We start from the raw sequence: 288,358 nt of genomic DNA, 5'->3' as shown, positions 1-288,358 counted from the left end.
GGACAAACAAAAATTCCCTTTGTCTAGAACTTTATTTAAACTTTCATCATCATGGTTGCAACAGCCCACTCTTTATTGTCTTCCTTTGCTTACTCTGTGGAAAGGGTACGCTTCTTACCCACTTAAAATCCTAGTAGTGAATTCATATTTCTTTAACACCATTCTGCCCATGTCATTTAATTGCTATTTGTTTGGGTTTATTTTAGTCATCTAACATGAGATGGTGTCAGTCAACATGATATTACTTTTTAATATTATGATAGCATGCATTCCAAATACAATAACATAAAGGTAATCATAAAAATCAGAAAAAGTGTATTACATCTCCCAGCCCATCCTCTGTTAGTGAAGGTATGCTCTCGACAGTATGTTAGAGGCATAATCAAAAGTAGTAATAAAGTATTAATAGCTTTGATTTTCACTTCTGAAGTAAAGCATCCATTTATAAATAGTCTATGCAATGATACTAGATATTAAATTTTCCCATGTGTTTTGTCTCTTAGAGTAAAAAATGAGTTTAGAGGTAGATAGGGCCGTTAAGAAAGAAAAACAGCTGCAGAGGTTTAGCATAGAATGAGGAGATGTCTGTGACCATAAAGTAATTATAATTGCAGGGAATAAAAAATTCTACTGCTATTTTTTATTAGACCAAATAAAGTTGAGAAAAACTGTGTACGCAAGGGTACATAATGAGGTTTATTTATTTTGTACTACTCATTCAGATATTAGCTAGTGTAAAGTTCAAAATCATTGAAAAAAAATATATAGAAAGTTAAATACTTTTTAGATTGTACTTACTATCATTCAATTGAAAATATTTAAGCAGAAAAGACCTTACAGAATCTGAGTCATATACTATGCAGAAAAAACATGCTTAAGCGATTCAGGAGGTTGAAAATATTTAAAGAATTTCTACATTTATTAGAAAACCTAAATTACATTGGCATATATATTATTTATAACAACACTGCTACTGTATCATATAGAGTTACTACAACGCAGCTGAACATTTTGTTATTTGTGTAAACATGAACAACGAAAAGATTGTTTATTCCCAGAATGGGAGAGAAAAGTATTCTAATTACAGTTTGCATTGTTTTGCCTGTGGGCTCCCCAAGAGCCAGTCCCTGATGGGAAGCTGATGCCTCACATTCAGTGATGCATGAACTCAGGCTCTTTGTTCTGCAATAGGAAAAAAACCTATCTGTGCAGTGCCATTTCTTGACTAATGCATGTAAAAGGTTATTGTACTTGATTCTTCTGCATCTGCACAGAGCTGACACAGAATCTGTCCTTTTTTCCTTTCTACTTCTGCATTTAACTTTCATTTGTTTCTTTCTTTTACCATTAAAAGACATAGTGAAAAAATATTAGAATCAATCTTTTATTTTTCTGGAAATGAAAGAATTATTTTGTGAATTTATATGCTGATGTCTGAATAATTGCTAATGTAAACTATTCAGAATATATACATAAAGGGAAAGTAAACTCAAAATCACCTGCTCCCTTGGGCAAAGTGCATAATCTAAATGAAGTAGAACCAAATGCTTTATTATTTACATTGTATGCAAATTTATTTTCTAAAACATATTTGACAAAGTATTGAATTCACTTATGAACATATAATACATCCCACTTGTACTGAAGGTCTCTTTTAGACTATTTTCTGAATAATTAAATCGTATGGAAAAATGTCAGAAAGCAAAATAAAATGTATTTATTCCAGCCATATCTTCCCACAGCATGACATGTCATCTGAAAACAACACTAAGCATTTTATGCCATCTGTGCTGGTTGGGGATGCATTTACAATGCATTTCAATGTGGAATATTCCTTTTTGAGTTCCACACTGTCAGCTTATAGCAATAAGCACCTAAATAGAGTGATCTACAAAAACAGACAGCCATCAATACTTGGTTCACTTTCATCTGCACCTCGAGCATTGTTTTATCTTTGGGAGATGGAGCTTGTTCGTTATGCTGTCATTCATAGCTTTATATAAATAAAATGTTAGTACAAAGCTTTGTTTACATACAGTAATGATTAAATTTTTTTTATGTGGTAAATGCTGAATAACACAGGTTAGCAGTACTTAAGTGAAATATTAATGTTTCTAAAAGAGACTGTTATAAATTTTTAAATGTTTGTTTTTAAAAATAAGAAAATTTAATTTCAGGAAAATACTATAATACACACAATCCCAGGGACTGTATGTAAAGCATTTGGTAACTGTAAGAAGTCTTAGCTTCTAGTTGCATATAACTGATAATCATTGTATACCAGCCCTCCATAAGTGATCTGCAGAATCAAAGAATATATTGTTTCAGTTTGCACATGTTGTGTAAATTGCATCTTTCAAGTCACTCTTTCAAACAAGGCTAGTGTGTATTTGAGACTTGTTACGTGCAGTTATTACCAATGAAATTACAATAATTGCTAATGTCTGTATTTTTTTTCTTAATTTGTTAGCATTTAAGAAATGGTTTTGTAACAACAACAAAAATTGCATATCAAAATGGTCTTCATTCTCTATTTCATCCAATTAGAGCTTTTACACTTGTGACAAAAGACCTGCTAAGAAGTAGTTTGAAGCTCCCTATCTCAAAAAGGCCCATCCTCACTGTAAGCTAATGCTGCAGGGGACAGAGGATGAGTCTCCTTAACAGAATTTGATTTTGTCGTCCTACATGTAGAGAGTCCTATCATCCTGTAAGACTATCCCCTTAGTTGCTGGAGATTCTTTTCTGACCTACCTCATTTATTGTACAATACTTTTATTAATTAGATATTATTTTTGCTTAAGCACTATTATTTTAGTCTTAATACTTTTCTTGTGTAACACATGTTGTATAATGTAAGTAATGATGCAACGATTTCCACAAAGTCATAGTAAAGAGTCAAAAAGCTACCGTGTAGCATAGGAAAAACATGCATTTTGATTGTTAAGAAATACTATTTTCTTGTTATGGGATTAAGCACTTATCTCCTGTTCCAAAATGTTAATTATCAGTGCTAATTGCCAATGCCTCCTTAGAGGACATTCAACTCTGAAATATTTGGGAAGCAAAATCCTGGATATTAAGAAGTATTCAGTCTTCTGAGAAGAAAAAGCAGAATACATTAATTATTGCCAATTTCCACTGTAATTAAATTTATAAAGAAAATATTAGTTTCCTTAATTTTCTTTTTAGTTAAATCAATCTAGAAATTCAGTGTCCTTAGTAGCTCTGTAATTTAATCTCAGTGCTGGACTTTCAGCAAATACCTACACAGTATACTATATGTGTGAATTTCTCAAAAAGAATATTTTGAAATATTTTATGAACAATTTCATCTGGTAGAATGAGCTGATGAGTTGACAAAATTACTTTTTTACTGTAAGAGTTGTATAAAACTGTAAAAAAATGTTAAAGGCATTGTAAAGGCATAAATCTCTTGTTAAATAGTTGGTAGTATTGGAGAAAGGGGATATTTTCTGATACTGATACTCAAACTCCAATTGCAGGTTCACTTCAGACTATAATACCCTCTGAAATTTTTGAAAATGTGTTTGTTGTATGATTTGCTAATTTACATCTGGCTTGAAGTTTCAGAGGAGCTTTCACAATCACTGTTTCATAAAGATTGTTGTCATCACATTTAATGATGACCGTTAAATGTTTCTTCTTCCCAAGAAACACTTCTGTGCATGCTGTTTTGCAACACAGCTTCTGTGTAAACAGTTCTTCTATTTAGCCAATCTGCCCCTCAGCAATAGCCTTAAAATCTCCTTTTGATTCTTTATACTTAACTCATTTCATAAAAAAATAAGTCGTGTTTCTTCTGCATCCTTCTGTGTCCTGCTATTAGCGGAACTATCAGCCTACCACATTCCAGGTGGTGACAATGCTGTGTGAATGTTCTTTGTTGCTGGCAGATTGTTCAATAGAATAGAGCATATTCCAGATGGATTTAATATTAAAATACACAATACTAATTGTGAAAAAGGCAATCAGAAGATAAAATCAGTAGCAACAAGATAAACTCCTGGTAGATCTCAGTCAGCAATTTTCTTTGAACAAGAATACAAATAAACAGTAAGCTTGGTATAAGTGATGAAAATTGAAAATGCACATCATATATCAAAAGAACAGAAATATTGGCCAATATATGTATTTTAATCTGAAATAGATTTACACAATTATCTTGTATTACTTTATTTAGCACTTGAACTAAGAGCCCCTGAAGATCAAACATGCTTTATTAATGTTGGAGTAAATAAATCTCTCTGATGAAAAATTGATGATAGGTTACAGATAAAAACAGATGAAAATACTGTAGGCTAGATACAAAAAGTATACATTTAGTTAAACTCGTTTCTAGTGGTAAAAGAATTTCATTGCTTCAGTCTCTAGGTAAGTACTGTCCATATCCAGACAGCTATTGGATAGGAGTTTGGTTCTACTCTTAGGTCTATAACAGCACAGAAAAGATTGTTTACAGTAATACAAATCATATACAATAGGAATAGCAAACATAATAGCAAACATAAATATACTTAATCAGAACCATTTATGTCTTTTTTTTTTTTTTCCCGTACTGCTGATTAGTCTTAGGAAGAGAAATTAATCTTCAGCCTTACAGAGTCAGTCCTGTATTCTTTACTAACATCTGTGTTTCTCCCACATTAATGTTTTTTAGATTGAAGGAAGCATTTGCACTTCTGAGTCACCAGTCAGTGGTGACAGTTTGCTCATGCCTCAGGATACTGAGTCCAATGGTTTCATACATATTAGTCATCTCATTTGCAAGATTCTGAACATGTCCTCTTCAGGCTTACCTTAGTGCAGAGATTTTTAGCAGATACCAGTTTGGTAGATTTTCAGAAACCATATAGCAAAAGTATAAATGGGATTCTATGGAAAACTGTACTTGACAGCGTAACAAAATTAATAAAAAATATCATTTTCTGTTGCAGCTTTTTGGGCAAGTCTGTTCCTTTTATTCCCTCAGAAAATCAGCTTGTCCCATTTGAGCTTAAATCATATAATGCTCATTAACTTTACCTTTAAATATTCAATACAAACTCCTGACTATTGAGCCTAGCAGGGAGTTTGCTGTTTACTTCGTTGAAACTCAGTTTTCTCTCTACAAGTCTCTTTGCCAAATCTTGTATGTGAGGCATACGGTTGACATTTGCTATTGTTAGGATCTGGCCTTCTGCAATTATTTTATTGTCTTTAGTTATTTATTTTTTTGTTATTGAAAGAAGAATGTTTGGGGAAAAAAACTCCACATTTTCACGTGAACAAAATGTGGGTAGAGAATGGATTTACTGCCTTCTATAAAGGATTTTCTAACACTTGTTTACATGACAGGCAACTGAAGAGTATATGTATGTGAAAATTATGACATTATAGAGGACAATAAATATTTTTGGAGCTTAAATTTGCTTACCTATTGCAGAGCTGTGTTCTGTGTTAAAAAATGTTGCAAACACAAGACTTGGACAACAGTATTCTACTACTATCAAGAAACTACTTTGAAAAGCTATTAGAGAAACTGAGATGTTTTGATTTGGCTCCCAGAGCTGGAAAACCAGTTCTACCTGCTGAATTACAGGTTTAAAACTTCGTGTTAGCTGATATACCTTCAGGGCTCCCTGGCCACTCAAGAAAATTATCAAAATCTTGCACTGAAAGGAATGGTGCGCTATCAAATAAAAACATCATTCCATTAGCTCAGTATGTCACAACACATTCTCTTAATTTCCATTACACACACACAATGCAAATGAATTTATCAGAATACAAGTGTAGGTGATCACATGCTGTTCATTATTGATTTAAGGATGATATGTTTCAAGTGTATATGCTTAAATCAGTACAAAATAGAAGATGATGTCTTCATTTAAATTAAAATGTAACAAATATGGTGTACTCTTACAATCCTTTAATACTATGAGAGCTTAATTCTCTCCAACATTGCCTTGGCTATATTAGAACATATTGAATAAAATGAGACTTTACGAGAAATTTCACTGTGAAAAGTTTGCTATAACAATGTTTTATTACATTTTTATTGAACTTCAGCCACTAGAGAGTAGGATCATCTCTCCATCCTTTGAATTTTACTGCAAACATTAGGCAAAAGGAAGAATCAATGACCAAATTTACATTCTAGTTTATTTTATGATTGCTACGACTACAGAAGATGTGTTAATATGTGGCTGAGGCTGCTTCTATCAATTCCTAAACACAAGCATTAAAAAAAACAGAGCATCCTGAGCTATGGTCTGTTCACCAACTTAGCTATCATTAACTTTTAACACAAAAGTCATTCTTATATTAGCATGTATAAGTTCAAGTAAGAAATCCAAATTTACAGAAGAATGCTTATTGTGATATGTATACAGGTGTGTATATGTATCACTCTCTATACATCTCCTAGCATACGACACCTTTAAGAACTGGGGACCAGACTAAGGGCAAGTGAGCAAGAGAAGTAGCAAAGGGGACTGGAACATGTGAAGCTAGTGGGAATAAAGGTATAGCATGGGCTTTGGCTGCAAATGCAGGATGTGTAAATCTGTAAGTCTTCTCACATGTTTTAAAATGAGGAGAAAAATACAGATAAAAAGTGTAGAAATACCTTACACCATTAATTAAACACACAGCCTATCCTAGAGATTTTAAGTCAATGCTTACATATATTGAAAGTAATGCATTTATTTTTAAGAGTTTAAAACTAGAGAAACCCAAAGAAACATGATGTCACTGTTATATTATTCAGACATTTAAAAACACATCTAATTATGAATCTTTCATCTGAATTGCAGAAAACATTCACAAATATTCAGTCTAATAATAATTGACTTTGAGTGTGGACAGAATACATATAACATAAAAAATCAAAATCAACAGAATTAATTTTAAGCACATCTACAATACAGCTGTAACTATGAATTTACAACTAGCATATCCACAGTAATGCTAATTACTATGTATAATATCTAATTCCATGGGGATATTATTTTGACAAATATGAAATGAAATAAACAGGAAAGTGAAACTGTCCCAATTAATTTAAAACTGCTAAGCTGGTGTTAAATATCCACAGCATTTCCTTTGTGAACAGGCTATTTAATGAGGCATATTAACATATTATATATGGATCTTTCAATTAATTTGTTTTAGCAATATATGGCATTTAGGTTAAAAGCACAGTATGTGGAATAAATCAGACATATACTAGATGTATTAAGGACTGGTCACTGTTATATGTCAAAATGCAGATATGTGTGGCAAGATACAAACAGAAGGATCTCTCAGGGAATCAATTCCTTACTAGATTTTAGTCAATGTTTAGACTGATGATACAAGTAGTGTTATAAAACCTTTGGTGATTACATTGTCTGGTAATGTTAGTCAAAATTACCCTAATCAACAGATCATAGGGAAATATATTTGTTTTAAGGTAGCTAGGTGCAAAATAGTAAACCCAGAAACCAAGTATACACTTTGTACTTACTACATAACAGAGATTGTCTTTGAAAACAGTGACTTGTAAAGAACACAAGGTCATTGAAGATAACTGCCTGAACAGGAATTCGTAGTACAGTGTTACAGTTAAATGAGATAATACAATGTTTACAAGAAGACTATCAAGTAGAAATAGATGATGTCTGTGCACATACCACTATAAACTGTTGTGACTGTGCTGTGCTCAAATCTGATATTCACACTTCAAGAAGAATGTGAAGTATTGGAAAGATTTTGGAGTGTTCTAGGATGAGAAAAGATGCTCTCAAACTTGAAGCTTAGAGGCTTCAGTTCAGTCATTTGTATACTATGCAAGTAGTTGAATGAAAACTTAATCATCTGACAAAGATAGCTACTCATGACCAAAACTTTAAAATATATATATAGCAACTCTTAATAGATCTTAATTTTGCCACCAGAAAAATACTACTGTTTCCAAAGATAAAAGGTGTTAGCTTTAAGCTTTGCATTAAGCTCTGGTTGCAAGTGTAGTTGTTATGTCCTTGAACAATTTACGTATCATGTTAAAGACTTCACAATAGTCTTTAAGGTAGGACTAGATAGATCCAGTAGACTTTTTAATCCAGTTCTTAGGGGGAAGAATTAACTTATAGCCTTAAATTCTATGCTTATATCCATATTAGCAGATAAAGTATCCAGATCTGGTTGTCTAGTGGCTCAGGATTTGTGCCTGGGTGCATGCTAACAATTAAACAGTATGGGCAGTACTCGAGCAGTGTTTGGCCTATGCTTCAGCCCTGGTTGTAAATTAGTACAGCTGTAGACTGATTTTTGGTTGGTTGGTTTTGTTGTTTGTTTGATGTGGGAGAGATGCACCAAACAGCCAGAAAACATCTTGATCAATAGCTCTCAGTTTTGTTGAATTGCACAACAAAATTTGTATTTTTGCATATGAGGTGAAATAAAAGATCACTTTGCTAACAGTTGAATAGTCCTAGACCCCAAAACCTTAAAAAGCAACAAACTTTATAAACTAATAAGTCTTTGTAAGTTCTATAGTTACTAAGCAATATAAAGTAGATAATCTTTCTACTATGCCACAAATTTGGAAACAGGTTTTGAGATTTCAGAAGAGCTACTGATATTTTAATTCAGTATTTCAAAAGACTCTTCTGTTACTAACTGTGCAATCAGGAGAAGATCATACAGGCAAGTTTGGTAGAACTGATGACAGTGAGTTGCTGAATATGATAAGATTCAGAGATTTCAAAGCCAAAGAGATAAGCAAACCATCAACTCTCTTGTAGGCTAACTTGTGTTTGAATAAAACGCATTTCTTATTGAAAGTGAGAAAGCTCAAATGTTGGCTGAATTTTTGCTTCAACAAAGGCATCCATGCCATATTTGAAGTCTGCTTGGCTGTAGAGATCAGATGTTCTTACTGTTGAAATTGCATGAGTTTGCAATTTGAATTTGGTGCTCAGCATCTTGTTCTAGTGACATCCCTCTTTATAAGATCAAAGAGCTCCTTAGTAGATTATATTTCCTTCCCACAAAGATATTTATGCACTGTAATGCATACTTTTCAGTTTTATTTCTAAACAGATAAAACATGTTGAACTCCTGAAGTTTCATATTGTATGGTGTTTTCTTAGGCCTTCATGCCTTGGGATTCTTTGCTGTACCTCTGGCAATTTTTCAACATTTTTTTCTAGCATGACAAAATCAATACAAATACTCTTTCTCTCACTGCACTTTTTGATACTCCATAAGTAAGTACTAGCATCTTTCCAGTGGAGAAATACATTGCCCATGAAGCCAAAGGTACAAAGCTTTACTTTGAATTTAAGTATTTTCACATAATATTTAATTCAAAGAAAAAAAAAAAAAAAAAAAAAAGGAAAAATCCATATAAGAGAATGTGAGATGAAACAAAAAAAAAAGACTGGAATAAACAGTAGATCAGAAGAGGCCAAGGAGAGTCAATCAAAACAATAGCAAATAATCTGGTGTAATCAGTGACTAGAGGCTGCTGATTTGATTTTGTTCAGGTTGAGTCCTTCCTGCAGGTTCTTTCAAGCCTGGTGGAAAGGAAATCCCATACCCAAGCCAGGAAGATAAATGCTCTCCATTGTAGGGTTTGAGATCCATAGACTCCTTTGGCCCTACAGGGCAAACGTTAGAAAGATACACTCGCTGCCCAAAAGACCTCACAGTCTAAAGTTTAATTCTACCATAAGCAGGTGGAAGAACACATAAGAACAGAGGAAGGAGAAGAAAGCAATGAAATAGCTCTGTTCAGTATGAAAAATGGAAGTAAAGAAAACAGCTGTCTGGGAGTTGTGCATGTGAGGGTTTGAAGGAGGAGAACTGTGTTGTGTTTTTTTTCTTCTCTGGAAGAAAACAAGTAAGAAAACAAGGCTCACCTATACTACGGAGAGCACCCTGTGTCTCTAAATATGCTTGACCTCCCATGAGGCTCAAGAGCAACTGTACATACATCTAGAAGTTCATAATAAACTGTCCAGCTCAACCGTTTGGCCAAACTTTAGTTCAGAAGATGATAGCATTAATATTTGTTATTTGCAGCCTTTATAGCTTTTTTTTTTTTTTTTTTTTTTCTTAATAATGGATATCAGAGCTGTTTTATCACTTCTTACTGTGAACTTGCGATGAATGTAATATAATCATCTGAAGTTATTGCGGTATTTCAGTGGATGATCTCTAACTGTTTTTAAAAGGTAATATTGACCTACTTCAAGAGTTGTATGAAGGAATTGAGTCTGAGATGAATATACCCACCTAACTGACAGTGCCAAGAATACATCTATTATGTACTCCAACCACTAAATTATTCTGTTGTTATTACATCTACCACCCTAAATTTCTCCTAAAAGCAACAGGTACAATATGGAGTAATTTTATTTCATAGTAGCCTGAAATAGTACATCCTGTGCTTTTAGGTGGTGTTTGCAATTTACTGCAGAAACATCTCTTTTGTAGTGCTAGAAGTCTGAAAGTCTTACAGTTATTTACAATGACAGAATGTCTAGTAAGATAAACAGAATGACAATGTTTAAGATAAATGGCAGGAAAAATGAATATGTTAATCTTTTCAGACAAAAATGTAAGTATTTGTTTTATCTGAAAACTGAATTACAGTTGATTTTGGTCTTCCCTACTTAAAGGATTTATACCCCAACATCTCAAATGGAAGCCACAGTTTAGAAAGGTGTTTTTTTTTTTAAATGAAATCTGTGGATTGAATTACAGTATGTTACCCCAGTTTAATCAAAACACATATTAGATCAAAGCATATTAGCAATTCAATTGATTTCCTATTTTTCTGTGTAGCTGTATATATATTTTAGCTGTTGTATAGCTAAAACCAACCAAATGAACTGACTAATTTTGATGGGGCATATGACAGTAGATAATTACTTCCTTTTTCTTAATGCAATATAAATCCATAAACAGACATTGTGTTACGTGTAAAACGTGGGTTGTCTTGTAGGGAACAGGAACAAATAAAGAAGATTACGGAAGAATAAAAGTTGATCACTTGGATGTTTGAAGAAGTGATTATTTAGTATGCTGTTATACTGAGCCAGAGTTTCTTTTCAATTGTTAATTTCAATTCTTATTGTTAATTTCAAGTTCTTAATGATAGTTTTAGAATATTATTCTCTTCTATTTTTCGTACTGCGACACTGTATATTAAGATTTCTGCAAGGAAGTTTTATTTTTCCTCTATGTAATTGTTGTAGTATCAAAAACACTAAATGGAACTGAATGGAGAGTCTAACTCACATCTTAGTATTTGTGTGGTCAGCATAGACCCTATATTCCTTTGAGTGCTAAACATAACTAGCACAAAAGGTAGCACACTAATTGTCATTCTAATACGTAGATAGGTTGGCAGCTTAGTAATTATACCTTGTAATGTGAAGTGCTTACTTCCAGAGCTAAATCTTGCCACCAGATGAACATCTGAAAATCAGAAGTTCTACATTTTGCCCTGCAAAGTTGTTACCTGTGCATCAACATCCAGAAATTCTGTGTATGTCCTCAATACAAATGACATGAAATGTAATTTTCTGGAGGCCTGAATAACCAGAGATCACAGTGAAATTAGTTGATACCTGACTACTAAGTACTACTGAGGTCGAGGCAAAAACAGCAAGAAACATAGCACAGACTGTGGTTCATAAATAATTTTTGTCTACTATACTTTGAAGAGAAATAAATATCCCAAGTAGTGCAACATCAGAATAATAGTGTAGTTACCTTGAAAAATACATATTTCTTTAGAACAATTAGGTAGATGTAATGTTTAGATATATTAGAGATAAGACAAAATCTTGGTCTACTGGATCAAGATACTTAGCAACATCATTCTGGTGTTTTCCAGTATAGCAGAATGAGAAAACAATCTAAAAAAAAGTGTCTTTCCTTTGTTTTTCCAGCCTTCAGAGATTACATCACACTTTCAGTGCTGTTACGTTTCAATAACAGAAGAACATTAGGCCACTAGGTACTTATATTTAGGCAGGAGCACAACAGGATTCTGGAAACACAAAAAAGGGATCCTTATGAGAGTGTATTCTTAGGCCTTTATCAACAAAAAACAACTTCCCATCAAACATCATTCCAATTTGTTCCTCCCTGTACTTCTTTTCCCCTTAGTGAAGTCCAGTTTTGAAACTGGGAAGCATAATATGTCTATAACAACCTTAACTTGATGGTATATGAAGAGGATGTTGAAACATAATAGTTTACTTAGGCATAACAGTGTATTCAGGCGGAGAGGAACAAACATACCCCATGGGGTTGATCATGCTGGAATACCAGTACTTTCACAAAACTTGAAGATCTGAAAATTTTCTTTAAGGCTGGTGGCTTAATCAATGTCAACATCAATACTCAGTTTGACTAACATTTTAATTTGGAAATGTTATTTTTTCCAGCTTTTCAGTACTGAGCAATTGTTTTCACCTCTGAACCTGTCTGTAAACTGAATAGGAATTGTCAGAATACATAAAGACATTCGGGCCCTAGACACACAAGTTCTTATTCCATCTTTTCCTTCTTTCAAAATGTTTATCTTCTGTAAAGCAGGAAAAGTATTTGTGATGATGATGGAACTTACTCTAAGGAAATCTTTTCTTTAGTTAACCAGTGAAAATTTCAGAAGTGTTCAAAAGCCATCTAATATTTTTACATACGTTGGCTGTTCTGCTAATAGGTTGAGGTTTTCGGAAAGAAAAAAAAAAAAAAAAAAAACATAATACAAGTTCCCACATTAATTCAGTAGCCATCTCATACTTATTATAAAGTCAGTGGGCTGAATTTCTGGATGGGACTGCTGTACAATTTTTGATTATAGGCAGTAGAGTAAATCGTTACTTGCAGCATTATATGTAGTCTGATTGCCTATTGGCATTAGTGGCAGAGGTCAGAAGCTTGTCTTCTTGGTCAGAGAACACAGCAATTGAAGCTGCCTGAAAAAGAGTGCCATGGGTAAGAGTAAAAATAGTGGGGTACTGTTTGTATGACCAGGTGCAAGAACAGAAGCATTCCACACTTAAGAAAAAAAAAAAAAAAAAAAAGATAAGATAGAAGAGAAAAAGCACACAAAGAACAAAAGCATTCCTTCTGCTAAATACTAAAGTATAGTCATTGGGACACACAAGAGGTTATTCCAGCTCCCTCGTTGACTAAATTGTATGTTCTTCCTACAGATAGTTCCTAAAAAAGTGAACTATTATTTGTTTTCCGATGTACAGACACTGCATCCGTTGTTTATGGCTGTAATCATAAGATGCATAGTTTAAAATGTGGGACTAAGGGATAGGCTGCATTTCTCTTTCTGGTTTGTCAGACACAATAAACCACATTCCTTATTTATTAAAGCTTCTTTGTGATTTACTAACCAAATTTCTGCCTTTAAACTAATTTCATGTACATTGTCTCTATTACCCCATTCTGTTTCAAAAACATATTTTTTTCATGCCTTTTATAGGTAGGCCCACCACTTTTTCCTTTTTTTTCTGGACTTACTGAAACAAGTTTGTGGAGATGGAGAATCTCTGAGTTCTGAGGGTCTGTTTTGTTAAAACACTTTGTCAAGCTTTGTACAGGTGAAGACATCTGCAGCTTTATAAAGCCCATGGCTGTCACAGCATCACAAACCATTAGCTCCAGCTTACCGACTCTGCTAGACTACCCACTACTTGCTAGCTCAAGCACACATACAAAAATTCAAGATATGAATGGAAACATATATGCTTATTTGGCTTGTATTCTGGCAAGTTGTTCCCCTGCCCCTTTTTCCTGAAAATGTATTGCTGTGCAAACAGTTGAAGGCTTACCTTCAAATGAATAATTCTAACTTGTTTGGCAAAGGTCAGATAGGTGAAATAACTCACGTTCTCCTCTCCTGATATTTTGTTTAATGGCCATCTACATCAATCCCTATCAGTTTCAATGCAGAAGCAGAATGAAACAATGTGTACAGTTTCTGATTATCAGATAAAGCTCTGCTTCAGTTTCTTTAGGTGTATTCATAAATGTTAGAGCATTTTATTGCATGGTTGAAGATTACATTCTGACTTCATTAGTGCCTTGGGAAAAAAAAAAAAAAAAAGTTCTATGGCAGCAATCCTCATTTTTGCTAACTCCATTTTTGTCAGGTTACTGTTTGCTACAGTAGGGGAAATTGTTGCTTTTTGTAATAGTGTACAAAAGCTCTTATCAAATTTTTTGGAAAATTGTTACCTAAGCAATTATTTGTGGGTTGTCAGAAAAGTGACTGTATGGCAGAACTCTCCTTAACAACTGATTAAGTAGGTATTTGCCAATAGGTTTAACAGTAGGCCTATATGTTTGTGCTCATTTGAAAGAAAAAGAACTATAGATGCATTGTATTTATTTTTAAAAATCCAGCTATCTTTGGACATTGTTGTTTACAGTTACTTCTATAACTTAAGAGCTTTCACATAATGACATCAAAAGAACAGGTAACTAATGCTGTGCTACTGCAGCTAGGAACATAATGTTATACTTGTTTTCCATAAACCCAGATTTTAGCCATAATAGTTCATAGAGATGAGACCAGAACTCGCTCATCCTTTCAAGTAGCTCTTCTTAGGTACACTGAAGAGGAAAAGCTTTAAAGAGTGTGTCTGATCTCTGAGGTTAAATCAATTGGCCTTGCCATAGACAGTCTCAGAGGCTGCTTTCTATTAAGAAAATATGTTGTATGGTAACTGGGGTCTCTTGCGGAATTCCTCACATTTAAAAACTAGGCATCACTGTTCATTACCATACTAAAAGATTATTTTGCTGTTTCAGTAGACCTTATAATAGTTTTATAACTAGAAGGGCTAAAAAAAAAAAAAAAAATGTTAAAACTAGGAAAACATCCCAAGCTTCAAAGTGGAGTTTTGTTATTGATTTAAATGGGGACAAGAAGCAGTCTGAACAGTCTCAGTCTACTGCACAGAATACAGATAGAGTGCAGAAGACACAGAATAGTACAGTGGACTGTGGGGGAGAATAATAGTGAGGGCAAGAACACAGCAAAAAAGTCTCATTAAAACTTTTTGTGACATTCTGCTCAACAGTGAGGTTTGTTTTTTAAAACCTTGGGCTGACTAAATTTGAAGACAGTCTCTATGTAAGTAAAGCCACAGTTTTCAATTATTTCTCATGTGAATGTCCTATCTATGATATCATTACAGCTAATTGACGCTCAGTTGCATTGTGAGCTTCAATATAAAAAGGTATTAACCTTGAACTACAGATGGCAAGACCACAAGCTGAACTGTGTTCATGTATCAAATGTTTGTGAATTCATGCATGCTTTCATAACAGCACCTCAGTGTCTGGTACCAAAGAACTGCATTGCATGTGTATTATGCAAGATCCACTGATATGAACCTGGGCTCAGCAGAAACTGCCATTCACCAGTGTAGATTTCTCAAGCCAAAAAAGTAAGAACAAGATGCAGTTCTTATTTTTGTGAAATTAAGTTCTAAAAACTGAACCATATACAGTTCTTGCAGGAAAAAACATGGAATTTCAATAAAGTAACATGCTATGTCTTGCCAGTATAAATGCTCATCCTTTTAGTTTTTCTTTTTCTTTGTCCTCTTAATCTTTGACTTTTTCTGTCTTTCTCTAAGATAGAAAGTCACTGTTTGTGGCTTGCTAATGATTATCTTCATATCTTATAGGCACTAATAACTTACCAGAAGTCTGTGGCTCATACTAAGCAAACAATCTTTACTTTAAGCCAGATCATTTTACAATAGACAGAATAAAGAGATGAAAAGCATCTTGAAAAATTCAGTAGTATTAAACATGCTAATGGGGGCAATGTTTTTAATAGCATAGGTATTCCATTGCTTTAGAACAAGCCTGGACTACCTGAAATGAAATTATTTGCACAGAAACAAATTCAGGATTTGTCACGATAATTTAGAAAAAAATAAATATACCATGGAAGAAATATTGGTAATTAACATCTAGATTGTTCAATTTTAAGAACTACAAAATACCATTCCATCTGATAATAATGAACCAATGATGGGCCTGTACTGAGTACATACCATCACTATAAAGAAAACATTACTTCAGCTACATTAAACACTTTATTGCTCAAAGCATCGGGGTTTTCCATATATATGACCTCATCTTTAAACTTCCTGTGATCTTAGTACTTAAGACAATTGCTACATCTCCAAAAATGTTTTTGATGCTTATATTAGAGAAATATACTCTCAGTTTTAATTCCACTTAAAATGGATTTTCTGCCTGTAAATTAACACTGTTACTACAGATATCATGTTATTGGTAAGAGGATTTCTTGTTTGTAAATTCATTCTTTCACAGCACCTAAGAAGGCACATGTTACTGCTACTGTAGATACAAATGGAAAATTTTTAATTCATTTGGACCATCAATATTAAGGCTTTAGGAGACATTTATAACATACACATTGCCATAAATAAGTATTACTTCCCATTTTCAATGCCAGCTTTTTTTCCTACTTCACTTTTTTTCTTACAGTATGAGTGAAATAATGGTGTGAGAACATATATTAGCTTTTAAGCTTCCATACATCTCTCCTTATGTTAGCCCTGATATCTAACAGGCAGGGTAAAAATTGTCAATTTTTGTGGCTGCCAAGCAACATTTGGGCTCTGAAACTGGGACTTCATTGGGCAAGCGTAGGTGCAAGTTTGTGTAGTTAAATAACTACAGTTGTAACTACACACCTGTCTCAGCCTGAATCCCAGAAGGGTTTCATTCATGGAAATAAATCAGGATTTAAATGTCATTTGAAAAACACAGCAGTCAATTTTATAGGTGTTTTTATATCATGATTTAACACTGATTGTGCGTTGTTTTCTTCACTATATAAAACAGTCAATAAAGGCTTCTAAAACACAGTCATCAGGGAATCCATTCAGTTCCCTGAATGAAATCCATTCAGTGAAATGATTTGCACCATATCGAAAAAAAGGGAATCAAATGGTGTAAGACTAAAATCCTACAATTGTATTTATAAAGTGAACGAATGGGTAAAACTACATCACAGGTAGCTTGAATATTTTCATTTAGAAATAGATTTGAATTTTAAGTGTAACATGCATCCTACATAATAGTTAGACATGGTATGCATGTATCAAAATGCATGGCAAGTGTCCTGATTTCCAGTAGCTGACAGGCTTATTGCATCTATTACACAAACCAGTAAGCTATTTCTGCGCAACCTTGTTGAGGGAGCAGTACAGCCAAGTAAGCATCTTGCAGGAGGCCATCTCTGTGGAAGACTGAGACAGAGTCTTAGCCAAAATGGTGTACCCATTCTCTCTACAAGATGGCATCTCTGCTTTAGGGTACTAAGTCATTACTGCCATATACATGTATACTAAGTACTAGGAAGAGGCAGGTGTTATTGACAAAGCAACAAGCCTAAGCATAAATGCAGAAGATTTATATTTACATAAATATTCTTAACCAGTAGAACTATGCTACTATTACCAAAAAAAAAAAGTTGATTTTATTTCTGCTTTTATGAAGAGAGCCATTTTTGCCATTCAATCAGTAGGTACTCTGAAGCAAGGTATGAAATAAATTTTGACTGCTAATGCTTAGTTCTTCTGTATAAAATCAGCTGTTGCTTTAATTTTCAAGCCTTCCCAATAACAAATGTCCAAATCCTAAGACAGCTTCAAGTCTGTCTGCTCTGTGAATTCTTGACATACTTATAGTCTCTTAACATTCACTACTATCACACAGTGCTGGTCCAACAATGTTAACGATGAAAGGAATGCTTGCATATGCTGGCTCTTGGCATTCCTGCTGCTATGTTGTCTCAGTCTCCCAAGACCAAAGCCAGAGGAGATACATGACAAAAGTTCTTGTAACCTCTCTGCACTAAGCTTCCCACCACTATGTGACATTGACAGAGCAACAGTAGCAGATCTTATGAAGGAGCTAAGTAGTCAAGGCTCAAATGCTCTCATCATGGAATTCAAACCTTGCTGAGTGTTTTAAAGTAAGTGGAACTGGGGTTTGACAAACACTTAACTGTCCAGGTATTCTGCAAGTGGATACTTCCTAGTTTTTTTTTTTTTTTTTTTTTTTTTTGTTTGTTTGTTTTGTATTTATTTTACACTACTGAATACTGCTTTTACTAGTAATTAAAAGCCTCAAACATTTCAGTTTTCACACACACACCCACAAAAAAAAAGTAGGTGTCAGGAGATGCTCTGAGCAATTATCTTTTATTCCAGAATTCAGTGAGAACACTATATTTCAAGTCATGCTACAGCTGACATTGCTGCTTAGAATAAGAGCTATAAGGCTCCAGCCTATTTGCACACTTCCCGGGAGTGCCAGCTTCTCCACTCTTCCCACCTGCAGCCTAGAAGGCTCTGCCAGTGATACTTAGAGATTTTAGACCTTCATCTCTGCCAAGGAGCAGCAAGAGCAATGCAGCTCCACAAGTGGGACAAGCCAGCAGCCAAGCAGCAACCCAGCACAGACCTGTAATTCTTACCAGTGGAGCTCAGCCTCACAAGGATCTAAACATAGCAGGCAGAACTGCCAACAAGGTCTCTTAGCAGCAGCAAGCCAAGCTTGGGGGCTACCCAACAACTCTAGCCAGCAACAAGGCTCCATACAGCACAACAGCATAGCCCCATCCTGAGCTTAAATGGGCCCCCATGCCCCTGGGCAGAGGTGTGGGTGGAGGTCCCAGGTGAGGATGTTCAGGACAGTTATAACCTATTAGCACACCTACAGCCGTGGCAATCTCAATCCTTGCTGAGGTGACTTGCATATATCATAAAACAGAGAATGTGAAGAATAATATACTTTTAAAAATCCTATTGTCTTTACTGTTGGTACATTAGTATTTGTTACTACTGACAGGTGCTTCCAGTTGCCTTCATTAGCCTAATGTAATTTAAAATGGAAATTCTAGCAGTCTTACTTCTTTTGCGATGGCAGTTGGGCAATTAAGGAAAGCTGGTAGGCTACGTAATAGGTACAGTCTGTTGCCATTTATTTCTTCTACTTTAATATCTATTTGTTCACTGTACCATTTTATGATATCACATAAACTATACAGCTTAAATAAAAAGGGCATGTACTCACCTTGTTTCCATATAAATGGCAGTAAGAAATAGCTAGTGTAGATAGGCACAAAATTTGAAAACCTGTGCAGCAACCTGGTCCATATGTGATTCTATTTTGATATACGTGACGTCCCATATATAAACCCTGTATTAAAATTGTCTGTAGCTTTTCCTTAGTATTTCCTGTTTTTCCCACTTCCCTCATTATTTTTTTCCCTGATTTTTCTTAGTATTTCAAAATGCTGTAGGCATTCATAGGGTGGAAGCATCACCTCTGACTTTATTTCCACGTTTTGTTTCCACTGACTTTGTCATATGCTAATCTATAGATTAATTAAATCAGAAACAATGATCGTGGCTGTCTAGTATGACTTGTGTAGTAATTTATTTTTTCACCTTGACTATAAGAATTTTCTCTATCACATTTTCTGTGCAAAAAGGAGCTTCATAATTTCAAATTTCTTTTTTTGTGCAATGCAAAAAGGCCATTTTCAGACTTGAAGAATCAGCAAGTGGAATTCTTAAAAGATCCCTTAAGAGATCACAAGATCCATGAGAAGTATAAAACAAGCAGGACTCCCTTCTCAAGATACTCCCAAAGTTGTCATGACTTTTCCTTCAAAACAACAAACAAAACGCCGTGGGGAGTATAGAAATAAAAATTAAAACATTCCAGATAGAGTAGCAAAAATGTAAGTCAATTTGAGAAAATTTGAGACACCTAAATTTTGTTATAAACTTATATGAATCCATCCTTTGGACAGCCAAGCACTGGAGCAAATTGCCCAAAGAGACTGTGCAGTCTACTTTCTCGGAGGTTTTCAACACCCAACTGGATAAAGACCTGAGCAGTCTGGTCTAATCTCACAGCTGGCCCTCATCAGGAAGGGGGACAAGAAACCTCAAGTCCCTTCCAACTTTAATCCCTCTGTGATTCTATATTCTATGTTTTTTGTGATACAGAGAATTTTATTTGTATCAGAAACAAAGCCCACTGTAACATATTTCATACCAAATGTAATTCCGGATTTCATGTAGATATGCACCCCACAACATTTTTACTTTGGAATAAAACAGCAAGTAGAATTGACAATTGCCTAATGCAGCTAGGTGTAAAAAATCAGACCGTGGCTTTTACTGAAGGGGAATGTCAAAGCTCTGCATTCCATATGGATGTCACCAAAAGGAATTGTGATTTCATCAGCACAGCTGCTAGCTTTGTAATGACATATGGGAGTAACTTTTTTTTTTTTTGATGAATGTTCTTACAACAATTTTTCCTTTGCCTCCTGCATTTTTTCCTGACATCATGGCTTTAAATATGAGCACAATTTAAAAGGCAGTAGGAATTTCCGACAAACTGTTTTAACTTGTGTTAGCAACCTAACTTTTCTCTAGAACTATCATTGTCTTGAATCTACTGTTTACTGAAAATCTAGATATAACTTGAATTTATTCTGTAGTTATGAGATTGATTTTTTTAGTCTAAAATCTGTTTTGTCATGTACAGCTGAATGTGAATTTGAACTTGTATACATACAGTGAAAGATTTTCTGGATTCCTGTAGAAAGGAACTGTCCTGTAGAAATTTCTTCCTTATCCTGATGAGGGAAAAAATAAAATTATTTTAAAATTGAGGCAAGAAGCTACTGAATGTTATTTCATATAAAATATTAGTATGCCAAATAAATAAATATGATAACAAAGACATTAACACAATATAATAAAATCTTATATGCTATGCTATATTTAATGTTATGTTGCACTGTGTAGGTGCTTCCTGTAAAGCTCTACAGAGATAAATATGTACAAAGGCAAAAGACTTCTCTACAATAATATTCCTTATTATGCCGTGAATCTCAAATTTTTGAGGAACAAATCCAATATTTCCAAAATTACTTTTAAACTTATGGGAAGGTATTGTTTTATTTTTATTTCATTGATAAAGTTAATTTCAAAGCACTTGAATTAACATATTTTAGTGTTTTGTGCTGCAAGAGGATGAGAAAAGAGAGAAATGTTACCTTTCTAGTTTAAAGAGGTATATTTTTTCATGAGAGGATTTAAAGTATATACCAACAATCAATATTAGTTGATGTAAGATTCTTTTTGTGTTTTTGTTTGTTGATTGAGGAGAAAAAAAAAAATAAGAAGGGAACGCTCGTTTTTGTGCTGTTAATAGAAACATGAGTCTTACCTAATCCATACACAAGCACTTTGCAAGTTAATTTACTTGATAAGGCAGTGGGATAAATATTGTATAAATTCTTCTGATATCCTTCACTTATAAAAATAGTCTTGGTGAATTTAATGCAAGTAGTAAATAATTAAATATGAAGCCTTTAATAAAGTAATTCATAAGGAGATTAGATTTCTGTTAGATTCTAGCAAATAAATTTCTGTAACTTTAAATGATATTAATGTATTTTAAAGCAGTAGAAAAATATTTTTTCATGGAAAAGTGACAGATCAGCCGTAGACACTATTAATATACATAAGACTGCTACAAGCTTGTAAAATACAAATCTTTCTGTAAAGAGTTAAACAAATAATTATACCTTTATACGTTACATTCCATTTGTATGTAGTTTTGGCAGATGAGTGGTGTGCAAGGATGTGTTTGTGTTTTGCTGAGAAAGATCTACTCTAAATCTTGATAAATTATGAAAGCTCCATCCATTCAGTTATCTTCCATAATGGAAGGTAAACCAGCAAAATATCTCATAACTTCTCTAATAAGACATAATATCCCCAGTATTTTTTATTTCTTTTTACATGCTGTATTCATGTGTCATTAACCAAACCTATCACAGCTTTGTTGACTCTTTCATGACCAAACCATCCCTGGAAGTCTTTAAAAGACGTTTAGATGTAGAGCTTAGGGATATGGTTTAGTGGGGACTGTTAGTGTTAGGTCAGAGGTTGGACTCGATGATCTTGAGGTCTCTTCCAACCTAGAAATTCTGTGATTCTGTGAAAAGGCAAAACAACTTAATGTTTGCAGTCAGAGTGGAAACAGTGAGGCACTGCATTTTCAAAGTCACCATGAGATGGTCTCTTAAAAGTATGAATGCTGAGATGTACAAAGAACAACATAGATACAAAGATGTAAGCTGACATAATAAACCGATAAAATATATACTATATCAATAAATTTACATTTTCAAATTCATATTTAGCTATGAAATAGAAAAACTGAGTTCTAACTTTTGAGGGGGTATGGGCATGCAAGAAAGTAGTGCAGTGTTAAGTATAAAACACTTGAAAAATGACTATGTATATTATAAACTTATGCAAAGTGTGTTTCTATGGAATATCACAATGGACGTTAAACAAGTTTCAATTACAAAAACAAAAAACAAAAAAAAAGCTCATTAAAAGAAGTGGAAATCTTACTTCAGAAGAGGAATAAAATGTTAGTCAAAATTCTGCTCAAATATTCAGTCCATATCAGAGAAGTGGTTAATTTCATTCCTTTCCTGGGACATTCCTCCTTAACTCTTGGCAACCTTAACACTTGCACTACTTTCATCAGTCACTAAGAAAATAAGAAGTCTAGTGTTTTTTTCCTTTGCCCCCTAATTCCCTTAAAATGCAGAGAGGAACCATAATTTATCCATGTAAAATAGCTCTTCTTTATTATCTATTGCATGTGGATTATTCTTTTTTTTGTTGTTGTTGTTGCCCCCCCTCCCCTTTTTTTCTGACTGGATCAGAACAATTCTTCTAAAGGGCTCAGTACTCTGTATTTGAAACAAATACATTCTGAACAGTTCAGCACATCTTGCATCACACCCAAAATTAATTAATTTTGAGCACTTTAGCTAAGCAGTAGCCTTCATTGACTCACTGAAGAGCTGTGTAGTTTGCCTTTGCTATCTCTAGTAACTGCAGTCCATTTATTTAAATTGGTTGTTCTGAATGACATTGCTCTAACTTCTCTTCACCACTGTCAAAAGAGACTTGTAAGCTCACCTTTCTCAGTAGCAGTTTCTTCATCGTTTCTGTACAGAACCATCTTTATCCCCAGTTGAAATCTGTGAGAGCATTATGTGACAAGGACTCAAAGCTGGCCTCTGGGGAACTGGAATTGAGGTTGAAGGTCTCACATTAAAAAAAGTCATTTATTTCTGGTTTAGTTTTGCTCTTAGGCATTATTCACAGCTTTGCTCTATCTTCACACAAAAGGAGCAGTGGCCCCACTAAAAGAAGAAAATCTGAAGCTGTTGAATGTGCTTAGGGTTAGCAAATATTAACTCAGGCTTTCAGGAGCCAATCCACAGTCTGTCTCTAAAGCAAGAGAGTCTCTGCCTTTCACTGCCATCTCCTTATTGTTTCCATACTATTTTAATTTCCTTCTTACCAGACACTGATTATTCCTAATAATACTTTTTTGTGGCATATGTATTTTTATGTCACTGGAGAAAACACAACTTTTTCCTCAGTTGATTATTGTTGTGATAAATTATTTTCTTTTTGGTACTCAGAGAAATAAAATATGCATGTTTACAACAAAATGCAGAACATTATTTGTTTCAATACTTCATAGTTCTGGGCTAGGCATGAAGATTCAGTGTACATTTTAACATATTCTCTTTACTGACTGCAAAAATGTTCCAAAACAGGTTTGCAAAAATCACCTCTCAAGCTTTGATTGATCTCACAAAATGTCTTATTACATGCTTTTGATTATGGGAATGTCAGTGTATTGGCTTTATCATTTTACATTAGAGTTGTTGTTTTTTTAACCTCAGTATTTTCCCATGTTAGTGTCAGATTTTGTTCTGCTCATGTAACATAAAACTGAATTTATTTAAGTGAGGCTTATTTGGCATGTAAGTAGAACATCGTGTATTCTTCATTGACAAAAGTGTTTTGATAAGAAGAGTAAATTTATACCTAAAGAAGGAGTGCTTAATACCTACTGATTTTCAAAGGGAATTGTTTCCACTCATTCTGAAGTAAATTTGACCCAAGGAATTTAAGCTGTCAAGATAGCCAACAGTTAAAGTGAACATAGCTTATATACTGTGACATTTTTGTCATTATTTTTCACTTTATTTTTATAGTTATATGAAAAACAAATGTACTAGACACACCAAATAAATAAATATAAAATTCTGCCATTTGTTATAGTCCCCTGTTTCATAATGAAAAAGAAAAGAAAAAAGCTTGTGTTCGTTCAGTTGAACAAAAGATAATTAAATATTTTAAAAGAGCATATTCAGCAATTTAGTAACACTGATTCAGACTAAAATAGCCTTCTTATATTTATCTCAATAGAAATGTCTATCTTCACATAATCTCAGCATAATGTTATCAGCCTCTTTCTTCATAAGCTGAACAGAAATTGTTTGTGCAGATAGGAATGACAGGGTAACTCAGACACCTACAGATTAGTGTTTGCCAGTCATAGTCTCCACAATCAATACCAGCATCACAACAGCTGGCCCCAGAGTTGCACACTTTCTTCTGATGAATAATGGGAAGTGTCTTCACTGCAGGCACACTGAGGTGCCTTAGTCAGGACCAGGCAAACTGGGAGAGCATCACAATGCAGGGAGAAGCAGAGCAGTAATGTTGATTGCAAGATGAATATAGCTGAATCTCTGGGTGCTAACTTGGGGCTCTCTCAATTGGATTCCACTGACCAGTGTACACATAATTAGGTATTGGTTTTTTGTTTGTTTGGTTGGTTGTTTTGTTTGGTTTATTTGTTTGGTTTGTTGGTTGGTCTTGCCACTGCAGACATTGCTAATGACTTTCCATAAAATCCCTACCCTTACATGGTTACATATGGAGCTAACCTTGTATTCAAGCATATTTCACTGGGGACAGTTACAATATTTACTGTGCAAACTTGCACATTCATGTTCATGTGGATGTGGTTGCAGGGTCAGCACATGAATGTCTGTGCAATTTAAGCAAAAAAAAAAAAAAAGTGTTTTACCAAATTAGCTCTGCAGTAGTGAAGGCTTCTGCTTTATAATATCTTAGTTTGTATTTCTGCATTTGAGTTCCTCAGGTGAAATTCTGCCATAAGAACAGAGCATCCTGTTTCTGGGGAGAAAAAAAAAAAAAAAAAAAAAAAAAGTCATAATTTTAATCATAATTTCTCAAGGCTTTTTTTGTGTGTCATATTTTGAAAAGTGGTCAACCTAGGCCTTGTTTATCCAGAAGGTTGCCCTTTCCATTGTCTTTGTCAGAAAATGATATTTTTTAAAAATCTAAAATATATCTTAATAGCCAAAAGAGATTTTCACAAATACCTTTCTCTTTTACTCCTTCAGTAAAGCAGACTTCTTAAATTACAGCTTCTGCTATTCTCAAAAGTTTCAGTATTATGGGATAACCTGGTTTTACAGTATCTTTTGTCAGAGCACCAAAAAAAATTTGAAAAACATTAGCCTCAGTTTGAATTCTTCATCCCTGTCACTTGCAGTTTTAATATCACTGTAAAGTACTATAGTTCTCCTTTATCTGTTTCACAGAGTCATGCTTTCATTCTGTTTCTTCCTTCAGAAATCCTATAGCATCCCATGTTTCTTCTTGTACAGAGGCAATGACTCTGTGCCATACCCAGGAGTGATCAGGTCGGTTCCAGAAGGATTTTATGGGCTAGTTGTGTAGATTTTATAAATAGACTTGCAGTGTCACAGTAGCTAATGTCTAGCATAGATATGGGCTGCTTCCAAAATGGGAAGTCCTTTACCATTGCCTGCCCTCTGTCCCAGAAACCAGCTATCCATTCCAACGGCATTCCTAGTGCCAGCTCTTGAGGACATGAGGGAACTCAGATCAAAGCAAAGGCTGGGATTATAGCTAACAGCTCTTGGTTTAAGTTTCATGTACTGAGGGAGAACTTCAGGATTTGTTCCTTGTGTGCATTTTTTTTTTCCACATAGGAATAGATTATATTTCTGTAAAGATTCTTTATTATACAGTCTCGCAAGTCCTTTTTTTCAATATAGGAAGAAATTGAAGTCATTTGACTTGGATAGCTATATTCATGAGAGGTACCTTTGTGGGCATTTTCTATACTAGATTAGAAGCTTCCTCTGCAGAGGGCAATAGTCCTTCTCTTCCCCAGATTAAAAAAATAAATAAATAAAATCTATAATTTTGAATGAAATTGGTTGAAAATATGTTATCCTAGTAATAAACTCCCATCTGAGCATATAATAGCTCATGAAAATGAGTTTTTAAAGAGTGTTTTCCAAAAAATTGTAAACAAGCTTAAGTTGAAGACATAGGATCCATTCACTTAAACAAAACAGCACTTTCAGGATAATGGCCATCAGATATGGTCTTTTTGGTGCAGTGAATAACTGTTCAGCTATGATTCCTGGCTTCTGATTTTCAGAGAGGAAATACTATTGTTCTGGAGAACAACTGAGTACATTTAAAATGCTGCTTTTCAAAGATATGCTAAAATCCCAATGAGATTAGTGTTTAGTTTTACTAGGAATTTTTGTACAAATTGGCAAATAAATGGTGAATGCCTACACCCAACACAGCTACAGCATTACTTTAGTAATGACTTCAGTAGAAATACAAAAGATTCACTTTTGACTCAATAAATAAATCAAAAAATTATTTGAGAATGAATTAGGTATTACTGGTTTGAGCAGTTTTACATGGTTTATTTCATTGTACAGTAGTACAAATGAAACAAAAGTAATGGAAGCTATGGACTTCTTCTAAGCATCCTTGCCAGACAGGGAGATGCAAGGAATTGATATCATTTCCAAACTGTTTTCTAACAGTTGCTGCTCATTACGTCATGAGAACTTGGCTGCGGTTCTCTTTTAGTCTGAGCCTGCATGTTTTGTAGAAAAGGAAGGTGATCTAACCTTACATGTTACCTGAAGGGTGTGCTGCTTTCAGTCTATTCTGCAATCTCTTCACTGGTAAGTTAGTAGCAGATCCAGGCAGATGACTTAAATACTGTATTCTGAGCTTCTCCTCCTCAAAAATAACTCAAAGGCAGTCTGTGTTAATTTGGAGATGATTCACTGACCGTTTATTGAGAATGGAAAGTTGCTTTCTATGTTGTGGGAAAGGGTGCCCTAGCTACTGAGCTAGTTTGAAAAAAGGAGGCATCACTTTCACCTGGCTGTTAACACTGTACCAAAATGTTTCATCTGAATCTGTTCAGTAGATTCAGTACAAATACTTGTACTTGTTTTGTATGATCACGAAAATAGAGTTCTTAAGTCAAATGCACTGTCAAAACCAGAAACTAGCCTGCCTTCATCACCCTATTCAGCTAATGAAATTATTACAGTGTCAGGAACTGAAAGTTGCAGTTAGTATTTGAAGTCTAATTGGTAGCTTTTAAGTAGTTTTATTCTATTATTCATAATTAAGGAGTCCATTCAGCATCTATAGCTTTCCTAAGTCCAGTATTTAGCAACTATTTTGAAAATATTTTTATAGGTTTCCTTTATCTGTTCTAATGTCTCTTCCTATCTTTGATCTGTGCTTCTCATAAAGTTTCTTGGCATTGTCTCCTGCTGCTGAAGATACGCCCCTTCAGTGTGTACCATTGACTATTTTATGTTGCCATTTTTAAAGATTCATCACACTTAAATTAACATCTTGATATTTTACTGGAAGGAAGCCCATGTCTCAAAAAGCAAAAAACACAGCTGCATTGTTCAATTTGATTTCTTTTCATAGCTAAATACCATATTCTACACAGCCCTGTAGAGTACATAGTTGATCAGATGCAGAGCTAGTTCTCTGGATATGTGATTCTGTATCTCCATTTCTGCCTCTGCATTTTGTTCTTTACATATTTAGGCTTTGAATGACTAACTCTGACACAAGTACAATAGACCTAAGCCAATAATCTTTTTTTACATTGGTAATCCTTAGTCATAAAGGTAGTCCCTTGTGACCAGTCACTCTGAAGACACCATTTATTCAATGCTGGGTGTTACATGACGTGAAATTCAGGACGTAAGATATTCATTTTCAATTAAGGTTCACAGTGCATATCAGGCCAAGTTACCCCAACCAGCACAGAGTGCAAATTTTGTTTTGCTGCACTGCCAGCAGCCACTGTACCATGACAGTAATAAAAAGGTGAAATTTCAGAGAAAGAGCAGTTGGCTTATCTGCTGTTATGCCTCTGCACACATCTTGGGACAGGCAGCAAAAGCTGTAGCTGAGACTTAGTAAAACACTGGCCAATAGAAGCAGCTATGGAATTGCATATCTTTTGGTACTCTGTTCACAAACTGTCCCACATTAGTTCTAATAATTTTTCAGCTCTAGTAGCACTCCTCAGACTTGATAACAGAAGGAAAGTTGTTGCAGTTTTACATGTTTTTATTTCTATCCAGGTGCCTTTCTGCAGTTAGCAACAGTGGGGAATAGTCTAAAACCCAGTAACGATGAAAACAAGCTGGAGTGACTGTGGACAATAAATAAATTTCCAATGTACTGTAGAGCACAAAAATTGCTGATTTAACTTGTGTAGACAAAACTTCTGAAAAGCTAGGAAAGTCGTGGTCCCTGATGTATGGATCTGGTGTAACTATTTGTGGGATGGCTCTGAAATTCAGGTTACCTGATTTTTATTTTTATTTTTCCTGAACACAGGACATTTAAAACAGCAATAACAAATCTTAAAAGCTGGAGGAACTGATATATGAAGAAAGTTTATGTGGATTCTTTTGAAAAGGCAGGACTTACAAATATTTGAATTCTATATGCATCAAGGAAAAATAAAAATGTAGATTGATACCAGGGGATTACAATCATGAGTAAAAGGATGAAATTTTAAAAAAGGATGCATTATACTGAAATTAGGGAATACTCCCTGATGTTCTGATATTGCAATTTGCAGAAAAATCTCTTGGGGGAAGAGATATGAGTCACTTAGGACTTCTAAAACTAGATTCGATAAACTAAAATACAGAAAAGAACCATTTTCAAATCTCCTCAGTGGGGACATTTGAACAAATGAACAGCCCCTTCCTTGCTCCTATTATTATATTTTTTGTATGAAATTGCTTATTTAGGTACTAAAAGGGGAAGTTTTCCCATTCAACAACCCAATATGATCTTTAAATTATCTATTATTATAAATTGTATTAGCAGGGAACATAGCAGCAAGTATGTTTTAATATTTAAATGAGAATTTCTTTTTTTACTAGAAAATCCCCAGGAAGGGAGAATGTTTTTAAGCCTATGCCTGTGAATGGAGAGGAAAACATTTTTAGTAACACTTCATGCTGTGGTGGTCAGTCAAATCTCAAGAACCTGAGCATCATTGTACAGGATCCTAGAACATCATACCTCATTGTAAACATTTGTTCATTGTCTTTTTTAAAGGCAAATGGATTTTATATTTACTTTTCTTTTTAGCTCCAGATGATCAATAAGATGAAAAAAAATATTTTAAATGCCTGTAGAAGGTAGTGTTCACACATCTTTTATGTTATATTTTGATAGAATTTCTCTGTTGATTGATGGAGGACAAACCACATTTTTGGGGATGCATTAAACACAGGAGCGCCAGCCTGTAAAAGAGGTGATTCTTCCACTATATTTAGCATTGGTGTGGCATCACCTTAAATATTACATGATGTTCTAGTCTCCACATTATTTAAAGGTTGTTAAGGTCCTTGAAAGTATCCAGAGGAGGGCAACAAAGCTGGTAAAAGGGCTGGAGGGCATGTCTTATGAGGAGAGGCTGAGGAAACCTGGGTTGTCCAGTCTGAAGAAGAGATGGCTGAGAGGTGACCTTGTTGCTCTCTGCAACTTCCTGAGGAGGGGAAGGGCAAAGGGAAGCACCCGTCTCTTCTCCCTGGTCACTGATGACAGGATGCATGGGAACAACACACAGCTGTGCCAGAGATACAGACTCGTTATAAGGAAAAATTAATTTTCCGTGAGGGTGTTCAAGCACTGCAACAGGCTTCCTGGTGAGGTGGTTTATGCCCCATGCCCATCAGTGTTCAAGACATGTTTGGACAGTGCACTTAATCATGAGCTTTAACTTTTGGTTAGCCCTAAAGTGGTCAGATTATCTTTGAAGGTCCCTTCCAACTGAACTATTCTGTTCTGTTCTGTTCTGTTCAGTTCTATGCTATGCTATGCTATGCTATGCTATGCAGATAATTTCCATTAATACTGGAGGCTGGTAGTAGCAGTTAGTTTTTATACCATGATAGATTTTAATTGAACTTCATGCAGCTTATAACAAAACCACAGTTTTCATTTTGATCTTTAGAGAAGGTAGCTCTGTAATTTCTAAAGGCTGTCACTGTAATAGCAGTTAAGACAACTGATATTTGCTGAGGGTTCCTCCTCCCACAGTCTTTGGCTATATTTTTCAACCCAATAAGGACTGTGCAGTGAAACCTGAGGAGCGCTGATCCTGGGTATCTCCTGCTGACATCAGTAGGAGCTTAGCACCTATTGGCATCAAAGAGTTTTGCTACTGCACCTGACTTTCAATAATGCAAAAAAATTAAAAATAATAGCAAATGGAACAAAAAACAAATGATCCAGTAGACTCTGGGAAAGCTTTGAAGGATATTGTAATAGTTTAGAATAAACTTAATTTTACAATTCAGCACTTCCATTGTGACCAGACTGTATCAACAGAACTTAAGATGAGGAATGAAATTAAGATCCAAAGCTGAAAGAAATTGTATAGTGATGAGAATTTGCAAAAACTGGCTTTGATCTACGTAAAAAATAATAGAAATTCAACCTAAAGTAACATAGTGATAGGAATCAGCATAATCTCTGCTATCAGAAATTATTTTCATATTTACATTATGTAAATCAGTGGTGAATAGTTAGCCTTTTATTTTCTGTACACTACCATATCTGTCTAAGAGTATATAAGAGTACCATACTGTACTCTTTGACACAGTGGAGATCCTGATTTATAACTGAAGCTCCAGTAAAATAAGAAGTAGCACTACTTACACTATTAAGACTTTAGTCCCCTCATATGTTTTTTTCCAAGGATTACAGTCTTATCTATAAATCTGTCAAATCTTGGCTCTTTCTGTCATACTACTTCTTATCCATAGCAAGAGACTTATTAGTGTGCTATGGTGTGTTTACTCTCTTTATGAGTGGTCTGGATTTACTGGGGATGAAGCTGACTGAATGTCACCCTCCTTTTTTAAAGTTGGCAGCAAGGCTTGGCATGTTTACTCTTACTTGTGCCTAGAGTCATTGTAACTGTGAGTTTATTCTAGTCCTATATTATGCTATATTATCTTCTCAGCTGACCTATACAGAACTCCTAAATTTATTTGTCCTTTCAGAGGAGTAAAAGATTCCAGAAGCCCTGCAGTTAGGATATTACCACAGAGCTACTTTCTAGACATGATAAAGACATAGCTAAACCTGATTGTAACTCAAAGTGCAGTTGCAATACCACATTAAAACCAAAGTATGAAAATGAATCACAGGAAGTCCAAGAACAATGATCAGACCTCTAAACTATGAAGGACTGAATAGGATTTTGCCACAAGGCATAAGCATTAACCTGCACTTTCCTGTGAAAGCCACTGCAGAGTTTAAAAAAAAGCACAGACTTCAGGACTGACAATAGCTCAGTAGTCAGAGAGACTTTTGCAATGTATAGTATCCAATGTATAATATCAACCAAGATCTGTCTGAAATGGACTGTGTCTCATCTTTACTGCCAGCTAGCCTTTGAGTCCCTAAAACGTTGAGGCTGCATCACTATCGGGAAAATCACTGAAGTATGAGCTGGCATATGAACTATTGAAGTTCAGTTCATTACTACCCAGTCCTGAACACCGTTTTTCCTTTTCAGAAAGAGAACGTATTTTCTCTATCACTATGTTGTCATGGTCAACCTTCCATGCCCTTTTCTTTTTGTTCTTCTTGGCAAGTTAGAGGGCTGGGCAATCACCAACCACATTAAATTTAACAAGAGCAAGTGCCAGATCCTGCACCTGGGATGTTCATACAGACTGGGGAACAAGAGGCTGGAGAGCAGACCCACAGAAAGGGATCTGGGGGTTCAGGTTGACAGCAAGTTGAACATGAGTCAACAGTGTGCCCTGGCAGCCAAAAGGACCAACCATAGCCTGGGGTACACCAGGCATGTCATTGCTAGCCAGACGAGGGAAGGGATTGTCCCACTCTACTCTGTGATGGTGTGGCCTCATCTTGAGTATTGTGTGCAGTTTTGGGCACCACAGTATAAAGACATGAGACTATTATAGACTGCCCAAATGAGGGCTACAAATATGGTGAAGGGTCTAGAGGGCAAAACCTAAGAGAAGCAGCTGAGGCCCCTTGGTTTGTTCAGCCCAGAGCAGAGCTGGCTGAAGGGAGGCCTCATGGCGGCCTGCAGCTCCCTCACAAGGGGAGCGGAGGGGCAGGCGCTGAGCTCTGCTCTCTGGGGACAGCGACAGGACCCGAGGGAACGGCATGGAGCTGGGACAGGGGAGGGTCAGGCTGGTGGTAAGGGAAAGGTTCTGCACCCAGAGGGTGCTCAGGCACTGGGACAGGCTCCCCAAGGCAGTGGTCACGGCACCAAGCCTGCTGGAGTTCAAGAAGCATTTGGACAATGCTCTCAGACATATAGTCTGATTTTTGCATGGTCTTGTGTGGAGACGGGAGGTGGACTTGGTGATCCTTGTGGGTCTCTTCCAACATGGGATATTTGATGATTCTATGAACTTTGTAGCATAGACTTATTATTTTGTTCATATAGCTTACAAACATAAAAAGTTGAACAAGGAGATAATTCATTGCATTTTTTGAATTTTGATGATAATGTGCAATTGCAATGACTCTCAGGTAATTTTCATAAAGTTTCCATAATAAGCTGCAAAATCCCTCCCAGAGGGGCCAGTGATAAAGTGATGAGATATAACCCAATTTATAGAGAATATATAGTCCTGAAAAAGTTCCTGTGCCTTCAAGAAATTATTCATTATGAATTAAATTGCACCATTTGTTTGCATGTGGCTACTACATACCACCAACTGCTTAGCCTGGCGTGGCTGTGGAGTAAAGCTTGCCCAAGTACATAAGTCATAGGTAGCATCACTTTTATAGAAAGTCATGTTTGCATCAGTATCTGCTCATTTTTTGAAACTGATAAAAGTATAAGCTATTTCTTTATCATTCTGTATCACTTCAGAATATTGTGGTATTAGGCCACCTGGATCTCTCTTTCATGTCTTTAGCCAAGAGATATACCAAAGTTGTGTGGCTCCTTACTAGATAATCAGTACAAGCATAAAATGAGCTCTGAAGTCCCAAGAATGACTAATCATTCATTTTTTGGTCCACTAATTATATCCTTTTTGTTGTTGTTGTTGTTGAAAACCTCTTCCCAAAATCACTACTTGTTTTAATAAGATATGAAGTGCCAATCCTGAAATTTCTCCAGTCTAAGAGAGCACAGTATAGGGACACCTTTCAAGTCAGTGGGATTCCAACATGACTCAGTCTTTCCACGAAGATAAGTAGTATTCATCCCAAAATAATACTGAGATAAATTGAAAAGTGCCTATGATTCCCTCACAGCTGGTATGAACAGTGAAATTATTTGTCAGTGGTACCCATCAACTCTGGAGCATGGAGTAGTATGTTGAAATTGATGTATGCAATGTACAGGGCAATAGAGAGTGTAATTTTTTGTGCTATTTTTAAAATATCACTTTTTCCAGCATGTTTTCAAATCAGGAGAAAGTCTTTACACCCTATCCAAATTTCATTACCTCAGAGATGGATACATAACTGGTGTGATGTTGAACCAGAAGGAACCATATCAGTTAAATTTAAAGTTATGACATATTATACTAATCAGAGAAAAATAGTTACATAAGACAGGTCCTGAGCACATGCTAAATTAAACTGAATCTAAAGGCTTTTACCATAGTTCCACAGCATTTGCACAAATTAGGCCTAAATACATTATATATATATATATATATATATACATGTTTTAATTCACAAAAACAGAGCAATTTCAAAGTCCTGCAGCAAAAATTTTGAGATCATTGTTCATATAATTAGCTGGACGTACACAAAAGAATTTAATATTCCAGGCTGTCCTATTCTACAAATGACATGAGCCAAGGTCTTCTTTTCCTGCTCAGGTAAATGATAAAGATCTAATGAATTTGAATAAAAACTAATAGCTAACAGATGTACAGATGCTATCCACTCTATTAATTAATGCTGATGTACATTATGTGGAACTAATGCAAATTACCGTATGCGAATGTTTACAAATCGGAATTGTGCTTAGCAACTCAGTGAGCACCTCTGTGAAAGTATTTCCAATATATTAGGGGAAATGCTATGAGGGAACTAGAAGGTACAATCATAGTGGCATTTATTCATGACCTTCTGGTTCTAATTCTCTCTCCTTGGTTGTGAAATTTTTGTTCAGTCCAAATCAGTTAAGGCTGTATTTTATCATTACTCTTAAAAAGGTAAGGCTGCATTTTCCTGCAGTTAAAAATGATAAGCATAAAAAATAATTATTGCTGATGAAATAGTATTCAGTCTCAAAAGATTTAGTTAATAAGGTATATCTAAAAAATATGTCTAAACTGGAACTTTTAAAATTTATAATCTGTTGCCAATATGTCATTAGATGTCAGGTTTTCATGTTGAAATATTTTTTCATTTACTCCTCGAAAACAATGAGTTGTCCAAACATTACAGGGAACTGTGTCTTTCGATATTCAAATGACTTCAGACCCGAACTAACATTTAAAGGGAACTCAGTCATAAATTGTAAATTGCAGCTGAAATGAGTACTATATAGTACTCATTACTATATAGTACAAACTAGATGATAGTTCAGTAAACATCTGTTGTCTATTTCACATAAATACTATTATACTGGAGTATACTTCTTTTTCCTTTTTTTTTTCCATTTTAAGAACGTTTGTACAGATTATGTTTTTACTTCAGCCACTGTTTAACAATCTACCATGTTCAGCTCAGACAAGCTGATTCTTAAGGTGAAGAAATTAGAAATATGAGATGTTAAAGGAGGAACACTGAGCAGAACAAGTGCGCTTCACCTAAATCAAAGACATTAGCTATAACATGTACAAGTTAGTGAGAAGTGATAGAATCAATAGCAGTAATCAATATAAATTTGATGTAAACTTGTGTTTACACCACACATAGAATCGCTAGAATGAGTGTAATGGTATTGAGACTTTGCATGAGCAATATTTATAATGCCTTTTATATAAAAAGTTTTTCACATTTAATAGCAAAAGCTAGCAAACTAAGCAGGTTTGTTATTTTTTTTTCTGATTAAAAATATATACCTTTTGTAAGACTCTTTGCTTACCTGCTGTTTAAAGGGGTTAAGGTCTGTTTTTATGTGCTTGCATGTGTGAAATTTATTTATTTCATTCTCAGCATAAACAAAGACGTATCTGCCCAGTAATACTCATGAAAAACTTGTAAGCAGTAACAAAATACTTTCCTCTATAGTAATAAGATCTTTATTCCATTTTGTATATCAGTTATGATATACAAGATCAGTTATGATCAGTTATGATCAGTATATTGATCATTCAAACTAACACTCTATTCTATTAAATACAGTATTTTAATAATCTGTGTTAATGTTTCTGTTTTGGTCTTGGAAAAGCTAATTTATTGGAGGCTTTCAGTGTGAATTCAGGGTTTTACAGTAATACTGTAATACTATGAATGGAAAAAAAGCAAACAGAAAGCATAGTAGTAATTTGCTACACTGTCATATATACTGCAGTGTTTACAACCCCAACTGATCTCTGGTAAGCAGTGTGTTAAATTCTTATTTTATATAATCAGGAACTCCTGAAGCCTTTGCCAGGATTTTAGAAGGCAACAACCACTTGAGGTTTAGGCTGCCTGCAATGAAGTCATTAGCTTGACTGAAAAGCAGAAGTTCTGGGATGAGATTATTTATTAACCTAATTGACAGCCTGCACTGGTTTACCATAGGAAAGGGAAAGAGATAATCTAACAGGGGAAAATGCTACCCTTAAAATGGAACTATTAGAGCAATGAAATTACTTGGTTTGCATATTTTTAGTCTTCTTGAATTTATGGTTGCCTTGCTGGGAGAAATTTAACCACTGTCTACTGAGGAAATGCTACTTTATTTTTAAAGTTCTGTTGTGTCAGCATCCAATTTCCTTGTAGTACATTGTTGAATATCTCTGTGTTCTCTTTTTAAACATGACAAACTGCCTCTCACAACTGGCCCAACAATTGTCTCAATGTAAATCCTATTTCCTCCTCAAATGTCTGTCAGTATATTTAATGTAAGAGGTTTCTGTATGCGTGTAGTTAGGGTTAGTCCTGAACAGTTTTTAACTTCGCTACACCAAAGCTTCCTGAGCTCTGGTTTCTTGTCCATAAAATGAAACTAGTGACACATTATTTTCTGTCAGGTCAGTCCTGAAAATAAGCAAACCTAAACTGTATGGGTATTCAAAAAAAAAATAGATTTTTGCATTACTTGGGTAAATCTTCTGTTTATCTGTGATATATGTTAGCATTTATAGTAACTAACTACTCTTTAAGTGTTTTGACCACCTAGGATGAAAGCATTATGATTAATAGGTCTCATTTGCAGTTTTTCTGCTGTTGTTCTAATATAAATATTTTCACTGATTCAGATATTGTGTAAATGCTTGCACATTTAACAACCATTGTCATCTGATTTCTTTGACTGTAAAGGTCATCATCAGCATAAACTAAACCATAAGTACTAAAATTTAAAGCTGAGTAAGTAGAATTGGTTGATAGCTAAAGAGCTTAAAATAGCCTTCTGCCTTCCTGATAGCTATGTAACTAGCATATGCAAACTTTGCTCTGCCCTGCACCCCAGCTGAACCCAAACTAATCCCCATTTTTGATGCAATCATTTGATCCAAAAATGAACAGCTAAAATGAAAGCCATTTTTCAAAAGAACACAATATAACTCTTTGAGAAACCAGCATCTGAGCTTTGGTTAACTATTTTAAAGCATTTAGTCAGACTGCTTCTCAACACTCTGAAATGCTGCTTGAATTTAAGAAACATTAAAACTAACTTCTCCATTTGACATTTCTCTGAGTCTCCGTTTACTAAGGAGGTTATGTTTACCTATATTAGGAAAGAAATTGCTGTCAGTTCTACATTCCTCTCCATAGTTTTTTCCCCTTTGTCCCAAAGGAAGTGTGAATCTGTAGAAATTTTTATGTTTAAGCCCATGACTTTCACATATTTGAGCATTTATTTATTTATTTATTTATTTATTTATTTTGTGCATTGCAAAATTCTCCCAGAACTTGTATGCGATTATAGAGCCATTCACAGAGCTTTTTGAGCACTGACTGCAGATGGGGAAAGAGGAGCACCCTTCTTTTACGAAAACAGCAGGGTTCACTTCTCTGGGTTTGAGATCTTCTGTGCTGCTCCCTACTAATTTCCTCCAGTATTCCTATAGTATATTCATGGAGTGAGAAGATATGACTACAGATGGACATAGAAGGTAACAATATAAAAATTACAGCAATTTAGTTTCCAGTGAAGAAACTGGTGATCTCCTCTGTGACTGCAGCTCGAGGTTCACACAAACTCTCTCCTTTCCAGGTTTAATGGAAGTAAGAAAATCCCTTTTCTGTCTCTCAGATGCATACAAAGAAGTTGTCTCATATGAAGGAAAACTGGGAAGGGTGAAGATGGCTTCGCATACATATCTCCCACTAGGTCATTTAGAAAATTTTTAGCTGCTGCTCCTTGCAGGAGCACCCTACTGGACTCAGAATGAATTATCTTTTAGACAAAATTCTTTGGCTCAGAGTTTCGCAGGTAGTTAAAGACAGCTGACACAAATCAGTACTTTCTACATTTAGCTTAGCAGCTGCTATAGTGAAGCTGAGCAGCCACAACAGCTACAGGTGTTGATAAGACATTTTCTCCAGTTCATACTAGAGAGAATTTTGAGTACTCCTCCTCTGTCTCTCCTGGGTCTGCTCTTTCTAAGAACTTTGATGGTATGTTCAATTAGATACTAAGGTGGTTGTAAAGAACACTAGATAAAACATGTTCAAGTCTGACAGGGTAAACAGTATGGAAATTAGAGTAGGTGAGGGGGTGAGAAGAAGAGCGAGTATTAGGCATGGAACCAGAACTCTGAAACAATGGAAAACGTTAAGCCAGAAAAGTGTTCAGAGGGTTTGATTATTTATATCAAAGCTCCAGGCTCGGAAGATGACAGTAGCTGTGTTTTGAGTTGGATTCAAGAAGGGACAATTTCTATCAAAGAGACCAGAACTGATCTCCTAACCACAAAGGATTGTTCTAAAGACAGAAGGTTCTAAAGACAGAAGGTAAAGATACGAGGCTGCTTTGTTGCAATTCTGTTAGTCTGTAAGAAGAAAACCAAACCATGTTATGAAGTTTTGGAACAATGAGATTGGTTTTACTGGTCTTGCTTCCTCCCTTTCTAAAATTTTGTTTTATATGGTGTATCCACTCTCATTTTTACTGCCTGTGTGTCTCTTTCACAAGTTTTTCACTCTATTTCCTTTCTTGTTGTTGTTTTTAAAATATAGTAGAACTACAATATGTTAAATCTGTTTTCTTACATGTTTATAAACAATGAACACTTTTTTATTTTCCACATATATGTAATAGTTTATGAGAATGAGGACCTACCATTGTGATTGCTGCTTTCCCTGCTCCATTAGCCTCTGAAAAGACCAATTTCTAATGAAATCTAAATCCATTTCAAAACCAATGTAATTGTTAGTATTAATTAGTTTCTGTAATGCTCTTAAATAAGATATGATATGTGAGCTCTTGTTAAGTGTATGCATGACTTTTGTGGAAGAAGACAGTAAAATGATTACAGTAAATTAACTGGGGATATGGTGGGGGTGGTGCGTTGTTTGTTTGGTGTTTTGATTAAGCATTCCTAATCAGTTCAATTCATTTTCTTCTGGAGGTGAACATGTACTTTCAAAAAAATAATATGCCTGCTGTATTTTTAACAGCTCAAAACATTTATGTTTTATATTGCTCTACTCTTCTGTCAAATGCACTTTGTTTTTTATTTTGGTTCATTGTTCATACATTTAACTTACGAAGGTGAACCCTCTGCTATATTCTCCTCTTGACTCTACTGCAGAGAAATGTGAACTTCAAAGTTAATACTAACTTGTGTGCTGAAATTGCTATTTATTCAGTGAATATACTGTACAGACTTATTCTTTCAGATGTTTTGAGTAAACGGTAGCTCAGACAACTTTCTGTTCTTTCATGTACAGAATTCCAATGTGAAGTTTATGAGAGACTGTATAGAGAGACCCTGATGTAGAGTTCTCATGTGGAAATCTCAAATAAGAACTTTTACACTAATATTTTTATTTTCATTATCTGTGTGACAGTGCAACATAGATCTTTTATTAATAACTCTCCTTTGCTGTCTTGGAAATATTATATGAATTTGACTGGTGTCAGCATCAAAGATTGGATGTAAAGCTACACATATTAATAAACTCCAATTTTATTTTATTCATTACATTATTTATTTATTTATTTATTTATTTGTGAAAGGCAGATTAAAATGGAAAGTGAAGTACTGTTACAATAACTTATTTTTGGTCTTATAGCCATACCCTTCTTTATGGCAAATTCAGTCCTTATGAATTCACATAGAGGACTCAGGGTCCGGGCTTCTTGCTTAGATCAATAAATTTCACTTTAGCCAAAAAAAACTACTTTTTTTTTTTTTTTTTTTTCTCTTGAAAGAGAAGTAAAATCAGTTGGTTTAACTGAAACAAGTTAGACTTACAAATGCCAATCATATGACACTTTCTTTCCTTCCCCATATGTAATTTCTACCACAGGGAATAAATGACTGACCCTACCCCCATCACACTAATATATTGCCCAAGACCATTATGTTTGAAATATTAATGGCATCCTTTCAACTGGCCATAAGGTTGCAGACACATTTTTTAATCATTACTTTGTCCATCACAGGAAGCTGAAGTCACGCAATTTAATGTGTGCTCATGATAAATTTCACCTTCTTATATAATAAAATGGAAGCTAATGAAACACAGCACAATTGCGGTGAATTAAAACAGCAGTAGAACAAGGCAGGAGAATACCCACTTATTGACATTACCAAACATATCTTAAATGCATTGACTTCTAAAACAGCTTATAGTCAATTATTTAGAAGGGGCTGGGGAATATACTGTTGGCTTTGTAAGGAAGTTTATAATAGTTTGTTAGTTATTAATTGATAGTCTAATTGCTTAATGTCTTTATATTTAATAAATACTTCTGTACTCTGTGACTTACTTCTATTCACTTTATTTGTGAACATGTAAATATGACACTTTATTTCTTCTGTCCACACATTCGATGGAGAAAAAAAAGTTCATGTTTTAGTAATTTGTATTAAGATATTTCCAATAGAGAATACATCGGTTTTAGAATTCATAAAGGATTTTTTTGAATGCAGTTAGACATTAGAGTACAATACATGTCTGTTCTTTGACTATAGATGAAATTTATGTGTTAATCCTGTCTTAAGCAAACTGCAGGTTTCCTGAATAGAAACTCGGGGGTGGGGGGAACTCAAGGAAAACAAGAGACTATGACGAAAGTTCTCAGAATAGAATGTGTTTGACAAGAATGATTAAAAGGCAAACCTGTTTATTCTTCTATAAAGTCTTGTTTTACTGTAGCTTTTTACCCACAGCAATTAAATGTACATATTCTTTGCTTCTGTTGTATACCCCATTCTTTCAATTCATAACAGACTATTGCTCTTGTAGTGTCTTGAAACAAGGAAGCCTGTAAAGCATGTGCATTCAGGAATACCATGCATTGCTCACTTGCATTAATTTCATTACCAGAACACCCATTAAGTTAATGAAGGCAGATTTTGGGGAAGGTACAAGAGAGACTATAGCCACTTCTATACGTATGAACCAATAAATGTCCTCAGGGCAAAGTGACACAGCAGCAGCTTTGCATGTTGTATTCATACCACAGATACACTTATTTTTTGTACTAATATTTTTTTTAAGATCCAGTAATAGTATGGGCTAGCTTTTGGTATGAACAGAAGGAGTATTGTCCTGCATCAGGGACTATTCTTATTAATTCTCATAGCCTGAGGTCAACCTTGGTGCCAGTACCTAGATGACTGGGAGGGAGGGAAGGAAAGAACAGGTTGAAGCTGATGCTACCAGTGATTCAATCAGTGCTGTAAAACAGCATTTTGCTTTTAACAACCTCTCATTATGTTGGTGGCTGTAGGTGCTGTCTGTCACAGAGTTTGTGATGTTCTAGCTGAATCACTACTGTCTTTCAGCACATAAATTTTATTTGCCTAACTATCAAAATATTTCAGATCAAGTTTCTCCCAGGAAATTTTTTTATTATCTTACTAAACTTATGCATGGAGTGATCAAAGGAAATCTAGAGTATCTGAGAGAATCGATGGAGCAATGACAAGTCTCCAAGGTTGGTAATTTCACACGGTAATTTCTTAGCCAAAGTCACAGAGTCTATTCCAGCAGCTGGAATAGATCATCTGATTCTAGATCTTCTGATTTTGCTACTCCTGAAAAAGGCAGTCTCTATCTCCCCTTCCCTCCTGGCTATGGGGTCCTGCTACTTCATTCAGCTTGCCCCTAAGAGAGATGATTCAATTTAGAATTTTGGTAGAAAATGAATCTAGCAACAAAAAAGAATGGTTAATGTTTCTGCTAGGTTCGTGAGCTGAGTCAGCCTACAGACATCTGAGATGAGTAGAGAGGTGGCAGGAGGAAATGTGTCTGGAACCCGTGGAAGTAAAACAGCACATGTTCACACAAATCTAGGGCCTCAAAATATAGAACATTTAAGTACAAGAAAATCTTACATATTTTAGCACTGTTCATGTACAGAAGAACAAAAATTTTGCCTAACTTGAAATTCAAATGCACCCATAATAGGAGATGATTTCAAAAGGGGAAGGGAGAGGAAGAGGATTCAGTGTCAAAATGTTACCTGTTAGGCTTAGGAGGGTTATTTCTATAGAATTAATCTCTACTATCTGTGAGAAAAAAGTTTCTCTAGAAGTCAGTCCCAAACAAGAACCTAGTTTTAGGTAGTTTGATTCACCTCAGGAGGAAGCTAATCTCTCCATGTGCTCTAAAGCAGGCTGAGAAAGCTAAGGGCTGCTGTTAGTCTTTGTGATTGCCAGCTTCAGCAAGGTGCAAGTCAAATTCTGATAAGTGAAAATGCTAAAAGTTATTATACATGTAATTCAGAGGAGAATTTAGCTTTGGTAGCTTCAAGAAGAGATTCTAGGTTTCAGAAAATGATTCAGAAACCTGAGAAAACTGCAGAAAAAGACTATGTGGTAGAAGAAAATTGAGAGTGTTGGCATGGATTACTTAGGAGCTAGTGGAAGACAGAAGAGGCAATTTCAGGCAGTAGATGTTGAAATGTTTGAAATTACATCTGTTTATTCTAGGGATGGGTTTGACCTGAAATCTCCAAATTTTTTTTCCATTTTATATTCCAATTTTATAAAATTTTATTATTCTTCTCATGTGAGGGTTTTGTCTTTTTTTTTTTTTTTTTTTTTAACTTTACTTAAATTATATTGACTTAAAATGGTTTTGCTTACATTATTATATAGTAGGGCTTTGTGCAATGATATTATGTCTCCTGGTAATCCTGTCATTATGTTTGTCTAACAATTCAGCAGGCTCCAACTTGGCCAGAAATTAAGCAGCATGCATACAAACTGTTATCTAAAGTACAAATAAATAACTAAATAAATAAAAATAAAATCAGAATTCACACTTAATCTCTCTCTGCACATTTTGAAACCTTCCACTTCACTTCTGTGAGATCTCATGGTGGAATTCAGATCTCGGTGAGTTTTAAATATTCTTCCCCCAAAACTGAGTATACAGATATATCTAGCTCAAAATGAGTATCATTCTCTGTTATCTGTGACCTGTAGACATCTCAAGAGTTCCTAAGATCAGTGTCAACAACTGTGTCTGATTATAGTTTTGTTTTTGTTTTATTTAGAAATCTCTACCCTACAAATGTATTCTTTAACTATGACAGAAGAAAACCTTCAACACATGCTTACTATTAAGTAAATCAACACTTAATACTGAAGCTGAAGCTCTAGAATAAAACATAAATTTTTTTGTGTGTGTGAATGTTGCGGGGGAAAATTATATGCTAGTATTTTACAAAGAGATATTTCTAAGGGAGCTTAACAGACAGGAGAAGGAAATCCACTGGCATTCCTGACAGTACAGAAATGAAAATAAAACAGAAAGCAAAATGTTAAAGGTATCTTTGAAGGTAAGGCTAAAGCCTTTTTCCCCTTCCATTATGATTTCTAAAGAAAAGAAAAAAATGGCAGTAATATGTTCTGCCATGGTTCAGGAACTTGTAGATTATAGTATGTCACCTCAGATTTAGCTTTCCCTATTTTTCTTGTAACAGCCTACTCACAAGGAAGAGATAATATCTTTTTTTTTTTTTTCTCTCTCTCAAAAATAGGAAAACTTTTAGATGTAGAGCTTAGGGATACGGTTTAGTGGAGGGCTGTTAGCATTAGGTTGGAGGTTGGACTCGATGACCTTGAGGTCTCTTCCAACCTAGGAAATTCTGTGATTCTGTGAACTTTCAGGTAGGATTTATCTGCTTTGCATCATTTATAGCACATCTATTTTGGTCCATGCCACATACTATATTAAAATTTTAATAATGATATTTTAATATCTTCATTCCTTTAATAATTACTGTATGACTATGATCTAAAGTAACTCCTTCAGTCTCCAAGCACTTGTGAACATAAGCTTACCTTTGTGAATAGTTCATTGCTTTTCAGCTGGACTCACTGTATACAGTTTTATACATATATATATATGTATGTATGTATGTATATACAGATGTTTGAAAACCAGAGCTTAGAAATGCACTCAGCATTAAACTTACACACACACACACACAAAACCCAGCATTTTTCTGCCTTAAGAATATCTTCTGAGGGAAGCTGTTGCATAGTCACTGATACTTTTCTAACTTTTTCTAGTTTTCCATTTTTGATTGAAATAAAAATAAGATTCAATAACAGAAACTTTCAAGTTTGTTTATACGCAAAATTTTCTGAACAGTCAATTTTTATTAAATTTCTGTTTATTTATTTAATATATGAAAAATAGCCTCTAGAAAAGGTATCATTTATTCAAAAAATCCTTCTACTATTTCTGTTTTACCACAACATTGTTCAGCCATAAGTAGCATTTTGATCATAATATTCTTTTATAACTACTAAGTGATTCTTCCTTAATGTGGGCCTAATCTTATGTCAACTGACATGTTTCCATTGATGCTAAATTGGCATCATTCCACTGTATCAAGTAAAGATTCAAAAATGCTATATATTCATATCAAAACACCATTTTCATACTCTGTATGGTATGGAATTAAAAAAAAAAAAATCATTTTTAAAATTTTTATTAGTCTAAGATGTTTAAGGAAGCCATAAAATAGGAAGATTGTGATCATAGAGACTTTCTGAACTTTAATTACAAATCAAGCATCCCCCAGAAATAATTCTTATAAAGGACTCCAAACTGTAATTTTTACACCAGAATTTTAAGTACTATGTTTATTTTGTATGTTCAGCTTTCCTTACATTTCCTTTATTTACAGAACATATTCTCTAAATGTGAAACAACCTGTTCCCTTGACTCAGTATCAGAAAAGTAATGAATCATTTCATAGAGTAATGTGCTGAAGATGCTATGAATATTTAAAATGTAGACACAATCTAACTCTACATAGAATATCTGTGCCTGGGTTTCCAAAATCAGCTAATTTCTGAACTTTTGCAGAAGTCCATATGAAAATCTCTAAGTTGTGAACACAAAAGTGAGGACTCAAAAGGACTGTGAGATAAATTCCTCTTTTCTGTTCCTTAGTTTTCATGTAAGTTTTGTGTGAAGTTTATTGTGAATTTTAAATCATATTTTCACTTGTCAGAAGAACATTGAAGGACTATGAAAATTGATTCACACATCACTGTGTGTGCAAACTTCATTATTGAAAAACTGATACTTTTCAACTTTATGTTCTTTTGGTTTAAATGAAATTCTGTGATTTATTAGCCTTAGGTTAAAGTACTGATTTGTACAAAATTAACATATGTAATTACCTAAATAATTATTTGTAGATTATGTTACATCTAACTCAGTAGAATCACTTGTTTTGTAAAGTATGTGAAGTCAGACTTGGGTCTCTCCTTACTAGTAAAAACATAAATCTGTTTAAAAGAATATCTTCCAAGAAGCAAAACTTTCTAGTACCAGACAGAAGCACCAAAGTGTTTTCTAACTTATTGTTGGTTTTATGATCATCTTTAATACTTCTTTTCAATTCAAGAAACAATTTGATGTTTAAATTTTAAGTTTAGATTTAATTTAACTCTGCTAATGCAAAAATATCTTTCTCATTTCCCTATGTATCTCCAAGCATGAGCAATAAGCAGAATCTGAATCTGAATTTCTTCAAAGAATGGGAAGGACTGCTTAGATTTGCATTTCCCTTGTTTAAATCGGGGATGAATCCAAGATTTGGAGCTACAGTAGTTTCTAAGGTTTTTTAATTATGTTAATGTGGATCTTCCAGGTAATATAAAAATGTTTCAGACACCTCATAGCACAAGAAGAAAATAAGACAATAAGTAACCTTTAATGCTTATGTTTCTGTTAGTCAGGAGACTGGTGACATAGTTGATCCAAAAGATTCTTGCATAATCAATTATCCTAACCAGATATCTCCCAGAGGTTTTATTCCTCAGCAAGGATCATGTAACTTTACTGCTGAGCTATCCTTCAAGTCATGTTCGTTGTGGCCTAGTCAGATTGCAAATCAGATTACAATCCAGGCCAGTAAGGAATGCAATGCTGTGGCATGAGAAGAATGTGGCACGTTACCCATGCGTGATAACTGAGCGCAGCGTTGCTGCCTGTGGAAGAAATTGCCATACAGAACGAACCTCATCTTATTCATATAATTTCATTCCATTTCATGCCATTCACCATTTCAGACTCCACTATGAATAATCATGTGTATTTGTATATGACAGAAAATAAGCATACAAAAACTACCATGCATGATCCTGAATGAAGAAGAGTATTAAAACCATGTACATTTTATTTTCAATGTGGTACCATATTCCTGAGGTTTTGGTAGCAGATTTTCCAGCAGTGACAGAAAAGTAGGAAGGAATTTAATTAAAGTTCCAGAGAGATTAGCAGATTGAGAATGGATCAGAAAAGCCAACAGAGGAGCCTTTCTTATGACACACTAATATTCTGGACTGACCAAATTCTTTGCATTTTGCTCTGTTATTTCTGTCCTGAACAGAAAGACAGCAGGAATTGAATGATAAACTATGTGCAAGTATACCCTAAGGGGAAAACATAGAATTTATGTTGTCCCCAGAAATTAACCGCTTGTTTTACCTACCTTGTTTTACATTTGTTTAGCCTTTTTATGGGAAGAAGCCTCAGGGAGTGATTTATTTTTTTCTAGACTACAAATTTGTGCCTTGTACAATTCAGGTTCTTCCTATGGACAAGATTAATTCTCAAAACTGAATCATTGTTGTCAGAAACTAATGCATTTGCAATCTGCAAATCAGACATCAAAATAAGACATTAAAAATGTTGTTCCTATCATCCCATATCCATGAGTCTAAATGCATAAACCTGGGTTTACTGGTTTCCTGCAAGAAACAAAGTGAGAGTGAAGTTGATAGTGACAGAAGGGCACTGCAAACAGCTAAAGAAGAGATTTCAAGAAATGTCATTATATAATAATCTCAATTAGCTGACATTTAAATCAGTTGTGTTTAAATGAAATCTGTGTTTCTTTGTTTGTTTTCTCTTAAATGTATATAATATTCTCTCTCTGAAAACTTTCAGACCTGTTACACACCGTTTCCTTCCAGTCTTCTTTATACTCATTCATTTTACTGTTATTTGAGGGGAAGGAGGAACTGTTTGTTTGCCTTTATTATTTAAATTTCTTGTTTTGTATGTGATTTCAGTTCTTAAAAAAATAAAGCCATTTACCACAGAAAAAGGATAAACATAAAAGAATCATGAAACCTCACCTTTCTACAAGGATTTTGCAGTTTTCACACCTTATGCACTTTTAGTATAGTTCCAGAGTATCTGAATACAGCTGCTCAATAACAATTAATAAAGGAAAATTAAATGGTGATTTTTTTTGTAGTGAACAAATGGACAAGAATGAGATCAGAAAAACATTTCATTTCTGCTTTGACTTCTAACTCTCATCTGCTGCAAGGTGCAAAGCTGGTTAGTGTGTCAGCTTGCCATGGTCCCTGTATTTCTCCTCTTTGTCTTTGTACCAATTTAGGTCTAAATGTTACCTGAAAATATTGTTGAAACGTGATCTTCCTTCATCCAGAAGCTGATTTAGCTTTTGTACAGGCCACTGATTCTATCATGTGGGTGACTGTGGTTGCAGAATAAGCTTAGATGATCTTTATCTTGTGTCTTTCGGAAAACTTCAGGGTTAGTTGAGCAATCTTGCTACTGACTCAATATTATGTGCTTTATTAACCTCCAGAGCTTGTGTGGAAAGAGAAGAATGCTTAAAGATTATTCTTTTCTTGGGATGACTGATTTTAGAGAAGATCCTGTACCTTATTTGACTTCTTGTTTGGAGGAGTTTGTTTGTTTGTTGAGAACCTTGTTTATTTTTATGTGATTGCCAACAGAAGCATTACAGAATTGGAAGAATCCTGTTATTAATATTACCACAGACTGTAAGAGTTAATAAGTGCGATGATCAAGATTTACAGCCCAGCTAATTAGATTCTAAATATTAAAGCCTCCAAAAATCCTAAATGACTGACTCCATGCCCTATATCCAGGCACACTTTTGTTATATTAAATGTTGATTACAAGTTTGTGATTTGAAAGCACATGGTGAACTATATTTCCAATGTCATGTAGCTCACTGAACAGCTTATGTACATGCTAGTAGCCATATAAATGGAAAAAAAATCCTAAATTGCTGTAACTAGCAAGCCGTAAAGTAAGAAAACATTGACATAAGTATTAGAGTATACTAACTATTAACTACACATCTGGAAGAGATGTTCTCCTCTAAAGGAAGATTACATTACAAATATTGTCCTATTTGTAAGTGAAGCATTAGAATGATAGTCAATGTATTTATCAGAAAGCATCACAGAGAGATTTGGGGCTTTATTGGAGCCTGTTTTAGAAGTGAGGTAGGCAGCTGTTCACTGTCTTATACATGGGTTTATGTTTTTTCATCTTTTCTATGTTTTTATTTGGTTGGTTGTTTGGGGCCAACAAAACTTTCTATTTGTTCAAATAGATATTCTAATCAATCTTGAGATTCAGAAATATGGAAGATATGAAGTAATATGTTTAAATGAGCATTCATTACAATAATATATTCAAATGTTGGAGGATATGCTATAATTGTGAAATTGGAAGTAGAAGTTATTAAGATGTAGTGGTACAAAATCCAAATGTTATGTGGCAGTTAGGCTCTAGTTAATGTAACTTATGATCTACAAATTTAGAAAAAGAAAGTTTTCATTTCTAGCACACGTGCTAAATTCAATTACATCTAACAAGCATGATGACAGGGTGCTTTTCATTTCCTCACTCACAGAGAGACAAAGTGTTTAACAAGTTTAATTGTTCAATATAAATCGATGATGGGAAGCATATTAAAAAATATCATCCAATCCTTCAGGAACATTTAAAGTACATGCCATAGTTGATAACATTTTCTGAACAGTAGAATAATTTGGAACAGTCATTCTTCTTTGCTAAGAAAATACATATTTCTCTGAAAAATAAACCACAGGTTATTTTTGTATTGTAATCGGTAAGATATAGTATAACTAGTAAATTCTGTTAAAATTATGCAAAAGGATGATGATAACATATAGGTGGAGTATCTAAATCACTAATGGTGATTTAACATTCAAAAAGCTGCATTTTGTATTTAGATCCAAATTTATAAATGCCACTGAGGTCAATTTACCAGATATTTAGCATTACATTATGCTCTTGTTATTGTTGCTCAGAATAGTAGCTGCCTTATCTTAGATACTGTTTGCAGACCTATTGGCACCTACATTAATTAGAATAGGAGACATACATATATTCATGAAGTGAATTTGACCTTAGATACAGGACTAGGAAACATCTCTTCCTTAGTCATTTACTTCAGTTTCCTGAACAAAAGTGGATTCATCTTTTTATTATTTATAGACATCCCTGAAGACTACAGCCTTTCCATTTCCTTGTTCACATGGGCTGTGGTGAATCAGGTCTAATGAAACGGCTCCACAGAATGATCCCCAGCACTGAAGGCTCATAATATCGAATAGTGGGCTCTTTCCCACAACACTTGTTCAGGTCAAGACCTAGAGGCTTAAGAAGTTGATTTTTTGTTTGTTTGTTTTCCCCGCAATCTTAAAAATCATAACTCTTATTCTTCTTCCTGAAACCAAACTGCACACTATGTGCAAGCAATTTTAAGATTCAAATAACATATATTTCCTGCTAGGTCAATAAACATCTATTGAACTTTTAATGCCACATCATAAATTATTTTTAAGGGACCCAAATATTCCAAATATGCTTTGCTAGATGCTTTTAAGATGGTAACATGATTTTTGTTTTTGTTTCAGAAAATAATGAATTAATTAATCTTTAAAAAAAAAAAAAAAAAAAACTCTTCCTTTCTTTTAATTAACAGAAATAGAATTGACCACATCTTCAGCTCATATTAAATGCTTATCAGTCCAAATAAGTTATCTTATGCTGGTTGTAATTCAACTTTCTGAAAAAAAAAAAAAAAAAAAAAGTGTTTTTTCCTTTTTTTTCTAATTTTGTTCTAATATTTTCTAATGCTCTGCTTAGTTCAAAAGATGGAGACAAAATGTGCATTGCCCAAGATAACAGCTCTGAAGGACAGATAAGCATGTTGATTAGAGATTCTGCTCTTCAACTTACAATTCTACACCCTTGATGATACAGTTCAAGAGTGATCTGTTGAATTGCCAGCAGAAGTGCACTAAAATGCAACAGTTCAATACACAGCCATCTCTAATTTCAAGCTTTTTAATTGAATGCCAGTCAATTACACAGTTATGATCCATATCTTATTACAAATGCAAGGTACTATACACACACATTTTAAATAGTACATTTTCTTAACTTTTAAACCATTTTCCTTTCTAGAAACTATTGCAACTAAACAATCAATTGTGATTATAATAACAGCCACAAAACATTTATTACTTAACATAATTATTTAAATGTAAAATTTTTTAAAAATGCGATATTGTTTTCTGTTAAAACATTTCCCAGCATTAAATACTTCTGCAGAGCAAAGTATTTCTCACCTTCTCATATAAATATTTTAATGTTACCTATCATAGGATTTGAGTAGTTTCCAAAAACTAATTAGAATCACAATAACTCAGCAATCTAATTTACACTTAACCTCTCACCTTTTCCACCCTGATCCATGTCCTATTTTCTTCTTCATAGCTGCTTTGTATAGTGGCTATGAGGATACTAATTTGAAGTGAATTTTCAGCTTTGTTCAGAAAGCTCAGAGAGCTGTGGTCAATCTAATATCCTCTGACAGGGAATCTGAAATCTTTTGTTCTGTTTATTGAATTACCCTATATTCTGCTCCCATGAGCTTTGTTTTTCAGATTGATAGATCATGATTAATGCAAAAGAGAGCAACTGAGGATGACAGTCTCCTCGTGGAGAAATATACTCTGAAAGATGTGGGTAAAACATTTCTTAAAGGATTTTGACATTTAGGATGGACACCACACCTTTGGCTTACCAATTTTAAAGGATACCAATAATCAAAGTTTGTTGTACTTGTATCAAAGTAATATGAATTTCAGTAATTCATTCCAACAGTTTTCAATGAGCAAGCCAGGGCCTAATCATTATACAGAAGGCTTGGATACAGCCTTCTAGTCACTCAGGTGGAAAAAGGCCTTTTACAAAATTTTAAGCTATTCAGTCACTCTACAATGCCAAGTAATACAAATGGTTTTCTTTGATGGTCTGGTTAGCATGAGAATATGTCAGAGTAAAGTGATAGGCTGGGTAGAGTAAAGTGATAGCTTTAGCAAAATTCAACAGAATATTCTCTTCTCACTTGTATCATTTTCTATCTTGATGAAATCTGAATTTGCACAACTGCTCTGTCCTAAGAGCTGATTTCTGTGAGACACTGGGAAACATGAAAGCTGAGAATGTTACACACATTAGAGATGAAGAAATGGCATGATGGAGCTATTGACAGCCGAGATCGTGGACTTTAACAGTTTTTCTTCAATGAAAATATTCCTGACTATAGAAGTGTACATTAAGGATGATTATGAAAATAATTTTTGAGGAAATCCAGAATTAAAAGGAAAAAAATATAGAGACAGTATATGTATTCCCTATATATTTCCTTGTATTCATGGACTGATTAAAGAATAAGAGGTTATGGTTCTCTTAGAAAATTAAATACAAAATTTTATCAATGTACCTACTGGTGAATAGTCACTGTGAAGCATTAAACAATTGATGCCCAGATTACATTTTTGATCTGTTTTATGGAACATTAGAGATGTGCATACAACATCCCACTATGCTTGTAGTAGTCAATTTAGACTGTTTACAGGAACATATGCCTTATATATGAAATACCTAAAGTTCCAGCTGAGTAAACACTCAAGTTTCCCATCCACTTCAAAGGTCTGCAAATAAACTTTGTGTACAATTTAAAGTGAAAAATGTGTATTATCTGCATCTGACCTTTTTCATTTAAAATGCTATTCTGCCTTTTCTAAATTATTTTTGACCTTTCTTTATTAAATAATAGGTGTAGGGATGAAAAGCTTCATACGTAATATTTCAGTGGAATATATGTTTATGGGCACTCAGGTTTTATCAATGCTTTTTGTACCAAGTGTGAGCTCATTTGTCAGGAACCCAGAAACATTGCAATATATATAGCTAGTAAAGCTGTTGTGAATGCCCATTAATAACTGAGGGTAGAGGGAGTGAGAAGGGGTAGTGAGGGGAGTCAAACATGAAATATAATGATAGTTAAATGTTCTACAGGAGAAATACAGAGCTTAATATCAGGTTATGCACATATATTTGAGATAAAATCCTGTGACATTCTTAAAGCATCATTCTTAATTATCATGTTTTTATCAACTATAGCTAAAATGTGCTCTTCAGTTGTTAAATTAAAAACGTAAGTTGCACACTCATATGAACTGCAATTACTCATTTAGAAACAAGCCAGCATGATTTAAAATCTTATAAGTAAGAAACTGTTGTCTGACATTGAAAGCTATTAGAATGAAATGCTGATAAAGTCAAAAGAGTGACTATTTTTCTTTCTTACAGAAACATAGTTTCCCTCAAAATAAAGTGCATGGCACTACACCTACTGAAAGTAAATGGACTAGAAATACTCTCAGAGAGAAGAATGTTTGTATTCTGGTTTATGTTAATATAAAACAATTTAACAATGTGATGAAAAAGTTAATCCACATTTCTATTAAACTTCACCCATGAAAATAAAATCATAGAGTTTGATCTTGCTCTTAGTGAATTCAGTGCATTGAATTTAATAGAAAGATGACCTCATCACAGCTGAGTCCGGCTGATGCTCTAATTAAACTAATTAAACAATTTTTGTTTGTTTTATTCCTCTTTTTTTTTTTTTACTTCATTTCCCTTGACTGGAGTGCAATTTCACCAAAACAGTAGTAGACTAATCATTAACTGGTAGCAGTGTATAGACTGGAAATTGAGAATCTCACTACTAGAATACCAGAAATTTATAGAAGTGTAGCTTCTGCTGAATGTGTGATCATTGTTTTTCTGCTCACTTACATCCCAAAGTAATTAAACTATACAACACAGCTATGTACTTGTCTTGGTGCAAAGTATGCTGTTTGGAGGTCATGCAGAGATTCCATGAAAATATCACAGTGGGAACTATAGTTCATTTGCATTGTCACTTCCTAAAAATTTGCAGAAACGTACCCTTGAAAGAATTAGGTCATACAAAATGTGGCCTGAGGGTTTCTCCTTTCTGTTTTCCCCAGTGGAATTCTGCAGCTGATGCGATGAAAATTGTTCTACATCAATAATTTTTTGAGTTAATCTTTCCTGAAAAAATTATTTGGCTTACGGAAACAAACAATCATTATTGTTCAGTGGGAAATTTATTCAGTGGGACATTTCCTTGTCTTTCCTTCTAGGTCTGATCTCTCAGTGCAAATGAAGTGGTGTTTCAGTGCACATATAGGTGTATACTAAGTGGTGGCAATGGTAAAGATCTTCTGAATCTTCTTCAGGTGGTTGTAGTTAAAGCCATGCATTAAAAATGCATGTTGCGATAACGTAAGGAAATGAACACTGCAAAGTTTGTTTTCCTTGGATATTATAACTTACATATAACTTTTCAGTTTCAAAGCTGAAAAGTTTTCTTTCTCATGGTATTCATTGCCAAAGTCTGATGGTCACATATGCCTTTTGCAGTTAGAAGAATAATGAATGGCTGTGATTTTCTTGCACTTTGGGTACTGTGAAAAAAAACTGAGAGATAAAAATGTGGTTAGTACTTTTCGTATTGCAATAAGCTAATTGATCAGTGTGGTGAACAGACAGATGCTAACTTGCTCATTTATAGTTCTGAAACTCATCGATTTACATGGTGAGGTATGAATAGAGCTGAAAGCAGTATCAGGCCCTTTATTTCTTAATACTTTTTAGATGCCTGGGTTGCTTGCTTCTTCTTTAGTTATGAAATGTTTTGATATAAATAAGCACACTTTACTCCTGATTTTGTAATCACTCATACGCTTACATGATGGTTTCCTGAATCGGACACATATCTACTCGTGACACCATTTTATATCACATTGGATTTATGTTACTGAGAAATGTTGGATGAATTTTGTTGAATTCATTTTCTGAAGCTTCTGATATATATACTTATGTATTTTCTCTTTATTTTTTTTTTCAGAGTTTTTTTTAAAGATTGTTTTTGTCTGTTTTGTTGTTGTTGTTCTTGTTTTTCTTTTTGTTGTTTTTAATATATAGCTTAAGCTTGAGCAATGTTACAAATTAGATGATGCTAATTTATCTTTGTTCACTTTGCATTATAGTTGTAGCATTTTTTTCTTAAATATTTCTTAAATATATTAAATATATACTCTTCTATGAGTATGATACAGAGAGAACATACTTATGTAATTTCTTTAGATTGCACATTATAATCATATCTTTAAGTGTTATTGCAATATAAATTTATAAAAAGAAAAGGAATAAGCTTGTATCACTTTTAGATCAGTTATTACTTCTGTGCAAACATAAACAGCCATAAATAAATGAAGATAGATGCAGAATAACCATCTGTTAGGAAGTTAGTTCAAGTCAAAACACTTAAAACTTGGCACTGTAGCTGTATTCATGTAAATCTGTATTTAAGTAACTAGCCTCATGTACAGATGTTCTGTTTCACTGCAGCCTTCATATGGGAACTGGTAAGGGCTCAGGATCAGCCTGCTCAGGTAGCTGCCTAAAATTGGATTCAGGTGCTAAACTTTGGGAGTCTCTGTTCGAAAACGTTGGCACGAGTTCATGATCTAACAAAAGGTCTGTCTTACAGCTTCTTTATTGCTAACTCATATGCGTAAAGGTCAAAAGAGACTCTCTCTGAGTAACTAGTTTGATAATTAGGTGAAATCTCCTGGATTGTGAAAGGTTCAGATTTGAAACCACGGGAGGTGAACAATGCAGTATGTGTTTCCAGCTTCCTGGAGGGGTCCTTCACCACTACATGTTCATAAAATAAAAATTAAGGCAGCCATTACTGCCCTCACCCATTTTTCTTTACCTGCCTTCCTAAGAATACAAGGGTTATGGGGCCACAATATATCTTTGCTGTAACTCTTTGCCCTCCTCAACTCCTGTAATATTCTAACCTATTGTCTTGTTTCAGTCAGACTGGAGAAGTGGTAGAATTTCTAACAAAGTAAGCATCTGGGTAGAGGGGAGAGATCCAACAGCGTGCCCATAGTGAGAGAAAGATTGGCACAACTCAGTTGTTACATATTGCAAGTGTAAAGATTGACAGTGAGGCAAGGATTGCAGTAAACGTGCTTGGGTTTTTGCTAATGTACCAGTTTTATACACACAGCACATACAAGGCAACAGAACGGGCCTTAGCTGATACTACCTTTCAGCTGGTAGAACATGTAGAAAACTTATATTATTATTCTAAAAGGGCGTAACTCTGAACAAACACACATTTGTGGAAAACAGGTATCACTACACAACTTGCTTTTAAAGAAAGTAGTCAGTGTCACCCAAAAGGAAAAGCAATGGATATCTATCAAGAAGATAGATATCTTAAGGAAAAGTTCTGAGCTGTAGCTCCAGGATGGATGCAAAATCCTGCGTCTTGAGGGAAAAGCACGATTTTAGACAGTTGGTTCTACTTGCCATTTCCCACTGGCTGCCTCTGGGAGACTCCACGCTCAGCCTTTTACTCACTTGGGAACTCTTTTGGGAATGTAGCACCTGCCTCATGCAGATAAGTCTAGTGCAAGCCTATGGATTCTCCTGCAGAGCTCACGTGACAGATTCTAAGTGTTGCAAAAGACTTGATTTGGTCTGAAATTTCAATTCTGTTTATAAGAAATTTATACCATGATGTTGTCTCCCTCACTATGTTTCTAATTCTGCCTCACAGTAATTCTGTTCTCACGGTTGTCTTCAATGGGTATGTGAAATCAAGTCAGTTAGCTGAAAATTATGAGTGCTATTATTGTTCCTATCCTGTAAAACCGAGTTCTTATCTTATAGTACCACTTCCCCTACAGAGCTAGAATCATAACTCCTGTTTATGCCCATCTGAGCTGCTAGATATGGATATATTACAATGGTGAAGGTATGTGAATAGACTGATACCAGCTTTCCTTTCTGAACAACTCCTGAGGATTTGGACGCAGTAGTTATAGTCTCACTGCTAGACAACTATCAGCAGTTTGGGGAGCTGTTGAGGCAGATGGCTGAGGCGCTAGATCTGATAACAAATAAGCCTAAAATGACTTATTGACTCTTCAGCCTTTTTTGATATTAAGCAGAGAGGAAAGCTTATGCTTCTCTATAATGAGGATATTACCAAACCAGCAAGAGATGTCTGGATGATTCTATTTTTGATCCATGTAATTAAAAGTAAGGAAGACAATAGAAAAAGAGAGGTACTTAAGCACTTGCAGGTTACTGGTACCACTCTTCTCATATACTAATCAACAGCTTTGGTCCACCTCCTCCATCTTAAAACAGAGAATACTTATGTTGATAGCACACATTCTGTAGGATCCCTATTCTTATATTAATAAGATTGGCCTTCACTTCTAATCATTTCCCAAATATACATATAAGTAGGTGAGATTCTTGCTCAGAACTGTAAAGCAAAGATATTGGATCCCTGCTACAGAAGTGCAGATAAGCCTATATAACTTTTCACCTTGTCTTGCTACTAAATTACAGTTGAAAATCAACAGGCTTGGATATAACATACTGATTGGTAATCATCAGTATATACATGAAATTGCACTGTGGAATAGCTTACACTATGGAATAACTATGCTAATCCATAATGTACTTATTCATATAAATTGGAACCTTTCTGGAGCATGCTTAAGAAAATTAATTAGCCAAATGAATGTTCTTGGCTTCCTTTCCTCCTTTTTCAGCCTTTGTTTTTCTTTGTCTTGTACTCCTCCCATGTTCACATTCTTGTCCTTGGGGCACGAATTGTCTATTTTACTTATCAGTCAAGTTCCCGATAAACTTTGTCTGTGCTAGGACAAATAATTCAGGAAGCACATTCCAGATATCACCATTCAGTGATGAAATTTCTTCATGACTCCTCAAGAATGTTGCTGACATTAATTTATAGACTAGTATAGGTTATTCCTTTCCCTTAAAATAACATTCCATATTTTCCTTCAAAAGTCACCATTCTGCATTAGATGCTGTTATCCAGAAACGCTCGGTAATACTTTTCTGAAGCAGCATTTTCTGTTATTCCTGAGCCAGAGCTTCCATGGGTACCAATTCAGCACTGCAGCTGCAGAGTTGCATCACAGACCTTTATACTCACTGCAACCATTAGCATTAGGCAGTGTAGGATGTGGAACAGCCATCTGTGACCTGCTGGAGAAAGGTGATAAAGGAATTTTGTGAGATGTTACTTCTCTATTTCCTCTGAAGGATGACCCTATCCACAAAGCAATAAGCATTCCAGGAAAACTGTGAGATAATATTATTCATGAAGTATCTCTCACTTAGTCAAGCTGTATTCCAGGCTATCTTTTCAACATGTCCCAAATTTACTTAAAACAAAACAAAAAACCTCATGACTTTCTTTCATAGCAATGGCCATTTCATTAAAGCTAGTTATAATGTGAGTGCTACTCTCAGATTATCCATGTGCAAGACAGCATATTTCAGTAACCAGGGAAGATTTTTCTTGACAGCTTTTTGCTTTTGTTCTTCATCGGAATACATGAGAATGCAAGCTGGCAAATACTCAATAAGAGCATATTGTGCTCTGCAGTGCTATTTACCTGTTTTCTTGGCTGTTAGAATCCTCTAGGCTAGCCTGAGTTGACCAAGAGCATTCAGCCGTATCACTGACTTCTTCGTTTGTCTCTTCCTCCCTGTCCTGACATGTGTTTGTGTGTATCTGAGCTGTTTTCCTTTTGAATCTGAACAGATGTAGGCTTGTCTGGGACCAGGGATAGAAGGGCTGTCAGATGAGTGAATGATGCGTTAAAAAAAATAATAATAATAAGATTGCAATTGCAAAATGTAGCATGCTTTACCTACATATTGGAGAATGTAAGTGGTCGTATTTTACTTGTTATGTCAGGATTAGCTGGATATTAACAAATTACAAAATATGTGATCTGTGGCTGTAAGGCTCTGGCACAGCAAGATGTCAGGGTAAACCCTCAAATAACCAATGCAAGGGAGATGAACTTACTGTGACTAGTACACCTCCATCAGCTTATAGATGTTAGATTTTTGCAGCAGTTTAGAGAGCAAAATACTAATTCAGCTGAGCACCAAAGATTTTTTTATCAATCCTTATTGTCGGTCAGATTCACTGCTTCTGTAGTGAAGTGAATGTATTATAAAATGTGTCACAAACTGAGCTAGAAGTGCTTCATTGTTAGCAGCTGGATGTTTTGTACACAAAGGCACCCATACGGATATGGGAAAGGTATTACTAGTGTGAAGAGAGGTGGAACTTTCCTTGCTGAGCATGTCATGTATCCTGTTTGCACGCAGAAAAGCCATTTTTACTTCCATGCCTAGTCCCAGAATAGACAAGTTTCAAGGTCTATTTCAGTAAATGTGGTAAATCAAGTATAGGCTTAAGAGATTATGTGCTTATGGATAATTGTAATTATTTACGTGTAAGCAATGTAAGAAATAGAAGATTATATTTTTTTTCATATACTCATACATGTCAGCAGTAAATTTTTATCATGGACACTGTAAATCAGAAAAACAGTCTTAATTCTTTCTCCTGTAGGTAGGATTTACAATTGCATTTTATTTTTTCAGAAAAACACTGTATGGAAAGGGGAAAAGGTTCTGCATTAACAAGTTTTATTGGAATAACACAATTTTCTTAAAATAATGAACAAGAATAATAAAACTTAGTAAAAGAAATGCATATACTTATATATTTTAAAAATCCTCTTAAAATATTGTCATATATATGAATAATAATTTTATCTCAAAAAATAACACTAGCTATTTCCCATCTTATTGTTTTTATACACACCTGCTATTTGCAGTTTTTTCTTTATTATGAACAATTTTATTTAGGCATCATAAAAATGCTTGTATTTTAATAACTTTACACTGCAATTACATTGTGGAAAAAATAGGATTACATTTTAAAAAACACAATCTGGAAACTCTGCTACCTACTACATAAATGGTGTAGTAAGTAGATTCCATACTGATAGTAAAGGGAGTAATCTTATAGAATTTGCATAAGGGCAAAAAAAAACTTCTTTCTGTCTATTACAAGAGTGCATCTGTCTCAAATCTTAGTAGGTGGTCTTACTAGTGGGACAGGTTACTGGATAAAACATGTGTAAGTAACTTCTGTCTTCCTAGAAACCCATTGATGTTATCAATGGCATTTTTTCCTGTTAACTGCTGTTGCAGTTCAGCTCCTTCACTTTCTTGAAATTGAGCAAAGTGGTTCTTGGATGAATGAAAATGTCAGGCAGTTCGGGAACTCACAGTATCAGCATGCTTCACTATTCAAGTCCCTGCCGTTTTGATAGCAAGCTGGACAATAAGTAGTTGTACCTGTGATAGTTGCCTTTTAGCAATTATCAAGACAGGTTATGTAGTTTCACAGCATGCCAGCAAACAACCTTCCTGTCATTGATTTATCTCAGAACACGTGTTTAGAGGAATATATGATCCAGAGAAATTAACAAATGATAATGATGTCATTTAACATCAGTAAAAAGTGCTGAAGAGTTCTTTGAAGGCAGATATCTAAGTGCCAATATTTAAAATAACATTTTCTAAAGAAGCTTTTCTCAGAACAAGATGGGAAGAATGCAGCAAGCTATACAGGAGAGCTTTCATACCCCACATTCCTCAAGTTGCTCTTCTTCAGATTACTATTTTATAATTCAAAAAGACACAACAAGATGCAAAGATTGTTTGGAACAGCTGTTTGCTGTTTTCTTTCTGTTCAGCTGTAGGCCCATGATAGTGGTAGTGTGTCCTCACCTAACTGTGTGCCCCAGGATACAGAAGTGTCTTGGCATATCAGGATACAGTCTCCTTAAGCATCACTTTACAAGACTGAACTGCTGTACAACAGGAGTAAGTTTCCTATGATTTTAGATACTTGCTGTTTTTGCATGTCACTTCATGTCTCCAAGCATTATGGCTTTTCTTATAAATCTGTCCATGATGTAAGAAGATCTCAGGCATTCAGCTCATTGTGCTGGATGCTGCTGGACCTCTTGCTTTCTTCATACCTGGCACCCTTTTAAATTACAGGTCAGGCAACAAAAGGTTACACGTGTAAAGTAAAGAAGGGCAAGTGCTTTCCAGTTAGAGTCATTAATGAAATAGTTCTCCCTCTTCACTTATCTTTCTTCACAGTTAATGCATTGAAAATTTTGAAAAACATAAGACAATTTTTTGAGAGAATTAAAAATCAGTCTGTATATGATGTATATGCAGTTCCAGTATTGCTTTCTAAAAGCTTCAGCTTTCACGGGTCAAAAGCTGTGAACCTGCAGAAACACCACATCTAGGGGACAGGATCTTCCTTCTCTTTTATCTACCTTGCGTTCTTTGCATTCTTATAGGCAAGGAATAAAAAAAAAAAAAAAAAAAAATGTAGTTGTATCAAAAAATTACTTTTTTTTCTGTTTGTTTGAAAAGCTTTATAAATTCAAATGTAAGCTTTTCTTAATGAAAAAGAAATAGCTGTCAACTAGTTTTTCATAAGAATTTATTTTATGTCCTTCTGTTGTTCATTAAAATATGCAAATTCATGTCTTGGGATGGTCATTATTTTTTATTTGTCATATGCATTGATCCAATTGGAAAACCACAGAAAGAAACAGTCACCAGATTACTGTTAATGTGATATTACTTTCTCTGTCTGGTTTCAGGACAGATCACTACTTTCCAGTTGCAGAGCTATCTGTCCTTTAAACTGAATAAATTCTGCCTTTGTCCCACAGCAATGAAAGAAATCTTCACACATCTACACAGTCATTCATAGCTTACATCTCCTTGTCCCTTCTCAAATCACTGCTTAGACATCCTCAATAGACTTTGGGTTCTTGCTTATTTCACTTAACTAGAGAAGAGGAAAACTACAAAACTGGCAACTTCAGGCATATCTAGCAACTTGCTCCCATAATTCTGATGGGAAATTTTTAATATAGTGACCCATTTTTATATGGTTGCTTTCCAGTGGCAATAAAGGGCTCACCATTCAATTACAAGGTTACAAAAGCTGTCATCGAGGTCATTTAGTTGACAACTAAATTTTTGACGGGCCAGCTATACCAATTGAGGTCCTGAAATGATATCAGTTTTGAGTAGCATGTTTAGATACAGCAAATTCCATTAATATGTTACAGATATTCAAAAATATTGATTTATTAGCACAGAGTAACAAATTACTACTGAGCTTTTTGTTGTAAAGAAAAAATAAGAATACTTTCCCTCAAAATAATTTTGGCTACATAAAAATATTCCAAGAGGGGAAGAAGAGGGGAAGGAGGACAGGTTGTCAAGCACCATGATTTTAAGTATGAATGAACTCGATAAAAATTGGCTGTTATAGCCAATACATTTTAAAATGAAAGCATTTGGGGACTTTCAGCTTTGTCACTTTTAATTAATATATATATATATGTTTATTACACACAAACACACACATAAACACACTTAGTTTCCATAGTTTTAATTTCTTTTGTATTAATTGTGCCATAGTTGGATGAGGAGCTAGAGTGGCAAGCAAATGTATTTCACATCAGAGCAGGAAAGCTATGCAAATTTTGCTCTCCAAACGTGTTTTCCATTAAAAAAATATTTACTTTGTACTAGTTTACATATGTCCAAAATGATTGGAAGAACATCAGATTCACATAAGTGGTGCAACTCTGGTTGCACTTTAAGCATGATTTGTGGCCTAATTTTGCAACGGTAAACAGTGTACCAAGGCCACAGAGATCTCAGACTCCAGTTTCAGTTCCCCCGTTGTGCATGCTGTTTATCTAAGATTATTTAACACTACTTTGTTTGATATTGATCACTAGCACAAACATAGGCAAACTTCAAAGTCAAAATTAATTGGAGAAGTTTAAATGCTTAGTGAGGAAAAATGTACAATAATCTTTTCTTCTTTTTTTACCTCATTCGTCAAAAGTATTTGCTAATATCATCTGTGATTTCTATATTTTGTAGTTCAACTTAAAAAAAAAAATAAAAATCTGGATTTAGAATGGATTACATCTAATGTTGCTAACATTTCCTGGAAATGGAAAACTGTGATAACAGCTGCTGTCTTGGCTCATTTTCAGTTGTTGTTTTTCGGTGGATTCTTTTTTTATTGGTTTTGATGGTGGTTTTTTTTTTTTTTTTTTGTGTGTGTGTGTTTGTTTTTTGTTTTTTGTTTTTTTTTTTTTTTGTTTTTTGTTTTTTGTTTTTTTTTACTGCAGCAATTTACAAGTAGTTACAGCTATCTACAGTAGGCTTGCATCATTAGTAAAATATTGTAAGTCAGTCAAATGTTTCCTTTCCAATCTGAGTGCTTCCTCCACTTACTGAATTGTTGACTTTCTGAATAGTATTTACAGTAATAACACTTGCATTCTAAAATAAATGCTAATTTATGAAATAAGCTAAAAGCTAGCTGCATACGGAAGATAACAGTAGAAAGAATCTATATTTTATGTTAAAATGCAATGCCTCTAATGAGAATTTTAAAAATCTTGTAAGCATCTTATTTAGACAGACAATACCCAGCAAATTTATATCAAATGTATAAAGTGTTTTGTTGGTTGTTTTTTGGTTTTGTTTTATAAAACTTATGATGAGCAGAAAGTTCTCTATATTAGTATTCTTAATTCCAAGCGTTCATGATTTCTCCTTGGATTGAAATTTTCTTCTGCAATCTTTCAGTATTGTAGCACTGAGAAGTGATAAACATTCAGCACTAGTGATGAAAAATAGAATGAGGAGCCAAGTAAAGCAAGAGACAAAGAACTCTAAATGCTGATAATGTCAAAAAAAAAAAAAAAAAAAAAAAACACGTTTGTGCATATTCAAAGGTTTGCCCTCCTTAAAGTTTATTATTACTTCCAGCTTTAATGTTTTAATGTGTTTTGAAAGATACATGTTTTTGTTGTGTTGTTGTTGCTTTTTCAAATGATATTTTCATAGTATCAAGAGTGTTAACAAATTTTTATTAGTTTTTCATTCAAATCTGTGCTTCTTTCTTCTGTATATGATTAAGCTTCCAAAAACAATGTTATATAAGCAGGATAGTGTCTGTTTCTATGCCAAAAGCTTGGTTTTGCTTTGTATCAAAACAGACAACAATTCTCCCCGTGAAGCAACTTCAGAAAATCCATCTTCACCAAATATGTTTTAATATTTAAAGAACACTTCCCTTCATCACATATTAAATGGCTGGTGAAGAGCCCTGCCAGCTCAAGGACCTCTGCACCATTTCTGGTTCTGGGATTACTGTGCACTGAGCAACTTCAGGTATTTGACCCTGAGCAACCTGATCTAACTTTGAAAATGGTGCTGACTCTGAGCAGGGCATTTGGACCAGATGATTCCAAGGTTTATTCCAACCTAAATTACTCTATTGTCTCTTCTTTCCAGTTTTTGAGATTTGGAGCCTGTGTGAGGCCAGTTTGTGCTTCTGTGTGCACATAATCTAGACACGTCCTAAGAAACATCTAAAATTGGTGTCCATGTTGCTGTGAGCCTTCAGGAATGGAAGACAGAATTTTATGTCTGTGTTGGTAATGACTCAAAGTCGTAATCTCCGTGTGCCTCGTCCTTTACTTGAGTAAAATGAACCCTCTGTTTCTTAGCCAGTGACCCTCCATTTCTCAGCATCCTGTAACTTTTCACAGACTTGCAATTAAATGAGCAAGGAGACCAAGCTACCCCATCCTTCCTGGAGCTGGCAATTTCAAAGCAGAACTATGAGTCAGAGTGGCAGGAGTGGTGCAAAGGAGTCCTGCCTCCTGCTGCACTGACTCATCAGGGGCTTTCACTTTCCGCTCCGGTCAGGAAGCCAACATCTTTTATGGCAATGAAACTAATCCTAACAAGAGGACTTTGAGAAATTTATTAAGCTCTGAACTCTACCTGAGCAGCGAAGTTATGAGATGTGAACCCTGACACACATACATGCCAATCAGTATATTATGTCAGTGAGCTTTCATTTATGTTTTGATGCCAACTCCTGGAAGGGATAAAGTCCTGAAATTTGGCACAAAATATTTTAATGTTAGTTTGTACTGCTTAACTGTATGTTGTTCTATGATAGGCTTTTTTGTAGAAATATGATTCCATACTGAGTAATACATCTGCACACTGCAATACCTTCATTGTTGTTTTTTTGAATAAAAAGTCTTATGCAGTTAGTGGTTAGCATGTTGGATTAATGTAATCATTTTAATTGATGAAATGGCCTGTTAGTTTGACTACGATGAACTGAGGTAGCAGTTCAAAAGTGGTTTTTGCCATAGTTAAATTTCACCATTAGTAGTACATTCATCGTCTATAACAAAAAGTGCAAATGCATGATTTGTGTCTAATATTTTCCATGACTTGGAGCAAATCACTTTACCTTTCAGTATGTCTGTTTCTCAATATTCAAACAGGGAGAGATGATGCCTATCTTTCCAAGTAGGTTTAGGGATTTATATCCAAGAAAGAAAGAAGGAAAGAAAGAAAGAAACAACAACAAAACAGCAGCCAACCAAACATATCCATCTCTCTATTGTTTGTTAACTAATAGTAGTTTAAAAATTTCTGCCTCTTGTTGTTAGATAAACCCTCTTGCTCCAAGAAAAAAATAAATCTCTATGTGGTTATATATGCGTTTATAACTTTTTACAGAATAAAGGAATGGCCTTTGAATTACAATTTGATTACCAAAAAAAAAAAAAAAAAAGTTTAACCTGGGGACATGGGGCTTTCTTCCCAGTGTCTTCAGAAATCTCTTTTAAGTATGTTTCTGTGCTCCAACACTAAGCATTCCTCAGATATTTAGCATCCGGGGAAATTCCAATATCCCAAGATCTACAACGTTCCTACACCAATAGGTGTATTCAATATGTCTATACAATAGGTGTATATAAATGAAAACTCCAGCTTGAATCTGTGCTTTCCATGAAACAGAGCCACCATCAGGAGCACAATCTGTGACTTACAGAAAGGTACTTTGACTTATCTGGGAGAAACCCCATTTGAGATCTGGCCTGCCTCAAAGTGAAATCTAATAATCTGAAAGAATGTCTAGGCCACTTTCAGGTGCTAACAAATGTCTAGAGGTAGGAATAGGTCTGCCTGAGCTTTAACAGTTGATTTACTTTTCTTGTCCACCCTAGGACTTAAAAACTGCCCTGTGAAGCTCTTAATGCTTTGAGAAAAACTTGCCTATCCTTCTTTAATGCAATACAATTTTAAATTTGTAGTATTACCATAGTAAATTTTTAAAAATGAAATGCAATACATATAACACTAGATTTTCTTTAATGTCCTGAATCACAAATAGAAGCATGTCTAGACTCAAATGCAAACCACGTTTTATAGCACAACTCAAATCCTCCTCCGTTCCCTGCCAAATGCTGAGTTCAGTCCCTGCAGGTCTGAGCAGGGTTTCCTCAGCTACAGCGGCTGGCATCATGAGTGCTTATGGCAGAGCAGGGAGTGCCGCTGCTCGCCTTGGTGTGCTGGCTGGTTTCATCAGCCAGCGCAGGTCTTGACAGGTGCAGAGCCTTCCACCTCGCTTTCCAGGGCCATGGAGCCCTTGGTGCAGGCTTTAGGAGACTGGGAAATAACGTTTTGATCCAGAAAGGGAAAACAAGATATTTTCTTGATTGTAATCCTCTAGATCTGCAAGCACTGCTTCAGTGAGTTTCTTCTAAATGCAATAACAACATTTGCTCTGAAAAGAGTTCTTGATGCATGATGAATTTGCCAGACATTTCACTTTGAGACCAAGATATGACAAATGTGCTTTCTCGCATTTTCATGTTGATTTATTCTCCCTCACAAAGGACAACTTCATAAAGAGCTTGAATCAGATCCACGTTCACACTTTACATATGCAACATTTTTGTGGCTGACAAAGTTGGCTCCTCATGCAAACTAACTTGGAATTGAAGTCAAATCAGAGAAGGGCATGCCGAGATCGCTACACTTCAGTAGCTATTTTTTCCAACTAATCATCATTATTATGACTAGATATTTACCCTTAGGTGCATTGAGCAGATCATTCTGACTCATCCGTTCAGTGGATGTTGTCCTGTTGGGTTAATCATTATCTTTTTGTCTGAAAGATTTTTTAATTCCTCTAACTGCATGGGATAGCTATTTTGGTACTTACCAGGTGACCTCAGTGCTGACACAGCCTTTCTGGTATTGTTGGTTGTAACTTGTGTCATGACCTTAATGTGAATTATGGCTGTCTTGAGGATACAAACCTTCATGTAGCACAGATGGTCTGTAGGAAAAAGATGTTAATGAAGGTCTGTACATCACACATTGTCTTCCCTTGCAGACTATTTCCTTTACCATTGCCTCATTCTTGTGGGCACCTTTTAATCAAGCTTCTAAGGTATAATTTATTGTACAGACTATGCTCTAATAAAAAAGACTACAACACGGGATTCTGGAAGATGCCTTTGCTACCAGCATTATCACCGCATCTTGTTGGCCTCCAAACTTGCTTAGTTCTCCATTATGCATTGTATCACCATTACTTCCAGAGAGTAGATTTTTTTACTTCTTCTTTGAAAGAATGATGAACGCTGTGTAAGCTCATTAACAGAGCATGTGTGTAGGCTTAAAATTACAGATAATAGACAAATGGTTGGAAAGTCAGTAATTCCTTTACGTATTTGCCAAGACTTGGGTCAAAGTTCAGAGTTTCCTTTGCTCAAACTGGTGAAATCAGAAACACCTCCAGGTGTTTTGGGGAGTGTTGGCAGTACACATGCAACACAGGTGAGGAGGCACAGTTGATCTCAGGTGTTTTCTGCAAGAGCAAACCATGTCTAGTCTAAATTGCACTCAATTTTAATGTGCTTTACTTTTTGCATAATATATTTTGTATAAGCTAATCCAAAGCCATAAGCTATTTTATTTAAGAGCTCTTGTTTTCTATGCACTCTCAGAATCTATTATTTCTAACATTACAATCAATTCATTGTAGTCAATGTTGATATCACAACCCTGGCTTCTCACACACATGAAATAAATAGTTAATTTATAGGAAACTGTCTGTGTCTTTAGGAGTAATCATCACAAAGTATTTAATGTCTTTCTACTCTGAAGCCCAGTTCTTTTATGTCACATCTGCGTTTGTGTAAACATTCAAAAAAAAAAAAAATAAGATACATACATAATCGACTTGGAATGCAATCAAATATATAACATGGATATTCAGGAAAAAGGCAATTTTTACCTCAGTGTTTGTCTTTTCCTTCATCAGCATGGTTTTTCAGGTTTAGTGGTAAAGGGTCACAGGCTTAAAATTCAGATCTTTGGGCTTAGATCAAGGAAAGGACGTAAGGGTGGAGTGCAGCTCTATGTTTATACCCCACAGGACTTGTGTTGTGGAGGCAGCACTGGGAGCAAAACCTGCCCTCACCCCTTGTGGGCACCGCATTTCTGATGTGAAAGGCAGGCACTACACAAAAAGTTGGTTGCGTTGTCATGACAAACATGTCCTTAGCCGGCTGGCTGAGGCTGTAATAAGTAAGCAGCGTTATCTGAGATGTTAAATGTGTGACATGGGCACGTTGCCACCACAGCCTGGAGCAAGACCATTGACTGACTGCATGTGGACTCCCCACGGCGGTGCGACAGCCGCTCCGCCTGGCCAATGCACTGCACCTGGTCAGCATACAATATGCTCTTACCAAATTATTTTTGATATGTCTTAAAATATATCCATATTAAGGCAGTTTTCAGTATACTGTTTTTAAACAAAATTGAACATATTTTCCTCTTTTAAATGTCTTGGCATCGTTGCAGGTGGATTTATTTCCTACTTGTGTATTTTGTGTTCTCACAGTTATTTACACTGTGATTTGTTTTGAATGATTACGCTCTGTGTGTGTGAGTGTGTGCCACCCTTGCTAATCTATGTTAGAGAAAGCAGGAGCGAATGTTACAGCGTGCAGGGGCAGCAATAATTTGTCCTTTTGACACTGGCTTAATTTTACACATTTTTCAGGGAGCAGAAATTGAATGAGTGCCATGTTATACTCCAAACATCTCTTTTAGGCCAAATGACATCCCCTCAACCAGAAATGACATAAGCCTGTGAATATGATGTGTAACATGGAACAATCCCAAAGCAATACCTATTGAAGATTTCAAAGCATAGCAAGTCTAGCTTAAGTCACATTTTGTAGATAAGCATTTATGCATCTGGCAGTAGAATTTTGTCCTAAATAAGCAATGTTATGAAATAAAGTAGTAATGGTATTAAGAGATTAACTGTGTAACAGAGAGTCTATCCATATCTTATAATAGCATGTGTTTTCTTTGGATTTTTACTTAGATACTAAAGCAACGCATACATGAGCAGCTTTTGAAGGCATATGAACGGGGAGCCTGACAGAGCCTTACAGAAAAAACAAAAACATCCTGTTTTCAAATTCAGCTGTTTTGTGTCACAGAGCAAAATTTCTAATAGAGGGACGGTGACTGAGGAGCAATTCCAATCTTCTATGTCATTATTTCAAAGCGTAACATCAAATTTAATATAATTATTTTTCTTTTTGTTTTATTAATCAGTTAATTCAGGCGATGGGATAGACTACAGCCAGCAGAAGCGTGAAAATATCGGAGATCTGATTCAAGAGACACTGGAAGCCTTTGAACGCTGCGGTGGAGAAACTGCTTATATAAACATTAAATACATGATCCCTACTTACCAGTCGTGCATATTAAACTGATCTGTATCAAATGGGATGATTCCATTTGTGTTCTAAAAAAACTGTGTCTGACTCTGTGTGGCATCTTGTTAGTCATGCTTTTTTTCTCTACAGCTGCTAAAATAGTGGCTTCTGGGGCATTAGAGTGTTAGCACTATTGTGAACAAGTCTTTCCAATACATAAATAGTGCCTGTTCCTTTGATTACAATGGTGTACTGTGCTTGTTTGTTCCGTGAAAGAATTGCTTCTTTATAACAGAGCTGACTCGAGCAGGAATCAGAGTTAAACCTTCAGTTGTATAGACAATAAAACTATAATTTTCATACGCAATTCAGCAATTGCTGTTCTGTGTCCGCTTGCCCTGAGGGTGATGTCAGAGGCTGTAACAAGAAGAGTTTATGCTGACTGCTTAATAGGTGTTTGTCATGGAAGAGAAACACCAGTTCAGCAATGTCTCTCTAGCAGCTGTGCCGAATAATGTGCACCGACATACAATAAAACTGTTGAATGTATATACCAATTATAGTGGGAAAATTTATGTGGTCCATTATAAACCACTGTCAGAAAATTAATTAATGTCCCTTACACGCTCATGGTCTAAGCTTCCAGGTGTTTACCTTGCTCTGGACCTTGGGTTCCTGTCAGTGAACATCAGGCATGACCACAGTTTTGATGGGAAAAAAAAAAAAAACATGATCAGACAGAACTTGAATAAATCAGACAGAAGACAGAGTGTACATAATATGTCAGTTCCTAAAGTCCCTATTAATCTAGGTAAATATAATATATACATGTATTTTAAAGGGTGCTGGATATTTTCTGTAGCTGAACAGTTGCTGTCACATTTCTGTTATTACTATAGTATATGTAAGTATAAACAGTATAACTATGGTTACAGTAATCCCCTAGAATTCCTTCTCAGCTAGTTTCTCCCTGCATACTCACAACACGGAATTGACATAATCGTAGCTTTATGATTGGCTTTATTGCTTTGTAAGCATTTCTGTGGAATAAGCCTAGAAAAAAATAAAGCAAGTTTTACAGTTCTCAAGGACAACCATTTAAAATTATCAGGTCAGCTCAAAACAAATCAGGAGATACGAACTTTGTCTAAAAAGCCCGAGGTTTTAAAAAGTACAGACTTTGGGCTCATTTTGTGTTTATTCTGGTTTCTGGAAGCTCTTAAAATATATCCAAGTTGCACTTTCAAGTATTTCTCTGTAATTAGTAGGACTCAAAATACACTCTTTTTGTTAGAAGCATAAAGCTTCCTCCGAGTGCTCTCCTGCCTCCGCGTGCGCACATGACAAGGACAGCCTGTGCGAGAGGCACAGCTCCTGCGCTGCCCCGTTCCCTGTTCCCTAGGTGTGGGTGTGCCTTCCTGACCCCTGAAACACCGTGCTGGGTCTGACATTAGGCTGGCATTAGCCTTGCCTGTATCTGCTCCTTAGGATCTTCAGCCTGAGACATTTTTCTTTTACTTTCTTCTCTTTCCTGTGACTGAAGAACAAGTTAGGAGGAAGAGGAGTTGCTGCACCAAGGGATGCCACTGGCCAGCAGTGCTCCCCAGCCATAGTTTCAGGCATGACTGCTGCAGGTGCGCCTGCTTCCCAGGCTCCAGAGACCTTCCTTTTCTGTTTGTTTTTCAGTTACTGCTGAATTTTCTGTTACACACTGCCAGGGTTTCTCTCCAGTCCCTAGAGTTCAGGCAGCGTCTGTCCTGTGACTAACGCATACCTGTGATGGACGAGCACAGCAAATGCGCTGCCTCGCATCCAGGGTGTCTGTAAATCTTTCACCTCCCTGGCAGAAAGGAATGTGAAGCCTGGCTGCAGGCCTGTGTCTTGGGAAAATCAACAGCTTCGTCTTCGAAACTCACAGAGCAGAGTCTAGCAGGATATAGCAGGGAGGCTGAGCGCATCTTCTCTTCCAAAAATGCCCTTCTACACATCCACCCTGGCACAGCAACACAGCCTTCACCTGCAGTTTCTCTCACTGCTTAAACAGCAGCCTCCGGCCTGCCCTGGGCACCGTCCCCTGGTCCCACGTTAATGGCAATGGTGGGTTTGGCTATGGGGACATGCACGTTTCCACCATGAGTCCGCAGCGTGCTGGAGGACTGCTGCATGAAGGGAGCTGAGTTAGTCAGCTCTGAAACAAATCAGGCCTCTCACAAAATGAAAAATCTCAGGTCACCTTTCAATTCTTAGCTATTTATGTTCTGTCCTGAAGAGAAAGCCCAGCCCCACACTTGTGCCCGTGATCAAAAAGCCTCTCAGCAGCCAGCTGCAGCTTCCACCCCACTGGGCTCCCACCACAGAGCCACTCGCAGAGGTGACAGCAGGGGACAGGGCTCTCATCCCTGCAGCTTCCCCATCCCACCACCCTTTGCATCACTGCAGCACTGCTGAGGAGCTGTTGAAGCTGAAGCCACATCACCAACTTTGAACTCCATTCCCTGGCTCTTTGTTGCAATTTTTGCATCTCCTCCCCTTCAGCTTGGCTAGGACAAAACTAATGACTGACAAACATAGGCTAGACACTGGAAAACGGACACCTTGTGCAGCTCCAGGCTTGCCCAGACCTGATCCCCACAGCCCTGTTCTCTGTTTGAAGATGTCTTTCGCAAGAGGTTGCTTCAACACGGGGTGACCTTACTGCAAACTGTAAGGGCAAGAGAGGTCAGCCCCATTCACATCAAGGGAAAAGTTTTACAGCTAAGTGTTTTTACTTGCATGCTCAAGAGGGTAACGTCGTTAATCATAGGAGCTGGACTGATAAAAAGAAGCTTGATAGAAAGTGCAGTCCAGTAATTTAGGAAGACTGAAAATAAAACTATTTTAGGATGTCATCTTACGAAGTCAAACTGTAGGCCTGCCAACCTTGCCAGTGTCCCTTTAAGCATGATCAGCAGCATATTTATAGGCAATTACAGCACAGCTCAGAGCACTTTATAAAGCACAAGATCAAGGACCCAGGTGCTTAAGCATATGAGTAATATTATGTCATTCAATACACTGCCGAGCTATTTTGCTGTGCTCAAAAAATGGAATTGTAGTTTCAAAATAGTAACTGCCTCTCTTTCCTCCAGACCATGTCATTGTGGTCACCGATACTATGGGCAGCCAATCATGAGTTTCTAATTGTAATCAATTAAAAGGCACCCTGGGCCAGGTTTTTTAGGGAGTATAAATTAAGTGTAGGTCCATTAAAGCTATGTAGACCAGAAGTGGTCTGTGTCTTAATATGAGGTCTCCTGTTACTTTTTACCTCTCTAGCCACCACAAGGTAAGTGACATTGGGAAAGGACCCTGTAGACAGATAAATAAGTTATTGGTTGATTTTCTGAAGCTGGCGTCTGAGGTGGATTCAGTTTATCTTGATAAACACATTAGGTGCTTTAGGCTGGCTGGTGGTTCTTTAGTTGGAAGAATAAAAAGCACATGCTTACATTTAAATAAAATAAATAAATAAATAATCTAGCTTTGCTGTTCTCTTTGCTAATCCTCAACACAGGGATAAAAAGGGGGAGAGGATGGGGGTGGAGGGGGAAGATTCTTCCCAAAAGCAGTGTAAGGGAACTCTTTATCAGGTGTCATATGTTTGAGAAGCCTGGCATCTTGTGGGTGCTATGAAGCAGTAGTGGTCCAAGTTGCTGGTGGCTGCAGCTTGACTGCCTGAAGCTGTGCAGGATTTGGGGGCTCCAGTACCCTGCCTCTGGCACTGCCAGGGCTGCGCTGGGCTGCTGGGGACTGGCCAAGCCCACGCTGGTGGCAGGGCATCAAAGCCTGGCCACTCGCCGCCACTCGCCTTGTGGGGGCTCCTCGCGGGGGTGAGGCATAGCTGCAGCCAAGCTGGGCCCAAAAGAAGAAAAGAAAGCTGAAGCAGACACTGTGTGCTTTCCTAATCCTGTCTGGAGACCCTCCGACTTCCAGAAAAACATTCTCCAGTCTGAGGGGCTCTGCAGGCAGCGGGGCGGTCGGCATTTCTCCGCTCATCTGTAACATCCTGTGTTTTCTGCTTTAAATAAAAGCGGTGATGCTTGCAAGAACTCAGTACAAAGCCTGTCTGCCTGAGACTGCTTGAGGTCTCTTTGTGCCTCCTGGAGACCAGGGGAGGACAGCTCATGCCCTGGCAGGACGAGACGTTCCCTGCCCCGGCCCCACGATCCTTCTGGCACACAAGGGAAGGGGATGGGAGCATCTGTGCCAGGCAAACCCCGGCTGTGCTTGCTCTTGCCCAGCAAACATGGCCTGCACAGGCCTGGGGGTCCCTGCTGTGAGCATCCCCCTCCCAAGGGCAGGAGCGCTGGGCCTTGGCCACCCAGCTGCAGCGTGAGCAGGCCTGGCTCTGCGAGGAGGGACTGCGAACAGCCATCCACATGGGCCAGAAGCTACAGAAGAGCTGGCACTGCCCCAGGGGAGGGTGCACATTGTGGTGTGCCCGTGGCCAAGGAGGTTCTTGGGACTGTGCCCTGCCAGCTGCCCTGGCCCATGTCTGCAGGAGCCTGAGAGGTGCTGCCACTGTGGTGTCCCCTGGCCTGGCTGGCCAGGGTGTGGGGCGAAATGGGAACCAGAGCTTGTGCTCTGCGAAGGCTGGAGGGCAGAAGAGAAGCAGGAGCAAGCCAACCTGCTGCCTCTGGCCTCCGCCTGCTCTGTGGCATGGTGGGAATGCACTGGTTTGGGGCCTCATTTCTGCACCTCTTCCACCTCTGTGGCTGTCTAATACACAACTTGGTAGAGGTGAACTGATGCACTGTATTTAATGTGGGTGTAGGTAAATGTACTGGTGCTTGTGGCATACAGTGTGCCCATGTACAGTTGTGAGCATTGCCACTACTAGCATCCATAAACAGTGTAGCTCTGTCCCCTCTGTGGGACCTCACTGTCCCTGCATAAAATCATATTGCCTTCATATATAGGTGCAGAGATCAAAAACAAACATGGTCAACTTCCTCAAAAATCATCCAAAACTCTATGAAGTAACCATAAAACACCCTGTCCCGAAGTGTACAACATAGTGTTGGATGCTGAGCCCCCCTGGGTAAGGGCCAGAAGAAACTCATGTCCCATAGAGCAACCACCTCCTGTTGCATGCTGTTGTGTTAATTGGGAGTGGCCTGGCTTGAAATGTGCGGTCCATCCAGCTCTATCAGCTTCCAATTTCTGTTTTCTGGGTGTAATTTCTAAGCCCTTCCCAATGGAACAATTGCCTAAAAGCAACGCTACTTGCCTAGCTCCAGATCTGGAAGTGGTGAGTGGTCTCCTTGCATCTTGCCATCTCTATTTTGTGCATTAGTGACATTACTTAATTTGTGAGAGCTCACGCTTCCTGCTCCTCCTGTGTCCCTGGGGTGCTGATAGATAAGCTGTGTGAGCGGAGCGGGCAGAGGGGCAGCTGATGATGGAGCCATCAGGGAATGGTTATTCCAGCAAAAGCTTTTCCTTTACAGTTTACATTTTGGGAAAATGTGAATTTTGGGGAAGTTGCATCTGCTTCATCCCAGAGCACTCCCTTGGTGGTAGCTGAGGCAAAACATTTCTGCAATAAATCTTCCTCCTTTCTCCCCTTGTGTAATGCTGCAGTGCACTGGGAGAAAAATAGCTGTGCTGCTGTGAGGGTGGGGGCAGGAGAGAAAGCAAATGGCAGGGAGCTCTTCTCTGGTGCATGGGATGTAAGGCTGCGTTTCTCCAGCTTCTTGTGGCCCGGTAGCTGCGCAGCCTAAACCTGTCTTCTCTGGGCCACCATTTGTCCGTCCTGGGAATTTTGTGAGGCTGAGATGTTGTGGGGTTTTCTGTTGATGTGAAGGGCCATGTGGGGACCCCAGTGCTGCGAAGTGGGGTAGCCTGGGGCCTCCCCCATGGGATTTTCAAGGTGCGGAAGAAGACACCAAGGCAGCTGCTATTGGGGGGAGCCCCTTTTCTACAGTTGCCTTCTCCTTGATCCCTCCCCTGCCCAAACCTGCCTGCTGCAGCCTCCCGTTTTGGTTGGCTGGATGTGGCAACCATCGTAGCTGGGAAATTGCCATGTGCCCATGAGGGCAGCGCCAGCACCTTGCTGGGCAGGCTGGTGACTGCCGTCGGCACTAACAGCATGCTGTGTTTCCACTCCCCTCTGGAAAACAACTGAATTCCTCCTGAGCGGGGGCAAAATAACAAGAAACACTTTCTGCTAGGTGTTATTTATCCTGCTTTATTATTACAGTAACTGATTTATATAGAGGATAAAACCCCGATCTCTTTCAAAATGTTCTTGGTGTGGGGGAGGAGAGTGCCTCCTTGCTCAGCACCCCATTTTGCAGTGTGCGTTTTATTCCTTGGTTGTGCTCTGGAAGAACTCTATGCCTGAAACTTTTTTTATTAACACTGAATCATTTATGTCTGCTACAAAGAAAGAAATTGCAACTACACTGCCTCAAGAATCAAAGTAAAGGGAACATCTGCTCTAAACTTCTTGCATCCAATTATTGCTTGCTATGCATTCTTACTTACTGGAGTAATGTGACTAAATTAAAGCTTTTTTCTTGTGCTTGCTTTTATGCATTGCTTTGGTATAAAATGTGTGGCTTGCTTAAAATCAACCTACAGCTAAAACTATGTCCGCATACAGCTGAGCCCACGTGTACTTTGATGCAATTAAGGGCACAATAGGAGCATTCTGAAAGATTGCCTCTAAAAGGCCTTTTGTTTGCTCCCCCATAGGGGCTGGCTGTACAAGTGTGCAGAAATGCAACATTGAGGAAAAAACCTCCATGAAGAACCCTGTAGACACAGAGCCGTGTTTTCTGTAGCTCAGCAGTAGGCTGTATGCAAAAGCAGGGAAGCAATTGGTGCTGTGAGGGTGATGATCGTTTTGATAGGAATCCCCCACATCACAGGAATGTTTCTGAGGAAGCCAAAAACCCACCAGAAACATTCCAGGGCCACAAACCTGCAAACCGCCAAAACCAGCATCGGAGCCGCGCTGCCGGCAGCGAGGCAAAGACAACAGCAGCAAATCAGGCTAGTTCTGCAGGAGACGGAGACAGTCAGCCGCTATTTTTATTTTTCTTCCTTTCTACAGTGCATACAGCATTACCATCAAGCTTAATTGATTGAAAAATATCTGGAAAATAAAGCTCTTGAACTTGCATGCCTAGAAACCTACCAGTATCACGTGCGTAGCAAAGGCCACATATCTCACGAAATACCACAACATTTCACAAAGGAGGTTTAAGAGCTCCAATTGAATAAAGCTTTCTCTGTGAAATATCTTTATGGGTCTACAAAGCAGTTAAACCCTCCTTGGGAAAAATGTGTACATCTCTTCCAGTGCAGCAGTAACAGTGTAACTACCACTGAGGTCTCATTAATAAGGTTTCTCCCTTATCAGTAGAAGGAAAAAACAAATCTTCATCACAGAAAATAAATTTAAGCTACTAAATTCTGACTCTCTGCTTTTAAATCCTACAACGCTATGTGTAAATAAAAAACAAAACAAACAACAAACCTCTGTCTTACTATGCTCTGGCTTTCCTTAAGGGGTGGATCCTGCTACTTAAAGTCAGTGATGACAGTAACAGGACCAAAATAAACTCAGTAGGACCCTTTTCTATCAATAATTTTGCCACTGGCATAGTACATGATTGTTTTTTTGTGGTCTGTACTATAGCAGCTTTTAATTATAAGACAATTTGGTGCCACGTGCTGTAGGAAAATTGGGCAGTTGCAAACCCTGCAGTGTTCCTTCATACATACTTTAATGGTTGTTTTTCTCCTTAAAGAAAGAAAAATAGTACTCCTCTGTTCTCTGTTGTTTTCTTTCTTTCTTTTTTTTTAAGCTTTTATTCCTCGAGCATTTTTCAGCTCCCCAAGAAGATGTTTGCATTGCCTCTGCTCACCAGTTTCCTTTCGCACCCACAAGTATTTCCAGCTTTTTATTTGCAGAGCGTGGTGGTGCGCTGCCTTCTCATGTCTCCCATACTGTTATAATTATATTTGGGGAGTAGAGATGGATGGTGTGCTGAGCGTATGCTTTGTTTCCCCACAACCCTCGCTCACAGCTGCTCTGTATGATGTGATCAATAGCAGGCACTTGTACAAACAGTAGTTTTTAATTTCTAGTTCTTGGTTTCAAGTTTCTCGTGAAAATTTCCATGTTTTCCTTGTGTTACGTGGTGCAGTTTCATTTGCTTTGCCTGTGACATCCCATGATGTCTGTCTCCCTCCCACCCTCCCGTGCTGCCATGGCCCTCACCCTGAGCTGCGTGTACGGGAAGGCCTGGCAGCACGGATGGGGCACGGGCCAGGGCTGGAGGTGCCTGGTCCAGCCATGGGAGTACAGGGCCTGCCAGGACACCGCTTGCCTGGAAAAGGGCTGGGGAAGAGCTGTGACCACTCGCTTCCACACCCTGCAACAGCCCACTTGGTCCTTTATCAAATATCCCCAGTTGGAAGGGACCCACAAGGATCATTTGGTCCACCTCCTCACTCCACACAGGAGCCCTCAAACACCAGACCCTGTGTCTGAGAGCATTGTCCAAATGCTTGTTGAACTCCAGCAGGCTCAGTGCTGTGACCACTGCCCTGGGGAGCCTGTCCCAGTGCCTGACCACCCTCTGGGTGAAGAACCTTTTCCCAACCCCCAGCCCAAACCTCCCTTGATGCAGCTCCATGCTGTTCTCTCAGACCCTTCGCTCCTCGGTGGATGAGGTGGAGCACAGTGGGCAGCACGGGGTCGGCCAGCTGCAGCCCTGTGTTGCTGCTCCTGCTTCTGGCTGGGCAAACTGGGGCCCCACGTAAGATGCGTGTGAGCAAAGAGGATAAATCCCAGCCTCTCACCCTAGTGGCTGCTGATGTTGCCCCGGTGCCCAGCCTCCTCCTCAGCGCCTGCTCCCCACGAGAGCGAAACGAGGAAGCGGCACCGCGTGACTGCCCTGGTTTCGGTTCAGCTCAGGCACAGCCAGATGTGGCTGCTGGGCTCAGTGAAGTCAAAGGCACTGCTCATATGAAAAAGGAGAGCAGGAACTGGCCCCTGGCTATGTCTTACACATACATTCTTGTGGCATTTTTTCTTTTTTTACCCCTGGGTGATTTATTTTTCTACCTCTAGCAGTGCTTTAGATGGACCATATTTGCGTTTTAGCTATATCTTCATCTCAGTGCTGTGTGGTGGTGTTCTAATCCATTTTACTTGAATGAGTATGTCCCAGGATATCTCCCACCCTGGTTCTTCACTTGCCTTTTTGTATCTAACTGACTTTCTACAGAAAACGTCAGGAGGCTGGAGAGCTCCGTATCTTACATCACTTGGTGATGTGATACAGAAGTAGTATACACTTAGCTTTAAAGACCAGCCAAGGTTAAAAATCAGTGATATGATCTGTTTATTTAGGAATTTATACAAAACTGCTGCTGCTACCCAATATAAGAATCATGAAATTTGCTGTGAGCAACATTTCATTTTTACTGTGAACTTTACTGCACTTACTCCAGTAAGATCCCAATAAAAGTGGGAAGAAAAAAAAAAAAAAAAGAAGAAACAAACACTGCCGTAGACACATATATGCAGGGGTAATAAGGGATTGGGGCTGCTGACACAGGTGTCAGCCCACCTCCCAGCCAGCACCTGGAGAGCCCCTCACCTGAAGTGAGCAATGCCAAGTGCACCCCGGTGCCCTGTTTGCAGGGAGGAGGGAAATAATACCTGCTCAGGGTCACAGGTGAATGTGGGATTTGGTAACGGAACTAAATTAGCAGGGGGGAGGAAAAGCAAAGCTTATGGTAGGAGCTGCTGGTACAGAAATAGGTAATAACCCTTTAACTTGAATTTTAAAGGGGAACATTAAACCGTATTTTTATGCATTACTCTTTTTCCCCTGTAAAGTCCAAATCAAATACAAGAAATGAGAAGGGAAAAAAAAAAAAAAAAAGATAAATTACAGCTGAAAATACCTTGCCCGTTAGACCAGCTGTAAACTCACATCTGTGGCAGCAGGAGCATTAGCAGGGGGCCTCAGTGAGGGGATGCGCCAGTTGCCCAGGAGCAGGGCGAGGAGCCCCAGCAGCCCCTGTGTCTGACTGAGCCCCGGTGGAAGAGCAGCTTCTCTTGAAGAAGAACAGCAGCTGAAAACCTGGATCAGAAATCCCATACAAGGACCTGAAACTGCACGTTCTCAGGCTTTGCTGCTGGGCTGGGAGCAGGGTTGGTCCCTGCTTGCAGGCTCCGTGCTCTCCTGCCGCTGGCTTGCCCCATGCCCTGCAGGCCACAAACCAGGCAAGGGCTGCCACTGTGTTAGGAAATGAAACAGCGTCAAGGCACGGGCCTGGGCTGGCTCCCAGGATCTGTTCCAAGGGGACAGAGCTGAGCTGACCCACAGCTGGGCTAAGATCTCCCAGCAAGTTATTTCTCAGTGAGCAGTCTTCTGCCAGGATGTTGAGAGGCCAGAGGAACAAAGTGCTCTCCTGGCACGTGCCACTTGGATGCGGCCACCCAGCCATGGGCAGTCTCCTCCTCTTATCCCTGTGGTGCTCAGCTCGCACCAGCACCTTCTTGGAAGCACCAAGACGGAGCAGGAAACGTGGAGCTGAGTGCCTCCGAAATGGAGGTCTGCAGGTAAGAGCTGCAGAGGCGATACGCGAGTGCAGGAGGAAGCACTCGACATCAAAGGGCAGAAGGACAGAGAGGTTGTGCTCTGTAAGAGGAAGGTGAAAAAAAGCTAGTGAGAAAAGGAGGAAATGTTCTGGGAGAAGAAGGAAGAGACCAGCAGTGTACAGTGGGAGAAGAGCTGCAATGGGGAGAGGGTCAAGGCAAGGGAGGTTGGTGGTGGGGAAGTGGGAGGAAAATGCAAATTAACAAAGGAGCAAAGGAAAGTGCTTATGCCTGTGGTAGGTGGGTCCAGGAGGGAGGCAAAACTCTTCCTGTGCTTTTTCTGCTCTAACAGGGGGATGTGGCTGCAAGATCTCCTGCTCAGGGGATCTGCTCGGAGCTGCTCCTCCAGGAGACAGCGAGCCTGCGCTCGTGCTCTAGGACAGCACAGTGCTGAAAAACATTAAGTGCATAAAAATCATGATACAAGACAAATAGATACTTATTCTTGCATAGGAAAGAGAAAATACTGCTTAAATATTTAATCATGTTTTGGTTTACAATAATTTAATGGTGTTAAAACATCTAATACATGCTCACAAAAAAATCAGCATTTTAAAGCTATAAATTATTCTGGTTGATTTTTTCTTTCCCCTTCTAGATAAAAGTAACCATTTGACAACAGGCTCCCTCAAACGACTCAGCCCATGATAGTCTCATTACAGGCTAACATATTCTTTCACACGTCTGAACCAAACCACTGAGAAAGTAATAAGTGATCATTCATAGACGCAGACTGGTAGCTAATAGCATCCTCACTTACCTTCCAAACATTGAGCACAGTTAAAATAAATTCAGGATGTATGCATGCGGAAAACTCGATTGCAGTCACATCAGAGACGAACCAAAAATGGAAGCACTCAGAATTACTAGCGTAAAATCCAAATAATGACCTATAATAGATATCAGCCAGAGAGGACAACGCATTCCCTGCAGTCATCTTAAAGGGGCCTTGTCAATGTGCTCAGGACCCCTGCTCCAGCAAATGCACGTACATCTGGCTGGGCAGATGTGCTCTATATAGGCAGATAGCCTATAGGACACACCTGGGCCACAGTCCCCGTTGTGTTACTGGAGAGGTATGCCAATCCATCTACTGTGTAGGCAAAGTACAGTGGAAAGTCAGAGGAAGGTTGCCATGCGTCTCTGTGTTTCTCTCCTGAGGCCATCGAACCTTCCAGGGTGCCTTTAAACAGGGAAAAAATGAAATAATTCAGAGGTCCCTTAAAAAAAAAAAAAAAAAAAAAAAAAAAAAAAAGAAGACTCAAGAAAGGTCTGTTTACACCTCACAGACTCCTTAGGCTGTGGTAGTAGCTGCAAGTCACTGGCGTCTGGTCAATGAGCCTGTCAGATTTGTCACTCTTGACGTGCAGTGATGTCTTCACGGGGCACCAAAGCGCTGCTGGGGTGTCCGTGGGTACCCCCAGGGGCAGGCAATGAGAGAGCTGTCACATGTTCTGCAGCACATAGAAACTGCAATCTGGTGGATGGTACAATACGGTGATTTATGAAAGGCTGTGCTCCTCCTGCAGCTTTTACTATTTCATTAAACAGCACTCCTATGTAGTACATGAAGCTGCTGGTTCCTTGCTGGGGCTGGCAAAAGTTTATTTAAGGTTGCGTCCTGTTGGCTGGTGAGCTGAAAATGTTGCCACAGATCATCAAGAGGGGGAAAAAAGCCGCCTGGTCAGCACAGCGTGGACATCTCACAGGGTGAGGGGAACCTGGGGTTGAAGGGAAAATCCAGCCATCAGCTGCACTGCTCAGTGCAAAGTGAGAAGGTTTACACACTGGACATGACTGCTTCAGCACCAGGGAAAATACAAGCAGACTGTGTCTCTACGGTTTAATGATTAGGGCAGGTAATTAGAGCTTGTTGGTTCCCACCCCTGCTCTGCTATTGACTTGCTGTGGAACATTTGGGCTGTAGCTTGACCTCCTTATGCCCTAATTTTCCCTTGAATAGCATGGGAATGCTAGCTGTTTTGTTGTGGTGTTGTGATGCTCGGTTAATTGAGGGAACATGCCAAATGCACTACACCCAGTGAAAACGGTATTCAGAGTGCAGCATCATTAGGATGTATATGTGTTTGCATTTTAGCAAACATTTAAATTCCACGTCTTAAATATCCTTTGCCAGTGCAAATTGCAAAAAAACAAAAAGCAAGCACTGCTAACACAGCTTTGCCACACACTGTCAAGTGCTTATAAACCCTATTTATAGCTACAGTTAAAGATTCAGATATGCAAGTACTCCATTAAAAGACCACATTAATGAGCCCTTAGAGAAAATATCTCACAAAGCCTTCTGAGCTCGTAACTGCTCAGTTGTGCAGGGCTTCTTGCTTGTTAACATTCATAAAATATAAATACTGTGTACTAAACACCAGCACTTTGTGGATTGCAATGACTTATCTCACCGTCGACAACTTAACTTCTGCAAGTGGAGATGCAGCAGCGGAGCTCAGCTACAGGCAGCCAGGCTGCACCAGTCACTCACGTGCCTCCCTGCTTGGGGGCCTTCCTTCCCGCTGCAAGGCTGAGTGTCAGGCTGACTTGCAGGTCAGTATCTGTGAGTATAATTTCAGAGAGAACAATCAAACCTATTAGCTGAGAGTGGCAGAGCTGGGCCTTCCTGCAGCCACAGCTCCAGAGCGTGGCAGGCATTCAGAGCAAAATCTAATAGATAAAAGTCACGGGAGATTTTTTTTTTTTTTTTTTTCCCTTTGACATAAGCTAGCTGATGGGAAATGTCATTTGAGAGAGAGAAAAGTTGCTATATATGATTTGTCATTATTTCTCCATTGTCCTTTTCTGTCTGTGATTGTGCATTTTCCGTTTTCTCTTTCTTTCCTCTCTTAGAAGTCCGCATCTAGGTTGTGACAGATGCTCTTGCTTAAACATTGATGATGTATGTTATAGCTATCGTTTTGCATTGTGTAAACAAACATCCCTTGAGCCCACTTTAGAATAATTCTCTGTAACCTTTAATACTGCATTTCCATTCACCCAGGAGTCACAGAGGGCTCAAGCACTGCAGATGACCAGTCCTGGTTTTCTGGCTGGCTGGCTGTAAGCTGAAGAAACTGAGGCAGGGAAGGATGAAGCGACTCACTGGCAGCTGTTTTCTGGCATGTGTAACCAAACAATTTATGGCCTTTCCTTTGCACTTTGGTCCAGCTGCCTTTCCCACAGACGGTGACCTCCTGGAAGGAGCACTTGCGCTCCCAAAACGAAAAACACAGGCAGGATGCTTTAAAAACCTCCAGGGCAACTCTTAGTGTTCAAATGTGCCATTGATTTCAGTAGTGCATTAGCTGGCTTGTTAAGCAGGACTGGAGTGCTCAGCTTTATTTTATTGTGGCGAGTCCCTGACTGTTCAAAATGTTAGCATCGTAGTGTAAGAGCAAACCCTCCGGCGCCATAAACTGCCCGGCACCGCCTGACTGCAGAATGCCTGATAACACAGGGTCATCTGCAGCCAGCTGGGGATGCAGCTGAAGGCAGGGCAGTGGCACCACCACAGGCTGCCTTGCTGCTGCTCTCCCTGTTTCTGCCCCTTTACCTGTGTCCCTCTGTCTTTGGACTAAGCATTGCTGTCTCTCCTGTGTCCTGGGCCTCCCTTACCCTGAGCACAGCTGTATTTCTGCGCAGCCCCAGGAGCATCTGTAGGTGACACCCCTATGTCACTAGTGCCAGTAAGCCTGAGAGATGTCAGGAAAAATCCCACAGCCCAAGGAGATTCCTGCTGAACTGGGAGACATGGCTGGGGTTGGGGATGGACACAGTGCATCAGCCATGCACGTAGGATGTTCCATTATTAGGATGGGGTAAACTTCTGGACTCCATTTGCTATTGGGACTGAGCTTCTCTAACTAAAAAGGGACTGTACGTCATGGTTTCCAGGTTCATGGTCAAATGCATGCCAAAATCATAAGGTGTAGAAAAGCTTTAACAGCCAAGATTGTGAGAAATTCAGTCTGGAGTGCCCTTATCGCACGTCTTCGTTGTCAAATAAACCCCTCATGGAGCTCTGGAAGAGAAAGCCATCAGGATCAGGCTGTCCCTGATGTAGGGGTTTTGGTCACCCATGGATGGCACCTGCAGAAGTGGCTTTTGAGGGCTTCCCTTTGGGGTTGTTCTTGTGGAGAGCATCCATGCCCAGGGACTGGGCAGGAGAGTGAGGGTGCTGGCATGGGGGGGCCTTGGTGTTGTAACCAAACATCTCAGCACCAGCAGGGGTCTTGTGTCTGCCTCTGGCCAGAAATGTCTCTGTGGGCTTGGAGCAGTGGGAGTACTAGGATCTGCTCATCTTCTTCCAGGATTAGCTGGCAATGAAGCAGGGAGCTGGGGACTTCAGGGCTTACAAGAGCAGTTGCCCCCAACATCCACTTGGGGACTGTGGCTGTAGGGAGTTCATCTTCTCAGTTTTAGCTTCTGTGTAGGAAGCAAATTCCAGCCACTGAGGAATTAAATACTGTAAACCACTACAAAGCAAACAGGTCATGTCCATGTCCGTGTCCACCATCCTTTGGGTGATGTGAAAAAACAAGAAGGGTGGAAAACACCTGCTGCCAGTCCAGAGGCTGCCTTGCAGGGGGTGATGCTGGCTGCAGGCTGGCCCAGCCGTCAGCCACCTTAATTAAGTACATATAAATTAAGCCTCTGTGCAAGAGCAAAGGGGAGGATGGGAGGAAATTATGTGGGAATGAGGAGTGAGCAAATGGTGCTGTTGGATGGAGGATCCACATGTCGGACAAGGGGGCCAGGAAATGGGAAGCTTCTTAGAAGAAAGCAGCCAGGCTTCTGAGAAGAAGAAAGGGGGAAAAAAAAAAAAAAAAAAGAAAGAAAAAAAAAAAAGAAATGAATTTAAAACAAACAAAGAACCAGAAAACATTTTTTGTTTTTAGCTGAATTGCAGCTAGGCACTTAAGTGACTTTACAAATGCAGATCTTACTTTCCTCCCTTGGTTTCCCTCTCCATAAAATGCAAATAATAACACTTTATTTGCTCACAGGGTAGTGCAAAAACAAGCTCATTCATGTCTAGGAAACACTCACATGCTACATGGGAACTACAGCAAAGATTACGAATATATAACTAAAGCTGTGGGCTTGCACTGTGGCACTTGGCATCTGCCCAGATAGGCGATGCATCATGCAGAAGGGATAACAGAGTAGGGTATGAAAATGCAGTCCAAAATTTAATATGTTCTCAAATCAGGAGCTTGAGACTCACCAGAACTGGAAATGGAAAAATTTTAACTCACAGAAAACACAGAGGGAGGCAGATGTGTGCTTAACATAGTAAAAGACAGCAAGGAGGGGAAATACTCTAAGGTATAGTCCACAGAGTTCAAGAAATCTGTATACCATTGAGAAATAAATCTATTTGGACTAGAAATGACCACTGTGGATGACCAGGGAAATACGAAGAGCAATAAAGAGAGAAGAATATGAGACCTATAAATCAGCAGGGTCAGCACTGCAGGAATTGGTACAAGAGCCTGTTGTGAAAGAAGAATGCAAGAAAATGATCCAAAAAATGAGTGAGGAAAAGAAGATGGGAAAAGATGTGAACACAATAAAAGATTTTATAAATTTGGGGTATAGGTGTATAGGAAGCCAAAGGTCACTCAGGGAGACAGCCAGCACCTTCCTGAGCAAGAGGAGGCTACCTTGACTAAAAGGGGCTATTGCTGGGGAAGTGAGTTACTGCCCATGCCTCAGTGTTCAGCAGGGAGAGGTGGAATGTCTGTCGTAGTAAATAAACAAGCATTAGCTGTAAAGGCTACCTGGGAATCAAGCATTTGGCTAAACACACCAAAATAAAAAATAAAGAATTATTCAAGAAGAGGGTTGCTCAACCCCCAAATTCATTTCTAAAAATAGATGCCAAAGGAATGAAATCAGCAGGGAAACTTCAGCTGGCTATGTAAGAGGTACTTGGGAAATTAAGAGGAGGCATCACTGCATCCTGAGCTGCTCAAGGGGAATAATGGCAAAGAAGTGTCTGTGAGCTCTGCAGAGCACATGAGACAGCTGATTAGCCTTACCAGAAAGACAGTTATCATTGGAAACCAATTGTTTTACTTCATTAAAAAAAAAAAAAAAAAAAAGAGGAAAAAAATAAAACAATTTTAGCATTCTCAGATTTCAAAAGTACAGAGATTCAGTGCATGATGAGACATTACTGTGTAAAATGAGAGGTATGGGATCGAGTCTGTAAATGCCTGGCTTGATTACAGAAGCCAGGTGGTGATAAAAAAAAAAAAACACAGGGAGATTGTTTCGGATAGGGATGGGTAACGGAGTGACGTGCTGCTGTAGTGAGCTCTCCTAGCAGTGCACAGCTGTCACTGGGAAGAAGGAGCACAGGGAAGCGAGGACATCAAAGAAAGAAGTACAACCGACAGCAAAGAGGAGGAAGGCTTTTGGAAAGGGAGGGTATTTGCACCGGTGTATGAAATTTAACCTGAAAAAATGCGAAGCTGGGAAAAAACAAGTGAAGGTGAAGGTGCCTTATGGAGGTAACTGGGGCAAGTCAACATTAGAAAAATACCTGAGGAGGTAATGCTGAGTTCCTATTTGTGCCCCAATTTTAAGGTTCAGAGAGTGAAAGAAGTAGGTGTGAACATCACAACATCTCGTTCTTACATACTTTGATGGAGTTCACAGCCTTAACGCACGCATTTACAATGCACAAGGAGGCACAGCTACCCAGGAACGGGGCGCAAAGCTCCCTTCATGCTCGTAGGTGGTCAGCCTATGAGGAGAGCTGAGAAGAGGGCCTGGCTCTGGCCCAGCCCCTCCGAGGGACCCGGTACCTGGTGACATGACAGGCTCCGTGCCTGATCCTACGTGGTGTCCTGGGCAGTGAGAGTGGAGCTGGCTGTAGCACTCCCTTCAGAAGGCTTCTCACCACCGCCCATTATGAGGGCAATTAGAGCGTGCTGCTGAGATGGGGGAAAATTGAGTCCAAACATCACTCTCTTCCTGCAGGTATTTCAGCCCGCAGCTCTCCTGTGTAATGCCTTCTCGGATTAGGCTTTTTGGACTCCTCCCGAGGAAAGATATCCTAATTTGTATCTGCCGTAATTGGTCCACGGGGAGGATGAGAGCTGAGGAGGCTGTGGCCTGGCGAGACCATCCCGCCTGGCCCAGGTGCCACTCCTGCTGCTCAGGTGCTCGGAGAAATTGGAAGGGAATGTATATGTGAGCTCACTGAAGTCAATTATGTCAATTCAACTGATATCTTTCTCAGATAAAAGGTAATTATATCCTAGATAAAGAACATGCTTAGTTTTCCTGGTTAGAAAATGCAAATGATTGGTGATGTTAAGTGCAAGTGGTGGTGATATAAGAGCAAGTGCCGGGTCCTGCACCTGGGACGGGGAAACCCTGGCTGCACGTACAGACTGGGCGATGAGACGCTGGAGAGCAGCCTAGAAGAGAGGGATCTGGGAGTCGTGATAGACAGCAAGTTGAATATGAGCCAGCAGTGTGCCCTGGCAGCCAGGAGGGCCAACCATGTCCTGGGGTGCATCAAGCACGGCATCGCTAGTAGGTCAAGGGAGGTGATTGTCCCGCTCTACTCTGCGCTGGTGCGGCCTCACCTCGAGTACTGTGTGCAGTTCTGGGCACCACAGTATAAAAAGTACATGAAACTGTTGGAAAGTGCCCAGAGGAGGGCTACGAAGATGGTGAAAGGCCTTGAGGGGAAGACGTACGAGGAACGGCTGAGGTCACTGGGCCTGTTCAGCCTGGAGAAGAGGAGGCTGAGGGGGGACCTCATCACAGTCTACAACTTCCTCGCAAGGGGTTGTCAAGAGACAGGAGACCTTTTCTCCATTAACACCAGTGACAGGACCCGCGGGAACGGGGTTAAGCTGAGGCAGGGGAAATTTAGGCTGGACGTCAGGAGGGGGTTCTTCACAGAGAGGGTGGTTGCACACTGGAACAGGCTCCCCAGGGAAGTGGTCACTGCACCGAGCCTGTCTGAATTTAAGAAAAGATTGGACTGTGAACTTAGGCACATGGTCTGAACTTTTGGGTAGACCTGTGCGGTGTCAAGAGTTGGACTTGATGATCCTTAAGGGTCCCTTCCAACTCAGGATATTCTATGATTCTATGATTCTATGTTGGAGGACCCGGGGCTTAAAAGGGGAACTGTGAGGTAGATACAGATTTGGCTAATGGGGAAATGGCAGCGAGAACACTCAGAAAAGGAGGTAATGGGGAACAGCGGTGAGGGTCTCAAGAACCATCTTTAGGACCCCATTTACCAGAAGGAGGTAACAATGATGTTTTCTGCAGCCATGGTGCCAATGGGAAGGGATGGCTTGATGCCCCAGCACCCTGTGCTGACCACTGGATGCTTTGGTGTCTATGGGAGCAGCCTCGTGACCCCCGCTGCACACTGAAGTTAGATGGTTACAGCGTGCTGCTGTGAATAGCTTGCTTTGCCTAGGAAGAAATTCTTCCCTTAATGAATAAATCTTGGTGTATCGGTGTCCCTGTGTATTTCCAATTGGTTTTGTTGAACTTTTGCTGAAAATGACTTGTAGGCCAAGGTGCAAAAAGTAAACCAGGAGATGTCAGCTGTCATGTCAGTAATCCTCATGCATGTTTTCATGAATCTAGACCCCAAAATGTGTCAAAATATTTACTATTGTCCTTGAATAAGGTCAATAAGGGATCTTAACTTCTAATCTAACTGCTGCTGGCATTTACCTCTCATCAAAGCAATTACTTTTGCATGTTTGTATGTAGATAGGGAGAAATAAAGGTATGTTAGAGCTGCAACATTAACACTTGTTACGCTAACACACAAGTGTTAAACTTTTCTTTGCACTCTAGCCATTTACATTCGTGGCCTTGTGCTTCCATCTGCAGACGTGGACTTCTCTTCTAGGAGACCTTTAGCCACAGTGAAATCTGGAAGTAACATGTCAGGTGTAAACAGAAGGCCAGTCCTACCTTTAAATGTTATACATACCTTATTTTGAAATAGGGTTCAGTCTTGATGGACTTACGTGGACAAAAAGAGCCTGCATTCCTTGTTGAGACTATTTTTATCTCTGAGGGGCTGGGATCTGCTAATACATTAAAATGAATCTCAATTTATTGATCAAAACGCATTGCAAAATACCGCTCCATACCATTTCCTTTTTCTTTTTTCCTTTTTTTTTTTTTTTCCCTCATTAATTTAAATCATGTAATAAGAAAAGACCAGCTATGTTAATTGGTGTGACTTCCCTCAAGGGCATTGTGAGGCATGAAATAATTTCCCTTCATTACTGACAATGCAGGGACAGGGGTTTTCCCGCGAGGATCTGTCTCGTCTGGTGATCTGGTGACTGTACACAATGGTGATGGGATTAGGGGCATAATGTTTTAAAATTAATTGTTAGTCTAGGGCTGGAAGGTGTCGAGGAAAGAAGAAGCTTACAAATACAGGGATTGCATTCGATTTTGAGGCTCTTGGAGGTGTTTGTGTCCAACTGGTACCCGTCAGGCAAACCCAGCCTGCTGAAGCACCATTTCGCCCCAGCTCCTGTTTTCTTTTCAAAGGGCAGCTGAGCTGGTGTTTGAAACATCCCACAGACCAGCAGAAAACTAAATCATTGTAAAGCTGGCCAGATTCATTTCTCCTTTTTACTTTTTATTTTTGGGAGTCAGAATTTCGTTTCCCTAAAGCGCAGTGAGAGCACAGACACAAGCTCCCAGGCTGGTCCCAGCTCCGTCTGGCGACTGAGCCGCGGCTGCTGAGGTCTGGCCACTGCTGCAGCGGGCAGGCACTGCCTGCCAAGCCAACACCACGCTCTCGTTGCACCAATGCAGGTGACACTAGCTGAGGAGGGAGGAAAAACAAATCCCCCCCCACCTTTTTTTCCCCCTTTTCTTTTGCTGAGCTAGCACAGGAAAAAAAAAAAAAAATCGGTTGCTGCTTTTGCTGCATTTGCAACATTTTCTTTAGCAAAGTTTTTTTTTTGGAAACCAGACTGCCTGTGTGCGGGGGAAGTGAACCTCCTGACGGCCATGTCATTTCCTCTGTGTCCGAGCAGCTTTTTGTCTGAGCGCACCACCTCCGCTGGTCCCACTGAACAGCTGGCTGCAAGGCAGAGGGAAATTCCTGCCAGCTGTTCCTCCAGACACTTCTTAACAAGTCTTTGCTTCAGCTTTAATTTTGCTGGGTTAACACACATGCTTTTGGGTGTTGTTCCTTCCATGCCCTGGATAGATTTACTGGTTTGACGACGCCTTTCCTTACTGCTGAGGAGTAGGCAGGCCCAAGCCAGCAGTGACCCTTGCTGCTTGGGTGTGTTCATTAGCTAAGTGCAAAATGCCAAAGTGTCAGACACACAGATTGTGCCATCTCTTGAGCAGCCTCTGTGCTGAGTATCTGAGGATTAGTCATAAAAAATAATCAGTAAAACACAGATGAAGGCTATGGCGCTAGAGATAACCTTGCCATTAAAGGTCCCATAATGCAAGCACATCGCTCTCTCAGAAATGGGAACGAGGATAACATCTCTGTTAACTGAATCAATAGAGATCAATGCAGGGACAATAACTCAAGAAATGGATGCATTAACCAGAGAGTAAGAACCAATATGCTCCCACGTTGAACCATGGCTCTGGAATTAGCGATGCTGAAGGGGCACAGACCAAGTTACTAATACTGATTGAAATCGTAAGCAAAAAAACGAAACATAAAATAATTACAGGGTTTCATTTTAATCATGGCAGAAACTGGGGAGGGGGGCGGGCACAGGAACAAATTAGCTTTATGGTCAGGAGTGAAGGACCCGTTTTCTCCTCACAGTTACCCAGCTGTGACAGAGGATGTGACTAACTGGCCGGCGGAAAAGGAGCATCGTCAGCCAGGGACCGCCTCGCCGCCGTCCCCGGGTGGCACTGTGTCAAGGAGAGAGAGCTTTCCTGTTGCAGCTGAGTAAGGACTGAGAAGGAGTGTTTCATCCTTCTACTCACATGTTTTTAGAAAGGAAATTAAAAAAAAAAAAAAGGAAGTGTTAGGTTTGATAAGCCTTTTGGAAAGGTTCATGCAGTTGGGAGAATGACATTACATGAAGCTAACATGCACATGTGGGAACTAAAACTCTCACTGGAAGAACTGAGGGGAAAAAATGAAGAAACACACAGTAAATTGGGCACCTAAGAAGTGTAGCTGTTAATGCCATAGGTATCCTGTGTATGACAGAAGCAGTGAAAGCAGTGCTGGTTAGGTCCTTACCCCAATTTTGGAGGGAGCTGCTGACTGTATGCAGCTCCCACAGTAATCACTGGGAGATGTAACTGCTTAGCTTTGCTGGAAAACAACCAGCAGGCTATAGGCTTGTAGTCTAAATACACTCATTTCGTGACTTTTTGAGGGTCTTTCCTTTGTCAGAGAAGAATGCGATCCATAGCCACTGGGAGTGTGTGTTTGCATTCCTCTGCCCTGCTATCACACCCACAATTGCTCTTTTACTTCAAATGTCTTGCTCATAGCATAGCACATTCAAGTCATTCTCAAAAAGCTAATCGTGACTAAGGCAGCTATGCTGCTGCAGTGGTGTTGACCATTTCCCAAGGACTGAGAAAGATCTGGTACACGTAATCCCTAAGGCAGTCCTGCTGCTTACAAGGATGCTTTCCAGTGGATGATCTTAGCAGGCCATGGCTTGGGATACCTGGGAGCTAACGCGAGTCTCCACAGCAAAATAGAAGAGGTGAAAGCCAAAAGATAGAAATTATTTTCTGGAGTTGGAGCTGCACATTTGAAGTACTTGCTCCGCTGTTACAGAGCAAGTAGAAGAATCTTAGGAAAAGACACTCGAACCTTTTAAGCATCATCTCTTGGCAATAATGACCTCTCATGCATATTTATGTACAGCACTTAGCTTGATAATGGCCACTTGAAAGACATTTAATTCTTCTTTGCTTAGGAACGAAGCTATGTGGAGTGTGACAAAAATGTTCCAAGGTCCCAATATGAAAATACAAAAATGATCCTGGTATTTCCTGCACACCAGCCAAAATCGCCTTCTGGGAGTATATGGTTTAAGAATTTATGTACTCCTTGATTAAATGTGTATGTGTTTGCAAGCATATAGACATTCACACAAGAGGTAGTGACATTAGGTAGTTGCTGCAGGACTTCAACTGAGCTTTCCTGGACGAATTTCAGACAGGTTCTGTGGCTTGGGTTGTTTTGTAAAACCTTTTTGTTGCACAGAACTTAATGTTGTTCATTATGCACTGAAAGCAAAATCATATGACTACCATTTCCTAAGTAACATAATTATCTTATTGATTCTTATGGGGCAAAACACTCCTTTTATTGTTAGTTAATACTGCCAAATCTGGTTATGCAATTCTGGATATAGGAAGCTCAGTTTAATGTGTGTTTAGGGTGTAAAAGGGTGGAAAAGGTGTAAAAATAAATACCTTAAATGACTTTTATTTATTTATTTATTTATTTTTCTTTCAGAATGTGAGTATAAATATTCCTTTGTGTGATCTCTGTGCTTAACTACTACAGGAAAGTATGTGATACAACCTGTTATCACTATTCATCAGAGGGAAAGAAATAGATAATGAAACATAAAAATGCCCCATGAAAACCATATTTAATAAAGCTTTAAATAGCTGAACAGAAATGCACAAGGCAAAGAAACACAGTCCTGCTGTTTCAGAACCAAAGCAATTTTATGGAAAATGAAAAGAATACTTGCAATAATTTCAGGCACTCACACTTTCATTCTTATTTTAAGTGGAAATATATCAGGAAATTCATACACAGAGGGCACATAAATAGTACTTTATCTGTCCCATGGAAAAGACAGCATGAAAGATTCATTAGACTCTGGGATGTATAATGACTTCTTGATTCTTTCAGTTCTTGGCCAGTGCTCTAATGAAATTCAAACCTGCTACATCTGCCATACTACACTGTTAATTAGTTTTCTATTTATTTAGCAGATCTAGAAGTGGAAAGCAATCTATTGCCAGTGAATTGTTTGACTTCTATGCTAAGCAGGCTGCATTCCAATCCTCTAATGTTGAAACTAGCATGAATCCAACTTTCATCTCATTGCCATGTCAAATTAGCACCCAGCAGATTCCAGATACAAAGGTACAGAAGCTTTTTTTTTTTTTCTTTTACTTTGGTTTGTAAAAGACCAACAGTTCTTGAAGTCAAGAAGTTGAAGATCGGCAATTTCCTGATTTTCTGGAATATTTCTTTTCTCCCCTTCCCTCCTAATTTATTATAATGGATTAAATATAGGATATATATCTGCTGTGGCATGTTTGTACTGGAGGACAAACATGATTTTAAGCAGACTCTTAATTATGTAAAACAAAAAATATTGATGTGTACTCTTCAAGAGTTTGAATAAAATATTGCCCAGCTCAAGAAAAGCCCAGAATGCTCTGACGGAGTTTATGAGATAACTTTTGTACATGCTTTGCCATTTTCTATTTCTGTCTGTCTGTATTCTGCAACGTATTGCAGCATCTAAACATGACATTCTGAATGGGACTGACTCCTGTCTTGCAGTGTCAACAGAACCACTGGGTTGTGAAAGTATAAAACAAAGCCAGATAAAAACTGGAAATAAATTGGCTAGAAACTGAACCATTAATTTTCACATATTACGATGCATGAACTACAATGTGTCAAAGGTTATTGCAAAAAAAAAAAAAAAAAATCCACATCCAGAGATTGGAGTTTGCCTTGAACTTTTTTTTTTTTTTTTTTTTTTTTTTCCCCTAAAATCTAGATATGAACTTTGAAGAATGTGGCTTTTGGATCAGTCCAGTCCTAAACAAGTCACTATTATGAAATGAATAAGTAAAATGCTGTGCTGAACTTTAGCAAAGAAATGACTAAGCTGTTCCCCTACAGTATTATTTGTAGAATGTCCTTGGCAAAATCCTTTACATAGGGAAGGTGGTGGTTTTGAGTAATTTACAAGGTAAGTCAGAGAAAAACAATATACAACACAGGACAGCAATACACAAAACCTGGACCAAGAGCACACTGGTAGTAGCATTCACAAAGGAGTAGCTTCTTTCAAGAGAGAGGTAGTAAATCTCTTTTCCTTGACGGATTGGTGTTTTTGAAAAAATGTTTTTGGATTTCAGGTCTGAATCAGAAATAGTGAGCTCTGGGTTAAGTACTGGTTGAAAACCAATCGATAGTAGTTGAACTGTATTGTGTTACTCGCTTAGATGGCTTGAGATTCATAGAAGAAAACCTTTTTTTTTCTTCTTTTTTCTTTTCTTTTTTTTTTTTTTTTAAAGTTGTGATACCTTGAAAGAAAGTTCAAAGCTGGGACTGAGCTGAGACAAAGAAGGTAGACAGGAGAAGAGAGATGAATGTGTGAGAGAAAGTGGAATAGGAAAGGAAACCTGCAGAGTTTTGAACTGGAGGAACTTGATCTCAGCTAAGAAGAGAAAATCCAGGAAGAGTCAAGATGAGTCAACCCAACTTCTTTTCTGATTGAAATTCACTGCTGTCTGCTGTTTTTTGTTTTGTTTTGTTTTGTTTTCCCTTTTCTTTTCCCAGTGATAGATAGATACTTTGTTGACTCTGCTATTATTTCTTTACTATGTTCCTCTCTTCCACCTTTAAGAAAAGCAACCTACCTAAAAAAGTGGTAATTCTGAGCCTGGGAAAAATAAAATAGCCCAGCATAGTGATATCTGTAATTCAGACTCAGCAGTGACATGAATTCCTGAGTGCTCCCTGGGAGCCCTCCTTCTTACAGCTCAGTACTTCATAAGGGTAGAAAAAAGGCAACAAATGAGCTAGAAAGAGTAATTTTTAAAAATTTCCTAAATTTGTTAAAGTTGTTTTCTGGGATTCCTGGCATGTTCAGAAGGACTGAGCAGTGCTCCTTAGGAAAGCTTGCAATTAAGTAAGTGTTGTATTTCTTATGGTTAGGTTTGAATTTTTGATAGTCAGGAACGGCGAAGAGTATAAGGTAGGATTTATTCATCTTTTCCAGCATTTATAGAGCTGGATGGACTGAAACAAGCAGCTGAGATTTAAGGCAGAAATCTGAAAAGCGGAGCCATAATAATGAAGCTGTGCAGTGTATAAGCATGTCTTCTGATGATTAGGAATAAATCCATGAGTTTCAGGAGCCTTAAATGTACCTGTTCTGCAGTTTTTCCAAATGGCTGGATTATCTGCATACACATATGACACAACTGCCAGGGAGACTTCTGCTTATTAGGAACCGCTCGCAATCTTCCTGTAAGTTGCCAGAGCTGAATTTCGGCCACAGCTCCCCTTTGTTTATGCCCAGCTGGGAAATCTTGGTTTTGTCCTATCTGTCCCTGAGCACTGGGGGTGCATGGTACAGGACGTCCTCTACTACAGACTCCTTCTGCCCTGCTGGGAGGGGGCAGGGAGCTCATCCTGCACACAAGGCTGCCCTGGTGCTCCTTGGGCTGACTTTGTTCTGTGCTTATGCCTGCTTTTGTGCAGTAGTGTAAGAAAGGAGTTTGTCTGACTCCCATATGCAGCCAACAGCTGCTTGTGACCATGGGTGTTGCATGATCAACGAATGGTAACAGAAAATATTTAAACCTACCGAAATAATTGAGAATTTCAGCAATTTTCTCTCTTGTCTGGATGCTCGGTTTGATTGGCTATTGAGGGAAAAAAAAAAGCCGGTTGTGCATAAACTCCATCTGTTCTTATGGGGCAGTACGTACGTAATTGGGAGCAAAACTTAAAGGGATATGTGAGCAATGAAATTGGAAAAACAGAAGAACTGAATATGGTATCAGAATCCCATTTGATGCACAGAGGGGGCTGCAGTAACTGGAGAGCAATCAACTTTCTGCAAACGTATTATCAGAAGAAATTGATCCTTTACATGTAAAAGGAAAAACCTTGGAAAAAAAATAAAGCTTTTAAAATTATGCTTCCATTTTACAACACTGTGTAATTTGATTATACAAACTACACCTCTGCAGATGTTTCACTGAAATGTTTTTCTCTCCGTACTCAGCAGAGCAAAGATACAGACCTTACTAACAGTGGGATGAGATGCACGGTGTTAGGAGCTGTTTCGTAGGTGATTGACACGTCTTACGTTATTTGGTCTTCTGGTCTGTGATGCACCCTAGAAACCTCTACATTTCTTTGGGCCTGATGCAATTTTGCAGACTTGCAAAAGGGCTCTGGTGAAGTCATACATGTGCCACAACGTCTGAACGGATCCGAGGAACGGGATAAAAAAAGGGGAGGAGAGGAAGCACTGAGCTCTACTTTCCACAAAACAAGGCCTCTGGAAATAAGACGGTGTCAAAATCTCTGCATTTATTGCGATGTGCTTAAAAGGTCCTTTATAGTTCAGGCAAGAATGATTCTTGCCCTGGCAAGCTTACACGCTAATTGAAACCTCTGTATTCATGTGTCTGCACAACACTGCAAAATGGAGAGCCACAGCAATGGAAATACTGTGACGTTGCTCAGGTCAAAATACGCATTACAAGAGCATCAGCCAGGAGAAAAAGGTGGGTATTACTGTGAGACAAGGAGATGTGGATAAAAGAGGCTGGTTAGAGCAGCACAGCTTAGGGGGTGCGGCTCAAAAGGAGATGTCTGGGTAATTTGGGAAGAAAGAAAATATGCAGGAAGCTTGGAAAGCCAGGAGCTCTGAGATAAATTAAAGGAGACAGAGCAGACCAACAAAATGAGTAGATTTGATTGCTTGAATGACGTGTGCAGCTGAGTAACAGGTGAAAGGAATAAGGAGGACATCACAGTCTGAGAGGCTTTATAGGGATCACCTGGAGGCCAGGGGCAAGAGGGGGTTGAGGAGGTGAGCTGTGAAGAAGGAGGGTGGAAAGCTGAGGGTGAGGTGTACCTGCTCTGGAGATGAGCCTGGCTGTGGGAAGGTGGTGGGTGAGGGGAGGATGAAGGCATGGAAAAAAGAGAACTTGAAGATTGAGATGTGTGCTGTAGGACAGGGGGAGGAACATAGCATTAGAGGAGAGAGGGAAAGTGTTCCTTGTTGGTGAGAGAGCAGGGAAGGTGAGATACACCAGATTGTCTGCCCAACATAAGATACAGAGGAGTAGCAGGGAATAGAGGGCTGCCACTTCTTTGAATACTATATCCTGACCTATATACGGCATTCAATAGAGTTTATTTAAAAGCTTGCTAGTAAGTGGCAGTACAAAAGAAGTGTTCAGCTGGAAAGCTGCTGGCCTGGTACAGTCAGCACAGTGGGGGCAACACAGAGAAAAGACTTGGGGTGTGTACCAGTGTATGGCCTAACACCAAAAAAAAAAAAAAAAGTAACTTTTAGGGAAAAAGTGAGTTAACTTTTTCAGGGACAAATGGTTCCCTGAAGCCCAGGACATCGTGAGCTTTGCGCTGTTTTCAGTGAATCAATGCATTCTTAAAATATCTGAAGTTACAAACTTTCTTTTCCCCAGTACATGCTGTCATGCCCCTGGCATTCTGTTTATCGCATGCTTGCTGTAGCCACTCTGTCCCATTCACGCTTAGCATCCTTCGCCACCACCCCCCGAATTCCTCTTGGGTTCAGTTTGTTACTTGTTTGAGTTCTTTAAATTTCTCTACTCCCATACTACATTTTTGCTGCTTCTGAGTCTGGGGCTCCCCTAGAGCTGTATACCAAATGCCTTCCTCCTCCCTTGAGCTCCTGCCCTGATATGCGCAGATGCTCATCTGCCTCCTTGTTTCAGGGAGAGCTTTCTCCTGCAGGTGCTTTGGAGCCCCTGGAGCAGCTTGCTGCTTTCTTTCTGTCTGCTCTTTGCAATTCACTCTCCTTTTTCTTAGATGCGTCATAGCTTCTGATGAATAGTTGTGTTTTCTGGCAGCAGGAAAAAAAGGCCTACTTCCCATCTGCTGAGACTGAGACTTTCTCTGAAAGGTGGTAAAACCTCAGTGTTTTTCAAATTTTGGAAGAGCTCACTAGTCTGGTGGGAAGGAGGAGAAACCTCTGCATTCTGATCCTGGGTTATGTTCTCTGTTCATGTTATTTTTCATTTAGCTTTGAGAAATAAAAGCGCCAACCAGTGGTGCCTTTTTCTTCCTCCAATATTTTTGAAGGAGAGACCAGCAGTGAGCAGTACCTAAGCTGCAGCTCCTCTTTTTGTCTGCCTACCATCACCAAAGGCATTGACCACTGTGCATTGACCACTCCTGTGTCCTAGTAGACTGAAGCGAAATGTGTGTGCAGTCCAGCACCGCATCCAAGTTATTTCAGAGGTGTTTCCCAGTAGGATGTAATGTGGCATTCAACCTCCCCTACTACATGTACAGAGACAGCCTGGGGAGTGCCACTGCTTGTGCTGTAGCAGAAGTTTTGCTGTGTGTTGGTTTCTGTGCGGCTTAGTCAGTAATGCAGCAATATACAAACATCTCAATTTTCTTCTTTCATAGTAAGATTGAGTGTCCCAGTTTGTATATGCACGTGTATGTGCTTTTTGAAGTGATTTTGTGCTTTTGATTTTGTTTCTTTAAACAGCTAGCCATGTCATGAAAAAATACAAAATGCTGAGCTTGAGACTGTTTATTTGCAGCTAATGACATTGTGAGGTTTTCTTGTGTTTCCAGTTCTGTGAAGCCTATTGCTGTTTATCGTGGACTCTTATCTCACCATGTTTAAATATATGATGCAACAGAAAAATTACTACAAATAAAATGCCTGTCAGCCACCATTTATAGTGAGACATTTTTGAAGCCTTTCAAATACTGACATTGGAATTAAAAGTTATGTATTTTAAAGAAACCTAAAATGTATCTTAATTGTTCTTCTGGAAAATGAGGGAGAAAATCGTTGCATCAGTTAATCAAAATGCCCGCTGATGTCAGGTGGGCTTGACTCTTCCCTCTAGTACAGAAAATAGTGTTACCTGGTTTTATGAACCAGATGTGGTGTAAACCCACTGCTGGCTTCACACTCATGTTCTTGCTTCTGACTTACAAGAATCTGGACAACTGTAGTGATTTGCTTCACATCCTGTGATAGGAGAATAACTGAGGCTTTTCACTTCCACACAGGAAAAATCAGAGCCCACCAATGCTCGGGAAAATGGACAAAGTGGAACAGGAAGGGTACAGATCCAGGTAAGCGCTGGCACAGGTTGAGCTTGCAGGACTACACGTTCTCCTGTTCCTGGTTGGCAAGAACGTGATCTCGGGGGAAAGAGGTCTTGTTCGACACCCTGGGGCTTGTTCACTGAGCAATTATCACAGGAGTTGAGCTTTAAGGATCAGGTTGCTGCTTTATTTCACACCCATTGCTGGCTCTAGACACAAACCCTCCCTGCTAGGCCTTCCTGTGTCTGAGGACATATTGAGTCCTCTCATCTACCAGCTCTTTGTTTGTGATAGTTTTTCCTTGTCATTGCTTCCAAAATATAATCAGCAAGCCATTGTTCAGCACACAAATCAAAAGCTCTGTGTCTAAATTAGAATAGAGACCTGTCTGGGAAGAGACACTGGAAATTTGTTTTTGTCAGTTTCAAGCAAACTGCGGAAGTGGTGGGTTGTTTTTTGGTGGTGTCAATAGCCAAAAAGGGAGTGCAAGTACTTCTGTGAACAAGTGCAGGAGCCTTACTTGAGATTTCTAAGAACGTACGCTGTGTATTGTTTGTTTCATGGTTTCATAAGGTGGCAACCCAGCCGAGAGTGCTCACAGTTAAGCAGAGCACCATGCTATTACAGAGAGCTCTGTGAGATAAAGGATCCCATTTTTGACCTCTCGGTTTCTGCTTCATGCAAAGGTAGATCAAAAACAACAACAACAAAAAAAACCCTTCAGATGTTGAGGCCCATCTTCAAATCTATTTTCTAACTCACTGGTGAGACCTAAAGCATCTAACACATTTTGCTGCTTGTGTAGCCTTCTGTAAACTAATGTACCAACACCCAGAAGCTGCTTCTCAAGTTTCAAAACCAATTATTCTAAAAACTAAGCCTTTATTCTGTTTGGCTGAAGCTAAACAAACTTGAAATTCAGTTATTTCTTTGAAAAGAATGGTCTGCTAATTGTTGTTGAGGTTTAAACATTTGAGCTTGTTTATTTCTCCCACTTCCCTAAATTATGTTTCAGAAGCATTCCCCTGTTATTACAGTCTATTAAATCAGACGTATCAAAAAGGAAACATTTATTGATATCTTGAGAGATGTGTGTGTCTAATTAAGGTTGTGTTACTGTGCGTATTTTATATTAAAGTAAACGTTTCCTGCAATTTGACTTTAATCAGGTCTGAAGGGCCTTAATAAGTATTTGGCTTTTTTTTTTTTTTTTTAATTTTCACTGGACCAAGGGAAGATATACACTTTCAGTTTGCAGAGTTGCATAATTTGCCATTGCTTGAAGGAATTCTGACACAAACTGTTTTTTATTCAATTCATTTGTTCCTGAAAATGTTGTCAGCTGGTACTAAATGGATGCTTAGGATGGAGGCAGTGGTAAACCCATAGGAAGTCTGGGGTATTTGTAGACTTCAGTTCTGAAGTGCGATAGGCAGTTACTTCGGCTATTTCTTGGGTCTCTCACCCAATTTTATGTGGAACAATAATTACTAGAAGGAAAGAAAAAGGATTTATAGGTTTCTGAATTCCTGGTTTAAAGCTTCTAATTTACAACCTTGCTTTTTGATGTTATCGGTGTGCAGGCTCTCTCTCTGTGAGAGTCTTTCTTGTTGTCCTTTACCATTTTTGTTACTGTCTTTCTTACTTTGTACAGTTACTGCTGTTAGAAGGAAATTCAATCTCAAGTGTGCAGTCATTAAAGTACCTGTCCTGTGCTTGGGTTCTGCTTTTCTTGTGCTGTTCCTCAGCTTGGTGACTAGCTTTGTCCTTCATAAACATTTTTTCCATGCTATAATTTAAATGATGCAGTATGCAACCCGGTCTTAAAAGATAACTTAAGAGTGACAGAAGGAGACTAGCTACTAGTATTTTCATTACAAACCAGTGTCAGTTTTGAGTGACGTGCCCTATATGCCTATGTGGAAGCACGTCCGGATTTTTAGAACAGTAATTTATGATGCAAGAACAAGTTTTTCTAATGAACTATAACATTTCTGTCAAATAGCTGTGTAATAGCTTGTCATTCTGCTGACAGCATTAAGATAACACAGTATTGCAGAACTCTTTTGCACAGTATATTTTAGTACACTACTGTATATTAATGTGAATGTGTAAATATGCTATATATTTGTGTCACTGTGTGGGGGGCTGAAGAGTTTCTTCTCTTTCATTAGGCTTTTCTAAATTTTGGCAGTCTTTTTGCTACTTTCTAATTAGTACACTGTGTAATAACCTTAATGCAGAATCCTGACACTGCAATAGTTCACATAAAGGATGATTTTTACCAGTGACATCATATAATCCAAGTAGACATGGCAGATAAGAAGAGGAGGAAAGGAAAAACAGTTATTCCTCGCTAATGGGGGACTTCGGGATAGAACAATTCCACACTTGCTGAAATTGGCGCAGGATTACATTTGTGCTAAGAAATTAAGCAGTGCCAGGGAGTGCGTCCAGGTGTCGGTGCTGCTCAAGTGTTGGAGCAGCCCTTCGGACAGGTTTACTCCCAGGCCAACCAATGCTTCCCCAAAGGCTTGCTAGGCACTGTATGCCCACAGCATGTTGGATGAAAGCCCAACAGAGTGAACATGGCTAGCCCAGGGTGGCTGGCCTTGCTTTTGCACTTGGATCCTGCTCCTTTTTGTTTCATTTCTTAGAATAGATGCAGCTAGAAAGTCTGTATCAGAAGTTGCCATTGAGTACAGATACCTTTTGTCTCATTGCAGTGCCTTTCCTGGATCATTTCCCTCTTTTATGACATTCTTAAAATCACCCTGGTAAAACAACTAAATGTTTAAAAAACAAAACAGCACAAAACAAACAACCCTCTTTATTTTCTTCACGTAAACATCACAAAATATTAAGCTCTTTCTTCTGTTTTCAGCTTTGAGGATGGTTTTAATATTTTGTAAAAGCCAAAGAAGACAAATTACAGAAAGCAAAAGATAACTGAATCAGAAATACTTGTTAAAAGCTCTCAAATTAGATCATGTAATTAGTACTCCACTTATGAGCATTGACATTTGGTGGAAATACATTTATGCAAACAAATTCAGTTCACATGGTTTAGAAACACTACATGATCTTTAGGAAGGAATGATGCTTGAGGTTTATGTAAGCTTCCTTCATAAGTCTAATTCCTGATATTCAATAGTTTTTAAAACAAGAATTCTCAAAAATTACCATAGAATATCCCTGACCAACAAAATATCCATGGTAATTGCATAAAAATAGCAGAAATAGAATGGTGGTATATTATGTTTTGATATAGGGAATACGTATTATTGAAATAACAGTACAGTCCCCATACTAGTTGGTTTTGCATTTTTCTTCACATAAACCTCCATGTTTTGCCTGCACTTTCTTTCACCTTTCAAATAATCATTTTGTATTCATAAAGCTTGCAGATTCTGCAAGACAAAAATAACAGGTAAAGAAAATAGTAATCAAACAGAAGTCTGGTCTTCTGCCCTGCCCCCTTTACATGGAGAAATAGGAGAAAATGAGGTAAGAAAAATGTTGTGCTTGGAGAGGAAAACTCTCCCAAATTCACAGTAGCTTTGCTAAGCAGGCACTGTTGATATTGGAAGCTGCTTGACCAGAAGAGAAACAGCTCTTGAGGACTTGTGAAGAAATCTGGAGTTGATTTGTGTAAAAGGGAGGATTAATCTGTGTTATTCCACCAGCATCCTGCAGCCTTGATGTTACAACACTCACTCATTAGAGGAGCTCTGTACCAAAACTAATGCATCTTCATGGCTGGAGGTGGGCTCAGATTCCTTCATCAATTAACTCGTGAAGGTTAGGTGTCCGAATAACATTCCTAGAAATTAGATTTGCAGCGTGTGCTAACAACCATGCCTGTGAGCATGAGCTATGAATCTGGAAACACTGATTATGTACTACTTGAAGATGAGGGGGGGAAAGCACACATCTATGGTAACTTGAGAAAACTTGCAGACCTGCTATGCTGATAATATCAAAGATGATGAACAAATCCACCCATCTCTTTTTAACGTTCGGAGAAAATGTCTTTAGCAAAACATGTCTTAGTACATCTTATGCTAAGTTTCTAAACACTTTGCTAGTCGTGGCTTCAGCACTTTGTAGGCATTATGTCTGCAAGGAGCTTCAGGTCCATCCATCATCAGCAGAAATTTAAGCATCTGAGTACAAAAAAAGATCTCCCAAACCTCACCTTATATACCTAAATCCTTTGTTTAGGCACCAAGGATGAATACTCTAAGGATGTATATCAAAATCAAAAAAAACTCCTGTTCAGTTGCGTGCCATCCATGGAGGTAATACCTTCCAATCCGTGGGATGATTCTGTTACATTGGTATGGAAACAGCTAGACTTCTCACAGTTTAGGTGGAGTGCCAGATTCCCTTTTAAGTGCTGTGATTCAGCTGTAGGAAATATCTTTTGGGAAAGAAAAAAGGTAAATTTATGCAGGAATCCATTTGGAAAAATCCCAGCCTAAAGATTCAGCAGACTCCAGAAAGTACTTTTTTGAAAACACATGGCTGCACCCCGCTGCCTTCAGATAAAATGTGGCAACACTTCAGAGTCAGCCTTAAGAAAAAAGGAAGATTGCTCATTTTTAGTGTTTGTTGTGCAGGATGAATGTTGAGAGAGCTTACCTGCAATTTCCCACACTTTTGTTCATTCTTAAGAATATTGTGATTTCAGAATTTGATTGAAATTCCTTGGACAATGAAAAACACGCAGAGGTGTGAAGTTAATTCTTCACCTAGCAAACAATTCAGGGGGAATTTCTACTGCTCTAAATCTTAACCAGTCTGGCAATCCTGACAGCACTGTGTTTGGTCCTTAGAAACAACCAACTCAATGACCTACTTTTTTTCTTAAGAAATAGGATTTTGTGTTGGGACCTAAATTCTGAATCCATTGTAGGATTCTTCTGATTCAGAGAAGTGAGGAATGCACTCCATCCTTGTTTATCCTTGAAGGAAAATGTCACAAGACAGAAGGTCTTGCCCTTAAGAATTCACTGAAAGCGTTACTGTGCTATTTGTGTGATTGCTTTTGTGCACTTTCATCTTCTGAAAGCAAAGGTTACTCTTAGTCAGAAATCTGTGGACGCAAATGAATTTCAGAGGAAGAAAACAGGTACCTAGTTTCTGTCCTGTCTTCCACATAAAGAATGTGAACTAGCTAATACGTAAGCCTCAAGTCCTGTTGGTCTAGACAAGACTCTATGGCTCCTCAGGCATCTCTTTCTAAATAATCTCCTGAGAGGCTTGTCTTTAACATCAAGGTGCTGGACTGGCATTCAGCTGATGGATGAGTGTGTACAATGTCTAGTTTGGGCTTAAGTTACCTTTGCAAATTCTTCATTTTCCTGTGCAAAATTTTTGTTTCACTCAATGCTTGGATATCACAGGCAAAGGCAATGAAAATAGTGAAGTTAATATTTGAAGTTCACATAAATAATAACTTCAGAATAAATGAAATGTAGATGCTTTATTGGATTTAATTACATATGAAATTGAACAACCCAAAACCAAAGTACAATAAAAACATGATTATATTTATTAGGGCAATGTTTTATCAAATTTAGATAGGCTTATTATGAAAATCAATACCAGACTAGACAGTGAACTACTGTTGCACTTAGAGCTAAGAGTTAACATTCTGCAGTCGCTTCAGTAAGTTTTTAAATGATAGCACAAAAGCACATTTTAAAATCCTCATGTTCTGGTTCGTGATTGTGAAAGGAAATTGTAGAATTGCTGTCTCACTTCTACAGCAGGGCCTTGTTTACCACAGCTAAGCATGCATCAGAGGGGGAAGAAGGGGCTAACAGAAGGGTAGAGATGATTAAGGGTTGAAAATAAGATTCTTGACAGTGTGGCATTAAAAGAATTATGTCTATTTCAGTTCTCGCATTTTAATGCAATATATTCTTTCATCTATACAAAAAAAAAAGTTTAATTTACAATTTTCAGCTATGTTAAAAATAAAATCATATTCTAGTGTATCTTGCTATAGCCTCAGTATACCCTATATTTAATTTAAAAATATCTAGTGTAGTTTCCAGCCCACCCCCAAGTCTCACAATATCTAAACCTCCTCCTAAATAAATCAACTAAAATCATCAAAGTCATTGCAGAAAGCTTCATTTAGTCATTTAACTTGTAACCCTGATTACTTATCTGCATCTTGTATCATACAAACAAAATGCATGTTTATTGCTCATGACAGACATTAAAGGAAACTCTGTACAGCACTGAAGCTTTGCTTTTTTATTACTGGAAACACAAATCCAGTTAAGATTTTTTTTTGACAAGCGTTCATTTTTCAATTAAAATGTTTTATTTCAAATTTATTCTCAGTTGAAATGAGTTACATTTGCAGCTGAGGAAAGCAAAGATGAAACTTTGTTCTTTTCTTTTGTGCTCAGCTGTACAATTTATTTTTCTCCTGGCAACAGATTTTAAATCTCTTTGCTTTTTTTTTTTTTTTTTTCATGGGAACTGTTTAGTAAGTGCCGACATTAGGGCTGACAACGCTTTGTGTGTTTTTTTCCTTTTGCCTGGTTTCTGTGTCTGTGTGTGCAGGCATGCATTCATTAACGTAATTCCTCAACATTCAACAAGAGTGCATCATAAACCAGAGGAAAAAGGCCTCATAAATATTTAGATCCTCCATCTACTTTCCAAAACTAAAGTGAGAAAGAGTATTTAGTGAGGACTGGGTTTGAGTTAATCTGCATATGAACTGAAAGGGGGTACAAAAGGATGAAAAGGTGGTGGAAACTAGCATACAAACCCCGTAGTCTCCAGGGGGCCATTCATCTTGTTCTTGTCAATACAATCTCAGTCTTACTGCTTGGCTGTTTTCTGCGCATGGCCCAACAGGCTGGCTTTGCTGAGGCAGTGTTGCAGAGGATGTGAGAGCCTTCTTCCTAATTTTGTTCTATCGTGTAATTTTTTCAGAGGAGAAGCAAAATACTTCATGTTTCAGAAGAAGCTGGAGAAATCTCTCCAAACGCTTCTCTACTTGTTTGTGGTCCACACTGACATAGGAACTTCCCCTTTTTAAGTAAAGGGACAGGTAGGTCATATGGAAAGCAATTTTAGGTAAGCTGACAATTAATGACAAGCAATGAGATCACATTCTAGTTTAAGGCATATTATATTTTCATATAGAGCTACACAACTGTACAATTTGGACTTAATGTTGTGTACATTTATATATGAAATTGCACTAACACACCACCAGAAAGTTCAATATTACAGATGTTTTAAAAAAAAAAAAAAAAAACTTTTTGTAATTGTACAGTGACCCAAGTGTCTAGGTTGGAAGGCACCTCTTCAAATCCCTTAGTCCAACGCCACACAGGGAATTCAGTAATTATTTTAGAATTTTAAGTTTCAAAAATGAGGGAATATGTAATGCATTTAAAAATTATTTCATGAACTGAGATCAAATTGATTTTGAAAGATTACCACTTACTACATATGATCATTGATGACCTGCAACTGTTGTGCATAGATGTCATTTTCAGCTAAAATGAAGCAAGGATAACTAAAGTCTGTAAGAAGACATGAATAATGATTTCACGCGTAACAAAATTCTTGATCATGAACAGCCAAATGACAGCAGTTTCTTGGCTCTTGTGAGGAAAAAGTATGAAATAATATAAGTAACTCTTTCATCAGCTTTTACATCTAGTGTCTGAACATAAAACAAGAGACATCAATACTATATGCAAAACTGGTTATTTTAGTCATAATATGGGTACAGTTCACTTACCTTACAACATTACTATCTACTATTTTGTATGTGCAATAACTAGTTATCAAATTAATCTTTGTATTTCAGTCTCCTAATTAAATTTCCCAGTTTACTTTTTTTTTTTTTTGAGAGGGTTTTAACAGACCTCCCCAGAACTCTAATACTGAAACAAAATTGTGAGCATATTGACGTAACATCTCAGGTACGAGCCTGAGCGAATACTACCATGACTCCCTTACTAATCACCTGTGGTCAATCTGACACAGAGCTCTACTTACTCTGACAAGCATCTCCAGTGGTACCAAGGTCTGTCTGTAGCCACAGGGATGAGTGACTTCACTAACCTGTAAGACAGGTGTGTACAAACTTCAAAAGGGGACAAAAGATCAGCTACACCTCTAATTAAAATCAGATGGATGACTATAAATAGACTCCATGGGAGGAAAACTGAAGTGGAGATGTATGCATTTGAATTGGCTTGCTAAAACCTTTTTTCTGGCATGAAATTTGGCCACATAAAGCAAGTAGAAAATTTCTGGAGATGGGGAAATCCTTTAAGTCCAGTAGTGCCTCCTCTTCTTCTCTAAAAGAGAAGCAAGTGGTCTGCAAGCTTCCCAAGTAACAGGGACTTTCCAGACCTTGCTAGGGTGGGTACAAGAAAGGCTGCCTATTTTAGATCACCTAACACCTGGTTTCATGCTGACTTTCTTTAATCAAAAGAAAATTATGAAAACTCAAGAGAACTTTTTCCTGCCTTGCCTTGAGCATTGTTTTCTTTATAGTCCCTGACACAACCTGTTGTCTTTTAAGCATATTGTTATGCAAGACCAAATACTTGTTAATACATAAAACAGTATTGTTACACAAACTGGATAGTGGAGTATGTTCTCTGGGATACCTACCTTTGCATGATCAGGATGCAGAAGGGAGGGCTAAAAAACTGAGAGAGTTATCTGTTCTGTGAAAACAAAATCCTGTAGTCACCACAGTAACTGTAATAACCTTTATTTCCTAGTCTAACAGATTACCTAAACACCCCAAAGGTGAAGAAAGCTGCCTGTGAAACTTTCAAATATATTTTAACCAATACAATAGCATAAAAGATAATGTTAACACTTCGGTGATCACCTTATTTACAAATTATGCAATGAATTCTGTAACTTGCAACTGCGTATTAGAGAAAGTGGCCTTAACTTTTCTAAGTTACAAGAAAAGTTGTAATGTATGTACATGGAAATTTCTCATGTTCTAGTTGAACACGAATATCTACATGTGAACTAGATCTGCTCAAGTCATCTGAATATACACAGGAAATGTGTTATATTTCCTTGTACTTCAGTTATAATCAGAGAGCAAACACAAAACCTTTCAAACTAAAAATAATAAAAATATAAGAATCTGAGAGATGGTTAGAATGGTAAAATGTAATTTCCAAACATATTGAATTTATCTTCAATTACTGTTGTTTCTTTAATCAGACCACTATGTCTAAATTTGGACAATTACTCAACTTTGTGTAGCATCTACTTTGCCCCTACACCATTAATTTTTCAGCTTACTTCCTCACCCCCTTACTCTGTGGTCTGTCCTACACAATGAATTTTCTGAATGTGAAATACTAATACACTTCTAAAAGCCAGAGGTAGGGAACGACTGTATTTAGGAGTAATTTAGTTCTTGTAAAAATCCTGAACTCAAGCTTCTGCTCAGACTATTTGAAGAGGAAAAGTTGTTAATAGAAAAACGTTTCTGCCTGCCTACAGTGAGATTCAGATGTCTATACAAGAGCTTGCAGCAGCTGTTCCAGATGCCCTTGAAGGTGTCAGAGACATCCAGACAGAGTGGGCTGATGTGATGCAGGAACTCTGAGAGAAAAGTGACATGGAGATTTGAGCAGGTACAAGACAGGATACCAGAAGGCACGTGAATCCTACCCTTGATAGTGTTTATACTCTCCTAACAAAGAATTACTATAATTCAGCAATAAACTCTAATAACGATGAGATTATTAGTATTAGCTTAGTATTAGCTAAGTAAGATCATACAATTGCATGTAAGTGACTGTAGTTCCAAATGGGCTCCAGTGACAGTCAAATAAGGATTTACAACACACCAATCTACAGCTGCCAACAAAGATAGCACAAGCCTTAGGATGCCTCCTGTTTCTGTGAGGAGATGCCAAATCCTCCCCAAGTCACAGTGGCACTGCTATAGCAGGCATTCATCCTTGCATCTCAAAGTACTTTACTGTAGTGTGTTTCGCAACTTCGAAGAGTAGAAAACAGTGAAATGGGGTATGCCGTAACTACTGCTAGCTACTGTATTCCAGGAGAGACCTCCCATGCTCAGGAGAAAGAAAATGGCTACGAGGAACAAATGGGAGAGAATGCCATCTGCAAACAAAACACAGTTTAGACTTCCAACAGTGTAAAAAGACCATACAAAATGTTGTGAGACTGAACACCATCTCTGCTGTTTCCTTCTAGAGAAAAGGCACTAATACCCATGAGCAGATAAAGCAGACAACACACTTCTGAATATACCGTAGCATGGAAGCAAAGTGGTCTTTGTGCGGGAGATTGATGACCACTGCGCCCTGTCCTTTGCTTTGGAGGAACGCTGCTGAACGAGTCTCTCATCTCCAGACGCTTCTCAGGTTCATAATGCTCAGTCCCCTTCCTTCTGCACTGCTTTATAACTCCAGATGCTTCTCTTATTTTTGCCACCATTAGATATAACAAAGAACTTAAGAAAAATAAAGATTTGGAATATATAAAGGATTGAGTTGAAAAAAGATTTAGTCATATGTAAGATTCCGGATCTGTCGGATTAATTGATTATATGTTATTAGATGGCTAAGCCACTACAAATGATTCTTGTTTGTTACCAGAAGGTTTGAAAATGCAACATTTTATTATACTTCATGTGGATGTGTTTTGTCCAGTTAAGTATAAGCTCCTTGGGTAAGCACTGCTGCTCTTCATGTACTGAACATTAAGAAGTATAAGCAACATATCGCCGGCAATCCTTCAGTGTAAGTCGATACACATATACATTCATATTTCAGACATGTTAAAAGGAAAAATTAACTTAATGTATCAATTGCATTTTAAGCTCTACTTGCTTTTAGTAGTAATTGAGATGAATGGATAATTTAAATCTATTTACAAAGTTAAGGCTGAAAGCATTTCATTTATATTCAACAAAACCCGATATACTATGGTATTTTACCAAAAATGGTGCACCTGAGAAAGACTTCTCACTTTCTTTAGTTGACAGCTCCTCGCTACTGTTGTTGTCAAAATACATCTGCACAATTTTTTTTAATTCTATAGTGAATGTGGAAATATTTCTCATTACAGTGGAAAATAAAAATATGTTTGACTATATATATCTTGTGCAGAAATATGTCTTTCAGCATTGTATTTTTAGTTACATGTAGCAAATAAAAAAAGCTGCTGATGGCACTAACTGTAGTAGTTGACCGCATCACTTGATTAAAATGCAGAATGCTATCCTGGATAGGTTGAAGGTAGAGAGTGTAAATCAGATGGTAGAAGACAAACAGGTACATCTGAAGTAAACAATGGCTAATATCTCTTAATATTCTTAATTTCTGGATATCCTCATATCGTAGTCTCTTTCACAGCACACGTTGACTCGGATGACGCACATTTAGCAGTGGTCAATTCAGTGCCTCCACAGGCTCAGGCAGCATGTGCTCAGTGCCACTCCCACCTCTGTGGCAGTGGCTGACGGCCCCAGTGTGTCCGTACCCGAGTTCTCCGGTGGGGACAGGCCAGAGGCCAGCTGCAGTTCTCAGCTATACAAACCTGGGGCTGTTTAGCTAGGGTAGTAATTTTGTGACTGTACAAATGGAAAACACGCTATCTGAACCTACAGGACCATGGGACTTGGAACCATTAGAAGTGTGTACGCTGCGCTCAAGAGGTTTTGACTCTTTTTAGTGAACTAGTAAGAGTAGTGATTACCCATGATCCAAGAGCAAAATGCACAACAGTACAAGCAGTTGTAAATTACAAGATGTAGGGAAGTTTATGAGCTTAGAGGTAAAACTTATCTTCTGACTGTGCATGATTCAAATATATTCTGTGAAAAAAATGTCTTTTTCCTTGCTGGCTTTTGAATTTAAGTAACAGTATGAGCAAGAGACAAAGCACTACGACAAAGTAGGTAAATTTTATTTATAATATCTCAATTTAGTTTTATCTATCTAATTGCTGGCCATTTTTTTCCTTTCTATGTTTTCTGAGATTGCTTTTCCTTCTTTCCTGTTTTCTCACTGCTTTCTGCCTTTTTCAGCTACGTTACACTAAGAGTGGCCTATGAGACACCATTTTCATCTCATACTGAAGAGGGCGAAATGAAACCCCTCTAAACCCTGGTTTCAATGCAGGGAGATTTCCTGGGTGCCTAGCAGAGCTACCACCTGCCCTGAGTACAACAGATACCTTTGCTCATCACTAGAATGCTGCCTTTTCAGAAGAAAAGTCCACATAGCAGTACATAAAGAAACAGCATGTACAGGCATTACAGATCAATGGAAGTTATCTACTTAAAGAAAAATATAATAGATGATCTATGGTAATTAATCTATGGAACACTGATGCAATACATCCTACAATATGATGATTTATATCTTTTCCACACATAACCATGACTATTTGATACTTAGGGTGAAGCCCAAGACAGAGATACCCATGCCTTCACTAAGACTTAAACAAAATACTGAATACTTTATGAAACAGGATTGAGGCCCATCCAGCCTACCTGCATGAAGAACAGTAACTCAAGGCACATGGAATATACCTTACCGAAAAAACCTGACCAGATTTAGCTCAAAGGTGGAAAATACCTTTTTGTTGGCCAGTTCCAAGAGGAGAGATGGGTGAAGAGTTGACTCACCCTTCTCACAGAGCTGTTGTGCTGCCTTACACCTAGAAAACAAAACAAATTCCTTCCAGACTAAGGTATGCTTAAAACCCCCATCTTCTACTTCTTCAGCAATCAGTCAATGTCGATAGTGAACAAAAATTAGGCATTATCTCTTCTGAGGTTGTGCACAGCAATCAGAAACAGAAGTGCCTGTGTTCTGATCTGATGATGTTTAATGGCTGAAGTCTATCCTAGGATTTAAAGACAAGACATCTTTTCAACTCACTGCTGTGTCAGGAAAACATTCAAGCTGGAATGAAGCATCCAATTATACAGACAGGATACACCTGGCAGACAGAGTATACAGGTAAGACTTAGCATTAGTATTTAAAGAACCTGAGGTGGTCATTGGAACAACCTTTTTTCTTTAAATACTTTCCTTTTTTTTTTTTTTTTATTTGACTATGAATACTATGCCTTCTACTTATTGCTTTGAAGCTCTACTATGATTTCTGTTGGAAAGTTAGCTGTCAGTTTGGCTTAATGTCAAAGGAAACAGGTTTTAAGGAGTTATCAGGCATCACAGAATTCAAATACTGTTGATGCTCTTGGAAGTTTTTGGTCTGAATCTAGACCATGCCATGTTCGTGTGTTAACACCTTCTAGAGATTAATTAATTTCAGGTGTTTATCTAGTGGCCACGTCTGCTGCATCACAGTTACAGCAACTACAGTCTTGTCCACCACACGTGAATCACAAACAGTCCTGAAGCAGTATTTTTCCTCAGGTGACTGTAAATGGGTAAGTGAATAGTCTCTTCTTTCCCTAAAGAAGGGTGGTATGGCACACTGTTACCCTCCTGTTGTAGGCGGTTTCAGAAGGCTGGTGACATCCAGGTGCATGCGCCTATGAGTAAGTCAACAGAAATGCTGGAAGCAATTGTGAATGCTTTAACTAAAAGAATGTTTCTCAGTAGCCATCAGCCTTCAGGTCTCCTCTTTCCCCAGCTGCTATCAGATATGAACATTATAGCAGTAATTGAATTTGCTTTTTATGATCAGCGCAAGGCCTTAACTGCCATGTACAGAGCCTGCTGCTGGCATTATCATGTTTTGTCTTATTTCAAGATTAGATTAATGCAATAAAACTTCACCTTAAAAAAAAAAAAAAAAAAAACAACTGTTGGAGAATACTACGTTATGAGATACAAGAAGGGCTACCTAGATACAGACACAGGAGTTAGAGATAAGGACTTCTGCTGGTGTTCAGACCAAAGTTAAGGTGTTAGGTAGTTACCACAAGAACCATCTGTGGCCACAGGACCCGTTTACCTTGAAATAAACAAACCAAAACAACAACAAAATCCCCTCCCCTGTCTTTTCCTCCATGGGAAAACTCCAAAGTTCAATGCAGTGCAAGGGAATTTCTACTTCCTGTTGCCAGTCTTGATGGGAGCTACACCTTCTCACAGCTCCTTAGCCAGGAACAATTCAGCTTTCATCTCCCATGCGCTCTTAAGGCCCCCTTTCCTGGGACATGGAAGCATGGGAAGGTGAAGGAAGAGAGAAGAACACCAGGCATGCAGAGGGTTTTTTTAGGTAGGTTTTTTGTTGATTTTACGATGTACTTGATGAAGAAAGAAGTCTTTGTGATTTTTTTTTTAAATTTATTTAAAGCTAACAGTGATTTATCTACATGTTGTCACAGCATTCAGGTTTTCCAGTGGCATCTTTCCAGTGCTTTAAGTTCAGACTTGAAGTATCCGTGGAAAAATGAAGGATGAGATTTTTTCCTAGGTAGCTTATGCTTAATTACACAGGCAGCCTCAACACGTCGTTTTACCTCAATTTTTGTAATCTCCAGGCTAGGTAAACAATTCAGATTAACACATGGCAAAACAGAGCTTGAATCCTGCACTGCAACGCATGAATGCAATATTGCCAGTGCTGCTGGTGTCCAACATCCTATTCTCCAGTACATAAATGCAAAATAGCTTACCATAAGCTACACTGTTCTCATTAGCTGGTAGGTCAATTGGTAGTTACTGCACAGTGACTTGTGCTGGTATTTTCTTACCTTATATCGTGTGCTTGCTTTATCTGCTTGTATCCAAGCAGTGGAAGCACTTTATGTGCAGGAGGCTATAATGAAGCAGTATGGGAACAGCTGCACCAAATCTGCTGAAAAAAGTCTCCATATGCTATTTTTACTGTGAGAATTGGCAGTCCAGAACAATTATTCTGACATTATCTAAGTTCATCTAATTTTAAGACGAAAGCCTGCTGTCTGACTGATGTCCTTAATCAAATTGAAGGACTCAGTAACATGTTTTCTCCGTGTTTAAGAAGAGCTTTCAGTCACTGGTCAAAAATAAGCCGATAAAAGGCTACAAAAAATGCAACAACTTCCAGACTGATTGATGACAAAAAAAGATGATGGTTTTGGTAGGCATGGAAGGTGTGCTTTTGTGTATCACCATTTTAAAACAAGAAAAGGAATTGAGGAAATATAATATCGTTATTAAATAGGAATGGCATTGCTTCATCATCTGTAGCCATGCTGCAGCGTGCTTTGGGCATGCTATATTGAGGGAATAACAATCTATGGTAAAAAAAAAAAATAATGTAAAAATAAACATGTTTGTAACATTGGTATGCTTTTTGATTCTTTTTCCGAGTAGTTTTAAAAAAAGGCGATGGATGCAGCAAACACGACTTATCTCACATAAACCATTAAATTTTACTTACGTAAACCAAACCCTGAAATTAAACACGTTATCTCGTCCAAATAAAGAGTTTACGAGAGGGATCCAGCCAGCAGCGGGAGGAACGCAACCATCCGAGGCACCGCAGCCGCTTCGTGCCCCACGCTCCGCGCTGACCAGCGGAGCTCGACGGCACCCGGCACAGCCTCGCACCCTGCCTGCCCGAGAGCCCCCAACGCCTCCGGGCACCGCCTCCCCATCCCATCCCAGCGCCCCGAGGGCGGCTTCACCCCCACAGCCCGAGCAGCGGCCCAACGGCCGCACCGCCCGCGCGCGGTGCCCGTTAAACGGCCGCCTCCCACCCCCACCCCGCGGTACCTGAGCCCCGCGCCGCTCCCGCTGGCGCCGCGCGGCCGCTTTAAGGGTTACAGGGCGGCGGCGCATGCGCGGCGCACCCACTGCTTTTTTTTTTCCCTCCTCCCCCCCCCCACACACACAGCGCCGAGCGCACGCGCGCCTGCCGGGGGCTCTCCCCACCCCCCCCCTCCCCTCCGGGCGCCGCGCACGTGACCCCGCGGAGCGCGCCCCGCCGCGCGGAGACTTTGTTTAGGAGAGGGGCGCGCGGCCCCGAAAGGGGGCGTGGCCGCGAGGGGGAGCCCAGCTCCCGCCCCGGCAGCCCAACGGTTGGCTCCGCCAAGCGGCGCTGCCGCCGCCTAACGGCCGCCGCGGCCACGCCCACCCCCCCCGCTCCCCGCGGTGGCCACGCCCACCCCCGGTGGCCCCGCCCCCCTCCGCTCCGCTCCGCTCCGCTCCCCGCCCGCTGCCGCCGCTGCCAGCGCAGCCTGAACTGAGGCGAACTCGGGAGCGAACTGGGGAGAAGTGAGGAGGCGGCGGCGGGGCTGACGCGCACCAGCCACAGGCGGCGGCGGCGGCGGGAGGGCGGGGAGGAGGAGGACGACGACCAAGAGGACTCGCCCGGCGGCGGCGGCAGCGGAGAGACCCCGGCGGCTGCTCCTGGGAAGCGGCGGCCGCGGCAGCCCGCCCCGCTCGTCCCCTCCCTCCCTCCGCCCGCCCTCCCCCGCCGCGGAGCCGGGGGGCAGCGCCGAGGAGCGGAGCCGGGCGGAGCGGCAGCAGCGGCAGCAGCAGCAGCAGGAGGAGGAGGAGGAGGAGGAGGAGGAGGAGGAGGAGGAGGCGGAGGGGGGACGCAGCCCGGGCCGCGCCGGCCGAGGGCGCACGGAGCGGCGGCAGCAGCGGGAGGAGGCGGCGGCGGGGCCCCGCGGCCGGGGAGCAGCGCCTAGCCGGCGGCGGGCTGCCCTCCTGCGAGTTTCCTCTTTTTCTCTCGGCTCTCCCCTCGCGGCGGCGGCTGAGCCTCGGCCCCCGGCGCCGAGCCGTCCTCCTCCTCCTCCTCCTCCTCCTTCCTCGCGGGAGCTCCCCTGCCCGCCCCCTCCCCTCCCCTCCCCTCCCTCCCTCCCTCCCTCCCTCCCCTCCCCCGCGCTCGCTGCCGGCCCGCCCGCTCCCCGCCGGGCGCCCCGTGCCGGTGCCGCCGCCGCTGCCGCCGCCTCGCTCGGCGGAGCTGCTGCGGGCGCCCGCCCTGCGCCGTGGAATATGGTTGGGGAAATGGAAACCAAGGAGAAGCCCAAGCCGAGCCCCGATTACCTGATGCAGCTGATGAACGACAAGAAGCTGATGAGCAGCCTGCCCAACTTCTGCGGGATCTTCAACCACCTCGAGCGGCTGCTGGACGAAGGTAAAGCCCGGCCCCGCCGCCCCGCGCCCCCCGCCGCCGCCCCGCTCGCTGCCAGCCCGGCACAAAGGGGAAGTGCGGCGCTGCCCGCCCGCGGCTGTGCCTTGACGAAAACACCTTTTATTTATTATGATGATGATGATGATTTTTTTTTTTTAATTTCTATTTTTTTTTATATATATATTTTTTTTTTCTCTCCGGCCTCCCGCCCGGGGAAGGCTGCCCGCCGCGTGGAGGGGAGGGAGGGAGCGAGGAGAGGCGCTGAGGAATGCACGGGGGGGGGGGGAGGAGGAGGAGGAGGAAGGCTCCCAGGCCCCCTTCTCTTTCCTTCCCTTCCCTTCCCCCCCGGCCCGTCCCCAGCGCCACCCCCCCGAGCAGTAGTTGTAGTTGGGCTCTGGCCGCCGGCGGATCGGATCCCCCCCCTGGGTACGGGATCCCCCCCCGGCCGGCTGCTCCGTGGGACGGCCGCTGCCTCTCGGGCCCCGGCCAGGCCCCTGCGCTGTGGGGCCGGGGGGTGGGGGCCGTGCGGGCTCGCCCCGTGTCCCGCAGGGCCTCCCGGCAGACCTGCCGTGGCGAAATACGGCTCTGCCTTTGGGCGCACTTAGCCCAAGTTTGCCTCTTTCTTTTTTTTGTTAGAAGCCTTCCCCTTTCTGCCCACCTTAAACGTGAGGCTTTCTGGAGAGTTAGACGTGTTTAACCACCTCTGGTAGCCTTGCAAAACATACACCAAAGCCAGAAAGTGTTTGTGCGGCCCCAACTCCTCCAGGTCCTCAGGCTGAATCCGAGATCTCGAGTCAGGGCTCCCGTCCGCAGACATATTCCTCCTCCTCCTCCTCCTCGGTAAAAAGAAGTTTGGGAAGTTGTTGACCTCGGAAGATGGAAGAGCTGGTTATATTTGGTAGAGCGACTCCCCGCCCTCTCCCAAGACTGTAAAAGAGAGATAGTGGCTGTAGTACAACAAAAAAAAAAATAGCATATCGAGAAAATGCTGCCTTCTGAAATAAGTGATAGAGGAGTACAAAAAACAAACCAAGCGACCAAGCGGTGAAGAATTATGAAAAACGGACTCCGGGAAGTGATACAATGGGAGATTGTTTTTCCTTTTGTGAGAATCTTTTTTTTTTTTTTTTTTTTTTTTTGAGAATTTTGGTAGGTGTGAATCTATAGCTGAGCAAATATGGATGTGAAAAGTAAAACAACTTAGGAATTGTGTTCTTGGGCTCCATAGAAAATGACCTCTGCAGAGTAATTAGGATTATAGTAAATATCAAGATGAAAGTTGACTGAGAAGACCTTGTTTTTTTTTTTTTTTTTTTTTTCCCCCCCAAACAAATATTTCAGGGACTTGATGTTGGATTTTTGATCTCCTCAATCTCTTCAGCTTTGTATATTTGACCAGAGGAGGCCCGAAACTTTTTTTTTTTTTCTGTCACAGAACAAAAGAGAGAAAAACATTTCCCATACAAAAAGGACACTGAAAGAGGAATGTCTGTAATCCTTGCATCTGTTGAGATTATTCTTTTTTTAATACCGAAAGCTCTGGAAGCCTGTTCCGTGAAGTGTTAGAATCCCAAAATGAGGGCTGTGGAGACTCCTGAAAAAGTTGTTTAAGGGTTGTGTTGAAGCTGCTCTTCACACTCTTCTCGAAAAAGAAACCAAAAAACTCTGTTCCTAAATAGTCTCAGGAAGAATTCTGCTATCCCTTTAAGCTTCTTTGCTTTTCCTGTTTACGTTGGCAGTGGGGTGGAAGCATTGTGGAGGCAGAAAACTTTTTGGAATGCTGAGAAAAAAAAAAAAAAATGTTTCATGCAAATCTGTTGAATTGCTCCAGGCCTGCGAGGTTTGGGCGCTAGGGGGCGGCAGGTATTTTTTTTCTGAGACACGAGGCCCCCGCTCACCGCCGCGAGCTGGAGCAGAGCAATGAACTCGCCTGGCAGCAGGGAACGACAAATATCCGTGGGTTTGCGCGGATTTCTCTGTTGGCACGGGCTTGTATCGCTCAGATGCATGCAGGTCGTGTTATGTAGGTGGGATAGTCGATAGGGATGAACAACCGAGGGGTCCGAGCAGCTGTTGTTCTGCGAGACACCTACCTTGGCTGCCGGGGGGCACCGCGTTGGGGAGCCTCAGCTCGATGCCGCCTTGACATTCTCCAGGAGAGTTCCCCAGCGTGGCTCAGAGCACTGACGTGGAAGTGTGACATTTAATATTTTCATCATGGAGCTCATGAGAACACACAGTATTAGGGGCAGGTGTCTGTGTGCGTTGGTTGCATGTGTGTAGAAAGTTAGTGCTCGCGTTCCCCTCGCCCCCGGTCTGGTTTTTACTGCTTCTTGTTCAACGTCTTGTGCCTTTGGGTGTCTTCCTTTATTTTTCACTCACTGTATAGCCATCTTCCTGGAGATTCAGCTTGTGCTTGAGAAGTGTAACACTTCTAGATAACTGTCAGACTGCGAGCCTTGGCATCCCATTTTCTACTGGTCTAACTGAAGAAATAATGTCACAACCCCAGGCATTCAGGCAAATGTAGTTTCTCTACAGGAATGAGAAGTTTTAGAATTTATTCATTTACTTATCTTACATGCCCTCATTAAAAACAAAAATCAAATGGGCTTCTGCATTGATTACTTCTTGTAATTGTACGCAACAAGGAATAGAAACTGACCCGGCAATTTAAAGAAGAGCTTTCCATCTAATCTGGTTAGACCTCAGAAAGCGTATCTCATTCTTGTCCGGTTCCCGTGCTCTCTGTGTTACCCAAAACACGTTTTCCTTTCTGAACTCTATCCTAATGTTTGATCTTTGAAAATCGTCGTGCTTAATTTAGTAGATGGTCTCTGCCTTACAGCATTTGTTTTGAAGATCGGCTTAAATGTGAGAGGTACACGGAGGAAACTTTTAATGAACTACTTGAGAATAAAATATGAAAGTCACAGATCTGTTTAGGTTACAGATATTTTTGCATATGTGTGCTTTCAACTTCTTATGTGTAAATAAGGCTTTTGTGGATTAACAAGGATGTTTAAAGTGCACATCATAATAACTAGGAAGCTGGATTGTTTTTATCAGACTAGTGCAAACCTGTGGGAAGAGAGGGCTTTTCCTGCATGTGGAATAGGCTGTATTTCCTGTAATTGTTTGCACCATCAAGTGTGACATGATTTTTTTGTGCTTCAGCTTCTTAGATACTACCTTTAATGATTCTACCTTACAATCTTTTTTGTCTACTGATATAGATTAGTGGTCCCCACTGTGGAAAACGAATCCATCGTATCATTTTTTCTTACACTGATTTTTTAAAAATAAATTAGATGTTTTGAACTCTAATTGCATTCTGACCTATTGTAATTAGTGTGTTACTTTGGCTTTATTCTTTCAGCAGACTTTGAACAAATATGCCTAAATTACGATATGACACCTAAGTAGTGTAGTTCTCATGTTTAAGTGCCTGGTTTTCTTGAACCTATGGGTGGTCAGAATGTTGTACTTGGTTGGGACAGACGCAGATCGTTTAAAAAAAAAAAAGCCAGGGCCACAGATTCAAAATCATAAAAATCACAGATTCAAAATCATTCATTGACATAGAAAGAATGAATTCCTGATAAAGGCTCTTTAAATGGCACCTCAAAAACTTCTGCGCTCCTGTCAGACCCGCACTGAAGGCGACTCAAAAGTTGCCTTCCTTTGAACGCGAGTTAAGCCGTGCATCTAGCTCTTGGGGGTGGACCTGATTTAATGGCAGATAGGCAGCCTGTTCTCAAATACCAGTTCCAACAAAACATCCAGGTAGGGGTTAAGGAGGATAACTTTTTCTTGGATGCTGCTCTCAGTTCTCGGTGCTCTGCTTGCTGAGAAAAATACATGTGGGCTCTCACAGCCCAGCGATTTCGTGTCAGCCTCGTTGTCTTACCTAAAATGTCTGCGTGAGTAAGGACTGAAGAACTGGCTTTGACTGTTGGAAATAAGTTCTCCCCTGGAAGTTATCTAGTTACTTTTGTGCATGACCGTATTGTTTGTGATTATGTAAATGCAGCCTGTGTTTAGCTAGGGTTTTGCTGATGCTTCAGGTTTGAAGAAGGGGCACTGGGTACATTAGCATGACTTTTTTTCCTTTGTATCAAATTGTTCAATAAAAAAGGAAAGAAACACTACTTCCATACAAACCATACCTTTAACACAAAGTTAAGAGATGAGCATTGTTGGTATAAAAACCTTACAATAGGCTTTTGCCCAGAGTCTCAGGCTGATTTCTAAACTTTTAATCGTAATGTTAATGTTGTACTAAAAAAGAATGAGACGAGATAAGTATTGTTTTTTGTGCTGCTTATCAACATTGGTTTTTGAATCTGGTTCTTTAGTCATCTTTAAATCTTACTTTCAAATTTATGATCGTCTCATAACATGCTTATAAAACTTCCAGAACTTGTTTTTCCAAAGCTTCAGAAGAGTTGTTCTAAGGCGTGTTGTTTTTTTGTTCTTTTTTTTTTTTTTTTTTTTGCTTTTTGTTGTCATTCTGTGACAGCCTCTTACAATGTCAAAACCAAAGCTTGCATTACACTTAGCTAAAAAAATAAATTTTCCTTGGGAAAAATGTTAAGAGCTTTTATTCCCCCTTATTGTCCCCCCCAGTCCCCCTCAGTACAGTTTTTTGAAGTTATTTTTGGAGATGCATCTGTAGCATTTACACAATTGCAGTCACCTGGTGTGCAACTTTTCTTAAAAAGATGGATGTTGTTTTGACTGATAAAAATTTGAAGTTTAAAAAAGCAATTGTTTTAAAGCTTGTGTTTTGCAAGCAGTTTGTTCACCATTGCTTACTAGATTATTAAAGAAGCATTATTGCTATTTTTAAAGAGAAACCTCAGTAGACTTAGAGTACTGCTCAGGAGCTGCTGATTATTTTGCCTTTAAAACAGGAGAAACCTGTATGAATTCTTTTCATCATTTTTGTTTGTTGTTACTCATTCCTTAAGGTTGGAATTGAGTTGGTACTTTCCTCATCTGAAATAGTAGGTGATATTTTCCAGAGTAACTTGTGTAATTAAAAGCCTTCCTCTTGTCACAGTTAGAAACAACTGATGAGTGCAGGTTAGGTTAGGGACTGGTACACGTCTGTTTCGTACCTCATAAAGAAAAAGTGAAAATGTGTTGGTTAATGTTACAGCAAAGTGCAAGAAAACAACTGAAAAGCACTTTAAAAAAGCAGTTGGAATGTCTTAATTATGAAAATTAGGTTCATGTGCGTCAGAAGAGAAACGCACAAGCCAGAAAAATGTAGCTGGCGTTCGGTGAATGCTGTGTGCGTGGAGGGGAGGCCAGGTATGAAAGGAAGAGCTCCTTCCCTAGCTCAGTAACTCCTTTTTACCAGCTTGGCTCTTTCAGTCCTCCTTAAATTGAAACTTTCCTCCCCCGAGTACACTAAATAATGACACATCAGGAATGGGATGCTGCCTGAAACTCTCCGAGCTCTGTAGAATTTGCTAGAAAGTGAGTCCCTGGCGTTGTCTGTAACCAGTGCCTGTAACCTTCAAGCGCTGTCCTTTAGGGAGGTGTGTGGCAGCTCCCAGCCGTGCACCCATGGGTGCTGTTGGGGTGCCCAGCCCCTGCTGCTGGGACACCCCGGCCCCACAGCAGGGCCGCAGCCTGGTGACTTGTGGGTGTGGGACATGGTGAGGTAACAAAATGCCCTCGCCTGCTGGCCCTCAGCAATATTAAAACCCCAGTTGCAACTTCTCGTGCAGGTTGCCTGGATTTTTCTGTGTTGATTTTAATCAAAATGCACATTAAGAAAACTTTCTTCTGGTTTTGACATTTTCTTGCAACTTCAGTGACACGGTGCTGGTCACAGCAGTAAAGGTGCCGGTGTTTTTAGCCTGGATGTGCCTAATGGGATGGGTTAGGTCAGGCGGTAGAAGCGCCGTACAAGACATGTCTGCGGTTTTGTAGCAGGATCTCGGTCTGCAAGGCACACTGGAGCTGCTCCTTGGGTTTCGAAACAGACAGCTGTAATGTCTGTAGGCTGAATCAGATCCCTTTGCTCTGACCAGGCAGAGTGGTGTGGCTGAAAGTGAAGCAATGTTATTTTCTCTGCTTTTGACTTGAGAAAATACCCAGAGACACCATGTGCAGGGCAGTTAAAATAATTTTAGGGATTGCGTGGATTTTTTTGGCTGGTTTTCTTGGAAAATATTAATACAAGCAGAGTTAGTTTTTCAGTAGCAGAACTTAGATTTTTGAAACAATCGATACTTGAACGGGCAAAGCCACCAGGACGGCCTTGAGAAATAATACCCAGCTTCGTTAGCAGAGCTTGCCCCTTGACTGTATTACTCGTGTTTCCAGTAGAAACTTGTCCAAGGAGAGCAAGGAGCTGGTGCACGTTACAGCTCTTCTGTCCAGGCAGTTGCATGGCCGAGCACTGACAGGCATGCTGCCGGTTTCACGGGCACCTCTTCGTGCTGGCAATCAGCGTGGTTATGCAAGCAGGTGTGGGAGTGGGTTTTTTAATTCTCAAATTTTAAAACACCGAGCAACAATTGGTAACTACTTCAAATACTTTTCATTCGAGAACTGATTTTTGTGATGATTCACCTTCCCAAATACTCCTGACTGCTTTGCAGCTGCACCTATTTTTACTCCCTGCAGCAGGGGATTAGATAAGAGGTTATGTGTTTCCAGCACAAGGGTGTACCCAGAAGTGCTTCAATACTTTGTAACTTCATTGCGGTGCTGCAGGAAGTGCATGGGCTGGAAGCATCCTCAAGATAGCAGTTTGGAAAGGGAATAAGCCGTGAAGCGATTTGTATAACGCCTGACAGACATTGGGGGGTATTAACAGGGGAACAGTTAATGCTTGTAATGGTATATAGCTTTGGAAATGTTAACACTTTATTTAAGGCTGGATTCGAAAAGGAGAAAATCGAACCTGACGAACATTAAAGCCTTGTTGCTTCTCTGGGAAGTTGCGCTGAGATGGTTTTGAGGGGTAACGCTTCAGGAGGGCGGCTGACGTGGGAGGGGAGGCAGGGGAAGATAACGCAGCATTGTGCACCCTTATCTGGTGGATTGGTGCCTGGCTTAAAAGGTCAGTTGTTACCCTGGACTGGTCAGGGCTTTTTGAGTTTGTTTTCCTATGTTGCTGGCTAGCTTTTCTGAGGGATTGGAGCTATGATTGAGCTCACCATATGGGATCTCAGAATAGTTGCGTTGGCACAATGGCTGGGGTGGCTCAGGGCTGAAGATAGAGAGCAGAGGCTTGGGGAGAGAAGTACGTTTGTTTAAACATTTACTTTAAAGTCAGAAAGTCCTAATTGGACGTCAACCGATTGTGTATCTGGTCCATTCAGAGTTTTAAGGAGATGACTATTTTCAGGCTAGCTGACACTAGATGGAAGCCAGACTTTGCTGAATTGTTTAAATCCTTCGACGATTGAAATAACAAACGTTATTGTTTTGATTGCTTAATTCAGATTAAAGAACTGCTTTAGAAATCGCTAACTTCTGCTTGGTGGAAATGTCCTTTCCTGATTAGGGTGTATTTTCTGCATTAGTGCCTAGGAGACAGGATATGCCTAAAATCTTAAAAAGTAAGTGTCAGATTCATCCAGCACAGGTGTTACTAAAAACTTAATGTTCTGGTTTATATGTTTAATTGGCAACTCCACTAAACCATTCAGCTGATGTCACTGAATGCTTCCATTTATTTATCAGACTTCGAAGCGGTAGCAGATCAATTAATATTCTTAATGCAGTATAATCTAATAACCTGTGTATAATTATGTCAGAAGTTAATGAGTAATTTTCAATGTTTAGGTGTCAAACAAGCCAAATCCACTTCTGTTTGCTGTGGAATACCTCTGGTTTTGTTGCAGGAAAGGAGGGAAGGAGGAGGACACAAAGAAAACTTCTGTGACCCTGTGCTGTTTGCTTTTCAGCAGTGGTGCTCATCTACGTGTACTGCTTTTAGTTACCTTCAGTTAGTCTCATTTTGAAGGATGAGCTGCACCCATACATCAAAAACGAACATCAACCTCCTTTCAGGAAACTCTCAAACCGTCGCCTTCTCTTCCTCTCCCTGCAACCAGCTTCCAAACTAACTGCATAAATGCGGTGTGACGAGAGTCTGTGGTAGTTGGTTTGTGAGTTTAAGCCCAAATGCTGCCGTAGGCCCAGCTGTCCTGTTCAAAGGACGGTGTTCCTGCTCTGAAGGCTGTCTGCAGGGAGGGAACGGCGCGTGCGAGGTGATGGTGGAGGCAAGTTGCTGGCAGTTATTTAATTGCTTAAGTATCATATCATAAAGATAAATATAGTCACAGAGGCTCATATCCAGTGAGTTTACAAGGCAATTGCTATTTCTTTAAATTACTTCAAGCTTTTATGGAAATCTGATACTGCCTCTGAATCAGCCTGGAGTGAATGAGACTCTTTATGTGGATTCTTTTTGTTCCCACTTTTCACATAGCTCTGACAACTTTCTGTTCAAGCCTATTCATTAGTTAAGCAACATCAGGGCACAGATGATATTGTAGGTCTTAGAAATGAATTCTGACCAAGGTTGCATCAAGAAGACCGACCGATTCTATATATAGTAAAACATCCAGAGAGCAAGAATGATATTTCAGTGTCTCATAGCTATAAAATTAGCGACTGCTGCTGCTTTTAGAGAGAAGTGTATTTAGCTGTTGTGATAATGTGTTTACGCAGACTTGAATCTTGGGTTTTGGAGTTCATGGTGTTCTCATGTTCGTTCTCTGTGAATGATTTTTTCTTTTTATGACAAGGCTAACATAATCCTCTTGGGGGGAAAAATATCTGGAAAAAAAAACATCTAAAATTCAAACCTGCCGTGGAAGAAACTGAGAAATGGACAACTGGCTTTCTTGAAATAGGCCTATTAAGCTTATGGAATGCAAAGAACTTTTTTTTTTTTTTTTTTTTTTTTTTTGAGACCTGTGACATTTAGGAAACACTTGATGATCATTTGAGGAGCTGGAGGGAAAAAATCCTCCATATATCAACTTAATAGAGGCTTTACTGCGGTTAAAATCCATACAGATCAAAGTACTTTCAGTTTTTAAAAAATTGCGGGTAGCTTCCAAGGAAGCCCTGTCTATAGGTAACGGGGTACATAAACCTAGTGCCTGTTGATTTAGTGACTCTGTTTTATTCTTAGCTATTCATGAGGAAACTTGTTGGTTCCAAATGGGAGGTTTAATGCACACCGAGGGCGCTTGGTAGTGCCGAGTTTTAATACTGTTAAGTGTCTTCAAAAAGCTACTCTTGCGTCAGCCTCAGATTAACATGGGATGAATAGCAGAGCAATTCATCAGCGAGGCAGCTCAGAAGAGTGTCAGCAAGAATGCTGACGATGATGAATTGGGGAGAAATGGATGCCGCGGTAGATAGCCACCGCAGCTACTGCTGGCGTTTTGAGGGGTGCCAGTTGGTATTTAGGTGTGTGCTGGATAATTGAGCGAGGAGGAGCGGCGCTCCCTTGCTTGGCTGAGTGGAAAAGAAACCGTCCCTTGTACAGCTCAAGACGGTTGCTAAATTTGACGCCTTAAAATGGCAGATGGACAACTGGATTATACTTGATGAAAAACATTTACATCAATCTTTGGGACTGATAAATGAATTGTTTTCAAGACAGACTTCTGAACTTCCCTTGATGTTTGCAATCACAGCAATGTTATTTGGCAACCAAAAAAAAAAATCAATAATTAAATTTGAAGTAAACTTGGTTTATTTTGAACTTAATTTTGCTTGAAGTTTTGCACTCAGCTTTCTTACAACTCTTACAACTCCGGTTACTTTCATTTTAAAATGTCATTACTTTTTTGCAGGATAAAGGGAATAGTTGTGAATCTGAGGAGGTTAAGTGAGAAACACAATTAACTTTTTTTGTTCGTATCAATGCGGTAGCAAAACTAAGTAGTTTTCCTCATGTGCACAGTCTCTAATTCTATTCAGTGTGGTTTGTGCTAGAATTGCTTTTTATGACTTGTATCAAGTTGTTGAACACTTGATATGTAGAGAACTGTTTCAAGTAATAATGCCTAAGTTCTTTAGTTTGTGAGGGGCTGTTCATATGGATTTTCTTCTGAGTAGTTACTGTAGGTTGTTTTCTATGTACAGGGTTTCTCAGTCTTCAGCAGAATTCAGTACAGAAATCAGTGAAGACAAGCATTTCAGTCAGTATGTACAGTAGCCATAATGGTATGGTATAATGATAGTGTTGGAGTATAAATTGCTGTACAGATCAAACTAGATCTGTGGTACGTTTTTCTCGTCTGGGTAAAGCAGTGTTGCTGCTGAAATCTTCAAGTGTTTGTTCATAACTGTGCTCCAGAATAAACAGGAAGATGCTGTGTTAACTTCTGTATTTCTTCAAACATTTATTGCATGCTGTTATTAAATTCTATATACTGAGGCAAAATGCTGATAAATTGCTAACATGTAAAGACTTTTTTCCTAGCATATTTAGAGGGATTAGTATTTCCTCATGGTACACAATGCATGTAGCTGAAAGGCAACGTGAACTGTTATTAACAGGTTTTTTGGTTTGTTTTTCTTTTTATTATTTGGAAGGTGAAGGAGTGAATATAGCTAGCAATGAAACAAGGATAATTTCCAGGCTGTTAAGCAAATTGGTGCAACATGGTGCCATAAATAAGGATACAAATACTATGCACCTATCAGCACTGGTATCACAGAAAAATAGCATTAATGACATAGTACAATTTTTAAGCATGTCACCGTGTAAGTAGCTACAAAAAATGTATTATACATTGATGTTGAAACTGTGAAGTCATTATGTGAAAGAAACAGACATCAAAATACCTTCTTGTAGTGGTGTTTTGAACTGAAATGTCTTCTTGCTCAGAAAACGTTCCCAGTTTGCAAGAAGAGAGTAACAGTTTAAGTTAGCCTTCAAATATTATGAGATTATGTTCTGTTTTGCTGTCAAGATTTAGGAAAGTAAGATAGCTCTGAGATATAAAGGTATCAGTGGCTGTCGTAGTGACAAGCATCTGAAGTCGCTTGTCATGTGGTTCTTCAATAGTTCAGGTATTTGGAGATCTTGTATAGGGGTGGGGGAACTGATCTTTTAAAATGTCTTGTCTTGTAGCTTTTATCTTTTTTTTTTCTTTAGAAAACAAAACCCCAACACATAAGATGTGTTTCTTATGCATAAGCCATTGAAGTGCTGTGTCTCCTGGCAGTGTTTTTGACATTAAGTAGTTTAAAATACTGCAGGTTGAACATTAATGACTTCATTAACTTTATTAAGTCAATTTAGTGAGCTCTCTCCATAGTTTACTTCTAGTTTGTTTACTGTCAGGAATGGAGCTAGACCAGTCAGTCAGTTTCCAGTTAGTTTTCCTGAGATTCTCCAGCAGCAGTGTGAGGCAGCAGCTTGTTGCAGGTCATCTGTCTGGCAGAGCCCTTGCATAGGATAGTAAAAATGGAGGTATTTTTGAGTGAAGTTAATGTTTTTACAATCTATTCAAGGTTCCTTTATGAGTACTGATGGTTTTTCCAACATAATCTGTGGTATTTTTCCTCTTGTTTTTTCACGCCAAGCTACTCTTCTCACTCCTGTACCTAACCTTTTCTGACATAGCAAAGAATTACAAAGCAGATATATTTCATATTATAGTATCATCTGCGAAACTCTGCAGTCTCCTACACGAAAGGTAACATCAAAAGTTTTTTTTCTCTAGACCTAACTCTTAAAGGTTTATATCCTGCTGTTGCATGAAAATACTGTTTGATATGAGACCTCCAGGATCACGTTTCCTCCGAAGTAGACAGCATCTTTTTCTTTTGCGAAGTGAATGGAGCTATGTGAAAAGCAACGTGAGTTACCAGGATGGTGTTTTTTCAATCTATGGCTTGCAGACCCACTGCATAGAAAGAGTTGTGGAAGATAACAAAGAAGAAGGAAGTCTGTTGTTAGGAGATTTAAATTGGCTGCACTGAGCCTTCACCTCATCTCGGAACTTTTTGTTGGCCTGTAAATGGAAAAGGTTGAAGACCACTGACTTAAAGGAATTTTCATTATAGCAATTGTCCTTGTTTGTGGGCAGAAGTAAAATTATGAAACAAGAAACTCTAAGGAGGTCATGAAAGCAACTGGCATTCACCATTATGTACAGTGGAGCTTTTTTTGCCTATCTGCATTTATTCTTTCTTAGGACTTACTGCTATTACGTATTTACAGCATGGGAGTAGGTTGCTGTGGATGATATGTGGAGAATCTAGTTATATTTTCAAACCTGTAGTGAGATAGAGTCTGGTTTGTGGTAATGGAACTTGAAAATGCATGTTTTTGCAGGTGTTACTTGCCAGGAGTGGGTATAGGAGACGTAGAGTACCAAATTCTGTTTGGTCTGGTATTATAGAGTACTTCCAGTACGAGGCTGTATTTAAGGGCATCTGTAGCTTTCAATTATAATTCCATTAAAATAGTCACACTGATGTCATTCGTAAACAGGGATATTAAAGGAAATTCCAGATGTTCAGGTACTTGTAGCTGTAAATATTTCAGGAGACTTTTCTTCCAAACTTCTTTTCCCCTGATGGGAGAGTTCTGCAAGCTGACAAGACTTGCTGTTTGGCTCTAGTGATTAATCAGCTGGAACAAAACATAAAGGAGTTGTCAAATACCTCTTGCATTATGTTTAATATGTGTTGGTCCATGTATGGATCTTGCCTACATAATCAATCCATTCTTTAAATTGACACTGAGTGTGTAGTCTTAATTCATAAGGTTCTTTCTGGTGGATCTAGGAAATAATTGGAACTACTGTAATTCAGATCTGCGTTGCATTTGAAGGTTATAAAATCATGTTTGGAAAATTACATGTGATTTACAGCTAGCATTTGGTTTAATTACTGAATGCTTAACTTGTATGGTGGTTTGCAATCTTCCCACTTGTTTGTTTGTTCCTAAAAGAGGCTGTTCTTAACCTAACCGGAATTTGTCACTTATGTTTTTATGTGGTAGTTTTCTCTTTAAGAGTACCGTCAGCATTTTAATTCTGTAGGTGGTAGAGATCTTGGCTACCAGACGGGTAAAATAAATATTAGTTTTGTGTTAATGCTCTCTGCCTGTTCCTAGGCTGCGCATGTACTCGCGCTGTCCTCCCCCTCCTCCTGCAGTAGGGAGGCGGCATCCCTCCATCAGCACCGGGGAGGTTACTCTGCTGTGAACGTTGTCTGTGGGGATGAGATCTAGTAGGATTAGGGGTCGTTTTATTTCTGGTATAATTAAAAAGTATACAGGGGATTGGTATAGCTGTAAAGCTTCCGGGGGGAAGGGGAGGGGGAGTCCTCTGCAGACCCCACGTATCCAGCAGGTTTTAATGCAGCAATATTCGCTGTTCTTACTCTGGTGTTGGTGGGCTGTACTTCTGCTGAAATGTTCTGGTATTGAATGAAGAATAATTTCATGCAGCTTAGAAATGCCACCTTTTAAATTTAAATTTCTCTTGTAATACACCGTATTTTGGTTAATTCTGTATATACTGACAAAGCAGTAGTTGTTCACTCCTCATAGTTACCGTTAGAAAAGCTTCAATCTCAGCTTTTGCTGTAGTGGCAAGAGGTAAACACTGATGTTGCATTATCTTATCTAGCTGATAATTTCATCCAGAGGTCCCGGAAGTTGGTGTGCCAATTGTTAAATGCGCTGGGCTGTGAAGTAATCAGGACTTCAGCTAGCAAATACCAAGCTATTGTATTCAATAAAGTTAAGTTGAAATCAGCTTTTTGTGCTGCATTGCAGTAGAAAGCAATTAATTAGTGTGACAAGATGCCTTTTTTTCTACCAAGAGAAACTTTCCAATATTATTCTACAATATTAACAAATGTTTAGCAGTTCTCCTTGAAATTTAAATTTAATTTTATACTCTTATAGGCTAAAGAGCCTTTGGTTTACTTTGGTTTTTGGAATTCACGTTTATGGAATAGTTTCTCAGGTTATGTCTCTAATCTGCACTGATGCTAATGCCATGTAATACGTCAGTATTGTTAGTCATTGAAGTCTAAATGTGTCACATGAAATGAAATGGGAGTGCCATTGATTTGGTGTACAACATCTTGATCATGCAAGATTTAATAATTTCTGATATGTGCCTTCATTTTTTTTTAAGTTCTTAAGACCAGAGATTTATGGTGTAGCAGTTATGTCTCAAAAAGGCGTGTTAGAATTGACCAGAGCAGCATCAGTATTTCCAGTATCGATACCTTCGCTTACGCGGTCGCTGAGTGAAGTGAGTTGAGATGACATCACAGGAGAGGCTGGCTGCTGAGATGCAGTAGTTTTTACTAGGTACAAGTTGCTTTTCTGATAGCAAAAAGTTTTTGAAAAGCAGTGTGAGAGAAACGCGTCTTTTGAGATGCAGCATTGGTTGTACAGCTGGGTAGTAGTTAAATAAGCTAACATGGGAAATTAAGTCATACTGTGCGTAGTGCTTATAGTCTGCTCACCTCTTAATACAAGTTGATTACCTCTCAGTTTGCCTGGTACAGTTAATTATTTGACATGCTATAATTACGTTCTTGTCCTTTTTTTACAAGAATACTAAGAGATTAAATTTTTCTTCTGACTTCATATTGTCTTCATCGCTTTAGTGTAATTTAAAGTTTTGCATCCCATGAAGCACAAAGCAATAAGAATTTAACTGCCACGCTTCATAAAGATTTGGCATGTGGCTTTTAGCTCATATTCATGTTGATAGCTATCATTTTGCTGCTTCGAAATAACAGAGTTCCCAGTCTGTGTTTCCGGTAGTAGATTTTTGCTTTTAAGTACAACTTGTATAATTTGTGCTATTTACCTCAGGTAGCAGCATTGTATGAAAAGAAGCAAAATGAAGACAGGGCGTTTGTTTTAATTCTTTGGGGAAAAAGGACATTAAAACACATTGTGTAGTTGGTTTGAATTGCATTAGCTCCTATTGCTCCAGTCAGAAGAGAGAGCAAGATTCAGTATTTTCTTTGACTGCTTTCTAGGCCTGCCCAAAAACTGTGAAGAAAAAGTATATGAATTTGCATGGGGAAACATCAGTAGAAATTTTAAATCAAAAAAAGAGTCATAGGGAAAGAGCCCCTTAATATGAAAAGAAAATGTACGTTAGAAGAGTTGTGTAGCGTGTTCAATAAAATTCATGAAGTTGTCTCAAAATTTCTGGTGTCTTATTTTTTAAAAAAGGAATGCAAGATGTCTGTGAAGGTGTAGTCAGTATGAGGGACTGATTTTGCTTTCAGAAATATTTTGATTGATGGAAGTAGACAAGTTTAATGCCAAGATATTTGTTTGTAAACTACTGACTTCTAAAAACACTTATAATAGGATGTAATGGTGGTTTTATTGAAAAAGTTGAACTAAAGGTACCACCTGTGAAGAACTTTCTTTGAGGTATACCCGTGGTTAGAGCTTTTTCATGTGAGCGATAGGTCCTTGCATTGCGTTGGAGACGCTAATGTCTGAATGGATGTGATGGCTGCCTCAGAACGATGCTGCTGTTAGCAGTGAAAAATGTCTTCCTTACGATTCTTGTGCAGCAGGCCGTGGAGTGCAGCACATTTTTATAATAAAGGTGATGAATTTAATCGCAAACTGGCAGCCAAATGGAAATTGCAGACCTTGATACTGGGAGAAAATTGCCTATAAAGCAACTCCTGAGAGAGCAGGCTTTAAATTTATCCACCCATTTCGACATTGAGGAGAACATAGGAATTGCAGGGTATTTTGCTTGGCCTGTTTAGTTCAGATGGATGATGCTTCAGTCTTCCTTTATTTAAGAACTAGATACAGTTTGTTAAAAGAATGACCTTGTTGCTTAAACTTTACATGTTAAGGCTTTTGGAAAAACCTATTCCCTTATTTTCTTGAAACTTGCTCCTGTTATAAAGTAGGACCTAATGTGAATAATGAACGGAACTTATCAACTTCGCCATATACATGTATATCAGATTTAGCTCTAGTGTCATTTGAGATTTAAAAAAAAAAAAAAAAAAAGCATATACATGTATTTGAAGGCTGTTTGCAGCATTACACTGATGTGAGAAGCAATGTCATGAGTGATTTAACTGGTCTTGAAGTCGTCCCAGTAGTAGCTGTGGAAGTAGGATGCTTCCTGTAATACGATGAAGCATAATTTGTGGTAGAGGGACAGCATTTTTTGAAGTTGTTGATACTGACACAATTCAGCAACTCCTAATTGCTCTTTAGTTTTTAGTAGTACTCAGTATTGATGTTCTTCGTATATGGTAATTTGGAACTGAATTTACAAATAAAATTCCTATTTATGGAAAGTACTATATTAAGGAATGTTTTGACTTTTTTGATTGGGGAACTTAATGAAAGATGATGTAGATATCATCGGTACAGAGAAGGAACTGCAAATAGATTCATTTAGAAATAGGTACTTTGAGCACCTGAGCCTTTTCACTGCAGTGCTTTTGAACAGCTCTTTTGAGTGCTTTGAGAAGTGACCATCTTTTAAGCAGAATTAAGAATTAATAGCTTTGGAGTTTTTCAGTCTTTATGGTGAAGAGAATCGGAACATTTAACATTAAAACCTCAGGTGTGGAATTTAGAAGAATCTGGTAAATGTATTTTCAAAGATTTCATTAATTCAGTTTCTCCTCTTAATTGAAATCAGAAAGATCAGAAGCATGGTCTGAATGATTCTCTTGGTTATATGTTCCCTAAATATGCTGACAAAGTGGTAATCCTCAGTTGTGAATAAGTAGTCCAGAAAGCCTTCACCAACCCCCACAAAGTTTTCCCATATTCCTAAAAGTAAAACGTTGCCTGAGTTCTGTTATACAGGGTCTTCTCCTTTCTCGTCCCCAATCTAACTTTGTTCTGCCCTCTAGAAAATCAACAAAATCAAAAAACAGCAACATAGTAGACATAGTATTTTGTTTGTTTGTTTGTTTGTTTGTTTTGTTTGTTTTTAAATTGAAAGCTTTCTAAGAGGTAGTACCCTTTATTACTAGTAGGCATTAGGATTATTGAACAATTGTGTGGGGAAGGCAGTTCAGCCTAATTACTGATGGTTGTCAGATGTCTGCCCTTCACCATTTCTGAAGTTAATGACTGGTTTGCCCATATTCCTCTGCTTCAGGTAGAAACTTAAGGCAAGATAAAATGAATGGTTGACAAGTCCTTAAATGTGTTTCACCATTTTGGATTATTTTTATTTTGAAATCTGATGTCCCAGGAAAATCATGGCCTAAACTGCTTGAGAAATAGGTAATAGGATTTATAACCCGTAACTTCTCTATAGAATTTATATGAAGTTGAGCTAATCTTCCGAGACAGCAGGAGATTCTAATGAATGCATTTACTCGATTTTGAGAAATTATCGGAAGTGGGACCAAGATTTCCTCAGAATTCTTACTTCCCTCCTGGTAAATAATTTCTGATGTTTACAGATATTCAGAGTTAGCTGGTAGATTTTATTTGGGGTCCTATGCTTTTTCTTGTCTTCCGACTTGCAAGCATTCAAAGGTGCCCATTCCATTGGGGAAAACTGAATACGATTTTAGAGTTGAAACCAGAATGTGTATGTTACCAGAAAGAGAGATTGAACAATCTGTTTACTAAAAAATAACCATAGGACTTGTTTGCTGGGTAAAAATGACTGGAAAGCCTTGATGAGAAGTTACAGTTTTGGTGTAGTAGCCTGGTGATGCCAAAAGGAGGCTCTTGTTGGGGAAGTTGTCCCCATTATTTCCTTCCTGCTAATTCTGGCATTCAGTGGATTCTTCCATGGCCTGTTTCAGCTCATTAATGTGAAAGAAAGTGAATCAAGTAAACAGAGAAAACACAGGAATAGTCCTCTGCTCGATTAGTGAGCTGAATTGGCTCCCTAACACAGAGCTGGTGCGATGTTACGCAGCTACGTAGCTGTGAGTAGGGAGAATGATGGTGATGCCTGCATTTTTTCAGCAGCAGCGTGCTCCTTCAAAGAAAGGAGAATGGGTATGGCAATGCTGACTTTTTGGAGTAATGCTCTTTTGGTAGTCCCAGCTTCTGATTTCTTCCGGACTTTTCTTAAAAATTCACCAATTTTTTAATGCCTGCTATGCTGCTCAGAATGATGTGCACTGTTTTTTTCTGAGTTGGTACTGTTCAACCTTAATATAATGTTTGAGAGCTCATCATTTGTTTCATGCAATTTACTTTGCATGTAGCATTGAATTTAGTCTGCTACATTCTGGGTTCCAGTGCTCCCAAAGAGTCACAATCTATTCTAACATTTCATAACTTTCCAAAGCATTGTTCACTGCAACCTTAACCTTTCATTCATAGTTCAGCTTCTGTTCTGCTCTGTTGACTGAATTTGTAAAGCTCCGTTTTCAGTTTGTCTGCAGTAAATACATATACTTTGAAATAGGGCCTCTAATCGTTCTCTAGTTTAGGAATTGATCTGAGAATCAGTTTCTGTACCAAAATGTTAGTTTTTAAGAAGTATTCTATTCTGAGAAATGAAGAACTTAAAGTAAGAAAAAAAAATGCATTTTTTTAAACAGCTCAACAGAACATTAAAAAGTCTTAAACTTCTTTTATGTTCTTAACCAAACATGAAAGCTGTGTTAGCAGTAAATTCTTTCAGAAAGAAGAGCTTGTTTATTTAGTATTGTTTACTTAAGTCAGGGAATGAACTAAAACATTGAAGTGGCTGTGTGTGAATCTGTGGAATTAGATTTGCCTTTTGGTTATTTTTCTTGCAAGAATGGAAGATTGAGGGAAGGAGATGGGAAATGGTTTACTTCCAACTTATACTGATTGCTGCTACTGTAAGTAGGTGAAACTCAGTTTATTAACATCCAGGAAAACAAAAAAAAGAAATGTTATCAAGTTTCTCAAACGCAATCTATATGATTCACAATCATGAAATAATTTTCTAAAGTCTTAGTAAATATTAGAAATCTATTGCTTGATCACATTGGGCTCTGTTGATCTTGCCGCAGAATGTGCTTCTATACTGGCAGCAACTGAACATGTATTTAGGATCTCTTCCTGGTATTGGAAATTCTCAAGAGGTGTCCAGACAACTGAAGAGTTTTTTCCTCTTTTGTCATGTAATGAGCAATATCTCCATGCTTCTCTATCATTTCATGACTGACCTAAAAGGGATACATCGTGGGAAACAGAGGTGGTTCCCAAAAATGCTTTCTTGAATTTTCTCCTTGAGGAGTTGGAGGTCATCCCAGCCACTTACATAGATGGGGTGCAGACCTTCCAGTCTGGTGTTCCTATTCAGGGTACACAGCTACAATTGAAGAACTTTTCAGTTCACTGTGGTTTTATTTGGATTTTTAAAATTTTTTTTAGAGGAGCCCTGGCAAAGGTTGACTTTCAAAGCTCAAAAAAATATGCCAGCTTAGTTCTTTTCATTCAGTACTCATGACATTAATGAGGAAAGCTTAAGAGAATTTACGTAAGCATTTCCTGGCAGGCTCAAATGTATTCATCATGCATCCAGGCTTTTTTGAATGGTAATGATAACTTGTGTTACTGGTTGTATTTCTAGTTCCTTGCTGCGCAGTATGGAGCTCTGTAAGTTTGACCTAGAGTGCTTGTTGGGACTTTCAAGAACATCTTATGGTGTGCTGGTCTGGTTAATGAGTTTTTTAGAATATCAGTAATGGAGAGAGGACCCCAAACCCTCTCTTCTACTCATCAGTTCTCTGGAGTTTTTGTGTATTTTTTTTCTTCTCCTTCCCCCCTGGTGTAATTGAAAGCAGTCAAGCTCTTATCAGATGCTCTGCAGGTCTAGTGGCAGGATGGGATTGACTATTTGCCTATGCTTTTTTCTTTATCCTTCAAAGATGATTTCAAAAGAGAATTGTTTCTCCCTGCAGCTAGTACGTGGGAACAGGTGATGAAAAAGAAGAGTTAAAGGGGAAGAGAGGGAGACTAGCAGAGAATATAAACCTGAAAGGCTATTTCAGATCTTGACTGCTTTTGTACTCAAAGCTTATAAAAACAAGTCTTGAATATTAAATGGGGTAAGAAAATTAAACTTGCCTATTTCCATTCAACATAGTAGGTGTTAAAATTTTATTTCACTTCTGGTAATGTAGTCTCGGCTATATGCTATTAGTAGTTGTACATGACTGTGGTTTAATGTGCAGTGGTTCATCTGTGCAGGCAGAGCACTGTTTTGGACAATTAAAGCTGGAATTGGTAGTGTAAGTTGGTGCATATTTGAGGCCTCATCTTGGTTCCATTTTGATGCCCATACTAAGAGTTGGCTGCATCCTAGCGTGGTGGTGTCAGCTTTCTTCTTAGTTTATTTCTCTGAATTGCATGAGACAAACCATGAAACAAAGTTCAGGTTGTGACGACTTTTATGAGAAAGCTAGCAAATGTGATACTATCTTTCAGTGTAGTATTTGGTACTGAATACTGTCACACTGAAAAAGAAAAGTACTTCTGTATGATACCAGTGACTGTACTATTTTTAATGTGCAAATTGAAATCTTATTTCAGTAATCTGGAAAAAATGCTGGTATGTTTCTTATGAGCACGTGAATTGGGTAACTTCAGTCAAAGCTGCAGTGTGACCTCTGAAATATGCCACACTGTCATAGCCTTTTCCCCTCATCTACCTGTTTAGGTTGCTTTTTCTAAACTAAATGTTGTGGGGGCTGGGAATGTACTGTACAGTAAGCTAAGCAGTATGGCAGAAGTCTTACTATACATGCTTTTAAGTAGCTCTTGATGCGACTTGTGATTAAGATTGCATAATATATCTCATGAAATGACCTTGTGTGTTGTATCCAACTTTGCGGAGTTCCCTAAAAACTTCTCATGCCAAGTGTGTGGCTTAGGCTGAACTATACAGAAGAAAGCTTCAATTAAAACAGTAACAAAAAATTAAAGGATGAAAAAGGGAAAAGTCTCAATATTTTAAAACAAAAAATGCAAGTAACTTTTTTTTTTAATTTGGTCTAATAGGTTAATATAAGTGCTTTAATAATTTTGTTTTAGAAATCTGCCTGGAGTTGAATGAAACAGATTGGTTCATGTAAGTGTGTCTGGGCACTGAAACGTCCAAGAAGTCTGTCCTGTTGAAGGCATGCAGCACCTCCATCCAGTTTCTAGCAGTGAGCTGTCGCGTCATGGTTGCACGTGCTTGACTCACCTGAGAAGGCTGTCAATTCCTCTGCATCTGGGGAACGGACTCAAGAGAGCAGTCTCACTTGTTAGGTGCAGTTGCTTTGTTTTCTTCTGAAATGCCTGCTTTAAGGCCATCTTCTGATTTTTGTTTTACAGAAAAAGTCAGGAAGATGCTGTTCTACAAAGAGCCTGGTGGAGGTGTAAGGGAAAGTTGGGTGGGAACAAGAACTTCCTGGAAAAGTGAAGGAATGAGGAAAGAAGAGACTTGAATGTGGAAAAATAAGATGTTTAGAGGGTAGGAGGGGGTTAGAGAGGAGATAAACAGGCAACAGTATATGTCTGAGAGGAAACTGCATTCCAGATCCTGGAGTAAACCCAAAGTTTTGGAGTCTTGCAATGTCTTTGCTGTCAGGAAATATCTGTGAAACCCAGAGGCAAATTGTCTCATTCCTTTTCTGCTGCTGGACAGTATCTTCTGCTCCTGTCAGTTAATACCTTATTCCATGTGGCAGAAGCCTTTGAATCTAAAGATGCTAGCTAGCTGACTGGTTGAATTTAGCGATTTGCCAGATAGGAGCACAGTTGTTTTGCAGTAGTAAAACTGATCTCTAAGATGCACACATGAGGTCTTCCAGGCATGCTCTTTTTTACCTCACGTGAGGAGTAATGTTTCTGATACTGGGATCAGAGAGTGGTTCTCTGGAGAAAAACAAACAAAAGTAGTTGAGAGTAAGGACGAGACCTCTTTTTGTGAAAGAAGTGGTATCCTACCACCATGCTATTGGATTTGTGCGACTCTTACAAGTGACTTGTAGAACAATGATGAGATTATTAAGGGGTTATTAAGGAAATCAAGTGAGTAAGGAAAAAGAAGAATGATCATGCTTTTGCTTCATGAATAATAGTCACAATTACCTGAAAACTTGTCAGTTATCCAAAATGCATTGCTTAACCAAGTGTTTGTTATGCTGTGTGTGCATATTGTGCAAGAGCTTGCTGTCTCAAAGTAAACTTTCTGTAAAAACAAAAACCAGCCAAAACAACAAAATTCTTCATGTAGAAAAGTTTTATTTCATAAAGGGTCTGAATGCATGTTGAACATGCTCTCGTACCCTTAATTGCTTTGTTGTCATATATGGCTTTTTTAGGTAAAGCATACCAAAGCATGCTGTAAGCATTTGCAGTTTTCAACTTCAGAAGTAAACGTACGCTGAACTTTTTAACAAATTGTCAAGCTTGGGATGTGTATTATTTGTCTTGAGTGTATTAATGGAAAAAGTAATAATAATTTGCAAGCATTCTTCTTAATTTTTTTATGGTGCTTCATGAGATTGTTGATAAAGATCTGCTTCCCAGAAAAGTGATCCTTTCATATTCTTCAGAAAATACCTCTTGGGGATACAAGGGAATATTAACTTAAGAGGCAAACTATAGACCAAGGTAGTGTATGTTTATTGATATGGAAAGAAGAATTGTGCTTATTCTTGAAGACTGTATCTTACTGATGTATGTCTTAAGGCAGGGCTTAAATATCTGGTAATTAAAATAATTTTCCCTGGTTAACAGTAACAATTGTGGTTTTGAATTCTGAAGAATGATTTCAATAAACTGATGGCATTTTTTCTATTTTTTTTTTTTTGAATCAGGATTATATGAGAATATTGTCATAGGTTTCAGGATAGATAAATTACTCTAAAAGGTCAATGGTCAGTTGTCAAGAAATATTCTTCACTTTTTCCGGAGAGAATGCAGTTAATGCCTTCGAGGAAAGATTGTGGGTTTTGTTCAGCTCTGTTTTAGCTGATTGCTGTTGTGACAGCCTACGTAGCTGCACGTGACTGCACCACCTAGAATCTTGTGGCAAAGGACACGAAGCAGCTGTGACGTGGTGCACTTCATGGAAATATCATCAGGGTAGTTCTGACCTGTACTGGCCAAAGTACAGAGGGGGGCTTGGATTGGGGCTGTCTTATCTACTAAGGCTGGATTTCAGTTTGCTCATCTGCCTAATGCGGGCCTGGTGTTGCATGCCAATCAGGTACTGTACATAAGGCAGAAAAAAAGGATTCTCAGTAGGTGCAGTCTAGTCTACTTTATTCTGAATAGTAATATGGAATTAAAAGTAATATCACTAACCAAATGCTTATTACTGTTCACAGAGTAGTCAAGCCATGTGTAGCCTCATTATTAATGAAAGCTCTTTTATGATTGAAGGCAGTGAGCGTGGTTCAGTGTATTGAACGGAGAATCCAGCTAATAATAATAGAGCAGGTAATGGAGTTTTTCAAAAGCGAGGAGCATCTGTTGATCACAAAAAAGGAGCAGAAAGATTGTGAATCTCTCTGTACCTATGGTATGGGAACTTGTCATAGTATTAAAAAATGCTGCTCTTAATGGAGGTTTCCCTTGTAGTCGAGTTTCACTTTTTTTTGAATCAAATTTTAAAAGATGGGGTATGTTTTGATATACCCAACTGTGGTTTGTGTTGAACATTCCATTTGCTATGTGGAATAAAAATATTTTTATAATATTTTTATAGAGCGAATACTAGTAAGTTTCAGTGCAGTAAGAGAAACTTCAGTAGCAATTTTTGTGTTTTCCACTTTGTTGTAGGTTGATGCGTTAGTGGTAGTTGATTCTCTTCATCAAAGGTTTGCTTGCTGTGCACGGTTAGAAAAAGTTAGTTGCCTTGCTGATTTCCTGCCTGCTGGTATTGTGTCGAGTCAGATGGCTGAACTAATGCACAGGACAAAAGGATGGATAACAGTAAGATTAGTATACTCATATGTCTCTTCGTTTCAACTCATGTTTGAGTCTGGAAAAGTACTCAGGTTTAGTAAAAATGACAATTGCAAACATTGGCCTATTTTTATTTGTTTTTTTAACCTTGAAGTTAGGCCTCAGTTCATGTAAGATTTAGTTAGCTTGTTGCCAGGTTTCAGTTCCCTGGAGAGCCGTGTTTACATAGGTATATTTGTCTTGTAGGAGATTATTCAGGTGTATGCATTTGCAGTGAACACAAGCACACTTCTCCCCCCCTCCCCCCCCCCCCCACCTTAGTTTGATGAAAAATGAGCAGCATTTCAAAGCTGACTGGTTATCTTAATCACTTCAATGTGAAATTGAAGTTGTTCAACAGTTGTAATAGGGGAACTCAGAGACTTTTCTTAGTAGTACTAGTTTCTTTATATACTACCTAGCATAAATACAAGCATTTTTTTCATTCTTTCAGTATCTTGGTTAGTATTTAGTCCTGCCATAACAATACTAACACTTTTCACTTGTTATACTTCTCATATACTTCTGTTCTGCTTGTATAATTAACTATAATTTGCAGTAAGGTAAAACTTTACCTATTAGCATATATAGTGCTTTTAATGAATGCATTTTAACACCGGTGTTTAAAATAAAAAGGTGTTCGGTAACGTAAGCTTACATATGATAAGAGTAGGTCAAAACAGTTTGATGCAGAATTATTTTCTTCTTGGTGTGCAACCTGTCTGTATTGGTGTAATCTAAAGACCGTGCAAGGAATTCCTTTCCCAAGCTGTTCATCATATACTGCTAAACCAGAACGTGACCATTTTCAGTGTATTTTTCCCCCATGCTGTTACTCATAACAGTGGGTTGTTCCGGAATCACATTCAGAGTATTTTTTCATTGATAAACTTAACCCGTGGACAGTTCAAATCTGTATAATTTTATAGCAGATGTTGCTCTTTAAACTCACACTGGCGACAGTTTATCAGTGTATGGCAATGAGCAATCCTCCCCTGTTCATTTTTTTTCAAGCCAGCCTCCTTATTTTTTCCTTGTATTTTTACACAAATACCCTTCCGTATCTTCCGTATTGTTTTGTACCAGAATTGTATAGAGCATTTTAATAGAGTTGTTCATGTAATTCTTCAATTCTACTTGAAAACACCACACGGAGCTACATCAGTGGTGCTTTCTGTTCTGCTGCTGTCTCCTGGCTGGTTTGAGATTGATTGATATTTTCCTCCTGTCAGTTTCAAACAATGTTCTTTACTGGGGAGGAGGACCTTGTGTTTTTTTGCACAATGGTATTGTTACTCAGAGTGAGATTCCACTTTCACTAATTCATTTTTAGTTCATCCTTTATGACATTTTTCTTTCAGCTTTGGTCAACCTCCTTTTATGTAGTTCTACTTTTAGCACAGCTGTTGTCACTTTATTTTAGGTTGTGCCTTGAAGAGCCTTTCCAGCAATTTAGCTAAATTCCATGCAGTGTTGCATATGAAACTCAAATTAGCACTGCTCTGTTTTCTTTAGTACTCTCTCGTACAGACAGTGCTAGACTAACAAACTAACTTTGGTAAATTTCTATTATGCTTTAGACTTTTGCTCTGATACTTCAAATTTTTCAACAGTATCTGAAATTTGGCAGAGACTAATGTCTCTGACTGGAATATTCTTGAACTAAACTTGGGAGCCTTTTCCTGCATGAACGTTTGCTTGTTGTAATTCCAATTTGGTTTTCAGTTTTTGCTCTCTTTCCAACATTTATCTTTGACCTCTTCCATTCAGATTTTGCTAACAAGTTTTGTTACCTCATCCACGTCACCTGTTTTGAAATCTAAGTTTAAACAAAATTCGTGGATCTTCTGTTTGTTCAAGGTTTATAACTTGATTTGATGGCAGTCTGCTTTGAAGTCTCTTCTACCTACTAAAGCCAAATTTATAACAACTTAGACTTATCCATCAAGTTTTTCGAGAACCATTCAGTTTGTCACAAAAGAATACTTGGCTGCTGCTATACTCAGAGTTGATGTCTGCAAATTAAGCTTTGTAACTTAATAAATAGTACAAGATATGTTGGGCGTATATGATCTTCTACCACAAATGGGAAATACTTGATTTAGAGCTTTAGGTTGGTCAGTTGAGGCATCAAATTACTTAAGTTGCATTGTTGCTTATGTATTGTGTTAATAAAGTGTTCCCTGTGATTAAGTGGAGATTTTTGTTTATGTACTGCCTAACTCTGGGAAGTCTTCCAATTCTCAAAAGTTTGTTTGAAGTTACATCATGTATCTTGATAATGTCTCTAATATCAGCAGTGCAATAGTTAATGTATTTAATGTGGTAGATGACTAACTTGTTGATGTCAGTGTTAGCACTTGTCAACCAGAATTTTTACCTTTCTTTTTATCTTGTGATTAAGAGCCACGTTTTCATGTCAGCATAGGGCAGTGCAAGGCAAAACCATGTGATAGGGAGCAGCGTGTTTAAAAAATGAGAATGTGTTACTGCTGTACATGACCAGCTTTAAAAAAAAAAAAAAAAAAAAAAAAAAGAAAGAATGAGGAACTGGTCTGGCCTGTGCAAATGGGGTAGATTCCAGTGGAAGTGATGGAAGCCATCAGGTCAGCAGCCTCTTAGGAAATAACGCTTTGCATATGCAGAGACGTTGCTTTTGTAAATACTGGGAAAGCTTTGTTTTGATGCGGTAGCAGGTTAGAATTGGAGATGTTCACTTTATAACTGAGTCATTTGCTCATTAAACATTTGCTTTCTCACTTCTTGGTGTTTCATATATTGCAGTATTAAGTCGGTTCCTCATTTAGTAACTATGGGTCTCAGTTTCTAGTTATCACAGGTACAAAAACTTAGTTGCAAAATCCATGGTGATAAAAGCTCTTCATCAGCATCTTAATGGCAGTATAGTGTAACTTTTATAAAGAATGCATAATTGTAATTAACTCTTCACGACTAATTAGCTAATACTGACTATCCTTTTTTACTCTATTGATAAAGAATTATGGACCGGGTAGGTAACTCTTGATGTATGAGGTGGTCGCTGTGTGCATATATTGTAGAACGTTGCTTTTTATGACAAGGAGAAGACAAAGTTCTGTGAAAAATTAACATAGGTTTTACATCTTCATTTTCCAGCAACTCTTGGATTCTTTATATTAATGACAGTGTTTTATGTTCGCTCAGATTGCTTTTTGTATGTGGAGGATGTAGGAAGTTTTGGCTTTAATAAAACAGTTGGTGAAACAAGAAGATTCCTGTGACTTTACAGTGTTAGAAGAGTTGATTGGTTTTGGGTGATGAGAAAAAAAAAAAAAAGAAAAAAACACTCACCCCATTCATACAAAAGACAAAGAATGCATTAGCAATTGGAGTATTTTTGTGTAGTTGTTGTGGAAAGTGGTTGTGGTTGGTTGCCAAAGATTGACAGAATAACCTACATGGCCTTTCTGTTTTTGTCTGAAAAAACGGTCAGCGTCAGGATGCACTTTGGAAAGCAGGAAGGAGTGTAATGGTGCTTTCCAATAGTTGTTGTTAGTAGCTTTCATTGCCTGACTTCCTCTCAGTTCAAGCACAAACAAAACTGGCATTTAAGTAACTCAGAAATCAGAGATCAGGATCCTAGTTCTTCTCCACGGAATTCAAAACTGATTATTTTTAAGGGTCTAAAGCAGGAATTCATTTAAATTAGTTTGTTTAGCTTTAAAGGTTGTGAAATAGCATCTTGCCTTTTGGGTACTCCTTGCACATACTCATGGGATTAGGTTAGTGTGCGGGATTTCTGTGCTGACAGCGCGGGTTACGATGAGGATTAAGCTTTTGTTTTCTGAAGTGCTCAGTATGCTTTCTGAGTGAGTGCAGGTCTTACTTTATCTGGAGAGCATCCCATTCCATTCTGTAGTCGCTCAAGATAAATACAATTTATTTCATTTGCTGAAGATACCTGTAGAAATTGGTCAGCAGTTGACTTCATGAATGGGAGGGTTTGAATGTAGGTGATGTGGAACAGTCTTTCATGGGCACTGTATCCTCTGTTAGACAGTCTCTGGGAAGAGCAGCTCTGTTGTAGACCTTTCAGTCTGCATTGTTCACAGAGCGATTTCAAAAACATTAAGCCAGGGTAAAGATTTTTTGTTGTCTAGAAAATACCTGTCTGGTGAACTAAAAACATGGAAGTGTCCATTTGAGCTGATATTCTTAGCTGATTTTTTTCTTTCAAATGGCAACAAATAACACTTTTATTTAAATCTCATGGAATGGGTGGCTCCTTTCTTCTGTTCATGATCAGTAGATTGTGTTACTGCTGATTCTCCTGCATCAAAGGCATCTGAGTTGTTAATAATTGTGGTTAGTGAACGTTTGATTCCAGCTAATGGCTGGGAGGGGCAGGGGGAAACCAGAATAAATGTGGCAGTGTGGTGTATGCATAACCACGCTACTTGTAATTAACTATTTGGGCAATTTGCTGTAAAAGGAACCAGTTCTGTAATAATTAAGCCTCATATTAATGTGATCATCTAGATCCACTTCAAAGGTTGTGCTGTGCTGATGGACTTCACCTGTGGAAAAATTTTGGAAGGTGACACTGCTAATCTGACCCATGTTAGGAAACTTCCTAACAGGCAGGATGGTCTATGCTCACGTACTCTGAGGTACTGTGCAAGCTTGGTCTAATAGTGCTGACACTTAAAAAGATGAGTATTCTGGATTCATTTTCCTGATTTTTAATGCTGACTTTTGAAACACTGAATTTCTCTGACTCAGAAGTTTATTGTAGAGGTGCTGTTTTCTCTCTGCCAGCTAACGATTCACTTTGAGAATCTTTCAGTTCTGCAGAGGTACTCGTTGGGTGGGTGGGTAGTATGCATCAGCTGATAGATGATGTTAGCTGAAGATGGCAAGCAGACGGCCAAAAGGCTCATTTAACTCTCCAGTTAGGGACTTTGATTTTGATGTTGTTAAGGATACTTTTTGGAGCACAGTAGTGATAAGTGAGGAGACAAAGGACTTCACCTCGCATATATAGCTTTTAGAGTTTACCAAGAGAAGGAGGAGACTAAATTTGGTCTTTTTAATTTTCTAAAGTTTGTATTGTATCAAATAACATAAATGCAAATTTTAGGAAGCGGCAACAGGTGCATAAGACTGTTCTTAATTTTCTAGTTTATGTCAGTGTTCAAACATGCTCCGAAACAAAAATGCTGATGTATGAATGTTTGTCAGAAGTGGCCTGTTTTCTGCAAAGCATCTGTTTTCTCCGCTTCAGTGCTTCTTGATCATGTTTCTCTAAATCTTGGGTTTTCCTCTGTATTAGTTTCTGAAGGAAAGGCAAGAATCTTGTTTGCCTAATGCTCAGGCATTTCTCTGATAAATGGGTGAATAGAGTAAATGCTTGTGCCAACATTTTAGTCTCTGTACTGATGATGCATGTTGGGTGCAGGTCCCTGTGGCACAACATTAAAAATTACTTGGTTCTTTGCTAGCGCTGCTATTCCTGCTGCATCAGCAGTAGTAGCAAACAGCAGTAGCGCTAACAGTGAAGACTGTTAAAATTGTGATGAATAAAAACAACTATTTCTTTGCCAAGTAAGCGTATTAAAACTGCTAGATTAGAAAACATGAGTTGTTTTACACCAATAATAAAGCACTTAAAAGCTTTCTTTTGACATTTATACAAAGAGAAAAGATGAGCATGCTCTATTTGCTTTTGAAATCAGTTTGATGAAACTTACAGCTGCCCAAAACAGAGAGTTTTGCAGGATCTTCTAGCAAAAGAAATGAGTGAATTTTGATGCTGAGCTACTGACAAATTGTTGAAAGTGCTGACCACTTACTGTTGGAGTGACAGTTTAATCATCAGAAAAGTACTGCTAGATTGAGCTCAGAGGAACAAAAGAGAAGAAATTAAAGTTTTCACAAGGCATTAAAGGATGAGTTGAAATCTGAAATGTAAGTGTGTGTGTGTGAGCCTGCTGCTTGAATGTCCTATGCCATGTTCTCAGTGGCGATGCCAGAATTTACAGGTTGTTCTTCATTTCTTCTGAGATGAGGTGCTGGTGAACTTAGTGCGCAAATGCGAGTGTCACTTTTTTTTTTGGCTCTAGTTCTTATTTTGCACGGTAAGTTGTACTAAAATTTGCTATGTGCTGTGTCAACAAGGGAGTGGAGAACATTACCACGTGTGTTATTTTGTAGTTTGCACCATCAGAACACTTTCAAGTCCATCTGTCTTTAGAAAATTTTCAATGAGAGCAGAATATGATAGGTATATACTTTTTGCTTTTTTTCCTCTGTTTTAGCTAAGTTATTTCAGGTGCTTTGTTTGCAATATTATTGGATACTGCTTGAAGTAAGCAATATATTACAGAAGGCTAGTTGGAAGTTGATAGGTTTCAAAAATAAAGGCATCTAGTTGCATCTACTTTATGGGTAGAGCTTTAATGGAACATTATGGAATGGGTTGTCTGTCATGATAAACCCTGGATCCAAATTCACTGAATTTAGATATTTCCAAAAGCTAATCTGTAAGTCTGAATGTTTGTAACGCTTTTGTTGACCTGATTGAAAAATAATTGAAAAAAATGTATTATTTAAATACCTGCATGTATTAAAACAACAACAAAAAATGCACATTTTTTAAACAAGAAAAAATTTATAAACAAATTTTAAACAAATATATTGTTTTAAATACCTGAGTTGATGATCTAGCAGGAGTTACGCAGTAAAAAGACTTTACAAAAATAACTTTTGCACACACCTGTATTTCACATTAAAAAATAAAGTAAGTTTTAGTAGGAAGGAATGTGAATCAGTTGTTTTCCCAGCCTGCCCTCCCAGCTCAGTGAATGCAGATCAGCACATGAATTTGAGGGGAACTGTTGAAGTACTCTCTAGCAGCTTTCAGAATTTTTAATCTTTCACAAAAATTATTGTGGAAATACTGAAAGCATTGTTTGCACTTGTTCTTAGTGTCATGGTCTGTAAGAACGATCTTTTCCTGTCTAACGACATAAAATTATGCCATGCTTCAAAGTTTGGTGGCATTGATATGTCAGGCATAACTTGATTTCTGTGAGCAGATACAAACCTGAAACTTGGATCTATGCATCACTAAGACCCAAGAACCGTACATGTTTTTAGCCATATAAACATAGCTTTTTTTCCTCACTCTTCTTTTTAAACATTTAACTTCTTTAAATTTGCTCATATCTTTTTTTTTTTTTTTTTTTTTTTTTTTGTGAAACCAGCTGATGATTGAGAATCTTCAAGTTTGTGGAACTCTGCTTCCTCAAGAAAGCATGGTGATTTGAGTCATAAGATGACAAATATTTGATTACTTCTGGATTTTCTGTTGACTGTTCCACTCCCATTTGCTGTGCATTGTAAAAATTGAGAATGACAGAAGTGGCTCTTCTGTGACAGAAATGTTAAATTCTGTGTGCAATGAAGGCTTGTGTTGTGTTAGACTTCGAAAAGGATCGTAGCCTGAGAGCTGCGTTGATTCAGTTGTCTAAATGTCAGTAGTTAAACTGAGCAAATTAACCTCAGAATATTTGTTTCAGTTCTTCAAATTCTAGTTTAAACTGCAGTGAGGAATTTGTTTAAAAACAGTGCGTAGGTCTGATTTTTTTCCCAAAAGATAAAGCTTTATAATTCAGAAGTCCTCATAATGGAAAATTCCATGGCTGTAGGCACTGCAGGTAAGGGTGGTTTGCAACTCAGAAAAGGATGTGAGAAGAAGTTGAACCTTTTCAGTATTTTTCTCTGGGAATCTGCTTGCTAAGTGGTTGAAATTAACCAATTTTCCTTTGCAGTACAACAGTCTTAAGCACCCGTGTAGTCTCTTTTACTCAAAGGGTATGTTCATTGACAGCTGAGAAGCAGTAACTTTTCGGTGGCTCTTAATGTGGTGACAAACGTTCAACTGTACACAGTCCTTCCTGTACTCAAGAGCAGGAAGAAACGTTTGTCATTAAGTATCATGAAGTCCAACAAGTATGCATCTGCAGACAAATAGAGTTGGTTTAAACAGTGGGTCCTGCCTTGGGTCACGTCTTAGGTATTAGAGAGTGAAAAATGCTATCACTAAATGAGGGAAAGAAAAGATTACTTGTAGTTTTAAGGGACATAGGGAAAAAATGTTTTTTCTGGGTCAAAACGTGTCGTTGCCACCATAGGTGATTATGTCATGCCACATTAAAGTGGAGCAAGGTAATTATATTGAAACCAGTTTGTCTTTTTCTGAGCCTATTCCTCTACTGTCCTGCTGTGAGCAAGGCAAATCTGTCATTTACTGCTGAACTTAAGTCACTTTAAAAGTACAAAAAAGACTTGTTAAAGGTTAATAACATGGATTTTGCAATTCTCCATCAGAGGTCTTGCTTGCAGAAGAGATGGGTACTTAAATCTTTTCAAAGGGAGGTGTAGTTGTGCATTTGTAGAGCTTATGGTTTTTGGAGGTATGGTGAAGCTGCTGTATGCTTTTTTTTAGCCGTATCTGCTGTTATAATTAAGTATCTCTCCTTACTAACTCACTTAAATCCCTAGAGTGTTATAGAACATAATTACCACTACGGTGTTAAGATAGAGATAAAGTAGTTAGAATTGTGCTTAGATGTTGACTTTGAAAATAAAGCCTGCCTTATTTTTGAATCAGTTGGCTCCCTGTGAGGTACTCTGGTGCAAGAATTTGTAAAGAATTGTAAACATGGAGAAGCCAAAGCCTTGCATGTAAATGTGTAAAGTGTGATGCCACGAGACACGTGCCGAAGAAACTTTTGAGAAGCTGAGACACCTGTTTGGTAGTGTGTAAGAAGTGACGTGAAATAAATCTAAATAAAAAGCTGTTTACTTGAGTTCCTTTACTTGAGTTTTTTCTTTGATTTGTTGTTGAACTGATTTAAAAAAAAAAAAAAAAAAAAAAGAGAGAAGTAGTGCTGTGTGGAAGTGACCTTCCTACTTGTGCAGTCTTCCTGTTCTCAGATTTTTAAGTATTTCAGAACAGAGTGAAACTGATACTAGCTAGAGGCAAAAGGGGAGCTTGTAGCGCTTCTGACATGCCGCCGATAAGTGTTCTGGAACCTTCCTGTGCTTACAACAGGCTCTTGTTGGAGGTGCTGAAAATACAGGAGTAAAGCAAAGCTGGCAGTAGAACTGCTTACAGTGACTGGCAAAGTTGCAAGAGAGTCAAAAGTCTATGTAAAGCTTGCATTTGGTTTAATGAAGAAAAAGAAAGATCGTATAATCAAAATTCTATACTTTGAGTATGGGCATGAAGGCTGTTAGGATAAGAAGGCTGTTCGATAAGGTAGAAGCAGGTAGATGATAGATCTGCTGTTAGTCATAAAGGGGGGGAAGTCTTGAAGATGTGTGAGTTTAGACGAACCCACGTGCAATGTGGAGCAGCTAAATAACCTCCAGAGTTCAGTATTTGTGAGAGTGCTTGCGATAGGCTGGACTAACACGTTAGATGGAAAATAGATTGCATTTTGTTAATAGTTAAAAACCAATGATGCGAAGGAAATCAGCAGAATGAGAGAACGGGTGAGCATGAGCTTATAATTTAAGCAGTAGCCCTTCAGTTCTTTCAAATAGCAGAGAAGTGAAAGGAAGCTACCAGACAACAGCTTCACAAAAGGGCAGTTCAGAGACCTGATCAGCAGTTGAAGAAAAAGTGGAAAACATTTGTTATTTTACCTATTGCTCCTGAATATCTTTCTGAAATCTTAATAAAAGTGTCTGAGGCAAGAGTGAAGATAAAATGTCAAGGAGAGGAAACCACAGCCTATGGTGACAATACTGAACTGATGCAGCTGACTGCAGCTATCCCTGTCCTGATGTTTGTTAGTATTTGCAATGGCTTGAATGCTGGGGGAGAAGACAACCCTAGCTATGCAAAGACAAGAAAACTTCAGGTGCCTGGTCCTGTAGTGGAGTTGAAGACCCTGCGTTGATAGGCGTATTAGCTATATGTAACACGAAGCATGATAGATGGGTTGGGTTTCTTTCACAAAAGCCAGAGTTTGGCAGACTGCCTGGGTGTGTTCTGAATGGCTGGATCTCATCTGCCACAGCTGTAATTTGCAAGGGAAAGATTAAAATACATGTTCTTCCTGTGCAGACAAGAATATCCAATGTTAGTTCTTAATTTAAAGTGAAATCACAGAATGGTTTGGGTTGGAAGGGACCTTGAAGGCCACCCAGTTCCACCCCCTGCCATGGGCAGGGACACCTCCCACCACACCAGCCTGGCCTTGAGCACCTTCAGGGATGGGGCATCCACAGCTTCTCTGGGCAGCCTGTGCTAGTGCCTCACCACCCTCTGAGTGAAGAATTTCCTCTTAATACCTAATCTAAACCTGCCTTCTTACAGATTAAAGCCATTCTCCCTTGTCCTATCCCTACACTCCATGACAAAGAGTCCCTCCCCAGCTTTCCTCTAGGCCCCCTTTAGGTACTGGAAGGCTACAGTAAGATCTCTCTGGGGGCTTCTCTTCTCCAGGCTGAACAACCCCAACACCCTTAGCCCCTCTTCATCGGGGAGGTATTCCAGCCTTGGTCATCTTCGTGGCCCTCTTCTGGACTTGTTCTAATATATCCCCGTCTTTCTTGTGCTGGTGGCCCCAGAGCTGAATACAAGGCTCCAGGTGGGATTTCAAGAGAGCTGAGCAGATGGGGACAATCACCTCCCTCACCCTGCTGGCCACACGTCTTTTGATGTAGCCCAGGGTATGGTTGGCTTTTTGGGCTGCAGGCACACATTGCTGGCTCACGTTAAACTTCTCATCAACCAATATTCAGTGCAACTACTACATAGCTGCCAAATATAAATAAAAACAACCATGTTGCTTCTTACGCTTCAAAACTTAGGCAGACAGCCTAGCCTGTTCCAGTGTAGTATAAGTTAATGGAAAATCTGAAGAGAATGGAAAGGAAACCAAGTTTGCCAAAAGATAATAATATTTGTTCAAAGAGATGTGCTAAAGAACTTCTTTATATACTGCAGCCAGTATAAATACTGCTTGGAGTTCTGAAGATTTTGCGCCTGTTGCCAAAATTGTCAATGCAGAAGAAGCTGTGGATTTTTCCTTGAGCTATGATTATGTGATGATGAAATTTGTGTTCTCCATTCTAAACAGGTGTTAACCACCAAATCATTATACAGTGTACATGATTGAGTATGTCAGTTTCCAGTGGAGAAACAACTTGTTCTTGAATATGCCGAGTACGTGTGTTAAAATTAATTCAGAATAATTTGGTTGAGAACTAGGTCTGCGGCATATGAGAAATCCATTTGTCATTTCTCAGGCCCCCCTCCCCCCTCTCCTGGCTCCTGAAGTGGTAGAATCTCAGCTATAAATCACTTGGCAGAAAAACTTGATTATGAAACAGAAATTCCTTTAATCTTTTGTTTGCTGCTAGAGTTTAAAGTGACTTCTCGTTTCTGTGGCTTCCTGTGATCAGATTAAAACAAAATTTCTCTCTTTCTTTCTCAGTTTTATTTTAATTCCTAACATTTTGTGAGCAGTTGTAATAATTCTGACTAAAAGAATGGAATTATTGATGTCTGGTTTTACTTTACAACCCCCGCTTTCATGTCTTAATTTTACTGCTTTTGGAGCAATGCCTGTTTAGATGTTAGCTTTTGGTTTGGAACTTGTGTGGTGCATCACTGCAAAGTAGTCCTTCAGTAATGCTGGAATAAACCAATTGAGGATTTTTATACTAGTTGTAGTTTAGTTACGAACTATTTTGTTTTACTTTTATAGTGGTGATTTAAAATCTAGTTTTAACAGCTCTAGAAATGAAATACGAAGTTGTAAAATATACTTGGTTAAATAAGGGAAGACTTTGTCTATTCTGAAATTAAAATTCAGTGAAATTAACCAGTGTTTGAGCTAAATTATCTATTTTAACAATCTTGTTTATATTTGGTCTACTGTATTTCACAACATCTGTAGGCGTATGTAATGCAGGTGCAATTGGTAGAGACAGTACTTAGAAATCCGCTTCTGACATTCCCTAGTGACACTGAGGAGTTTTTAATTATTTTGTAATGAAGAAAGAGGATTTTTTTTTTTATGTCCTTATCTGTTTGCTTATATAGGCCCAGCTCTCTGATACCATACTTCTCGACTTCTTCATCATCATACCAAGGGCAGCCAGTAGGACTACTTGCTAGTTTGTTGTCAAGTTGTGTGCTCAGTGACTGCTTCCTTGAGCTGGCGGATGCCTCGTTGCTCATGTGCGCTGTTGCGTTTCCAACTGCTATGGATGAGCTAGCAAGTATTACTGTATAGCTGCATTTTTGCATTTATTATTTTTTTTTTAGTGTTGGGTGAGGATTTTTTCTCTGCCCTCCGCCCCATTTTTTCTCTGACCATTCCTGCCCTCCTTCTCCTCCCAACCCAACACGCCCCCTTTTTTCTTACCAGAGGCCTTAAAATAACAAATATACAAATTACTATTTTTATACACTTTTAAAATCGTGAACAATTTTGTGAGTTTTCAGGAGCTGCAGTTGACTTTTACTTGAATAGCTGAATTTCATAAACAGGGATGAGTAGGCAGCAAATTTACAGACATGGATAAAACACTTAAGATGACGGCTGCAAAAAAAAAAAAGTTTTTGTTACAGTCATGCTCATTAAAAAAGAATAAACTGTCTTTTTAATTTTTCCCGTATCTTAAGATTGTCATGCTAGATTATAAACTGTTACTGTATTTAATACATAATATACGTTTTTCCCCCCACAGAAATTAGCAGAGTACGGAAAGACATGTATAACGACACATTAAATGGTAGTACGGAGAAGAGAAGTGCAGAATTACCAGATGCTGTGGGACCTATTGTACAGTTACAAGAGAAACTATATGTGCCTGTAAAAGAATATCCAGATGTAAGTATATCTTTTTAGTCCCTAAATTTATATTTTGATCCTTGTGGTCTCTGTGTAAATTTCCTGTGATGCCACCCTTGGATCACCCTGTATTGCTTTTGACAAGGTACCTCTTAGAGAAGCTGTATATGTAATGCTTGGTGGCTTGGTACATAGTAAAGAAAAAGGTGAGTGGTTGAAGATTATCTGGGTTATAATTCAATATATTTAAGGTCTGAATTATCTTGTTTGTTCAGTACAGTCAGTTGTGAGACACACTGTAGTGAGTTTTATGAGGAAAGTAGCTTTTGGGACAGTGTACGTTGCTCCTGGAATATCTCTAAAAGTCAGTAGTAGCAGTGCCTAGAGACCCATAAGAAGTCTTCTAGAGATGGTGCTTACCATTTGTTCCATACCTGTGTAGCCAGCTCTATTGCATATAGAAGTTTATTTGTTTTCCCCAGTGCTCCCTCCCCCTCCCCCCAAGTGAAACGGCTTGCCTACATTCAGCTGTTACAGTCTCCAGTGGGTCCAAGTGCTCTTTTGTACCTGTATGGTTTTGAGGGAGAATGGTTTTGTTCTAGAAAGAAGTATTTGGAATTCTCCTGTCTGAATGATTTCTTAAAAGAGTTTGGAAAAATAGTCCCATCAAAACGTACCCCAACCGTTTCCACTGATCACGGACAAGATAAGAAATTATGTTACTCCTCCATCATAGAGGAATGCAGGGTTCAAATGAATCATTTGCACATTGAAATTGAATAAAGCCAAGGAAAGAGCAGAACAGCAAAGAATGCAGGTAACACTTGCATATTTCTTGGCTTTCTTTGTATGATTATTGGATTCAGCTCTCCAAATTGGCCATTATTATTTTAATGCTGCTTAGAATGTTACAAGTCTTTAAGTAAAACCTCATGCCATAGTTCACTGAGAAAATTAAATGCAGGTCACTACTCAGAACTAACGTTTAGATAAATGCCTCCTTTCCCTTTTTAGTCTTCTCCAAGTTGTTCTGTTGCCTTTGAGATCAAATACACATACTAGGAAAAATGTTCAAAGAATTTGCATTGTCAGTGCAAAGTCTCTCTTCCCTTCCCTTTTTTTTATTCCTCAATATTAAATGTATACATATGTGTACGTGCATATCCCCACCCATGCTAAAGACACCATTTCTTTTGGAACTCCTTGGAATTCTTGAGAGGAACTGTGTAATGTGATTGTTCTGTAAAATAATCTGACCAGCTTTTTGCTTAAATAACTGTATATGTCTTGTATTACTTTTGTAATGTGTTGTATTACTTTTTGGCTTTTTAAAACATAGCTTAGTTGTTGAAATCTTTTTGTTAAATAACTTCACAATTCATCCTTTGTGAATAACTACCTTAGTTATCAGTTGCAGTTTTTACAGAACTTGATGCCTTCTGTACTGGGATCATGGGGTAGAAGGAAGAGAATGGGGTTTTATTTTCTGTAACTATAATTAAGCATTTATTCCAGAAATCAAGGGTGCAGTAGCTCAACGCTTGGCTGACAGTTAATTACCAAATATAACGTAAATAAGCAGGGAAAAGTGAGTTAGTAGTTACTGTCAAAACACTTGTCTAACTTTGGGTGTAGGATTTCTTGATTCTGTGTGCAAGAATTCTTTTGTGAAGAAAGTCCTTGAAGTTGTCAGTATTTCATTAAATTCTTGCAAATTAAGAAGTCAGAGAGTGCTCTATATACATGTGGCATGCAGTAAAAAGATGGTTGGTTCTTGTGAGATAGTGTGAAATGTTTAGTAGAAAATGTGCAACTTTTGTTGCTACTTTTGGCTTGTTACTCTAAAAATATTCAAACTAGCTTAAATATTCTGATGTTTTTGAGCTTGTTTCTGTCTTTAAACCAGGAAAAGAATAGTAAGTTTTGGGTTATGAAGACAGACCTCTCAAGGTTAATTTGACCCTTTGGACAATCCTGTGCTTGAAGAAAGAAATTCTTTGTTCGTTGAAGCACTGCTTATTTCACACATGGTGGCATCAATGAGTAAAACTCTCCCCAGCCATGCTAGGTGTCATTAGGGATTATTAACCTATCACTTCCACTTTTTAGGAGTAGAATGTGCTTTTTTTTTTTTTTTTTTTGTAGGTTTTGAGTATCGTGGTACTCAGCAATTTAGACTTGAGTGGGGAGTCAGGCCCAGCATTTTTTCCTGACTATCTACCTGTTGTCCATATTTGTTCCTGGCTACTCAAAATGAGATCTAAGCATCCTCAAAAATTAGTTAGTCAACTAGGATATGCCCATATGTACAAGAACAGTTGTTAACCCCTTTCTAACATCCTTTGTGCAAGTTAGAAATGAAATATCCTTCTTTGCATTCAGGTCAGTAATGTCCAGAAGGTCTGGAGTATGATCATTGCAACTTGTCTTAAAGAATGTGAAATTCACTTGTAAAGATAATTTCACTGATGACAATTGTAATAGCACAGTGTCACTTTACACTTTACTCATATCTAGCAAATGCTTTAGTTGTGATTGGATACAGGAAAGACATGCTGTGCAGACTATCAGTGAGTTTGTCCGATTAAATCCAGTTAATTTTTTTCTGTTGCCATCATTCTCTTGGAACTGATGATCTTTTATACCTTATCAAGACATAAAGATGGATAACCCTAAAGGTTATTTGAAGGGTAAAGAGAAACTGGTTTCTGATGTAATTGAGTGATTTAATTTTTTTTTTAAACAGAGGCAAAAATAGACATCAGTAAACTCTTGTGGTACTCTAATAAAACTCTATTCTGGTAAATATTTTTAACTTGTTTTAAGCATCTAGTTTAGTTGTCTGTAGTGGATACTGAATAAGTGCTGTAGTGTAATTTTGTACACACAATCCTAAATTAACCATGTTGCATGAAAGTAGTGGTCTGTCATCAGTTTAAACAAACGTGCATATCTTGTATGCATTTTGTATGTATAAACATTCAACTATATATGTGTAAAAGATGAAACAGCGAATTTTCATAGCCTCTATCACTTTGATGCTGTTCAGCTGTTTCAGTACGTACGCAGAGGAAGCATTACATAAACTTGAGTTATGTAGCTAAAATAGGTATATGATCCTCTATAGTCTCTTAATACACACTCAAAAAAACGAATTTTTGAGTATTTTTAACTAGCTTTCAGTCTAAGACCATAGTTGACGCAAAATTAAACCTTCCAAACTTGGTAGTCTGAAACAACCAGCATTTTTAAAATGCCTCTGCATTTTTACTTCTGTACTAATGCTTGAAGGGCATGCAAAAACCTTACTAAAAATAGCTAATTTTCTTTTGTATGTCATGTTAATGAGGAGGAGTTTTCTGTGATATAATAACAGCCTGGTAAGTTGCGTAACTGGGGTGATCTGATGTGAGGCTTGTTATTTTCAGTGCATGCCACAATAATGAAGCTGAATATATTATTTTGTATATATTGTTTTTTCTTGCATCCTTGGCAAGTGTTTGATCTTTATGGAATTTTTAGATTTTTTTTCTCAAATTGAGATTTGAGCTACATAGCTTTTCTGAACCATTTGCATGCTCCAGAAATGTATGAGGAATTGTGTACAATGCACCTGGAAGATTAGATTCTGTTAGTTGTCCATAATTTGTCCTTCAGTTAGAAATGCGTTCTAGCTACAATTAAATGTTTGTATCTTAATTTAACTTTTTGTTATAGTTTGAAGGCATTTCTAATTCATGGGAAAATATATTCCGTCAGAACTTTAAAGAAGAAAAATGTTAAGGAAATTATCAAGCTCTTAGCATAACCACTGTTGTGCTTCCATTTTGTTTGTGGGTAAATAGTTAATACTGTCTTTAGCATTTCTTATGCTTCAGATAAATGATTCCTTTTCTTGAATTTCCCTAAAGAGCTGAGACTAAACTTTGCCTGATATCAATTTAAACAGTTTTTGGAATTAGTACCCACAAATATTGGACTGAATAAATGTTTTTTTCTATTACAATCATGGCTTTATTATTAATAAGTGCCCTGTTAGCTCTGATTAATGTGAAATTCTCTGTTGGAACTCTTCTGTGCCTCTTCAGTATAAATGTAAGAACTCAGTAATTATTGCATCTGAAGTAGCATGTCCTTTGAGTATACTGAAGCTCAAAGGCCAGCAGTGATAAACAGCTTGTGCGTACTTTCTGACCATTTTAGTTAAAACTGTTTAATTAGTACAACAGAATCATGAACACAGGGATTCATTTTACTATGGGGAACTTACTGACAAAACATTTAAATCCTTTTTCAATTTGGTAATATCAGAGTTTAATAGCATCCCTAATAATGGATTAGGAAAATGATAACATCCTCTTTATTTATTGTTCTGATTCTTTTACTTAAGCTCTTCATTCCCTAATGATAAATAGGGAAGGAGGCTAAAAAAGCTGGCCTTGTTTACCCTTGCAATAGGAAAGAAAGAGGGAATATAACTGTTCTTTCTAAATAAATTTAATCTATAGAGTAACCAGCAGGGCTTGAGGAAGATTTAACAAAAGGTCAACTACTGATAAAACTACCATATGTATTTGAAGAAACTAAAATAATTTGATTGCTGATTTCCAGTCCGAATGAGATATTTGGAACAATATTCCTTTACAAATAGCAAGGGGGTTAAAAGTTATTTTTGAGTTAGAACTTCTCATGTTTATGAGGTTTTGTGGTCTCTAGTTGCAAGCGATACGTAATAGATTCAGTGAGAGAAGGTCCTCTTTGTTTAGATAACAGCAAAAATGAGATCTGCCTTAGTATTTATTTGTATGAAGGTTTTTCTCCCTCTATACCTAACATTTTATTGGATATGTTTCCATTACTGACAATTTGATCTCCCCCATTGAAAGGTAATTTTCTTCTAAGTCTTTGTACATACTTGATAGAATCATAGACTCATAGAAGCATTAAGGTTGGAAAAGACCTCCAAGATCATCGGGTCCAACCATCTCCCTACTACCAATGTCACCCATTAAACCGTGTCCCGAAGCACCAGGTCCAACCTTCCTTAAACACCCCCAGGGACGGTGACTCCACCACCTCCCTGGGCAACCTGTCCCAGTGCTTGACTGCTCTTTCTTAGAAGAAATGTCTCCTCATTTCCAACCTGAACCTCCCCTTGCACAACTGGAGGTGCTCAAGAATATAGACAAGATTTAAAAATAAAGGGGAAAAAAAAAACCACCTTTCTTCTGTAGTTTCTGATGGTAATACTCCAGGCTCAGCATCAACTCACCACTACCAATGAACTTAGTCCATATGTCATCCTTCTGAGAGTTTCTTTCCCTTTTAACTATGAGAACATTAAGTGAACGATTGACAAATTATTACACAGTGATTTATCTGTTAATATGCTTATTACTATTTTAGTATTTCAGATTTTATTAACTATTTGCAGATGTTCTGCTACATAAAAGAAATGGAAGATGCGGAGGGGACTTTAAGACAAATGAAAACTTAACAGCACCTGCTTTGGTTAGGGACAGTGTTCTAATTAACATTTTTTAAAGTAAATTTAGAAACCTGGGAGAAGAAACAAGTTGCATCCGATACCGGTAATAAAACTGAATATATTTAGGTTTGGTGCATTCTTGTCACAGTGATGCTTGTATTAGCAACTTCTTCATATTAACATCATAGGATTGAACTTGTAGTTGTGTCCAGCATGTATATGCCACTTATGCTAGGAAGTAGTGGATTGGTTTTCTCGTTTAGTCATTACCCAGGTCCAGCTGACAAAGGTAGGAGTCCTCTAATCTGACACAGCTAGCAGTAGAAATTGGGTACCTTCTGTATACTGTGGATGGAAGGAGGGGCAATGACATACTAAAGGATGGTAGGCTAGAAGGTGACTCCAGGCAGTACCTACATACCAACTGTTTTATCAGTGGATTAAGTGCCTAAAATTAGACTTGAGTCAAAATAGTTATTTAGTTAAAAATAAATCCATCTCATTCAAATTGGTTAACTATGATGGTTGCAAGGGATGTTTTGAACTGAACTTTTTGAAGAACAACTTAAGACCTTGCCGTCAACTTCTATCGTGCTTGTTTTAGCTTGCGCAGTGCCTTTCATTATGGCTGGTCTCTCAATTGTAATTGTCTCTGTGGAGTTAGGCTTTCAATGGGCAATTTATTTGATCAGAGCTGTCATCTTAATACCCTCTTTTGTTTGAATGTTCTAGAGTTCTGTGCTTCATGTGCATAAATATTTTTATTTCATGGACTGCAAAAATATTTGGGTGCTTTGCTTCATTTGGTCATCTGTTTCAGCTTTTAACTTTTGTTAGTTTGTATACGGTTCCTATTTCTGAACTGTTTTCCCTCAGTACTTCTACATTTTTTATTTAGTATCACTCACAAGACTAAAAACACGAATTGTGTGCAAATACTTCAGACAGTTCAGACCATAATGAAAGGTGGATTATGGTGCCATGGAGATTTGTGCAATATTGATACTGTTTTTCATTGGGTTTTGTTCCATCTGTTCTTTCAGATGTTATCAGAGTAGAGAGAGGTTTTATACAGAGAGGAGGAAGTGCTTCAGAATGGTGTTTTTGCTTGCTCTTGTGAATGTCAGGTACGCTTGTGTACACCTGCAGAGCTTGTTGGTAGTTATTTTGTGAATTGACATCTTGTGTGCTTTAACTAGGATTGGGGAATGCAGTAAACATGGAAATACACTCAGAGGAGCTAAAACCAAATTTTAAAGAACAAGGTAGAGCTGTGTTTAAAGTACATATGTGGATTTACTCTTTAGGCAGCAGAATCTCTAGTAGATGCACTCAATTCTGTTGCTTATTCCTAGAATAAATCCACAAGCCTTTTGGGTGCATATTAATTTAGAAGTCATTTAAATAAGGTCATGAACTATTTTCTTTCTTTTTTTTTTATGAGGTAGTACTTTTAAAAGTGTATTTTACTAGTCAAGGAAAATTCTTAGTGTAAAGTTACATTTAGAGCATTCATTCTTACTCGAATTCAATACATAATTTGTCATAATTGTGTTTTTCTGTATTTGCATCTCATCAGTGTTGGTCAGTTGGCCTCTCTCCATGGTTCTTACTGGGTGGAAGATTGTACACGAATTCCAGCTTGAGGAGTAAGCTTTCTATTTAGATCTTTGCTTTCTTCTTCCCTGTTTTGTTTTTTATCCTAGGATCCTAGGAGCTGTTGTTTACCTGGGTTAGTTTTGAACATTTGGCTTTACAATAAAAATCAAATGCTACCTCAGTAGATATTCCTGCATGGGAGACAGTTTGTTTGGCTAGTAGGTATTCATCTCTTGGTGTATGTATCTACTCAATTCATTTAGTTTCTTCTGTTTTTAAAGCCAGTAGTTGGACTTTGTTTCAATTACTTTGACATAACATTGGTGTACACTAACCTTTTATGTTTTGTCAAGTCATTCCGCCCCCCCCCAAACAGTATAACAGTCTAATTCTGTGAAAGCTCCAATTTCCTTCTGAAACTTCCTGAACTTACTTTAAAAGTGTCTGTTATTTTTCTTCCATATGCAGTATTTAAGAAAAATAATGCTGTTTAATGGCACCAAATTCCTTTTTACACTGTGCTACATTCATTTTAATTGTCTCTTACTTACAAAGTATTACGCCCCCGTCCAGCCAGGAAGGCTGGATGTCCATCCAGTTGTCTTTGGTCATCACTCAGCATTTGGGTTAAAGTTGATGAGGTTGGTTGACAGCCTTTTTTGTATATTTTGTTTTTTATCCAGTGGCTTTTATTTCTGTAGGGTGCTGACACGTACTTAATCAGTATATTTTAGGTATTTGGTTTTTAAACAGTCAAAACTTACTGACCTGAAAATTCAAGTTTGTCCTGAGTGTGAGCATTATGACCTGTAGTATCAAAGGACCCTTTTTACCTTGTGTTACCTTGTTGTTAGTGGTAGAGGGACCGCTTCCTCCGGAAAGACGATCAGTAGAGTTGACTGAAAATAGTCTTAAATATGTAGCAGTTTCTCAGTCGTGTTATCTCTCCCCCCCCCCCATCCCCAAATTGCAGATGACCTGCGAAAGTGAATGCCGCGTGAAATGGCTCTTAGTGTAGCAAATTTAGTATCATGATTAGTAGAAACAACAAATCAGTCTTCATTTAATGAATACTGATGATAATTAATATCTTAACTCAAATCAGCATATTAAACTTCTGGGTCATGTAGTTTAACATATTTGGTTTGAATTTTGTAGTTGGAAATCATTTGACAGGATTTGATTACATCACTTGTATTAAAAGGAAAGCAAAAAACTGTCACCCAACACAAATACTCTAGTAGTGTTTCTTGGGCTTTGATCTGAGATTTTTGAAGATAGGCCAAAATAAGATTTTTTTTTAATTTTTTTTTCCTTATTTCCATGACTGTAAGTGGTTGTACTTGAAACCTGGAAGGTTGTAATCAGTGGCTTGTGAGTCTTTCTGGAGGATTTCAATTTTTTTCAGGAAAACGGTGGATGCACAGGTCGAATAAGGGAGACCTGTAAATCTGGCTTTGTAGCATGAATAGGTGTGCAAGGCAACTTACAGTACAGAGATGCACACTATTGCAGGCAGTTAAATTAGTGTGTGAACCTGAAGTGCATCTCAGAGCTTTATGGTAAGTCTTGCTTGTCCCTTTTTCTCCTGTGGTAAATGAGGTAGTTCCTCTTGCCATGAACATGTGCAGCATCAGTCTCCTTTGACTGATGGGCATCGTCACAGAATATCCCTTTGTCTCTCTACTTTTAAAAGCTCCTGGGTAAAAGGCAAAAGCTAGTTAAAAATGAATCCCAAATGTAACAGTTGCTGATGTACTGCTATTTCAGTAGCAGCAAATGTCTGGGATAATGGTTGCAATACTACAATATGCAGAGGTGCTGTTGTAACTAATGCCAGCCTTACCTGCTGCTCTGTACTGCTTGAAGTAGGCAATTCTGTGGTGTAGATGTGGTGAGACTTGCACCTTTAAATGCTCCTGATTGATTGGCCTTTTTAATGTGTTACGGGCCCTTTTCCGCTCCTTTGTCTATGTATTCCCTTCTTACACATGAAGCAAAGAGTTGATGTTTAGTAATACAACATCTTTTAGCAGATGCCATTTTGAGGAAAGAAGGTGAGCTGAAAGAAATAGTCAGATGCCTATAATTTGAGAGATGTTCTGCTTTCCTGACCTTCTGCAGCTCTTGGCATGGGTTTTGAAAACGGTTATGGGTCCTGGGAGAGTTTTTTGAGTACAAATTGGAAAAGAGCAAACATATCAAAAGCTATGAGACTTTTTCCTTTTACCATTGGTTAAAGTTGAAGTAAGTAAGTTGAAGTCCGTAGCAGTATCCCAAAGGCTACTAACTATACAGCTTTACTATTCTTTGGTTTTAATTTCTGAGAGCGGGCTTGCTTTTATAGTTATCTTGATTAGATAATTTGAAATTACCTTGTGTTGTATTTTCATGGCACGAAATTTTAGACCTAGTTTGGTATAGCAACCTCCAATAGATCTAATGCAGTGCAAACTATGTACTTGGAATGTAATAGTGCTGATGTACCAAGCTTGTGTAGCTAAGCATTACCATTCTCTATTTACATTGGGAGTTTTTGTAGTTACGATTGTTGAAATACCTGGAGCCTTTTCAATATAATTAAAGATATAAATAGGTACTTCAGTAGTTAATCTGTCACAAGCTATGTAAGAACACTGATTTTTTTTTTTTCTTTCCCTACTGTGAGTTCATATAAATTAGAGCTTTACTTCTACAAACCAGATTGCAGATGTGTTACCAGTACTGTAAGGTGTATAAAAGTAAAAGAGTAAAGCAAAAATTATCTCATATTGGCTGTGATTATAAATTACAATTTAGTCAGCTAAATTAGGTAATTATAATTAGTCACATGAATGGAAATCATGTTTATGTTCAGGAAGGTTAAATACTTTAATTTGTCACTCACTTCAGGAAGTGGCTGGCAGGGGGGTTGGAATTAGATGATCTTTAAGGTCCCTTCTAATGCAAACAATTCCATGTTATAAAATGCATTTTTTTCAGATATCTAGGTTGAATATGGAAACTCAAATCAGCTGTCATTAGTAATGCCTAAGTTTCTCAGCAAAACAATACTTTAAATCATGGGCTTGGTTGCTCTTCTGCTTGGTGTGGTGTTCAACCTCTTTTTAAAAAATTTGATTGCTAGAAAGTGGGCTATCTTTAAGAAAAATATAGTAGTTACTATTTATATAATAAAGTGTTAAGGTCTTCTGATTAGGAAGCATGTAATTTTTGTGATTCCTTTCATCTTTCAAGGTGACTAATAAAATTATTTTTGAAAATTAGAATTTTAAAACATTGAATAATTTAACATGTTATGTGTTGCCTGAAGTTGATTTAAAGCTTTACATCTAAAATGCAAGTAACTAATAAGATAACATGAAGTGGTTACTGAGCACCTGTCCTTAGCAATGACTTAAGTATAACTTCACAACCTGTTTCTGCTTGGTCAGCTCTTCCTTTCTGGGGAATAAAAAGTGATTTTATTTCTTTCATAATTTAAAAAAAAAGGGGGGGAGGGAAAAGTGGTGACCCTTAAGTATAAGAATTTCTATTTCTGCAAAGTATTTGTAACAACTGTATTATGTCTGCATTGGTGCTCCAATTTAAACATCTTTCTCACTTATAATTACTGAGAATAGGAAGCAGTGTACACCAAAACTGCCAACTTAAGTGCCTTGGGTAATGTCACATGTAGTCACATCTAATTAAAAGGTATTATTATGGAAATTAGCTGTTGGACTGTATATCCTGAGGATCCTTTGTTACTGGAATATGAGTTTAATGATGTAAACTGTGAGGCTAAGAGGGCACTGCTGGAACCTACAATTAGGTTTTGGAGACTGATTTATACACAGCACAACTTGTTAATTCTCTGGATAAATGTGTCACAATTCCCAAGCAGAGCATGGAATTGAACAATTTTTACTCATCTTCTGGTGTTATTGAAAGTGGTGTCTTCTCTCTGTTCTCAAAACCTCATTTTAGTGAATAGGATGAAACAGATTATTCACTATCTTGCTTAAGTATGCCTACTATTAGATTGTTCACGGGATCTGGTTTCCTGAAAGAGTTTCTGTTAACAATCTTTCAATTACTGCTTAAAGGTTTTTATGACCACTTAAAGGAGGGAACTACCAAACTGTACTGTGGGCCTTTAAATCACTGCAAATGGGTTTCTAATGATAACAGAGATTTCTATTTTAAAACCATGAAATTGTTAATTTGTCTATCTTTACAGCTTTCTCACTTACGTTGATAATTCTAAGCAATTTAAAATCCAATTATTTCCAAAATATGACAATAATTAGATTAGTGTTTTTACATGAACAGAACATGTAGCATAAAATTCATTTTGAGGAATATTATTTTATACTTGCTTGAAATGAAATTGAAACTACACTGTTAAGGTGTTCTCCTTCTAAAAAGCTTGTGGCATGAAGAAAAGGGTTAACATTTAAGACAATGTTAAATGGAAAGCAAATGTGATGTTAATGCACAGTTTGTATTAGTATGTATGGAAGCATTGAGAAAGCAGAAATGCAGCATATAGTGCAAACTAATATACAAGCATGGAAGGGTTTCTGTCCTATTAGGTGATGATAGACCAATAATAATTGCACATGTTAAAATAATAAATTGCTGTTTCTATAAATACTGTATTTATATAAACAATTGCACAATTTATAAACAGTCGAATTGAGATCAGGAGTTAAAAATAAAATTCTTTTCACCTTGAGTATGTTTGACGTGGCATGGCTTTTGTCTCTGATAACTGATAAGGCCTCTGCTTTGTTGTTGTATGTTCTTGTACTCCTAGCTGCTGATCCAGCCAGCAGTGTTGTCAGCTCAGCGAGGAATGTCAGTGGACTGGAGCAAAAGGGACATTAAGTGGTTGACACTGAGGGATGTCAATGAATGAGATGGGAGCTAAATATATAGGTTTGTGACATTCTAGCAGCTGGCTTAAGTCCTGCTGTTTGCTGCTTGGGTATACTAGACTTAAAAAGGAAGAGAATGCATTGTAGCACTAGGAAGAAAAAAACAGCTGGTGGCTTATCAGTCAGCCCTAGTGACAGAGAAGGTTAAAGAGTTTGGAAGGACAAACTTTGAGAGTGCTTTTATTAGTTACATAAAATATAAATTATTATTTTAATATAAATAATGTTATGGAATGAATCTAAAAACTTTTCAGCGTTCCATGGTTCATCGAGTGCAAAAAGAAATTAATACTTGGATTTAGGCAGTTTGTTAGGAGATGGTACTGTAACATTCGTCTGATGCTTCCTTGCTCCTTAATGGGTCTCTGTGGAAACATTTAGATACTTGATATCTTGCAGATTAATATCTAAATTGGAAAAACTGTTTCTTTTTGTAAATGATATAAAGATGAGTGCTCTCCAATGGTGTAGACTTCTTGTATCTTAATTTCCGTCCCCTCCCCTTATTAGTGATGTAGAAAGGTATCATAATGTGTTTCTTTGACGTATTTTCGAAATGAAAGCTAACATTTGGAAAATTTCAACACTTAATTGCATAAAAGATATGAAACTCTAAGTACATCTACTACTTCTACATATAGTAAAAGTCAGAATGTAAGCTGGAGGTGGCTGACACTGAAGTTAGAATTAGAAGATTAATCCCGCGAGGTATCTGTTTCTGCTGGTTTTTGCTCACTTTTCCACTGTTTTTTTTGTTGAGGACTTGTTCAGTTCTTGAACCCAAACTAGGTCATTTCTCCTGGCTTACAGCTATCAGCACAGCTGGCCCAAAGAAGTGACGAGCAAAACCTCATTTTTGGCTCTTCAGCAGCTCAAGCACTAATGTGCAGGCCTCTGCATCCCCTTTCTGATCAGATGTGTCCTAGTGTTGGTGGGCAGCCTGGAGGCAGCCCTCTGCTGGGTGGGACCACTGACAGGGAGCAGGCCAGGCCTCTGCCCAAAGATGATTAGAGGACAGGATGAGAGAACTGGGCCTGTTTGGTCTGAAAAGAGGAGACTAAGGGAAGACCTCATTAACATATATCAGGAGAGGGTGTTGAGAGGACGGAGCCAGTCTATTTTCAGTTGTGCCCTGCAAGAGGACAAGAGGCAATGGGCACAAGCTGAAGCCCAGGAGGTTCCAGCTAAATATGAGGGGGCACTTCTTCACTGTGAGGGTGACAGAGCACTGGTACAGGCTGCCCAAAGAGGTTGTGGAGTCTCCTTCTCTGGAGATAATTGAAACCCACCTGGATGCCATCCTGTGCAATATGCTCTAGGTGATCCTGCCCTGCAGGGGGGGGTTGGACTAGGTGATCTTCAGAGGTCCCTGCCAACCTCGGCCATTCTATGAAGACGCAGGCTGAACAGAGTGAAGCATTGCTCTGCTTCTGTGGGGTGGGCTTTACTAGCCATCTTTTTGTTTTATTCTTCAGTATGGACAGGCTCCTTGTCCAGCCGTGTAGTCCGTCAGGACAGGAAGTGGTCAGGAAATCTCAAATCTCATCCCCTTAGGAGCTGGTGCATCCCCTTATAGCTTGTTGGAGATGGTGTTGTAGCCACTACAGGCGTCGTGGCAGCTTTCAGACAGCTGCAGCTGTGACAGATGACTGTCATTTGTCTTAATGTTGAGCTATTTTTCCTTATGGTAGGAGCATCTTCTTGTTGTTATGATAGTACCACCAGAGTAGTTTTCTACCAATTTGAGGTGGTCTTTTCTTGCATTTTCTTCAGGGAGTACTAAAATAGCTACGTGAAAGTTCAGCTTGACTATCCATAGCTTGATGGTGTACCAGATAGGGTTTTCAGGCTTTGCGTAAAAGAGATTAGAGAGATTTGAGCTTCTTTGCTCAGGGAATTTGATGTACTGTGTTTAGTCAGATTTACTTTTTTCTATATCCCTATGCAGGGAGATTTGTGGATACGGAGCTATGTAGTCATCTGAAAATCTTCTCTTGCATTAGTATGTGATACCATTCTTGAAGTGCTGATTGCCTTCTGAATTAGCGCAGCGGCCCTTCTGGATCTCAGTTTTGCATTGAAAGTTTTGACATATTTGACATATATCTGTGCTGATATTTTTGTGTAAAAAGCAAATTTTTCACTAATTTAATGAAATTACCTTTATTCCTTCTATTTATCTAATCCAAGCATTGGTTGTTTATAGCAGTAGCTTTTTTCTTTGTGATCATTTCATTTTGCACAGCAAAACGAGAAGCATGTACTTCTTGTTGTTTGAGTTACAGGTCTGCAATTTAAGAATTATTCTTTAATTAATTCTCCCAAACTTCCCAGTCCATTTATCTGACCTCTGCTGCTTCTGTTTAAAGCAGCTTAAGCAGTATAACTTCTGCAGTGTTTTAGAACTTTTGAATTGTTGACAAAATAATGGAAGGTCTTCATGGCAGCAGTATAACATTCCTTTCCACAAAAATAGAGTTCTTCGTTTTTGGCTAACAAAAATGGTTTGTCTCCTAGCTTTCTGCTGTATGGTGTGTTACCTAGTGCCAACAATGTATGATGCAGATATAATTTTGCTACCAAAAAAAAATAATAAATAAATATGCATGTAAACCTAGGACAGAATAAAACCATAGCAATCACTTAATAAGTTTCTTAGCATGAATGTGTTGGATTAGTTCTTAGAAAACTGAATTAAATGTCAGATGGGGGTAATTCTTTTAAATTTACTAAGTTAGGAATTTATTTTTTATGTGGTTAGATATTTTGCTAATATGAAAGTCATTCTAATTCTTGAACAAACGATATTAGCTCCTAATCTAGCAAAAAAGTGCAATTGAGTTTAATTTCTTTCTGTTAACATCTTTTATATATGTGTGTTTATATATTTATAAACATACACACACATGCATGCACTTCGGGATCTTGTACATGTTGCTTTACAAAACCAGGAGGATATCTGCTGGCCAGATGAACTTAAAAATGTTTTCTATTTTGTGATTTAAAGTGGGAATGAAAATTACATTAGATACCAAAATAAATGTTGTACCGATTTGAAGATTTTGACTTACATACTTGTGTTCTGAATTCTTATGGCAGCATTTCAATAACATGTCCTGACAGATACCAAGCTCCAAACAGGTAACAAAGGAAACTGTGTTGGCCATCCAACCTAGTTATAACACAGGCAGTTAACTAGGATTAGCTACTGGTTTGGTTCCCCTGTCACGTGCATTAGAATTTGTGCGTTAAAAATTAAGTGGTGTTTTGGTGTATTTCTGACTAGTATAATAACCTTTGAACAAAGAATGAATGGAAGTGTCTAATCTAGATACTTGATAACTTATTCAGAGGTTCCCTACAAACGAAAGTTAAGAATGTGGAGAAAAAAGTTGCATCCTTCAGTGTTGTGTGATTCTTTTTAAAAACATTTATTTATTTATTCCTTTAATAGAGGAATTGCCATTATTAAACTCTGACCTGATTTTTTTTTTTTTTTTAAACGAACGATCCATTGTATTTACATGGGGGGTTGTAAAGCTGTTTGTCAGTTAAATAAGCTCTTGAAGCCTTCAGCACAGAGGTTACTAGAGGTGAACAATGTGGATTTGTAGGATTTAGTAATTCATTCTAAATCCCAGCTATACTTTTAAAGGCTTTTTTTTTGCTTTTTTTTTTTTTTTTTTTTGGTGAAGCATTTAAAGCATTTAAGATGCCTTCTGCTGAGTAAAAACTGTATTTTGTTGAAATCACAGGGATAATCTGGTTTGTCTAGATTACAGCTGCAGTGATCAGAAAAAGGTTCTGAGCCTTTTTTGAATGGTCAACAGCGGCTATTAATATGCTGGGTTAGAAATTAATGTAAATAATCTGGTAATTGACAGGTCAATTCTAGCAATAAAACTAACCTTATTGAGTTGTGGCATCTTCAAATGGAATACACTGATATTTTTATTTTAAGATGGTTACACTCCTTAATGTTGTTGTGCTGTCTTGAGGTTTTAATTGTGTTACACTACTTTGTAAAAAAGAATTTTGTTTTTATCATAGCAAGTAATATACTTGTTGACGTTTGTCACCCAATTAAAACAACCTCAGTTTTCTATCTAAAATTGCATTGTATGCTATTCATTTTGTCTTACTTTGATCTAGATTCCAGAATATAATTTCAATCAGTTTTTAGTTTGTTAAATTATACTATGTTTCAGGCATAGAGATACAAGCTTAGAGAACTTCATAGCTGCGTTAGCCCTGAGAGGTTTGGGATTACCCTTTGGTGAATGTTGTCCTTGTGATTTTTTTTTTTTTTTTACTAGTATAATTACTTTTTTTGAGTAAAAAAGAAAATCTACATATTAAAAAGAAAACCCTGATTTTTCTTAGCATTTAAAATCTCTAAAAGGTCTTAATTATTCTGACACCTGTTACAGTTTTCATCAGAACTTCACTAGTGAGAAGCAGTAATAAATGAGTCTTTTTTTAAGATCAACCAAAACAAACCTGGCTGCTCTTGGCTTGGACTCTGGCTGCTCTTGGCTTGGACTGGCGCACGCTTCGTTGGGTTAGAAACTGGCTGGATAGCCGGGCCCAAAGAGTCGTGGTGAATGGAGCCAAGTCCAGTTGGAGGCCAGTCACTAGTGGCATCCCCCACGGCTCGGTGCTGGGGCCGGTCCTCTTTAATATCTTCATCGATGATCTGGACGAGGGCATCGAGTGCACCCTCAGTAATTTCGCAGATGACACCAAGTTAGGTGCGTGTGTCGATCTGCTTGAGGGTAGGAAAGCTCTGCAGGAGGATCTGGATAGGCTGCACCGATGGGCTGAGGTCAACTGCATGAAGTTTAACAAGGCCAAGTGCCGGGTCCTGCACCTGGGGCGCAATAACCCCAAGCAGAGCTACAGGCTGGGAGAGGAATGGTTGGAAAGCTGCCAGGCAGAGAAGGACCTGGGAGTGATGGTGGACAGTCGGCTGAATATGAGCCAGCAGTGTGCTCAGGTGGCCAAGAAGGCCAACGGCATCCTGGCTTGTATTAGGAACAGCGTGACCAGCAGGGCTAGGGAGGTGATCGTCCCCCTGTACTCAGCTCTGGTGAGGCCGCACCTCGAGTACTGTGTTCAGTTTTGGGCCCCTCGCTACAAGAAGGACATCGAGGTGCTTGAGCGGGTGCAGAGAAGGGTGACGAAGCTGATGAGGGGCCTGGAGAACAAGTCCTACGAGGAGCGGCTGAGGGAGCTGGGCTTGTTCAGCCTGGAGAAGAGGAGGCTCAGGGGCGACCTTATCGCTCTTTTTAGGTACCTCAAGGGAGGCTGTAGCGAGGTGGGGGTTGGCCTGTTCTCCCACGTGCCTGGTGACAGGACGAGGGGGAATGGGTTTAAGTTGAGCCAGGGGAGTTTTAGGTTAGATGTTAGGAAGAACTTCTTCACTGAAAGGGTTGTGAGGCACTGGAACAGGCTGCCCAGGGAAGTGGTGGAGTCACCATCCCTGGAAGTCTTCAAAAGACGTTTAGATGTAGAGCTTAGGGATATGGTTTAGTGGAGGGCTGTTAGCGTTAGGTTGGAGGTTGGACTCGATGATCTTGAGGTCTCTTCCAACCTAGAAAATTCTGTGATTCTGTGATTCTGTGAAAATGTTCATTATAATAATACATCCTTAAAACATGAAAGCCTGTGCTACTGATGTCCAAGAGAGAAAAGGCTCTGGTTACTGATGCTTTTTGTAATATAAAACAGACCTCAAATCGCAGAATGTTAACGTTCTCCTTCTTCAAAATTATTGTATTTTAGTGATATATCACAGTTACCTTCATATGCTTAATTTTGCATTAACAAATGTGTAATTTACAGAAACTTTTGAACTTGACTAAGCTTGGCTTACTCTCGCAATATTTATTTATTTTGTCTTGCCTATAACAAGATGAGTTCACATTTAGCTTTGATGATAGTACTGGAATGGCTTATGTCAGATACACCAAGCAGATACAAGTGGATATATCTGACATAAGCAGATTAAACATGTCATACTGGTATTCACTACATATGTACTCTGGCATTTACTTTGTTATTGCTTAGAAAAATTGCTTTATAAAGGGATGAAGGTAATGTTTCATTGTTTGCAGAGGCCATCTTCTATTACCAGTAGGTGTTTCCGGAAGAGATTTCAGGAAACTTCACTGTTTTCACCAGCATTCTAACAACTACCTGAAGTTAGTTTGTATGTAAAAATTAAATTCTATATGTTACTGCTATTACTTATGTTCACTGTATTGTCAATGTTAATACCATCTGCTTTGTCAGCCTCCTCTCCCTGTAAAATCTCATCAGACAGTCTGGTTCTTTTAACTATGCAGAACACTTGCGAAATTCCACTGGAGCATATTTAATCCTCAAAATACATGCTAATGCAATTAATGAAAGATTTTGTAATTTCAAAAATATTCTTCAAACATACTTCTACTTGCTTTCTCAAATGTGAGCCAGTGGCATGGCTGTATATGTAAACTCTTCAGTCTTTGTTTTCAGTTAATCAACAGAGTGGTCAGTGAGTAAGCTGTGTACATGATGCACTTGTTTTTAATATGGTACTAGTTCTTGTTACTGCTTTCTTTGGAACACAGAGTTGTGTAGCTGTTTTCTTTAGTGATAAGCGTGGTGTTAAATCACTAGAAATACTTAGTAAGACATGAAATGTGTCTGAGGCTTTCTGTGCATGAGAAAAAACTTTCAATTTCCTTGATCACCACGTATCAAAAATGTAGTGGTATGACCTGTATGGGATGAGACAGTGTCCATAGCTTGAAGTATTTAAGTATTTCAGTAGAATATTTCGAGTGAAAGAAAAAAAGAAGGGGGAGAGACATATATGTGAACTGACAGTCTGTCTGAATTTATTCATTGTCATTTTAAATAAAGATGTAATTTTATAGGTGTATATATTCTCTTCAAACTGTGTATAAATATTCAAAATATACATCACCACAGTTTTTATTTTAAATGAAACTAAACTGATTTGTTAACTGAAAAAACACTGGAAAAATGTTATAACTAGAAAGCACATTGTGTGAGATAAATTGCACATGTAAGTTATTTCTACTGTCCTATAAAATGTTTTACAATTTTCTGAGAAATTTCAAAGTTACAAGTTAGGCTAGATGTTTTGTTTCATATAGTTTTGGTGTTTAATAAATAACTCAAAGTTTAAAATTTAATTATTTCAGATTTAACATAGTATACTTTTCTAGTACTTCAAACCATTTTTTTCTCCTTTCAAATTCTGTGGCTGATTAGTTTTTTTTTAAAACATCCAAGTAATTTTTTTAAGACTATCTGAAAATCAAATTAAAGCAGTTTAAGCTGTCTTCGATTAATGCAGAAATAGCTATGTCATCAGTGTCATGAAAGAGCATTTCTTGAAAAAGAAAACAATTGGAAAAAATACAATCCAAACATGCTGATTTTGGTAGGTCAGTGCAAGCTGTCAGTGGATTTAGAGCATCATCTTCTGACTGATGAAAAGACTTTCTCTCCCACTTATGACAGGTTTTGTCAGCACAGAGCTACTTTTTAAAGTGGAAATACTTCAATAGAGACAAATTTGCATATAAATATGTTTCAATTAAATGTGTAATCTGCTTTTCTTCAGTAAAACCATACATGAAAATAACTACTCAAGAAGAATTAAGCTATAACTTCAAGTATTCTATGTTAAAGTCAACATGTAGCATCTTTGTTATCATGAAGAACTACTGAGATTTTACTTAAAATATGCTTAGCGTGTGTATAAAATGTTCACACTCAAATATGCATTACATCTGTGGAACAAATAAGCTTTCTAAGGCATTTCTCAATTTGGTTAAAATTGAAATAGACTTCAAGAGTAGCTTATTTTGGCTTTTTTCCAGTTATAAGTAACTAGCTCTGCAATTGTAATGTATAGTAAATCATTGGAACACTTGCTAATAAGATTGTAGAATAAATTAGTTTTTAATTGAGCGAAATAATTGTTTAACCAAATGCATGTGCTTATGCGCTCTCTCTTTCTAGATTTGGATATTTTAATCAAAACGTTTTTTTTCAAATTCTTCTCCAGCAATAAAGGCAATGTTTTTGTTTTTGTGTTTTTTGTTTTTTTTTTCATCAGATGAATTATATCTTCCCAAACCTTACTCTCAGGTGTCAAGGGAAAGCACAAAATACACAGGGCACAGTAACACTCCGAAATACAGTGCTGCTGGATTCCCTCAAGTTCTTCTGGTTTTAACTTTCATGGAAAGTTTCTTAAACATTGTATTTCTCCTACACTGTAAAAATTGGACATGCTTCTGTGCAACCTTTTGTTAATCAGCAGCTTCGAGTCTTAGCATAGTTTGTTCTTGTTTCCCTTTTGTTCAGGGTGTAGGGGCATGTGAGGCATATGAGGACTGTAAAAGCACTTGGTCTGCTTGGGCAATAATTACTCTATGCATAGGGAATACAACGCATTTTTATGAGAGGTTTTCTGATGCAGTCGACTGGTTAGGCAGGGCACCAGATAGGAATTCGGTCAGCTCTTAGGAGTGTCAGCTGCTGCACAGTTGCTGTTAAGGTCTCAGAGTTAGGTGCAAACCTTAGGATTTAGAGCAGCACAGTGACTCTTCTTGTAGCATGGTTGGTTCTGCTTAAATATGCCTGTAGGTAACACACAGGATGCTTTTGTGTTTATGCATGCCACAAAACAAGTTTCTCCTGGAGTTTCTTGTTTGAGTTCTACTGCTGTAGTTTCTATAGGAAGATTTGAGAACATGATAAAAAAATAAAATTTAGTTCAGCTCTTCTTTTGAAAACAAAAAAAACCACACAAATGATTATAAAATATTGTGAGTAAAAGCGATAAATCATAAAAATAAGTTCAGGATAGAAATCCATTGTTTGTTGAAAACAGAATAACTTCATGAAGGAGAACAGCACATTTGATTGTGTACTGTTGATGAAGAAGCAGTTAATCTTAGCATGGGTCATTTCTGCTTCACTTTTTAACATAATCTCTCATTCATACATGCATGAGCTGTACACATTCAAAGTAAAGCAGGAGATACCATGGAGAAGTATTTCTAACTTTAATGACATACAGTGATAGAAAAAAGGGTTCTTAAACACAGCTGTGGTGTTTATATGGAAATGTGATGAAAAAGAGTGCAGTTGGGTGAGATCATAGGACAAAGGAAAAAAGAGAAATCTTGACTTCAAATGTGATTTTATAAGGGTCTTTAAATTTGTCAGACGTATCTGTTTCCAGTAATCCAGTTTGATGAACCATTAGACTTGGCAGTGTCCTGGTTTTAGCTGGGGTGGCGTAGAGTTCATTTTCGTCCTAGTAAGTGTTACGATGCTGTGTTTTGGGTTCTTGATGAAAAAAGTGACAATAACACCCCAGTGTTACAACTGTTGAGGAGCCGTGCTCACACAGAGCCCAGGACTCTGATCCTGGCACTGCCCGGCCAGCGAGGAGGCTGGGGGTGCACCAGGGGCTGGAGGGGACACGGCCAGGACAGCCTGGCCTGGCCAGAGGGATGTCCCACACCATGGGGCACTGTTCTGAGAGGGTTGGCTGGTAAATACAGGGTAGGGTGGGGTTGTCCCTGGGGATGTGCTGGGCATCCGTCAGTGGGTGGTGAGCAATTGCTTTGTGCATCACTTCCTTTATACATTCTTTTACCATTACTATATTCATTTTCTTTTCTGTCGTGTTAAACTGTTTTTATCTCAATCCCATTAGTTTTGCCTTTTTTTCTTTTTTTCCCTCCAGTTCTCTTCCCCCATTCAGCTCCTGGGGGGATGGTGGGTGGGCACAGTGAGCAAGCAGCTGTGTGGCACTGAGCTGCCTGCTGGGTTAAACCACAACAGGCGGGTAAGAGAAGCAATGGGTGCTCAGACAGCTGGGTTCTGGTAAAACTTCAGACATAGTCCAACAAAAAGGCTTAGTCTGCGCTGTTTCCTGAACTGTGGTCTGCTGGACTCTCTTACCCCCTTACCCAGTCCCTTCAGAAGAGAGTCATGTGTTTTTTTGTTTTTGTTTTTTGTTTTCCCCTGCGGAGTTCTCAGCTAGAGCTTTGAGATGGCAGTCTGGGAAACTGAATGCTGACAGGATCCATTGGGACAGAAAGCTTGGGAATTACTTGGTAAAATAACAACTTGCTTGAACTATGATTACTTGTGACTACAGAATCAACCAAGATGCCACCTCGAGTGGAGTCCTGGTGTGGTTTCCCTCAGCTCAGATCTCTGATATATTTGGGAATAATTTGGTGGTGGAATAGAAAGTACACTTAGAAAACAAGAAAATCATACCAGATACTTTTGAAGATAAAATTAAATTTAAAAACTGCCTCATAATTAGCATGCCTAATGTTAACGATGTTGTGTTCATTGGGCAAATGTAGAATGATGTGGTGTTGGAGGGGAGCATGTGCGTTGCATATGAATACAAAACTGGGGAAAGCTGGCAAGGTGAAGGTAATGAAGAATGGTATCTGGCATCAACAAACATTGAACTAAGTATAAGAACTGAAATTTGGGTGTGGGGAAGGGATTGAGAAGCTGGGGATGTGTTAATAGGGATGTGGTTTGTTGAGTAACTTTGAGTAGGTCTCAGCTTTGAAGTTTGAGTAACTTTGTTGAGGGCTCAGTTGAAGTATTGCCTTGTCCAGGCATCCTGCTTTAAGAAGTGGAAAAATCAGTGTCCAAGAGAGGTAATGAGAACAGTTTCAGAAACCTTACCTATCCAAAAAGGTTCAAGGTGCTAATACATAGTCTGGAAAGAAACGACAGGGTTGAGCTACTTGGAACAATTTACAAAGGCTCCTTGTAAGAAGAGAATGTTCTGGGAGTAGCTGGAGAAGAAACTGGCTTAACGCTGAACAGAAAGCTTTGTGGTTTAAGTCAGCAACTCCTCAGCTAGAATCCACGATTCTAAAGGGTGTCCTCATGATACAAACAAAGTTGCAAGCTTGAGAATAATAAAATAAAAATAAAAATTAAAAAAATCTGTTTTTTTACTTATGATCATTCTTTTTTATTAAAATTATCTGATTTATAATTTGATTATTCTTTTAATCATGATCCAATCAATATAACAGTTGGAAGTTAATAAAATGTTAGAGGCTGCTGACTCTCTTGGGAGATAGAGAGTAAAAAAAAAAAAAAAAAAGTGCTTTAAGGGCAGGTTTGCGATGATATTTTTGCTTTTTCTATGGAATAGGATACATGTCTAGCTAGTGTGCAGAAAGTGGAGAAAGTAAGCTAGGTGCTGTTTATACATGAAGCATGAAATGTAAAAATTCAGGGCTCAACTTCGTCACTTGTAGCTGGCTCATTGCTTGTCCAGTTGTAGTGAATGTACCTTCATTTCCCATGGTTCACGGTTTGTGTATGCGTTCACAAGTACTCTTAATCTTTAGCTCTTTTTTCTGCAGTTGATACAGACTTCATGATATTTCTTTGTGTTTTGAGCTTGGAATACTAAATTATTTTGGGAGTATATCTTCTCTCTGAACAGTTTAGCCACAGTGAAACAGGAATATTTTTGTTGGAGAACTTTAATTTGCTTGTGTTCATAACTTCTGTTCACTCCAAAATTATTTTTGATCTTTGTAGTTTTATAAGGATTTCAAATATGTTGAGTTATAGTACTAAAAACCACTTTAATTAGCTGAGGAAATGAAAGCTATCTTTTTCATAATTCCTTTGAACAGCTTTGTTTGCAAGATTCTAAAATAATCAGACTCCTGTCCTTACTGTTTAGTTTCTATTATTTTAATATCTGTGCTTGAATTAAATCTTCAGTCTGAAATGTCTGTGTTTGTGTATCTCTTGAGCCTGGTGCTACATCTTCTCACTGCAGTTGTCACAGAGTCTTGACGTGTATTCTTAATGCTGCTTTTGCTTAGTGCTTTTTTTATTTTATTTTAAATTTCATTATTTCCAGAGTCTGTGATAGAAAATGATGAAAGGAAAAGAACCTGGAAAATAACTGTGAAATAGTGTTACACATTAGTAATGGCTAAATGCCAGTATTACTATGCTAAGTATAGGCAGGGGTTTGTCTCATTATATGGATGTTAGCCTTCTAAATGTGGAAAACTTCATATGTATGCACAACTGAGTAAAGTATACAGCTTACTGCATGGACTTCTGACACAGTGTATATACACATATGTATGTATTAACCTTGTTGGAAATACTGAATTTGATGTATTTCTCAATGTTCTACACAAAACCTGAAGTTATATATTCAAACAAAACAACTTAAGTATGTTGTTTTTCAGTGTTGTTTTTTTTTTTGTTTTGTTTTGTTTTTTTTTGATTGCTTGTTTTGCTGAAGGCACTGTTATGAAATGTTTGGTTTTTTGTTTGTTTTACAAAGTGTTTCTGTAGGTGATGAGTGGCCAACTGGCAGCATGCTGGCCAGGTAGACCTCACTAGAAAAATAGGGAAAGGAAAAAAAAAAAAAAAAAAAAAAAATGCTTTCTGGATGGTCCTTAGCTGTAGGCAGGGAGCAAATGAAGAGTAGACGTAGAGGCTAGAGGCCCTTCTTGAAGGCACTGTGGTGCCATTATGAGGCTGCACCTACACCTGGCACAACATCAGTCCTACCACATGAAAGTTGTACGTGTGTCTGGTCATGCAACCAGAAATTGCGGTGTTCTAAATTGATTTTAAAGAAGATGAAGATTTAGAGGCAGAATAAACCTTTAAATTAGTTTTGTCAATTTTGTTTTATATGTTTTATAGAAAAATACTGTCGTGTTTTTTTTTCCAGTTTAACTTTGTTGGAAGAATCCTTGGGCCCAGAGGACTAACAGCTAAACAGCTTGAGGCAGAAACAGGATGCAAGATAATGGTCCGAGGGAAGGGCTCAATGAGGGACAAAAAGAAGGTAAGCTCTTGAAAGGTAGTGTAGTTTCAGCTGTGTCGTTTTCTTTCCCAACGTGGGATAAGGTCATGTCTTTTTTATTCTCCTTTGTTGTGTTTTTACTGTATGCTTCATCTAGTTATTTCTTTTTACAGACTTAGTGATTAACACAACCTACCTTAAAGAAGTTAAATATGCGTGCTCCATAATGGTGCAATTGGGAGCCTAACTAGCAATTATAAAATATTCTTCAGTAATAACGAACTTCTAATTGTGTCAGGTGTTTCGCAACATAAAGGTAAAAATTCAGGTTAAATGTATTTTTCCAAAGGGCCGCTAATATTACAGGTGTCGTTAAGAACATTTCTTTACTGAAATACCAAAGGAGTGATTAGTGCAAGTAGTAGAGATCAGAAAATACATTAAATGTATTTCTGGCAGTGAATATTGTTGAAGTGAACCAAGAAGCACTGTGCTTCTGAATTTTGTTTTTTACTCAAGTGGAGTTGGGATATAATTAGGGCTGTTTCTTGCCCTGACCTGTAATATGTATGTTCTGCCCACGTGAGTAGGAAGCATATACTTTTCAGGATAGGGTCATCCTGAATGTTAAGTTGTTGTGATGTTAATTCCTGGAAGTTATATCCTTCTGCAGTCTTATTTTCTAGCTTTTTTCCCCTCTCTGGTTATTACTGCTGAAGCTGCATTAGCATTACCACTTCAGTTTTGTAGTGTACACTTTGTAATGCTCTTTGTTCCAATAAGTATTATTTATTTTGATCCTTTCTTTAGAAAATCTTTTTTTTCCTTATCTGGTTAGTCACGTAATACATTCTACTGATACATGTGTAGCACATACCAATTAAAATAGAACCAATTAAAATACTGAGTTAAAAATCTTAGACTTCCCAAAGCGTATGATCGTGTTGTTTTCAAACTTAATTTGTTGCCTCTTGTTTTCATAAGCTGTTGTAATACTCTTATCTTCCTTTCTGTTATTCCACCTATAGCTATTTCGAGTACTTAGATTGACAGCTTTTGAGCAAAGATCTGTTCTGATCTTTAGTTGTTCAGGTTCTGTAGAAGTAAGAGGGTGATGATATCTTAAGTGACGGTAGATTTATGAAGTAGTCAAAGAGGGTTTGTTTATTTAAACATTCTGGTTCTCATCTTTAATTCCTTCTACTTCTTGGTTGGGGGGAAGATGTAATGTACAAAATTGGACCTATTATTATGGGGTTTAAAACTGTAAATGGATAAGCAGGATTTCTATTTTTGTAAAGGATTTTGAACTATGATTTCCTAGAAGTGGAGGGCGGTATGAGACATTAAAATTTCTACGGTATTAAAATTTCAGCATGCTTCAGCTTACATACCAAATTGCATGGGTGTAGATACTGTATTTTGAAGCAAAGCATATGGTTGCCTATATATGAACAATCTTATTTCCATAACTTTGTTTGTGACTATTAATAGTAGCCAATTCTTTACATATTCAGTTACACTGTAAATGTATCTATCTGTACATGTATCCTGGGGCAAGAGATTCAGTAAAAACATTACTCTTTACAGTTTGCAAACTGCACTTAGTTTTCATAAGAGAAGACTATTTGAAAAAGAGTATTAAAGTATTAAATGTTGCTGCATTTTAGCTTGGAGATTAATTAGAAGTTAAGACTTCTGAATGTAAGAAGTAGATCTTCAAAATATGGAAGATAATAAAATACAGTTATGACTGGGTGAATCACTAAGCTGTCAACCTTAAAAGAGAAATGCTGATACGTAATCCAAAAAAGCGTGTACTTAATAATTCATTCTTTTTTTTCCTATTTATATGTATTTTTTAAAAGGCATCATGTATTTATCAATAGTACAGTTCTTAACTTCTGCCCATAAATGAATGTGTTACTGATACCCCTTCTTTGTGGTAGGAGTGAAAATTTTAAGTCTATAAACTACCCCAGTTTATCAGGAATTTATGTATTTCTTAATAAAAAGAGCTGTTTCAGGTTCATTTATGCTTATAAATGTTGCAAGCTAAAACATTTAGGCATCTGTTCTTCAGAAAGCTTGCAATGATAAATTGAGGCTCCAAACTTTAATGGTCTAATGCCTCGCTGTTACTAGTAAGCATATGTATATTTAAGATGGATATTAAACAATGATATTCTGATAAAGAACTGTAGAATCATCTTGGTTAGAGAAGACCTTAAAGATCATCCATCTGGCATACTGAGTCCAATCATAAACCATGACACCTAGTGCAATGCCTGTTAATCTCTTAAATACCACAAGGGATGGGAACCAACCGCTTCCCTGTGCAGCCCAGTCCGTTCCAATGCTTGACCCTTTCCTTGAAGAAGTTCTCCATAATATCGAATCTAAGCCTTCCCTGGTGCAACTTGAGACCATTTGTTTGTGTCCTAGGCTATTGAGATCTTGTCCAACGTCCCTCCTCAAGCAGTGTTGCCTAGAACTGGTTGCCCAGGGCCATCTCCTGAAGTTATGTTCAGTGTCCATGATCTCACTCCTACCTCTGGGCTTCGAACCTATCCAACCTATCCTTCTCTGCAGGGAGTCATTTCCCTAGATAGCTTGGGCAGTTTTACTGTTTGAGGAAGTGGTATTTTTGCACTGATTTCCCCTACCCTTTCCACATATATATATATATGTGTGTGTGTGTGTGTATATATAGATATATATGTATAGTGTTTAATTTCTGTGCCGAATAGAACAGGTTGTGTGAGCTGCTTAGATTTTTTTTTTTTTTTTTTTTTGAGAAAAAGCTTTAGAGGAATCGGGACCTTCTGAGTATGAGTTACTTCTTACATGTTTGTTTGTTTGTTTGTTTGTTTTTAAGATTGATAAGAAAACGAAAGCTGTTCTAGTCTTCAACAAGGACTAGTTATGTAGAACTCGGCAGGTCAGCTAGAAGTTCATACACATGAAAAACCATGAACTGATGAAGTCAGTGTTTTAATGTCCATAAGCCATTACATAGTATGGTATGTGCTAAGCCACTTCAGATTGATGAATCATTCATGAGATGTAAGGGGCAGTGTCTTATGGTAATTATTTACAAAGTGGACAGGAAAAAACAGGAACCCATTACCTTCAGTAACTTGTCCCTTGTCTGATATTTTTGGAGCACAGCATACTTTGATACCATTGATAATTACATGAGATAATATTGCAGTTAGTGTTGAATATTAAATAATGCAAAGTATTTGAATACCAGATAGTATAATATTGGTTGAATACCAAACAATAGTAAGTACCAAAAAGTTTCTTCGTCAAAATCAATTTTCATGTCACCCATTTCAGATCTTTATGACTGTGTTGCTGTCCTGAGGTGACTGGTATTAGTAGTTCGTCGTTTTCAGACAGTGGACTTTGTTGCTATGTCGTGTGACCTACTGTTGTTGCTGCAATAGGAATTGTTTCTTAATCATTGATGATGCAGTTTGTGAAGCATCTTGTTTGCGAATAAGGTTATTCTTCTAAAAATAAAAAACTGGAATTCAAGACAGGATCACAAACAGGATAAAGAAAGAAACAGTGATACTTACTGGTCTGGCAAATAAGTACTCCTCTTGCTATTGGTTCTTGCCTCTCTTCCTCATGAATTATGTGTACAGGTGAACTCCTTAGACTTGCAGCATGAGATTACCAAATTCTTTGGTAGTTAATACCTTTGATTGCTAACTGCACTTCCCTTATTTTCTCAAGGGGCTTATCTAGGCTCAGTGTTTAAAAAAACAAAAAACTGATCAGGATTTTTCCAGTTTTTGACTGAGTTGTTTTGGGATTTGTAGGAAACTAAAGATAAAGGTTAATTTGTATTTATATTTCCTATATGTATTTCATATCTACAAATCTGATTTCCCAGTGCTAGTTATAATAAAGGCCTTATTGGATATTGCAAGGAATTCATTACTATACATCTGATTCTCTATTCATATCTTGCTAGTGGCTGCAGAAACCAAGAGAAAAATAGGAAAAGACAGTGGTAACCAGTGCTGGAAAAAAAGCCATCCTGATTTGCTCTGTAGAAAATTTTATCCTACTGTATGAGCTTGTGAGCAGAAGTAATGAATTAGAAATCTTCATCACATGGCCAAATCACTTCATGAGATCTTGAAACTTGCTGACAGATTTCCCTCAGAAAGCAAGGGAAATCCTCAAATCATTTGTATCCAAGGCTCAGCTGATAATCAGAACATCACTCTAGGCAGCTTTAGACAAATATAAAATCAAAAGTTTAATTACTGAGAATATTATGATTAAAGCCTGGAGGCACATGAAGGAGATTATTGGGGAGGGGAGAGGGGTTGTGTACATTCATCAAAAGCTAATGAATGTGTAACTTTATTAAGACCAAGGAATTTTGCTTGCTTAGTCCAAATACACCTCTCACTAGTGAGGAAAAACACCGATTTTCACACTAGTAGTGGAGAAAAATAGTAATTTTAACACCAAAGAATACTGCTTAATACATGGGAAGTATTTTTGTTGATGGATAAGCAAAACACTGATTTTAATGCTCTCACTGATCATACCCTCATTCCATAAAACAGACACTGACACACACGTTGGGAGTCAGCTCTGTGCTCTCTTATCGCTCTGTGCTCTCTTATCACTCTGGCTGCCATTACCTCACATAGATGGGGATACGAAGCCTTACAGTCACAGGCTTCTGGGTTGTGACAGTCTTGGTTGACTACGTTGTTTTCACTGTTTCTTGAAAGGTTTAGTCAAAGATCTCCTCCAGAACATAGTATGAGGGCATATTTGTTTTTTCTTTAGCAAGAAACATCTTGTTATGATACAAGAATTATTTATTTACAGTTGGTTGTTTCAAAGAATCATAGAATATTTGAGTTAGAAGGGACCCAGAAGGATCACACACTCCAGCTCCTGGCTCCACACAGGACCACTTGAAATCAGACCCTGTGTCTGAGAGCATTGTCCAAATGCTTCTTGAACTCCTTCAGGCTCAGTGCTTTGACTACTTCCCTGGGGAGCCTGTTCAGTGCCCAACCACCCTCTGGGTGAAGAACCTTTTCTTAACACCCAGCCTGACCCTCCCCTGTTACAGCTTCAAGCTGTTCCCTCGGGTCCTATTGCTGGTCACCAGGGGGAAGAGAGAAGCTCCTACCTCTCTCCTCCCCCTCAAAAGGAAGTTGTAGACCGTGATGAGGTCTGCCCTCAGAAGGCAGCAGACAGCTATGCAGTTCCAGTTTTGAAGAGCACATTGCTTTTCATCCATTGCAACAGCTTTAAATCCCTTGTTCTTTCTTCTGTAGTAAGATTGTTTCATGAACCGATTTGTTGTTCTTGACCTACAGTGTATTTGTTCCCATATCTCTGTTCACCTTGCAAGCAGAAATTATGTAAGGTTTCAGGAAAGACAAGCTCTTGGTTATTACCAATCTTGACCTTTGGCAGGTCACCTTTGACAGGTGCAAGTGTTGTCACAATAATATGTCAATTTCTTGGGACTCACAAGCTTTTTTTATTATTATTATGGTAAGGCTAAATATAAATTAGAAATTACCTTTATTGTCCATACAAAAGTGCAAGGAAAAGATTAAAGCAGAAAAAATTACCTTTCCTGTAATGAGGACATTTTACTACGTTTACATGCCCTATAGAATTGAAGTATTTCATGCTTGTCAGTCTCTGAAATACCATCAACTATACTTTGATTTCCAATCAAATGTCTTAAGATCAGTTTAGGTTATAAAATGAAGTTAGTAACATTAAATAATAAATACTTAGAGTATGACATCTTAAATAAAGTCTGTTAGTGCTACCCTAGTTATAGGATGCTCAACTTCTGTGAAAAGCCTTATGTGTACAAATAAAGTGATGGTGCTGGCATTTTTGTTGAAATGAAATGTAGTTAACATATTGTGGCAAACTGTAGTTGTTCAGTGTTTCGGGATGAAAGGCTGACCAGCAATCATTATTCTTGTCTTCTGGGAATAAATTGAGTGATTCAGTCCTCTTGCCTCTGAAATCTACACACAAGCATGCTGCTGCTGTTTGATGATTTCATATATCCATGTTAAGAAATCACAGTCATAGTTTGAAGCAGCACTTAAAAAATACAAACAAAACCCCAAACACTCTAACTAGCTGAAAAGATGCTTTTTGGGTACTAACCTATACTAAGTAATAAAAATAAAATTCACTAGGAATAAAAAGAAATAAAATGGAATTAAGTGCTTCACAGGGTTGGTCATATTAGCATGTGATAAAAGTGAAAAACAAGCCCGTATATGAGACTAAAATTAGTGTCCTCGTATTTAAATAAATATTTTCTGACCATTTCAGTGGGATTTCTGAAGGTCATGCTTGCATTTTGAACTGAATCCTCCCTCCTAGGTACTTGCTGTTGAGGGTATTCTTTGTTAAAATTAACTGATGTCTGGTTACAAGAAACTCTCCGACTAAGGCAGTGTCAACTGGCAGTCTAGCATATTGAATTTTGTAGATCGTGCTTTGTTAACTTCTGTTGCACATGAAAGCTGCAGCTTGTCAATAGCAGAGTACCAAACTGATGGCTACATTCAGTTGTCATCACTGTGAACTTTTGTGGCTCTACACTAAAAGTTATTGTACAAGCAGACTGCTCAGTTAAGTTGGAGATTTTGCTCACACAACATGTTCATGAATCTACTGTGTATAAGTAGGAAACCTTATTTGCTTCTTGTTAATAGAAAAAGACATGGCATCCAGAATGCAGTTTTGAAGGTATCACCTTAGAAACAATTAACTGATAACTTCAGCATCTAGTATCACCTACAGTAAAATTTCCTCTGAAGAAACCCAATTTCTCATCAGTATGCATATCTGCATAGTTATCCTAATTTATCCAACTTTGGGAGGCTCTCTTCATATTTCATTTTTGACCTGTGTGAAAATTGACCTTTTATTCTTAAACTAACTTTAAAAATACATATGTGTGTATACATTATATATATAAAAATATATATATATAAAAAGGTTATATTCAGCTATATAAATATATATAAATAGCTAAACTTAGCTATTTAGCATATCAAAAATGAAAGGGTTGTTAGACATTGGAACAGGCTGCCCAGGGAAGTGGTGGAGTCACCATCCCTGGAAGTCTTTAAAAGACGTTTAGATGTAGAGCTTAGGGATATGGTTTAGTGGGGACTGCTAGCGTTAGGTCAGAGGTTGGACTTGATGATCTTGAGGTCTCTTCCAACCTAGAAATTCTGTGATTCTGTGAAAACTGCCATTTTAATATACAGGGAAGAATCTGCTATATTAAGCTCTATGAAAACTTGTGTTGCTCTGTGCTGGAGAAGAATACTCAAGCATAGAAACCAAACTTGTTTAAGAAGGCGTGTAGTTGTTGATACCACTTTGCCTTTTGAGAGATTTCATTACAACTTATGTTTCACAATGAAATAATTTTGGTTGCTTGTAAGTTAGTATTTTTTTCAATAGTGAGTGCTTCAGAAAATAGGTTTTTCTATTCCAATTTTAGAACCTTTATTGCATTTGTAGCCACTTACTTTCAATGCAGGAAAGTGTTGTAAAGCTGGATTTTTTTAATTATTATTTTTATTAAGAATTGCTGAAGCATGGCCTTTTTCCCTTTTCCACCCACACAACATATGTGTCTTGAATCATATCCGTGGTAGTCTGGAAGTGGTGACCATCTGTGTAGAGGTAAGAGTGTACACTACTAACTGATAGTGTTTAAAAAAAAAGTCATTGTAAGAAAAAAAATAATTCTTTTAGCAAGTTACTGACTTAATTACATAAGATAATTGAATGCGGAAAGGTGGCTAGTAGAAACCACCCCTCAGAAAATGCAAAAGGAAAGCCTGGTTTGAAGGTAACAGACGTTACTTTTTGAATTGCCCCCAGCTGATGGCTGACTCCAAAACTCTGTAAGACTTAAATGTACTCCAGATTTTCTTTACAGTGCATCATCTTTATTGGCAGTCTTGCTTGCATACCTCTTTACTTTCAGTAAAAATGTTCAGTTTGCATTGACAGTAGTGAAGAATACAGTGTAGGCACAATTAGTTTACTTATGGGAATGTGAGTTTTACAAGAATAGAATGTTTTCTTTAAGTTTTCTATAAGGCTCGACAAATGCTTCTTATTTGAGGCAATTTGGTGCATAAGTCTTTTTACTTAACAGTCTGAGAAATGCTCTTACTTTCAAGAACAGAATGATTTTTATTTTGAAGGACAGAAATTCAGGTGCCTGAGGGCCCTAAGAAATATTGCAAAGCAATATTAGTTTTTCAGGAAATATCACTGATAGGTATCCGATGCAATGCATCTTTCAGATAGGTTTATGTCATACATATTTTTGCTTTTTATTGGCTGCTTAATATATCCAGTATATACTGGATGTATTTCTGCAGTATGCTTAATGTGAAATTGTAGCTTTGAGCCTATTTTAACGCTATTCAGATGCATGTTTTCCTGTGGAATTTGTGGAAATTGATATGTCATTTTGTTCTGTTAAACTGGTAAATAGTCTGGTTATTGAAATAATTAGATAAAGAAATAACTGACTTAACAGTGTTGAAGAAGCATGATAAAAGCTACTCCAGCAGAAACCAGCTCCTATTATACGTCACTCTCATTTGTGTCACTCTCATTTGTTTTTCTCTGTTCCTTGTGAACAAAAACATTATGATGAAGAGACAAGAGATCTTAGTTTATCTCGAAACTGGAAAAAAGCAGAATGATGTGTAATGGGAAACAAGATTTATCAGAGGAACCTTGAACTGTTGCCTGAACATCTGTGTATAAAGAATCCTCTATTTTATAGATCAGAATTCTGCATCTTCAAACAGCAATTGACTCATCTTCATCTGTGCCATGGTAGAAACTGTCTGTAAAATTATTGCTAAGCTTTTGTTAGGTAGGAAGCACTGTGAGTGTTAATTGTGTTATAACAAGTTGACTAGGCTATAGCCCACAGCTGTTGATATCATGCATTTGAGTAGAAATTGTGAAAGGTTTGGAGTACAATTTATACTGAGTTGTTTTGAGGTATTAAGAAAATTATCTGCAAACATCTATATATGTTTTTACTCTAACTGAAATAGGTGAATGGCTTAATGAAAATTTACTGTAACCTGATGTTTTCTATTAATCTTGCGGTATGATAAAACTATTTTGACAGGGTTAGCCGTATTCTTTTTCATTGGTGACATAACTTCTTTTCAAATTATTCTTAAGTTTTGCAGGTTGGTCAATAGCATGAATGTCGGTAACATTAGTTAGTTAACCATGGCCAAAAGATAAGTTGATCCTTTTATATGCATGTGTATATATATTGTGTGTGTGTGTATATATATATATATAAAAAATATTACACATATTTATGTATTTGTATGTGTACATATGTATGTATGCGTGTATTTTTTTAAAAAACACTGACCCCCAACCTTTTAGTTTTGCTACATAATCTGACTAGGTTTCAGTCAGATTTGTTAAATGATATTGGACCATCTTATATGTATGTTGGGCTTTAGTTGCAACACTATTTTCTTAAAAAAAAAAATAAATCCAGTCAGCATACAGAAGTTAGCACTGAGTGTTTTTGGTGTGTGATTATATTACATATAGCAAGTAGTTGACTTTTTTAATAAAAAAAAATATAATTAAATAATTAAAAAAAAAAAAACACAAGGCAAAGATGTTTGATTTGGAAGGACACATGCTAAATCAGTAGACATTTGCAAAGGTGTAAGCTTTATTTGAGATGTGCAGTAGAAGTATTTATAACTCCCATGTGTTTTGCTGTTTTAGTTACACAATTGCATTAAAAAATATTGCTGCTTTTCTTGTTCGCTGTACAACGTGGCTGATAATTGATTCATTATGTATTTTTTGGTACAAGGAGAGACATGTAGTTTCTCCTTTCACAGAACAAAGTGCATTTACTGACCAAACACTTTTTCAACAACGACAAAAAAGATCAGAGAACTAGATGAGACCATTTTAACAGAGCACGAACATTCTTACGTGTAGAATCACACGAGTTCATAAAACATGAATTTTTTCTTCTAGGGATAACAGTGTTGAGTGTTACCTAAAAAAAAAAAAAAAAAAAAAAAAAAAAAAACTAAAATGAAGTTAGCTCTGTGATAAATCCACTGATCATCATGAAGAAGTTGCTTTGCAGCATTTTAGCACACTGAACTTTTTCCTTACTTGGATTGACTTGTTAGGTTATAACTGTAACCTATTGGGCTGTACTTCAGTGGGTGATATTGCATTTAGTATGTTTGGCTTGCTTTTTTAACTTGCTTAAGAATTTATGTTGTGACATTATAATCTTGCTTACCAGAAATGATTTGTATTTAGACTTACGTTTTGAGTGTGTTTTTTTTTCCTTTTTTTTCTTTTTTCCTGAGTATCATTAAACTGTGCTTGATTTTCTATCTGGGAGAAACTGCACCTAGTTTAAGGCTTGGGTGAATTCCCTAGTCCTCCAAGAAGAGGTATGCAGGCAGAACCTGTTGATTCTGGGAATTAAAAATCATGCCTGTATATTTCCCGAGTGTGTATTAGTTCTTGACAGCTCTTGGTCCTCAGTATTTTCTTCTGGGCTGCAGGCAGGCTTAGAACACAGGTGGTTGTTTACTGTCCTGGATATGGCTCCTCAGGGTGAGATATAGCAATTTTATTGAGATAGACAGCAAAAGAGCGAGCACAAAATAAGATACCGCTATTGCTGAAACTAAACACTTGAATTACTAACTGAACATTTAGAAGATAGAGATATTTGACTTTCTGCTACTTTGTGTTCCAGGTAGAGAGAGGGAAGCAATCTGTAGAGTTTCAGTGGGACAAGATGCATTGAATTCCTTTCCAACTTCAAAAATCATTGACTGTGATAACAACTACCAATTGTAATTCCTAAAATGCCTGGTTGATTTGCTATTGAAAGTTGTAACCATCTAAAAACAAGCTTCACACATCTGCTAATACTGTGTTAGCCTTTGTCTTGACTAGACTTGGGTTAAAACAGATGTTATTAATCACGGGTTACCCCTTTTCTAAACATGCTCTACAGTAAAGTTTAGGAAGGATATGAATGAAGTTCAGGTACCTGGGCAGGTGGTAATTGTTGTGTAAAGGGAGTGTGTCCTTACTGAACAGTTTCTCCATCTATAGCTGCATGATTTTATGGGTGGTCTTTCCCCTCTATCTGAAAAGTGTTTTAGTTCTGTTGATGGACAGTTGCATGTTTTTATTAGACTTCACTGAGAGTAGTTAGCAAATTTTGTCTGCTAATTTCTGCACATTTTCCACTTTGCTTTGGTGGGCAAATGGGGAATGTTTTGATGGGTGTAGTACCCACTGAATTGCATGCACACCATGCATGTATCTTAAAAATACAAATGTGATTAAAAATCATAAGGACTCAGTGTTGGCTACCTGAGTGGATGAGAACTTACTCACTTAAACTTGGTTTAAGGCCGAGTACACGAATCTGTTATCCTCTTTAAAGAAGACTTGTAACTCTTGCAGAAGCAGAATACAACAAAACTAAAGAATGGCTAGTACTGAACTTGCTTGAAAACCATTTAACTTAATTAATTGAGTCTGACATTCAGTGTAAATTGTCTGATTTAATTATTAAGTGCCATAAACTAGTTATGGAACAGACACAATGAACAGTATTCATGCTTGCTTGATGAATTCATTACCATGAGTAATTCTTGAATGTAATTTGGGTCATAAGTCAATTCAGTACTGTATGCCTGCAAGACAACCAAGATCTTGTCCTCTAACCTCAGTAGCTAAAATTAAGAAAACAGGCTATTTTCAATCGTTGAAAGTAGAATCTGCAAAACAGTGACTTGATTCAGGCAGTTGTCAATAGGTTTTATGTGCCTAACAGTATAGTTGGCAGCTCCAGTAACAGGAAGCCTCCAGCTATGAGAAAACAGGGAATATCAACTTCTTGGTTTCACTAGAACATGTTACAGAGTCACATAGAAAACTTGATGAGAGTAGATGGAGTCGTTATGGGAAAGAGGTGCCTAATTGGTACAAAAATAAAATAAATTTGCTACCCAGTTTATGGAAAGTGATATTTTCTTGTATGAAGAACTGATATCCCTGGAGAATGAACATACATGCACAGCAGTGTAGATGGAAATCTAAGTAATTTATGGAGCAGCTATATTTTAATAGCAAGAGCTGCAGGAGATTTTCCTTCTCGAGTCTTTGTAGGTTCAAAAGGATGTCTCTTACTGCTTCTGTTCCTTTTGTTTTGAACTACATCAATAATTTTTTTTTTGTCTTTTTTCATAAACTTCTCTTTTTTTTTTTTTCTTTTTTTTTTTGAGTTTTAACTTTCCCTGCTTTTACTTGAAGTTCTTAGTTCTCTGTGGAGATATTCTGTGATTGTCTTTTTCAGCCTTGGTCCCTGCTGACCTCCTTCTGACTGGTCTTATGCTTTATTAATCATTATAATAAAAGGAGGGTTAATTTCCATGGTGTTTCATTTATTCTTTGAAAACAGGATATGCTGTGAAAGTGCACTAGACTGAATTTTGGTTTCTAGGAACATATAATTGCATTAAGGTACAGCATGATATAAGCACTGGAGTTAAGCTTGTGTTGCAAATAAGGGAATTGAGCAATTTGAGCAAGAAAGATGAGATGAGGCATAAGAAATTCATGGCAGACTTCTCATGACACTAATGAACAGATAAAAATGTTTAAAATGCAGAAGAGCATTTGAAAATGAAGAAAAAAAATCCAACAAAAAGAATTCAAAATACATAGGTCCCAATAGTTAAGATGATGATTGAGTGGTCTGGAGAACAAGTCTTATGAGGAGCGGCTGAGGGAGCTGGGGTTCAGTCTGGAGAAGAGGAGGCTCAGGGGTGACCTTATCACACTCTACAGGTACCTTAAAGGAGGCCGTAGCGAGGTGGGGGTTGGTCTGTTCTCCCACGTGCCTGGTGACAGGATGATGAGGAATGGGCTAAAGTTGTGCCAAGGGAGGTTTAAGTTGGATATGAGGAAGAACCTCTTTACCAAAAGGGTTGCTGGGCATTGGAACAGGCTGCCCAGGGAAGCAGTCAAGTCACCTGGAGGTCTTTTAAAGACGTTTAGATGTAGAGTTTAGTGATATTGTTTAGCACAGGACTTCTTAGTGTTAGGTCAGAGGCTGGACTAGATCTTGGAGGTTTCTTCCAACCTAGACAATTCTCTGATTGTGTGAATTCATGCTATTTACTTGTCTTGATGTTACTGTGACATGAGCTCTGGATGTAAGAACTTCTGAAGAGATGTGAAGTATGTGAAGGGGTTGGAGAGTAGATACTGATGTTACCCTCCAACTTGAAAAGAGGTTTCTCTAGGTAATTAATACAAGTGCTGTGAGGAATAGGTAAAAATTAGAGGTTAAGATTAATTGGTATCTCTACAGGAATTAATAAAATCCCTTTTCATTTCTCAAGGAATTAAAATAGGGAATGTAATTGTGAACTAAACTGTCCTGGCTTTTGTGTGTTATTTACCCAATGATACTATTAGATTTTGTCCATAGAATAGTTTCTGTAGCCTTTCACAGTAGCAGATACAGGGTTTTTCCAGCATCTTGCATGGAGAACCACATAAGAGTTGTAGGAGTGTTTGCAGGGGCATTGCTGGGAGGGAATATTTGGGTTCCCCTGTCAGCGGTGCAATTCTTTGTCAGGCTGTAGTGAATAGGAGTTCAAGTATTCAGGTCACATTTGCTGCTCAGTTGTTTATAGTGACCCTTAGGGAAGAAGCAACAGAAGGGATGTAAATGTTGCATGGACAACTCTGAGTTTCTGGAACACTTCAGGGCCTACAGCACTGTATCTGTGCTGGGCTGCAGAGTTTGTGATGATGTTTTTTCCCAGGTTTTTCAAGAGGCTTCTGAGTTAGGCATCTCTTGTAACTTTTGCTAATCTCCTGACCTTGAAAATGGATCTATGCTCCTGTGAGACACCTCTTGAAGGGTAGTTGCCAATCAAATCAACTAGGAAGGTATTTTATTTACTTAGGTTATCTTAAAACTAAGCCTTTGGGAAGATGAGTGTTTCAGCTTCCTTTGTTAGTCTGCATTTCCTCACAGCTGAGTCACCGGAAACACAGGCTTGTTTAGAGAGGAAAAAAAAAAAAAGCTTGGAGATGATTTTTGCTTGTTTTAAGAAACAATTAACCAAGCTACCTCTCCTTCCCTTCCCCATCCCATTCTGTTCTTGCTGCTTTAGAGTTTTGCAAGAGCAAGCATTTCCAACTGTCGATGGCAAACCATAGTTGTAGGTAACAATTTCTCAGAATGCTGCAGTAGTTCTGCTAGTCTTTGTTCTAAAGAGGTGCTGCTAGACTCTGTTTTCCACTATCTTAACCTTTAACCAATAGATTGACACTTCTAAAGGCTCTGTGAAAGGTTTTGCAAAAAGCAAGTTAATTTTTGTGATCCAGATGTATGAAATTGTAAGAGTCTGCACTCCACACAGAATGCATCCGTGAACCCAGAAATAAGAGAGGCCAAAATCTCACCAAAACATTGCTACCTGGGTGGTTTCATGGTATGAAAAGTATGAAGGTCTTAGTATGAAGGTATTTTCAATGCGTTGAGAAAATGTTAAAAATATTCAACAATTCTGTATTTTGGGCTCTGAAATATATTACCTACAGTATAATTAATTATACAAACTGATTTTTAAAATTTCAAGATACAGGGTGCTTAGGTATTGATCATAACGATACTGGGAAAATATGCAAAGAATGCTGTATTTAGTTACTAGTTAACCACTATCATGTATATATTAAATTAATTGTAATATCTTTTTCATTCCCTGATGGGCTGTATTCTGGGTATTGTGCACTCCCATGTTTGTCTCTAAAACCCTGATAAATGTAATCTGTCGGAATGTTTTTAAGACAATAGCTATTTAATGAATAGCTTGTGTGTACAGGAGAAAAGAATAAGCTTGATTGCTTACAATCTGACATTTGAAAAAGCATTTTTTTAGATCTCTTGTATTTGCATATCTAATTGCTATGTAATCAAAACTAAGTGAACTGTAGCTACTTGAAACCAAAAAATGAAAGGCAATCATCTTTACAGGGGGAAATATCCCACTCATATGCAAGCCTGTCTGAATATTAGAATTATATTCTTCTTGTGTTTAATTATAGGTGTCTGACTGAGCAGTAAATTTATGCCTGTGTATTAAAAGAGTGAATGTGACCCTGAAACATCAGCTTTCCTTTGTTGCAGCAAAGCATTGGCATTGAGAGAACTTAACAGTGTTGTGTATTTTGGTGATAAGGGATTGTGCCAGAATAGCTGTTAATTACCTGCTTTGTTTGATATGGAAAGTAGTGGTTCCGCACTTTTCTTCCCACCAGTGACAGTACTCAATTAAAACTTGTATTAAACACTGATAATGCCCTCGTTTATCTGGTGGGGAAGACGTGAGGTGAAAAAAATTAACAGGATTTTTTTCAGCTGTTTGGAGGCTGCTTTGTTTTGTGGATTTTTTTTCGATTTATTGTTTTTGTTTCGTGTTGTTTTTTTTTCCCCTGCCATGAATCTAGCAACTATAAAGGAAAACAAAGTGTCTTGATTCTTTCTGACTCTTAAATGTCCCAATTCATTAATCCTGGCTATAGTTCAAATTTTAAAACAAACAACTTTGATGTCCTGAGTTGGAAGATACCTTTGGAAGATGCTTTCTCTATCATGTTCCATGTCATTCATCTTTGTGAAGATCTGTTGTCATGGGTCCTTATTTCACAAATGTCTACGTCCTTCATGTTTTTTGAAACATTATTGCTCACAAAAAGGCAGAGAGTGCTTTTTAAGTTTTTAAGTTTGTCTGAGTTTTTCTATTCCAGGTGTTTGGAACATGTTTTCTGATATAACTGGTTTTCTCAGCTTCTGTTAATATTTGGTGTATTTTATATATATATATATATATATATATATATATATATATATATATATATATAAAATAATAATTCTCAGATCAGATTTTTGCATGGTTTTGTAGCAACTTAGTGTTTTTCTCTTAGATTTCTTAAGTATGTGACAAAACCGAATGCAGTATTTTGGATGGGAACCCTTCAGTCTTAGATACAATTCTCTCATTAGCAGTATTTTTTTTCCATATGGAAATAGAAATAATAAAAAAAAAGAAGAACAAGGCAAGGGCGTTAAGCTAGAAGAGACTTGTAATCTTTGTGCGTCTTTGTTTTCTTCTGGTAATAATGCTCTGTGAAGAATACAGCAAAATTGAAAATGTTCAAAATACCTGTTCTTATGGCTGTTGATTTATAGAATTCTGACAGTAACACTTAATTACTCTGGATGAATAAAATAAATATTTAAGGAGCAACTTGGTTGCCATACTTAAGAAGTTTGGAAATGTCTATGTTCTTAAAATAAATAAATAAGGAAACAAACTTGAACCGATCTGTTCTGGAAGGAAAATTTATCAGTGGCTGAATGTCTGATGCTAGACTAATTGGCCAAAAATGTGAAACAGTAAGTAAAAAGGAGTAATTACTGTAACAGCTTCAAAGTGTGTACACTAATTTTTTTTTTTTAAGATCTCGGTGAATATGACTATGGAAATACATGATAATTTAACTGGAACTTCAGAGCTTGAACTGTTAGGTGAATCAAGGTAACTTGCAATAAATCAGATTCATTAGTTGTGCCCAATTATTGCAGGCAACCAAGCTTGTTGAGAAGACATACTTAATGGTTAGCAGTACTGATACGTAGACCCAGATACAGACTTAGAATTAAATGGCAACAAATGATTTACAGGTACACCACCACCTTATAAAAAGCTGTTTAAAGTATGTGAAACTTGAAAGTTTTTCGCGTTTCCTTGAAAATCCAAACAGAATCACTGGTTGAAGGGGAGAAAGCTAACTTCTATTTGTTACTGGAATTCAGTAATCTGATGGCCAGACTGCACTGAGAAGTCAGTTGGGGGAGGGTAACAAAAGAGGTTTTAATTGGGGGATTTTATCATGGTTTACAGAAAGAAAACAGTAGATGGCTTTGCTTAGATGATATCTCAGAAATAGCATGTTTTTATAGTAGTCTGCTTTTCTTTTGAAGGAAATGCTTGTTTCTAGCTGTATTAAGTCATGAAATCCATGGAATTATTTAATTGCATTTAATTAACAGCAAATTTTTTCACATGACTATGGAATTTAACTTTCTTCAGGTAATTCATAAGGTCAATAAATGTAGACTTTCCTTCTCTACCCAACTCCACTTTCATACTAAGTAAAGGGTGATAAGCCTTAAAGAAAAATATGATAAGGTGTTTTATAATCTTGACATTTGAAGTGGAATGATCTCTGACCATTTCATTAACTGTTTTTCCAATTTCCGCTTTTTGCACTGTAAAAAAAAAAAAAAAAAGCAGAATGTGAATTTGAGATGCATTTAGATTAGTGGAATTATTTCTTAGAGTTGCAGTGCAGCAATATGACTGAGTGAGCTCATCCATGTAGGATTAGGTTCTGCAGTGATTAGATAGCTTCCCATGATCAGATATGCTTGTTGAAAGGTAGTTTCACTTTTTAGGTGAGTGTTGCAACCCACACTGTCCAGTCACAGATAGTCTTTCTAATATCACAGCTAGTTTCTTTAAAGTTCCTTAAACTTCTTGTGTGTAGTATCAAGTCCTAACTTCAGATAAAGTTGAGGAGTATGTTCTTCTGGAATGAATCATCTTAAATGGACACTGTAGTTTTTCTTTGCTGTAAAGAAAATAATAGGCCTATCTGATCTTTCTGTTTAAATTGTTCAGATTACATTTCATTGTCTTCGGTCACTTGAAAATAATTTGCCAACATTTTCTGTGCATTTTCCTTATATTGCAGTTAAGATTATACATTCGAATTTTATTTTTTGGGGGGAAGTATTTCATGTGTTTTAGTGCAATTTCCTATGTCGATCTACAGAGTTTCAAAGTAATGTTGCTATATTCAGTTTTGAATAGGCATTAATCTACTGTATTATTTTATAATCTCTATATCCATCTCTTTTTGCAGAGAGGAAAATTACTGTGTTGCAATTATTTGTAGTTTTAAAATGGGGGAAAGTAAAGAAATTTTTTTTACTTCAGTGATTGCCATTCCTAGACCCTTTTTGCCTGAGTGTGCTTTCCCATTCTTTTTAGGATTTGTAGTCTTTTTTGAGAGGAATTTCTGTATATCTAATTGTCATAGAGTGCTGTTTCTCTGTCAGTTTTTAAGTCCATTATACACACTGCTTCTCTTTGGGATCCTAATAATTTTGTTTATGCAAACTTAGTGGATTATGTTTCCATTATTGGACAAAGAAGGCTGTCAATGAATTTTAAACTTAGAATTAACTGAAACAGACACTAGGCTTCTACGACTGAATTGAAATTCTCATTTTGAAGTCTACTAACTCTTTTTCCATTTGAAAAATGCCATCTAAATTGAACAAATAATTTTCTGTACCCACCCGATCTAATATTCCGGAATTTCATTTTAACTTGGATAAAAATTTGTGTTTGAGTAGCAAAATCTCTGTAACCTTTGAAGAAACTAAAATTTCTTCTTAAGAAGTTTCAGGACATGAAAAATCTAAAAGCTGTGAAATGGCTTCCTCTTCGAGTAGCCCTCTAGAATAATACTGTTTGTTAAGCATCCTGGTCACAGAATTTATGTGCAACATGAGGAAAATTCAGACCTCTTGTCTCCTCCTGCCACTGTAACATGAATTGATGGTACTTGTTGTTTGCAAAATAAAACTACTAAACATACCTTTTCTTTCTTGATGAAAACAGTGCTGCAGAAAACATGTCATAAAACTTGTTTTTATTGCAAATGTACCAATGAATCATAGTTTCCTACAGGCTTGGATTCTGCCTATGTAAAATCAATGACTAAAACACTGAAAATGTGAACAATTATTTATTTACGGTTGGAGTGTCTCTCACATTTGTACATGAACCTTTTAGGTACATAACAATGTACCCGTATGCATCTTGTATTTGAGGTATTCTCTGTGCTGAGGATTTTCTGGGCACAACTATGTAACATTGTAACATAGTGATGATATTAATGTTCTCCTTCTCTTTTCTTAACCATTTCAACACTCAAGACAAGAATGTTTTTCTTTAGGGGTAAAAATTCAAAACTTATAGAAATAAAAAAAAAAAATTACAATTAAAGTGTAAGGATTACACATCCTCAAGCCTAAGGATTTTTTAAGATAGGCTTTTGGGTGATTTGGAATTACCTTCAAGAAAATGTGAAGAATCCATCTAGAAACAAACTTTAATTACATGTATTAACTGAGTCAAGTTATGATGACCTTGGCAATGCTCTAAACCAATTTGCAGTGATTACTGTCAGAGTGGTTCTTCTTCTGTTGAAAAGTAATGGCCTATGATGTATTGGAGGCCAGATTAGATCATCCTAATGATTCTTTCTAGTCAAAGACTTTGAAATTGGAAAAAATTGTAGTTGTAGTTCAGATTAGGTATAAAAGCGTGATAACTGTAATAGGTACTGAATAAAATTTCAGTAGTCAAATAGAACAATTTGAATTATTTGAAGAACAAATAATTAATTTATCAATTGTTTTTTATAAATCACCGAGACTTTTAGTCTTCCTATACATGAAGGAAGCGTATACTTCTGAAATGTATAAAAATTCTACAGTTAGGTTCATTTTTTTTCCTACGCTTTGCTTTGTAGAGTTTCCCACCCTTTATGCATATACTCAGATACGCTAAAATTAAAAGAGTTTATTGGTGAGAATCAACCTAAAATTTTGGAGCTCCAGTATGGTGTGACTCCATGTACTCTCAGAGAACCCAAAATTTTAATTGAGTAGAATATTAGTATATGAAGTTGTCTTGCTTTGGTCATTCTGGATGAGGCCCTCTATAGCAGCTATTGCCTGAATATAAGGACAACATTCAAAAACAAACCTTAACAATTAGAGTACTGGGCTTTTGTTACACATCTGGTTACTGGCCTTAAGAATTTAGTTCAGAAAAACTTCTTAATTTAGGTAGGCTTAACACGTTTTTTGGAGGTTTTTTGATTGTTTTAAGAAAAAAATTAAGGTATACTCAGCTGTGCAACAAATTCATCTTCATGGATTTTAAAGACAAAAAGGAAGCCTAGTCTAATAGCCATCAGAAATGAAATTCTGCAGCAAGTTTTATCAGACCTGAGAGATCAGGTGAGAACGATGTGTTGTTTCCACAAAATAGTGACAGTGGTAGCAGAAGGCATATTTTCCACCGTAAATGCTGATTATATGCAATTTTTACAAATACATTTTGTGTAATAATAAACAGTTCCTTGCTTTCCACAAGTGAGAAAAGTCATTTTCATAAATATCAAAATAGATATTTTACCAATTCTTTGAATTCCAGTCTCTTCACTCTGTCTTCATGTCAGAAGACACAGTAGTTCTAGTGGTGAGAGTATGTAATTACTTGGAGGTGGGGATGAACGTTAGGACATACAGAGCTTCCAAAATTTACGGTATCCTGGGATGTCTTAGTGAAGGGGACTGTGTGGTTATGTCTACATACCACAGAAATGCTTATCCCCTTATTCCCTAAGGGAAGTACTTGAATCATACAAATAAGCTTACACAGAGTTGTGTATCAGTTAATTTCTGTGCCTGGACTTTCACATGTGCTTACTCAGTGTTACTTCAGCTGCTCTTAGGATTCCCAGGGAATATATACAGTGCAAACTTCATTTCTTAGTTTGAGGAAAAGGTGTTAAAATTGTGTTCCTTTGTCTTATATGTATGTATATTGGGAAAAACTGTTTTCATGCCTGTGTTTTTGAATCTGTGTGTAGTAAAATTTTTAAGTACTGATCATTTATCAGATTCAAGAGTTAGTTTGTTGTTTCAATTATTAACTCTGAAGATACCATCTCCCATCTAAAATGGGAAGTGTTTTAGAACTCTAATATGTAAGTTGTTCTACATGTTGTATTATGCTAGAGAAAGTTGTTAAAACAGCTTATATTTTATATATATATATATAAGTGCCCAGATAAAAACTTAATTTCACAGCTAATGATTAATCTCTGTGAGATGAGCTACTTGTGTTCTCTTACCGTCTGTCGACACAAGTAGAGATGCAGCCTGAAGTCTTCAGTACTATAAAACTGAAATCACATTTCACAGGAAAAGGCAGAGAAAAATAATGATTTAACAAGTAATCACTTAACAAATTTACCAATAAATTATACTTTACAATGTAACAACTTGAAAAGATCAAAATATACTAGTGTATTTGCTGTTCTGCACTTTTCTGTTTCAATGAATTATTATTTGCATATCTGAATACTTTGAATTGATGCCACAACTCTTCTAGCCGGTGGATTTCCTGTGCTCTCATAACTGCAATTTGGATATTAGGATGGCTGTTGAAGAGATACAGAGATCTAGACAGTATTTTTACACACACAGTCTTTCTCTGTCTTTTTCTTCAAGGCTTGTTAAAATTAAGTCATGCCTGGCTGACTGTTGTGATTCTTCAACAAGCAGCATTGATTGACCCTGTAAGTTCATGCTCACCTCCAAGGTTCGTTCATGCTGGCAAGAGTTAGGAAAGCATTCTTAGCCTTTCCAGCCAGTTTGCAAATCCACACTTACTTTACACAGTAAGGTTCTGTGTGTATATATGACAGTAATCCAGGGTTGGTTTTCAGCTATTCGAATAACATGACAATAGTTCTGTGGCTTAACTGATTTGATTCTTCCTTCATTGCCAAATTAGAAACATGATCCAATTTTATATTTACAGGACATGATACTGCACTTTGACCATTTCATAAAACATTTCTCATCTTGCTTTGAGATGTCTCAAAGATGACAGCTTTTTTTGTGGGTTCTTTGTTCATCTGTTGATTTATCTGTGTATCTTATCCTGTACATCACTTTCAACTTCTTTGTAGAAAACATGCTGTGCCTGCTTGTTACGTGGCATACATTATATCTGCATTATATCCATTTCTTCCTGGAGCTTGAATGCTGGTGTATTAAGTGGTTGTATATTGTCTATGCTCAGTTTAGTGGCTAAAATTTTATTGCCATTTCAGACTTCTTCATCCACATGAAGAGAAGGATGATGATCTGTTTACAAAAGTAAGATACCTTAGCCCTACATGCAGGGTAGGGATTGGGGGTGGGACAGGGAGGAAATACATGCGTGTGGCTGAACACATGAATTGTACTTAAAACTTTGTTTTGACTCTCGTGGATTGCTACTGTAGTTTATTAAATGGTTAAAACATACTCTATTAACGGGAAAAATGTCTGCTTTTTTCCCTGATTTCTCCAAATGTTCTTAGTAAAGGCTCTTTTCTGTATGAGACTGTATGGTTTTGTAGCAAGAGTTTGAGTATGTGGTATAGGTATTGTTTCTAAGTTATAGCAGAAGAGAAATATCTTTTAGATTACTGTGGAGAAAAACTATATAGGTAGAGCATTGAAACTGATCTTAGAGAGACTTCCATCTGGATCAGTTGGCTCTGGGGACGTTTTATCGATCGGGAGTAGCCTTATAGCTCCTGTAGCTTTTCATTTTTTTCGGTCCTCTGTGTTCAATGCGTTGTGTGCAGTAGTTGCTTAAGGGGGTTATTGTGATAAATAGCTGCATGGGTAGGAGCTGTTGCACAGTAAAAGGGGTATTAAAAACGTTACTTTAAAAGGTTGGATATTTTGACGTCACTGGTTTGTTTGGTAATCTTAAAAAGAATACAATATATGTATTTTTTAAAGTTGGTTGCATAGTAGATGTTGAAATACTCACATATGTCCTTGAATCAGAATTGAATTCAAATGATCTTTACTTAAATTTTGTCGAATGATACACTGAAGAGGGTTACACACTCTTAAGCAGAGTAATTCCTGAGCTATTCATATTATTAGTCCTCAAGGAAACAATATTCTTGCTATCACAAATTACTGAAGTTCTTCCATGAGTGGTATGGCATTGGAATTGATTTGATGGTCAGTTCCCATTCAAAGTCTTAAGATTCTTGTTCCTGCTGTTTCATGTACATTCTTGAGAGGCAACTGAGTTCACTGGTTTCTGAATTGCCTCCCTGAGCAGTTGTTTAAGCAGTGGCTCAGCACAGGGGAAGTAGCAGAGTTAGGACTGCTCTTGTAATTGAGAAGTAATGAGATTACTCGAAGAGGTAAACTTCAGCCTCAGGTTCCATGACATGAGATGCATGAGTGACTACATTTTACTTCAACTTCTAGTTTATTTCCCCATTAAATCACCCAATAAATTAGGATTTAGATGAAGAGGATTCTTGTTCAATGGAGAGGTGGAAACAATATAATTTTGTGGATATTGTATCATTTTGTGGATATTTTTCTTCTGAGTCTTGAGAAAAGAATCTTGTGTATTCTGGAATCTTACACTTTGTAAAGCTCTAAGCTACTCATATGAGGCAAGCTTGATTTTCTCACTTTCAGCTTAACAGAAAATAAATTATTAGAAAGTATTTATAATTTAGGTGGATTTTTTTTTTAATTCCATCCTTGCTTATAGTTCATCTTTCTGTTAAAATAAAAACAGAAACAAACAAATAGTGAATTCTCCGCTGCAGAGATTTCATTCAATGCTTGTACTGTTTCAGTTGGGACTTGCAGCTTGTTGCAGCTGGAGAATTATAATTTTTGTTTCTATTACACAGAGCTAAGTTGGGGAACAGACCTAGGGTAAAGACACCCAGGTCTTTGGCCAGCTCTGGTTTGGAACACATGCTATCTTAGCAAATCTTGTGCATCAGTGCTGTTCCCGAAAGCAGTGTTTATAGAACTGTAGCTTCTGTCACCAGGTGCTCTAATCTGAGTATATCAAAATAAAATACTCTTTTGTCAGAGAAAGATGATGAGGCTGACTAATTCTAAAGCAGTTCAGCAAGATCACATTCCATGTACATCAAGATGAGGAGCTTTAGCAAGTTCACGGATTTGATTTAGCTTCAGACATTGACTACTACCCAACATTGGTTGAGGGTAGTTTATCAAACTGAAATAAGTTAAAGACAGCATAATTTATAGCTGGATTTTAAGTATGTATTTTAATGTACTTAGATGTATTATGTTTCATATATTTAGGCATCCTTCTTTATGATTACATGTTTTTCATAAACAATGTTATTAACTTCACTATTTAAAATAAAAATTGGATTTCATGCCTTTTCCCCTCTCAAAGATTGAAATTATGTAGCTGAGGAGTGAATGGAAGGAATGGAAGGGGCTAAAACTGGTTTTTGAATGGAATCAGTGGTGTTGTCTCTCCTTATGTGATCCTCTTTTTTCAATGAATAAAACATGTAAAAGTACCTACAACCATGTAAATTTTCATTTCTAAGAAAAGCTGCTTTTAAGAAAAGTTAGGATGCATCTGTTTTAAAAAGTATTGACGCCTGTACCTTTCTGCAATATGGTAACACGTCATATATGTTAATGTAGACAAAGCTCACAGCAAAAAAGGCTTGTCCCTCAACTTGCTCCAATCCCTTCTCCCTGCATTCTCACCTTTAGCTATGATGGCTGTCTCAACAGCAACAGGTATTAGAATATGTTATCCTTCTTGCTTATTTGCATCTGGCATTAATAATAATAACAATCACTATTTTACAAATTAGTATCTTGCTATCAGGTGAAATTCACTATTATTTTTTTTTTTTTTAGAAAAATGGTTGCAGCTTTTATGGTAGCTATATCGTAGCATATGTACAGACTGTATGTTACAGACATACTAATAGTGGATGAGGTAGACATGTTGGGCTACCTTTAGTGGCTAGCTGGCTCATGATTTGTTTTTTTCATTCTTTGTTTTTTTTCTGTCTCTGCAAAGCACTTCTAAAAATTGTGTTTTTGCTTATTTTGCTGTTCACAACATGAAGAGGCTCTGAAAATGACTTGAACTTTTTTTTTCCCTGATTGCTTTTTATCTTATAAATTTAAGCTGTATCTCAATTGAATTTGTAGGGGGAGTAACTTATTTTTTAATAGCATAACTGATGTTAGTTTATAAAAATGGTGTGCAAATCACCAGTGGTGTCTGTGCAGGAGTATTTAACACAGACCCTTTTCAGAGTTACCGGTTGCTCAGATGAAGTAGGATTTCAAGGGACTGGGAGGGGCAGGAAGGGGGAAGACTGAAGTTTGTTTTTTTTTTGAGACTTAACTTCTGTTGAATGTTGCATTGTTTTCACTTAACTAGGTTGTCTTACAGCTTATTGTGGTTTCTTGGGATATCAGTCTCAAGTGTAAACAAGAAGGAATAAAATGTATCCATCACAGGATAAAATAAAAACGCTAATCCCAGCCCTTCATGCCTCTATTAAACATCGTAAAGAAGCAAAATAGGGCACATGCCCAATTTTTTTTTGCTTTTCAGGTCTCCTTTAAGAGCAGAGACAACCATGATCCAGCAGTTATGGAGGTAGAGGCAAGTAAATGTTTTACTTACTGTAAACATTCCACTAAGTATGTGCAAGTCAACTACAACGTGAGGAGACCCTGGTTGATAAAGAACCTCAACCCTCCCTTCACCAGATGATGAATTTGCTTTGTATTCTTGGTGAGAGGAAAAATAGATTTAACCTTTTATTGCTTATTGACAGATTTCACTTCAGTTGCATACTATGAAATACCTAGCTGGTGTAAAAACACACCAGTTGGTATTACTAAGTCTTTTTATGATAATAGGTTCCAAAGAAAAAACCCTTCGCTAATTTTCCTCATAGTGATTTTCTTCTTTAAAGGAAAAAAAATAATCAGTGACTACCTCCAACTGCTGGCGTTCAAATCAGCTCTTCAGAATTCTCTCTTAAAGAAATTCAACAACCTCTTATGCACTTGGTCTAAACCTGTAATTATTTCCATGCTGGGGACATTTCTGAGACCTTATGTTGAGTGTCTCCTGAAGGTATTGCTCCTGCTCTTAAAGCAGGTATTCTGTTGTTTTCTGAAAGTTGTATTGGAGGTTCAGGAAGGAACTATGCAGCTGTATTGCTGACATATTAAAAAACAGTCAGCCTCTGAGTGCTAGTGCTCATCAGAAAATCTGACTCCTTCAAGTATGTCAGGCTGCAGTCCTAGTACTGCTCTTACAACAATTATTTAAGTCAATACTTTCTGTCCAGTGCTGTTCATGCAGCCCTGGTTAGGAATATTTTCTCCCTTCTGACAGTTACTGGTGATGTAAATGACTATAATGAGATGCTTTGGTGCTAAACCAGCAGAATACTAAAGCTGGGAACTTTTCCTGTTGTTTTTGAGTGACATGAACTGGATCACAAGCACTTGGGTGTGTCAAGGTCAGACCAGCAGCACTGACTTAAAATAGCTTAAACTATTGAGAAACTGCATACTTCTAGGTGAAGTCTTCAAATTCAGATTGCTTTTGAATTAGTTGAGTTAGGTGACTGGCATCTTGGTATGTTGTGTAGCTGTTGTTGTTAATATCTTTAAATAATCAATGTTCTGGGGTACCCAAATCAGTTTCTGGACACACCAAACATGGAACATACAGGCTTGAAGTGTGTTCTGTCCACCACTAATAAATGTTTTGCTGGGTTCAGTTTTGTTACTTAAGATGCAGACGTTTGAAACACAACAGGACTTTCTGACCATGAACCATACTAGATGGATGCTTACAGAGAGCTGGGAGGCAAAGTTGTGGAGTTGTACATTTGGGTTTTAGTTCTCTGAAATATCAGTGCTGTTTTAGGGGAGGAAGGGCTGGAGTTTTTCAATGTTCTCAGCATCTTTTTCCTATTTAGAAGTAGTTCATTTGTGATGTGTCTGAACTCTTCAGTCATAATTCAGTGCAAAGATCAAAGTGTAACAGCTAATACTTAAGGATGTTTTGAATTTCTCGGCAGCATACAATTGTCTCATGGAAGATATTAATGACAAAGGAGCATGCTGACACTGTTCATTTTTAGCTCACTTCTTTGAATGCTTTGTAAAGAACCTTTAAATTTAGGAATCTAGTTATTTCTTGGACTTTACTCTTCTTTACTCATCAACAAAAATACAGAATTTGCACGGTTTCATAACAATAGGGGATTATGTCTATCTGGGGCAGTTTTACTCAATTTATCTTTAGCAGTGAGGGGGGGAAATGTGCTGTTGCATGTTACAGGGCTACAGTGAGGACAGGAAAAGCTAGATCTGTTCTGTTAATCTGGGAGTGTGGTTCAGTGGGAGAGCTAATCTGGTTTGACAGCTTGCTGCCACTGAGTGTGGATAGTCAAGTCTTCCTTGCATTGCTTCAGTGCTTAGCCAGCACCTTGGTTAGCTATTGTAGCTTCCTAAATTGACTGAAATAATAATGATTAATAATGATTAGTAGTAGTTTTTGCTTCTTAATAAGCTGTATTGACCCAAAAGTGTGGTCAAATTAATACCTGTGCCAGTTTGAAGAAGGAGAGAAGGGGAAAAGGATGTGGCTGTGTGGTTAGTAAGTAGGAGGTCAGCACCTGTTGGTTGGCAGAAAATCTGATTGTGTTGTCTGTTGCTGAATTGCATTTTGATCAAAGAGATTGTGCTTGTGCCTTCCTGATATTGAGGAAATGTTTAGAATGAGGGAAGCCACCTTTCTTCTAACTCTCTAGGATGAGAGCAGAGTGTGTGGTTATGTTTGTGCTCAGTTCATATGCTATACTGTGTTATTTTCTAAGATGGATGAAACCTTTGTAGAACACAAAAAAACATGTACATAATGTCCTTTTCTTCCTGGCCTTTGGCTTACTACAGGCTTTTGTCATTCAGTAGTATATTAATTTAAATTATTAAACTTTTGGGCTTATTTTTCTTTGGGGGCAGGTAAGCATGTATAATGGATATTCTGACAAAATAGAAGATGCATTTGAAACTTAACTTCAGAAGAGTAGAAGCAATTACTTTATTTTTGTAATAAATTAGTGCCTGTTTCTGTTGATGCTCTGGAATCTATTGAAATTATTCACTTTAAGTGCCTTTGCACTTGGTTAACTCGTCAAGGATTTGCCTTTATTTTTATGGCTTCGTACTGTAATGGTGTTCTGTGTGGTTCTTGTCTCCCTCCAGTTCCTGTGTTTGTGTGTTGAGATCATTTGATCTAGTAGTTCTATTTTATTTTGAGGAATCAACTTTAATTCATTAAGTTAATACTTACTGTTAATTCTGTACTCGGTGACAAATTTGGGGAGTCTTCTGTTTTCTTTGTCACATTGAGATTTCATTGTTCTAATAGCAATTAGCTGTGATTTGTTTACTTTGCATTAGTATTTTATTATTTTTTTTTGCTTTCTTCTTGACCTGGTTATTTGTTTACAAATAAATTTGTTTATTTGTTAATGAAAAGAATGGAACTATCTCAGGAGAGAGTAAACTGAGAACCAAAGTTATTTAAATACAGACTTGTATAATCACTAAGATTAAATTATTTTACTTCTAGAATAAACTTCCTGATTTAAAAAAATTGCAAAAAAATGATAAAATGCAAGTTTAGAGTTAATATTAAGTATGTTAAACTTTTTCTGAACAGTACCTTTTTATATAGCATTTAGAAATGTTATATAAAATGCTTTGTGCTTTGTTCCACTTAGCACCGCAAAAGTGAACTGACTGTGGGTCCCTCTTGATGAAAAGTACAATAAATTATGGACAACAGCATTATGCAGTATTTATCCACTGCTTAACAGCATTACTGTAATACAAGTCTAAAGCAGACGATACAAAGCTCACATAGCCCATTCCTTAAAAAACAACAAGGAACTCAGAAAAACAGCTTAAATGTGAAAGTAATTTTGTTGAGAACATTTTAATTATTGGGTGAGTTTTTAGATGCAGAGCAAATCAATTAGTATATAAATGGGTTAAAGTGACTCTGAAATTTAGCTCTTTAGTTGACTTTAACTGTAAGGAACCTCCTACCCTGTTTGGACAGCACAATACACTTATTAACAGAACATATTCAGGATGTAACATAGTGTCTGTTTAACAGCAGTATTCTATGGAAAATGAGTTTGTAACGTCAGTCAACCAATTGGATTGTTTTTCTCCAAAAGTCCCATTTTCCTGAAGAAGAAGTCAGGCTTTCCTCAAAGCAAACCACTATTTAAGCAGTAGGATGAGAATCACAGCCAGTAATCTGCTCAGCAGTATCTTGTCATTAAGATAAAGCCTGTCTGCAATCGTTTCATGAGGACAGCTGAGTGCAGAATTAACTCTGAGCATCACTTCTGGTCTCACCCCTGTCTAGTCCAAAATGCAAGGCATTCTCGTGATGTTTCTTTAAATGTGAAAATTCCAGAACTTAGTACTGCAGAAGAAATCACTGTGTGAAGAAATGAGAGAGCATGAATAACTGAGTGGCATGTTAATTATTATCATTCTGTTAGTACAAAGCACTCCTAAGTGATTATAAAAGTTTTTTTTTTTAAAAAGTCTTACATAATAGGGTAGTATTAACGCTGCTGCATGATGGGTATGGAAACGGGGATAGTGAAACCCAGCTGATGTTCTCTGTGTACGTTTTAAAAGAAATGTTGGGATTGTAAAAACAAATTAAAAGATGGTAGAATTAAGATTGCTTATTACGATCTTTTTGTGCAAATGAACTTTTTTTTTTTTTTTTGAAGTTCATCACTATACCATGAATGGTTTTAGTTTTTAAATAAATAGGATGTTAATTTCTCAGGTGAGCAACTGAGATTCAGTAATTGTCAATGAAAATTTTGATTGCTTTGGATGATTAAGATGAGGTGAATGGAAACTGAGTTTTCAGATTACTTGGCACGTAAGTAGAAACATATGCAAAATAGCTTTTAACATTGAGCAATACTTGAACCCAGCACATCTAGAGAGTATTATGCCTGGGAGAGCATGGGGCTCCCTCATCCTTCTGCCTGTTGCGAGTGGCTTGCTGCCTCCTGCTGCAGGCAGGCTGTGCCTCTGCTTGAAGGTGTGACTGACAGCTGGCAGCTTCCCACAAGGGGATATTCCTGTGCCCTCCTTTGTGCTCTGTCTGCTGCTTCTGGGATGTGTCACTGAGCCAGTTCAACTTGCTAAGCAGGCAGAAACTTAATCTGACAGCGGTAGTTTGCTGCTGTGTTGAACTGGCCCTGGAAGGGCTTAGAGCTTTTGCCTAGTGCAAAGAAGAGGGAAGAAACCTTCCACAGAAGAAAACAACAAAAATAATAAAAAAAAAAAATAGTTACAAGTTGTGATTTAGAAAAGTTTTTCTCAGCTTCACTACAAAATATCAGTGTTCAAGTTCATAAGCACAGACACTGCATCTGAAGTTTGCAATATTTATTTAAGGAACATATTATGAAAGTGTTTGCCGTATGGTTAGCACCACATTTCCTTGTTGGCATAAGAGGTGATTTGAATCTAATTGTCAGGATACAATTCAGCTGCCTAGATGCTTGAGAATCTTCTTGCCATCCCTGCTGGAAGCAGGAGTGATTCAGCCACCTGCTCCATTACACATCTTTGAGGAATTCTTCAGGGCAGATTCATCCCAAGAGTAGAAATAAGAAAAATGATAGATGTAATCATATCAAAACTGGTACCCCATTTTTCATTAAGGAATGTTTGTTTCATATTTTTGCATTTTTTTTAAAAAAAACTTCAGAGTATGAACAGTTTCTTTATGGCTCAGAAAGCTGTTGGAAACTAGTATCTAGCTCTTTTCTTTTGGCTCCTAAAATTAGTAAAGCAAGCAACGTGTTGGTATAAAGTTGTTCATTATAAGTCTTCTGATTTTAAAGGTAAGGTAACTTTCTTATGGTCTTCAACAGAGGTCAAGAGAAAAGTTTTCCTTCTGATTTTTTTAAAAAATTTTGGCTGTTCTGAAAGTAGTTCAGTGCAATTTTGTAACCATATCTCAAACTTTTCTATTATATTGAGGGTTAAGAGGTGGTACTTTCAATTTTCATGGCACACTGAGGTTAAATTAACATGCCCAGTCTGAATTTCTGTTAAAAATGTTCTGTAGCAACATCCTTGTATACCTTTGTGCAAAGATCTGGAGTGAGCAAAATTTTACTTTTCTTGCTAAAAGTTAAGAAGTTCCTGGAAAGTTTTTAAGGAGGTTTAGCAATCAGGTATTATTGTAAAATGTTAACAGCATGAGAATGTGGGTAGGAGTAGTTCTCTTTTCTAGAAGTGCATAATTATTTTGTTACTCAAGTAAATGAGGGTTTGACATGACTGTCATGTCATTTTATAACATTGTCTTCACAGTATAATCCCTTAAGCCCTTCACCAAGGTTTATGCAGAGGAATCCCTACTGATATTAGCGATACAAGTAGGTATTAGGAGATGAATGAGATTTTTCAGTGTTTTTCAATTAGTGTCTTTTATGTCTTATCTTTGAGGAACCAGTGGAAGCCAAAGAGACAAATGGGTTAGATTTAGGGTTGGATTTTCAAGCAGAGGCTGAGTCACTGGACTCTGGAAGTGACAGACAAATTGAGATTATGGAAGCAGAGATGTAGGCATGTTAGCATTAAAACATTGGTTGTAAGCAGTTCTATTTATTGTCATAGCTTCAAAAGGTCAATTTGCTAATACATTTTTTCTTTTCATATTTCTTTCTCCTTCTTTTACAGTGCTGTAAATTCAGTTTGAAGTAGAAGAAAATCAGTCATTTCTAATTCTTTTAAAAAAATACATAAAATAATGTTGCTTCATCTGTTTCTTAGCCTTTTGACATGAATGAGTGAAAAATTGGTGGAATTCTTGCTTTGACTATTCAGGAGTAGCATCTGAAGAAAAGCAAAGTACTGTTCTGTCATTTCTTGACCTTCATGGTTTGATCAACATTGTTTCTGTGTGGAGCTGTCACGAAAGAGCTGGAGCTCTAGGATGTTTGTGTGAGGATGAGCTTAATGGAGAAACTGATCAATTTAGCACTGAGCTCAAATTATTGAGGAGGGGAGTACTCATGCATTGACCAGATTTGCTATGCAAATCAGCAATCAAAGCTAAGCAAGACAGAGAGGAAATAAAACAAGGATTAGAGAGAAAAAAATGGTTGAAGTTCAGTAAAGACAGATGCCACAATAATCTGCGGTAGTTATTTTTAATGAAAGTACGCGATAGTACTTCAGAAGAGGAAGGCGTATGTTGAAAATGTAAAATTATACTGACAATGTAAGAGCTGATCATGTTCTCCATTGAATACAAAAATATCATTTGTTTTGTGTGTATATATATATGTGTGTATATATATATATATATTTGCTTTTACTGGGGCTGGTGAGTAGTGCTACATTGATTGCACCATTGAAGATTCAGTAGCTGTAAATGGCAGTCCAATTTTGCTTTCTAGTATGCACTTTAGCAGAGTTCTAGGCACCTTGGTAAGTTTTCTTGTAGAATAGAGACGTAAATTATAGTTAAGCAGAAATTTTTGTTAGGGTGGTAGTTTGATGCTTGAATCTACCTAAATCAAAGTTTACTGTTTACTTATTTATATTGTACAGGACTTCTAATGAGCCTTTTCAGGAACATAGTGATGATAGTACTCCAAACGATATGTTTAAAAATGAAGATAGAAATGGAACAATAGTCCCAATCAGAAAATCCACCATAGCAAGGGTGTGCCTTGGTGTGCTAGTCTTCTTCCTGAGCAGAAATACAATTGTCGATTAAAATGTAATACAATTAGAGGAATGATTAAGTAAAAACTGTGATTTGTAAGAATCTTAATATACTTTAAAAACATATTTATTATTATATGTTGATAATACTTTAAAAAATAACTTCTTGGGATGTAGGGGGGAATAACTGGTTCATAACTAGAATATTTTTTGATATGTTGTCTTTTTTTTTTTTTTTTTTAACATCCTGTCAATTATTGGTAGAATAAAACGCTCCTGACTAGGTTAAGTTTGCTACTTCATGGTGATTTTAAATATCAGTATTAAAAATTGCATTCCTCTCTTCAACACACATACGCAAACACTGTGTTTATGCTGTATGCATTTTGCATGCTAAATTCTCACTAAATTGTCCCATATCCCCGAGGATATGCATACATTCCAAACTTCTTACTTTCATCCCCAAAAAGAGAAATCAATGTAAAATAATTCAGCACAATTTCAAGATAATGTTAATTGTGCCCATTCTTAAAATCGCTGCTTCCATATATAGCTCTTATTGTTTTTGATGAAAGTAAGAAAACATAGTAGTTTGAAATCAGGGCAAAACCTAAAACCAAAAATTCTATTAATGCAACAGAGCTCAGTTTATGGAGAAAAATAAAATTTGAGCTCTAAAAGCTAGAGAATGTTTCTGTGAAAATGGAATACTTGCTGGTGTCTTGAAGTCCTGAAGGCAGATACCTTGTTTTGGAATTCAGATCACAATGACTTATGAAGGAAAACCAAATCACTGAATATTGAACATTGCAAACGTACGTTACTTACCCAAATTAATTATTGTTGAAAGAAAAAATTTATATTTGGTTATTTAATTCACTTTTGAAGTGGAAAGGGTTTGCCCTTGTTTTCCTCATACATAAAATGGTCTGCCATTGGGGGGAGAAATTGGATGAAAAGCTTGACGTGAGAGGTCATAAATAATTTGGGTAAAGGAGCTGAAACTATATTTTTTCATCTTTTCAGTACAGAGGAGACAAAAGTGCAATGAGCACTATTAAAAATTGCTACTAGCCTGTTGCTGTCCATCAGCTTTATTTCACATTAGGTTGAAAGCTGCAATGTCTTAAAAATCAGAATAAGGAGAGGCATGGAGATTCCATATTTCTAGAAGATTATGGTCATAAGTCCCTTCTGGGTAAGTTGGGCTTGGTGGTGTTTGCAGTGTTGTCTTACAATAATTCAGTTGGGTTGAATCCAGTTGGGTTGTTTGCTGAGGAAATGGTCCTTTACATACGACTTGTGTATGTAAAGGAAACCCAAGAGTATCACTCTATATTAACCCTAACTGATTAGAAAAACTTTGCATGTTTACTATACTCCTTTGAATTTTAAACTGCTGTTGGGGTGATAATGTGTGTTCTTTGAGGCCTATAAACAAGACTGTAAAGCTGTGAAGAACCAAGTGACTCCTCTGTAATGACAGGACTGCGTGAGTCACTAACTCTGCTACTTAAATGTATAAAATTAGCTACAGCTTCCATGTAGAATCCTCAGATCCATTGCAATTTTCTCCAACTTTTATACGAATTATATGTTCTTGATAGTATCTGTGTAAGGAACCAAGAGTGTTTCAGCTTCAGATAGCTGTAGCTTATAAAACTGGTATGCTGCTTCACCAGTTTGCTACCCTGCTTGCAAGAGATGTGGGAGGTGTCGAAGTTAGGATACAAAGGCATAGACAGATCTTCTATGCAAAGTGCCAGTTGTAACACTGTTTTTGGAGTTTGCTGTTTTGACACTGATTCTGTGTGTAACATGTCTGTGGGTTTGTTTCATACACCTACCCTCTCTATTGTTGGTAAGTGCCCATTTTGATGAGGCTGCATGGTTCGATGGTCTAGGGAAGTGACCAGTCTCACAGTAGCTAGGAAAAAAAAAAAAAACTTGGGCAAACATAAGGAAAAGAAAATAAAGTCAATTGTAAGGGGACCCCTCTGTTCCTTTTTCCTGGATTATAATGGCTGTATCATTACGGCCTGACACTCACCATCATTTCAGCACCTTAAGATAAGTGAATGGTTGGAGGAGGTAGTTTCATATCTGTGAAATAAAGGGAAAAGGCTCATGCTTCTTTTTTTTCATTGGTGTCTTGATTTTAGATTGGCTAAGCTGTCATGCAAAATTGTATCCTAAGTTAATGTTAATAATTAATCATCCTAAAATCGTAACAGGCTCCAGTTCTATCAAGAGTTTCTGTTGCACTTGACAGTACAGCTCATTCCACAGATCCTTGCCATTGTTTTTCACAGCACCACAACTTTTGAGACAAACAGGGAGGAAGAATATACTGAAGAGTGCACTTGTTGCCTGTTTCACAGCAGATTACCCTTTGGAGCACGAAGTTTTCTGCTAGCTCACACAGTTCTTGTACAGCTAGAAAGATGCAGAGCAGCAGTGGTTGGAGAGTGCTGGCTTGGTCATCAAGGCTTCCTCTCTGGTCGGCAGACAGTCATTACTGGAGCAGCTCAGTTGTGTCATGAAGCCACAGCTTTAAAAAGATCGAGTGTGGTATTTTGTGCATGTAGGAACCAGTTTGATTGCAGAGCAGATCTGAACTTGGGGAATGCACTTGGTTTGAATTTTGTTGAGCACCACGTCTGTGTCAAGGCTCAGAGAGACCTAGGACAGAATCCTAGTCTATGCGTTTAAATATTAGGTTGTTTCATGACATTGTGATATTTTTAAAGTACTTAGAATATTTTTAGGTAATGGCCTTTAACAGTGTTTGACAGATACTGGCTAGTTTAATGAGATGGAAGATACCTGCTTTTTAATCCAGAATTGTCTTGAAGGGGGCCTACTGTAGAAGAATGATGGATAATTAAAAAGACATAATAATACTAACTTGTCTGCCATTCAAGTTAACAGTGAGTATGTGACTGCATTCATTTAAGCAAATAATCTTTTGCTTCTTTCTGAGAGAGCTTCCATCAGAATTTTTAGACATGAAGTTACTGTTCTCCTTGGCCAGGTGTTCCTCCTTCAGTATTTCTTTTGTTACATTATGTTTTTCAGCAGCTTTCTGCTTTTGAACTGCCATCATTAGAAACTCAGTAGGAGCAAAAGTCTATGTTAATTTGCCTGACTGTAACTGCACAATTAAAGCAGTTTATCAGCAGGGGTTAGGACAATCAGTGTGTTCCGATGCTTCATGTTATAAAAATTACTTCTGTTGTTCAAACAGATACTGTAATTAGTGCATCATTTTCAACTGGTTTTCTGCAGGGCTGGCTTGGAGTTTCATCTGATGAAAACCTAAGTGCTGATTTCATATGCAGGCATCTTCTAAAGTAACAACTTGACTGAAATATTAATGTCAGGAGTATATCATACAAGTACACATCTTTATACAGGTTTGGAGTGGGGTGTTGTTTTTTGTTGTTTTTTTTTCAGGGTATTTTTTGTTCACCAGTCCTATCAAGATTTACTCATTTACTGACAAAATCAGAGGAGAAAGAGAAAGGCTATTAGGTGGACCTCCATGTTTGTAAATATAATTATTATTACATGCTAGCATATAATACCTTGCTTTTATGTATATGAACAAGTTGCTTCATGTCAGATAATAAAGGTAAGAGTATTACATGGGCTTACAAGTAATGAGCTTTCACATGGAATAGATTCATCAGAATGGTGAGCTCGTCTTTAAGTCACACTTTAACTGTTCAAAATACGCTCCCTCATTCTCCACCTCCCTGAATTATAGCACTGACCTGCTGTTGACACTCAGTAGCCTAGTTCCTAATGATCTTACTCAACTTACTTGTCCATCAGAAAATGGGGGGGGGAGTGGGAGCATGTTGGCTTGGCTCTTTGGCATGGTGCTGGGGCCAGCCCCAGTGGAGGGAGCAAGAGAAACCCCCTGGTAAGGGGAGTGAACCTTTTGAAGATGTTAGGTTGGTCACAGAAGGACGTAAGGCAACAGTAGATGATATAAATGATTTTTGTTTTGCATGGGCTAGAGCTCTCATGAATACTTATCAGCTGACATGGAGTGACTTTCATATCTGATGCTTCTAAGTATTTATTCTTATTTACTTCTACGTATTTATTTCTTGCATAATGTTATAAAAACCATCTGTCTTCTGAATGTTCATTTTCAATGATCTCTTTAAAAAAAGCTCCAAAAATGAAGTGCTGTATATGAGGTTGGCAGAAAAAAATATTACAGTGTTGGACAACATAAGAACAACAAGTCTTGTGGCCCTGAAGGGTTGGGACTAATGAGTAGGTTAGGGAAAAAATTCTTCTTAGATTGCTCTGGCTTGGTTTTACCAGTTTGACTGTGTTGACAAAAGCTCATTAAATAACGCGTAATCGGTACAGAGTGGTTGAGCAGTGTTACTCTGCTGAATGACTCATTAATTTAAACCTAACGTTGCATGGCTATAATGCATATTAACTCTTAAAAATACGAAAACTAGAGCAAGACTAGAATTCTCTCACAATGAATGAGCTTACTGATTTGTCCATTTTATGTTAATTTAACTTCTGTTTTAAAATTGCTTTCAATCAACATGTGAACATTTTTGTACGTTCACACAGTTTCTTTTTCTGTTTTTCCAGTTATTTTTAAAACATGTATTTGTGAAAGTTTTCATTATGGAACAAAAACCTTCCTCTAGAACTAACTGTCAGTTGTAATGTACCCATTGCATAATTTATTAGTCAAAATATGGTGTGGTAATTAATTGTACTAGATAGCTAAACTTCTCTCTACATCTTACTACCTTTGTTCAACTGTGAGAAGCGGTTGAGTGATTGGACTGACTCTTACATCTTAGAATAATTGTAATTAAACTTCTGAGAATGTCACTGAATTAAACCTTGCATGGTTTAAAGGAATAACGCTATTCTGATGCCTTTTAATTTTAGCGTTCAATTTGACATTGCATGCAAACATTGTTCAGTTGTGCTTTAGTTTTTCCATATTCTTTTTTGTAAGTCAGTAGGGAGAGCAGCTTGTTGTAATTAAATTGTGTTTTTACCATCCAATAATCTGTTGCTTCAGGAGAAGTGAGGATACTGAGGTACATTCTCAACATTCCCCTGTGCTAGTGGCTTTATTTATTTAAAAAGCCTCTGCTACTGAGCTGTGTTTGGATTTTCTAATGACCAACAGTGCTGGAATTTGTGTGAATTATATTGGAAAAACTGCACAGGATGGGAGTAGTACTTTTTTAATGCTATGGACCATAGCTTTCTAAAATGAAAGAAAAGTAATCCTTGTGGAAAACTTTTTGCTTGTTTGTTTTGATCACATTGCATTCTTTCGTTGTTGTTTAATATATCCCTGCCTGTTTATAGATCCACAGATATTGGAAAAGTATTTGTTTTCAGTTTTTCAGTTTTCTTTAATGTCATTTTAACAGCTGGAAATGACAGGATTCTATTTCATTAGGGTTTTTTTTTTTTTTTAATTAGTCAACTTCTTTTTAGTTGATGGGCCATACTTTAGGCATTTGTTGTGAGAAACAGTTTGAGTTTTTAAAATGTGCTTAATGAAAATATTCTGTGATTTGGGGCCTTCTTTCTCATATTTTGCCCTTTCACCATTTTGAATCTCTTGAACAATTTCAGCCAGGCTTGACAGACACTTCTTTCTTTTGGGTTTCAAGTTCTGTGAAAACTATTGCATAGGTAGAGGAGAGGCCTAAATTAATAACCCTGGTTGAGGGATGGGATATGACAAGTTTTCAGTCATCTGTTTTGCTTAGTTTACAGTTAGCTAGTTATCTGTGGTCGCTTCTTTTTTTGGTCAAATCAATAGCAGAGGTACTAAGAAGGAAGCTTTGGGATGGGATATGAAGATACAAGTATAAATGGCCTTGAAGTATTGGGATCCAGGAGGAATAAGGCACTTGGAATTACTATTGTAAAGGTGAGGTTTATGGAAAACAGGATGGAAATCAACAGGGAGAAGGACTTTGTTTTTAATATTAAAGCTTGGCTGTTTAGATGCAAATCAGGTGCATCCTCTGCTTGCTTTTTATCTCCTTAACAACAACAACAACAAAAATCAAAGCATAACAACAACAAAATCCTCCTCCGCTCCCCCAGAACAAAACCTCTAACCTTTTCTCTTTTATGATTTTTGTGGAATGAAATTTCAACAAGTCGTAGAAAGAAAATCTTTTTAACTACTTGACCCAGTGACCTTACTATTAAGTTAAATATTGAACAGTTTCTTTAAGTCCATTATTGTGTACAGGTACCCTGAGGATAATGAGTGTATACTCACAGGCAACAGAAGGAAAACAAAATCTGTTTACAGAATTAGGCCATATTTAAGGATACTGAAATTTCTGCCAGACAAGGAACACAGTGAAATTTCATCTGCCAGTTATATTACTCTTAATGTTCTTTAATTTAGCAGACAAGATAGTTTGGTTGTAATTAAGCTCTTCTAATACTGTTGTTCCCCAAGCTTGTGGCATAAATCATTTTATTCTCTAATTTCCTGCATCTTTTCTATCTCCATTTTTCCTGTATAATTCTTACATAAACTATTCCAGGGATGCAGCAGAACTTCATGCTGTAAATTACTTCTTGTGTACGTTATGCAGTTTTGAATATATGTAATTGAATTTATTTTCCCTCAGTCTTTTATTCAGTTTTTCTGGTTTTCTTGGTGCTATTTCTTTCTTCAATGTATGTTCCCGTCCTGCTGTGCTAACGAATGTGTTTTGGCCCAAAGTAACTCTCAAGGCAATTCCTATTACTCCTTATGGTTTTTAACTCTGGACAGAGCTGGCAATGTGGCTGAATCACTTTGTAGTGCTGCTGAAGGATGAGAGGCAATGGGCACAGACTGAAATACAGAGAAGTTCTATTTAAACATGAGAAAAAAAAAGGCTTTTTTTTTTTTTTTTTTTTTTTTTTAAACTATGACTAGAAGTCAGACATTGGAACAGGTTGTCTGGAGTGGCTGTGGAGTCTCCAACCTTGGAGACACTCAAAATATGGCCCTTAGCAACATGCTCTAGTTGACCCTGCCCTGAGCAGGGTGTTGGACGGGGTGATTGCCAGGCATCCCTTCTGACCTCAGCCATTCTGATGCTTCAAGTTATTGGGTTTGTCTCAGCTGCAATTCAATTCAAGGTAGCCACCATTTCCAATTTCTTTCTGTTGTGGTTTAGCCTCGTCAGGCAGCTCAGCACTGCCCAGCCCATGGTCATTGTCCCCAGAAGAGATGGGGGAGAGAATTGGAAAGGTAAAAGAGCAATAACTCATGGGTTGAGAGGAGGGCAGTTCACCAGGTGAAGCAGTATCTGGGGTACACAAGCAACTCCAAGCAAGGGATCCCCTCGCTGCTTCCCATTGGCAGGCAGGGGTTTGGCTGCTCCCAGGCCAGCAGGGCTCAGCACGCCGAGCGGCTCCTCAGGGGACAGACGCCATCACTCCCAATGTTCTCCCTTCCTCTTCCTTTGCTCCAGCTGAGCACGGTGCTTCATAACTTGGGACATTCCTCTGCCCAGGCTGTCCTGGCTGTGTCCCCCCCAGCTCCTGGTGCACCCCCAGCCTCTCACTGGCAGGGCCATGCCAGGAGTAGAAGGGTCCTGGGCTCTGTGTGAGCACGGCTCTGCAACAGCTGAAACAACGGGGGGGTTATCACTGCCATTTTCTTCAAAAACACAGCACACAGCTTTGTTTTGTTCCTCTGTGAAGAAAATCAAACATCTTAACCAAAATCATGACACTTTCTACAAAGTTTCACAGTGAGCAACTCCTAGTCATTTCCTCCTGATTGCTGTTGCACCACTTTTTCCCAAAAAACAATTTCAGAACCAAACTCAAAATAACCCTTAAAGTCTCAGACCATATTTTGAGTCCTAAGATGAACACTTTCCAAGCAGAATTCCAGATAATACTCAGTTGACCTGAGTTCAGCCTTTTACAGGACTGGGAAAAGATGTTTTTAAGACTAATTGCATAAAGGCAACTAGTTTAATTTAAGTAATTGTTTTACTTGAGAGAAAATATATTTTCCCAACATCTCTTCAGGGTTTAAAAGGAGAATAAGGTAGCATAAAAAGTTGCACCTCTTAACTGCAAGTTCTCTCTCCTCCTACGAGCCTAGCCTTGCAATGCATTTTGGATCTGATTTCCTGTTGGAATTAATGACTTAGTGTATATCTGAATTTCCAGTGGTGTTGTTTGTTTGTTTTTAAAGGAAACATACAAGGAAACCCCCAAACCATTTGTGCAACTTCCCACTAGGCTCCTAACAAAGCAAATGACAGACATTTGCAGAACAATTAACCCACTAGGAAGCAACTTGTGGAACACAGTTGGAGCAGTAGAAGGACTCTGAGCCCAAGCGTATTGAGACAGAAGAAATTAGAAGCCTGTTCCTGACTGTTCCTTTTTTTTTTTTTTTTTTTGACTAATTGTTTTTTCAAAATACATCCTACAGACTTCCATTCTCCTTAAACTTTCCTTCTGTCTCACCAGTTAACTTCAGAAACGGTACTCTCCCCAGCAGCAAGGCGCCCATTAGTGTATTAGAACACTTTTGAAGGAGCAGTAACAGTCATGCATGTGTTCAGTTGTCATCCTGCTGGTAGTTGTGTGACTGTGTTGTGAGGTCTGACCTTGACAGTGCACGTGATTATTGACCTAAAACAGTGTGTTACACCTAAGAATAAATCATGGGGTGTGCAAGTCTTGCGAATACATGACCTACAGTATAATCTGTGTATTATCTTACATAACAACTTCTTAAAAACTAAACAAACCCAACACTACGACGACAGAAAACTACTTATGCTACAGTGGAATAATTTGAAGTACAGCATCAATACTTGAGCCATTGTTAGTCTGAAATTCTCCAATACCGAATCACAGAGAGGCAGTCTACTTCCTATTATATATTGAAGTATTTTTTGTTTATTCTAAAAGTTATAAGTCAGGCATACATGCACTGGAACAATGCTTTATTTTTCTTTGTTGAAAGGTAGTGAGACTTTGCATTGTGTTATTTTCATTGTAAAAGAAATCATTGGAGCACAGCAGGCCCCTTTCTTGGCCCATTGTCTACAAGTATTGCATTGGTCACGCCATAGGTAGCTAAAACTGCATTTAGTTATCCTCTCTTTTTTTAGGAAAAAAACTGGCTGTTTTATGTGGGGATAATTCTCCTTGTCACTTGTCCGTCTTGCTCTAATATTATTGGGAGTTGTTACGGTTGTGCAGGTTATCATGAATTTGTTATGTTAGTACACCTGTACCTTTTCCATTCTTTGTGTCAGCTCACTAGCTGTTCGTGCAAGAAGAGAGCAGAATGTTCTTTGCTGTGCTATGTTCTTTGCTGTGCCTTCTGCTGGTTTAGGAACCTTATCTAATTAATCTTAATTTAACAAAATACTTTTCACTACCTCATATGAATATAGCTTGTCACAATTTTAAAATAAAATAACTCACTTCTGCTTCAGATTTTTTATTTTTTAAATGAATAGTTTAAATAGTAATAGTGGAGTTTTGTTCATGACTGAGTGAAATAAGCTGTGAATGCCTAGCGGTAGATAGTTCCTTCAGAAATTAAATTACAGCAAGGAACTTATAACTCACCTGCACTTTGTGTCAGGATCTGTTTTATAAATGAGGGTTATTTTTCTCTTATTCATTTTTCAGCTTCTGAAATTCAGAGATTTTATAGCTACCATTGTTTATAAAGTTACTTGGGATAACATTTCTAAGATAATCAAAAAGAGAGTTCTTAAAATAAAAAAATCACAATGGCTGATAAAGGGAACTTGTGTATATGTACACGTGTTACAGGGAGAATAATGAAAAGAAATTTCCTCCAAACTACTGATTTTTTACATAAATTTTCCATACTCCTCTCATGATTTTCCGTTTTTATTCTTGTCTATTCCACAAAACATGTCAGACTTAAAGCAGATGTATTAAAGATAGAACATTCTAAAGAACAGTGCTCCTTCAGGTATTTATGAATATAAAGTACTTCAGGTATTGGCTGGTATTAAATCTTTCTGATTTCCTGGAGGAATTTTAATGAAAGGAAATGTTTACAATTAACGTCACTGGTTTTAATTTTTTTTAGATGTGAATTGTGGTTAAGCCACAAATATTTATTTGTATTACAAGCAGAAGACTTTTTTTTGTTTTAATTCATGGTATTTTAACTTTAATTCAGTGGTTTTAAATAAATCCGTTTATTTAGGGGGGCATTTATTTGGATTCAGATGTTGCCGTAATAAACCTTGATCTTTTTACTATAGTATTGGTTGTTTTTTTTCCCCCCAAAGTCTTTACACATTTTATTACATTTTAAATATTGTTGTATTTAAATTTAGTTATCTCTATTACCTGTTTAATAAAAATGGAGTTGGAAAGTTTCTACTGGGTTGCATTAATTCTTTCTGAAAGAATGGATAGTTGTATATGTAAATTATATTGATATCTGCAGTTCAAAGTATTTATTAAAAAAAAAATTGTTTAGCATGCTCTCTCTTCCTCTAAAATTGCTGCTAAGATTTATCTTTGGGATTGTTAATGCCGTTGATGTTACAGAGGACCTGTGTAATAGTGACTGTCTTGTTTTGCGGTCTTCTGTGGACAGTATTAAAGCAGCCTTTCCATCTCCTCCTTGTCTCTGCCCTTCATCCAGTATGTGTATTTCCTTTTCGATGTTCTGTTCAATGTTTTTGAACCTTTTCTGCATGAGTATTGAAAAGCAGTTCTTGCCACTGAAGAATCATACTCTTCACATCCTTTGGAGAGATTCAGCTGGGCTTTCTGTGTATCACATCTGTTTAACTTTTTGAAAACATTAGGTTGCCTAACCACAAGTGTGTTCTATCTGTTTAACCCGCAGAATGTTCCAAAGAATATTGGTAGCAATCATATTTCTGTAGTACTTTGTGTTCTTACTTCTTTGGTTGGGAAAGGTAGTCTAAGAAAGCCTACTTGTTTTGTAGTTATCCTTAAAGAAAAGAAACAAAATTCCCCCCAAACATTTTCTAAAAGATACTTTTAAACTTGAGCTCTTGTTAAATAATGATGTGAAATAAAACTGTCTCCACAGTATCCAGAAGACTTTTCCCATCTTTTGCTGAAAATGCAGTTGATACTATTCACAGAACTGAGTTTATCTACTGTTTATGTGATTGTTTTATACAGGATGTAGTAGTGCTCATACTCTGCGTGTTTTATTTTTTTAGGAAGAACAAAACCGAGGCAAGCCCAACTGGGAACACCTGAACGAAGATTTACATGTACTTATCACTGTGGAGGATGCTCAAAACAGAGCAGAAATAAAACTGAAGAGGGCTGTTGAAGAAGTAAAAAAGTTACTGATACCCGCAGTAAGTATTTGTATGCAAGTCTTTGATGTACATTTTCAGGAGTTGCTTATGAAAAATAATTAATACTACTGCAGAGTAGCATCCTAAAGGGAAGTTCAGGAATTAGTTGTTAATAATGTAATGATCTTTAAATGTTTCATCCCTGATTGAATTATTCCTCAGAATAGAGTAATTCTTTCTGGTTAATTTTATTCCTGTTTCAGATATATATACAGGAAGTTCTCACTGCCTTTAAAAAGCAGTGCTGAACTGCTACAAACATTAGCTTTTTTTACCTTCTTTCAGTATACAAGGATGTTCTGCTTTAAAGCTTGGGAAATTGGACATGGTTTTATGTTCATTTAAGATTCTGATACTTTCAGAAAAGAAGGCATGTTTTCTCAGGTCATTGTATTAAGCACCTTCCAAAAAGACCAAAACCCTTCAGAAATGCAGATTTAAAAAAACTTTGCCATCACTTATATTGGGGAGAAATAAATATAGTAGAACTAGAAAATGTGTTGTATTCCTTATTCCCTGATAATACAAACTGCCTTGTGCCCAGCTAGATGACTTGAACTTTTTTTTTTTTTTTTTTTAAAATAGTTCAAAGCCTTAAAAGGTTTTAACTTTTGCAGGGACCGGAATTACCCTGCGCGAGCCCTTCTCTTAGATGTGCTCTGTATTCTCACTCAAAGCGAAGTGACTCAGCATGGCAGTGTAGTATGTTCCATGAAAGTAAACTCCATCTTGTACTGTTTCTTCCACCACTTTTGTGTCATTTTAGCATCATAAAAATAAATTGCATCTTTTTCACTGGACGAAATCTCGTCCTTATGAGAAAAAAATGAGTTTATCTTGTGAAGGAAAGTAGTAGTTGGTGTTCAAACAACCTAGTGACTTTGGGTGTTTTGTTAATAAATTAATAAAGGCTGGCTGTGAGGAAGCTTGTGGTGACACAAACTGTGTAAGAAAAAATATTCAGAATACATGTAGAAGTTACCAAAGATCAGGGGAAAGTCTTAATTTTTTGATTTAACAAAATATAGTAGGATGTTAAATAGGAAGTATGAAAAAGATACAATGTACATCTTTGCATGATTTCAATTTCTGAAAGCAAAAGACAACTAGAGAAAGACATTAAGAATTTATCCATTTACGTAAGAGATCTAGAGCGTGTTAGGACTGACTTCATAATCAGGTTAGAAAGAGTAACAAGAAAAAGACTTTATATTGGCAAAACTAAAACTCCTAAGATCATTCTTTAACTAGTATGTAGTGTGTAAAGTTTTTTAAAAAAATCTTCCCTTTGATACAGAATTAATTTTGTCAAAATTTGAGTCTTCTACTGGGTACCTTTTATTGCCAAATATATGACTGAAGGGTTATGTTAAAAATGATCCGGTAGATCACAAAAAAAAAAAGTGTGTATGAAGTACTAATGTGTAAACTCTGAGTGTTTGTGTTGCACTTGGTTTCTGGAACTGGTATATGTTGTGGTAGAGTCAACCAGCTCTTCGTCTTGAAAATGCTCTCCCCTATTTAGTGTCTTAGTCAGTTGGGGGAATTCTGTAGTACTTCTTGCAGAATTTTTAAAATTATCTTTCTAAAGAAATGTTTTTTTTCCCTTTAGGAAAAAAACAAATTGGTGCTAACTATTGTCCAAACGTAGTATCTGTTGGAAAATGCTTTGACAGGAATGTGTTCATTAATTTCTTTATATATTTTGTTTGGGCATAAGATATTTGAGTGGTTCTTATCCCAACTACAGAGAGTGAAGGTCTGATTCAGTTCTGAAAAGTATGTTTAATTGAAACAGGAATATGTAGTATGTACAAATGGAGTGATACATAGGCAAACTTGTTTTTTGCCACTACCTGTTGTGCCTATTCAGTAAGTGTCATAACTTATAAGTAACTAGTAAGTGTCATAGCTGTATGATCAAATTCCAGGCTCAGACAGTTTGAGGGTTGAAAACTTCTGTTTTAGTTTAAAGTTCTCATCTTTTAATCTTTCCATGAAAGAAACGAGAAACCTTTAAGTAATCAGGGCAAACACAGGCATTTTAATTTAAAAAAGGGAATTCTAGTTAATTGTAAGGTGGGGGAAGTTCTGTCTGTTGGAAGATTCCAAAGTTACTCTAAGAAGCATAAATGGAAAATTGGAAAGTTATTTTCACATAATAGAATATCTGCAACTATTCTGTTTTCCAAAAAAAAGTGAGAGGATTTAAATTGATAAAATGATCGGTGTGTATCTGTTTATTTCCATCCAACTTAACTAAAATTTGAGATTATGTAGGAGATTAAATTCTATCTTATTCTTGCCATGTAGTGACAATGATTTCATTTTCCAAAATATACTTCAAAAAAGCAAGTATGTGGTAAAGATGGGAATGAGAGGAATTTCTTGGCACAATTGGTTCTTTTCATACTGAGGTTACTAAAAAACTTAATGATATTTTATACCAACTGTGCACAAATAGGTATATTTCTAAAAATAGATGCCTGAAGGTACTTGAGAGAACAGGGGCTATTTCACTAGTAAGGACGGTTTCTTCTTATCTTACAAATCTGGATCCCTAGTGGTATTTTTCCTTGTGATTGTGAATTTATTAATTTCCCTTTTCACTTGGCTTGAAGCAGACAAGCTAAACAAGCCATTTTTCTCCCTGAGGAGAAGGTCCAAAATGGTGCTTGTTTTGTTTTTTGTTTGTTTTTAATATTTAATAATTTTGCAGTTCTTTGAAAAGAAAACTCGTTTTGGCTGTACTTCAAATTCTATAAAGCTAATTCTTTTCCTCTTCCCATAGTTCAGTGAAATATTGGTCATTATCTACACCTGCAAGATCTTATGGTGCTGCTTCTTTCATGTTTTTCTCCAAAGAAAAACAGGAAGAATAAAGCATTCAGTAGGCTTCTGGGATCACATTGAACTGTACTGTCCTTATGCTCTCTCTGACGTGATTCCTACAGGTTATTGATCTCTCCTCTCCGCTTTGAGAGTTTATTTGTTATTTGCAAGAGTTCAGTAAAGATGGGCAGCTCTTTCAAAGGAAAGACAAAAGATATTCTGGTTTGTACGTTGCAGAAAATAAAAGAAAGTGCAGTGTGTATGGAAGGGGACTTAATATATGTTATAGTTTATCAGAGTAACTTGGGTAATTATTAAAGGTTTGGAATTACTATTTTGGATACTAGGTGGTAGGGCTAAGGTCCTATACTTTAGAAATATATGTTCTAAGAAGTGTTGAAAAAACTCTTATAGCTGAATGTGTTTCCTGGATAAGCCTTTTATTATGCAGATGTCCAGGTCTCATTAGTAATATACCTTTTGTACTGTTTCTTCTGTAGATGCATCTATAGCAGGCATAAAATTTCATGCAAGTGGTTTTTACCCCTTTTACCATTGACTCCACATTCTTCCTTTTTGAGGGAGAGATCATACACCCAGCTTCTACTCATCTATTCTAATTTGATCTGGGATCAGTATGTTTCAAAGCCTTTGTATTGCTCTTCCCTGATAGGGGCAGCTGTTGTTCTACTTAGTTGCTGTCTCCAACTTGTCTGAAGCCAACTGCAAAATAGTTTGTGAATGCTCCCTGTCAGCCTGAATATATCATTTGCCACTCCAGTAACAGTATTTTAAGATTGTAATGGGAAGGAATGTTTCAGTAGAAGACTATTCTTTTGTTAGTGCATATCGTTCTTGCCTGTAATAGTGATTTCAGATTTTTTCAGTCTTGAGTATCTTTTATATTTAGCTGTATGGTATGGGGAGAGGTATCATTATTTATATTCAGCATTTCATCCTATGCAGTACTAAGTGTTTGTGCTGTAGCTGAGGAAATTAAAAATGGAGTAGGGAAATGATGCAAAATAAAGCAGTTACCAGAACGCTATTGCCACACAAATGTTGACTGTGTAAATTCATGAAGAATTCCAAATTAATTAATTGAGGGAAGCTTGAATAATTCTTACCATACAGAGGAGCTGAAGTTAGAAATTAATTTTGTTAGTCTTCAGGTCAAATTTCAAGAAAAAGTTTGCAGAGCTGCAAAGCCTCAAATGTGGAAGCAGAAGCACCAAACTGGACTGAAGAGGATTGGATTTAATTATTGTTACTGCCCTTTAACCATGTCATATTTGCTGACATGACCGTAGTTTATTTCCAGCAAGCTGTTCTGAAAGGTAAATAAATATGAATTAGTGAAACTGGGAAATAAGGGAATTAAAGCATACACTCTGTCCTCTAAACATTTTCATAGATGACAGAGAAAAAATAGCTATGCTTAACAAATAATAGAGTAGTAAAAAATCAGAATGAGAGCAGCTGTGGAAGTACCTGAAAATTGCCCAGGAGGCCGAAGCAGTTGCTGAGAGTGATTGATTGAATCTTCTGGAGTTAAGGTTTTACTATTGGGTGAATTTATTTTGGCCTGAGGGGCTGGTAAGGTTAAGTACGAGGTACTGCCAAAACAGTGAGAGTAGGAGCAGCAAACAGAGTTCTTAGAAGACATGTTAACCAGGGCAGTACTATATGAAATAGCAGCTGCTTTCAGAGGAAAATAAGCAACTTAACAGTGTAAGAACTTATGCTTCATTTTAATTTTGCTGCAATAAAAATGGCCTCACAAAGTTACAACCGAATTCTGTATCGTGGAGAACAGGAGAAGCTCATGCTGATGATGCCTGTCCTCAGTATAAGCTGCGGTGAAGGACAGGACGGGGAAAAACCTTAAAAATAAATCTTAAGTGAAAAGATTAAAACAGGTAGTAATCCCTTGTTCTGTGAACAGTGTTATTTTCTGTATAATAGAAGGCAAAAGAATTAAGAGTAAAGGAAATAGAGGAAGGAAGTCTGGGGAAGACGGGTTTGATCTTCACCTCGAAGATAGTTTTAGCCATCTCTCTGCTTTGTTGAAAAAGTAATTGAATAAAAAAATCAAGTAAAGAACTATTCCCAGTAAGCATCATGGACTTTGGGAGCATGCTAGTCTTCCTTACGTTCAGTGCCTTGAAATGTAGTATGCCAGCAAAAATACCAGCAAAGCGCTGTATGAAGTTTTAATGCAGACAGAGCTAAAGTAAGCATTGGTGACTCAGTGGCTAAACAAAAATATCTGTGTTAAATGGAATAGTCTCTTCTTCGATGGCTATTGCTTTACCTTGTGAAGAAACATAAGAGAAACACAGGACAAGCCTTTCATGGTTACACTGAATGGCTTGTTTTTGCTGAAGTGAGTCTTCTCCTCAGTAGTCTGGCTCCGACATAAAAGGATTTTACGTATAGACTTACTTCTTCCAAATGTTAGCTGTACTTGTTATCAAAGCAGCAGCAGAAAGTGACATTACAGTGTTTCATCTGGTTTAATGTGTTGTATACTGCACTTTTTTTTTTTTTTTTTTTTTTTTTTTTTTTTTTTTTTTTTTACCAAATCGGAACATCCTTTGTAGTCATGCTTGGTATGTAAGTACTGGCGGTCCTCCTTGTTTACTCCTTATTACTAGAGATGTTCCTTTGATGTTTCTATTTTTAGTCACTCCTAAATATATAAAACTCATTTTATTTATATAACAGGAGAGGAAAAAAACAAGGGACAACAGTACTGGCAGAATGTGTTGTTGCTTTCAGATGGCTAAGTTAAAAGCATTTCCTTCCCAAAGACTGTCTTCAAGTATGATAAAGTGGGGATCTTTAATAACTAATAAAGGCGGGGAAAAAAAGCAGATTTCTAATACCTCCCTTATAAGTATTGTTGTCAATTCTAGTTGTGGTTTGTTTTCAACTTCCTACAATAAACTGTAGGATGTCTTCATTTTTAACCTGATGTCCTTGTGTGCTGAACTCTGCACAGCAAAAGCTAATGTTGTAGTGAAAACCAGATACAACAGAAAGAATTCTGATCATGCTTTAGTAAAATGGAGGGGGGGAAAAAAGGACAGGAGGGGAGGAATATATTGTAGTAATGCTTTACATTATTGTCCTGTAGCTAAAATGAGCAAAAGCTTAAATTTTGAATGATATTAGGAAGATTTCATTTGTCTTAGTCATCTGAAAAAACACAATAAATTCTGCATGCAAGTTTGACTTCGCTGAATAGCTCTTTCTAACTCACTCCTGCGTGGTATGCTGGTTTTATATTTTCGCTTTCACAAGTGAGGATGTAGTGCTGCCTTCTATAGTCTCCCTGTTGAAACATCGGTCACGCTGTGCAATACGTTGTTTGTTTCTTTTTCAATTAAAGTTATGAGATGAGTAAGTGATATAGTGGCATAGAAAGGACACTGCTGTCTTTAAAAGTATTTGGGAAATTCCTGCATTACATCTGTTTTGTCAGTTCAGTAGCGAGTCTCTTACAGTGCACATCATGTAAATAAGCAGCTCTGTGCGTAAGGTAATGAAGCAGCTGAACTTCTTGAGAGTGATGGCTAAATAACTTGTGGTAGGCTTTCTGATGTGGAGGAGAGGTGATAGCGTATTATTTTTAGTAGTATGAAGCAGACCTAGTTTTTCCATGACAGTTTGAACCAAGGGCTGCTGCAGTCCTGCCATTCCTTAATGATTTGCTGTTCCTGCTTCCTGTTTTACATCAGAAAGCACTGCCCTTCATCTGACCGCCTAGTGCCTCCATTTGCTGGACAGCTTAACCTTGGATTAGCTGACTTGCTGTGGGGTCAGTTCTGTTTTAGCACTGACAGAAGTGATAGAATGGGAACACACAGCCAGGGAAAGAGGGCTTGCAGTAGACCACCTTTAAATATATCTGAACTAATGCAGAACTGTGACCAAGTGTGTCCACCTGCAGATAAGATAATCAGAAATGTGGTGTAACAGAATAGAACAGAGGAAAACAAAACAAGAAATCCTACAGAAGAGGAAAGTCCCATACTGGTAATTTCAATAGCTTAACATCGTTAATAAGAGATTTAATTGAGCAGACCTTACATAAATTCTGGAATGCACTTTAACATTCTTACTCCACTGAAAGTTTTTACTGTTGTACAAGTCTGAGTTTTTTAAGTGAGGACAAGAACCTCTTAAAATATTTCACGTATGAAGTGTTCATGTATTCTACTTGATGTGTTACTGCAGTATGAAGTTTTTGAGCTTTGGCTAGTATTGACTATTAAAGAAGTTGTTCCGGCCAGATGCAAGCGTGAAGTAGCTGTCTCCGTCATTATATACAGTGGTTAAAACTCTCTAGACCAGTAGTTTATTATCAACAGAAGAATGTCTGTTGATGGAAATAATTATTTGAGACCATATTTACTGCAAGAAATTTAGGTCATTTGCAACTTAATTACATTAAATCTTGTTTAAACTGTTAAACTCCTCTTAAATTCCTCCACTCCTCTCAAGTGATCTTCACAGTACTAAGAAGAAACTAATGTTATTCATTAGAATAATTTCTGAAAGGGGATATAAAACCTGTTTTTTATATTACAATTACAAGTTTGCACTCCATTTTTAAGAAGATGGAAAATAATTAAAGGTAAGCGCAAGTTTATTTATGATGACCCGTGCAGGCACATTTTATTGTATATTTTTTTACAGATTTGGACATGTAGTCCCCAACATAAATGTGTATATATATACACACACACAAATATATCTAGTTTAATTAGCTCATGGGTAGCAATACAGACTGATTCTTGTCTTCCCTAGGCTTTTCTTATAGTAATAGTAGAAAGAAGCTTCTCCAACAATTATTTCTAAGCATCTTAATGCAGTTGTTACTTTAAAACTTTTCCCAGGTATCTTTAATAGTTTATAGAACCCAGGAAAATAATTGTGCCTACCTACATCTTATGTTGAATACCCTATCTTTTTCATCTTCTCCTTCTCTTTCAAAATATTCATTGGAGATGTGTGCCACCCTCCTCTGTATTCATGTTTTTTTAAAGTTGTTGCAGTGTGTAACTGTAAAGAAACAATAGAGTGGTGTTTCTGAAAAGGCTCTGGTAAATTTATTAAATTGCCTTCCCAAAGAGAAGTGAAAAAGTTGTTGTATAAAAATAAGTAGACACATGCTCTGCCAAAGCAGAATTATGCATAGATTGGGGATGCTAATTAGCTTCTGCATGGTTATTCTGATATTCCATAAAATGTGCTTAATCTATTTGGTTTTGGTAGACATTGTGGACAGAAAGATGACATTGATGTATACCGGTAATTTATTTTGTGGTATCTGTAACTTTTTTTTATTCTTCATCCCATTTTTTTTCTCCTTGTTGACTTTATTTATGAGTATTCTTCCTGTGCTTCCTCTGTCTTTTTTTTTTTTTCCCTTTCATTTCTTTGTTCTTTTTTTTTTTTTTTCTTTTGATGACCCTGGAATAGAATTTGTAAGCTGGGATCTTCATATAAAAACTTGTTAAAGCTTGGGAGATCCAGGGGTGCTGCTTGACAGCAGGCTCAACATGAGCTAGCAGTGTGCCCTGCAGCCAAAAGGGCAAAATGCATTTTGGGGATGCATTAAACACAGCAGAGCCAGACAGTCAAGAGAGGTTATTTTCCCACTACATTTTTTCATTGTTGGTGCAGCCTCACCTTGAATATTGCATGCAGTTCTGGGCTTCGTGATATAAAGAGGTTGTCATTGTCCTTGAAAGTGTCCAGAGGACAACAAAGCTGGAGGGCACATCATATGAGGAGGGGCTGAGGACGCCTGGATTGTCCAGTCTGAAGAAGAGATGGCTGAGAGGCGACCTTGTTGCTCTCTGCAACTTCCTGAGGAGGGTATGGGCAGAGGAAGGCACCCATCTTTTCTCCCTGGTCACTTATGACAGGACACGTGGGAACAATACAGAGCTGTGCCAGAGATACAGACTAGTTATAAGGAAAAATTTATTTCCCGTGAGGGTGTTCAAGCACTGCAACAGGCTTCCTGGTGAGGTGGTTGATGCCCCGTGCCCATCAGTGTTCAAGACATGTTTGGACAGTGCACTTAATCATGAGCTTTAACTTTTGGTTAGCCCCAAAGTGGTTGGGCAGTTGGATTAGATGATCTCTGCAGGTCCCTTCCATCTGAACTATGCTATTCTTTATCTAAAATCTTGATGAAGTATTTATCCCCATGTTCAAGGAGTGTCTTCTGAAGCCGTGATTCTGTTCTGTCTGCCTGCATTGGGAAAGGTGACAAGAAAATTGCAACGAACTAACCATGCATTATTTTCCTTACCTTCTTTTCTAGTTAGTTGGTCTTTTAGATTCCTCTTTTACTTCATATGGTTGACCTTGAAACCTGTTCAAAATAACTGTACTTTTTCCTTGTCAGAAAACTTTCTGTGAGGGTTGGTTGTTGTTTTTTTTTTTTTTTTTCCCCCAACTTTGTATGTATACCTTAACTGCAGTCGAATTGTATTGATTTTGGGTACCAAAGGTTCTATTTTTTTTGTTCAGTTGGTTTTCTGTTTTGAAATTGCAGCCTTGTACCTAAGTGGAAGAAATACTAGTTACAGGATTGTTCTTGAGGAGACATAGTATAAAGAGCAAAAAATTTGTCACCCTGTACTTCTAACATATTTTATACTAAATATTAACCAGAATGTATTAAAGAGGTCAGATAACTGTATGCACAAGTCTTCTTGGCAGTGATTTCTGGAGGAAAGATTTTTGTGTGAAGTAACAGTAAAGTAACCAGTAAGCACTTCCATTTTCAGGCTATTTAAAGCATGCTGTATTGCTAGTGTTAGTTTTGAAATCTCTAATTATACAAAAATAAAGCTTGTCATACAGACATCTGTGGTTTAATGCTGAGTGATGATTTATAGTCATCAAGCTTCTCTTCATTATGCTATTTTGACGTCAGAACACAGAAAACTCTAAGCTTTGGAAAAATGGCCAGGGTTTTCCACTTCTGGTTCAATAGGAAGCTTGAGTGTCTCTTTTTAAACAGTACTGAAATGCTTGAGCATGCAGTAGAGCACTAATGAGATTTTCTTTAATGCGTTGCTTATAGGCTAAGGTTTTAATATGAGAATGTTCTGGAGCCTGTGTCAGAAGAAACATAGTTGGCCATGATATACGAGATTGGAGCTATCTTAAATAGCTTAAGTCATGTTGGACTGAGTCATTAGTAGCTTACTTTAACTTAAACTTGGGACTGGTAAACTGTCCCGGAAAGTGAAAGCTTAGATGAACTGTTCCTGGAAGGTCACGTTGCTTGGAACACAGTGGTTAACAAGAAGTATTTATGGCTTTATCAAATTAATTTTTCTTGTGTATTGTTGGAAATGGTATGTTTTCTGCTCTTTTTTTTTCTTTCTTATGTATTTACAGAAGTATTTCCAAAGCTTCAGTTTATTTTCAAATATGTTGTATTAGTAAGGATAATAAATGGTTGATCTTGGTTTAGGGATGATATCTCCACTAAATTTCAGAACAAAAATTAGAAAAATAACACGCAGAATTCACAGATCTAATCGCTGGTGGCTATGCTACTTCTTTCTCAGGTCAGATTAACACTGAACATAAATGGAATCTTTCAGTAATACTAGCAGCTGTTGTGACTCAGAGACCCAGGTCTCTTGGCACTTGTGTGCTTAGATGATCTTAGATGATCTCAGGTGCCAGATTTGGAGTGATTGATGAAGGAGAAGACAACATTGCGGGTTTTCACATCTGTTGCAAATCCTGGACAATGCTTGTAAAGGGATGCTATTTGGTCAGAGGATAATTTTTGCTTTTGATAGGTGAAACTAACTCAAGATCAAATGATACAGGTCTGTAGATAGCAAATGAGTACAGTCCGTATGTCCAGGAGCTGGGGGCATTCATAGGTGTCTGCAGCAATATATGCTGGGAAGCACAGCAGTGATCATTTCACATCAGGTGTAATTAGATAGTGGAAGATCCTTTTTAATATCCATACAATCTGTCTGAACCTGTTGTTATGACTATCCTGTTAGTTTCTCAACAGACGTTTAGAAGCTAAAAAGAGCCATTGATGGTCAGTGGTATTAGGGTTGGAGAACCTTCCAAAATAGTTTACATTTAATGTCAGTAGATTCAGATTCTTGAGCAACGTCTCTACCAAATGTTTTCACAGTGATGGTTCCATGGAGAACTTTTCCCAGAAATGACTGCTTGACCTTTACCAGTACTGTTACATCTATGTAACAAAGCTCTTGATTTCATAAAAATTCTTACCAATCCATATGAAATCTTTGTATATATGGCAAGAGTTTGAGATCAAATGCGTTGTACTGTAAAGTATGCAAAAAGAAGATTGTGGTAGGGAATAGACCAAGGGGTCTTTCTATAATTTCTACTGTCATATAGTAAAATTTTGTACGCGATTTAATATTTTGTAATACAATGGAGATCTAGGTCAGTGCACTGTCCTGTGAATCACAAAATTGCTTTCAAAAAGGCTTTCTTTGTAACAGGCATTTCTGTCCTAGGAAATCAGTATTTGTAAGTAGGTAGTGAAGAAGCTGCAAGAAACCTTACATGCACGTGAGTGTAAATAGGTTCAAACTAAAAAAGACAAACTGTCTTGAACACCCCATTTGAAGATCTTTCTTACTTACAATGCTTAATTATATTTCATACACTGTAAGTTGTTTTTGGAGTTACACTTTTCTCTAGGTTATCCATGTAAGTCTTAAATTGTTGAAATAAAAGCTTTCAGGAGGGTTAAAACTAAAGGTGCAAATGATAATAAAATTGACTTGAACTTTTTTAGCGAATGAATAATCTACTCTCATCATGAAAACTAAAGCAAATTATGCATCTGCAGGTCAGATGGAACAGTACAAGGCTTATTATTTGCTTTACTGTTTGTAGAAGTTGTAGACTTCTCTAATTGGGGCAGGTCGGCTGCTCTTTTCACATAGTTCTGATCTAGAGCTTCTGCATTTTCTTAAGCTTCTCACAAAAATGTTCCTGTTGTAAAAGACCTGATCATAACAATACATTTTACTGTAATACAGCCCAGAATATGTTGGCCATATTAGGCTATCTATTGAAATTACACATTCAGAGCTAAATTGAATACTTCTGTAACAGCATGTAAAGTTCATTTCAGCTCATCATTCCAAAATTGCAACATATTTTTTTTTAAATAAAAATATATGCATGCATCCTGAGAATTTAAAAGTTAATACAGTAGTTGTGGTATGAAAATATTTCATTTCACTACAACAATACTTTCTGATGTGAAAATGTCAAAACACTTTGATTTAAAAAAAAAAAAAGAAAAAAACAGAAACAATGTTCTTCGCTCATAGCAAGAAATGGAGGTCTCTGAATGGAAGCTGACAAAACATTTTTTTCAACTGCAATAGTTGAATGGAATGAGATAAATACAAAAATAGCATTGAATAGACAAAGCTTAGTAGGAGTTTTATATGCATATTACAAGTCTGAAACCTATTTCTAGTGAGGAGCATTGCAAGAGGCAGTCATACTTGAGAGCAAATGCTGGTATCTTGCATGATAGATTGGCCACCTCAGTGAGAAGCCTGCAGAAGCCATAAGAAGTTAAGATGGTGCTTTACTCCTCACAATTTGAAATGTTGTTCATGTATACACATTCATACATAATTTTAATTGAATTTATAAGGAGAAAAATAAAGTGTATGGACTACGGCTGGAAACAAAAGCTATTCAGGTCAAGATCAAGTTTTTAAGTTTTAAAACTTACCAACGGTGGTTTTCAACACCTGTTTTGTAGAAATGTCAATTAAATGCTTAGCTTCATAAGCATGTAAGTGAAGCCAATGAGAAAGTCAAGTGTACATTGAAAAAAATGACACAACATTGAAATAAATCGCTTAAGTGTAGTAGATAATTAGTGTTCAGGAAAAGGGATAAAAATCTCCTAATAGAGTGGTCACCTAACTGTACCAGTTTGATTTCTAAATGAACCAACTGATTGTAATACCCTGATAATGGATTGGGCAGGGTTTGCTATACCATGTGAAAGGCACAGCAGTGTGCCTCATTATGAATATTTCTGCTGTGTTTTAAATAAAGTGATGGAGCGATGCATGATTGTTTACTTCAGAGGCTTTAGGTCAGTGTTGTACCAGTGCATCTTGTCATCTTCCTAGCCAGTACGATGTTCTTTATCTGTTATAATTTGAAGCTTTAGAGAACAATAATTTTAAAATGGTTTATTTTACACTACTATTTTGCTTATATTCTGTGGAAGCAATTTTGGACTTAAAATAAAATAGTATTTTTATGCTTTGGAAGCAGTCTATACTCTCTTCCTAAGTTACTTGTCTTCATTCAAATATAAGTAAAAATCCAAATAAACATCCAAATGTTTCTTATGCTGTGTGTGCGTTTCAGCTGCATCGTAAGAGCAGCTTAAATCTGCAGCTTACATGTGTTACGATGAACGAGTTTCTATCCTTACTTAATCTGTAGATCTGTAGAGTATGTGGTTGGAGCATTGGTTTTTGTGTCTCTGGACCTTGTAGAAATTTTCTAGCAAAATTACAGATATTTAGCTAAATTATGGCAATATAGCAAAATTATGACAATAGCTTCAGCCTCTTTTTTGGTAAAAGTGAAGTAGTCACTTCCATATGTAGCTTTACAGAAGTTTAACAAAGGCTTAGCAATAAATGGGTTTCTTCTGTAGGTTACAAACATGAGAGGAAGTAGAATCTATATATAGGTTTAGAAATAGAATTTCTCTAATCTTAAGGTTACACAACTGAAAGGAAGTGAAGAAAATTAATTCAAGGTAGTTCAGTCATTAAATCTAGTATTGAGGAGGAAGGAGGTTGGGTTTGTAGCCAATGCATTCCCAGCCCTAGCTGTTACATGGAACTGAGAACCTGCTGAAGCACTGTCAGTATTTAGTATCTATAGCCTAAAAATGTCTCAGCCTGGTTCTCATATGAAAGTCTAGGGGCTTTCTTAAAACCACCATTTGCAGAAAACCCATTTTCAGGACAGTATTTACCTTCCTTAAAAGGGTTATCTGGTAATTTTGCAGCCACGGCTATATATGATTTAGTGTATGATTCTTTAAAATGAGCACTTGGTTAATCATAGTCATTCCCGTGACTTCTTTTGTTGATGAACAACCTTGTACAAACCAGCCACACATGTTCTGAAATGAAGTTCACTGGCATGGATGTTGTCTTCAGAGAAATCCTCAAATTCAATGCCAAAATGGTCTAGCGGTATTGAAGTATCTCACCTTATGCTACCTGGCTGTTTCACTGGAGCTGAAAAAAATATTATTGGAACCTGAAATGCAGGCTGATCAAAACCAAAACCAAGTAAAGAGTCACTAATAGAGTCTATCCCTAGCTAACTAGGGTAGATAGTTCAAACAGTGTTTTAGGAACTGATCACATAACAGTGGGAATGATAGGTTACCTATAAAGGACCCGTGGAAGACTTGAAAGTAGAATAAGATACACCGATCCATTTTCATGTTCTAGAACTCATGGTGAAGGGGTCATTGCCTGCACTGGAAAAAAAATATTTGAGGGTTCTTGGGTTGGTAACCACCAATGTATTGCATTCACGCTCACCTCCTACCTTTCTTTTGGGTAACTTCTTGTTCCCAGCATTCGTGCTAAGCTGCTGTGGTAGTTTGCCACGTTTAGGAAGGGAAGTCACATATGGGAAAGCATGCACAATTTTTGCCTGAAGATTTAGTGCTTGTTTTTACGATCACTTGAAAAGATGCTAACATAATAGGAGGTTTTTTTCCAAGAGCATTTCTTCAAATGAGTTGCAAGTTGCCGGTAGCCTCTGTAGGGAGGGTGCTGGTCTTTTGATTCATCTCCTGGATTTGTTCCTCTTGGCTGATTTTTCCAGTCACCATAGACACTTGTAGAAGCCGTGCTTCCCCATTCCTTTTCAAACCTCCAAAAGTTACCTTCGACTTCTTCATAGTACTTAGCAAATAAACTTCACGGGAGGACAGAGGGACCACCATCCTTGTTCTTTTTAAAAGACAGAAATCAGGCCAGGGTTTAGGCTTTTCCAGTACTGGCTCAGAGACAGTAAATGTTTATTCTGTTTAGCATTGAACTTGTGTTTGCATTTCCATGGAAGTGGGAACAGCTGGGGCAGAAGAGCAAGGGAGCAGTCATTAGTTTCCTTCTCACTTTCTTGATTAAAAGTGACAGTGGGGGGAAAAAGAGCATTATCACACACACAAAAAAGAACTCTCAAAAACTAACGCTGTAAAAGGACAGGGGTGGCTTTTTAAGAATTGAGACATTGCAGTGACATTGAGTTAGTGGGTACTTGCACAGTCCGTATAATGATACAACGTACGGTATTCAGTAGCACTTTACATAGTTCCTTGATCTGTAGCTTAGACGATTATATGCAGTATGTAATAGCAGCAACAGAAGATAACTTGATTTCATTTGAGAGGTGGCTACGTATCTTCAATAGTCAAAATGCCGACATTGGTGGTTGGACTGTCGTCTCTGCTGTTCTGCTCTTTGGTTTTGCCTTCCTTATTTTTTGTTCTGCAAGACTTGGTTGAGTAGAAAATGCTTTGTCCTTGCAGTGGCAGAACCTCTCTTGTAGAAAGCCGTAGTGCGAGCGTACATCCATCCCTTCCTGTACACAAAGGTGTTGCTCCTCTTCTCCGTGCTGCACAGCCATTTTAATCTGAATGGGAAATCTGTCTGGGGACCAGAGTACAGTAATTAGCAGTCTCTTCAGAGTGTCAGAGCAGAATTACCATTGTAATGGTTTAGCTGGAGGATAAAAGGATTGAATTTGGGTCTGCCTTCCTGCCAAACCAAATGAGTTGCCATGGGAATTTTCAAATATAAGAGGCGTTTACTTAAAGCAATTTGGCGGGTTTGAATAAACTCATAAATTACGGGTTTTAGAGGAGAGATCCCTGCTTTCTGTGGCATAGGCTGAACAGCAAAGAAGGCTGTTAGAAAGCTGCTTACATTCTTAATGAGAATAAGTTGATCCATGCTCCTGTGCAGACTATCAGCTTATTAAGGCTAAACTGTTTCTGCTAAATACAGTACAGTAAGCACATTTTCAGAGACAGAGTTTGCAACAAATCCCTGGAGTAAAAAAATAAAATCTGATTGCTCGAAACATAAATTGAATTTCCTTTGCTAGATTAGATCTATTTTCAAGTAATGCTATTAAAAATGGTTCTCTGTATTGTTTCAATAAACATTAACCTGCTATTGATTTCAACTTTCCTCTGTGCGTGTAATATTTATTACAACACTTGTCAAATCTGCTTCTGGAAGGGGAGGAGGGCAGTGAAGGTTTCTTTTGAAAACAAATATGGTGCTGTGGCCCTTCAGACTGTTTTTTTTCAGGTCACATGTAAATGTTTTCCCAGCTCAGGCTTGCATTCTCTCTGAAGGGAGTTGGGCTTTGACCTGCTGACTTCTTTGTCAGCACCAATGCTATTGAAATGTGAGAAGATGGACTTGCTGCTTTCACAAATGCCTCAACTGATGAGCATCACTTATGCTTGCTTAACCTTCAGTTGTGCTCAAGAAGTCAGCTGTAGTAGTAAGAACTGATGACCAGGGTTTTGCGCTATTTGTTTCAAAGCACGTATTAATGTTCTCCTGGCCGTGTAGATTTGCTAACTCACAGAATGAAATAGGGAACCTTATACAGTCGTGAATTCTTGGATATTAGACTTGAAAATGTATATTCTAGGATATGACATCCTTGGGATAGCGTGCAATGTTTTTCTCAAAAATAGCTTTTACGTTGGGCATACAGAATTAGGCTTAAATGTTTCCTTATGATCCTTTTTAGTATGTATCTCAAATCTTAACTCATCAGTGTTAAGATATTGTGGATGAACTAATTAAAAAGACAGCAGTAGTGCTGTAATGGCAGTAATTTAGGCTTTTGTTTAAAGCAGTAAAAATATGCTTAGAACTCCTTGATAGGATCTTACATCACTAGTAGGAATCCTGTAAATTAGCAAAGGAAAATAGTAAATTTGTGCTGATGATTCAGTAGCTGAACAGCTGCTAAGTTCTAACAAATTCCTAAACTTTTACTAATGATGCAGCTGAAATGCTGCTTGGTAGCCTCAGGGAACTGTTTCTGTGAAACTTCAGAACTATCTCCAAAGAAATTAGATGAAGACAAGAGTAGCATTTACTATTACTGATATTCAGAATTTTAGCTGTTCGTTTCAAGTCACTTTTAAAAGTATAGCTTTCTTATATTAATTTTGTCTTCTAAACTGTACATCCTTTCAACTTCCAGCAGACTGGTTTCTCAGACTTCACCTCACCATTCTTAGATGAGGAGCAGCAAAATCTAATGATACTACCAAAGTGTTTGTGAAGTGCCTTTTGAAACTAAAACTATGAATAGTTACACTCTGTATCATGAGAGAGATACTAACCTATGAGAGGACGTCAGCATATTTTTGAAGTTAGTGAAGGAAATGTGGTGCTACAGAGAACAGTTCACAGGATGATGGGTTGAACTCACAGCATCACTTAAGTACATAGTACAAATACTGTACAGCAGCTCTGCAAACTGGTGCTGTTAAAGAAATCAGTCAGAAAAGTTCACAGGGCTCATTGGTGTTTCTCTGTACTAGAGTTTTCAAAGTTCATACTCTATGATTTTTCTTGTGTTTCTCAATTTCGTTTCCATAGGCTTGGTGGGCTTTCTTGGTCCATAGCTGTTTGAGTCTTGTGCCGCCTTCCTCTCATGCCCTCTGGTACTGGTAGACTTGCACAGCTAAGGTGGACCTAACTGACAGTGGGATCACAGCAGCAGCTTAAACTGGCTTCCCTTTTTTTTTTTTTTTTTTGCCTCCTTCTTCCCAATTTAGATGTTGGGATAGGGACATTTGATGATTATTTGTAGCTCAAATCTGGGCTTCATAGTGCTACCTTAGTTTTGCTAAGAGCTCCTATAATATTTCCTGAGTAGAAAATGAGGAAAAAGTAGAAATGTTGCATAAAATCTTTTTTTTATTATTATTATTTTTATTTAAAGAAGGGTTTTGATAACATGAGAAGTACCGATCACTTACCTCAGAAATGTCTTCATTCATTCTGGATGAGGATATGCAATGGTCAGGTTACCTAATAGAAGACCAATTTTTAGCAGTGCAGAGAGAAACCCCTTGGTTTTATCATCTAAAAGAACAGCATTTAAAACAAACAAACAAACAAAAAACAACCAAAAAAAAAAAAACAAACAAAAAAACACTGTATAGGACTCAAATTAGTATGTTGTCTTAGGCAAAACTGACTTTGGACCTGCTGAGGTCTGAATTTGTGATTCCAACTGTGGACTGTTTTCATGAATGCGGTCATCCTGTTCTAAATATAGAAGCAAAATCCTCTTTCTGCTTCGCTGCTGAACCCAACTGCAGACTTCAGTTACTTATTTTGTGGATGGATGTAACAAAATAACACTTGTCAGGCTTTTCTATGACCTGATTTTATTTTGCTAAACAGTAGAGAAGTAACCCACGATATTTTGTGCACCAGAGCAGACAGGGCTATCCAGGAACTAGATACCAAAGGTGGGAAAAAGTGGAAAAGTGTGAAAAGCACTCATTCCCTGTGTTTAGTTTCTTACATTCATGCGGTTCTTGGCTCCTGCTGGTCCAGGAATCCAAGGAATCAAAGAAATGTGCATTCTGCTACATTTGGTAGGGTAGCAGCTGTTTCTTCTCAAGGCATGCTCCCCCCTTTTCTGATGCAATTTTTAAAGTATTTTTATCCATTTTTCATTTAATTTTGGCATTGCCACATTGACCTCAAATCTTTAGATTCCCACAGCTTGTTTCTTTGTGCAGTTCTTTTTTACTTACTCACTATCTTGTAAACTTTCGGGAGTTGAAGCTATGTGTGCGTGCTGCTGACATCTGAACTCCAGAGCAGAGTAGCATTTATGTGGTGTTGTGCAAAAATTAACATTGTGTGCAAAAGCCTGGAAACTGAATGTATTGTAATACATGCAATTCTGGGCTGATGGAAATCAACACCTCTCACTCAAGATGAATACCAGAGAAGAATATAATACAGAAAGATGAAAACAATATCAATAAATTAATTGACTCTTGTAGGGTCCCCAGTCCAAGACTAAGGCTAATTCTGCATGGAGCTGAGTCAGTGGACGGGTCCACTCAGGGGAAGCCTCAGCACCCCCCACTTTCTCCTTCCTGATGCTGATGCTCAGTTGCACCTGCAAGGAGCTCTTTCAGCATGGTAATCTGACAGAAAACTATTCATACCCCCCACCTCACCTCATCTCCCAAAAAAAGTCTTTCCAGATTAGCCAGTTGACATGGCTCAGGCATGGATAAAGTGTTGGATACAGGATGGCAAAAGAGAGAAAAGAGTAGGGTTGTGACCACCACAAGTTGTTTTGGCTGAACGTACACCAGAAGTGCCAGTTGAGAGGGCTTTTGTTTTTTTGCCTCTTTTGAACCATTTGACTCCTTTGACAGCAATATAAAGCCTCAGCCAAATCACACAGAAGTTTATAGCCTAGGAAAGTCTTAAGATAGTTTTTTATTTTTTTGTGTTCTAGCATCACATGTTGTATTTTAGGTAAACTTATCTGAACTTGTTTCAAATTAAATAATTCTCCATAAGTTTTCCATATGATCAATACCCATTCCGTTCTCAGCTTACTGAACTCAACCGTGCAGCTTAATTTTATGCATTTCAGAAACAAAAATCAATTCATTTTTATTTGAATCATTTCAGAATTGCCCTAGCTTTTCAGTTATTTTGGCCCTTTGCTATCCGTGTTTTCTTTGACTTAAGGAATAGTACTTTACTCTCTTCCCATTGGTGATGAGAAAATGAATATTCTTCATTTATTCGTAGTGTCCAAAAACATGCACTTCTTTTTAGGTTGATAGCTGATTTTTGTTTGCATCTTGTAACTGAAAGCTTTAATTGCTCATCTTCCGTTTTTCATATAATTTTCTATTTCTGTAAATCACTTTTACACACATGGAAGGAGGATTTTAATGCAAAGTACTGTGTATAAGTATATAATCCATAAAGTTAGAGAATATGTGAATTTGGGTATTATTTTGCAATATTCATGAGATTCCACAGTTCAGGAGATTAAGAAGGGCTCAGGTGATTTATCCTGTTGTAGAGAATGCATTTTAAGCTGCTTTTACTTCTGGGTGTGCACCTTGTCTACTGGAATATGAAATGTTAATTCTGCAGTCTCTGAAAGACAGTTTCATTGTACGATTTATTTCGGATATGAAAGAGTTGCATTCTCATAATGATTGTATTAGAACAAGAAGCGTTTAGAGAACTGGAGTCTGAACAATATTAAAACAGATTTTTGGAGAAAAGTGAAAAACAATCAAGGATGATCTCTAGAAGTGGGAAAATGGTAGAGTTTTGACTTATGTGATGAAGATCTAGGGATCTCTCTGAGAAGAAACTGAAAATTCAGTTTGGAGGAGGTGATGTGCAGGCACTGGAACGGAGTGTGTGGGAAGAAAAGTTACCTTTGAACAGCTTGGCGTTATTAGGTTGGATTTCATATTTTAATAGTAGGATTTTGCCTGTTCTCCACAAAGTTGGTACAATATGCATTTGGCATTTAAGGTTAGTTGGAAAGCTACAGAGGAGCTCCCCCTTAAAAATATCGTAGGGTAATTTATCACAAACAATTCCCTGAGCATGGGGTGACAGCACTGATCCAGGGTGGCTTGGTGACTGCAGAGTGTTTCAGCCACAGTTCAGGTACTCAGCTGTTTTAAAATCAGAAAAGGAAAACTGTTAAATGAAATTTTGATGTAATAAAGACTTGATTATTTCTGTTCCAGTATAAACTTTAACTTGCACTGAAATTTGATCAAATTTTTAGTGTGAGTCCGGCTAAATGGTTACTTATATGTTGTGTCTGTGTTTCTGCTGAGGAGGCAGGTTTTTAAATTAGCGTGTAGAGTAGCGGAGAAGGATGGGGAAATTAATTATGTAAGATAGGTCTGATAGATACTTCTCTCATTCTAAGACAGAAAATTGGACTTAAAGAACTTAATTGTTTTATCATGTAGGTTCATTAAATTGTGTTTGAGAAAACAGATACTAGTTAGTTGATTCCTTATTTTAATGTATTTCAGTATTTTACATTTTTGGAAGGTGAGACTCCCTGAGCAGTTATTTTTATATATGTTGTGCTTCTTGATACTTAGTGCCTACATTACAGAAAACCTTTCTTCAAATTCAACTTCAGGAAGAAGAGAAGTGATATTTACAGCAATTAATTTCAGCCCATAGAGGAGATAATGCCGTGGGGAAGTGGGCATTCTCCAGAGAAGACCTTGGTGCACAGACTCCTCTGGAATTACTTTATAGAGGATGATACTGAGAAACTAGCATAGCCTGCAAAGTGCTTGGCTAAGAGACAAAGGCAGGATACGCAGGTAGCATCTACTCACTGGATAAAAATGCAATGACGTTGAATTTAAAAGTCAGAGAAGTATAAAGTAGTTGTACCTGTTCTTCCGTTTTTCCCTTCTCTCAGTGCCAGGGCTGATCCTGCTCTCAATGCCAAAGCTGATCCTGCTCTCCCAAGCACTGCGTCCAGAGTTACCCCTTTGTGTGCAGGAGGAGGGCCAGGAGACCACTTGCTGCCAGCTGGGTGAGCTGAGCAGCCCAGGGAGCCAGCGGGGTGCTGCAGCAGCTGGGAGTGCAGAGGGGAAGTGCAGTTGCCTCTTCAGGTGTCAGCATCCAGTCCAGCAAGGTTCCTGTGGCCAGCCAAGTTATCTAGTGGCTGGTGCTTAACTTTGTTTTGGTTTCGTTCTGTTCGTTTATTTCAGGCTGTATTCTTACATGTTTTTCTCTTGCTTGCTTTTTGTATATCACTGTGACGATTCTGGTACTTCAGATACTCCTGTCTACTTTATTACATTAGTATTCTCCACTTTTTTTTCCTGTGTTTTAATAAGACTAGAACAATCACATCTGTATTCTTTCCCCTTTTCTCTACAAGCGTCCCATTTCTCACCCTTCAGCTAGCCTCCAGGGAATCTCCATAAGCCTGTTGTTTAGTCATCTCAGTCTTGAGAACCTTCCCAGGATTGTCAGATGTACTGTGGGAGCTTCTTGCTGCATAAGAAACGTTTGGATGGTTTCTTGAGGCCTGTGCTGGCCTGATATTCCTGATTGCCCTGCAGGTTTGCTAGTGGCAGGGTGAGCTTTGTCTGATCTTTTCTGAGAGGTAAGCAGACTGAGGTCTCCACCCATCTCTGCACCTGCTCTGCTGTATTCTGGTAACATAGCGTATTTGGAAAAAGGTGAAAATGTTCTGTTCAGTAATTTGTCTGGGGACTTTCCAATCATTTAAGGAGTCATGTGTTTTGGTGAGTCATTGATACTCAGCTCATGATCCCAAGTCTCTTCTGGATAGAAAACTCTATTTGTTATACTGTAGTCTCTTTTCTGTATGTGAAATGTGTGTCTTTCTGCTTGCAGCAGATACTGTTCTGGCATGTCCCATGCACACAAGTGGTAGAGCCTGATATTTGTACAAGGCATTTGGAAGTTGGGGGCAGGAGGGCTGTTACCTCAGTCTCCGGAAAGCACTTTTTATGGAACTGCTGTTTAATAAGAAAACCCGTTTTAGGAAAGCTTTTCTAACTATCCTATACATAAATAGCCAAGATACATTTTTTTTTTTGTGTGTGTGTAAATTGGAAAATAATGGAAAGGTGTTTTACCTGTAATTGATTAGGCTGTTTTTAATATATATATATATATATATATATTTTAAAGTTCTAGTAATACTTTATAATGAAAATTGTTAATATCTCCAAATTTTAATTGAAAGGATTTATAAATTTTAGAATAAAGTTTTGTCTGTGAAGTTGAGCATTTGAGCTGTTTCATCGTGAAAAATAGGTAGTTCTTATCTGTCCAAATCCGGACACAAAATACGGCCCTTTTAAAGCAATAAACGCACAAAGCCAAAAGGTGAATGTCTTGAAGCAAGAGGCTGGTTTTACTTCCGTTAACACAATCAATGCATCCTACTCCAGCTCCAAGAGTAATTAAATAACAATTAAAACAAGACTTGCATATGTTTTAATTAATCTAAACGAAGTACACTGGAAACGTGCTTTTCTTAATAGAAGTAAAATGATAATCACTTCTGTGGAATAGTTACAGGAAACTGAAATATATGACATGATTTTTCATGATTTACTATGAATACACTAATCTTTTGTAAGTGAAGCTATTAAGTGCTGATGCCCAAGATCAATGGAATTAATGAAGAACTAAAATCCGTACATATTTTTCTGTAAGATGAATGCTTCAGAAGTATGGGACTTTGCCTTAAAAGGCTTTTAAAATGCTAAACGTAGGTAGCAATAACATAAAAACAACTGTACAAACTGATAGAAACTTTCAGGCCTCGCCTTGGCTCTGGCCACAGCGTGAGCAGGCGCTGGGGGTTACCTGGGTTCCCCGCTGCCCTCCCCGGCTGCTCGCTGACGGGCGCTTTGCTGGCTGGTGCACTGAGGTGCCGCAGTGCCAGAGGACCTGGGCACAAAGGGGCGGTCAGTCAGCGATCCCGGGATCACTGTGGGTTGCTGTGCTGTAGGGGAACAGGAAGGAGGTCCCTCAGTTGCACGGGCGTGCGGTCATGTCATGTCATGTCACATCACCCGCTCAGGAGGAAGCGCTCCTCAAAGGCCCTTTGTTGACGGCCTCGGCCAGGCAGCGCTGAGCTCTCACTGCTGTCTCTGGAAAGTCATCATTGGCTAGTCTCAAAGCTGGAAAGAAAGCTCAATAAATAGCAAAGAAAGCCTTCTCCCTAGCAACACACCGCCTCGAGCAGCTTGAGCCTTCAAACGGAAGGTCATGTGATTGACATATTTGTCCCCTAAAGAGAGTGCACACCAGTCTTTTTTTCACTTCTCTATATTTTTAAGCTGTGTGAAAGCAGGTTTTAGCCAGCCATAAGCGAGGGAAGCCCAGCCAGCTGGAACACTCCTGTCGCCTGGTCATGGGCCTCATCAGCTCTCGGAGTGTGAGGAAAGTAGGACAGGCGTCTGTGGTGCTTATGGAAAAATTAACTTCGATTTTTAGAGTAACATTTATACTAGAATAGCAGTAAAATCCATGTAAGACATGCATGCCTCAGAGTCAACAGATCTGTGGTTGCACCTATGCTGCTAAGCAGCTGGAAGCAATTGTGAACTTTTAGTACGCATTCACATTTTAGCAGCTGTTGGGAATTACTTTAAGAATATATACTGAGTGCATAGGTCCCTTCAACTTTGTTTCCTCAGGGGATCTTGAAATTTAAGACTTAAGTCAGTTGTATTTTTGTGCGTCTTAGATATACGTATATATAAATGGTAGCTTTATGCAGGGTTCTTCATTATAGTCATTTGTCATTAGACTACTCCACCCGAGAGAGAGAAAACAAGTGTCAACAGAACCGTGCCATCGCACATCCTGTTCCTTTGGAAACCAAAAAATGTAGACCTATTACAAAAGGGAGGGGAGGTGAAATGCAGAAGCAATTTAAGTTGGTTTCCTCATCACACTTAGTCATCATGATTCTTGTTGAAAACGTGACTATAGCAGTGTGGTAGTCTAAGAAGCTACTGGGGATGGCTACTACTCCCTGTGTCTTAAAACTGGATAAGCCTAAACATTCATGCTTTTACTCTGTATCCTAAAAGATGAGTTTATTTTAATTGATCAGTATTACCTTTTTAGGACACCTCAAGCTGAAGATAAAAATGTCTTAAAAGTTACTACCACAGCTTGAATTTCCATGTGATAGCATGCAACCCTGAATACTGTGCTTAATGAAACACGTAAGAGAAGGTACACTCGAAAGATGTACCCTAACTCACAGCAGCAATCTTTTCACTGTTGTCACCAGCAGTTACTTTTCTTTTGTTGCTGTAGAGGGAGAGAACTTGTCACTTTATTCCTAGATTAGTAAATCTGATCTGAAATGAAATGTCATTTTTCTTGCTTTCTTTTTTCATTTCTGTGTGGGAACAGATTAAAAACATAATGGACATGTTTAACATATGAAAACATGGGGTCATATTTCAGTACCGTTTTGAGAATGGAAGGCTTTGTTTATATACTAAAACATTAGCATAGCTGGAAAGAATTAGCTGGCATTTGAGTCTACAGTTTGCAACAAAATACTAGTTTTGAAATAATGGGCTCTTTTTGAGGGTGGAGGAGATGATATTTGAATTCAGTGTCTTTGCTGTACTTATGGGAAACTTAGAGCTGTTCAGTTTACAATCTCAAACCTTGAATAGAAAACTCCTGGGATAACAAAGGAAAAATAAATGTGACAGATCAGGCTAGATTTAAATAAGCATATTTTAATTATTCCCATTTTATTTTTCTAGCAACTGCCTCTCATCTATACCTATTAGAACAGCCACCTTGATTGTAGGTAGTTGCGAAGCATAAGTTGGTGAAATTATTTTTATCATATACTTAATATACAGGGTGGGTTGAAACATTTGTCCCAGTGTCAGTGGAATGCATCAATGCAACATCCCAAGTGTTTTGGCATGGTTCAGTCTGTTTCAAAAGCTATAGCTGGAATAAAGACCTGCATGATACAGGTTGCGTTTGATTCCTGCTCTGTTCTGATTCCTGCGATGTTTGAGCTACTTAAGATGTTGCTGGTAGAGTCCTGTGTGGAAAATTTATACCAGAGGCTTGCCTGGTAGCATTTCATTCAGTGTGCATATAGTTTAGCTCCTTCTTTTCAGAATTAAACTAACCATTGAGGAGGACCTTTTGGGTGTCCAAAATTAGAAATACCAAAAATAGTGTTTAGCTCTGTAAGTTTTTTAAATGGGCTTTCACATTGCTAAAAATAGATCTAATGCTGTAGTTCACATTATTGATTGCTCTTTCATTTGAATCTTAATACATATATTAATAAATAAATCTTAATGTATTTTAGTACAATTCTGTCTTTTTGGAAACATTGTAGAGAGTACTGTATAAATGTTATTTTCTTCTAGGATTTGGGGCGGGTTGGTGTATATATATATCATGAAAGGTGTTTCTGTCCTGGAGCTTTGTGAATTGCTGTTCTATGTGGTGTATGTAGGTTCTTGTCGCTGATTTTTATTAATGCTTAAAAGGCTGGGGTTTGAGGAAAAGACAATTCATAAAAAAGAGCCAAACAAAAAGCAAATTTTAGACTTAAATTACTGTTGGGCATTCAGTATAATTAATCCAAGGGAGGTTATGTCCTTGAAACCCCCAGACTCTGATATAAATATCATCCTGCTATGTCTGTCTTTGAGAAATGTTGAGACAGGCATAAAAATTCGTTAAGGTCAAGCAGAATGCTTCAGGTAAATTTTTTCAATACACTAACAAGTAGTACCTGGGAGATACTTGGTGAAAAAAGCCCCTAGGTTTCAGTGATACTGTATTTCAGTCTGGCTTATAAAATGTGCTTCATGCTGATTTTTCAGCACCTTATCTGTATTTTCTTGTTGCAGAAATGGAAAGTGGGGGAGGGGGGCATAAGGACTCTCGAAAATATAACTGGTAAGCCAAGTATCATGATTAAACATGGATATGTCAGATAAGGTGATGGGAAGTGTAAAAAGATACGCTGCCTTTTCCCCCTAGTGTATCTTTAACATTATGACCAATGAATTTGTCAAGTGAAACAGCACAGTCTTCTTTGCATATCATTTGAACTGAGAGCTTGCTTTGAAGAAGATAAGCAGGCTGTGTTGCCCAGAAGAAATAATGATGCTAATTTATCTTTGCCTGTCCTTATAGACACAGCAGTGTGTATCAGTGTTGAAAAGGAAATAGAGAAATAACTGAGCTACAGCGTGCCACCTATTCAATGCCACAGCATCATTAATGGCATACAGGGTTCTAAGAAATATGGGTGGTCTTGAAGTAGTGATTTGTTTTACTTTGTCTCAAAGTATGTGGAGTAGCCTCCTCTGATAAAACAGTAGCTGCTGCATGATGCCAGAATAATGCTCTGGCAAATTCTCCTTAGTACCAACAAAGTGATGTTGTAGGCCTCTGCTCCGTCACCATCAGAAGTATACAAACAGGGATGAGAAAGTCTAAATGGCAAATTTTTACCAACAGCTTCTAACTATTCATATTTATGTTCTAGACATGGGAAACTTAAAAGCCTTTGTCAAGTTTCTTGAGGGGAAGGGATTACAGGATGTTTATTCCTTAACTCTGAGTAACAGAGTAGCTTGCCAGAAGTAAAAGTTAGCCTTTACAAAAGGGAAATCTGGTGTTTTACAGAAGTAATTGATGGGCAGTTTAGGCACTCAAATTCATATTCTTTTAAAAAGCCCTTTTATTTTGTGTTTTATATGTGGTTACTTTTCATCTTGACTAGGATTTCATCACAGTAGGTACATTGGTCTTTTGACACCATAGATACTGGGGAAAAAAAAAAAAAAAAACACAAAAAAAAACAAAACCCTTCCAAACAGTAAATTCAGTGTGTTTACCTTCAGGGTTTCCGATGCATTTCCCTGTGGTCTTTTATAACATATTTTGTAATATATTGATGCCTGATATCTGTTTTTTGTTCTAATACGTGTATGTCTAGGAATTTGTAGTATATTGTTTGTGAGTTTTTTTGTTTATCAATTATGAATGGAAGGTTTTTGTCCCTGAATGGAGACATTCATGTGTAAAGGCTGTTTGACTGGCGCATGGTATGTTTGGAATACTTACTGATCTACAAGTGAATTGCAGTGGAACATTTTTCTTTGTCAGCTAGATAAAAGCATTCCACAGCGCGTTGAGTCAAAGTGAGTGTCGGAGCGCTGGCGAGGAAGCTGCAGCTGCTACCCTGCCCCAGCAGCTGGGGATGTGGGAAGGCAGGGTGACAGACCCCTGCGGGGCTCCCGCGCTGTGAGAGGCACGATCAGTGACAGAAAACTACTTGTGGTGCTACCAAAATTTATATTAAATTAATGAGTTGCAGGTCATTTGTCTGATACAGATACACAGGTTAATACAAGTCTTCATATTTAATGTATGTGTCTTTCCAGAGGTATGGTGGGAGAAAAGATGTTTACTGTATGTGCCAAGTCCAAGTGACTTTTCTATTTGAGGAAGGGTTTTATATATGTATTCTTGTTCGTTATTATAGTGTCTTTTCAAAGCTGCCAAGTTCTCTGCCATTATAATTAGAGTGTGTATAAAATTATTTAACTCCTTAACTGTGTACGTAAAAATATACTGTGCTGTTGGCAAACCTCTTAACATGAAGTGATGTGGCGAGAAGCACGGGGACTTGGACAAAAGGTATCAGCTGGAAGACATAGCTGCTCCCTCTTTGTGGGTGGCAAGAAAGGTGCCGAACCACCACCGAGTATTTCTGCTTAACCAGAGGTGGTATGGGGCAGGCAGGGAAGGTATAGTCTGTGCGAGAAGTTGCTGAGGTACTTGAAAGGTGAATGCTGCTCTTTGGTGCTCTTGCCTTGCTGGGGCTGCTTGGTTATTCTTTCCATCAGCCTGGCGGGACAGGCACCCACCACAGTTGGCTGGGGAAGATGGACTGATTTCTTGTCTTTGCATCTGCAGTTGATTTACGCATCACTTTGTTTCACCATCACTTTCTACCTGCTGCTCCTTGTCTGATCCTGAACGGATGGCCCTGAAACAACTGATTAAGGCCTGCAGCCTTAACCAAAGCCAGCACTGGCTGCACCTTTACTAGGGCTGAGCTCAGGTCAGTTGAGAATCCAGCTGAAGTGCAGGCATGCACTTCTGCAGCATGCAGAAGCATCTTCCAAAATGTGTGACATTTGGAAGCCAGACTGTCCACAAAAGTCACTAACATCACCTAAATAAGCATATTTCTATGAATGTAGGAAAAAATATTTGTTGTATTTTCCAACATAGTTACTTTAAGAGAAGAATGCACATTTTAAGGGGAAAGTGCACGTGTCCTTTATACAGAAAGACTCAGAGCTTTCCCTGCCAGCATTAGTAATGAGAATCAGGATACGTTTTGAGACTTAGCTGGTAAGAACCGTGAGGCTCAAGCAGCTCTATCAGGATGAGGAATCTCTGCTATCACTGAGTGGATTGTTTGGTTGGTGAATTAATTCAGCGGCAGGCACCGAAGGAGCTTCATGTGGCTCAGTGTGGGTACTCTGCAGCGTGCCCCTTGTGGATCTCTGCTCAGCAGTGTATTGGAATATACTGCTGAAATACAGTGCAGGGAATGCACTGCATGCTCGTCTGTCTGGGCCTCCCTATCAATATCTGTGTGTTTGGTGTATGAATAAAAAGTTAAAATGTATGGTACTCTGAAGCACACACTGTATGCATATGAGAATCTGAGGGATTTAAGTGCCTAAAATATAATGATTTCAGAAGTATTAGTTAAACAAAAGAATTTCCCTGAGGATCTTGAGATACCAGAGGTTCAATAGGGTTGAACTAAAGCTTGGACATTGAAAATAAAATGAAGTCATGAAGGCAATAGTGTTCTCTCCCGACTCTGTTTCATGATGTGAAACAAGCTCTTAGTGACAGCGTTTTATTACATAATGATGCTCCTCAATTTTCTTCTAAACAGCCAGCGTTACCCAATGTAGGAGAATTGTTGCTGTAGGTGGGCATCAATATAGTGAGCGTTGCATATTTTGTTTGGGATTCTTATGTTTTGGGAAGTGTTCCACAGATTCTCGTGGGATCTCCAGCATGGGCCTCAAACCCCCTTTCAGATGTAGATGTCTGTATACCTGTCCCTTTTTCACCTCAGTAAGGTGACACTACCCCTTTGTGTTTCTAGAACGGAGCAAAGTCATGATGGTTTTTAATATTTCATTGTGAATTTTTGTAAGAATGAAAAAAGCAACAGGGTAATTGTAAACAGTGTCAATAAAAAAAAATATCTCCATTGGTTTTAATACCAGGTAAATATTACAAGTACAGCAGAGAGGCTTGGTGTAGGTGACACTAGTAGTTACTAGCATTTTAAACCTTGTGACCATTAGTCCTACTCTGATAAAGATTAGGAAACCAGGTGCTCAAAATGACGGTGCTCACAGGCGTTTGGTCTTTTTACTGCTGGCACAAGTAGGGCCAAGCTGCTGTGAGGAGAGGCGAGCTGAGCTGGCCCGGTGTTGACAGGGCGGCAGCCACCCTTGTCTGCACGTAGTTGGCTTTGTTAGGATTTACTGCATCTCTTCAGTGTGCGTATTCAGAGAGCAGCTGCAAGTGCTTGCATTTAAAAAATTAGGTTTCAAGATAGCATTTTTTTTTTCTTAATCAGCATGTTATATTGCACATGAGAAATCGAGGGAAAGCACTGAAGATTTAAGAGGATGAGAGGATTGAGTCAATCACTTGAGCTTCAACTTAGTAATGCAAATCTGGCTTTAAGTGACCTTATTGATGTTTGCTCAAAGTAGCTTTCTTTTGGTACAAATGGCTGAGCTTTGTTGTAGCTATTGTACAGGTAATGTACTGTCACTTTAGAGATTGCCTTTGTATCCCAGCTGCAACCTCTCTTTGCTGTAACAGCGAGAGCCTGCAGAAATGCCTGCAGCTAAGATGGATTGCATCGACGGGCCTCATTTGATCATCTGCCAGCAGTGAAGAGAGGATAGGCCACAGGGAAACGCGGGCCCGTTTCGCTATCCCATCTCATGGAAACTTGAGTTTTTGACTATGGGTGGATGACGTTCAAGTAGAGAGCTTGGTGCGAGAGGTCGAAGGCCATGCCCTGGTATCTGAAGGGCTCCTAACGAGATGTCGAAGGCCATGCCGAGGTATCTGAAGGGCTCCTAACACCTCTGTGGCCAGCGCCCTGAGGGGAGGCGGCGGCCTCAGGGTGCGAGGGGCTGCAGGAGGAGGAGCGGGGCCGGCAGGGTGCTGAGCACCATGGCTGGAGGTGGTGGCATCGAGCAACAAACAGTGCCATCTTCTGGGAGGAGCCGGCAAGATGCCCTGTGGTCAGCGAGGAACAAGTTTTTGAGCGGTGGGGGTGTTCGTGTGTTTGTGTTGGTTTGCTTGCTTGCTGCGATAGGTGTTTGGAAAAAACAAGTGCCAGAAGTTGAAAGGCAGCGCTAATGTCTGGCAGTGCAAGTCCACATCTTGACTCTCTGAACTATCACTGATACCGTCTTAAAAGAAATGTTTAAAGCTACGCTTTGGAGTCCGTTTAAAAGAACAAAAATTTTATCAACTGCTGAGCAGTACTCCAGAGAATTAAATCGCCAAAATTAAAGTTAAGGGCTCAGTCTTTTTTGTACTCTTAGGACCGCTATTGTTTTTGTAAACATACTTTGTAAAATCTAAATAATTGCCACATGTTTTCTCATAGAAAGCACAGTGACCTATAGGAAAATTAAACATCCAAAATAGGAATTATAAGAATGATTACTTTGTCTTTTATTGCTTTTAAATTGCTGTAACTCTTTCCTTCGGGGATGCCAGAAGGGAAAAAAATGTTTTCTATCTTAAAGTTTTTCCTATAAATAATTACATTTGGAAAACATTTACCATGGTCTAAAATCTGGGATAACAGAGTTACTAAAATTATCCTAGCAAGTGGAATGTAAGATTCAGCATTTACTGAGACTCATTAATAGTGTCTCAGATCAATCACCCGAACTCTTATTTGGAGGAAGTATGCAATTTTAGTAACACTGATGGAACTATATGGGAGATGCAGGTGACATTGAGAGGAGGGCTTTTTTTTTTATGGTTACATGCTTTCTGTTAAATAAATAAACACAAGCAAAAAGCCAATAGCAAAGAATAACCATTAGTAACCATTAGGGGTGGAGGGGAAAAGTGGAATCAATGTATTAAAAATCTTTATTGCTAAAATAAATTAGGAGAAATGAAGTTATATCCAGAATGACAAAAGTCTTTAAGTTCTGGATAGAAAAATAGATTTGGAATTGCTTTTATTGCATCATAGTTGACAACACAGTATAGATAATTTACCAGTGATGATGCAGTGGAATAAGAAATTCTTTAAAATGAATAAATAAATCCTTTGCATATAAATTCCAACTCTGTTCTGAGACTGTCATATTAAGCATGCTATAATCAGTACATTTTGTATTCCAGAGAGTCTAATTTTAATGATTGTGGAATCTGAGGTATCTGGACAGAACAGTATTTAACTGCACAGTTAATTTGTAGTTAAAATGCTAATTGAATGTGCATTAACTTTTTCACTATTAGGGTTAGTTTGGTCTGTCATACAGTATTTAATAGATAAAGAAAATAATGTCTAACTCTTCGAGTATATTCTGTATGTTTAACAACAATGTCAATTGTTAGTTTTTAATCTGTTTAGGTAAATCCTCAGTATTACAGTTAGGACTTTCATTTCTGGCATCTGGAAGTGATTTAGTCTTGAAGTCTTGACCCATCTTACTGTGTTGACTAGTAGTTTATTTGCTTAAATGCAATTTTAAGACTTACTCTTTTTTTTTTGTTTTGCAATTTAGTAAGTTACTTCATCGATATTTTGGCAGTGAAGTATGTATAACAATATTTTGCTTTAAACTAGTTTGAAAATGTTTCTGTTCGCTTTGGAACCACTGCATGTGGATATTCCTATCAACTCGTAACTTATTCGGGAGACATTTCAGTATTGCAGTGCTGTAATGGACACAAAGTTATTTAGTAGGCTTCTTTTGGTTGTTGGTGGCAATCACTATTCTTTGTGGCTTTTTAATTGTATTTTTCATAATCACTAGTCCTTTTGAAATTCCTAATTCAAACCATCAGCTGGAGTTGTTGTTTAAGACAGGTGAACAACTATCTCTGAAATCTTTGTTAGGTTTTCAGTATCTCATGATCCAGGTTGTCATTACATGTAAAAGTCCTGTTCCAAATATACAGGAAATATGTGAATAGACAAGATCAGTTAAAATAAAAACTAAAAAATTAAGAAACCAGTTTAAGAAATGCAGCTCACGCTTCAGCTGCACCCTTTTTGCCAAGAGACTTCTCAGCAATGGTAGACAATGTGAGAAGCAAGGTGGTAACTCAACATTAAAGTATATAACTGCCTCTCCTCGATTTCCTATGTCATTATCTTGTTTTCTGATTGATAGGAGGTAGACTAAACAAATGATAGTATTTCTGGAAAAACAGATCAGAAAATGTCTGGTTTTCAGAACTGTAATAATTATATTTTTGTTAGTAACAGAAAAAGTGTTTTTTTTTTTCTGTGGTGGTGGTGGTTTTTTGCCTTTTTTTTTTTTTAACTGAATACTGCATATTTATGCAAATTGCAGGACACCAAAGGAATTGATAACTTCAGCCAAGATATCTATATTGAAACAAAAAATTAAGGAAAATATATACTGTATAAACAGTAGTTATATCCTCATCAGACAACATCTACATGTTCCAAAATCATTAATTCTGTAATATAGCTTTGGTTGGTATTTGAAAAGCTGCTCAAAGATTTTTATTTTTCCAGGAATAGTTAGTTTCACTAACAGTGGAACTGTAAATCAAAGTTTACATAAAACTTTGGGTTTCTATTCTTCCTCTGGTCCAATAGTGGATTATTTTTTTTTTTAATACCAGTTTAATAGTATGTAATTTTTTTTTTTTTACTAAAGCTTGAGAATTTTTTTCCCTAAATAATTTCTGTCAAGCATCGACTTAAAATTAACCCAGTTTTTTATTTTATTTCACTTTTTTTTTTTTCAGTTTATGGTATGAGACTTTTCTAAAACCCTGGAAGATATGTATCAGTACCAGTTAATGATAGGAAACGAACAACTTGTACTTAATTTTAAAGAAAAGTTAACAAAACATAATGGTTTTGTCAGTAATGGGTAAGCAGATACTTTCCTTGGTTAAAACTTGTAGCTTATTCTACGTCCCTTAGATCTTATGCACTAGTAAATTAATAATCCTGACAACTAATAATCCTTACTTTCTTTCCATCTTTTTATTTACAGGCAGAAGGAGAAGACAGCCTTAAAAAGATGCAGCTGATGGAGCTTGCAATTCTGAATGGCACCTACAGAGATGCCAACATCAAATCACGTAAGCATGTTATAATCTTGAGGGTCAGTGCAACATTAGTATTTGCAGGTTTTGATTCTTAAAGCTACTTTCAGGTAAATGGACAATAACAACTGTGTAGGAAAACAGTAGGTAGCCATTGCAGATGATCTTCTGTAGATAAGTTTTGCAAGTTTTTTGATGTTTTGTGTTTTGCTGTTGTTGCTGGTTTTTGTTGTTGTTTTTCTTTAAGAACAACATGTCTGGGCTGAAATATTTACAAATATATAGTTCAAACAAAATTCAACTCTTAAGCCAGATTTTTCTATTTTACAATTAATTTTTTTCCTTAATAAATATAAAGGGCAGTGTACTCCTTTTCAATTATACTTTTAAAGATTCAGTTTGAAAGTGTTACAGATGTTCAGGATACTGTGAATACATTTTTCTGTATTATATTCCTTCCTTTCATCTTGCCTTGCATGTGTTCCCCTAGTGTTATGTTTTTTCCAAGAATTCATCATCTGATTTCACTGCTGAGTTCACAGGGATCAGTGATGTTATGAGCCATTTTTACAATTTCTTCCATTAGATTTGTGTGAGATGCTTTTGCAAACGCAAGTATGTGCAGATTTACACTTGAAAATTAATTATATACACCTACTAAAGACAGCATATACCTGCTATGTGTGATACAAACTATTTTTCTATATTAAAATCTAATTTCTGCTTCTGCAAGTGTAGTTTCTGATACTGTTCCAAAGTAAACTTTTGCTGTAGCTATGATACAGATGTCAAATGTAAGCACGGATAAATCAGTCTTTTCACTAAGGGCCTACTGATATTTGCAAATTTGTTTCCCCACACAGGCTCCATTTCAGCATTGAATATGTTTAAAGGTTGGAATGTGGTTAGGCCAATTTGAGAGTGCTTACACCAGTGTAATTTTTCTGATTCAAAAAGATACGTAAGCGAGGGCTTTTACCACCACAATGGTGGTGGTAAATCTTCACCCCTAATGAACGTTATAATATCTAGAGCTAGCTCAGTTTTAAACCTATTTGAAGCCCCAATCTATTGCAAATTTATGAGTGAAATAGCTTTCAGAATAAATTGATGCAAACTGTTGCATGGAAATCTTTATATTAATTTGAGCGATTTCTTTGTCTGATCTATTCCCATTGGTCTATTTTAACAGTATAAGTGGGATGATGGATTTTTTTCATTCTCTGACTAGAGATTTCCACATTAATATTCACATTTTGGTAGTAAGACATTTTCATAGTTTATGTTTTTGACTTTACTGAAAACAGAGGATGTGGAATCCATAGTGGTTTATTTTAGTGTAAAAACAGAAACAAAAATTTTGGTGTTTTTTTAATTCTGCATTGCCTGAGCACTTTTGAAATAAATCCACAAAACTCACCCTCTCAAATACGAAAATCTTCCCCATGCATTTCTCTTCCCAGACCACCTGTAAGTTAATTAAATCAGTGTAGATCAGCAGTAGTGCATATAAATCTTTGTCCTAACCAATAGAATAGAACAGTTTAACGTTGACTCTTACCAGCTGATCTGTGTAAGTGTTTAAGAAATTGTTCCTATTGTATGCCGACAGGCTTCAAATAATTAAACATGCAAGCACTGTGCAAGACAAAACAAAAAAGCAAGACCGTAGTAATCTTCTGTAACAAAGAACATGTTATATTTGGGGAAAATTGATGTGGAAGACATTTTGAGTATGTTATTCATGCTACAGTAGGAATGGAGATGCATTGTTTTTCCAGATCTTCTTTAATTTCACTGATCCTGGAAACTGGAATTGTATATATGTTTAAATACAATATAAGAGATACAAAACTGTAGAACTCATACAGTAGCTCTGCATAACTGAGTATCTGTGGACTCTATAGTTGCACTACATTTTGTACTCTGTATTTGATTATGACAGTATTTTCCTTGTATCTCCTGCATGCATCTCAAGTCTCATGCAGTCTTTATAGCATAAATGAAGAAATGTGGTCTAAATGGAGCTTTTGTGCTGTGTAACCTGTTTGAGAAATCTACCTCACTGTTTTACAATGGCTTTTTTATTTTGCATGTTCATACTTAATCACACTGGAAAATGGAAAGCTGTTTGCATTTGAATGGTGTGCTTTGGCACTGTGTGATCAGCGCATGTACTAATGATTTCCTTTTATTTTTCTTCTTTCCTACTTTTCCCCTTTTTTCCCGTTCTTTCCACGTTTTGTACTGCTATCTCCATACTTTCCTCTGAATTTCTTTGCTTACTGTAGCAGCCCTTGCCTTTTCTCTTGCAGCAACAGCCCAGGCTCCAAGGATCATTACTGGGCCTGCGCCTGTTCTCCCACCAGCTGCCCTGCGTACTCCTACGCCAGCTGGCCCTACCATAATGCCTTTGATCAGACAAATACAAACCGCTGTCATGCCAAACGGAACTCCTCATCCCACCGCTGCAATAGTGCCACCAGGACCCGAAGCTGGTTTAATTTACACCCCGTACGAATACCCCTACACGCTGGCACCAGCTACATCAATCCTTGAGTATCCTATTGAACCTAGTGGTGTATTAGGTAAGACTCTTATCTGCACATGACTGGAGAATACATTGCATATGCTTTCATGATATTTGCATATAGAGGTCATGAGTCTCAAAGGGAAAAAAAAAAAAAAAAAAAAAAAAAAAAAAAGGAAGCTATATTCCTACCTCAGAGACACCAAAATTGCCTAGGAAAATTATTCCAATGGTGTAACTCAAACATTTTAACATGTTTTGCATTGTGAAACGTGTTTAGTGTCTTAGTAAGATTATTGAAAACAAAATCATAATGTTTGTGTGACACTAGATGGTGGATACATAGCCAAGAAAAAAAAACAGACATTGACATCTATTGTATGTAATTTGTTCTCCAGTAAAATACCAGACTTGCTTGTGTTGTCTTCAGCATAAATTAATTTCCAGTAATCTTTGGAAGAGAGAACTTCCTATCTTTGCTGTATCTTTTTAGTAGCCAAACTGGAGAGAATTGAAGGGTGTTTTTTTCAGTTTGCTTAGGTTTTTGCTTCTACATTTAGAACACATCTGATCAAGCTCTCCTCAGTGTTGGAAAGCTATTAATGATTTTGTAAGCAGAAAATAATATCAGAGAATAAATATATAAAGGAAACTTTAAGTTCTGAGCAAAGGATGGTACAATCAGCAACACTACTGATGGCTTATTTTATATGCGTGGGATTGAAATGTCCATCATTCCTAACATTTCAGGCCATTGGCTTGCTGTATGAAGGAGAGGATGATAAAGCAGCCGTGACAATTCAGTTAACTGGTCAATATGGAACAAGCAGTTCCAATAGTTTCTTCTTTCCCTACGCTCTGCAGAATATAAATAATCTTTTCTCTTTAGTTTGTTCTGAACTGCATATGACCTTGGTGCTGCATGATGTTGATTTTATAGTACTTTGATCTTAGTTCGTTCAGTGGCAGTTATTGATTTACGCAGATTCTAAACATCTCTAATGAACACTGGACAATAAGGTTCAAAGTCAATATTTTGTTGAAAGTATCGCAGAAAATCAGTGTTTCACTTAAACAATGAATAGTTGTGTTTTCTGTATGTGTGCATTATACAGTAAAAAAGAAAATGTACTTCAGACTTCTACCTGTCAGAATTAGTGAGCCACTAACAAAATTTTAGTAGGGCTGAAGTATGTAGCAGGTCTGTCTTTGAGCAACTTCTAGTTGTTTTCCATTATCCCATAGCCAACATCCAGGGACCATATGATAATGTCATCGTTCTTTTATTTCCCACAAGCATGTACATGCTCTCCCCGGCTCCCCCACCCCCAATCTGTGAGTCCTTACTGGCACTTGCAGTATCTCCTGCAGTAATGTTGCAGTTACAGGCATCATCGTCACAGTAGCTATCAGTTGCTGGTTAGTTAGTGGCAGTCCCCTCTCTTGAATTTGGTTAATATCAAATAAAGAAATACGTCATTCCGTTGTAATAAATTAATATGATGCAGAGAAATTTCATTGATTTCTCACAGAATTCTATATAAAAAAGGGAGGAGGGGAGAATTACTCCTGAAAGGGTAGCTGAAGCTAAAATAGATCTCTCTAAATAAACTTAACTAAAAAAAGGGAAAAGAGGGGGAAAAAATCACCACACCCCTGTTTATGTAGCACAGAATCAATGACTAAATACATCTGCTCTATAATCTGAGCAATTGCATTGAATTAAATGAGGTTTTGGTTGAGTTCTACCTCAGAGTACACTCACGCTCATGAATAATACACTAGATTTTGTCCATTTTCTTGTGGACTTCTAAGATGTCTTAAAATAGTTCTGTTAAAAATGACAGAGAAATGTGTCCCTATTAGTATTTTGGGGGATATTGATGTTGGGAGCGAATTTTAGTTGGTGACTAACTTTTAATTCCCTTCCTTTTATCTTTAGGTATGGCTTTCCCAACGAAAGGCTAAGAATTCAAGAACGGTCTTAAACTGATCCTTCATCAGATCTGAATTTTAACAAATGCTTAGTTTCAGCAGCCTTGAAAAAAGCTTGGCCTAGCAGTCAGTGACTTACTTGCACTTTTTTTGCACATAGATTTAAAATAAAATAGTGCTATTAATTTGGATTAGCCCCTATTATTACAGAGTAGCTGTAATTTATGAGTGTATAGTAGTATACTGACTGCTAAGTGTTCTATATAGTGTTTGCTTTACTAATCACCTAATTCATTGCAGTTCATACTTATTGACTTAAAGTTTAAAATCACAATCTGTAGGCTTGAAGAATTGCTTTAAAACTTTTCTTTTTGTGGTAGAACTGGAAGTGATCTTAAGGTTAGCAAATAATTGTCAGTATTAAAAGATGGCATTATTTAAAATAGTCCTGCTGCAAGAAAGGCACTTCAGTGAATATGTGACTAGTAAAGCTTAAATGTGCTTGGGTCTAATAGATTTCATGAAATACTGTAATTTTGGGATTGTAAATGAATGGATTAAACAGGTTAAGGCCAGGATGTTTAAAATAAATGCAATATTAATCTGCACAGATAAACTTCTTAAGGTTAAGATTTGAAACTACTGTGCCTTAACTTGTTGCTTTTCTTAAAATGAACTTTTGTAGTTAATGATCATTTAAATCCATTTTGATAAACCTGCTGTTAATGTTTTCTTTGAATGTTTTCTAACTTTGTCTTGGTAATTGCAATTTAACTAGGTGCGGTGGCTACTAAAGTTCGAAGGCACGATATGCGTGTCCATCCTTACCAAAGGATTGTGACCGCAGACCGAGGTTAGTTTAGTTCTGCAGTTCTCGTTCGTAAGAAGTGCTTTGAGTGTACATGAGATTTGCAACACCACAGCTGGTTAACCAAATACCATGTTTTGACCCATTCATTATTTTTTCCTCAAAAAACTGAATAGTTAATATTTTAGAGCTTTGGGAATGCTTGTGGTTTTTTAAAAAATGTTGTAAACCTGGCTTTCCTAGCTCAATTAAATATGTAAACCTTGTCATATATTTAATATAAATGTTATAACAGATTCCCTTTTTAAAACTATTTAAAGATCCGTCTGCATCAGGAAACACTATCAATTCAGTGCTGCAATGATTACTTTGTGCCAGCCCCCCCCCCCCCCCCCCATTTGTTCTTTTAATTGGTGTGGAAATATCAGATTGGTGTTGCAAAATAAAATGAATGGATGGTTGCTTAATGAGAAAGAAGTAAAGGAATAAATGCCTCCTGTCTGTGTCTGGAGAAATCTGAAGATTTAGATTCCTATTTTCCAATAAACTTTTGAGCCACTGTACTGTATATTATGAGGAGGATGCATGTTCTCAGATACCTGACTGAATTCAGAAAGGTAAGGGCTGTGAAGATAATACTTCAAAAGTTGTTTCAGTTCGAATTAATAAGGGTGGAGGAGTGGAGGGTGTTTTGTTTTGTTTTTGTTTTTACCAAAATCTATTTCCTGGTATTTGCCTTTTGCTGCTAAAATGTGTAACCTGAAGGAGAAACAACTTTTGAAGTCCTGTTGGTGAGATGACATCCAATATTTGGGCATCTCTCTTTAACTGTTGAATGGAAAGTAAATCTTCATTTTTCTCCTGTTCCTCAAACACAATGCCTTTGGACCCCTGAATGAAGTATTTAAGCTTATTGAGAAAAGTGATATTTTCGGTTTATTGACATTGGCTAGGAAGCAGTGTGGGCTGAGCACAGGCACTCCTGAATTCTTATCCCATCCCTGATGCTGACTCAGTTTGGGTTTCAGCAAGTCATTTAATCTCTGTGTTGTTTTCCCATCTGTAAAATAAGGATAATAATACTTCCCTACCTCACAGGGGTGTTGTGGGGGTTCTTGTTTGTACTGGGCTTTGAGGACACAAAGCGTTACATGCCAAGTATTATTATTCTGCTCTCATCAAAATCAGTGCTGTGCAGGCTTACATGATGTTGTAATACTCAAAAGCCAAATGCAGGTGACAGATCTGACATCTAACACTGACTACACTTCACTTCTTGCAACTTCCTGTAAATTGACTACAAGGAACGACACAGATTTCAGTCAATACAGTGAAAAGGGCCCTCCTGGATACTTGTTATGTTTATGTAACACTTTTATCTTTCATATGTACGAATCATTGCTTTACAAAAAAATGTAAAGCTGTGATAACAAGACACTACTAAAGTTTTCCAGAAGATCGCTTCTTCTTGAACCTCACACTATTTACAGCCCATCGGCTCATTCTCACTTCTTGAAAACTCCTCAATGGGCAACAGGGCATAATCAGAATAAGGTCCCATGCTGACAAAAAGAAAAAAAATAAAAATATATGAGAGATTATAACCCATCTTCTGACAAGAGCAATGATGCTGAGGATTTAGTTCTCTTTAATAGTTTAATTTGATGTTTCAAAATCAGTTTTTGCTAAAGGTCGTTCTTGATCTTCAGCGCTAGCTTCAGTGTAAAAACTACTTAATTGGTTAGTTAGATATTTGACTGAGACACCTAGTAGACACCTGGGTAAAGAACAGATTGGGGGAAACATAGACCATTTTTTATTTTGCTTTCATCATTGTAGTATTGAGTCACCATATTTTCAATATATTGTGAAGGGCTTAGATATTTTGTCTGGGGTTGCCACTTACAAGTCACTGAAAAAAAGTATTGGTTTCATTTCACCTTCTTTTAAAATATAGCCGTTTTCTGATAATATAGTGTTCATCTCTAACCATATTGAAAGTCCATTGTATTTAAAAAAATAAATACAGATGGCTTATCTCCCATGGAATAAGTTATGCATACCTCTACCGTTCTGCATGAGAACCATGCTGTTATTTCAGGTGAATATTATTTTAGTCACATCTAAATAATAACCGTGTGTACTGAGGACCTTACACAAAGTTAATTTTACAACTGTACTTTTTTTATTTTGAATCTGAAATCCTAGGTTATCACTGCACAGGGTTAAGTTTTACTAAAGGATTTGAAGAGAATCGTTCAGCAGTAAAACAGATTCTTTATTGCGTTAAAATCATGTTGCAGAATTAATCTACTATCAATATTTACCATCTCACTTATTGGGTTGTTCTGTCACTGATATACTTCTATAGCTATAGAAGTGAAAAAACAATGTCAGCAAACCGAAATATTTTTTTTTCAATGCAGAAACTTTTATATAGTTAAATGTTGCTAAAATTATATTTGCATTCATTGGGTCTAAAGTTGGTTATTTCAATTCGAAATTGATTTTCAGATGACTTTGTAGTACTACTGCATTCACTTTTTAAGTAGGTTTTTATTCTTTGCGTAGTTCTTTTTTTAGAGATAAGCACTGCATTTAAAGCAAGAATCCCCGAACGTGTAAATGTTTTTCTCTTACAACTAAGCATTTAGAATTGGTGAAGGGTTGAAAAATATAGCTCATTTTAACTAAGAATAAAACCCCAGTTTATAAATAATACAAAATTGAATTTGCATATAACAGAGAGACTGACTGATTTAATTGTAATAAACTGTAAATGGTGTTGCACAGTTGACAAACCTGTGTGTACTGTAGAAGGCCAGAGACTTGGCAGAGGATGTATCACAGGTGTACTGGTATTTTTAAAAGGTAGCTTGCTTTGATTATAAACTCCACAAGAAATAATAATGCTGAGAATATTCTTGAATGTTTTATCCAAACCAACTGTCACGTAATTTATATATAAATTTTAATACAATTTAATCAAAATTATAATCAGTATCAAAATGCTTTAAGAGTCTTTGTTTCTAGTATACCTGTAAAGTGGTGAGATTGTGCCACATGAATATTTATTTTTATTTTTGCTTATTTTTTGAAACAGCCGTTTAATTTAAACAAATCCCACCTAGCCTAATTCTGAAAAAATTCAGGGAGCATGTGGTCTCATTTATGTTACAGTAGTAATTTTTCTAGTGTTTATGAACTGTATCGTAAATGATAGGCCATTTTTGTTATGTGAAGGTAAATCAACCCACGAGAAAGATTGCTAAATCGATGCTATCTGTGAATATTACACCTACTGGACTTCATTTTATGAAATGGCACAAATCTGACTTTGCACTGAATACCTTTCTCACTTTCATCTCCTCTGCCTTAGTCAAAATGGCAACAGTACAAAAACTTTATCAACCTCAGAATTTATTAGCTATGATTAAGCTGTTGAATGAGTCTTAAAAAATAAAAATGAAAAAAAAAATCATACTACTGTTAAGTGGACCAAGTTTGGTGAAGGAGAATGTGAGAGAATGATTAAAGAAGGAACAGCTCAAGAACATTGGGAATGATAACTTTCCACTTGAGAACTTTTTTATGTTTTACTGTAATTTGTTTGTGTTTTTGGGTTTTGTTTTTTTTGTTTTTGTTTTGTTGTTTTTTGCAAAAGAAAATAGTATTTACAGGTGGCTTCTTTTAAAATATAAAAATATAAAGCAGGAATGTATATGAAATGTCAGATTTTATTGTATTTGCAGAGTATTAGCTTTGAAAATGAATAAAGAGAGCTGTTTGTAGTTTTAAAATGCCTTATTAGTATCGATTAGATATTTTCTCTATTTTTTGATGTACTTAGAGCTTTTTAAGTATAGAATTTAAAATGGCAGGACTTTTACAGTGTTTACATGCAAGTGCATTTTATAAGTGTCCTATATGTGTAAAATAGTAGTATTTGGAACGGGAAGATGCTGGCTAAAGTAGTAGGCTTAGCGTTTCCTGGTTCCCATGATGATGCCTACGTTGCTAGACTACAGTTTAGTACTGCTTTGTATCATGAGGCCAAGAAATTCCATGTTGTTTGTAAATAGAATAAATGAAAGGCAATAAAAAATTTATTGAACAAAAAACCCTTGTTTGGCCCCTAGTTTGTTGAACCAAATTGTTTCTGTAAGTTGAGAACCCCTCAGATCCATTTCTCTTAACAACCAGTTATTAATAATCACATCCATCATTAATAGTTGCTTAATGCTTGCACCTGGGGAGGTACTAATGCTTAATAGCAGTCAGATACTGATGCCGTGCACTGACTGTTGTTTCCAAATTCTTCCGACCGAGTTCCAAAACTGTTCATCGTTCGTTGTTTTCCAATTTCCTTCATCGACTGCTACTAACCATTAGTCGTTAGTCGTATTTTATCTCTATTTCTCCTGTTAACCGGTTTTGTGGGAGCGGGCTTCTCCTTCCCGTGTCCAAATCATGATGGAGGGCTGTCATGATTTTATGGCATTCCGTAGATGGTGTCGATCAGTATGTCAGAATTAAACATGCTTGTTTTTTATTAGTTGTGATTAGTTTTCATGTTGTCATTAAGCCGTCACTAGCTGGAACTAATCTCTTCTCTATCTTTTCTTTCTTTTTTTGTTTTGTTTTTTTTTTTGTTCCTAACCACCCAGCCGCCACCGGCAACTAACCTATGACCTTCTGACCTCTGAACTCTTCACCCAATGATGACCTGACCATGCCTGCCTGCTGATCAGTTAACTGGTAATCGCCTTTGCTTGCCTGTCTTCAGTGCAGCGAGCTGGGGCACTTGTCCGTTCGTCTTACCATCTAACAAAACAGACAAAGAAATTGTTGTCCTCCAACTCCGCTTTTTTGTGTTCTCCTGTCTGGGTGAAAGTGGTTCTAGAACCTGCACTGAATAGTAGTAAAGCAATAAGGTCCAATTCATCCCTCCGCACTGATCATCCTCTAGCGTCCCGCCCCAAGCGAACGGTAAGGAGGCCTCGCGCGAGATGGAGACAGATGTCCCTTAACTACCGATGACAGAGGCAGTTACTGTGAGAGACTTCTAGGAATATTTTTCTTCTCAAAAAAGAAGTCCGAGCTCTCTCTGAATGTACTGTGTGATGATGCATCATGCATGAACCTTTGGTCAGGGATGTCATTGGTGAAGGGATTCCAAAAAGTATTCAAAATTTGACGTGCTGTTTAGTCACTACCAGTGCCCTCAAAGGGCCGAAGTTGCAGCCTTTTTTCTATTGCCTGCCAAATTGGATGTTTTAAAAGAAAGCGTGCCATGAGATACAGATCACAATGAATTTTCAGAACTATGTTAATGCAGAGAACAAAACAGCAACACTATGAAAGCGAATCCGAGTTTAAATTATTTTAACCATACTTTAATCTCCTCAGAAGATTACATGAGAACAAGGTACATGCATTATGTGTCACATTACTGGGCAAACTGTTCAAATATTTTTTTTAAACCTCCCTGTATAGAAAAAAATTCATTAAGGATGTAAAAGCCATGCTTGCCTATTTGCTGTATACATGTAACGAAATTGTAGATAAAGTGTAGTGCATTGAAACAAAATGAACAAAAAAAGTAGATACTTTTACTATACAAGGGTGCTGGTGCAGAAAAAAATATATTTTTGGAAATGTAGCATTTTATACTTTCAAGTGTTATAAAAAAAGAAAAAAAGAACAAAGAAACCCTTTATTTCATTAAATGATTTTTTCTGGTGGTTGTCAAGAAACAAAAGACCAAAAGAGCCTTTTAGTCTTTCTTTTTTATTTTTTAAGTATTGGAATAAGTCTAAAGAAAAGGAAGTGCCTTATTTTCTTCATGGTCATTTAGTCAAATGTCTTGTATAATCAGCTTCTCCCTCAGACAAGTTACTGCATGCCACTCAGTCGCCCAGTATGTGAAAAGAAGCTGTGAGGAAAGACAAATGATGAGTTGACCATATTAATTACCTGATTTTTGCCATATTAGTGTGATGTGACTTTGCCAAAAACGTGTTATGGAAACTATTTGCTAAGGTTTTGTCAATCCAGCCCATCATTTTTATTTCCACAACTCTACTTCTCAAACCAGAGCTAATACAGTACTTGTGCAATGTAAACCAAAGGGTTCTGTGTTACAGACAGTCTCATTCTAAATTAGACTATTAGCTGAGAAATGTTTGTAGAGCTGGAAGTATTTCATTTTTGTTCAGGGATGGAGATGAGTTTTCTTGATTTTTTTGGTTGGAATAAATATGCATCAGACATAGCAGACTTCAGAGTCATCCAGAAAAACTGGTGTTCTGCAGATAATGAAAGTGCTTAGCTAGTCCTCAGTTACGGTCTGAGCATGTCCCCAGTTTTGGTAAGCAGCTCCTGCAGTGTCAAACAGTATGCAAGTTACTTATTTTTAAGCTTCTCTTTGATTAATGTTAGATCTGCCTACCGGCTTTCCTTTGTAAGATAAGCAGGAGAAGGACATCAGTTAGTTGTTTGAAGCCCAGCTATACTGTATTTTTAACCCTCGCTTCCACATGAGATTTCTGTAGCTGGGCAATCACAGGAGTTGAAGCTGTTGAACGCACATTATTTAAGTCTAAAAACATTAAGTATTACTTTGTGTGGGGCTCAGAACTAAACTTGGCAAATATCAGGTGATAACTTTACTCCCCTTCTTGTCAACTTATTCTCCTCCTGCAAATCTTCACAGCTTCCAAATGAAAGGTCAATAGTAAGCTAAGAGGGCTTACATTTTAAGCACCTGCATGGTGACCTCATCTAACATCTTGTCTCACCTGGAAATAATTATCAGTTTATTTACTATGCAATAGACATTCATCCTTTCGTATTCAGCTAGCTTTTTGTTTATTGTGCCACTGGCTTTGTCTTCCTGTTACACATACAGTTGTGTTGATTTTACTTACAGTATATGCTGTGCCATTTTGATTTTTTTTTGGTTGGTTGGTTGAATAAACTTGCGACACTCGAACATTTGAAGAGAGATTTGCTAAAACAATACCAGTATTTGATCCAGTTTCATCTCAACTATGATAAAACCTGGACATTTTTAGATGTTTATCAAAGGTCTTTTATTGGGGATGGGGGGGAAGTGTATGAAACAGATGTGTGACATGTGAAAGTAATGTTTGCTCTGAACAAACTTCTGAAAACTTAGTTGACAAAATTTTGGATCAACTTAAAAAAAAAAAAAGCATGACTTTTGAAATCTCTGAATGCCTTGGTTCTCAGTATTATCATTCTTTAATGACTTTTTCTTTATTAAAATAAGTAGTTTTAAGACTTCTTTCTGACAGTATTATGTAATTTTTTTTAGAGTGGGTAGATGGGAGTGTCGCTTGTATGTAACCGTACAGATGACATGTATTTGTCTATTCTTTATTATCTTAGTAGTTTCATGCTATGTATGTACCATAACCAACCTATTGCCTATGAGAAACATGTAAGATAATGTATTTACAGCCATTGTTACAAGTTTATAATGTATTTTTCTATCTTGTTTTATATGTATGTTATATAACATTCAAAAGAATTTTTTTCCTGATTGAGAAAAAAAAAAAGGATACAAAACGCAAAACCCACAATTTTGATAACTGAAAAATTGCCAATTGTTTTGCAGTACTTTATTATATTGGGAGTGTTGTCTTTCTTGGGCTTTTAGTTAGCTACTGGATGAATACATTAGACATATTTGGGTTTTAGTTGGGTTTTTACATAGCTTGCATTTTAATTCTTTGGTTCTTTGCTGTTTCTATTAACCCATAGCATTATTTTAATAAATGTTATAATACCAACCTACTAACTCTGGACTATGTCTGTTTATTAACCATTACATGTTTAATTAAAGTAAACAAATAAAGACGGAAGAATGTAAAGTCTTGAGTTACTGGACTAACCCTGAAGAACGTGACCACAGATAACACAACGTGACTTGTTTTTATGTTGTTTGTCGGCTGACATTCTGCACACTACTATTAAGTTGGCTTTGGTCATCCTGGCCTTTTACCTTGGGGAATAGGTGCCAGTAGATATGGGAACAAAGTAGCATTTTTTTTTTTTTTGAGGCATTCTTCTTGTAGTCTTGCCACTTGCCTTTCAGCATCTGCATTACTAATTCCACACTTTCTTTTTCTTTCTCTAAAATAATTACTCTCAGCTCACAGCAAAAGAGCAAAGATGCCAATGTACTGGTAAATCATGGTGGTGTACAGAAACCAGTTTGATTCTTTGTTGAACCATTCAGAGGTTGCAGTTAATCTCATAGCAATTTGGGATGTGTTGGTTTTGGCACCTGTTGCATTGTGGGATATTTCCAAGCACAAAATACATCTAGATGTAATTACCATGCATTGAAATACAAAATATTCTTTTTTTCCTTGCCAAAAGTGCCTTATTTTCTTCATGCCATGCTATTTTTTATGTAATTTTTTTTGTACTTCTGCAATAGTCTATCAGTATTGCATAGCTCAGGGGAGTACAATTTCTGTAAGCCAAAGGTCAGACTGGATCATTTCGTAATGACTGCAGAAAGTACAAAAACACACCTTTCACTAAATTACCAAGCAAGAGCCATTTCAAATTCCAGGGCTGCCTTTATGTAATCTTTGTCCCTGTGGATGACTGTAGCAACACGAATGCAGGGAATTGAAATGGCGAAGATGCTGTTTTGATTGTACCTCTATGCAGATTATTTTTACAGAAACATTTCTCTCTCTTAAAACTTCTGTTGTCTGAGGCTCCTTTACGTAGCCTGGGTAGTCCACCTGGATTTGTAATCTTAAGGGGACAGTTACAGCTAATGTCAAGGGAGATCATTGATGTAGATCACTCTTCAGATACCAGCAGTTTTTGTGAAACCCCTTTTTTTTTTTTATGTAGATAGTAAAAAAAATCAGACAATGAGGCAATGAGGCTTTGCATTTGTTCAGAACCTTTAATTTATGATGTTTCAACTACACATCTTGAAACCTATGTGATAGAAAACTTAAAAAGTTCTTATATGTAATAATTAAAATAGAATGTATCTATTTTATGGAGGAAAAATAGGTTAGCTATGATGAAGACATTTGTGTTAGAATAGTGTGTACTTTTTAGCTTGTTTTACAAAAGTGTTTAGGTACAGCTAGAATATCAATGCATTTAGAATAGTTTCACTTGTACAGAAATATAAACAGATTGTGAATATAGTGTTATCCTAAAAGTCAGTCACAGTTAGATGGTGGGGAAAAAAAAAAAAAAAAAAAGGTAATATCAAGACCTTTTGATTAGGTAATGGCACAGGTGTCATTTCAGATCCGGTAGTTTATATTATTAAAATATTTCATCAGAGGCACACATTTAAACTCTGAAGTATTCTCTGGTGTAAGTGAAACTATTCAAATATGGCAAACTAATAACGTTTTATATTGAAAAATAGTTCTACTCCTAAAACTACTACTTTTCTGCAATGTTTTTAGCGTTTTCTATTTTTATTAGATATGAACTACTGTCATACATTGTTCACAGTGCATTTTCATCTCATTCTGTAGAGAAAATTGCCTTAAATTTTGAAGTACTTTAAAGTTGAAGGAAAGGGAAAAAAATCAAAATTTTATGCTAATTGCCGTTGACCACCAAATGCATTTCTCAGTTTACCTAAGTGCCTGTCTGAAAATTTAACTATTTTATACTTTGCCTGCTTAGAGGAAAGACGCAGGCTATTTTTATAACCGAATTTGAAGATGGTTTCAATATTGCTACATCACTGGAGTTAGGTTGTTTTTTTCCTTTGTTTCTATTCTGGGGTTAAACTGTCTTTACATTTGAAAGATCATACATTCAAGTTAAGTAGAGAGTTGCTGGTCCATCAAATAAAGTGGATTAATCTTAGGATAAACCTTTTTTTTTTTTTTTTTTTTTTTTAAGTAGCTCAGAATGTAAACAAAAACACCACAGAACCTTTTAAAATGAAATCTCAGCAATGCTATTGATTTCTTAAGTGAACTGTTGAACTAAATTACAACAAATTTTACTTATCCAATATTTTTTTCCTGTGATACCAATCTAGAAAATACTTCATAAAGAGTCTTCAGGGATATCTTTCAAAGATTTTTAATGAACATATGCTCAGTGTATACTGATGATTTTGGTATTTTATTTGAACAGATCTTTAAAAAGCATGTAAAAAAATAAATCTGCACATAACAGTTTATTCCAAGATGGACTCTCTGAGGGGGACCACTAAAAAGTTTTCTGCCCTGATAATGCAGGGAAGCATTGAAGCGTGTTGCTGCCCATTAGGATATCACTGTAACTTGGGAGAAACATACTCACGAGTATATGAAATTTAATTCTTTGTATCTGGGTAACAATCGCAGTCATCATAAATAGCATGTTGTACAGAATGAAATCTGAATAACACATTCCTAGGGAAAGTACAGAATTGTTACTGGAAATTGTTTTTAATATACTTGATATATTTTTCTAAAACCCTATTAATGGAATACTGTTCTAATAACACAAGCCATAACATTAACACATGGTGATCAATGTTGAATCAAACTGGTTAACAAAAGTACGGTGCTCTTCCTTCTATGTGCCTGCGCACTAATTGCAGGTGGTATGGTTCTGCATAGGAGCGGGAGGGAGGTGCAGCGGGGGGGTCCTTGCAGTGTCCATTTCTCGATGCCAGCAGTCCGGATGTCCGTCTCTGACAACGGGCTAACTGGGAGGAATCTCGACTCCCGAGGCAAAGATTAGCTGAGATCTGAAACTCTTCAAATAATTAATTTAAAAAGAAATACATATATACATATATGCTTCTACTTGTATTATGGCAGTTTGTGTGAAACATTTAAGGTTTTGTTTGTGCAAAATAATGTATTCTGAGGGGAAAAAACATGGACATTGCCAAAACACATGTAAATAAAACACCAATTATGACTGTACATTATGTGCAATAAAATAACTGGAAAAAAGTGCATGTACTTTATCCTCAAAAGCAAATTGACAGCTCTCAAAGCTGTAGCTATAGTATTATTTTCTGAAAAAGTTAAATTTTATTCTGTATCTAAACAACAGAATAAAGAATGTACATTTTTCACACTTCAATTTTCATTAATGCTTTTAGCACTGTTATGAGAGGTGTTATTTGTTGAAGAGACAAATTTTCATGATCATCTGATTAACAGGATTTTTTTGTTGTTGTTTTGTTTTGCTTTACATTTGCTTAATGGATATGCTGTGTTGTCTGTAACTAAATGAAGGAAGTATGCATTACTTACTATAAACACACAATACACATTTGCATGATAGATTTATGGATGCATCAATTTTATTCATTTCTTGGAGATGACCAAGTGATGATGATGATGTTATAGTTCTGTAAGCATCTCTGTAGCAAGTGTTAGAGCTAATAAGGAAGAGAAGAAGTAGTTTGTACTAAAGCTTTTTAGTTTATTCTGGTTACTATAGAAAATGACAATAATAATTTGTCATCCCAGATAGTATGGATCTAGTGAGAAACATAACTCTGGAGCAGAAATTGTGTTTTAATATTTTCATTAATATGTATGTGATTACCTCAAAATATAACCAGATGTTATTTATTTACCAAAGCTATTTGCTTAAAAAAATAATAATCCTCCTACCTTACTCTGTTTATTTTGTGTGTTCTAGAAGTATGCATACAATAGGTAAAGCTAAATGTGACATCTGTAGGAGTCTGGTAGAATTAGGGCAGGGGAGGCTAAATACTAACATTTGGGTACAAGTCCTGTCCCACACTGTTCCAGGAGGGATGAAAAATTTGTCAAAATTAGCATTCAAAGATTTCTTCCATCATGAGTCTCAACATACTGGTGGCATACAATTGGATCTGAACTAGCTTTAATCCCGGTAGTTCACTGCAGTAAGAGCATGAGGTGTGTGCTGCTCGAGGAGGTAAAGCATCCCTCGATGTCCTTGCTGTTACTCTGGATACACACCCAAGTTTGCCTGTACTCTGCAGTCCTGGTTTACTGAAGTGTGGGCATGCCTTCACTTTCTGTGCTGCCTTTGGCTATCTAGCACACACACTGTGCAAACCCATCCGTACTCCATCCAGATCCATAGAAAACAGAATTACGGTGATATTCCTTGTCTCTTGCACCGTGAGAATTTAGTCAGTAGTACCTATCTATGACCATATTTGTGCTAGCAATTGCATTTATTGGTCTATGAATTTGCGTCAGATGTGGAATTTAATGGCTGGAGTACTTCTACCACCAGACTTTACCATTCATATACCAGTGTTGTCTGCTTAGGTGTTTTGGTATGTTTGTGGCTGATGGCCTAACTCCGCTATATTTTTCTTTAATGTTTTTACTATAGCTACTGTAGTTTCATTGAGAAAATACAAACTTAATGACTGGCAGTGTCAAAATACCGAGTGTGTTTTATTGCTGAAGAGTATAACACGCAGTGTCTGAAATGATGCCTTTCATTTTGCCATTCAGGTCTACCAGTAAAAGTAGTAATATCAACTAATTGTTTTCCTAGTATCTCTAACAAGTTTGCAGTCGAAAACTAGGCAACTGACAGCTAGTTCATGTTGAGTTTCTCTCTCCTAAAAATTAACCATGATAAAACGGTAATTCCCCAAATGATACCTTTTAAAGTCTTTGTTATAAAATAGTATGGTAGTACACTAGCTTTTTTGTGTTTCTGCCACTCCATTTTTAGTGTTTCTATCCAGCAGCAAGCAAGGTTGACTCCTTTGAATAGTAAACTGAATAAACTCAGAGGCGAGGTTCAAGAAAAGATACCAATGGCATATCTCTCAATGTTGCATCATTTCAGCAGCTCATCAGTAAATTAAATTAAATTTTTCTAAACGAAATGCCAATTAAATTAATAAAAATAAATTTTATATATTTGTCAATCACTTATGAAGACAAAAGGCTAAGCAGAGAAGGGTCTTGTTATTGGGACCTTTTCTGAGTGAATTCTGTTGACTTTCAGTACAATGAGTGTGGTCTTTCTTAAACAGGTGGTACCTCTACTACCTGAAACTAAGAAGGTCCCAGGTCCTCTTGCCATAGGTCAGTCAATGAAGCAATTGATTTGACTTGGTGATACTTGTGATTTGCTTTCATAGTCTTTTGAAGATCAGTCTCTGCTTTGTAGGGCAGTGTTTTAAAGGAGTATTTTTTAAATTGAAGCTAATACAGTAAAAAGGCAGGTCAAGTAAGCAAAACTATTATGGGAAATGTGTTGCTGTGTAATAAAGGTACTAGTGTAGCTATTTTGGAGTCTCAAAGTAATTGCATGCAGTAGAAATGCACAATTTAATACTAGTGTAATATTTATCTTACTAGTTATGTGCACTTTTTGAGCTATGATTTCCAGGATCTCTTGCTGGATAATTTGTAGCAATGGACAAGGTAGTTTTCATGTGACTGAGACTGTACCTTGTACAGTTCCGATTGTGAAATGAGAAGATACTGCAAATCAGTTATAAATATGCCTCTTCCTCGAGCACAGACTTTTTTAAAGGAATGTTTTAAGGCCTTGGCCTCAGACATTGAGTAGTAATACATGGTAAAATTGGGGCACAGGGAACATAGTTTCTTTGTTAGCCTACCTGTTAATCTCCAAAAGTATAAACATTTTACCAATTCTGAGATATTATTATATGTTAATTAGTATGGCAAAATCCATGTCTTATTTTTAACATGATTGCAGTCTGAAGACTTTCACATGCATAATACTCTAGTACATCTCTGGATCATTTGATAGAGTGGATCCAGTACTACAAGGCAAAGGAGGCCACAGGGCCATTACTTGCATGCTCTTGGATGATGTTTCCCATATAACCTTAGTGATGAGACCATTTTGATTCTTTCCCTGAAAGGCAATGAATGAAGCAGATCTTCTGTGGAATTCAGCTTTGTTTCTGAGAGAAAATAGGAAATGTATACCTATGTGGATTGAAAGAAGATAAAGAATACAATCATGTCAGAGCTTTGAATGCTGTCCTGAACAGATTTAATAAAGTTAATTTGGACTTCGTATGAGCCAGGAGGAGAAGACAAATGTAAAGAAAAGCAGCGCTGTCAAGAAGCCCAGCCTATGTTGACAAGAAGTTCATCAGAGACTATAGATTCAAATTTTAAGTGAAGAAAATTGAAATTATCTCAGCCCTTGAAGAGTTGATTTGCCATATCTCCCTGTTATCTCTTTCTCTATTGGAAATATTTCCCTTCTTCAGCCTAATTTGAATTTCACATTATTTTCTTCTGAGGTTCTGCCCTGCCTCCCCTGTGCTGTCTTACACTTCATAGGCAAAGTTTACCTTCATTAGGATGGCCAAGTGGTATGGTTCACTTATAGAAAGACTGCAACCAAGACTTCAGGTCTAAATCAGAATTTGCAAAATGTGACACTTTTTAGAAAGCCTTTTTCAATATGCATGACTCAGTCCAAGCAGAAGGAAGAGGAATGTCTCAGTGACAAGGACACAAATCGAACACTTGGAACACCTGGGTTTGAGATGTTTCTTCCATCACTTGTGATTTGTGCAACTTTGGGCAGGAGCCTCGCAGCCACATCCAGTAAAACATAGTCGCCTGGAACAGGAATTAAGCATTGTCCAGATATTAAAGTAGGGCAAGTGTGATTACCTAGGTTTTCAATAGCAAAGTCATGTCATGTTATTCCATAAGAGAAAGCACAATCACCTTACCTTATTTTGTCCAAGTTAACAGCAGTGGAAAGAAAATTGGTGGTACATGCAGACAACGTGTTTGTTCGAGAGCAGAGCAGGACATGCTAGTCAATAAGTCCCAGTCACTCAGCACACCCACAGTCACCCCTTCAATGGCTGAGCTGCTTGGGTATGTCCCTGGTCACGCTACACAGGTAGAGCACCTGTGGGCCTTGCTCAGCTTCACTCTTGAACTCCCCTCCCAGCTCTCCATGCAGAAGCTCAGCGCTGTTTCACCCATGTGCCTTTGTGACTCCTGTTCTGAACCTGTGTACCTCAGCTCCCTGTCTGTGAAATGAGGTTGGTAGGAACACCCTAGCACCAGCAGATGTGGGTAACTGCATTCAAGACTGAAATGCTCAGGCAGAACAGAGCCGAGCGCTCTTGCACGGTATCCGAGTGTCTTACGATCTTGAATGTACTTAAAAATAAAGGATGTAAGCAAAACAAAATAACTTTGACTTCTTACTTAGTCAGGCCCACAGAATAAAAACTTCACACAATCTTCTCAACCAGCCGAGTCGTGCTCTCAGACCAAATCAGCTTGGTGGGTATCAGCAGCACCAGAGATGGCCGTCGCTTGCTTTGGCTTGATTCGTGTTCATTGCTTTCTCCGTGCTGCAGGCTCTGTGGATGGACTGAGCTGCGCTACAGGTTCCCACTGCCGGTGTGGTTGAGGAGAGCCGAAAGGACACAGGTGCAGCTACAGGCACCAGCAGCATTTCTTTGTCTCTTAGCCAGTGGAATGTAAAAGTGGGGATAGCCGCTGTGCTTGTGAGGGCCTGCAGAGTAGGCAAAGCTGGATTGCATTGGTGGGCGTTGAAATTTGCTGGTATGATGTGGGAGATGAGACAGATGTGATAATAGTACAAGAGTATCTAATGCATCACATTTTACCTGTTGGATTGGTACTGTCATCTGATGGCAAAATACCAAGATTGCTTAAATTCTCTGCTGCTTTTCAGGAAAATGCGTGGCTGCCCCAAGTTTTTGTAGGTGTTCACAGAGTGTGCTGAAGACTCTAGCATGTGGGTACTCTCAGTGATGTTTGTGCGCTCAGGTTGCACTGTTTTGAGCTTTTGACTAACTAGAGGTATCCCAATACAGTTACAGCACAGTGATGGTTTAATACATGATGCCCTTTACAAATACAGATCTATTAAAATACACGCTAAACTCAAGGGGCTGGAAAGGATGCAGTCTGGCAGCGTTCTGCATTCCTGTTCAACGAAGGTGCGCATGTGTTACTGGATGTAGGAGAAGGTACTTGTGAAATACAACATCTCCATTTGAGATGTGATGTTAAATATCAGGTAACTCTTAAAAAATCCTTGTCTGTGTCCTGGATGCTGCATTTTACTTTGTTAGGATCGCTCATCCTTGGTTGTGTTTGGAAAAAAAAGTCAGCATAAAAACACCAGGCTTCTTATGCAATCACCTGAGGTTCTGGCTGTTCAGTTCTCAGACTACTGTATGATTTTTGAAACTGAAGTGCCTTAAATTGTAAGAACAACAATGCTTGTAGCCTCAGGCTTATAGCTGTGAACAGCTAGATTTGGGATGCCAATTTTGCAGTGAAAGAAATTTTGCCTTTAAAATAAAAAGGTAAATGCTGTTTGTGAGAACCAAGACTTTGGATTTCTCAAGCAAGAGCTCTCGTTAGCAGATGATCGGTATAAAGTAAAATCAAAATCATCTAAGCAGTCATGCCACTAGTCCCAACAAAGCCCAATATTAGCTGATTTATCCTTGGTCATGCTCAACCACAAGTCAGCTGGCAACCAAATGCTTTCTGTTGGCCAGCCCCAGTACAGTGGAAGGTGAGAAGCGGGGATTTAGTTCCTCAGTTGTCTTTCAAGATTTTATCTTGTTGAAGTAAACACCTGTGTTATGTTAGTTGTCATGTACATCACAGTGATAATAAATCATAGTAATGAAGTAGGAATTTATCCTACTCTAGATTTGTCGTCTTGATTTCCCTGTGTCAGGAAACTGAAAGAAATGGTTGCCACTCTGGCAAATGTCTGGTTTAAAACAGAAGTGAAAACGGTGAATGAAATAGTTAAACTTCTGATATTTCAGGAGAGAGGGAAGTAGTAAATAATGTTGCCTCAGAGCAATTTCACCCTTGTCATCCCTTCTCCCCTTACAGCTTGCTGTCACTAGTCACTGTGAGCCAGACTGTGCATGTCTGAGAATACTTCAGGTGGAGTCAGTGGGGCTGCTCATGTGAGTAATTTGCAATGCACGCAGACTGGGCCATCAGGACTGGCACAATTAAGTCTCATTTCAGCTTTAAATTATCTGGGAAAGGACTTACACATCTTGTCAGTAAAACACTGGGGTGCAATTCTGGTGCTGTGATTTTTTTATTATTTTTATTTTTTAGCCTTTCTACAATTCCTCCTTTTCTGTCACCTCTTTTTTCACCTCCCCCCAACACACACACACTACAAGAATTAGAGCAGCAGCAGCTCTGATGAGCAATGCGAATGTGCCTTGTCCTCCTGAGGGACCCCTCTTGGACCTCTTGGCAACATGTCTTTGGCTCCCCAAGTTCCTTCTGCACAAAGCTGCCTTGCTGCTGGCAGGTTTGGGAAGGGAGAACCCACTCGCAAAGGCAGGGAAAAAGTTACATCAGGGGCTGGCGGCAACAGGAGAGTCTGGTTGTGCCGGTGAGTCAGCCCTACCACATGCTCCCTGTGCTTATTCCAGCCACATACAAGCATGTGCAGGCAGGGAAAATTCTTAGCTTTGTTTGATTTTGTGAGAGGAGAGGACCTGCTTTGCTGCTACTGCAGGCTCGGTTTTCTCAGAATAAAATCTCATGAAGGATAATTGCTGAAACACTGGGATGAAATGCTTCTGTTTTTAATCCATGACACATCTTGCTCTTTTCACTGAGGGAAAAGTAGTAATTTATGGTTTCTTTCTTTCTTTCTTATTTTTTTTTCTTCTTTCTTTTCCAGGTTTAATTACCAGCTTTGATGTGCCTATAATGGGCAGCAAATACAAAGTCTTCTGCCTGTACTGCTACCTATACACTTGCATATAAATAGCACTTTTGTTTCATGGGTTGGGATAATGGCTGAAGAGATGTACCAGTAGCGCAGCACCTCCTCCTTTGTATCGGGACTAATATGCCTGCAGTCAAAAAAATACCTCATATGCTTTGGCTTTAGGCTGAAGCTCACCCAGTGAGGTGTAGCATGGGGCAGAGCCCCACATCAACCCCTGCTGAGCCCTCAGCCAGGGCTCCCAGGTTGCCCTCAGAGAGGTACAAGAACCAGGAGGCTTTTGCATTCCGCCCATGGGTAGAGGCACATAAATAATGCCTTTATGACTCAGGTATGTCTTGAAATATGCAACCTGACGGCAGACAATCCTCCTTTATTGTGCAGATACTTGTTCTGAGCGACATGGCTGCTAAGTCATGAAATATTAATGGCCATGCAAATCTTCTCTTCTGTATCACAAGCTTTTCTGTGTTCCTGACCTCTGACTTCCTTTAATCATCTCCTGGGTGTGTGGTCTGTTACTATTCTGAGATATCTTGTGAACAGGGGCAGAGTAATTACTTGATCCCTGCCTGCTGCAAGATTCTTTTTGAAAAGAAAGTGGATAACTTAAGAGAAACACGTCATCCTTGCATTGAAATCAATCCCACCTGCTTGCTTCACGAGGTTTCTCTTTTGGTGGCCCGAATGCAGATCTGCTGTGTTTGGTGTTATTCTTATGACTTGAAAAACAGCATTCTTGGATCTCTTAAGTCATCAACTGCTCCTCCATAGATTAAGTACAATTTCTGATCAGACGTTTTCTCCTCTTCTCTGCCTCTCCTACTTGTTTTGCTTAAGCCATTCTTTTAAACAAGATACACTTCCAACCACCAGAGGTTTTGTCGTGGTTTGTTGCAGGCAGGCCCAAAGGTCTTCCAACTGGCAGCTGCAATGCCCATGACTTCTAGGGTTATCTTGCCCTTCTCCCTAATGATTAGAGGCTGAATTAATGCTTGAAACATGAAGTTTTTTTAAGAACTGTAGCATGTATTTTTGGCAGAAATGTCCTTTCCTTTCTCTACCTATTCTCTAACATCCAAAATACTAAAGATAATGATGTTTCCATTGTGTGGAAACATGCAAATGCTTCCTAGCTCCCTGCCAGACATAGGAGAGGTTGGTGGTGTGGTGCCGTGATGGTCTGACAACCAAAGGAGCAGCTGCTGTACGAGCAATGCGGCTGGAGAGAGGGAAGCAATCATGAAAGTGTTTGCCATATGGGAGCTATTTTAGTAAGTCAGTGTGGTGAAAGTATAGTCATGAGTAGGTATTTTTAAGAGAGTTTGTAGTGACTGCCAAGAACATAGAGAGGCACAAGGACAATAGTGACCGTACAGTTTAATACGAGTTTATTGAATATTGATCTGCCAGTGGGTTCTGATTTCTGGAGCAATTTTGCCCAAGTGCAGAAGTCAGCACTGCAGTGCCCAAACCAGTGCCTTTTAAAGTGACAGTTCCATATAGACTTGAGAGGTGGAGGAGACGAGAGAAGGTTAAAGCACGTATTATTAAAGCAGAGAAAGAGGCACTAGAGAAATCCAAGTGCCCTCTTTGTAATATTTGGAGCAGAGCAGAACATTTCTCAGCCTCTGCCACCCAGTTGTCATTCAGCACGTACCATTTCTGAGAGCTGGGTGTCAACATGTGAGGAATCCACACCCCGAATTTTAAAGGTACAAAGGTATCTACAAAGAGAGCGGAAAAGCCAGTACATCTCTCCTGGCCCTCCTGCAGCCTGTGGTATCTCACAGAGTCTCACATTGTGGTGTCTCACCACGTAGGATGACTTGTACGTGTCCTAACAGTGGTAATGAGTCCACCTGCAGGTGCAGCCCTTCCTTAGCTTGCAAAGATGACAATTGCCAACTCTGGTGTTGGAAAAAGCTGAGCTCTGATCTGCTGGAAAAAAAAAACAGTGAGTAATCCTCATCTACCTGGTTTTGTAACCCAGCTGTGAGTCAGCCTAAAGAGCAACACCAAAAGCATTGACCTCCCCGTCTCCTGCTTTCTTCACTTGAGACTCCAAGTCAACCTGCGGCCTTGGTGTGCCTCAGTGCCACAGTGTAGGCAGAGGAGACGCTGGGACAGTACTTTTAAAGCAAGTCTTGCTAATGGAATAAACACTTTTGCAGTATGTACGAACCCACAAACACGCAGTGCAAGTACTTAGGAAGTTCCCCATGATTTCTCTTTTGCATACTTGGTGTTTTCCTCCAAAGCTGCAGAATTGTTTTTTATTTGCATAACCCTCTCTTGCCCTACCTACCCCTCACCACCAGGACTTCAGCTGCAGGTCCCTCTCTCTCTTCCTCCTGTGCACACAGGCCTGGCTGGGCTGCTACGTGGCAACCAGGCAGAGGGCATGGACATCCTGCAGGGAAACCCATGGCCTTGCATTCTTCTGGGTGGCATGAGGCAGGGCAGCCCTCCCTGTGCCCGGGCTGCAAGGTGGGACAGCGCTCATCCCACCACCTCACAGGCCGTGTGCCACCCTCCCACTCCCTTCAGTGCGATGTCCTGCACATCGTGGCCTGGCTTTATGCTCCACCTGTGGTACCTGCATGTCGGGGTTACGAATGTGGTTTGCCTCTGGTCTGAATGCAGGACATGAGCTGGGCTGGCTGCTTGTGGAAAGCTGCACTGCTGTGTGCTGCCAGCTGCTTCCTCTGCATGCGCGGCACTCTACCCAAAGAGAAAGCACTTTGATTTGGACGTGAAGAGGATGAAAGTGAAGGCTAATAATGGAAGTTTATAAATGCCAGTGACATCTAGCACCTCGTGTCTTTCTTGCCATCCTTCATTTACTCTCCTTGCTCGCCTTCTTTCTCTTTTAATTCTCTGCTGTTTCCCCCTGTAAGCATAATGCTGCTGAGTAGCTGGGAAAGCAGAGTTTGATCCATTTACATGCCTACAGTTATAGCACAGGCTGCTCTTCTAACCCTGCAAGTGAAATGATCCATGAGGCATCCACAGCCAGCTGTGCTTTCATCCACTATGGGCTGTATTGAAAATAGTTTCAGGTGTTAGGAACTTTGGGCTCTTACAGCTCACAGCTATTAAAAATACACACAGAAACTCTCTTATAGTTAAAAGCTTTCAAAAGAGACCCATAATGGGTGGAGAGCCTGACCCTAGTACTGGTCTGGGCTTGTTGGCTAACTTTCCTCCCTTGTCAGCTGCAGCACACGGGCAGCTCTCACGGCAGCTCATCCTAGGTCAGGTAAATAATCTAAAACAAATGGGAGGAACCATTCTCCCTTCTTTGTTACCTGCCCAAGCTCCCTGTGTAGTTAGGCTGGACACAAGGCCTTGAGCCAGCGAAGTCTATGTGAGATGAAGGTGACTCACACTGGACCTTGCGCAAAGCCGTGTCAGGCATGGTACACAACGAGGTCCTAGATCTGTCCCATAGCCTTGAAACAAGAGCATCCCTCCTCAGCTGTCTCAGAAACTCCTCTGCCCCTCCTGACTCTGCTTTAATGAGCAGAAGTCTGGAAGATAAACAACTGTGTGAACTGATAAACAGCAAAGCTAGCTGGTTTCCACTGAAACCTTATGTGTTTGTAAGGCTGACCACCCCTGATACTCACTGCCTTTCAGGGCCTGTGGGTTTCCTATCTCACGAGAACAGGGGGAACTGCCCTGCCCCAAAATCCTCATGAAAAAGCATGTGCTCAGAGGTAGCAGGAGGCAAAACAGAGCAAGTTGTGCAGCTGAACTCGTATTAGTGGAATCATTTCAAGCAGTCAGTACATTCCTTATAATTTATTATTAACAGTCTGAGAGGGAGAAAAATAACTCGTTAAACAATCAGCAAGGCATTCATAAGACATTATTGTGATCAAGTCTCAGGGAAACACATGAGGCTTCACAAATATATTAAGTTTTATCTACCCAGTTAAGTCATTTTACATAGGAAAATGAAACTTAATCCAACCAATCTGTCTCTGTAGCTGCTGCTCAAGGGAAACGAATTCAGATCCACCATAATCTGAGTAATAGGTTCAACACCAGCTCCCTCTTATCAAAGGGAAAAGAGCAGTTTCATCTCGCAGTTTCATCTCACAGTTTCTGCAGGCTGCCCCATGCTTATCTACTCCCTGGTGGCCACACATCAGTGCAGAGCAGTTCGTGGAGTCCCCTTTCCACAGGCTGCAAAGCAAAATGCCTCACCATGATACCTCTCTCCCTTCCTCCCCGCTACAGGAGCTCTGCTGGTGCTTGCTTTCCCAGGTGGAGTTGCCCACACAGAGACTTGAGAAAAATGTTTGAAAAATTGGAACTTCTCCCTTAGCACAGATACCTGTATTACTCCTCTAGTCAGCAAAAAGTTAGATGCTGCTCTGTCAAACTCACCCCTTGGAAATCATCTCTCCAAAATCAAAAATCTGGTATGCTTGCCTCCTAACTGTGCTACCACATCGCAGGATGTTTTGGTGGTTTTTTTTTAGAAGCCAAAGCTCTCCAACAGCTTCACTTCTTAACCCCATACTTTGCTTTCGGAACCTCTACTGTTTGCTTGTGCTGTGCAGTGATGTTCCTGTATGGGAAATAACTTGAGAAACATCATAAAGACATTTCTGGGAGCAGTGAAACCTTCAAAGGAAAATTCTCAGGAAGCTGGAAATACAGTGGGAGGGAAAATATAATCTTTCTCTCATTTCAGATGAACTTCTGCCTTCCTTGAAATTCCTGTGAATTTCAAAGCCTTTGATGGTCACGAAACATCAGAGGAGCCTTTATGCTACGCAAAACCTATGCGAAAGAAGCGCTGCTTCTGATCCCACCAGCAGCAGCTACGCACCCCGATTCTCCTCCTTGTGTTTGTCATCCTCCCAGCTCATGCCGCCACACTGCATTTGTTTGGGTGGTCGTGGCTCTGCCTTAATGTGCTGTGTAGGGCGACACTGAAGCAAGACTCTGTGGAACTTGCCCACAGGACCTCTGGGCCACCCCAGCTGCTCCCCTGCAGGCCAGCCTCTCCTGTAGGGCCTTGCTTTCTGCTCTGAGAGGCCTTGCCTGCAGCAGAGCCTGCAGTGCCTTTATCCCAGCACCTCTGACCAGGTCCACATCACAGCAAGGGGCTTTCCTGGGGGAGCCCTGACACCAGCAGGCACGGGTGGCAGCTCTGTATGCAGCTATGGGTCACTGTGATTACAGGCACCAAGGAGGAGGGCAGCCTGACCACCTGCATGACCTGGGGTAGCTGCTCCTTAGGATAGGAGCAGCCTGGGCACAGCTGGTGGGATGGGATGGGGAGTTTCTTCTCCACAGCAGAGCCAGCAGCAGGCTGTGCAGGGGGTGCTACCGAAATCGCAGGGGCTGCAGGGTTGGAAGATGGCCCCAGCAGGCCCCTCCTGAACGGGGCACTGCTCTGTGTAAGGGCAGATACAGTGCCACTGCTTTCTGCTTCTCACCTCCCAGCCACTTCCAGCAGCACTGGTGGGTGTCCCACCAGGAAATCCCTCCAGAATTGTTGCTGGCAGGGAACTGCATCTGAGCGACCAAAGGGAAGACCAAAGAACCAAGGGCAGACATCCCAAGGCTGGTGTTTTCCACAGGGGCGATGTGGAGAAGCAGGCCCCGGCGTGGGCACAGCCAGAGAAGTCTATGGAAGCCAACCCACACGGCATTGGGGACCTTGCTGGGAGAGGGCAGCAAGTGCCCTGGGGAGCCTTCCTTCTGCTGCAAGGAGGCTGCAGGTGAGCCACAGCCAGCAGCACAGAGAGCTGCAGGCCTGAAATAGTCCTTGTGCAATCCTTGCAGTAGCACTGTCAGTGGAGACTTACCTCATCGCTTACAAATGTGGGCTTATTTGTGTTTGACTCTCCCATCTGACTGGTTCACATCCAGGCGTATCTGACCCATGGTGTCTGAGAGCGTACGCTCTCGTCCTTCACCACAGCCGTTGCCTCCCATTCCCCAGGCTTCCCATCCTGCTTTATTTTCAGCTGCCCCTCCTGATGCTGCTTTGCACCCTGTTGCCTCCTAGGAGCTAGTGTGCCTTCAGCCTTGCTCTGGCATGCTTACTGCCTGGATATATAGATTTTCTTTTCAGTGGGTAGCTGTATTTTCCTCAAACAAGCTGAAGAAGCATCAGACTGTGTTTGGAGTGATGCAGCATGTTCCACAGAGAGCAAAGCTCACTCCTTTCTGCTGGAGTGGTGTTGAGAAGGGAATTCCTCTTGATGTGGATAGAGAGTAGTTTCTGAACATGTGATTGGCACAAAGTGTACTGACTGACTTTCTGCAGGGTTGAGCTGAACTATGCAGCAGGGCAAGTTGAACCCCATTTTTTTTTAAGCTAACTTGGCTGAGTTGCCACCTTTGCACAAGGGTGGTTAGGGCCGGGCAGGTGTGGTGATGTGGGCAGAGATGCGAAGCACGTCAAGTGTGCTCAAAGGCCTTAATGACTCTTTGTTGGACATACCACAGAAGGATCACGTTATGAGTGGAGTTACATGGACCCAGGTCAGGGTACAAATTAGCAGCAGTGAGGCAGAAGGATGTAAAATTATGAAACAGCATTAAACAGCATTGTCCAGTTCTTCACACTGCTAATGAGACATGACTCTGTACTGCTGGTCTTCCCTGCTGAACACGAATGTAAACACAACTCCATTTGCAGATGAGGAACACACAGTATTAGCCCAAATTACTCCCACCCCTTGCACAGGCAACATGCAGTGGTTTTTGCCTTAACGGGGTTTGAAATGTGATGCACTGGTCTTAACTCAGAAGACAGAAACAGTGCAGCCGCCTAATATTGGTGCAGGGACAGCAGCAGAGTTACCTTCATGTCATACTGCTTGTTACTGAAAATTGTACTAAATAAGATTTTTTTTAAAGAATGCAATCTAAGTATTCAGTATCTGAGGCAAGCGTGGTGAGGAGAGAGGAAGGGAAATTATGCTGAGATCCAGAAGTGTGACAGGGTGACTTGGAAGACAAATCCTCCAGAAGAAATCAAGTAATTCAGAAAAGCTTTATTGTAAGTGAAGAAATGAAGATCCGTACATTCACCAGAAAGGCTCCAAGTGGTCTGGTCTGAATGTAAAGCAGAGGATGCATTTGCAGCACTAAGCAGCAAGGCAAGGAGGAAAAAACCAACATAATAAAGTGGCAAAATTCAATACCCTGTTTAAGCCCATCTTCTATCTGTTTCAGAAAAGAGGAATCCAAGTAAAGTAAAGTAAAGCTAAGTAAAGCTAAGAGAAAGGAAAAATAACTACAGAAGGTAAAATGTCGGTCACCTCCCCTCTTTGAATTTTGCAAGACCTAACAGTTGAAGAGGTAAGAGTAGATAACCAGAAAATACGAGTCAGAGAAGCTTTTGAGAAAACCGGTGGGTCCATTGAGTGACCAGGGCAGAAAAGCAGAATCCTGGAAGGAAAGGTCTCCCTGGAGAGTGATGAATGAAGCTAAATGATCTGAGGACATTGGTCTTCACTGCAGACTAAGAGAGAGGGAGAGTTGCCATCCAAGCTGCCACCCTCAAGCAGTTAAAATTGAGGAACTGTTGTGCTTGAGGTAACCAGATCCCCCCCTGCCATGTGAATGCAGTTGGCCTCCCTACAGAAAGGTTCATTGCCTTTTCACAAAAGTCTCTCATGGTGTTTCTCATTATTTCCTGAATCGCAAGAAGAGATTTATTGTCTGGTCTGTGTGATAGTTTTTAGATGTTTTGGAATGGAGATGTAAGTAAAGCTATGTGTACTTAGTGGATCTCTACATGGAGACTTCCAGGCTTCCCACCTGCTGCGGAGCTCTGGGGCACTTCATTTGGAAGGAAAAATGAAGCCGTTCTTTTAGTCTAACGTAGTAATTTTCCTTCTTGTGACATACAAAGAAAGGAGTACAAAGAAAGGAGTTTAAAAGCAGTTGGAACTAACCTACCTTGATCCCCAGTGCAGCCGGTGGTAAATACCTCGTGAGTTCTGTGCGGTAGGGTTAAAGCACAGCTGCTGCTGAAAGCAGAGCTGGTGAAGATTGCACCCATGTTCTGCTGAGTTTAGGGGGCTTGTTCCTTCCTGGAATGAACATACATGTTTTCAAATATTTCTATGGGAAAGAGAATGGTATTGGCAAAGTCAAGTGTTTTTGTTTTTTTTTTGTTTGTTTTGTTTTGTTTTGTTTTGTTTTGATTTGTGTCTTTTTCTGTCCAGATGCAAGGCTCTGTCTTGGACCTCTCTCCCCTGGAAATGTTGCCACGTGCATAAAGCCACAGGGCTGTGTTTCTGCTTCAGTGTTCAGGTCAAATGAACGCAGGTAATGTCTTTCCTCCCACCTCCGCCAAACAAAATTTGATCAGAAATATTCTGGCTAATATCTAGTACAGCCCGAAAACAGCAGAGGAGGGAAAAACCCTCCCTTCACTGAAAATTTCACATCAGCCAGCACAAAGCCTGGTTCCAGCCCTGGATTTCAGGACAAAGGTCAAATCTAGCAGGTGATACTGGAGGAAATGTGTGGGAAGATAGGCTGTTTGGGTTTGCCTGGCTTTAAAATCCACGTGTGATATTTTTCATGTATGTACTTCCTAATCCCATATTAAATAGCCATAATTTTCCCATTTCACAAAGTTAAATGCCCGTATGCCCTCTTGCACACACAGAAAAATTGATCCAGGTGCACTTGGGATTCAGAAAGCTTGTGGAGTTTAGAAAGGTCACTTCAAGAGTGGGGAGAGATTGAGGGTGTTGCTGTTAATCAAAGAAGGGATATCCAACCTCTTTCTGACAATAAACAATGCAAATGATATTAGTTCTGCCAGCCTAGAAGTGCTGTTAAGACATTTCTTGCACTTAACATAAATATCCTCTGCAGTGTCCTCTGACATCCTGGCTGGGTTTTGCAGTGGTGAGGAGGGCAGAATTTCCTCCAGTGCTAGGGATCCCCACACCGCTGTACACCTTGCCTTTTTTTCTGCTCTCTCTGCCTGTGAAGCCAGCTGAAATGACTGTAGGCAGTCAGCCCCCTGCCTTTCCCCCCCTCCCTGACTCTGCCTGTGGTTTCGAGCAAACTCAGATTACCAGGGATCTCCAGATAATTCTTCCTCCCTGCTGTCCTGTAAAATCAACAAACATGCCCACCTTCCCCATTGCCTTTTCCCTTCCCTGACTGCTTAAAGACCTGGGAACTCGGCACTGCTGGTAGGATTTCAAAACCCAGCCCAGGCAGGGGTGCCAGGTTCTGGCTAAACAGCTGCTGTGCACCGTCAAAGCTACGCACTACAATGATTTGTATAGCCCATTGCTGAACCAGCTACAGCCATTTGTTTAAAAAATAAAGAGACAGATAAATTCAGCTCTTCTCCTAGCAAGCTGATATCATGCGCCTCTCTTAAAAATGGCTTGCTCCAGAATGCATTAGAGCTAAATTATCATTTATGTTTGTCACAGGGATTGCTAATGTGTAATGAGATTTTAGAGTTAATGTTTTGTACAAAGCACTTAGTGGAGCTGGGATGAAATTGGTTCAGGATTCTGATGTGGTGTTTTAATTAAAGATATTTTCCAATCAGGGCCTAGCAAACGACTTGTCAGAAGATTTTGTACCCATCAGCCAATATACCAGTGCAATCCTGGTGTCGCTTTTTGCTTTTGGGTATTCTTTAGAGAATGAGAGGACTGAGCCTCTCTGAATCTCATGCAGAACAGCCTTTCTTAGCTGCAGCCCTTACAGCAGAAGAAATG

General features: G+C 38.0%; 2 protein-coding genes and 3 long non-coding RNA genes across 14 annotated transcripts in view; 2 read left to right on the top strand and 3 right to left on the bottom strand.

Moving 5' to 3' along the window:
* The window catches only part of LOC309876335, a 48,092-nt gene extending 24,809 nt beyond the window's left edge, over positions 1-23,283 (bottom strand). The window contains exons 1-2 of the long non-coding RNA XR_014317158.1: positions 23,109-23,283; positions 20,674-20,734 (exon numbers count right to left, since the gene is read on the bottom strand). This is a non-coding gene — a long non-coding RNA (uncharacterized lncRNA). The remainder of the gene's footprint in view (positions 1-20,673; positions 20,735-23,108) is intronic.
* The window catches only part of PACRG (parkin coregulated), a 214,182-nt gene extending 144,882 nt beyond the window's left edge, over positions 1-69,300 (top strand). The window contains exon 6 of the mRNA XM_082756484.1: positions 68,919-69,300. Coding sequence (XP_082612610.1) covers positions 68,919-69,079 — 161 coding nt within the window. The 3' untranslated portion in view covers positions 69,080-69,300. The remainder of the gene's footprint in view (positions 1-68,918) is intronic.
* A 32,538-nt stretch (positions 69,301-101,838) lies between these two features.
* LOC309876847 lies at positions 101,839-114,601 on the bottom strand. Of its 2 annotated transcripts, none has more exons than XR_014317262.1 (3): positions 111,429-114,506; positions 105,584-108,417; positions 101,839-103,210 (listed from the first exon to the last, which is right to left on the bottom strand). It is a non-coding gene; the product is annotated as an uncharacterized lncRNA (long non-coding RNA). The 2 variants fall into 2 exon arrangements; XR_014317261.1 differs by lacking the exon at positions 101,839-103,210 and adding an exon at positions 114,531-114,601 and having other exon boundaries at positions 104,302-108,417; positions 111,429-111,510.
* A 463-nt stretch (positions 114,602-115,064) lies between these two features.
* QKI (QKI, KH domain containing RNA binding) lies at positions 115,065-276,059 on the top strand. Of its 9 annotated transcripts, none has more exons than XM_082757508.1 (10): positions 115,065-115,899; positions 152,576-152,718; positions 177,482-177,598; positions 203,053-203,103; positions 221,507-221,650; positions 255,534-255,621; positions 257,880-258,173; positions 260,829-260,903; positions 265,526-273,940; positions 274,753-276,059. In XM_082757508.1, exons 1-9 carry the CDS (start codon positions 115,758-115,760, stop codon positions 265,540-265,542), a joined length of 1,071 nt encoding a protein of 356 aa, XP_082613634.1. In that variant the 5' UTR covers positions 115,065-115,757; the 3' UTR covers positions 265,543-273,940; positions 274,753-276,059. The 9 variants fall into 9 exon arrangements, with proteins under 9 accessions (XP_082613634.1, XP_082613636.1, XP_082613633.1 ...); XM_082757510.1 differs by having other exon boundaries at positions 115,066-115,899; positions 257,901-258,173; XM_082757507.1 differs by having other exon boundaries at positions 115,066-115,899; positions 257,877-258,173.
* On the bottom strand, positions 237,229-243,222 carry LOC309875793. Its single transcript, XR_014317071.1, has 3 exons — positions 243,073-243,222; positions 239,619-239,670; positions 237,229-237,252 (listed from the first exon to the last, which is right to left on the bottom strand). It is a non-coding gene; the product is annotated as an uncharacterized lncRNA (long non-coding RNA).
* Positions 276,060-288,358: the final 12,299 nt, after the last annotated feature.

The sequence above is a fragment of the Aythya marila genome (assembly GCF_965140915.1).
Source record: "Aythya marila genome assembly, chromosome: 3".
NCBI lineage: Eukaryota > Metazoa > Chordata > Aves > Anseriformes > Anatidae > Aythya > Aythya marila.
Note: the sequence above shows the minus strand (reverse complement) of the source record. Positions and strands in the feature narration are given on the sequence as shown.

Excerpts from the sequence above, each read along its gene's own strand:
- QKI (XM_082757507.1), top strand. The coding sequence starts at position 115,758 with ATGGTTGGGGAAATGGAAACCAAGGAGAAGCCCAAGCCGAGCCCCGAT. Across the intron at positions 177,599-203,052 it reads CAATGAGGGACAAAAAGAAG|GTCTCCTTTAAGAGCAGAGA; the intron begins GTAAGCTCTTGA and ends TTTGCTTTTCAG. Across the intron at positions 221,651-255,533 it reads AAAAGTTACTGATACCCGCA|GCAGAAGGAGAAGACAGCCT; the intron begins GTAAGTATTTGT and ends TTTTATTTACAG.